At 38.1% G+C, this 259412-nt stretch overlaps 10 protein-coding genes and 2 long non-coding RNA genes across 15 annotated transcripts; 11 read left to right on the top strand and 1 right to left on the bottom strand.

Annotated features, from left to right (window-relative positions):
- Positions 1-23676: 23676 nt before the first annotated feature.
- On the top strand, positions 23677-46229 carry LOC132103717 (synapse differentiation-inducing gene protein 1-like). Of its 3 annotated transcripts, none has more exons than XM_059508809.1 (2): positions 23677-24065; positions 45845-46229. In XM_059508809.1, exons 1-2 carry the CDS (start codon positions 23739-23741, stop codon positions 45980-45982), a joined length of 465 nt encoding a protein of 154 aa, XP_059364792.1. In that variant the 5' UTR covers positions 23677-23738; the 3' UTR covers positions 45983-46229. The 3 variants fall into 3 exon arrangements, 2 of the variants coding, with proteins under 2 accessions (XP_059364792.1, XP_059364791.1); XM_059508808.1 differs by lacking the exon at positions 45845-46229 and adding an exon at positions 25356-25792; XR_009423444.1 differs by lacking the exon at positions 23677-24065 and adding an exon at positions 43468-43828.
- A 5254-nt stretch (positions 46230-51483) lies between these two features.
- On the top strand, positions 51484-54639 carry LOC132103716 (uncharacterized). Its single transcript, XR_009423443.1, has 2 exons — positions 51484-51786; positions 53901-54639. It is a non-coding gene; the product is annotated as an uncharacterized LOC132103716 (long non-coding RNA).
- Positions 54640-108771: 54132 nt separating this feature from the next.
- Positions 108772-118087, top strand: LOC132103374 (synapse differentiation-inducing gene protein 1-like). The gene is made up of 2 exons (XM_059508437.1): positions 108772-109250; positions 117706-118087. The coding sequence occupies exons 1-2, from the start codon at positions 108933-108935 to the stop codon at positions 117850-117852; spliced, it is 465 nt and encodes a 154-aa protein (XP_059364420.1). The 5' UTR covers positions 108772-108932; the 3' UTR covers positions 117853-118087.
- A 14067-nt stretch (positions 118088-132154) lies between these two features.
- Positions 132155-133350, top strand: LOC132103375 (synapse differentiation-inducing gene protein 1-like). Its single transcript, XM_059508438.1, has 2 exons — positions 132155-132607; positions 133089-133350. The coding sequence occupies exons 1-2, from the start codon at positions 132320-132322 to the stop codon at positions 133239-133241; spliced, it is 441 nt and encodes a 146-aa protein (XP_059364421.1). The 5' UTR covers positions 132155-132319; the 3' UTR covers positions 133242-133350.
- Positions 133351-135399: 2049 nt separating this feature from the next.
- On the top strand, positions 135400-213006 carry LOC132103372 (RNA-binding protein 42). 2 transcript variants are annotated; one of them, XM_059508434.1, is made up of 11 exons: positions 135400-135405; positions 207448-207514; positions 207662-207785; positions 208212-208278; positions 208370-208438; positions 208791-208957; positions 209064-209222; positions 210241-210378; positions 211309-211426; positions 211525-211719; positions 212442-213006. In XM_059508434.1, the coding sequence occupies exons 2-11, from the start codon at positions 207459-207461 to the stop codon at positions 212552-212554; spliced, it is 1206 nt and encodes a 401-aa protein (XP_059364417.1). In that variant the 5' UTR covers positions 135400-135405; positions 207448-207458; the 3' UTR covers positions 212555-213006. The 2 variants fall into 2 exon arrangements, with proteins under 2 accessions (XP_059364417.1, XP_059364416.1); XM_059508433.1 differs by having other exon boundaries at positions 209061-209222.
- Positions 138408-143513, top strand: LOC132103715 (uncharacterized). The gene is made up of 3 exons (XR_009423442.1): positions 138408-138813; positions 142861-143039; positions 143114-143513. It is a non-coding gene; the product is annotated as an uncharacterized LOC132103715 (long non-coding RNA).
- On the top strand, positions 147380-157952 carry LOC132103368 (glyceraldehyde-3-phosphate dehydrogenase 2). Its single transcript, XM_059508430.1, has 11 exons — positions 147380-147445; positions 153395-153454; positions 154275-154371; positions 154783-154889; positions 155236-155326; positions 155415-155533; positions 155680-155761; positions 156081-156232; positions 156315-156477; positions 156565-156662; positions 157555-157952. The coding sequence occupies exons 2-11, from the start codon at positions 153426-153428 to the stop codon at positions 157622-157624; spliced, it is 1008 nt and encodes a 335-aa protein (XP_059364413.1). The 5' UTR covers positions 147380-147445; positions 153395-153425; the 3' UTR covers positions 157625-157952.
- Positions 159087-164592, top strand: LOC132103367 (BOS complex subunit TMEM147-like). Its single transcript, XM_059508429.1, has 8 exons — positions 159087-159209; positions 159525-159637; positions 160104-160173; positions 160274-160339; positions 161266-161402; positions 161566-161650; positions 161879-162000; positions 163859-164592. The coding sequence occupies exons 2-8, from the start codon at positions 159561-159563 to the stop codon at positions 163977-163979; spliced, it is 678 nt and encodes a 225-aa protein (XP_059364412.1). The 5' UTR covers positions 159087-159209; positions 159525-159560; the 3' UTR covers positions 163980-164592.
- LOC132103714 (sulfotransferase 2B1-like) lies at positions 165453-169005 on the top strand. The gene is made up of 6 exons (XM_059508807.1): positions 165453-165785; positions 166232-166440; positions 167468-167594; positions 167872-167966; positions 168061-168241; positions 168347-169005. Exons 1-6 carry the CDS (start codon positions 165647-165649, stop codon positions 168460-168462), a joined length of 867 nt encoding a protein of 288 aa, XP_059364790.1. The 5' UTR covers positions 165453-165646; the 3' UTR covers positions 168463-169005.
- ncam3 (neural cell adhesion molecule 3) lies at positions 186031-198072 on the top strand. The gene is made up of 17 exons (XM_059508647.1): positions 186031-186045; positions 186091-186214; positions 187526-187597; positions 188313-188510; positions 188603-188740; positions 189819-189962; positions 190053-190170; positions 190736-190890; positions 191332-191465; positions 191695-191812; positions 191948-192115; positions 192203-192322; positions 195733-195860; positions 195964-196129; positions 196229-196424; positions 196985-197110; positions 197401-198072. The coding sequence occupies exons 1-17, from the start codon at positions 186031-186033 to the stop codon at positions 197438-197440; spliced, it is 2160 nt and encodes a 719-aa protein (XP_059364630.1). The 3' UTR covers positions 197441-198072.
- On the bottom strand, positions 198627-205387 carry cd22 (cd22 molecule). Its single transcript, XM_059508428.1, has 7 exons — positions 205263-205387; positions 200695-201063; positions 200239-200508; positions 199580-199849; positions 199397-199478; positions 198992-199031; positions 198627-198891 (listed from the first exon to the last, which is right to left on the bottom strand). Exons 1-7 carry the CDS (start codon positions 205300-205302, stop codon positions 198763-198765), a joined length of 1200 nt encoding a protein of 399 aa, XP_059364411.1. The 5' UTR covers positions 205303-205387; the 3' UTR covers positions 198627-198762.
- Positions 213007-213121: 115 nt separating the features above from the next.
- Positions 213122-259170, top strand: LOC132103370 (rho GTPase-activating protein 33-like). The gene is made up of 24 exons (XM_059508431.1): positions 213122-213412; positions 226911-226979; positions 231334-231368; positions 235181-235272; positions 236523-236607; positions 238410-238496; positions 238728-238865; positions 239414-239506; positions 239920-240042; positions 241461-241538; positions 241627-241708; positions 241921-241986; positions 245255-245404; positions 245486-245588; positions 245785-245929; positions 246406-246488; positions 246592-246699; positions 247485-247630; positions 251160-251316; positions 251522-251661; positions 251773-251847; positions 253460-254196; positions 254336-254516; positions 254805-259170. Exons 1-24 carry the CDS (start codon positions 213394-213396, stop codon positions 257501-257503), a joined length of 5691 nt encoding a protein of 1896 aa, XP_059364414.1. The 5' UTR covers positions 213122-213393; the 3' UTR covers positions 257504-259170.
- Positions 259171-259412: the final 242 nt, after the last annotated feature.

The raw sequence follows: 259412 nt of genomic DNA, 5'->3' as shown, positions 1-259412 counted from the left end.
CCTTATTTTTTCAGAATAATTCCTCTTTGCCACTTTGATCTCCTTTTCCAGTGTGTATTTAGCCTGTTTATACAAGACATTGTCCCCCTTCACGTAAGCATCTTCTTTGGCCTGACGGAGCTGTCTGAGTTTTGCAGTGAACCACGGTTTGTCATTGTTGTAATTTAGTTGAGTCTTGGTAGGAATACACATATCCTCACAGAAACTGATATATGATGTTACGGTCTCTGTGAGTTCGTCCAGATCAGTGGCAGCAGCTTCAAAAACACTCCAATCAGTGAGGTCAAAACAAGATTGTAAATCCTGCTCTGCTTCATTAGTCCATCTTTTTACAGTCCTTAATACAGGTTTAGCTGATTTTAGTTTCTGCCTGTAGGTCGGTATAAGATGAACCAGAAGGTGATCAGAATGTCCCAAAGCTGCTCGTGGAACAGAGTGAAATGCATCCTTTATTGTGGTGTAACAGTGATCCAATATATTACTGTCTCTTGTGGGACAAGTAACATGCTGTCTGTATTTTGGCAGTTCACGGGAGAGATTGGCTTTATTAAAGTCCCCAAGAATGATTAAAACAGAGTCTGGGTGTTGTTGTTCTGTCTCTGTGATCTGCTCAGCGAGTTTCTGTAAAGCTGAGCTCACGTGCGCTTGAGGAGGGATGTAAACACTAACCAGAATGAACGAATGAAACTCCCGCGGGGAATAGAACGGCTTGCAGTTAATGAAGAGCGTTTCGAGATTTGAGCAGCACGTCTTCTTTAACACAGTTACATCTGTACACCACCGTTCATTGATGTAAGACGCTCCCGCTCGCTTTCCCCGCCTGCGCGTCCTCTTGAAGCGTGTGATCAGGGCAGCCGCTCCGCCGACAAGAATGTCCAGCAAAACATCAGAATAGTCGAAAACCGGTGAAATATCGGGAGATGTGTGTTGCCGAATATCCAGCAATTCGTCCCTGGTGAAACTGATTGCAGGAATATAACTAAAGACAGGACAAACTAACAAAAACACAAAAACAACTGCAGAGCACGTCATGGAGGCAGCCATCCTGTATCGGCGCCACTCAGAGTGCTCTGATGCAGCGGTGGGTTACCCTGAGATAAAAATGTCCCAGGCACCAAGTGTGGAAAGGGACATGGACTTTGATCCAGTACTGAAGGGGCCACATGTTGAGCAGGCCCAGAGGAACCACTGGGGAAGCGGCCTACATGAGGCCAAGTATCCTCTGGAAAGCCCTGAGGGAATGTGAAGTCCCTATTTGAATCTCAGCTGGCTGGGAGAAAAGGGTCTCTTGGCTAAATTGACTCTTTAACCCAAGGCGCTTCCATGTGACTGAGCAGCAGCAACCTGTTTACAATGATTTCAAGTTCTAACCTGGCTAAAACCAGTCAGTCTTCGAGGTACAGTAGTTCAAAATGCAGATTCCCATTTGTTTCAGAGGGTAAAGAGCCATGTCTATGCACTTCAGTAAAGTGCGTGGGGCCATGGACAGTCTGAATACAGGACTGTGTACTGATAGGCCTCACCCTTGAATGCAAATCTGTGTCTGTGATGGATGGTATCTGGATGTGAATCCAGATCCACTGACAGAAACCAGTCCTTGGGGCATACTTGCGTGATGATCTGTTTTAAGATTAACATCTTGAACAGCCATTTCATAAGCAAACAGTTCAGATGCCTGTGTCTGAGAATGGGTTTGAGCCCACCATCTTTCTTGGAAACGAAGAAATAACTTTGTAAAAACTTGACACTGCTGTTCGCTAGAGAAACCATTTCCACGGCTCCTTTTGCAAGCAGTGTTTGTACTTTAGACCGGAGAACTTGAGCATCATAGTCCCGCACCAAAGTCTGAATAATACCTCTTAAGCGAGGTGGCCTGCGAGCAAACTGAAGTGAGTAACCTTGTTCTATGAACTGAGTATCCTCATTCTATCTGGGATAGCTTTCCAAGCCTGAAGTCAGTTGGCAAGTAATTATAGTTTTTCAAATGGTAGTTTGCCACACATGGGTGGGGAACTGATATTCATGTTAATGAGGAGAGTAGAAATGCTCTTTTGAGTATGTGTTGCGGATCGCCTTCATTAATGAGTGGAGAAGGGCAAGACTTATGCTCTCGCAGTGAGTGCATGCCATCTCGGTAAACCCAGCCTCTGTGTGGGTGCTGCCCAGACAGGCGACACACTCACTGTGCCCTTCTGCATCGTACAGGAGTTCCCTGCATGAGCCACCCTTGTAGCTCGTCATTTACAGCAATATCACTGGAAATATGCTCAGAAATTTGCTCTTAGATGTACCAGATGGCTGTAGGGCTTCTGGATTCTTCTGCTGCCTGGGGCTCCTTCTACAGTGGTGAGCAGCAGGCTGAGCTGAGTTTCTTCCTTCTTTGGCTGCTTGCTTGCAGAATCACTGGGGGGATGATCTTCATCAGTGAAGGAGAAATTTTTTGACGAAATGGTGCTCAGTGCTGACTTATACAAAGGTTGGCTCCTCCCCTTTTGGCGGATTGAAGCACCATTGGTTCGTGCAGCTACACGAACGTGACAAATCAGGCTTCAGTATCAGAGTAAACAGGAGTTTCCCCATAAGCATGTGAATGCAATGGGAGAGATCATTCAAAAGGCATTGCATCATCAGAAATATTTTGAAACTGGTATTTCAAGTGAAAAACTTACATACATTTTCTTTAACCGTTTCGGAGAAATTTTTAAGATTAATGGTAGACTAACATTAATGCATCATGCATGCACAATAAGGCATCATGCTTACATATTAAATGGGATTTTTTATTTATTTAATATAGAGCAGATGCATCTATGTTGTTTTTTCATGACAAACCTAATCTTGTATTGCAGGTTAGATCCACACTGTCATGATGAAGACTTTGGCACTAGTTTCCTTGACATGTGAGTATTTGTGTTCCAGACGGGTACAAAAAATATATATATATAGTGTGTAAATAATTAACCCTTTAAAAAACTTTTTGTACACTAATTTACTATACTATGTTGCTAATATACTATATTACTTTATAGTTTTGTCCCTTGTGTTGGCAGAAGATCAGCAGACAAGTAAGATATTTCACTTTTCAATACTTTCTGTTCTTCTTTTTCTTCTGTTTATGTTACATGCATTTTTTTATGCTTTTTTTCTGGTTTGGAATTTTCAGCAGAGGACGACCCCTTCTCTTTTGGTTAGTTGCACACATCTTTTAGTTTGAACCACCCATCCATAGTCCGTCATAATACTCAAGGAGTTCTCAAGATCATCTTTCAAATTTTCTTTGATTGTTATTCACTTTGTCTTCAACTAGATTATCACAGACTTCGGGTTGGAGGTCTGGTCTTGGCAGCAATTCTGTGTTTGATTGGCATCACTATTCTCCTAAGTGAGTGTGTTTTTAATTTTTACAAATAACAGAATTTGCTTAGACAAGCTGAGAAACTTGTCATAGTTTATAGGCCTATATATTTTTATATTTATACAATTATTTTATATCGTACTAAAATGAATGTACTGAATAATGTTACACAGTTCTGCCAATAGGTAGCAACAAGAGAGCGTATTTTGTGTATTATAAGCAAGTCATTAAATTTTTCTCAACTGATTTGTTCAGAATCAGAAAAGCTTTATTACCAAGTATGTTTACACACAAGGAATTTGACTTGACGACAGGAACTTCCAGGAGCATAACAGTAAATACCGTAATTAATTTAATAAAACAGTAAATATGGTGATTCATAAATACTGTGATTCATTTAGTAACGAAACAAGCCCAGTCTATAATCGTGTGTCCCTTACGTAACAAAAATTTATGGGAATATACTGCAAAATATACTATAAAGAAATATACAAAATATACTGCAAAAAATGTATGGGAATATACTGCAAAATATATACTGCAAATCATATATGGGAAACTACTGCTTTTTTTCAATATACAGCAATATATGCATTTACAATGTATGGCTTTATGCAAAAGCCTAGCTGCAGCATTCTGAACAAATTGTAGATGTCCAATAGATGAACTATTTACTCCATAATAAAGTGAATTGCAATGGTCAAGACGTGTGGTGATGAACACATGAGTATCAAAGTTCTTCAAGGAGAGAAAAGTTGTAACTTTTGCAAGGCAAAGACTTTGCTTCTCACTGTTATTTCATGTGTCTTTACTCAATATTATTATAGGGGAGATCTGTTAGTGTTTAGTGTTGTATTATTAGGAAACTTAAAAGGGTTCCTGGTGTGTGTATGTTTGTTGGGTTACACTGTGGTTAGGATGACAATTGGCCGAATTAATACTATATATTAAAATAATGGCTGTGCACATTTCAGCAAAGTTATAGTCTATTTACTAAAATGAAAGCGGCTATTTCTTATGTGTTATGCAATATACAGTAATATATTCACATAATATACTGTACTATTCTGTATATATTTTTAATATACCGTTATATACTTTTATATATTGATAATTCCTATATTAGGAAATATATTTTCTCTGCATAAGGGGTCATTGAATATTTTTTTCTTTTATTATTATTATTATTGTAGCCTAACTGTAAATATTGTGTCTAAAATGTAAGTTACCCAATGAATCATTCAACCATTTCACCAAATTATTAAGAAACAAACATCACTTGCATCACTTGCACTTGTTTTTTGCAGTTATTCTGTTTTGGCTTTATAGGACAATTTAACTGTTTGTATTCATTTTAATTGGCATTAGGTTAATGTGTTTAAAATGTAAGCTTCACAGTATTAACTAGCCTACTTATTTATTAAATTGTGTAATTATTAATGGAAGCTTGGATGCATATTTTTAACCGTCAACAGCAGATCAGCTGTTAAACTGAAAATATTCAGATGTGCTGATATATGCTTGTTTGCTTATATTCATGTTTTTTTTTTCTTTTGCATCTTGAGGTTAAATGTGACCATGATGTAGGCTATTTTTGATCCTCCCTATTTTTATTTTTATTTTTATTTTTTAAGACCAACCTTTGTAATGTTTGAATAAATACAGGCCTTGGCACCTAATTAAAGCTGGAAGAGTGCAGTGAATTGCATTTATTCTCCTTACTTAAAAACATCCTGTGTTCTGGCATTATTACAGGTGGCCACTGCAGATGCAAATTCAGTCAGGACAAGAGGTATAAAGAGAATACATTTTTAAGTTTTACATTTTTTGTCTTACTTTTTATGTACACAAAAGAACAGAAACTGTGTAGCTCTAACAGCATAGCTCTCTTTTGACAGGAGGAGGACGGGAAGTAACGCTCAAGCGATGCTCAGCGACACAGGTATGATGACTGCCATCATCTAGCTGTGCAGTTTACAACCAATGAACTAGCAACATGAAGCCAGTGCTGGTATAAATCAGCACTCTCCCCTTAAGTTCCCTTATGAAACACGTCACTATAAACCTGTGTGGCCTCATGGCTGTGTGAAATCCATTTGCTAATTATTGCTGTGCCAGTTCCTCTGTGATACAGTGCGATACAGTGGGTCTGTTTCCAGGATGAGTCAAACTTTCTCCCTTGGTTGTATTCATACTCCATGATCCCTGAGGGTGGGGTTGGAGAAACAGGATACAAAGATGTGCTATATAAATATTTTATTATATATTCAGTATCAATTGTGTATAGTATAGAATAAAATAATTAGAACAGAGTAAAAAAAAACTTCTGATAATTAAAGTTTAAATTATTTAAAGGGGTGTCAATGTCTTTGATCTTGTCTTGTCTTTGATTTTGTACAATGCACATGCTGTGACTTCTATAGCTCAAAATGTTCCAATGAAAATGTATTTGTGTTTTCCCTAAATATCATATATTTAATTCAATAGTGAAAAAAATATGATATGAAAATATAATACAATTATTTTATTTACAAATAAATGTACAAATAAATAATAATAATAATAATAATAATGCAAAAGTAACAAAATGATCAAATAAATGTGATAATAAAAAATAAAATGCTATATAGAGAATTTATATATATATATATATGTATATATATATATGTATATATATATGTATATATATATATGACCCCAATTGATAAACTAATGTATTTCATGTCATGTACATGTAAAATCAGTTATACATTTTTAAATATGATATTACTTTGAATATGTTCTGTTTTTCAGCAAGGGCCAGTGAATGCTAAAAAGCTGCTGACCTGACCTGACCTGAACCAGTCAGAAGAGATGTCCACCTTTATCCCATGTGTTGGTTTATCAGAGGAACCATTTCTCTTTATGACGAGGAACCTGATACAAAAGTTTTCTGTTTTCACTGCCCTGCTCCAGAGGAAGGTGAAAATCCATAAACCGTTATTTTTATGTCAGATGTGTCTTTTTAATATCATTTAATATAAACTCATTACCAAAAAAGAATGTAAATAGTTTTTTAATCCTGTCAGTAATTGCATTAAATGATGATAGATGTAGGTATGTAAGGGGAAGGATTTCAATGCCGTTGTACTGAATCAGTCTTCACCAAATATTACTGTAAGCTGTAGTGAATCCATCCAATATTACACTGTTGCATTCTGTGTGAAGCAGTTTACTGTTCGGACTTGCTTTGGTGTTAAGTAACTAGTCAAAAAAGAAATATGAAAAGATCACACTGTCATATTTACATTGTAATATTGTCATGACTCATGTGCTTGATTTATTTTCATTTTCAGACTATTCATCACAGACATGCTAGTAATATTAAGAATTTATTTTTATCTGGTGTGTAAAAACATACACTAAAATAAACAAAAAGGCACAAAAAACAGCCGTATCAGTGTTTTCTGTTCTCTGTCTCCAGCTGATTGACAGCCTGCTCTTTAGATGAGCACAGGATTTGTGTGGATTTTGCGTGATTAAGGCAAGCATCAGACAAGAATTTAGCTATATCCTTTGACGTATTTCTCAGATCCCTTTCATGCATGTTAAATGTTTTTAAAAAGCTATTCAGCTGAAGCTAGATAAAACAGTCAAAACTACATGTGACATGGAGAATAATGGTGGGGGGAAACAGCTAAAAAGTACAAAATGTACTTAACAGCGCCCTCTACTGACTGATATTTTAAGGCATTACACAGGAACTATAATCGGAATACAAATGCTAATCCTGATTACAGTGTGAAATACAGTTATATTCATACAAATTTAGATTTTGAGAACATTATTCTGCAAAATTCAAACAACTGTTAAAAGCAAGATTGTTTGGTCTGTGCTATAATGCACATAATGAACATTCAGAAACCATGCAGTTTTTATTAATTTTTTTAAACAACTAGCTGTTCAAATATTTTATTTAACTAATATATTGTAAGTAATATATAAAATTCTTTTATGGTTTTTACATTTTATTTCCATTTTAGTTTTATTTAAATATAATAACTCTGGCTGAGTTTGAATTATGTTTGTCTATATTGTAATGGAGAGCCACAACTTTGGTGGTCTATTTTTTCTTTGTGCATTTCCTGAATCAAGTCTAGATGCATGCAAACTCTCACTGGCATGAGGTGGTTTTCGTTTTGGTGTTTCTTGTTATGATTTTCTGATATATGAAACCTCAGGGTTAAGGCTGGTTTACCACTCATTGTCATAAACAAATCCGCTATCATCCCCCACTTTCTTCAAAGATGTCACAAAGGAAGTGGAAGGTATTGTGGACTTTCCAAAGAAATAAGTTTGAAAAGATTATTCAGTTTTTAAAGGTTGGATTGTTTCTGTTTCTGCGGTGGCTAATGGAAAGTTTCATACAATGAATAGTTTTTTTGGTCTCCATGTAAAATATCAATGTAAAATACAATGTGAATGATCAATGCAGTATCCTGAAGCAAAACCAGTTAACCTTATTTCTTCCTTAAAAGTTTCAGTTAACCTGTTGCTCCCACTCCCAACCCTAGACTGGGAAAGGGGATCGTAACACTTGCACATTGTTTTCCAGGTAGCTTTGCAGGCATAGGTTTCTTGAAGTTTCTTGGAGACATTGCCACAGTTCTTCTGGATTGAGTCTGTCTCAGTTTCTGTTTCTTCATGTTATTCCAAACAGACTGATGATGATGATCAGATCTCTGTGTGGAGCACTGGCTGCTGTTAGACTCCTTGTGCAAACAATAATCTCACTGGATTATTACAGTTAATGGCAAAAATAATGTTTGGAAATGTAAACTGATATTTACTACTGACACACTACAGCAAAGGTCATCACTGTTTGCAAACACTGAAATTGGTCTATATCGGGGTCCTGTTCTTTGTACGTCGCTAACTCAGTTAGCTGTATTTGATTGTTGACGATTTGGCATGATCTTGGATGATCAGTTCTGTAAGAGAACGCGCAGTAATTCATTTGAAGAACCCAATTAGCCAGATATAATTTATTTGAATCTTTTTTCAAGTCATCTCAGATGTATTAAGTTTACGAAGAACGGGCCCTTGGGCCTTAAACCATTGAAACTGTAAATGATACTGCCAGAGGGTGGCTGCTGCAGTTGTACTGTGCTGTAGGCCACTCCTTTATAATGTCCCATCACCGTTCACACTGCACCATAAAAGGCCAAGGTACTGACAAAACAAAGAGCCATATCTAAAGAAGAAGCGTGAAGGGGATCAGGCATAAACCAGAATTTATCTCTACTATATCCTAAGGGTGGTAAGGATGGATGTCCTCGTGCAGTCCATCCCAGGAGCATCGAGCTCCATTCCCCTGGTCCTGAATCAACACAACGAGCCTGTGGTAATTGTTCAACCCTCTGCTAACATGAGGCACGATCCACCTGCTGACCCTGTGCCGGATTATATGTGTTACTCCATATTTACCACGCTGTGCTGCTGCCTCTTTCTGGGAATTGCAGCTCTTCATTTCTCTAGAGCGGTATGTTATTATTTATTTAGATTTTACTGTGTTTTCCTTGTACTTTTAATAAAGTTTTGCATATTATCTGAATATGTTCAGTGCATTTATTTGATAAAAAAATGCAGTAATAGCAGAAATATTTTTTATATAATCTTATATGATCTTATATAATTCAAAATAAACGTTTTACATTTGAACATGTTTTAAAATGTAACTTATTCCTGTGAAGAAAGCACCCTTTTTCTCTTCCATCGTTCCTTAAAAATGTATCTATTTAATTTTTTTTTTTTTTTAAAGTGCAAGGTTTTTTTAGCACCTGCCATCAATATAACTTACTTTAATGTGTTTCTCATACTTATTTTAATAAATTATAAAATGAAAGTTACTTTCATAGGCCACATTTTTTTATTTTGACCCTTTCATAAACCTTGACCTTGACCCTGGTGCTGTACTATCTGATTTTGAATTGTATTACTTATTTTGGAAATGGAAGGTAATTTTTGCTGAGTCAACTGCATGCAAGCAGGTTTTTCGCTTCAACTGAACCTCAGACACAAAACCGTTTTTTCATGTTTCTTATAAGCGCATCAGGTCAGATGCATACTTTTGAAAAGTACTTCAGTGCAGAATGGAAAACCACAATACTGAAGGTGCTATATTAAGCTGAGCTCAAACCAGCATTTGCAGAGAGCAATGCAAATATGTGTACATGTAATGCATAAGGACTGTTGAGAGTGTATCAGTATAGGAAAACAAAGGCAAACCTTGTAGACAAATTGATGTTATTTACTGAACTGTAAAACAAATGAATAAATGAAATTTCCAGGTATAAATAAAACAAAAAAATTATTAAAGTATGTTTTACAAGAAAATACTATTTCAGTCTTTCTAATTTCATGTTTAATTCAGTGTTTTATTTTCAAATCATTTGTAATTCATTGCAAAATTGACTAGCAACTTCTGAATGAGAGTTGTTTCTCCACCAAAACCTTTTCAGTGTGTGACAGTTATCAGCAACTCTATAGTATTCAGCTATTAGCATCAAAGAAAAAAAGATTAGTCTTGATTAGATTTATCTGGCCAGTGTTGGTCTCTTACTGGCACATTAGTAGATGAGCTCTAGTCAGGATGTACACTCAGCCAATGGTTGACATTTGTGATTTTACCTTTACTTTCACAGACTCGCACTGCTAACGTTGTTGAGAGAAGCAGCGAGAAACTCTCAAACTGCACTCATCCTGAACCATGTCAGTGTTTTAGTGGGAATCATCGTGATTGGAGCATATCTCCTCAACACATTTTACCTACCAGCTTAAAAACCTTATCCATTATCTTTCCAAAGTTACACCCCATCTACTTTTTAGACAAATTTGGTATTGTACTCTCACATGCACATGCACATACACTTTCCATCTCTGTTGTTGTTGTACTGTATGCAGAACTGGATAGATTCATCACTGCATAAAACAAACAACAACAACAATAAAAGCATTGTATTCATCACTGCATTAAAACATTGTAATATGTTTATATGCAAAATCTTTTTGAAATTTGCATTAAAAAAACAAGGAAATTAAATGGTCATTTTTGTTAAATGTTGTATATGCTTAACTAAAATAAATACAAATAAATCTATATGTTTGACTGGAGCTTTTGTGAATAACAAAGTCTATTAACAACTTTATTTTTGATTTTTACAAAGAACAAATGAATTGTTTATCATTGAATGGACTGAAGGTCATTCAGAATAATGCTAGTATAAAGTGTACTTATTCATTAATAAATAAATAAATAATAATACATAAATAATGTATTATTATGTTCATTGTTTTATATATTTGTTTATTAAATAATACATGTGTTTGGTTAAGATTTGATTAGATTTTGAATAAAGTTTATTAAAAAATTAATAAAAATAAAAAATAAAATAAAACTAGTATTACAGATAATATGTCAAAGCAGGCCGAATGACCTAAGCAGGACTTTCATATTTGTTAAGCAAGGTCAATTCTGCCACTATAAATAACGTATCAAAAGATAAACTGTTAAATGTTGAATCCACATACTGGTATCTGTAGCCTGTTGCATGATGGCTAAACAAATTCTGAGTTTCAGAGTAGGTTTTGAGTTGAAAACATCAAACAAATTCAACCTGGTTAAGATCAGTGGTCGTTTCAGAAAGGAAGTTTAGTGAAAACTCTGATTATGTTAACTCTGAAATGAGGAAAACTCTGGGTTTTTCCATTTCAGAATAGGAGGTATGTCAAACCCGAGAAAGCAGGGTAAGTCAATTCTAAGTTTCAACTTGTTGGTTGAACCTCCTTATTGAAACGGGCCCCAGGTTCAGCAGGTACAAAGGTCGATATAAAGTTTCTTTGTCAAATCAGAATTGTATCCAGAGTTTGTGATTAACTCTGGAGTGTGTGCACCTGAAATGTGACACATACAGCAAACAAACAATCACATAGAGCATGGAGAGCATCAGTTTAATTCACTTCTAGGGAGAGTTTGCGCAATTTACTTCTCTGCAAAAGATTAAAGGTGTTGTTATTAAAAATATAATGATTTTAAATGCATTTACAAGGCAGGAATAAACACTGCTGATGCAGCAAAAGTTTGAAAAGGCAGCAGAAAAAAAAATATATGACTATATGCAAATAAATGAACTGAATGTAATAATTTTTAAAAAGGAACGGTAATACTGCAAAATATGATCAACAACCTAATTTCTACCCCCAGAACACACTGCTACATGTAATGAACTGGACTGAAAACTTTTTATAGAAAGTTACCTTGACCAGTAGTGAAAATATAACATGAGAAGGATCTCCCTGAGCAGCAGGTCATATTTTACTTCATCTCAAACAGACGACAGTTCCTTAATCTGTGCTTCTACATTAGCATTATTCACTTAGCTTGTGCTTTTATCACTTCCTGAGGAACAATATGCTTTTTTAGTATAGTAACTGACAACTGAAACAACTTCTGTTCTGTTAAACAGTTAGTAACATCTGTATGCCACTTCAGATGCAATTTCTGCACCACCTCTGCAGTGCATAGATGGATTTTGATTATACTGCTTTCATTTGACTAGTAAAAGCCCTTTGATGCTGATTAGTGTTAATAATTAAAAGATACTTTACAGTATGTAACCTGCCCGCCAGTACTATATCTTTCTCACGAACAAAATCTTCTCATCATTTTTAAGACTGTTTAATGCAGCTAATTTCTAATGAATGTATTTACACCCCATTTACAATTGTACAGGTGCATCTCAATAAATTAGAATGTTGTGGAAAAGTTCATTTATTTCAGTATTTCAACTCAAATTGTGAAACTCGTGTATTAAATAAATTCAGTGCTCACAGACTGAAGTAGTTTAAGTCTTCTAAATGTGATTTTGGATTTTGATGATATAGGTCTAACATTCCAGAGATGATTTTGCATGAGGCTGGTAGAGACTATGTAACCTCAGAATGAAAAGCAAGTGGTAGACAGTATGTTTTTTCAGTGCCAATATCTCCTCCAGAGATCAACAAGCAGAGACAGAATGCCATCCTTCATCTACTATCACATAACTTTGCCATAACTGTCATGCTCCACTGATAAGTAAGCAATAGGGTACGTGAAAGTAAAGAGAATGTTAACATGCCTCATATTATAAAGTTCAAATCTAAACAGGGAATAGGAACTGGGTATATAGTCTTTGTTCTCATCCACAGGTTTTTTTTTTTTTAACACCATAAATTATATTTTATCACACCACATGTGTGATTTGCTGCATAAGAAGAGCTTCTTTAACAGCGGAAAGGGTGTGGCCTTAAAATTAAAGGTAAATGATGCAACAAAGCGGCAGCAGGGGCTCTCATAGCCATAATTTATTATAATAAAAAGTTGATTTTGCTGAAATACATAACACATGGAACGGTTTTGACGCTATACTGATTATTATTTATGTTGCTAAGGCTGGTTGCTAAGGGTTTCGCGAAGTGCAGAGCTGTTGGGGGGAGTATTAGGCAAGGCAAGGCAAGTTTATTTATATAGCACATTTCGTACACAATGGTAGTTCAAAGTGCTTAACATAAAAGAAAGTAAAATAATCATGAAGAAAAATAATAACAAAAATAAAAACAAGTAAAAAATAAAACTTTGGAAATTATTTAAAAATGGACTTATTTAAAATTAATTTTAAACAGTTAAAAATAGAAAATGATTTTACATAAAATACAGTGAATACATAAAATACAGTGAAATCGGTTCGGACCTCGCACAGTGCTCATTCAATAAATGCACAACTAAACAGATGAGTTTTGAGTCTAGATTTAAATGTGACTAATGTTTTAGCACATCTGGTCTCTTCTGGAAGCTGATTCCAACTGCGGGCTGCATAGTAACTAAAGGTGGACTCCCCTTGTTTTGTGTGAACCCTTGGTATTTCTAACTGACTCGATCCTAATGATCTGAGTGGTCTGTTAGGTTTATATTCAGTGAACATATCTGCAATATATTTCGGTCCTAGGACATTGAGTGATTTATAGACAAGTAAAAGTTCTTTAAAATCAATCCTAAATGTAACTGGAAGCCAGTGTAAGGACCTGAGGACTGGTGTGATATGCTCAGATTTTCAGGTTCTAGTCAGAATCCTGGCAGCAGCGTTCTGGATGAGCTGCAGTGGTCTAATGGTCTTTTTGGAAAGCCAGTGAGGAGCCCATTACAGTAGTCCACCCTGCTGGTGATAAAGGCATGAACAAGTTTCTCCAAGTCTTGACTGGAAACAAAACATCTAATTCTTGCAATGTTTTTTAGATGATAGTATGCTGATTTAGTTACTGCTTTGACATGACTTCTGAAACTAAGGTCTGTCTCCAGAATCTGTCACGCTGTCTAGTCTCTGTTTCCCTGGGTGTCCACTAGTGGGCTCACTTCCCCTTAGGCACTTCTGGTTTCATCTGGTCAGGGGAGAACTGGCCCCCCAACTGAGCCTGGTTTCTCCCAAGGTTTTTTTCTCAATTCTGTCACCGATGGAGTTTCGGTTCCTTGCCGCTGTCGCCTCTGGCTTGCTTAGTTCGGGACACTTCATCTACAGCGATATCGTTGACTTGATTGCAAATAAATGCACAGACACTATTTAACTGAACAGAGATGACATAACTGAATCCAATGATGAACTGCCTTTAACAATCATTTTTGCATTATTGACACTGTTTTCCTAATGAATGTTGTTCAGTTGCTTTGACGCAATGTATTTTGTTTAAAGCGCTATATAAATAAAGGTGACTTTGACTTCACCATAGGCACTAGAATTCCACTAGTCTTGTCCGTTCATCACAGTAATTGCACTCCTGCTAGTTGCACCAGGTGCATTCACTTAATTGTCATTAGCCTCCCTATAAATACCTGTCTTTCCATGTTGTCTTTATGGAGTCCTTACCTTTCATGTTTCCAGTCTTCTCGTCCTCCGAGATTCTTGATTGTCTTCTCGTCCTCCGAGACCCCTCGTTTTCCGAGTTCCCTTTCCTGTCCCTTTCCTTTGTTTGTTTGTTTTGTACTGTCTTTTTGGTTTTGACCTTGGCTTGTGTTTGGATTTGGATTACCTCTCAATAAATAACATCTGCAATTGGATCTAACTCTCTCCTGTGTCTCACTGAACACAATCGTCACAGAATCACACCAAGATTCCTGACTTAATTTTTAGTTGTTTGACCCCTAGATTCAAGGTATGCATTCACCTTGAAAACTTCATCTTTTTTTCCAAATGCAATAACTTCAGTTTTATTCCTTGTTTAACTGAAGAAAGTTCTGGCACATCTAACTATTAATTTCACCAATACATTGGCAGAGGGAGTCATTAGGAGATAAGGCTAGGTAAATCTAGATATCATCAGCATAGCTGTGATAGATAATTTGGTTCTTTCTCATTATTTGACTTAGTGGAAGCATATACAGGCTAAACAAGAGGGGTGCAAGAATTGAGCCTTGTGGGACTCCGCATGTCATGGACGTCCACTTAGACTTATGCTCTCCTAGACTCACATAATAGCCTCTCCCTTCTAAGTATGACCTGAACCATTCGAGTACCATCCCAGTAAGCCCGACCCAGTTTTCCAGTCTCTCTAGTATTATGTTATGATCGACAGTGTCAAACGCAGCACTGAGATCTAGCAATACCATCACTGATATTTTGCCAGAATTTGATTATAGATGTGGAGCTGTGCGAAGACATGCAGTCATGTGTGTAGAGCGAGTAGAGCAGGGGACTCAGGACACAGCCCTGTGGGGAATCCTACGTTCAGGGTGATGGTGTTGGAGGTGTACTGGCCTAGTTTCACCACTTGAGGTCTGCCAGTGAGGAAATCAAGAATCCAGTTGCAGAGTGAAGAATTCAGGCCGAGGTCTATGAGTTTGGAAGCTAGCTTTATGGGGACTATAGTATTAAAAGCCGAGCTATAGTCGATAAATAGCAGCCTTACAAAGTTCCTGTTATTGCTGTCAATGTGTGTGAGAGAAGAGTGCAGGATGTGAGAGATGGCATCATCAGTGGATCTGTTTGGGCGATAAGCAAACTGAAGAGGGTCTAAAGTATCCGGGATGGAGGAGCAGATGACGTTTTTAACCAGTCCCTCAAAGACCTTCATGACTATTGATGTGAGGGCAACTGGACGATAGTCATTCAGACAAGAGGGTTTGTTGTTCTTAGGCACATGGATGATGACAGATTTTTTGAATGAGGAGGGAACCACAGATGTAGCAAGATACTCATTAAAAATGGATGTAAACAAACCAGCGAGCTTATCAGCGCAGGACCGCAGAACACGGCTGCTTTCCTTACATTCACTCGCTTTAGTGCCCTCCGAACCTTGTCCTCCGACACGGTGATCACATGATGATCGCTGCTCTGACTGCTGCTTCCTGATGCGCTGATCGGCAGACTTGCGCTGCTTAGATTGTTTTCAAAGTGACCGTAGAAAGTGTTTAGCTCGTCAGCCAGCGATGGATCTGCTCTCACCTCTGCAGAGGATTTATTTCCAAAGGCACAGATGGTCCTTAGTCCTTGCCACATGCGTCGGGAGTCATTTAGCTGGAAATGTGACTCTATGCGTTCCCTTTATCTGTGTTTGGCGGCTCTTACTGTGTGTCGGAGAGAATAGCACGATGCTTTGTACTCGCTCATGTTTCCTGACAGAAGACCAGCGTTATAAGCAGCAGTGTGATTGTTTACTGCTGCACGGATTGATCTGTCCACCCACGGTTTCTGATTTGAGAATGACCTTATAGTTATTGTATCCGTAGCTTGTTCGGCTAGCGTGTTTACAAAGCTTAATGCTACATCAGTGAACTCGCTGAGGTCAGGTGAACTTGCGCGAAACATGTCCCAGTCTACATCATCAAGAGCCGCCTGTAGCATGGCTTCTGATTGGGCTGACCATCGCGTCACCACCCTCTGCACCGGGGGATCTTGAACGAGCCTTTGTTTATATTCCGGTGTGAGGAAAATGGCGGCATGGTCTGATTTGCCGAAAGCCGGTAGTGAGCGAGCTTTGTAAGCATTTTTAAACTGAGTGTAGCAATGATCCAGTGTATTCGGCCCTCTGGTTGGACAGGATACATGTTGATAAAAATTAGGCATAACTTGCCTGAGTTTGGCTTTATTAAAGTCCCCAGCGATGATAATAGCAGCGTCAGGATTTTTGTTGATGTAGCCGCTGAGCGCATCGTGAAGCTCAGACAAAGCCAAACCGGTGTCTGCTTGTGGTGGGATGTAAACAGCAGTTATGATGATCGATGAAAACTCATCAGGATGACTTTCACATAATTTTATAACAAAAACTCATAGTCTACCACATCCAGTTCTCAAAAGTATTGTGGACAAATGTTTTGTATGTTTTTCATGGCCTTATTTCAGTGATTGAAAAGTGTAACATTTTCGTTAACCATGCACAAACATTGTTTTCTCAAAGAAAATATGTACATTAATATTATTGTAGCAGAGTTTGTGTTGAATACAGTGTAATCAGTTGCTCATTATCATTTACTCCACCAGCCTTGCTCCATTCCCACTGCTCTCGGCACTAGCCCACTCGTCACACTATTAATGTTTTTAAGATATTGAAAAAAGCACAAATGTCAGAGCATCATTTTCAGATCACCGCTGCACTCAACTGAGAAGATTTGGTGAAAGTTTGTCCCATACTTTATGTGCTCAGCAATGCCAGCTAACTGCCACATTTGTCCCAAAAGTTTCTGCTATCTGGAGAGCACTGTGTGGTTAAACTAAAAACCAGCCCACTTCGGTTCACCATTACCCCGAATGTAAACTTTTTGGGAAGTGCCGCTCTTTTTTTTTTTTTTTTTTTTTGAAAGCTGTAAGTAAAAGTTAATTTATTTACCTTTAAATCAATTTTTCTTCCTCTTGCACAGAAGCAATTTCTTCTTTAGCAAGGAAGTTAAGCATATTATTGCAAACATGTTCATGGGTAAATAGGTTCAAAGTGGATAAAAATCACACAATTCAAATGTTTGGGGTCAGTAAGATTATTTCATGAAACATTCATTAAAAACATTTCTTATAATTCTAAATGGTAAAAACAGTTGTATTGCTTAATGTTTTTTTGTTTTCTTTTTTGTTTTGTTTTTGACAATTTTAATGCTACAAATGTCAAAACTGCCAGTTTTTCTATTACTTTGATGCATCCTTGCAGAATAATATTTTTAGAGCATTTTCCTTGGTTTAAAGAGATTCACCCAAAAAGTACAAATAACTCTATGATTTACCCACCATATCTTAGGTGTATATGACTTTCTTCTTTAAGACGAATACAATCAGAGTTATATAAAAAATGCCCTGGCTCTCCCAAGCTTTATAATGACAGTGAAAGGGCGATGAGATTTTGAGAGTCCAATAAAGTGAATACATCCATCATAAAAAATGCTCCACACATCTCTGGGGGGTTAATAAAGGCCTTCTGAAGCAAAGCAATTGTGTTTGTGTATCTGCATTACTGTAAAGGTAGGTTTTTCCAGCACAAACACATTGCTTTGCTTCAGAAGGCCTTTATTAACCACCCCAGAGCCTTGTGGAACATGTTTTACCATGGATTTATGCACTTTATTTTACTTCAAAATCTCAACCACTATTCACTGTCATTATAAAGCTTGGAAGACCCAGGACATGTTTTAATACAACTCGATTGTATTCGTCTGAAAGAAGAAAGTTATATAGAATGGCTTGAGGCTATATATTTATATATAGTATATTTTGGGGTAATTATAATTTTTTGGGTGAACTGTCTCTTTAAAGAGTGCAAGTTTTTTAAGCTTCCTCAAGATAACAAACTATAGTGTTTTGTTCATACTATTAAAATAAATTATAAAATACATTTTATGTCATATGCCTTTGCCGTATTGACCTTTTACTTACAGTATCTACACTGGTTTTGTATAAGCAGTGAAATCCAAAGAGAGTTGTGATTGCTATGTAGGTTAAATAGAAGCAATCATGGTCTTCAGCTTGGATTCAACTCTGTCACAAAAGGTCTTTTTTTAATGCTTCTAAAGTTTAAAGTTTATCAGGTCAGGTGCATGCTTTAGAAACTCTTGCAGTGCTGCATGGAAAACCACAATGCTGAAAGTGCTTTATGAAGCTGACCTCAAACAAGCATTTGCATTTGCTGGTTTACAGCAATCTTCAGAACAGTTCTCAACTTTGAGACTCTGTAAAAAGTCATATCATTTTAGAACTCATGATAATACGATCATAGCTTGTTGGATCTGTTCCAAAACCTAGAGCTACATTATTTATAGGTTTTGTCATGCAAACATGTACACTTGACATTCTAAAGGGTGATTGAGACCATAATTTGTCCTCTTTTTTTTTCTGGACATGTCCTGTCTAGGATTTCTAAATTGACTTTGTTTTCCTAATGCTTTCATGGTAATTAAGTGTTTAGTTAATAGCTTGGCGAGTGGGGCGGGGCAGAGAGTCGTGGGAACGGAGCGAGGCCAGTGGAGTGATTGGAAATGAGCGACACCTGCTCGACCAACCAGTCTCAAGTCCCACGGAGGAGATGGAAGGATATAAAACAGGAGCGATGACAGTGAAGGATGAGAGAGGACCAGGCCTTTATTTTATTTTTAGATTTTTTTTTGTGCGGGGCAGTCGTCTGTGAGGGGCTGCCGCGCTGTTTTGTGTTTATTTTATTATAAAAGTATTAATTTTGATTGTCCGCCGGTTCCCGCCTCCTTCTTCCCGTAATTAGGAATTTTAAATTCGTTACATATGCGTTTTGCGTTCTGGCACCTTTTTATTACAAATTAAGCACTGAGGTCAACCTTTAGCTGCCAGTCTTGAGCTGTTGCCAGGGGTCCACCTAATGGTTTCCTGCTTCGTGGTGGTTTCTCTCCATCCTTAAAGGTCCCGTTTTTCGCGCTTTTTTGAAGCTTTGATTGTGTTTACAGTGTGCAATATAACATGTGTTCATGTTTCGCATGTAAAAAAACACAGTATTTTTCACACAATTCACCTTTTAGTATACAGCTGTTTTCATTGTCATAAAATGGGCTGATGACTTCCTTGTTCTATAAAGTCCCTCCTTCAGAAATACGTAACGAGCTCTGATTGTGCCAGCGGTTCCTGTGTTGTGATTCGACAGCAGCTGAGCGCAGGCTGCCCTCCTGGAAATGCAAATGGGCTAGTTTTGAGAAGCAAGTGGGCAGGAGCACGTGCTGGAGATGTACTTATAATCACAGGAGCGTTTTTACTGACGAGATGCGCATGAAAATCGCATTCAATTTTTTTGCACATTCCTAACATCTAGTTAACAAAGCTAAACAGCGTTGCCCTTTGTGTAATAAGTTACAGAAACTGTTAAACGCACCAACTTAAATAATAAAATACACTTACCGGTTGTGGTCCATAAACAACGCCTTCTCCAGACAAAGAGGGAACTGCTCCATCTTTCAGGAATAATCTTTGTGCGAATCCGGCATTAAACTGATTGAGATTGAGGAAGCTGTCCTCAGCAAAGTGTGCTGCACATAGTTTTACATGTGGATTATAATTTCCGGGAACCGAGTTAAACATAAATTGTAACCATTAATCTTCAAGTACAGCGTCCCTGGGAAGGCAAAACAAAGATGATTGGACTCCGAGATGAAAATAACAGCGTTTCGACGATATGGCGACAAACACAAACGCAACTCTTCCTCTTCTCCGTCGGAACACAACAAGACCACGCCCCCCTTTTTGCGTATTCATGTGGGCGGAGGTTAGTCAAAAAACTGTTTTAGTGACATCATTGCTGCAGGAACTAGAGGGATGTAGTCCAAACGGGTCGTTCGTTGTAGGCGAATTCTGCAAAATAAAATATTTGCTTGGCATTGAACTTTGAGCTTTAGAATTTTACAGATATTATTTATACTCTAACAACAACATTACACACTAACTAAAGTTTAAAACATGGGATCACGAAGAACGGGACCTTTAACAAATGCGATTGGCTGCTGGTGCTTGCTGAGAGAGATCCCTGTGCTGATAGTTTCAGCACCTGATCGTGGCACCACCGTCAGGTTGGTTGGACTGGGGTGGACATTGTAGACTGACTGGAGAATGAAATGGATCTGGAATGGCTCCGCTTTCACAACTCGGTCCACAAGATCTTTCAGTCCATTGGTTGTTCCCATCAAGTCCACGCCCCTTTTTTTCACATCCCCACCATCCTGCTAAGGCGCTTTTCCTCCACCTCTGCTTGTATTTGTTCTTGGACAAGTTGACGCCTATCCTTTCCCCAGGCCTTGGCATATTGAGGTATATTTTTACAGCCAAGCCCTGCACATCCTGAAGCCACTGTAAATGTAAATGCTGGCCATGACAATGACTATAATTAAATGTATAATGCAATTTTGTTGACAAACAAAAACTAAACTAAATCTGGTTCACAAAATAAAAACTATGCTAAAATGTCTCTTCATTTTCGATGACCAAAACAAGATGAAACAAAATGTTATAACATTATTTTGTCTTGTTTAGTCATGTTATTATTATTATTATTATTTTGCAGCATTTCTGTTTCCTGTGTCTCACTTCAGGGACTGCATCAGGTCACACTGCGAAGACGCAACCGACGTCAGTCCCTCAAGCCCCACTATTTAGAAGACGCCAACAAAAAAAGTTAAGCATGATTTAAACTTTCGCCTGGCTCTGCTTCACGAGCCTTACACTGACCGTGAGCGCATCTTCCCAAATGGACAAGACTTTTATACTTGTCGCATTCGCCATTGCACTATTCTTTGAAACGACAGGGGAGTGACGAGGAGTAACTGTGCTCTAAAATCATCTCTCAAGTCTTATGATAAATGAGTTGATGAATTAATAATTTCTTTGTGTACAAACTTAAAACAATCTTAAACTATTGGCTGTATTTCACATCAAACAAAAGACAACTTTAAGCAAATAGTGTATAATTAATAGCTAAATGAATTCTAATCTATTGCATACAATAAAAATAAAATGTACTTCAAATAAGAAGCCTTGATACAAACTATGAAAAAAAAAAATCCGTCCAAAAGTACGTGATGGAGTTTGAACTTCGTATTAAACTGCTTCTGTTTCACACAAACGTAAAGTAAAATAAAATGCTGTGCACTCCGCCACACAAAATGAGTTCACGTGCACTCAAAGCAAACTTCCGGCAACACCTCGATGACGTCATATTGTGTGCGCTCATTCAAGTGAACTTGTGGACGCGTCGAGTATATTTATTTATTTTATTTATGTGTATGTACTTATAACATGTTTGGTTGGTAAAATAAATATTGTAAAATCAAATCAGAGAGTCTTCTGTGTCTGGAATGGATGTATTCTTGAGTCTATAAGGTATCAATTATATAATAAGATAACCTTGTTTGAAATGGGTTTTGCCTAAAAAAAAATTGGGTTTCATCTATACTACTAGGTACTTGTAATATATTGACTAGGTTAAATAGAATGGCATCACTAAAAAGAGACTAAAATACAATTTTCATCAACTAATATTAGACATGATGTCATCAGTTTTCGTCAACTTAAACTAGACTAAAATGTCATCCATTTTCGTTAACTAAAACATTTCATTGTAATGACTGTATATATAACGTTACACATTTCCCTGAATTAAGTACATTTCTGCGACTATTATTATGTTTAAATGAAAACTAAAGGAGGCAGTGGTATTTGATATCCCATTTCGTTTTATTGTAAATATACTGTGAGGAAAACTGCAGTAGCTATGGTCAGCTGAGTGATGTTATCAAGCACGCTGCTGTTTGCAGAATTACCGGATTTAAGTCGTCGCAGACATCACACTCCCGAGCCGACTGCGCAAAGTCTGAACTACCGAGGATGCACGTCCAAAATCAGCATACTTTGTATTGAGAAACGCGTGCAGACCTACGTCACCAGTCTATTTGTTCCTGGGGAAAAAAGTTCCTGGTATAAATGTTCCGGGTAATTTCGGTGGAAACGTGGCATATATAAATCCTTTAAACTGGAAAATAAAAGACAGAAACAAATAATAATAGATATTTCTAATATTTTCTTAAAGGGATAGTTCACTTTCAAATTAAATTTTGGTATGTTTTAGCTTACCTCAAGGACATCCAAGATGTAGGTGTCTTTGTTTCCGCAGTACAGTAGTTTTTATATTTTGATATTTTTAGGTCAAACCATTCTTGTCTGTGACTCATATAATGGAGGTCTATGGTCACCACCTCAAAGAGCATGCACAGAGGAGCCCAATTTAAACAATTCCCCATCGTAAGTACACATTGATGACCTAAGACATGAAATGAGCAGTTTGTGTAAGAAAATGAACAGTATTTATATAATTTTTACCTCTTGTACACAACCACGTCCAACTGATCTGAGGGCGCGAGTGCTCGTTTATATTACCCAATATTTAATGTTAGTAGCTTAATAATAGAGACATTAATAATAACAATCATTATGCCATATTTATACAGCTTTAGTAAGTGTATGGTAAATAGGAGTGGTGCTGTGTGGATTGAAATGCTTCATGTTTTGTCACAACTGGTTTAACCAGGTTACTGTTTAAATACTCCCCTGCTCATATTCAGCCGTGGCTTTCAGTTTTGAAATGAATAAAAACAATTGTAATTGAACCTGGTTTCCACTACCAACCAGCAATATAACTTATAAAAGAGGTTTAAAATGTATTAAAATATTTAAATTAATAAGTATTATTTGTATTATTTTAATAAACAATTAAATAATCGACAAAAAAAAATGTGAGTTTTAGTTGAGGTTTTTTTTTTTTCGTTTTTTTTTTTTGTGTGTGTGAAAAGCTCTTTTTTTTTTTGGCCAATGAAGGTTTTAGCAATTATTTAAAATGCATCTGATCACTCTACACAATAATCTAGAAACAATGTTATTGAATACCAACTTTGCAAAAAAACAAATTATGTCACTGCCAAAACTTTCTTGGAAATCTTGGAAAATGCTAACTTTAGCCTGAAAGCACTGAAAGCCATGATTTCATTATAAATTTGTGACTACAGTATTTTATTGTAAAATAATACTCTTTAATCCTGTAAATGCCTGGCAAATTTGTACAGCATAGTAAAAGTGAAAGTTAAATTTATTGTGCTTGACATACAGCATGATATGAAATTATTTTTCATGTATCTAAGTAAATGTAAAACCTCAAGGTGACTCCTGCAGTCACATAGTATGAAGGAAACTCACTCCTCCCCTAAAACCTTCAACTCACCTCCCACATGCTGACTACCTTAACTGACAGGGTATATGACACCAGAGTACAGTAATACATACACCTCTGCAGAGCACAAGGCAAAAGAAATTACAACCAAAATCCAATATTCAGAGGAATGGATTCCAGCCAGTCTTTCAACCAGCCCTTAATGGCCTGCGATTCTTCTAAGAAATCAGCGATGTTGCAGCCAGCAGCACCCCCACCAGCATACCAGGACAATCTTGCTGGATATCCTTCCTCCTTTCCAAGCCACCCAGCACCTCAAGGACCCTATGCCCAGGGGCCGTATCCAGGACAGTCTGGGGTCGCTGTACAGCCTGCAGTTTTTGTGACCGCTGCTCCACTGGCTAGACCAGTGCCAGATCACTTGGGCTACTCCATCTTCACCATGTTGTGCTGCTGCTTACCTCTGGGCATTGCTGCGCTGGTTTTCTCCTGCTCTGTAAGTATATTAGTCTATGTGCCTACCTTTTATTTATGAACTATGAATTCAATTTTTTTTTACTTTCATCCAAGTAATTAGAAAAAAATAAATTAGAATTAAATTAGTAATTACAAAAAAATAAAAATAGCATAATATGTTTAGCTTCTCCAGAAAAATAAGGTTCATGCAACAGAGCAGACAAAATAATTAGGCATGTCTCCATTTCAATGTTCAGCAATGTAAAATATATAAAACAAATACATAAAGAGTAAGAAGTTTCGTAATTGCAGGAGTTCAAGATTATTTATTTATTATTTATTCATTTTGACACTTTAACGGGCAAACAAAGAAAAAAAAATATTATGTATAATGTATAAAGAATTAATTTATTTTAATTAATTTAGAATTGTGAATTAATTATTTTTTTATTAATTAAAAATATTTAATTAAAAATAATTTCATTAACACACACGCATATGTATATGCTACTATGAACAGAATAATTTTATTTTTGAATACTGCAGTGATGCTCCACTGATAAATATGTTGGTTTAGTTATTGGTTTCCTGTAAATGACTGACAGCTGTAGGTTGGAGACCATCTCAACAACGACAGACTTTTTGAACGATTAGTTTTAGGTTTTAAGAAAAAAAAAATCTTATTTTACTATTTCAGGATGATAATTCTCATCATTAATTTCAATATCACAAAATAGCCTAACTAACCTCTAAAGCTTACTGAAGACAACAGTCTGTAATAAAATGAGAAACAAACAAATGATAAGAAATAAGACAAATAAAAAGGAACAAAGACACAAGTGAAATAGGCCTTTGTGGAAAACGTTAAGCACTATAAAATAAAAAAAGAAATACAACTTAAATGTTGTGTGAGTTTATAACCCCTATAAAGACAATAGTCCAAAATCTCAACTGGCTGACCAATTTCTACCGGTTTTCCATGTCTACTGGTATATCACCTACTCCTATGTTGGTATGACTTAGTTATAATAACTAAACTAACATATTATGCTGTTTGCCTTTTGGAATAGTGTAAGGTATAATGTTTAAAACAATTTTAACAATCAAATGAAAATGAAACAAACTACACTGATTGTGTACATTTTATTCGATACAAGCTATAAACCTTCCATCAAATAAAAATGAAGCATTACATGTTACAAAAAAACCTCATCTACAGAGTGTAGTCTGCCCCCCTTTTTGAGGACTCTCTCACCTGCCACTGGTTCAAAGAAACTCGAGAACTGAGAACAGAAGTAATTGACATTCTGTTTCCCTATTGTTTTCACAGACTCGAAATGCCAACTATTCAGGACAACAAGAATTAGCAGAGAAGAACTCCAAAACGGCACTCACCCTGAATCATTTCGCTCTTGCTCTTGGCCTCATTTTTATTGTATTGTATATTATCTTTCAGGTTGTGTTGTTTAAAAATGGAAACCAGCATCCATAACTGTTACAGTTATCATGGTTGGGTACAGATTATACAAACAAATTTGATTCTTTTCATTTAAAATGTTATTTGCTTAATGTGTCAATATTCACACAGTTGAAACATGCTTTAAAGACGGATTATCGGATGTTTAAAACAATAAAAGCTTGACCAACCAAAAAACTGCATTTATTTTTGTTTTTGTTTATTATGTTGCATATAAGTAATTATTAACAAATATTCCTATAGTGCATGAGTCACATTTTAGCAAACTAAAAAAAAAAAAAAAAAAAAAAAAAAACTAACCCTTAGAACCAAGTTTTTACCAACCGGTGTCTGACATTTAACAACCATACCTGCTGCTTTACGAGAAATGATTTTCAGCTGAAAAGCAGGTCAACCAAAATTACCACAAAGACAGTTGGTTCACAGTGATCAAATAACTTTTGCTCAATAATAGGTCAATAGTTTTGATCTGTAATGTAAAAATGGATCTTTAATATATACTGTAGTAAATTTTAAACAGTAGAGAGTTGTCATTCTTATTTTTTAAAAACATTTTACAAAAGAAAATATTGTATAATGCTGCATTAGGTTCTTAGGTCAATGTTTTATGACAGTTTGTACTTGTTTGGTGAAAACCTCTGCTAGTGTCATAGAAAAATGAGTTGATCTGAGGCACGTATGAAGTGTTTTAGTATTTGTGTCCTAAGATTTTATTTTTCTGAGCTCATCGTGGGGGAAGTCGTGGCCTAGTGGTTAGAGAGCTTGATTCCTAACCCTAAGGTTGTGGGTTTGAGTCTTGGGCCGGCAATATCATGACTGAGGTGCCCTTGAGCAAGGCACTGAACCCCCAGCTGCTCCCTGGACACTGCAGCATAAATGACTGCTCCGGGTGTGTGTTCACTGCTGTGTGTGTGTGCACTTTGGATGGGTTAAATGCAGAGCACAAATTCTGAGTGTGGGTTACCATACTTCGCTGTATGTTATGTCACTCATGTTACATGTTGATTCCACCAGGTGGCACCTCCAGTAAAACAGGAGAAGTTACAGTAAGTTCAATCTATGCTAAAACGTTTGGCACTCATCCTTTTAAAAAAAACATTTGCTAAATTCATAAACATACAACATAAAAATCAGGGACATATTGTATGGGTACACTCTTAAAAATAAAGGTGCTTCAAAGGGTTCTTCAAGCAATACCATAGAAGAACCATTTTTATTTTTAAGAGTGTATGCAGGATAGGCACTGCTGAATGTGATTTCTCTAAATATTAAATATTATCAACATTGTTGTCCCAATCAAACAATTAGATTTGAGGAACAAGTTTACAGGAAATATCAGTTTTAGGTTTACAGTAAGGGTTAGATGCTTCTACACCCCTGTTATTCTGCAATCATTACCTTCTGAATTTAGGGATAAATTATGGGTAATGTTAGGTTTAGGGTTAGGGATTGGATTAGGTCTGTGTTTTTGGACACTAATGTTGTCCCAGGATCAAAAAAAAAGGTGATCCAGGAACATATCTGACTTGGTAAAATCACAGTGACCGCACATACATGTGTGCCAGGGTTGATTGGGGGCCCACCGAGGGGGACCTTTTAATTAAAATGATGGAATGTATTTTTATGTATTCCACTGAGAATACACAAACCTATAAATTAAAGACCAAGGACTTGAATTTGTCAAAGAAAGACCTAAATTAGATTAAATTAATTAGCCTAACTAAGCTAACTAAAATGTGAGTATTTTTCTTCTTTCTTTCTTTTGTTATATTGCGACTGTTATGACTATTCACAAGTTGTTTTATTGATGATTTTCGAAACAATTAGCATAAATGAGACATTCATTTTATTAAGTTCAGATTTTTCAACGTCTCTTCTTATATTATATATATTTACAGTATATGTTTATTTCATGCTAGAAAAGAGGAAAAGATGATTGATTCACATGCCGATTGAACTGAGGCGAATATAGTGATCTCACGCCACATTAAAATAGCAGAAAAACACATTTATTGTTTGTATTTCGTGATAAAATTGACAGAATTTAAAATTTGCGATTTGTGTTATATTAAAACTAGCAAAACAGGCTTATTGAAATTATTGGGTGGCTGGTGTGCTACAAAAATGAATGGACTTGAAAATGTTATATATTATTTTCAAGCATTTATACCTTCAATAAAACAGCTTGTGAATAGTCATGTAGGAGTGAAGTCAGTAAAAGAGGGACACTTTTTGGTAAACTGTGTATGACAGTTTTTCTCGATTGCATAACAGATTTCTTGAAATTGTGCCTCTTTTTCTCAAACTCAGTGTAATGATAAAATCTTCCTAATCATCGGGAAGAAGGAGGCGGGAACCGGCGGACAATCAAACAAAGCTTTAATAATTCAAAATAAACACAAAACAGCGCACCAGCCGACTGATGGGTCGAACAGGTGTAGCTCATCTCCAGTCACTCCACCGGCCTCGCTCCCATATATAACTTTTCCCTCAGACATGACACACAAGCCCTAAAAAAAACACACACTACAACACAGTCTTACATACTAGTGAGATCAATTTACAACACTGTTGCAAAAAACTTCTTTTGGCAATCAGGAATCATTTACAGCTCAATATCTTTTATATTATACTGTATGTTAAATACAGTAGATACAGTGAAATTCAACAATAAGCTTTAAGAAATTATATTTTCATTACACTACTTACAGAGATCTTACAGTATAAAATATGAAAAGCAATAGAAAGGTCAAATACCAAAGAACTGAATATGAACCCACAATAGAATATAGAACCAGCTCTCAGTTTTGCAAAAATGCAGTATATGTAAGAAGTACTTGGCTACAAAAAAACAGTTATGAGTTTGAGGGTGACCAACTTGTGCTTCAGTATTTACTGTACATAGAAAAGTAAAAGTTATCTGATTTAACGTAATGGTACCATGTTCTATATACTGTATGTCTAAGTAGTGTAGAAACCCTGTAGATGAGCCTGTTGGCAAGCTGTTCTCATGCACAAAAACATGGTCAGCTATAGTGCTGTGTATAGCATCAGGAACAAATGTCCTTTGACCCTCTCCCCTTCATTCTTCTTTTTCCCCTCCTTTCCTCTTTTTTTCCCTCTAGGATTCATTTTCCAAAGCACACACAATCACCTGCGACCCTATATATTATCCCGAGATTCTGTGTCATCAGTTGTGTTATTCACTGCAATGTTTACAGATGGATAAATGTGTGTTATTTGAGTTCATATTGTGATGCTTGAGGTAATTACAGTATATTGTGTTTGTATTTTCTGAATGAGAACATGGTTAAGCTCATGCAAAATGAGAGCGTTTTAGTGTAGATTTTTGCAGAAAACACTGAGAAAATTGTAATGTGTGTGAAATGCGTTAAATGAGAAATGTGTCTTGGAACTGAATGAATGGTTTGGAAAATTGGGCCAAATGAATCAGTTATAGTGTGTTCGCAATCTGTAAAACTGTAAACACTAATAAATCTATTCTATCAACACAATTTATGCTTTAAACAAATTAAAGTCTATTGTATCTCCCACTATATTTTTTGAAAGAATGTTGGTTGTTGTTTTTAAACATAAAAAGGTTTAAAATGTTAAGTACCCATTTTTCTTTTTCAGGCAAATTGCAACGCTGCGTCTGGTAGAGTGAGACACACATTTTCATCTAGTCTGCGCTTACAAAATACAATTTAAACATAGTAGTGGATAGTGTTATTGATTGAGGACTCATAAACACTTAAGGTTCACTGAAGCATAAGCATAAATTTAAAGAATTAATAACGCAGTCCAAAGGAGTACAAATTTAAACAATTAAAACACTCCAACAGAAGAACAAAGAATTGAATCACTTCGACAGAAGTCCAATGCTCTGTGTAGTATATTAATGCCATTATTTTATGTGCCTGCTTGTGTATGTACTGTGTTTATATCTAACTGTGTGCTTAAGTGTGTGTAAGTGTGTTTGTAAGTGTGTGTGTGTAAGTGTGTGTGTTTTAAAAACACGCCCAGTTATGCAGAATATAAGATAGTAAATATTTAATTTATGAGTTGTAAAAATAATATATAACAATGCAATATATAGAGTATGATTTTTCCACAAAATTCACATATTGACAACTGCAAAACTGTGTTTCGCTGCCTGGAATACATATGTTTCTGTGAATTGCAGTGACTCATTTACTTCTCTCTTCTGTAGGTCTGGCAGTCTGTAAATATTCTTCAGATTTCTTGTGAAATCTATAGAGCCTTGCGAAAATATTCACACGCCTTCATTTTTTTTCACATTTTGTTATGTTGCTACTTTATGTTAAACTGCTTTAAATTACTTTTTCTCCACATCAATCTACACTCCATACACCATAATGGTAAAGCAAAAAAATAATTTGTAAATTTAGCTCAGGAGCATTCATATTGCTTGTAGATGTTACTAAATGAAAAGTATGAACAAATTCTGCACCAGTTAAGTAAAGCAAAAATGAATGTTTATAATATGGTGCGTAGATTCAATTACCGTATTTTCCGGACTATAAGTCGCACTTTTTTTCATAGTATGGCTGGTCCTGCGACTTATAGTCAGGTGCGACTTATTTATCAAAATTAATTTGACATGAACCCAGAGAACTGAACTAAGAGAAAACAATACCGTCTCCAGCCGCGAGAGGGCGCTCTAATGCTGCTCAGTGCTCCTGTAGTCTATACACTGAACACATATAGCGCCCTCTCGCGGCTGTAGACAGTAATGTTTTCTCTTGGTTCTTGGTTCTAAATAAATGCGACTTATAGTCCAATGCGACTTATATATGTTTTTTTCCTCATCATGACGTATTTTTGGACTGATGCAACTTATACTCAGGTGCGACTTATAGTCAGAAAAATACAATAATATTGAATAAAAAAAGCCAAAAAGTCACGGCAAAAAATGCACACACCAAACGTAATGCTAAGTTCAAGGTCCTTTGAACAGGAGTATATTACATACATACATTACATACATGTTACATATATATACGGTTCATTCATAAATTTGTACATCCATAACGGTCTTCAAAACAGCTCTCTGTACTAAAGCACCACCAATCCTGCCCATTTTGTGCAACAGCAGCAAAAGAAAAAAAAAAAACTCTTTGTCATGCTATGTATTTCCTAACTGAATATGAAGAAATGTTTTGTATTTTTAACATTGTGGTTTAGTGACACCACACTAAACATACATACATACACACAAACACACCCAACTTCTGTACAAAGCTACTGAACAAAGGAGAGCAACCCCTGCAAACAGTGTTGGGAAGGTTACTTTGGAAATGTAATAGGTTACAGATTACAAGTTACCCTGTTTAAAATGTAATAGTAGTGTAACTTTTTCAATTACTTTATTAAAGTAATGTAACTAATTACTTTTGAGTACTTTTTGATTACTTTTGTAAATTTGTGAAAATTAAAGAATAATAAATAAAAGCATATACATCAACTTAAATACAGTTATCTAATAAGCATGTGACGTATTCTGTGTAATAAAATCCTAAACATTGGTGTTTCTTTTAAACTGCTGTCTCTTTGTATATGATGATAGTTTTCTCAAAATAAGTAAAATGCACATGAAGTGACACAGAGCAGTTCTAGAAATTATGTTTATGTGCTCATGTACTCCTATATTGAGGCGGCAGAGGTTGAAAACACTGCGAGCTTCAGTAGGCCTATGTGTAGAAAATGAAACCATGTCTTTGCCATTAATTTACAGGAGGGGCGGACTGGGAAAAAAAATCAGACTGGAAAATTCAAACTCATACAAACAAATTCATGGACAAAACTATTTTTTATCTATTTTAAATCTTTAATTTGGGGACATGCAAAATAATTAAAAGTTCTCTCCTGAACTGCACCTTCACTTTCATTTTTCTCTTCAGTTTCTTTATTTTGCCCTGTTATGCATCTCTCTCATGACTTTAATACTCAAGATTGAACAAAACTATACTTTACAATACAATACTCTCTACAATACTACAATATCTTTATAGAAAAATCCTATATATAATCCATATTTTTCCCTTACAAAAATTAACCATGCTTTTATTAGCCTATATAAAAGTAAAATAACCTTGAGTAATTTTTTTTTTTTTTTTTTGCAAATGGATTTGTATTTATTTTTAAATAAATACATTTGTAAAATAATTTTACATTTTTGGTTATCACAGTTAAACAATAGTAACCATTTTCTCTGGATTTATAGTTAAATATTAAAACGTTAATTTTCGTAAGGGTTGTGTTGTTGTCTGTCGTAGCTCCCCCTAAACCTATAAAAAAAATCTGAATTTTTTTCAGCTAAATTACTACTGTATCATTACAACAGATAATAATGATGTCCTTTATATTGTATTTTGAGTAATGACTGATGAGCAACGTGCTGCTGCTTGATTAAATAAATAAAAAAACAAAGACAAAAAAGCATCTTTACAGATGAAACTGACCTGAAACCCTGAACAGTAGTTCTGCTTCTCTGCTCCAGCTGTCCACTCTATTCTTTCTTTCTTTCTTTCTTTCTCTTTCTCTCTCTCTCTCTCTCTCTCTCTCTCTCGCATTGATTACTCGGAGTCTGATCCAAACCGTTTGGCGGAGGCGCGGAGAGCGCGCGAGTCATGACTAACAATTCATGATTTATTAGAGATTTAATTATCAAATGGCGGATTCGCAAATGATCGCTTTAGTACATTCGGCAGGCAATTATACAATAATGATATTAAATGGAGGGCAAAATCGGCTGCCAGGCCACCGGGAATTGTCCCGGTTCTCCCGGTGTCCAGTCCGCGCCTGATTTCCACAGACACGCAGAATGTGCAAGTCATATATTGCATTTTTGGGGCTTAATATTCACAGACACTAGTCCATGTCATGTTTTGATTCAAGTGTAGGCTACTGACCTACTTTTGATTTAGTCATCCAAAATGTGGCATATTCCGTCCGCGTTAGGCATTCCGTATTTATGACTGGATTCTACGAACCAGACTGTATTTCCGCATCCCGGAAATTATTAGGGCGGTATGTCTCAGAATAGTCAGTGCAATTTGGGAAAGAAATCAGTTAAATCTGTATGTGGATGCGTGTAAATATTCAAATGTAATCCCCTTTGTAATCGTTAAAAATTTCATAAGTAACTGTAATTTAATTACTAATTTTTTCGTAGTAACTGTAACTAATTACAGTTACAATAATTTTGTAATTAAATTACGTAACGCCGTTACATGTAACTAGTTACTCCCCAACACTGCCTGCAAACAAGCCTGTACCTGCACTTTCGGGCCCACTTAAAGATAGCCTAAGGGGCCCCCAGTGGGCTGCCAGCACAGAGCCTCTGAGTTTTTTCTCATTGGCAAAACATTGACCCCTTAGTGCTGGCCCTGCACGGGTAGTCCCTCTGTTGGAAGGTACTGTAGCTCTCCAAAAACAGGATGCACCCCTGATCTATAACAATACATGTTTCACTTTAAATACTTTTCAGCTACTATAACTTAAGTCTTTGGGGAAAACAGTTATTATACATCTGAAATAGATGCAGTCACCCCATAACTAATGTCTATATTGTCAGAAATGTACATTAACAGAAACATAATCAATTTACACTTTTAAGTAGAAAAAACCTAAAACACGCTAGAGGCTCAGTTTGTGGTTAAAAGTAAAGTCTCACAGGAGGCAATAGTAACAATACACCCTCTTATAATATTGGTTACAATACCAAGCAGTTAATGCAACAATTAAAAAAAAATCAGCTAGGTTACAAGTTCTATAATCAAACTCTAAGCAGCAATATTGGCGATGCTGCCAAGCACCCCTCATTAGGGTATCAAGTGTCGTTCACGCTTAATGCAGGCTGCATCTGAAGAGTAGCTTACTCCTCAGACCCTTTTGTACTACTTTTTGGGTAATTCTAATTACTTAATGTACAGTATGTGACTCATGGCAGATGTCCTTCCTTTGTCGCTTATGTTCTGTCTGTCTAGTAGTCTTCTTCTTCATCTTCATCTTCATCTGGCTCATGTTCATTTGATGTTGCAACATGCTTTCTTCACTATTGTCAAACAAAGACCAAAATGAAAAAAGGAATGGTAGAGGAGCGCTTCCTGGACTCCAAAATTGTTTAAATAGAGGTGCTCTTTGGATGGGAAACTAGATGCCAAAAATCAAAAATCAAAAAGGAACTCCAAGGCACTCTCAATTACAAAAGTAAAAAAGCCTTTATTGTTATGGCTTGGTCACATTAACCTTCAAAAAAACTCCAACGCGTTTCGGCTACATGCCTTCCTCTGGGAGTTAAACAGATCTCAAACAAACAAAGTTTCTTATGAACTAACAGTTGTGTTGTCTGTGTACATTTGTTGAGCACCCCGTTTATTTTTTAATGGTTTTGTCCATTTTACTATCTAACTGTGTTAAGCGCCTTTAAAAATTGGCCTTTTCTTTAAAGGGGTCATATGATGCATTTAAAATGTTTCCTTTCTTTCTTTGGAGTGTTACAAGCTCTTGGTGCATAAAAAAGATCTGTAAAGTTGCAAAGACTAAAGTGTCAAATCCAAAGAGATATTCGTTATCAAAGTTAAGACTCTGCCACGCCCCTTAAAATGGCTCATTCAAACATGCTCCCATTTGTCTGTCACTATGTGGAAATATTTGCATAATGCTGCCCAAAGGTTCACACAATGAAAGAAGGCGTGGTTTCAGTAACCACAGTTAGTGTTGACAACCATTTCCATTTTATGGACAACCATTTCGAGAAGCTAGGAGAGGAGGTAATTCTGACTTTGCTACAACAATCTGGCACTTCTGAATCAGCTACTGTACGTATGTTTTGTTATTAGTTTAAGTATTTGCTATTGGATGTTCAAATGAAATGTTCAAAAAAGAGTTTTGCACTTTGTGTGTGTGTGTGTGTGTGTGTGTGTGTGTGTGTGAGAGAGAGAGAGAGAGAGAGAGAGAGAGAGAGAGAGACAGAATTTGAATTTTAACCAAACATTTCACAGCTTCAAAACAATTCTAATACAATAATGATGCAAACAAAATTGACATTGGGATCAGTGTAACAAACAAGAAAAATATAAAAGTTCATCAACAACAGAGCAAATTGCATCATTGTAACACCACTGAACCAAAAAGAACATCAAGTCTTTCATCATCTTATAAAATTTAAAAACAACCCACACTCTTCTTTTTATCCTATTTTTACAAATATATACAACTTCACATCCTTCTGACAAGCACAATCTTGTACACTCCATAAAACAATGAAAATTTATCTTTTTTCCACAGAATTTTTTTTCCCCTGCTAATCTTTTTGCTCTAACTCCAATGCAAGAAGCAACCTTTTGTGAGTTATCTAACTCGGGCCCCCCAGCAGCTATTATATGACACAATTTAACTTTTCTTGCTCTCCACATTGCATTTTCAAATCCCCATGCAGCTTCACTTGAAACATCAAATCTAGATCCAAATACAGTCGGTTCTTCTAATAACCAAAATAAAGACAAACCGAAAGCCCCTCTTCTTTTCTTGAATAAGCTTCATATTTTAAACACCCATTTATAGAATGGAGTCAGTCCATTCAGCTGAATTTTGCTAGAGTCCATTAAAAACAAAGCAGAGTCTAGTCCCAGGCCTCCAGCTTTACTCAAAACAAAGTTAGCAACATTCCTCCAAACAAGATCTTCAGGTCCAATTAAAGATCTCTGAATATATTGTAAACGAAAAGTTGCTCCTCTGCTGGCCAGATGTACTAGTCCTTGCCCCCTTCCTCCTTAGGAAGATATAGTACACTTTGCGGCAACCAGTGAAGTTTAGTCCAAAAAAAGTCCACAATGAGAGCTTGTAGTTTTGCAAGAAGTCCACTTGGATGCTCAGTACATGCCAAGTGATGCCAGAGTGTTGAAGCCACCAAATTATTGCTGACTATAACATGTCCTCTAAATGACAATTTGGGCCACAGCCATTTCCATTTTTCCAGTCGTCCTTTTGTTTTTTCTAAAACACCCTCCCAGTTTTTTTTTTTTTTTTGTAATACTGAATCATCTCCAAGGTATACACCTTAATATTTAAAGCTATTTTTTTTCCATTCAAGACCAGCAGGTAAATTAGGAAGGCATTTACCTTCCCACGCTTCAGTCTTAGTCCAAATTACCATAGCTGAAGACAGCTCCCAAAATCATCAATTATTATTCTCAGATTCTCCACCTCTCACCTCTTCTTGATTATTCACAATAACAATAACATCATCAATGTAAACCGACAATTTAATTTTGAAATCACATTGCGGTATACTCCAACCATCAATATTTGCTCTTATTCTTACTAGCAATGGTTCAATTGCTAAAGCATACAACATGCCTGACAAAGCGCATCCTTGCCTTATGCCCCCTGTGATCTTAAAAGGTGCACTCAGGCCACCATTATTTTTAAGTACACTCTCAATGTTCCTTTACAACACCCCAATCTTTTTTAATAAAACTCGGACTGAAACCAAACACTCTTAATGTCTGGTAATGTCTTAATGAGGTAGTTATGTTCAACCCGGTCAAAAGCTGTTTCTTGTTCCAAGGAAAAAGACCAACGTTTAAACCCAATGATCTAGAGATATCTATAATGTCTCTAATTATATAATAGATATATATCAAAAATAGATCTATTAGGTACAAAGTATGTCTGGTGCACATGGATGGCCCAACCAATTGCCTCTCTTAATCTAATTGCCAAGACTTTGGATAAAATCTTAAAATCAGAGCATAGGAGTGACACAGGTCGCCAGTTCTTTATGTTTTTGAGGTCACCTTTCTTCTGTAAAAGGGTGATTACTGCTCTTCTGCAACTCATTGGCAGCAACCCTCTGGTCAAGCTGTCATTGAACATCTCTAGCAGACCATCACCTAACACAGCCCAGAAAGACTTATGAAACTTTATAGGGATTCAATCAATCCATGGAGCTTTCCCACACTCCATGCTCTTTAGGGCATCATACAATTCACCTTTCTTAGAAGGTTTTTTCAGGTCAGCATTTGCTTTAACTGGAACTTTAGGTAGACCCTCATAAAACCAACTGGCTATCTCCTCCACCTCTGTGTATTCACTCCTGTACAGCTCTGAATAAAATGCCACTGCTCTTTTCCTAATTTCCTTAGGCTCCGTAATTTCTGTGCCAGATTCTGATAACAAAGAATGCTTAATTTTATTTAGGCCATTCTTTTTTTTTTTTTTTTTTTTAAGTCCAAAGAAAAAGTTGGTTGGACCATCCATTTGTACTGCACTTTGAAACTTTGATCGTACCAGAGCACCCTGTGCCCTTATATGTAGCAAATCACCTAAAACTTTCTTTTTATCTTTGAGAACCTTAAAACGTTCTTGGTCTCCCACAGATGCCAAAGAAGTTTGTAATTCTAATATTTCTCTCTCTAGATCTTCCAACGATTTGGACATTTTTCTAGAAGCATTGAGAGTATACATACAGCACAGTTGCTGTATCTGTATTTTTCCATTACCCCACTATTGCTGCAGAGAATCAAAAGATGACTCCCTATTTCTTAAAACGTTCCCCAAAAAAATTTAAGACCTCACAAAAATAATTATCTTGCAATAGACCAGTATTAAAATGCCAATAAGTACTTCTTGGCTTAACATTATTAATAAAAACATTACAGCTGACCAAACAATGATCTGAATTGCACAACATTTAATAGTATTACAGTTATTTTTAAAACAATACCACCTGTCTAGTCTAGCCAAGCCATTGTTACATGGTATTCTCTCACTTGTGTCCATGTATACTGCCTCTGTGTTCTATTCAACACTCTCCAAATATCATACAGATGTTCTTTTGTAATTTGTCTCAAACACATTGTGATTCCATATGAGGTTATTTATGGTTCCTATCAACACTATGATTTTCTGTACAATTAAAATCACCCCCAATAAATAGATAGTCTTCAGGTTTGCAATTTTCTACTACATCTTTAGCTTTAAAACAAAATCCTTTCACCTCCCATAACAGGTGCATACATATTTAGAAATACAAACGTAAAATTTTCAAACTCAGCCTGTAATTTCAATAAACTGTCCCTCAACAACATTTTCCACTACAAACGAAACTGGAATTATATTTTTTTCTTAGTAAAATGGTTACACCTCCACTGATGTTAGTCTTATGACTCATAAACACCTCTCCTTCCCACTCCATTTTCCATGCATTCTCATTCTGCACATCAGTATGAGTCTCCTGAACAAACATGACTTTCCTTTTTTTTTTTTTTTTGCTTTATTAATTCAAACAGCATTGTTCTTTTTCTATGATCCCTTGCATCATTTATGTTAAAACTGCCCAGCCTTAAATTACTCATGAATAAATGAATATGAAATTAGACTGAGCATAACAAAAACAAAAAATTAACAAAGGAAAAAGAAAGATTATAGTGTTGTTTTTTCATCATTCAACATAGTTGATCTCTGCTTTTGAACAATTTTCTTCAGCCTGTATATTTCCAGAGATGTATAGTAACGAAGTAGAACTACTTCACTACTGTACTTAAGTAGCTACTATTTTTTTCTCCTACTTCCACTTTTACTTCAATACATATTTTCGATGAGTTTAATACTTTTACTCCGATATTTTTTTTATGTGCTGCATCGTTACTCGTTACAATTATAAAAATGTTACGAATCATTCCATTACAAACCCACATTACCACTGCCAGAACTGTAGATGGCAGGTTTGATGAAGCTGGCACATCATTGAGCGAATCAAGCGATTAAGAAGACTGCGCGTGCTGACTGAACTGCTGTGAAGAGAGAGATGAACACCGAGCCGAGCCAGATAATGACTCGTTCACAAGTCAAGAACCGGTTGCATTGGTTTTCGAATCACCAGTAGTTCTTTCTGACAGTTCGATTCAATAAACCAGTTGAAGAAAACAGTTCACCGGTTCTTTTGCGCTCGAGGTAATGGCGTCATTGGCGTTGACTGCAAGCCTTCGGTTTACCTGGCTGGGCTCATAACATTAGCACAGAATCAGTTCAGAATCAATCACCAAAAGAGTCAGTTCGGTTCAGACGCTCTGTGTGTCGGTTTGCTTCACGCTGAATCACACATGCACAGTATTATCAGTTCCTCGGTTCTCGAATCGGACGCGTCTGACAGAAACGGTTCTTGACTCGTGAACGAGTCAATGTGTTGTTCGTTATCTGGCTCGGCTCGGTGTTCATCTTCAGTTCTCTCTTCACATCAGTTCAGTCAGTGTACTGTTTGAGTAAATGAATTACTCCGGGATATTGGTTTGTTTTAACTCAGAGGGAGTGTCAGCCACATTAAAAAAGTTAACAGCTTAAGTCATTGGATTAATTGGAGACGCGAACCGTTTAAAACGATTCAGTTCGATTTGGTGAACTGTTTCAAAAAGATCCAGTTACATCGAATGATTCATTCACGAACCGGATATTACAAACTGCTTTGTTTTGAACTTTCTTACAACAGACACGGAAGAGAAGACAATGCTGAATAAAGTCGTAGTTTTTGCTATTTTTGGACCAAAATGTATTTTCGATGCTTCAAAAAATTCTAACTGACCCTCTGATGTCACATGGACTACTTTGATAATGTTTTTCTTACCTTTCTGGACATGGACAGTATACCTTACACACAGCTTCAATGGAGGGACTGAGAGCTCTCAGACTAAATCTAAAATATCTTAAACTGTGTTCCAAAAATAAACGGAGGTCTTACGGGTTTGAAACAACATGAGGGTAAGTTATTAATGACATAATTTTGCAAATTGGGCGAACTAACCCTTTAATCTGTTTTTTGTTTACAAAAAGTTACAGTCAAAGGAATTGTGATTGTCCTTTAGGTTAATCATTTGAAATAGTAAAAACAGTATGTTCAAACTTTTGAGTACTTTCTTTAATAACTACATAACACAATACTTGTACTTTTACTTTCAGTACTTGAGTAGTAAATTTTCAAATAGACTACTTGCAATACTTAAGTACAAAAAAATGTTGAATACTTTAGTACTTCTACTTAAGTGTGGTGCTTAAAGAGCACTTCAACTTCTACTCAAGTCATTTTTTTGATAGAGCACTTGTACTTTTACTCAAGTCTGGGTCTCCAGTACTTTATACATCTCTGTATATTTCTCATTCTGTGGGACTCCCCAAACTTTTTTCTTTCTTGCCGACTCTATAAACAATTCTCGATCAGGAAAGAAATCCTCTACCTGAACTCCCTTCATTCCTTTTGTACTTTTCAGAAAAGCTTTAATCTTTTCAAGAGTATAGGCATTCCTTCCCACATAGAAAATGTCTTCTGGCCCAGATCCAGGCCACACAATGACTTTTCCCTCGGCCCAAGTACTGTAAAGAATGACGGCCCTGAAGTGGCCCAGAACTGGATTAAACACTCAGGCCACACATGGGCCATAACCGGCCCGAATCTCAGCCAGTTAATCAGCCTTAGCTGGCCCTGATCTGGGCCAAAATAGGTTTTATTATTGGTGCCAATTCTCAGCCTTAAGTAAACCAGAATCCCCAAATCTGAGCCACACCTGAGCCTTAAATAGCCCAGACCCAACCCAGACAGCAAGCATTGTCAGCCCAGATGCGGATCTGGGCCAACACTATATTGCTGTCTGGGAATTTTAATATTCATATTATTACCTTATATATTACTATGATCGCAATTATTCATTTTGTGACATGCTTTAATGTAGACACAAACTATGCCAATAAAGTACATAAACTAAATCAGACTTAAAACCCACACATCATGTAACTGTGCAATAAAAAACGTATTGCATTGGTTTTTCTATTTATTTTTATAAACAACAAATCAACCAATAAAGAGTGAGTGTATAAAGTATACAGTGTATAAGAGAAACGTAACAGATAGACACATGTAACTTAATCATAATAATTTATTACAGATGTGACAAAGAGCAGTAGCCTACCACAGTAGTCCAAATGACGATACGTTGCAGTCCACTCTGGCAGAATATAATAGTAGTGTGAGGAGCAGGGCATAATTTAAGTTGTTAAATGCTGAAAATACTATCCCGATCCCTCATTCAAGACACACATCATTCTGAATTGTTTCATGTTCTTCGTTCTCTGGAGAAGGTGCACTTCCTGATCACACTTAAAACATTTAATTGTTTCTTATGTTACATAAATAACAGTCAAAATCGTCGATCTTAAACTTCAGTGCAAGATTCAACTCCTGACCATTATTTAAAATCATGTAAAATTGTCTACGGAAAGTAACAACGTGCTTAAATTGTGCAGATTTACAGTTTAAAGTAATCTTTCTAATCTGCGATACAGTTTCCCATGCCTTGCCAATTCTCTTTAAATCACTTCGCATTTGATATATGGCGGCACGTTTGACAATAGGATTTTTTTTGCCGGTTGCATCAAAGGCATTACTGCTGTATAAGACTCATTTATGACGAATTCCACTCACAACAATCTCATTAACTTTATTCACGTTATCTAAGAACAAAACAATTGCGCTGTTCATTCTTGATGCTGACAGAATTCTTTTGTGGCCAACAACCTGTGCGAATGCTAAAATACACTTTCACAGTGCAACGTTTCGCGGGGTCAACTAAAATGCCATGTCGTCACGTTAGATGATCAAGCGTCACACTCACACTTCCAGGCGCTTCCATCTCAATCAGCACACACTGATCGACAGCGCCTTACTTTCCTTATCAAAACTTTGAAATAATCACCAACAACGCTACCCAAATATATCCCGTGTATATATATATATATATATATATATATATATATATAGTCATGGCCAAAAATATCAGCACCTTTGATAAATATGATCATTCTTTCATTCTTATTCCGAGGTCCTGAATGTCAGCGGTGACCATTTCAACTAGATGCACCCCAGAGACAGATCCCCTATGAAAACCTCATCACCTCGACGAACACCAGCACAAGGCCACAGGAACCAGATAAGCACAATCTGACCTATGCTGCAGCCTGTAATCAAACCACGCCATGCTGGTTGAAATGGCCCCAACTAGTGTTGTCAAAAGACCCGGTACTTCGATACCAAGTAGGTATTAAAAAAATGTAAATGTGACGGTACCAGGTTTCTTTAAGTACCGGTAGTACCGAGGTCCCCTTCAAACCCGGTTCAGCGCTATGATTTCCGCGAAGCAGAAAATGAGGACGGAATCTCAAAATCCAGTCATGAAGATGAAAATTACATTTTAATATGGACAGTCATAGAATTTGTCAAAGTTAGCATAAATTAATCAAATCTCCATATGGACCAGTATCTGTAAATGTTAAGCCGCAAATGTTGCTTGAAATATGAACCGTGTTCTGCGCTTCTCTGTGTGAATTAATGAATGGCAGGGACGTGCGCGTTTGTTTACTACATAGACTGAAGCGCGTGACGCTTGCATTAATTTCAGCATCTGAGCTTCAGAGTTCTCTCTCCATCAAGCGATCTTTTCAGTTTCTCACATATGCAAAAGAGAGAGAGAGAGCGAGAGTCTTACCACGCTGAATCGACACGCTATATGTAAACTATTCTTTATTGTCTTTTCCTCTAATGGAGTTCATTTAGAATTATTCATATACATTTTTGAACAAGCAGAAGACATACCGGTTTCTCCAGTAGTGGGCGGAGCTAATGCGCAAATGGCAATATCATTGGCTGGCGCTGATTTAGTACCGTCCCTGTTTTGATTTCAGCAAATCAGTTTGACCGAGCGCAGACAACGTGATTAATATTCATGAACCCAGCAGCTCATCAATTCATAGTGCATTGGATATACATTAGTATGATAGTAGAATTAGTAGTAGTATTATCTTTTAATAATAATTAATATGATCTATTACTATTTTTTTACAGAAACCCTCAATGACCAAAAATATCTTAAGCATCACCACCAGTCTTAAGTTCAGTTAAAATGACAAATATGCATTCATTAGGCCTAAAAGTTAATTTTTACATAAAGGCATTGTGCTAGAAATATTACTATTATTTAGTAAAATGTATGTGATACTGCTACTACCATTGAAAAAAATTATAAAACTATATTTTTTAAAGAAATAAATCACAATATTTCTTACATGTTTTAATTTTAATAGAAATCCCCTTTATTTACCAGAAATAAAATGTTTAAATTTCATAAATTAAAAGACAAATTAAATTTGGGTGAAACTTGTTTACTGTTTTTCATAATTATATAACTTGTAGAAAAACTTTAAACACAATTGTAAATAAGTATAAAGAACGGCATTGGTTTTATTTTTAGTGCTAAAAAGTTTTTTTTTAATTAGCATATTTTTGTGTTTTGCTTTGGTACCGAAACTGGTACCGAGAACCGTGGATTTTCACTGGTATCGGAACCGAATACTGAAATTTTGGTACCGTGACAACACTACCCCCAACTGAGTCTAGTTTCTCCCAAGTTTTTTTTTTTCTCCATTTCTGTCACTGATGGAGTTTTGGCTCCTTACCACTGTCACCTTTGGCTCGCTTAGTTGGGGATGCTTGACTGATTGAACAGACACTATTGGAAGAAAAATGACTCTTTGTTAATGTCCTACTGCATTACTGACAAAACATTTTCCTGTTTGAGTATTGTTTAAAGTGATTGTTTAAAGCGATATACAAATAAAGGTGAATTTACTTGACATTACATCAGTTCATGTGTAGGCCTAGTGAGGAATGATTTGGCCTAAAAAAAAAAAAAAGTCTCTCACTTTTTCTTCTAAATAACCCATGTTGTAATGGGTAAATGGAACGGAATGCTGACAAGAGGAAAAAGATTAAAAAGGGGAAGATTCACTTCCACTAGGTGAAATAAACCTCTTAACCCACCTGATATTTCATGTATTTCATCTGAGTACACGTAAAACCACAACTTGGTGTCTGCAGTCACAGAGTATAATTGAAACGGGTAAAATTCATGTCACTCCTCCCCTAAAACCTACAACTCACCTCTCCTCTCATTTGTTGGCTAACTTCAGAACAGAAAAGTCTGGACCAGAGAACAGTAATACATACATTGCTGCAGACCCCAAGGCAGAAAGAAAATTACAATCAAAATCCAATAATCTGACAAATGGATCCTAGCCAGCCTTTCAGTCACACACGTCCATATCCAGGACAGTCTGGGGTCGCTGTACAGCCTGCAGTTTTTGTGACCACTGCTCCACTGGCTAGACCAGTGCCAGATCACTTGGGTTACTCCATCTTTACCTTACTGTGCTGCTGTTTACCTCTGGGCATTGCTGCGCTAGTTTTCTCCTGCTCTGTAAGTATATATTAGTTCATGTGTTTGTCTTTTAATTAATAAATTTAACATTTACAAGCATTAAACTTTGTAACATATATACGCATGTGTGTGTGTGTGTGTGTGTGTGTGTGTGCGTGCGTGCGTGTTTGTACTACTGTAAATCAATATATACAACAAGTCAAAAGTCTTTGAACAGATTTTTTTATTTTTCATGTTTTTTTTTAAAGAATTAACTTTGGTTTACTACACCTGCATTTATTTGATTCAACATGCAAGCGTAAGTAATATTGTGACATATTGTTACTATTTATGACTACTTTTTCTATTTTAATATATTTTCAAATGTATCTTATTCCTGTCATTTCAAAGATGAATTTTAAGCATCATTACTCTAATCTTCAGAGTCACATGATCCTTCTGAAATCATTCTAATATTCAGATTTTCTCCTAAGAAAAAAAAATTCATTATTATTATTATCATCATTATTATTATTATTATTATGTTGAAAACATTTTTTTCAAATTTCTTTAATGAATAGAAAGTTCAGAAGAACAGCATTTATCTTAAGTATTTTGTATCATTACAAATATCTTTATCATCACTTGTGATCAATTTAAAGCTTCCTTGCTATTTCCAAAAATCTGCATATTAGAATGATTTGTGAAGGATCATGTGACACTGAAGAATGGAGAAATTATGCTAAAAGTCAGCTTTAATATCACAGGAATAAATTACATTTTAACATATATTTGCAAATAGCAAGCAGTCATTTTAAATATTTAAATATTTCATCAAATATCAAATATTTCACAGTATTACTGCTTTTGCTGTATTTCGGACCAAATACATGTAGGCTTTGTGAGCAGAGGAGAATTCTTTAAAAACATAAAAAATCTTACTGTTCAAAAACATTTGACTGCATATAGGTATATTACTCACTCATCAAAATGTGAGAGGATTGTTAAAGCTTAAGCTGTATTTGTGGTCACAAACACGTAAGCATTATCACACGACAAACTCTTTCATGTAACTTCCTTAGAACTGATATCGCTGGTGTTTTCCTGTTTTTCGGTTTTCTTTAAATGACTGTTAGTTATATATAAAAAATGTGGAGCTGGAAACCCCCTAAACAGCAATGGTTTTAAGAGTTTTAAGAAAAAAAAATAATTTTATTAGTTATTCAGCTGGCTGATGATTCTTAGAATTTAGGCTGCATGTGTCAAGATACATAAAACATAATATATGTATTTATGTATTTAAATATACATCCTCTTGACTACCCCTAACTACCTCTAAGATTTAGGAGCTGTTTTTTATCAATAACAAGCTTTGTGAAATATCCTAAGGCAAATAATTAGGAGTCTGGAAAGATAAGTCTTCCAGTATGTATACACGTGAAAAAAAATATACTTACAAGCCAATCGTTTTTAACATAGATATAGTTCAATGTGATTTTGTGACTGGATTAGCTAAACTCAGTGGTTATTCAACTTGGTTAGCTATTTATCATGTTAACTTGGTTATCAATGTGCATAATAAAACAAACAACATAAAACAAAGCTAGGTTAGCAAATTTATACAAAAACATGTTTACTTTCAAGCAAAAGATAAGAAACCAGTGGTAACTTCACAAAGTTAAATTAATGTGCAATTTGTTGCAAACAGCTAAATGGCTTAATAATTAAATACTGATGGTAAGTTTTATAAATAAATACAGTTTCACTCTTTCTGCTTCAAAATTTCACGTTTACTTCAGTGTGTTACTTATGGAAGCCTGTTTCTGCCATGATATAATAATAATAATAATAATAATGGTAAATTAAACTTTTTATCTCAAAATTCTGAAATTTTGCTGAAAGGTATAAGTTTATTTCTCACAATTCTTACTATAAATAAAATAAAATAAAGTTTATAGCCCAGATTTGCTTTCAGTGTACCTCTTCCATCAAATGTAAATGGAACAATAAATGTTGAACATTCCCATCCACCACTGGCTCAAAGAAATGTTATATGTTTCATAATTGTTTTCACAGACTCGAGATGCCATCTACTCAGGACAGCAAGAATTAGCAAAGAGGAATTCCAAAACAGCGCTCATGCTGAATCATATCGGCCTTGGGATTGGCTTGGTTATTATTGTATTGGTTATTATCAACCAGATGGCGAAATGAAGATAAAAGCTTTTAGAGCTGACATGGCTGGATGCATCTTAAAAACAGATTTGTTTTTCTTTATTTTAAATGTTTAATGTTTTCTCAATTTATAATTATTCTTATGTTTTCAGACTGATTATTCTATGTTTAAACCAAGGCTACCATGCAGTTTTTCTGTTCTCTTTACTTCTAAAATGTTTTGTTTAGACTTTTGGCTTATTTTAAATATCTTGTGTGCAGCTGTGCTTGTTTGTTTCTGTGATCAACCAACTTAAACAGAAATGAAAGTTTTAGTCAAATACTAAAATCAGAAAGTGCATTATGGGAACACCAGTATCAGAAAAGTTGAGTAGGTTTTACTCAATATAAAATTACTTTTTTTTCATGTAGAAATTAAACTTGTTTTTCTGTAGTATTTACTTCACCACAGAATCGTTTTTATCAGTTTAGCATGGACTGCTGACAGAAAGAAAACTAGTTTGGTATGATGGCTAGAATATTTTTTTTTCTGAATAAGACAACAATTTGCTACATTTCTAATACCATATTGTAATACATTACTTGTCCAAAAATGAATAACTAAATAAATAATACTTTTTGAACAATTAGGTCTAGATGTAGTTTTGAAAAAGTGACATATTTTGAGAGATGTTTCCCAGCGATTGTAAATAAAACTGTAATTGAAGGAAAGGTAGAGTAAATCTCTTTTTGATTGATCTTTGAGAAAATATTCTATTTTTTTTTTTTTTTGAGATACTGAATTTTTAATTTGTACATCATAACCATCAGAATTAAAACAAAAACTCTTGAAATGTTTCAGTTTGTGTGCAGTGAATCTAGAATAAAAGAGAGTTTGCTTTTTTAATTAAATTACAAAAAATAAAGAACTTTTCCATTATATTGTAATTTTTTAAGATGCACCTGTATGTGCATTTCAGGTAAAAGTAAATAAGTTACAAAACTGTACTGCACTATCTTTTGAACTCTTTTCCTCTGAGTATGCATAATATAATTGTAACGGATTAAACCTTCATAATCTTCGGAAACAAAGGAGGCGGGAACCGGCGTACAATCAAATAAGATTTTAATAATCAAAATAAAGACAAAACAGCATGTCAGCCCCTCACGGACGACTGACGCGCACAAATCAAAACCAAAACACAAACTAAAACCCAGGCCTGGTCCTCTCTCGTCCGTCACTGTCGTCGCTCCGGTTTTATATCCCTCCATCTCCTCCGTGGGACTCGAGACCGGTGGGTCGAGCAGGTGTTGCTCATTTCCAATCACTCCACTGGCCTCGCTCCTGTTCCCACGTCTCTCGGCCCCGCCCACTCGTCACAATAATCATTTATAACAACATCCAGATGCAACATAGACCTCTATTATCTCAATCAAGAATGAATTGCAAAAGTGTTCAGCATTCTGCAAGAAATATGTTTCAGATTTTCTAGACTATTTTAAGTCGTAAAGTTAAAATCCCGTGCGTAGCTTTAGCAATAGCCTACATGATACTAAGCAGGGCAGACGGTGCCTGACACCTAGGGGAGAGCGGGGTCGAAAGTAACATGGGACGAAAGTAAAAAAGCGATTTTCTCCGAGCTATGGAGTTTCGATATGAGGTAAATGCATAAATCACACCTCATATAAATCACACCTCATAGTCTGCCACATTACAGTTCGACTGTCTGAATGTGACGTCTGCGTCTCGTCTGGGTTTTTCAGTTTTTATTTATATATATATTTTTTTTATCTATTGTTTTTTATCTAGCGTAAAAAAAAATTAGTATGGTGAAATGCATGAAGTGTTTTTCTTTTTTTTCTTCTCCATAGATTTTATTTTAGGCAAGTCGTGTTGATTTGAGAAGAAGGCTAAATTAAGCAGACATATGCTCATTGCGCTTCCTGCCGCTGGTCTCTTGGTTGTTTCTTAGAAAAAAAAACAAACAAACAAAAAATCCCTGAATTTAACAAACATAGAATGTTCCAAACATATTTCTAAATTAACTTAATAGAGCAACAAAAATAGATGACCACTTTGCCGTTTAAAAAAAAAAAAAAAAAAACTGAAATATTGCAATGGCTGTATCATCAGCTGTGTATGGGAAAGAGAGAGAGACAAAGATGAAATCCAGTCAGACTCGGGACTAGAATTCTGATTAGCTGTGCAGTGCTCTCTATTCGTTCCCTTGTTTGTTGACCCCAAACCTGCCCGGACCCTTATGCACCTTCATTCCCTGCTGCATAGACGTGCCACTGGCCTATAGCCTATATTTATTTAATATCACACAAAGAGTAAAAATTTTTCTCTCTCGCAAAATTCACAAAGTGATAAAAATAACTTTTTTGGAAAATATACATTTCTATCACTGCTGTGAACGGACTGTTATTGAATGTGAAGAATATAAATAACTTTAGGAGTCAGCTTCTCCACGACGGTCCTGCAGCACAACACACTCAGAAAAATATAGTCTGATTGTGGTTATGGCTAAAAATCCCAGAAAATATAGATATCATTTTTGTCTCTATCGCAAACCTTTATATAGCGTATTTAATTATTCTTTGCTTGTTTGGTACATAATTCACTGATCATAAAATGTAAAATATAAGAAGAGATGTGCTTGAAAAACTGAACATTATTCAGGCATAATGCATTTTTCTATGTATCTTATTATTATATTACAGCAACAGTCTCAGATCTAGCAGCCGATTGCGATCGATGAGTTGGCCATAAAGATGATCAAGTAGCCTACTGTAGGCTACATTAAAAATGTACAAAAAAAGATAAAAACATTTTGAAGGATTACCCCGAGCCATTTCCAGAGATGTATAGTAACGAAGTAGAACTACTTCACTACTGTACTTAAGTACTAAAAGGCAGTATCTGTACTTTACTAGAGTATTATTTTTTTCTCCTACTTCCACTTTTACTTCAGTACATATTTTCGATGAGTTTAATACTTTTACTCCGATATTTTTTTTATGTGCTGCATCGTTACTCGTTACAATTATAAAAATGTTACGAATCATTCCATTACAAACCCACATTACCACTGCCAGAACTGTAGATGGCAGGTTTGATGAAGCTGGCACATCATGAGCGAATCAAGCGATTAAGAAGACTGCGCGTGCTGACTGAACTGCTGTGAAGAGAGAGATGAACACCGAGCCGAGCCAGTTCACTCGTTCTGAGTCAAGAACCGGTTGCATCGGTTTTCGAATCACCAGTAGTTCTTTCTGACAGTTCGATTCAATAAACCAGTTGAAGAAAACAGTTTACCGGTTCTTTTGCGCTCGACGTAATGGCGTCATTGGCGTTGACTGCAAGCCTTCGGTTTACCAGCGCTCATAACATTAGCACAGAATCAGTTCAGAATCAATCACCAAAAGAATCAGATCGGTTCACGCTCTGTGTGTCGGTTTGCTTTCACGCTGAATCACACAATCACACACATCACGCCAGAATATTGTTTTGTTGAGTGAAAATTGTTTTGTGGCATATGTGCTTGGTTTTTGCTCTACACAATTAAACATTTGAATGAACATCTTCTGAGAGGGGTGATTCCATACTTTTTGCCAGGGGTTGTGTAAGTTATATATATAGATCAGTGTTCTTGACTCGTGAACGAGTCAGTCTGTTGTTCGTTATCTGGCTCGGCTCGGTGTTCATCTTCAGTTCTCTCTTTACAGCAGTTCAATCAGTGTACTGTTTGAGTAAATGAATTCCCTCGGGATATTGGTTTGTTTTAACTCCGAGGGAGTGTCAGCCACATTAAACAAGTTAACAGCTTAAGTCATTTGTGGATTAATGCGTATTGGAGACGCGAACCGTTTAAAACGATTCAGTTCGATTTGGTGAACCGTTTCAAAAAGATCCGGTTACATCGAATGATTCGTTTCTTGAACCGGATATCACAAACTGCTTTGTTTTGAACTGCAAAAAATTCTGACTGACCCTCTGATGTCACATGGACTACTTTGATGTTTTTCTTACCTTTCTGGACATGGACAGTAGACCGTACACACAGCTTCAATGGAGGGACTGAGAGCTCTCGGACTAAATCTAAAATATCTTAAACTGGGTTCCAAAGATAACAGGAGGTTTTACGGGTTTGAAACAACATGAGGGTAAGTTATTAATAATTTTGCAAATTGGGCGAACTAACCCTTTAATCTGTTTTTTTGTTTACAAAAAGTTACAGTCAAAGTTACAATCATTTGAAATAGTAAAAACAGTATGTTCAAACTTTTGAGTACTTTCTTTAATAACTACATAACACAATACTTGTACTTTTACTTTCAGTACTTGAGTAGTAAATTTTCAAATAGACTACTTGCAATACTTAAGTACAAAAATGTTGAATACTTTAGTACTTCTACTTAAGTGTGGTGCTTAAAGAGTACTTCAACTTCTACTCAAGTCATTTTTTTGATAGAGCACTTGTACTTTTACTCAAGTCTGGGTCTCCAGTACTTTATACATCTCTGGCCATTTCTTTCCTTGAAAGCACCATGAAGGATTATTGCTTGTACAATGTACATTCCTATGTAAAAAAGGTGAAGCAACAACACATCACACACAATACCAAAATCTGGGCATCAAAACTATATATATATATATATAGTCATGACCAAAAATATCGGCACCTTTGATAAATATGATCATTCTTTCATTCTTATTCCGAGGTCACTATAGCCATATGGATCCAGTCTATATCCATTCCAGATTGTGGATCAGCACCTAGAGACGACCTCTACAGACCTGAATGTCAGCGGTGACCATTTCAACTAGATGCACCCCAGAGACAGATCCCCTATGAAAACCTCATCACCTCGACGAACACCAGCACAAGGCCACAGGAACCAGATAAGCACAATCTGACCTATGCTGCAGCCTGTAATCAAACCACGCCATGCTGGTTGCAATGGCCCCCAACTGAGTCTAGTTTCTCCCAAGTTTTTTTTTTTCTCCATTTCTGTCACTGATGGAGTTTTGGCTCCTTACCACTGTCACCTTTGGCTCGCTTAGTTGGGGACGCTTGACTGATTGAACAGACACTATTGGAAGAAAAATGACTCTTTGTTAATGTCCTACTGCATTACTGACAAACCATTTTCCTGTTTGAGTATTGTTTAAAGTGATTGTTTAAAGCGATATACAAATAAAGGTGAATTTACTTGACATTACATGAGTTCATGTGTAGGCCTAGTGAGGAATGATTTGGCCAAAAAAAAAAAAAAAAGTCTCTCACTTTTTCTTCTAAATAACCCATTTTGTAATGGGTAAATGGAACGGAATGCTGACAAGAGGAAAAAGATTAAAAAGGGGAAGATTCACTTCCACTAGGTCCCAAAAATATGCTGTGATGAAATAAACCTTTTAACCCACCTGATATTTCATGTATTTCATCTGAGTACACGTAAAACCACAACTTGGTGTCTGCAGTCACAGAGTATAATTGAAACGGGTAAAGTTCATGTCACTCCTCCCCTTAAACCTACAACTCACCTCTCCTCTCATTTGTTGGCTAACTTCAGAACAGAAAAGTCTGGACCAGAGAACAGTAATACATACATTGCTGCAGAGCCCAAGGCAGAAAGAAAATTACAATCAAAATCCAATAATCTGACAAATGGATCCCAGCCAGCCTTTCAGTCACACACGTCCATATCCAGGACAGTCTGGGGTCGCTGTACAGCCTGCAGTTTTTGTGACCACTGCTCCACTGGCTAGACCAGTGCCAGATCACTTGGGTTACTCCATCTTTACCTTACTGTGCTGCTGTTTACCTCTGGGCATTGCTGCGCTAGTTTTCTCCTGCTCTGTAAGTATATATTAGTTCATGTGTTTGTCTTTTAATTAATAAATTTAACATTTACAAGCATTAAACTTTGTAACATATATACGCATGTGTGTGTGTGTGTGTGTGTGTGCGTGCGTGCGTGTTTGTACTACTGTAAATCAATATATACAACAAGTCAAAGGTCTTTGAACAGATTTTTTTATTTTTTTTATTTTTTTTAAAGAATTAACTTCGGTTTACTACACCTGCATTTATTTGATCCAAAATGCAAGCAAACGTAATATTGTGACATATTGTTACTATTTATGACTACTTTCTATTTTAATATATTTTCAAATGTATCTTATTCCTGTCATTTCAAAGATGAATTTTAAGCATCATTACTCTAATCTTCAGTGTCACATGATCCTTCTGAAATCATTCTAATATTCAGATTTTCTCCTAAGAAAAAAAAAATTCATTATTATTATTATCATCATCATTATTATTATTATTATTATTATGTTGAAAACATTTTTTTCAAATTTCTTTAATGAATAGAAAGTTCAGAAGAACAGCATTTATCTTAAGTATTTTGTATCATTACAAATATCTTTATCATCAGTATATAATGTTACAAAAGCTTTTATTTCAGATAAATGTTGATCTTTGGATCTTTCTATTAATCAAATAATCCTGAAAAAAGTACTCAACTGTTTTAAATAAATGTAATAATGAGGTTTTGATCCAAAAATCTGCATATTAGAATGATTTGTGAAGGATCATGTGACACTGAAGAATGGAGAAATTATGCTAAAAAGTCAGCTTTAATATCACAGGAATAAATTACATTTTAACATATATTTGCAAATAGCAAGCAGTCATTTTAAATAGTACAAATATTTCACAGTATTACTGCTTTTGCTGTATTTCGGACCAAATAAATGTAGGCTTTGTGAGCAGAGGAGAATTCTTTAAAAACATAAAAAATCTTACTGTTCAAAAACATTTGACTGCATATAGGTATATTACTCACTCATCAAAATGTGAGAGGATTGTTAAAGCTTAAGCTGTATTTGTGGTCACAAACACGTAAGCATTATCACACGACAAACTCTTTCATGTAACTTCCTTAGAACTGAAATGGCTGGTGTTTTCCTATTTTTCGGTTTTCTTTAAATGACTGTTAATTATATAGAATAAATGTGGAGCTGGAAACCCCCTAAACAGCAATGGTTAACAGTTTTAAGAAAAAAAAATTCATTTCATTAGTTATTCAGCTGGCTGATGATTCTTAGAATTTAGGCTGCATGTGTCAAGATACATAAAACATAATATATGTATTTATGTATTTAAATATACATCCTCTTGACTACCCCTAACTACCCCTAAGATTTAGGAGCTGTTTTTTATCAATAAAAAGCTTTGTGAAATATCCTAAGGCAAATAATTAGGAGTCTGGAAAGTTAAGTCAGTATGTATACACGTGAAAAAAAATATACTTACAAGCCAATCGTTTTTTAACATAGATATAGTTCAATGTGATTTTGTGACTGGATTAGCTAAACTCAGTTTTTGGTCAACTTGGTTAGCTATTTATCTTGTTGACTTGGTTATCAATGTGCATAATAAAACAAACAACATAAAAAAGCTAGGTTAGCAAATTTATACAAAAACATGTTTACTTTCAAGCAAAAGATAAGAAACCAGTGGTAACTTCACAAAGTTAAATTAATGTGCAATTTGTTGCAAACAGCTAAATGGCTTAATAATTAAATACTGACGGTAAGTTTTATAAATAAATACAGTTTCACTCTTTCTGCTTCAAAATTTCACGTTTACTTCAGTGTGTTACTTATGGAAGCCTGTTTCTGCCATGATATAATAATAATAATATTAATAATAATAATAATAATAATAATAATAATAATGGTAAATGAAACTTTTTATCTCAAAATTTTGAAATTTTGCTGAAAGGTATAAGTTTATTTCTCACAATTCTTACTATAAATAAAATAAAATAAAATAAAGTTTATAGCCCAGATTTGCTTTCAGTGTACCTCTTCCATCAAATGTAAATGGAACAATAAATGTTGAACATTCCCATCCACCACTGGCTCAAAGAAATGTTATATGTTTCATAATTGTTTTCACAGACTCGAGATGCCATCTACTCAGGACAGCAAGAATTAGCAAAGAGGAATTCCAAAACAGCGCTCATGCTGAATCATATCGGCCTTGGGATTGGCTTGGTTATTATTGTATTGGTTATTATCAACCAGATGGCGAAATGAAGATAAAAGCTTTTAGAGCTGACATGGCTGGATGCATCTTAAAAACAGATTTGTTTTTCTTTATTTTAAATGTTACTTGCTCAATTTATAATTATTCTTATGTTTTCAGACTGATTATTCTATGTTTAAACCAAGGCTACCATGCAGTTTTCTGTTCTCTTTACTTCTAAAATGTTTTGTTTAGACTTTTGGCTTATTTTAAATATCTTGTGTGCAGCTGTGCTTGTTTGTTTCTGTGATCAACCAACTTAAACAGAAATGAAAGTTTTAGTCAAATACTCAAATCAGAAAGTGCATTATGGGAACACCAGTATCAGAAAAGTTGAGTAGGTTTTACTCAATATAAAATTACTTTTTTTATTGCCTGAACTAACTTTTTTATGTAGAAATTAATCTTGTTTTTCTGTAGTATTTACTTCACCACAGAATCGTTTTTATCAGTGTAGCATGGACTGCTGACAGAAAGAAAACTAGTTTGGTATGATGGCTAGAATATTTTTTTTTCTGAATAAGACAACAATTTGCTACATTTCTAATACCATATTGTAATACATTCCTTGTCCAAAAATAAATAACTAAATAAATAATACTTTTTGAACAATTAGGTGTAGATGTAGTTTTGAAAAAGTGACCTATTTTGAGAGATGTTTCCCAGCGATTGTAAATAAAACTGTAATTGAAGGAAAGGTAGAGTAAATCTCTTTTTGATTGATCTTTGAGAAAATATTCTTTTTTTTTTTGAGATACTGAATTTTTAATTTGTACATCATAACCATCAGAATTAAAACAAAAAACACTTGAAATGTTTCAGTTTGTGTGCAGTGAATCTAGAATATAAGAGAGTTTGCTTTTTTAATTAAATTACAAAAAATAAAGAACTTTCCATTATATCGTAATTTTTTTAAGATGCACCTGTATGTGCATTTCAGGTAAAAGTAAATAAGTTACAAAACGTCTCGGTTACGTATGGTAACCCTCGTTCCCTGAAGGAGGGAACGACGAATATGGGATCCCTTTCAAAGCGCCATGGGTGCTGCCCCTTCCAGTGCCCTGTGCGAGCCGCCTGCGCCCCTATTAGGTGTAGACCGGGGCTCAGAACAAGTAGCTCAACTCACCGTTGTCAAAGCACTACCTCACTGGGTGAGATTGGATAACACTGGGAAAACGTACCTGGTCCGCGTGGAGCCGGGACGCTGCGGAAGCCCCATCCTTCCCCGAAGGAGGTCTTGGAGGCAAATACACATATAGCATCCGTTTAGGAGTATAAGGAGAAATTTGAGGTGATTAAAACCCTCTTGGGAAGGCAGAAGTCTGCCGGGGAAACACAGGCTCTAAGGCTATACCGTGGACTATACACATATGAGTACCACTTAGGTCTCAATATGGAACCCACCCTTCCATGGTTCTCACGGATTCATCATGAAGGTCTAGCGCCGGACGTTCCGCTGCGTCCAGCTGCTTAGGGTGATGGAGGATCTCAACAGGGTCTACAGTACGGACACTCTGGAGTGGTTTAAGCAAGCCGACACTAACCGGGGCCTCTCAGTGCCACTACCCGTTTGAGGTGAGAACACAGGAGGATACCGGCTCTACACGAAGGCTATAGAACCTAGCGAATGTGTTAGGGGTCGCCAAACCCGCAGCTCTACAAATATCTGTCAGCGAGGCGCCACGAGCCAGCGCCCAGGAGGATGCAACACTTCTAGTTGAGTGAGCTCGTAACCTGAATGGGCAGGGCACACCCTGAGCCTGATAAGCCAGGGTTATGGCATCCACAATCCAGTGGGCCATTCTCTGCTTAGAGACGGCACTCCCCTTCTGGCGGCCTCCATAACAGACAAAGAGCTGGTCTGAGGTCCTGAAGCTTTGTGTCCGGTCTACGTAGCACCTTAATGCTCGGACGGGACAAAGCACAGCCAGGGCTGGGTTTGCCTCCTCCAGGGGCAGTGCTTGCAGGTTCACCACTTTGTCTTTGAAGGATGTAGGGGGAACATTGGGCACGTAGCCAGGCCGGGGCTTCAGGATTACCTGGGAGTCGAGAGCTGTCGAGAGGAGCACTAGTTCGGGGAACCAGGTCTGAGTAGGCCAGTATGGCACTACTAGCAAGACTTGCTCCAAAGGAGGAGGTGGCGGGCGAGTTGCGAGATGCGACGAGAACGCAGACCACCTTGTCGGTTGATGTACGCAACAGTCGCAGTTTTGTCCACTCGGACCAGCACATGCTTGCCTCATAAGAGACCTTTGAGACGGTTCAAGGCAAGGTGTACTGCTAGCAACTCTAGGCAATTGATGTGCCACTGCAGCTGCGGGCCCGTCCAAACCCCTGAGACTGCATGCCCATTGTACGTGGCCCCCCAGTCGGTGGTGGAGGCATCCGTGTAAACCACAGCATGCCTGGAGATCTGCTCTAGGGGCACCCCTGCCCAGAGAAATGCAAGATCTGACCACGGAGTGAGGGTTTGGCGACAGGCCAGTGTAACTTGGACCCGGTGAGTGCCGCGCTTCCACGCCCACCTCGGGACTCGGTCATAAAGCCAGTGCTGGAGCGGTCTCATATGTAATAGGCCGAGTGGTGTAAGTGCCGCCGCGGCCGCCATATGCCCCAGGAGCCTCTGAAAATTTTTCATTGGGACCGCTGTCCTGCTCTTGAACATATTCAAGCAGGCTAGCACCGACCGCGCACGTTCCTCTGTGAGGCGTGCTGTCTGTTCGACCATAGCGCAGAAGGATGGACACATGAAAGTACACGTCCTTCAGGTCGATCGCTGCAAACCAATCTTGGGGACGGACGCACCCGAAAATGCATTTCTGTGTCAACATTTTGAATGGTAGCCGATGGAGGGCCTGAACCACAGCCGTACCCGCAGTGGGGCAGCGAGGTGGAACACAGGGACCCAACCCGGCGGCTTGTGAGCAGGCCGGAGTGTGGTGCGAGTGTGGGGTGCAGGGCTCACCTGGTTTCACGGGTTGGCAGAGGGTGCGTGAGTAGGGCCTTTGTTGACGCTCTCGAACCGCCCGCTGCTGCCATCTGGCGAAGGAGGAGGATGAGTGAGGTCCAGAGCTTGGCCGTCCGCAACTCTCCGTGCCCTCCTGGGACCCAGAGAGGGAGAAAACTGCTCTCCTGTCGAGATTTCCAGATTCTCCGCCTGGCCCTCCTCCAGGGGAGGGAGAGGTGCCTTCACCATCCCCCAGAAAGCAGCTACCTCTCTCTGGGTCACCCGTCCCGGGGCCTCTTGCTCTTCTGCTCACCGCCAAGTTTGACGGGGGCCAGGACGGGAGGGGCAGCCTGCCTGCGCCCAGCTCCATGACACCACTTGGAGACTGCTGCAGAACGCGTGAGCTGGGGCGGATGCAGGGGGCTGCCCTCTGGGCGACGAGCAGGCTGGGGCACTGCGGCCGGCGGGTGGGTGGAGGCAGCAGCAGCTGCCCGCCGGGGCAGGATGTGTCGGATCGCCTCAGTCTGCTTCTGGGCAGCCGAGACTTGCTGGGCCAAGATCTCGACTGCGTCAAAGGTGCCGTCCACGACTTGGTGAGCTCGTCATGCCTCCCTCCGATGCTGAGATCGACATCTGGTCGGGGGGAGTCCCACTGGATGCCGCTGGTATGCTCCTTGAAGAGGGCCCAGCACGTTCCGTGGGTTGCTCCACTGGATCGGAGGTGCAAGAGGAGTGGTGGTCCCCAGAGGGTTGGTTCCCTGCGGGGTTTGCCACCACTGTGACCCTCAAACCACCCGCGCTACTGCCGGAAGTGGTTCTCGTCTGTCGGCCGCCAGAACGAGCCCTAGATCGCGGCCGTGGCAACGGGACTCCGCCCCCCTGAAGGTAGCAGAGCCTGGTTTACAGCTCCGAGACGGTCATAGTCCCGCAGTGAGAACATGACTCATCCACGAAAGCCACCTCAGCGTGCTCGACGCCCAGACACGTGAGGCAGCGATCGTGACCATCACCCTTTGCCAGGTAACGACCGCACCCAGAAACGCACGGGTGAAACGGCATCCTTACAAGGACGGTCCGTCGTCTTTACAAAGACGCACCTGTGAAGCTCTTTTAGAGAAATTTGCTCTTTAGGAAATACTCTTTCAGTGCTGAGGCGCACAGGGGAATTGGCTGCTTGCAACACGACAGGGGTAGTGCAGCCTGAAGTGTGCAATCCACTCGACACAGGAACGACCGCCGCTGAAGCGCCGTCCCGCCAACACACGAAGCTTCCGAGAGCATGCTGAACTCGTAGTTCACAGCAGACACAGTTGAGCAGAGCGATACTAACGCTCGGCTCCGAAGCGAAAAGCTGGTATGCATTGCACCTGCTGCCCTCTTATACTCACGCAGTGATCAGCGGCAGCTGGATGCAATAATTGCATGCCAATGTGCTTTGGCTCGTTTAGTTTACACTCGAAGTAGATTGGTCTATCGAAGCGATATCCCATATTCGTCGGTCTGCGACGTGGCGTCGAGAGTGACCAACTGAAAGGGAACTGTACTGCACTATCTTTTGAACTCTTTTTGTCTGAGTATGCATAATTTAATTGTAACGGATTAAACCTTCATAATCTTCGGGAAGAAGGAGGCGGGAACCAGCAGACAATCAAATAAGATTTTAATAATCAAAATAAAGACAAAACAGCGTGTCAGCCCCTCACAGACGACTGACGCGCACAAATCAAAACCAAAACACAAACTAAAACCCAGGCCTGGTCCTCTCTCGTCCGTCACTGTCGTCGCTCCGGTTTTATATCCCTCCATCTTTTTAAAATAATGCTTATAGTTCGGTTTATAATTAAACAATTTCGTCATAGAGCATGAAGCTGTCAAATGGGCTACTTATTTACCCCAATAACTTTTGGGGATAACTCCCATTTTCATACACAGCACAATTTTACAACACCAGTAACAACAGCCCATGTTCCTCATGAAATGATTGACAAAACACAATGAACAGTGAATAGGTGAAAGGGACAACACATTAGTCAAGAGAGAATATTTAATAGTAATAGAAGATCATCACAAAATTAACTAATAAAATTGGTGATGGTAAGTAGATCACCACATCATTTCTGCCTGCATTACACACAAATCAAACATCGTGCACGTAAAGTGCACACATTTACTACAAATAGAATGACAATGGAAGTATATTAGCTGTTCTATATGTTTTAGTCTTTAGTTTTATTATAATTTAATTAATCTTCACTGATAAAAACTTTGTACAACACATGTTACATTTGATACAGAAAGAGAGAGTTAATGTACAGATTTACAGATGACAGCTTTAAAAAATTTCTGTTGCGCTTCTGTTTGGGTTGTGAGAGTTGTCGATTTTGGGTCTGTAATATATGATGGATTCTGACTCTATTAAATAGCTTCACCATGTATACAAGAGTGTTTTTGCACTTTTCCTTGTCACACACAACTTCCCTGCACTCACTGTTGTACACCTCCATGCCGCTATTAAATAGCTTCCTTCCCAGACCAACTGTGTGGATGACTGACCTGATTTTTCTTCTAAAGTTTGACTCCAGGGCTATGATGAAATCTACCAGTTCAGTGCTGGGCACTTTTAGGCCTTTCTCCCCCAAAGTGAGGTCAGTGTATTGTTTTTCTTTCAAAAAAGAAAAGTGTACCTCAAATCAGGGATAGTGGAAACAGCTGTAGTGAAAAGTGGACATTCATTACAGTCACCAAATTTTCCCACCACCTTACTGCCAATGTAACCAGCCATGTACACCAGCACATTTTCATTGTGTTGAAAGGCAGGCACTGATGACATTGGTGTGTTGCTCAGTACGTCCAGGACATCTTCAGGAGGGTCGTCAAGCTCCAGGACAGCATTGCTGCTCTAAAGATGATAACAATATTAGCCAAATCCACTGATATAAGTGTGCATATTACACAAGTTGTTTAATTAATAATTAATTAGCAATGTTAATATACAAAGTAAAAAAGTGGGGATAACACTGTCTGTGTATTGAAGGGGGGCCTCTCTCAGCCACCCCACTATCTGCAGCCACTCTACTGTAGTCATGTTCTTTCAGAACCATCTCTGTGTCATTGATGACCTGGGGACTCTCCTGGGAGGCATATGCACTGAACTGCAGTAGGAAAGTGTCAAGATCTTGCTCAAAGTTGGTCTTTTCAGAGTTGTTGAACATCAGTCCTGTGGCCACGGCCCGATATTCACATTCAAACTGGAGAGAATCAGGATTGTCATGATTACTGCCACGAGCTGAAACAAACATACACACCACCATGCTAAATACAGTAATTACAATTACAACAATTTTAAATTCCTAAGTGTTAAAAAAAAGTGTGCCCCAATTCAAACTAATACCAACATTGTAAATTAAATTTGGTACTGAGAGCATTATATATATACTGTATATATTTTTTTTACTGAATACACTTAAATCTTAATAAGTGTTGTTTTTTTTTTTTGTTTTTTTTTTTTAAAGAACATCCCCGATTACAAGTAAATAACGTGTAAGGTAAGGTGAATACAATACACTGATATATAGTATATATTGAGTACAGCATTGATGTTATTTACCTCTAATGGATGAGTATGCATTTTCAAGGCAGTCTTGATTCAGCCGATTGGTTAACAGGTAAGACACCTGATGATGTTCACGGATATCCCTCCAGAGTATTTTAAGGCACAAGATGTTGTGTTGCCATCCTTCCACACATGGGAGCTGTTTGGTTCCGGGGGGAGCACCAATAAGCATCAGGCAGGGGAGCCACTCCATACATTGATCAAAGAATGGAAAATGTGCAGATACATCAGAGAGGGCAGATTTAAGCTTGCGAGAATCCTTGAGGTACTGGGAGTTGAAGCAGTCAAAGAGGCCATCAAAGTTCTCGCAGAATTTGGCAGCGGCCATGTAGTTTCTCTGTGGTTGACCTTTGAGTTGCTTTATCTGTGCCAGTGTCTTCATTCCTACAGCAACTGAGTGACTCAAGACCTGTGTAGCTAACTTTACTCTCATGGCGGCAAAAGGAGGGAGATAAACATGCTTCTTTGTGAGACGGCAACACAATCGGACCTCCTGTCTGCTGTCGTAAGCATATAGATCTTCCAGAACAGCCCAGGTGATTTCATCTCCATCCAATGCAAAGCCGCGGTTGTGCCAGTTGTTGCGTATGTTTTTTATCAACTGAGGTGGATCCCACAGGCAAAACACTTTGATATTATCAACCTCAAAGTATGGCTGCTCCTTTGTCACCCCAAGGCGAACAAGCATTGCACGATTACCAGCACCCTGGTCACAAATGAAGACTATGCACTCCATTCCAGCCTTCCTCAGCTCACGAATTCCCTGAAGCAGCAATGACTGAAGCCGGGAATTTGGTATTGGTATCCCACTTGTGAAGCTATATCCAAACAGTTTCTTCCACTTCCGGAAAAGGCCTCTTACCATAAATGCTGAGGCATAGTTGGCCACAAATGGACTACGAGGACTTTTTCCAAGATCCTCAAAGCCTTTAACTCTATCTGCAGGCTCATCATAATGGATAACTGCCTGTTTGAGGAACATCTCGTCGGTGATGATGGCACATACCTTGTTCCTGGGTGTCATGGTCTCCATTGCCTTCTTTGGTGGACAGAATGCTTTGATTAAAACCAGGTTTGAAATCAAGAGACTTAATGACCTTTTGGAGTGTGCGGACAGATGGCATTGAAAATACTTTGCAGAGTAGCCGATAACACTTAGGACTGGCATGCAGGAGAGACAAGAAAAAGGCTTTGTCTTGAACGGTCCAACGGAAACCATTAGCCTTGCGCTGGCACATCTGTAACTGAGTCCTGAAAAAAGCATAAGACTTGGCTGGTAACAGTCTCTTCAGTTCATTCATCACATCCATCTTGCTGGTCTTCTGGCGAGTGAGGTGCCTTGCTTTTGCCTTCAGCTTGCATATCTGTGACTTCAGAGACCTGATATTCATAGAATGTTTTTTAGTAGCGCCTGTCAGGTCTGGTTGCATTGGTGGTGGTAATAAAGGTCCTGCGACAGCATTATTATCTGGTGATGATGGTGTCGACGAAGGACCTGCGACAGCATCATCATCAGGAAAGCTATGTTCCTCAAAAAATGGACCAGTGGTGTGACTCTGTTTCCCTGTAAAAAATAAAAAGCACAATATTTGTAACTTATGTCATAATTGAATAATTTTGCAGCAAAAAAAACCCATTGAATTATTCAACAAGATGTTGATAGTATTTGATGGACATTAAGACTGAGAATAAGTCAACCTGTAACATAATATAGACTCTTACGTTTCTTTGGTGGCAACTCCTGGCGTGTCTTTGGTGGTTTTCTCTTGTGCACCTTGTCCAGTGGTGGCGGTGGGTTAGGGGCATTAACCATAGTGGGCACTGCATTCCAGTTCAGTCCTGCATGGCTGTTTTTATAATAAAATCTTTGATGTTTATAAAGTACATTTCAATATCAGTATTCTATGATTATACTATTACTATATTTTAATTATACATACACATCTGATGGCATTTTAAACTGGCTGGGGTGGAAATGTGCACTGCACACCCTGTAGCTCTGATGGAGCTGCTGGGAGCTTATCCCTGTCAATGTAGCATTCCTCAGGTTCTGCACCCATCTGGCACACCTTCAAAATGTTGTACATAATATCATTCATTTCACTTTTTGGAGGTGCACCTAACTAACTGTCGGTAACGTTAACGTTAACTTTAACTTTGCTGGAGCTGAAGAAACTACAACGGGATCATAAATCGGATTATCATAAAGTTGTCAGTGTGGATATTGCACATATGTGCTCTTTTTATGTGTTTATTAGAGGTTGAATTAAAAATCAAATACTGCCAAACCACCAATACTACCTCTGAATAGGATGTCTACTTCATAAATTGTATGAAAATTATGGAAATACATGGTTCAGATCACTCAAAACATATATGAAAATAGAGGAGCCCTTATATGGTCAGTAAGAAAGCTTGGCTTTCCATCTAGTGAAAAAGTTTTGGTACTATGCCCAAATAAATCTTACTGAAAGCTTATTTTTTGAGATATCAACCTAAAATGTGAAACACAACTTGTTCAGATTTTTTGCTTTCATTTTCTTGCAGTTATAGAGTAAAATATATTTTGTAATATTTATATTTTATATAGAATATAAATAATTATATTTTTTAATTTGTACATTTTAATAAACTCAAACTTATATAAGTTTTTTACTGTTTCACTTTCATAATTTATTTCACTTCAACAATAACCTAGCAAATGTCTTCTTTAAAACAAGACCATCCACACGTCTATATTCCAAAGCATTCATGAATTACAACCATTTAAGTTTGGATAGTAATTTTCATGTTTATGCGAAAAAAGGGTGATAGTTAAAGGGTTAATTTAGTGATAACAATGAATTAATAAGGCGGTCATTTGCCAGGTCAGGTGTTCATATATCTCTGAAAATATGCGATTTAAAAAGCACATTTCGAGTCTTGACCCAATTTTGACCAAATACATAACGTTAGCAAACTGTTACTGCGGTCATGGGATAGCTTACATTAACGTTACAGCACCTGTTATCGTTGACGTTAGCTCACTTTAACGTTAATAAAACACTTCTATTTTACCTCTCTGAATCTTTGGGGAATCTATGAAATGCTAGTTGATTGGTTGTACACTGATAGTTGTTACAGTTGATGGCAGAACACTGTTTTCTTTGTTTCCAATTTACAGACATAATGTTAATGCTGCAGTGTAAACGGTAGTTCTGCCAACGGTTAAAGCCGTTGGTTCAGTATCGCGCTGCCGTCAAAACTGCAACGGAGTTTCGCCTCTTGTTACTTCTCTAACTTCTCTACTCTTTGCTGACACACAGAGCGTCTGAATTGAACCGATTCTTTTGATGATTGATTCTGAACTGATTCTGTGCTAATGTTATAAGCGCGGGTAAACCGATGGATTGAATGAAGGGCAGTCATCCCCGATGACATTACATCGAGCGCAAAAGAACCGGTGAACCGTTTTTTTTTTTCAACTGGTTTATTTGATCGAATTGTCCAAAAGAACCGGTTCACTTGAGCATCTGCTCTTTTGCCCCTTAAGTGTCCTTTTGTGAATGCCTGCCCACACCAAATCATAATATTAATACAATTTATTAATAATAATTTAGCCGTAAATAAAATGACCAACATGATGACCTTTCACCTGACGACGACCTCATCCGACCGGGATGATTCCGCACGCGCATTTTTTAATGGCTAAAGGATATTTTCAACCCCGCGGCAGGTGGTAAGTGGTGTTTCATTCTCAGCGAAGTGATTTTGATGTTTATTTACTTATTATTATTTTACAAAAACGATGTGATGTGAGAACGAGAAGGGTATTGCTGCAGACTTGCACTTGCACTCTCAGACTTTCTTTCTCAGTCTTACACTCTCAGACACTTGCACTTCCGCTAGCGACATCACTTGCAGTTTTTATTTTTTTTATTTTGTTCTATTTATTGATAACTGTTTGTTTGAATCTCTCAACATTTTACAACAGTAGCCAGGTGGTGAAGACAAGAAAAAAAAATTAATTACAATCTCACTTGCAATCGCTACTTGCACTCTCCGCTACCTGTGACATCACTTGCAATCAACACAAATCGTGCATGTTGCCAATGACAAGAAAAGACAAGACTCTGTGGTGATGATTTAACGATTAAACATAATTTAGTACTATAACGTACAGTGTCCTGCAAGGAAAAAACAAGACCGGCAAATCCGTGGCCAGAACACCAGAATATGAACGTTTGCGCAAAGTCTCTCGCTAAGCGTTTTCCTCTCACAGAAAAACAAACACTTAACATGGCTTAATGTATTAAGATGCTATTAAAGTATACTTTATTATATACAGTTCATTATTTTAATGAATATGCATATAGTATTTTCCTCACATACCGCAAAATGTGGCATAATGGACTAAGATGATAAAGGCCAAACTCAATATGCTTCTCTACATTATTAAAATACATAATTAATATGTACGTTACAGGCAAGCAGATGAGCCCAGAATAAACGCAACACGCAAAGTTTCGCGTTAAGCATTTTTCCATATAGAATAAACTGTCTACAACTCGTTTATTTCACTGTCTTTGTCCATTAAGATACATTATGTGTTTTATTTATAATAATTTTCTAAGGAGGAAAACGTTTAATGTACAATTTAACGCACTGCGTTCTGTACTCGTCGGCCTGCCTGTACAGAGTTGATCCTTTTAAAATCACTTAATGTATTTCATAATGCACGTTCATATTTGCTGGTCTGTATAAACGTTGAGTCAACAAGACATATAGGCTAGGCCTACTGAATTGTCTTTATCATCTTAGTCTGTTATTGGGCCACATTAAGCGTTTTCCTGTATTGGAGGACAAAGTTTGCGCATTGTGTTCATAGCCATCTGCTTGCCTTGTAGTACATTAAATAATAACTATATATCGAATTTGGTCATTACTTGAACTTAATGTATCTTAATACATTGTGCCATATTAAGTGTTTGTTTTTTCTACAGGAGGAAAATGCTTAACGAAACTTTGTGCATTGCGTTCATATTCTGCTGTTTGGCTTTGGCCACGGATTTGCCGGTCTTGTCTTTTTCTTGCAGGACCCTGTAAATTATAGTAGTAGGCCTACTAATTTAGTTTTAATCGTTTACTCACCACCACAGCGTCTTGTCTCCATTGGCAACAGCACGATTTATGTTGATTGCAAGTGACGTGACAGGTAGCGGAGAGTGCAAGTAGCGATTGCAAGTGACATTGTAATTTAGTTTCTATTTTCTTGTCTTCGCCACCTTGCTTACTGTTATAAAATGATGGGAAATTCAAACAAAAAGTAATCAAAAAATTCAACAAAATAAAAAATAAAGACTGCAAATGATGTCACTAGCGGAAGTGCAAGTCTGAGAGTGCAAGTGCAAGTCTGCAGCCAGACCCTTTTGGAACATTCAGATATGTTGTTTATATTGCTGTGTGTAGCCTGTAGTGTAGAAGTAACACTAGCGTGCTGTTTGAGGGAGAAAAGTTTCACAGGCATCGAGGGGTCTGGTCTTTTTGTTATTTGACTAAACTTTTATTATATTACAGTACTTTTTTTTTTAACACGTAGAGTGCCTTAAAAATAATTATCACAACACTGGTAAGGCTTATTCAGATTTTCTCATTCTCTGAATTATCATTATAAAAATAAATCAATTCAGAAATGAATTAAAATATAATTATATTTTAAATGTGATGCAAATATTATTTTTCTACAATAGCAACAGTGTTTACAACAGCAAGACCACTTTAGCCTGTAAATTCAATAATATCTCGTTGGAAATAAATGTAAAAATATAAATGTCAATAAAAAATGCATAATATACCTGACATCAAAGTGCAGTGTGAAGGATATGAATAACAAATGTAGCCTGTCATTTGTTTACATCGCAAAGGTGTTCAATTTTAGACAACTACAACAGTAATAATAATATTAATCACTATGTTCCAGTGTATCAGGTTTTTTTAATGTTTTGTATCAATATTTAAGGTGGACTTATTGATTAGGTGCAAGAGTAGTAGTGATGGTTAAAATACTAGATTAATGCTGAAATAGTAAATTGAGCCTTGTTCCTAGATGGACAGAGAGTGGAAAGTAATAGATCAGACGAGGAGATGGAGATAGAGGGAAAAAAAGATGCAAATGTAGAGGCACAAGTGACAGAAAGAGCAAGTAACAGCAACCCAGGAGACAGAGGCTGGTGAGAAAGAGGAAAATGTAGAGTAGTGATGTGTCGTTCGTGAACGAATCGTTCTTTTTGAACGAATCTTTTAGGTGAACGAATTGTTCTCGTTCACGTAATCCACTGACTCATATTTCTTGTTCACTGAAGTTCCTCCCTCCACAGCAGCGAGGCGCTATAAGCAGCGCATGCGCAGCTCAGTGAATCGGGTAACATCTCGGTTACGTATGTAACCTTGGTTCCCTGAATAGGGAACGAGATGCTGCGGTGACGTCACCACGTATGGGAACATTTTAATTGTTTGGTCAGACAATTTGTATATTATATATTAACATTCATAAATCGGGGATTAAACGTGGAGTTGCTAAATATCAAAACAAGCGTTTGTTCACAGTACTGTACCTATAACTGCGCTTTGCATTTTCCGAGATTGACATGCTAAATGGCAGACTAACCCGGTTTACTCTCATTCATTTCGTTCACGAACGAGATAAGCTATGTACCAGTTCATTTCATTCACGAATGACATGTATCCGTTCATTCAGCTCATTCACGAACGACATGGGTACCAGTTTAGTCATTTCGTTCACGAACGATAAGATCTCTAGATCTAGTTCAGACTCATATGAAACTAGTTAATTGAAGGGCGTATTCGTTCACTACATTCAACAAATCACATGCTCTGTCACATCTCATACTCGAAGGCTATTGGCTCGAGGTTGAGTTATTCTTTGACAGGATGAAATGGTTCAGTTCCCTTTCATAGGTCACTTCGATGCTGCGGTGACGTCACCACGTATGGGAACACCTTCGGTGTGACGAATGTCTGAAGCCCCATACCATCCCGCCAATCTTATTGGCCAAATAGCGCGTGTCACCGCCCAGCATGCGTAAGCATATATATACCTGGTGCCGCGCGCCATTTACCTCAGATTTCATGACAAAGAAGAAGAAGAAAGCTATCAATTCAATTCAATTCAATTCAAGTTTATTTGTATAGCGCTTTTTACAATACAAATCGTTACAAAGCAACTTTACAGAAAATGTAAAGGGATTTACATCCCGTTTTGCCACGGGATGTAAATCCCGTGGCAAAACATAGAAACAAGATAGAGACATCATTAGCATAGCTGCTGATCCAACAAAGTAAAATTAGTTTAACCCAAGCTAAAGAATAAAAATGCAGATGCAACTACACTCACAATTTAAGAGATACATTATTCGAATGCTTGGCGAAAGAGATGCGTTTTTAATCTAGATTTAAACAGAGAGAGTGTGTCTGAACCCCGAACATTATCAGGAAGGCTATTCCAGAGTTTGGGAGCCAAATGTGAAAAAGCTCTACCTCCTTTAGTGGACTTTGCTATCCTAGGAACTACCAAAAGTCCAGCGTTTTGTGACCTTAGGGTGCGTGATGGGTTGTAGCGTGGTAGAAGGCTAGTTAGGTACGCAGGAGCTAAACCATTTAGGGCCTTATAGGTAAGTAATGATAATTTGTAACAGATACGGAACTTAATAGGTAGCCAGTGCAGAGACTGTAAAATTGGGGTAATATGATCATATTTTCTTGACCTGGTAAGGACTCTAGCTGCTGCATTTTGGACGACCTGTAGCTTGTTTATTGACGAAGCAGGACAACCACCTAGAAGTGCATTACAATAGTCCAGTCTAGAGGTCATGAATGCATGAACTATCTTTTCTGCATCAGAAACAGATAACATGTTTCGTAGCTTGGCAATGTTTCTAAGATGGAAGAATGCAGTTTTTGTAACATTGGAAATATGATTTTCAAAAGACAAATTGCTGTCTAATATAACACCCAGATTTCTGACTGTAGAGGAAGTAACAGTACATCCGTCTAGTTGCAGATTGTAATCTACAAGATTCTGTGTGGTGTTTTTTGGTCCAATAATTAATATCTCTGTCTTATCTGAATTTAATTGGAGAAAATTATTTGTCATCCAATCTTTTACATTTTTAACACACTCTGTTAGCTTAGATAATTGGGAAGTTTCATCTGGTCTCGTTGAAATATATAGCTGAGTATCATCAGCATAACAGTGGAAGCTTATTCCGTATTTTCTAATAATATTACCAAGGGGCAACATGTATATTGAAAATAGAAGGGGACCTAGGACGGATCCTTGTGGCACTCCATATTTTACTGGAGTGCCACAAGGATCCGTCCTAGGTCCCCTTCTATTTTCAATATACATGTTGCCCCTTGGTAATATTATTAGAAAATACGGAATAAGCTTCCACTGTTATGCTGATGATACTCAGCTATATATTTCAACGAGACCAGATGAAACTTCCCAATTATCTAAGCTAACAGAGTGTGTTAAAAATGTATGCCATCAAGGTATGGCATGGCCAGAACCGCAGCATCTCGTTCCCTATTCAGGGAACCAAGGTTACATACGTAACCGAGATGTTCCCTTTCATAGGTCACTTCGATGCTGCGGCGACGTCACCGCGTATGGGAACGCTATACCATCACGCCTGTCGTACCTGATAGCTAATTATCTAAGCTAACAGAGTGTGTTAAAAATGTATGCCATCAAGGTATGGCATGGCCAGAACCGCAGCATCTCGTTCCCTATTCAGGGAACCAAGGTTACATACGTAACCGAGATGTTCCCTTTCATAGGTCACTTCGATGCTGCGGCGACGTCACCGCGTATGGGAACGCTATACCATCACGCCTGTCGTACCTGATAGCTTGGATCCAAGGAAGCATCTGCTCAAGCGGAGAGAACCCGGGAGCCAGGAGCCATCCTACCATCCAGAATGTAAGACCTGATAAAAGTGCTCGGTGAGGACCAGCCTGCCGCAGCACAGATATCATCCATAGAAGATCCACTGAGAAAGGCTTGAGAAGAAGCCACTGCTCTCGTGGAATGACCTTTTACTCCTAAGGGCGAAGCGAGCCCGCGCGCCTCATAGGCCAAGGAAATAGCCTCCACCAGCCAATGGGGCATGCGCTGTTTCGTAACTGCATGGCCTTATTCTTATGTCCAAAACAGACAAACAGCTGGTCAGACTCACGCCATGGGGCAGTACAATCCACATAAGTCTTTAACGCTCTCACAGGGCAAAGACTTAGATCCCCAGACTCCGCCGCAGCAGGAGAAAAAGCCTCCAGGACCACCTGCTGAATGCGAAAGGGATAGATGCGACCTAGGGACATAATTAGGCCTTGGTCGCAACAGCACTTCCACAGAATCTGTGCTATAAAAGTCAGGATTTATCCGGAACAAATTCCAAGGGCTCAACAGATGCCCTGATAAACCATGCAACACAATAGAAAAACCATGAAGGAACCCGCACGGGGCGGAAAGGCCTCAGCCGTCGCGCACCCTCTATGAACGAGAAACAGTGGATGACGGCCCACTGAGGCACCATTTATATATTCGTGGTAAGCTGAATAGCTGCCACGTAAACCTTAGGGTAGCTGGTGTCACTCCATCCGAAAAACGTTCCTGAAGGAACTCCAGTACTGACGCCACTGGGCAGTAAACTGGATCCATATTATGAGTTTCACACCAGGCCGTAAACAGTCTCCACTTGAAAGCATATAAGCTTCTCGTAGAAGCTGCTCTAGAATTCAGTATAGTCTCGGTAGTTTCAGCAGAAAGACCGGGACATATGAACTCACTCCGCTCAGAGGCCACGCCCACAGATTCCATAGATCTGGCCTCGGGTGCCAAATCAGTCCCTGTGCTTGTGATAATAAATCCTGTCTGAGGGTAATCTCCCATGGAGAGCCCGCTAACAAATTGATCAGATCCACAAACCACGGCTGTGTGTGTGCCACCGCGGAGCCACCAGCAGCAGCTGTTCCACCCTGTCCACCCGTATTCTGCATAATACCGCCGAAATCAGACAGATTGGGGAAAAACGCATACAAACTGGTCCTGGGCCAGTTGTGGGCTAATGCATCCAAGCCCAGGGGTGCTGGAGGGCATAGGGAGAACCAAAGCGGGTAATGCGTAGTCGTGTTTGATGCAAACAATTCCACTTCGCTTCCTCGAAAATCTGCCATAGGAGACTCACCGTTTGGGGGTGCAATCCCCACTCCGCTTGCTCCAGAGTCTGCCTGGATAGCAAATTCGCTCCAAAGTCCAACGTCCGGGGACATGAACAGCTCGGATCGATAGAATTTAGTTCTGAAATTAAAGAACATGTTTCGCCAGCCTGCACAGGGGGCGAGAGCATAATCCTCTCTGATGATTCAGGTATGACACAACCGCTGTGTTGTCTGATCTGAGCAGCACATGATGGCCGATCAGCAGATTCGAGAAATACTGGAGAGCCAGAAAAACAGCCAGTAATTCCAACCTGTTTATGTGCCAACTCCCTTGACAAACAGCTCCCCAGTCGGTCAAAGACGCATCCGTCGTGACAGTCTCTCGGGAAGCGCAAATCCCCAGCCGGACTCCGGTCAGGAGAATTCGGTTGACATACATAGTTTTAGCAACATCACACATCGCCGTGTCACCGGAATCGTCCGATGCGGAGACAACGGGGTGAAACATTCCATGCGTAAACCCAGGCTGTTAAATGATTCAGCACAAGATCCCCATGAGAGTGTGCTTGAGTCTGCGATTGCGCTAAACACCAGCCAATCGCCTAAAATAGTTCAAACACGAACGCCCTGGGGCCGCAACGGGGCCAGAGATCCATCCATGCACTTTGAGAAGTACTGATACGCTTTGCTCTCTAAAGCGAATCTGAGGAACTTCCTGAGTCTCCTGATGATCATTAAAATCTTGAATTTCCTCAGCCTGAGTGCAAGATTCAGATGTCGTAAAACCAGAATGGGTCGTAATCTGCCGTGTTTTTTTTTTTTTTTTTAACCACAAAATGACGGCTGTAAAAAAACCCCGCCTCCATCTGAGAGGGGTGTACTTCCTCTATAGCCCCTTTGCTCAGCAGAGTTGACATCTCCTGTCGCAGCACCGCTATTTCCATCGGCTTCGCCACCGTGGAAAGAATTCTGCGGGAAGGAGGCGGGCCTTATTGAAACTGAATGGTGTATCCGTGACAAATCGTGCGTAACACCCATAGAGAAATGTCGGGCAAGCGTTCACACACGGCCCGAGACCATACTAGTGGTCTCAAAATTTCCGCTTCCTGCAACGCTGTCATACATGTTAAAATGTCCGGGCACGAAAAGCTCGTGGCGTTCGTGCACAGGGGAAGTGTATGTATAAGAGCCGTTGCGTCTCGTTGTGTATAATCCTGAAACGTGTCCACGGCAGGAATTAGGCCAACAGATTGAACATCGGGCTTTGCCGCTAGCGAAAAACGGCGGCTGTGCGAGCCGTCATAAATGGGTCGTCTGTGCAGGACCCTTGAATCGCCCCTCGAATTCTGAAAGCTGGATTGCGCAGAGTGTCTGAGGGAACGTTTGGCATTACAGCTCAATCCAATGCTGCTCGAAGCACCGTCTGCTGCGAGGCAGACAATGTAGAGTGTGGGGACTGCAGTGAGAGGGTTAGATGTGCATATCAATCCAACAGCACTCTCTGGTGGAGGGCACAGTCCCTGGCAAACATTAAGGAAAACGCAAGCGTCAAACTCGCTGCGTTTCGTTGTGTATAATCCTGAAGCGTATCCACGGCAGGATTTAATCCAACAAGATAAACATTGGGCCACGCTGCTAGCGAGAACGCGGCAGCTGTGTGAGCCGTCATACACTGGCCATCTTTGCCAGCCTCCGCGCCGTCCCTCAAACTCTGAAGGCTGAATTGTGCAGAGTGTCTGAGGGGGGCGCGCGAATGAGAGCTCAGTTCAATGACGCTCGAGGTGCCTTTGCTGCGAGACAGTCAATGTTAGAGAACATGTAGGAAAACGCATGCATCAAACTCGCTGCGTTTCGTTGTGTATAATCCTGAAGCGTATCCACGGCAGGATATAATCCAACAAGATAAACATCGTGCCACGCCGCTAGCGAGAACGCGGCGGCTGTGTGAACCGTCATACGCTGGCCATCTTTGCCAGCCTCCGCGCCGTCCCTCAAACTCTGAAGGCTGGATTATGCAGAGTGTCTGAGGGGGCGCGCGAATGAGAGCTTAGTTCAATGACGCTTGAGGTGCCTTTGCTGCGAGACAGTCAATGTTAGAGAACATGAAGGAAAACGCATGCATCAAACTCGCTGCGTTTCGTTGTGTATAATCCTGAAGCGTATCCACGGCAGGATATAATCCAACAAGATAAACATCGGGCCACGCCGCTAGCAAGAACGCGGCGGCTGTGTGAACCGTCATACGCTGGCCATCTTTGCCAGCCTCTGCGCCGTCCCTCAAACTCTGAAGGCTGGATTATGCAGAGTGTCTGAGGGGGCGCGCGAATGATAGCTTAGTTCAATGACGCTCGAGGTGCCTTTGCTGCAAGACAGTCTATATTAGAGAACATGAAGGAAACGCATGCATCAAACTCGCTGCGTTTCGTTGTGTATAATCCTGAAGCGTATCCACGGCAGGATTTAATCCAACAAGATAAACATCGGGCCACGCCGCTAGCGAGAACGCGGCGGCCGTGTGAACCGTCATACGCTGGCCATCTTTGCCAGCCTCCGCGCCATCCCTCAAACTCTGAAGGCTGGATTGTGCGGAGTGTCTGAGGGGGTGCTCAAATGATAGCTCAGTTAAATGATGCTCGAGGTGCCGTTGCTGCGAGACAGTCAAATGTTTGAGTGTGGAAACTGCAGTGAGAGGCTTAGATGTGCATTAGCAGTCCAACAGCGCTCTCTGGAGGCGGGCACAGTCCTAGGCAAACATGAGGGAAAAACACATGCGTCACATTCGCTGCGTTTCGTTGTGTATAATCCTGAAGCGTATCCACGGCAGGATTTAATCCAACAAGATAAACATCGGGCCACGCCGCTAGCGAGAACGCGGCAGCTGTGTGAACCGTCATACGCTGGCCATCTTTGCCAGCCTCCGCGCCGTCCCTGAAACTCTGAAGACTGGATTGTGCAGAGTGTCTGAGGGGGCGCGCGAATGATAGCTCAGTTCAATGACGCTCGAGGTGCCCTTGCTGCGAGACAGTCAAAGTTAGAGTATGGGGACTGCAGTGAGAGGGTAGATGTGCATTAGCAGTCTAACAGCACTCTCAGTGAAGGGCATAGTCCCTGGCATATTAACATGAAGAAAAGCATGTGCGTCAAACTCGCTGCGTTTCGTTGTATATAATCCTGAAGCGTATCCACGGCAGGATTCAATCCAACAAGATAACATCGGGCCAAGCCGCTAGCGAAAACGCGGCGGCTGTGTGAGCCGTAATCCACCATTTGAAGAGCAAAACTGTTGATTAACGCGCTCGATTGGGGGAGAGCGAGCACATGGAACTCCAGTGCATCACTGTATTCATAGTCAAGCCGCACATATCGCCCCTAACCAACACCTCGTGCGGGGCCTCGGCGACCGCAGAAGCGAAACGGTGGGGGTTAGACGCGAGGCGACTTAAGAAATACACTCCAGAGTGCGGATACTTCCTATTGGCGTTAGTGCACACGGGAAGTGTATGCATATTTTACTGTAGCCATAGGCTATCAAGGAGAGAACTTGTAGAGAGGCTGCAACGAACCTCTCATAAGTGCCTCCTCGTGATAACCCATCATACGGCTCCTACCTTTCGTTGACTCATCGCGTCCGCGGAGAGGAGTATACTGCTCGTAGATGATCGCTGAGAACGCGAGATAATAGGACACAGAAGATTCGCTTCGTACTGAAGGAATGAAATCTGAGGTAAATGGCGCGCGGCACCAGGTATATATATGCTTACGCATGCTGGGCGGTGCCACGCGCTATTTGGCCAATAAGATTGGCGGGATGGTATAGGGCTTCAGACATTCGTCACACCGAAGGTGTTCCCATACGTGGTGACGTCACCGCAGCATCGAAGTGACCTATGAAAGGGAACTGAACCATTTCATCCTGTCAAAGAATAACTCAACCTCGAGCCAATAGCCTTCGAGTATGAGATGTGACAGAGCATGTGATTTGTTGAATGTAGTGAACGAATACGCCCTTCAATTAACTAGTTTCATATGAGTCTGAACTAGATCTAGAGATCTTATCGTTCGTGAACGAAATGACTAAACTGGTACCCATGTCGTTCGTGAATGAGCTGAATGAACGGATACATGTCATTCGTGAATGAAATGAACTGGTACATAGCTTATCTCGTTCGTGAACGAAATGAATGAGAGTAAACCGGGTTAGTCTGCCATTTAGCATGTCAATCTCGGAAAATGCAAAGCGCAGTTATAGGTACAGTACTGTGAACAAACGCTTGTTTTGATATTTAGCAACTCCACGTTTAATCCCCGATTTATGAATGTTAATATATAATATACAAATTGTCTGACCAAACAATTAAAATGCTAATTAGGCAAGAAAACCTTGTGCTTTGTTCATCTAAACAACTTAATTAGACTTTATATATTGAATGCGATTATACACACATTTTAATAAAGCCAGATCAGTTTTTGTAACAAGTGAATACGTTCGTTGACTAAAGGAATAACACATAATACGAAGAAATGATCACTGAACGAATCAGTGAACGATTCTGAACGAATCATTTTGGTGAACAAACTGAAAATGAACAAATCTCTAGAAAGAATCATAATTTCCACCACTAATGTAGAGGCACAAGTGTTTTCTATAGTTTTTACTATAACCGCTGTTCTTAATTATTCTGTAGAACAGAGAAGAAAAAGCCATCAGGTTGGGACAATTTAAGACATTTCAGTTTCTAATCCCAGAGCTATTATTATTTTAAACTTAAAATTGTCTTCTCTATTGTTTCTTTTTCAAAACTGCATCAAAGCATTTGCTGCTGTATCAATACATAATCATCCATATTTATACGCGAATCAGCAAGGAATGCATCACAATATATTGCTGTATTGATATTTTGAACATTTAAAGCCATTTAAAGCCTTGTTCCATGTTCCCCTTTTATACTTTGAGCACCTGCCCCTTCAAAGGTCGCTGCACGACCCTGCTCAGAGGGAGTGTCAGCCGCGTTAAAATAGTTAACCTCTTAAGTCATTTGTGGATTAATGCAAAATTGTCTGGAGCCACCACTGGTGAAGACCATCGAGTGTAAAGACAATCGACTACATGCGCGACTACCTGCACGACTCCACTGAGCAAGGACACCGACAGGACACTTGAGTATTGCTTTTCTCCCCTTTCTTTACTTTTTGTATAGCTTGTTCTCAAATACTTATTTAGGTCACTTGTTGTCACTATATGCTTTCAGATCTCTACTATCACTAAGAACACTCGGAGAGCCTGCAATGTACATCGAAGGAAGGCCTATCCGACAAATCTATGGCCTGTCCCTCTGACCTCTACTACTACGCTCTCTATTCCAGTTGGTCTCTGGAACTGCCAGTTTGCTGTTAGCAAAGCAGACTTTATTTCTTCTATTGCTGCTCATTCCGTTCTCAAGTCAAGTCAAGTCACCTTTATTTATATAGCGCTTTAAACAAAATACATTGCGTCAAAGCAACTGAACAAAATTAATTAGGAAAACAGTGTGTCAATAATGCAAAATGACAGTTAAAGGCAGTTCATCATTGAATTCAGGTTACAATTTTATCTCTAATAGTATCGATTTTAGAAGTAAAGTAGTTCATAAAGTCATTACTGCTGGGATGTTGGGAAATGTCAACACTTGTTGTGGCTTTATTTTTTGTTATTTTTATTTTTTTAATAAATACCTGGGGTTAGGTTTGTTTTCTTCTAAAAGAGAAGAAAAGTAATCACATCTAGCAGTTTTTAATGCTTTTCTGTAGGATATGTTACTTTCCCGCCAAGCAATACAATACCTCTAGATTTGTTTTCCTCCAGCTGCGCTCTGTAACGTATGAGCAGTTCATTCATTCATTGGTTCTGAATTAATGAATCATGGCTCGTTGAATCTAAAACAATGCAAACCCAAAGCTTTTAGCCTCTGAATGCATGCATATAAACCAAACTCTCTCAAAGCTAAATGACTGGGCTGGCGCCAGCATGGCTGGATTTAAATTGTTTACGACACCCTGGAATGACACGACACATTCCACACGAGCCACGTGAGCAGCCTCAGAGAAATTAAGAACTCTCTCTCAACACACACACATACACACACATACACAAACTTTTCTTTACACTCTTTATGTAAGTCCTTACTAAGATGTGTTTGATAGGTTGACTAGCCAGTTATGCTGTTATGATTTTCTGAGTTGTAACTTGGAAATGTTTTTGGAATTAATGTTCTCAAGTAGAGTCATGAGTTTGTAGCACTACCTCTGACCAGGTCATAAAACTTTTGACCCTACTGAGAGAAACAGACAGGAAAGCCCAGCTCGCTGGAATTCTTGTAAGAAAAGAGAAAAGTACCTTTTCTCAATGTATTCTAAATGTATTGACTATATTGCCTTTTTGTGCTTAGATGTCTTCCCATATCAAATTGGAGTATGTGCAATTTTATCGTGTGTTAATTAAACTTTAAATGTGTGTAATTCTGCATATGAATGAAACTTTATGTTTCTTCTACCTTTACATGTCATTCTTGGTATCTGTGTAATTCAATTATTCTATTCACATACATTAATTTCCTATAAAATGTATTTATTCTGGAATTACATCTTGCTGGAAATATAACTGCTGAATTCTGACAACACCATAAGTTATGCGAGTGGGTGTTTCCTCAGAAACGAACTTTTTCCCGCTTCAGATCGCGGATGTTCATTGATTGTTCGCGCAAACAGAGGTGTGAACCAGTCAATCCATAAGAGAACTGACCTAGGAAGTTCTCGTCCCTTATTCCCTTTTTCTTTTTCCCTGCACTTCGTCGGGTACTTCGTCTCAGCACTGCATCTGAGAGAACAGCCTGTTCTCATGGTTACTTAGGGGGCTTTCATCTCCGTTTTTCTTTTCTTTTCTTCACTAAGTTTATTCTCATATTCGCCTCTCCCCACAAGGGAGATGAACTCTGAATCATTTCTGTAGTAACTTCACGTTCGTTGAACCTTTGAAACTGCGCGCGAGTCTGCTCGCCCCAGAAGACACAAGAGAACACGCCCAGCTCCAAAAGAACGACACACGCACGCTCGTCCTTCGCAACAAAGAGACCACATGCAAGTATTATTTTCTAGAGAGATTTAAACACTGCTTAAAGGTTGTCTATTACCTTTTCAAGGTGATCTGATTCCTTGTTGTCTTTCAAAAGGTTACTGTCTGTGATTTTGCCATACTAAGCAATTATTCTGTGATCACGTCTGTTCTCTCTCACCTTCTACTTTCACTTTCTCTCGCTTACCCTTCCATCCTCTCTGTTAAGTTAATCTTATGGCCATTTGCTGGACAAACCACTGTTCGATTTGCATTAATTCCCAGTAAAAGATATCATGATAATTGATGTGAAGAATGTAATATTGACATATTAATGAGTAAATTACAGTGCCTTGTAATGAGTTATTGATATATACAATTGACCTATTTTTCATCTTCAATAATTTTAATGTAACCGTAATATGAGATATATATTAATCATATTCCTGATTAATTATAAAAATTCCCTATATAACATTTGAGCTAACTTTAATGTACTACCCAGTGCGGCTACAGCTATATTTTGCTGCTCTCTTTAGGGTGCGAGTATGCTCATTATACCATGGTGTCAGACTGGTTTCCTGAACCTTCCTTAAGCTTAAAGGAGCAACAACATTTAAAATGCTAGAAAAGAGAGAGTCCATAGTTTTTGTTACATCATCAAGTTGTTCGGAGGTTTGGGATATGCTAAGGAATTCGGATACATCAGGAAGATATCTTAAATAGCAGTCTTTTGTGGTACTGTAGAAGTGATGGTTCTACCATAGTTGTAACAAGAAGTAGAATTTACAATTTTGGCTATATAAAGTTTGCACAAAACTAAATAATGATCTGAGATATCATCACTTGGCTGCATAATTTCAACACTATCAACATCAATTTCATGTGACAGAATTTTTTTTCTAACCGCAGTTCAGAATATCTATAAATGCTGATCGCAATGCATATTTTTCATTATCAACATGGATATTAAAATCACCAACTATTAAAACTTTATCTGCAGCCAGAACTAACTCGGATGTAAAATCACCAAACTCTTTAATAGTCTGTATGGTGCCCTCAACCTCATGGCACTGACTGAGACTTGGATCAAACCTGAAGACACTGCCACTCCCGCAGCCCTCTCCACTAATTTCACTTGTTCCCATACTCCTCGTATGAATGGGAGGGATGGAGGTACTGCTCTCCTTATATCAAAAGAATGGAAATGTGATCTTCATCCATCACCTACAGGTAACGGTTCATTTGAATCACATGCCATTACTGTAACCCACCCTGTTAAAATCCACTTTGTGGTCATTTATCATCCCCCAGGTCAATTGGGAAAATCTTGGAGGAGTTGGATGTGCTGCTATCAAACTTTCCTGAAGATGGTACTCCTCTGGTACTGCTTGGTGACTTCAGCATCCACCTAGATAAAACCCAGGCTGTTGAGTTCAACACTCTGCTCGCCTCATTTGAGTGTCTACTACAGCGACTCACAAATCAGGCAACCAACTGGACCTCATCTACACGCGTTGTTGCACCATGGACAACTCTTTAGTTGCTCAACTGCACACCTCAGACCACTTCCTTATTACTGCTAACCAGTGGCGAGGTCAGAAATTTTAAACTGAGTGGACCTTGGTGGAATAGGGTGGACCTCAATGATTACTCTCAAATTACACAAATTTTACAATATGGGATAAAATCACTATACAGTTCAGATAAGTTAAATGTGATTGATTGTTAACCAACAAATTCATGAATATACAACAAAATACATTTATAACAAGCAGCTAGAGTGCCTATTACAAGGAAGACAAATATAGATATTGTACTGCTATAAGACCACTGTAGCAAGATTACAATATGATATAAAACATTACAATATAACATTTCTGTAATCTATATAGCCTACCAGTCAACAGTTTTTGAAGAGTAAGATTTTTAAGGTTTTTTAGAAGTCTCATCTGCTCACCAAGCCTGCATTTATTTGATCCAAAGTACAGCTAAAAAAAAGGTAATATTGTGAAATATTTTTACTATTTAAAATAACTTTTCTATTCGAATATATTTTAAAATTACATTTTTCCTGTGATCAAAGGTGAATTTTCAGCATCATTACTCCAGTTTTCAGTGTCACATCTTTCAGAAATCATTCTAATATGCTGATTATCAATATTTAAAACAGCTGAGTAAATTTTTTTTCAGGTTTCTTTGATGAATAGAAGGATCCAAAGATCAGCATTTATGTGAAATAAAAAGACTTTGCAACATTATACAGTATATCATTCAAAATCTTAGAGTCAGCATAATTAATATTTTTTGGAAAAGAATACTATATTATAAATGAATACTTTTATTTAGGAAGGATTCTTTAAATTGATCAAAAGTAATGATAAAGACATACTTTTACAAAAGTATTATATTTCAGATAAATACTGTTCCCTTTCATAGGTCACTTCGATGCTGCGGTGACGTCACCACGTATGGGAACACCTTCGGTGTGACGAATGTCTGAAGCCCTATACCATCCCGCCAATCCTATTGGCCAAATAGCGCGTGGCACCGCCCAGCATGCGTAGGCATATATATACCTGGTGCCGCGCGCCATTTACCTCAGATTTCATTCCTTCAGTACGAAGCGAATCTTCTGTGCCCTATTATCTCGCGTTCTCAGCGATCATCTACGAGCAGTATACTCCTCTCCGCGGACGCGATGAGTCAACGAAAGGTAGGAGCCGTATGATGGGTTATCACGAGGAGGCACTTATGAGAGGTTCGTTGCAGCCTCTCTACAGGTTCTCTCCTTGATAGCCTATGGCTACAGTAAATATGCATACACTTCCCCTGTGCACTAACGCCATTAGGAAGTATCCGCGCTCTGGAGTGTATTTCTTAAGTCGCCTCGCGTCTAACCCCCACCGTTTCGCTTCTGCGGTCGCCGAGGCCCCGCACGAGGTGTTGGTTAGGGGCGATATGTGCGGCTTGAATATGAATACAGTGATGCACTGGAGTTCCATGTGCTCGCTCTCCCCCACTCGAGCGCGTTAATCAACAGTTTTTGCTCTTCAAATGGTGGATTACGGCTCACACAGCCGCCGCGTTTTCGCTAGCGGCTTGGCCCGATGTTATCTTGTTGGATTGAATCCTGCCGTGGATACGCTTCAGGATTATATACAACGAAACGCAGCGAGTTTGACGCACACGCTTTTCTTCATGTTAATATGCCAGGGACTATGCCCTTCACTGAGAGTGCTGTTAGACTGCTAATGCACATCTACCCTCTCACTGCAGTCCCCATACTCTAACTTTGACTGTCTCGCAGCAAGGGCACCTCGAGCGTCATTTAACTGAGCTATCATTCGCGCGCCCCCTCAGACACTCTGCACAATCCAGTCTTCAGAGTTTGAGGGACGGCGCGGAGGCTGGCAAAGATGGCCAGCGTATGACGGTTCACACAGCCACCGCGTTCTCGCTAGCGGCGTGGCCCGATGTTTATCTTGTTGGATTAAATCCTGCCGTGGATACGCTTCAGGATTATACACAACGAAACGCAGCGAATGTGACGCATGCGTTTTTCCTTCATGTTTGCTTAGGACTGTGCCCGCCTCCAGAGAGCGCTGTTGGACTGCTAATGCACATCTAAGCCTCTCACTGCAGTTTCCACACTCTAACATTTGACTGTCTCGCAGCAAAGGCTTCTCGAGCGTCATTTAACTGAGCTATCATTCGCGCGCCCCCTCAGACACTCTGCACAATCCAGTCTTTAGAGTTTGAGGGATGGCGCGGAGGCTGGCAAAGATGGCCAGTGTATACGGTTCACACAGCCGCCGCGTTCTCGCTAGCGGCGTGGCCCGATGTTCATCTTGTTGGATTAAATCCTGCCGTGGATACGCTTCAGGATTATACACAACGAAACGCAGCGAGTTTGATGCATGCGTTTCCTTCATGTTCTCTAACATTGACTGTCTCGCAGCAAAGGCACCTCGAGCGTCATTGAACGGAGCTATCATTCGCGCGCCCCCTCAGACACTCTGCACAATCCAGTCTTTAGAGTTTGAGGGACGGCGCGGAGGCTGGCAAAGATGGCCAGTGTATACGGTTCACACAGCCGCCGCGTTCTCGCTAGCGGCGTGGCCCGATGTTCATCTTGTTGGATTAAATCCTGCCGTGGATACGCTTCAGGATTATACACAGCGAAACGCAGCGAGTTTGATGCATGCGTTTCCTTCATGTTCTCTAACATTGACTGTCTCGCAGCAAAGGCACCTCGAGCGTCATTGAACGGAGCTATCATTCGCGCGCCCCCTCAGACACTCTGCACAATCCAGCCTTCAGAGTTTGAGGGACGGCGCGGAGGCTGGCAAAGATGGCCAGTGTATGACGGCTCGCACAGCTGCCGCGTTCTCGCTAGCAGCGTGGCCCAATGTTTATCTTGTTGGATTACATCCTGCCGTGGATACGCTTCAGGATTATACACAACGAAACGCAGCGAGTTTGATGCATGCGTTTTCCTTCATGTTCTCTAACATTGACTGTCTCGCAGCAAAGGCACCTCGAGCGTCATTGAACTGAGCTCTCATTCGCGCGCCCCCTCAGACACTCTGCACAATCCAGCCTTCAGAGTTTGAGGGACGGCGCGGAGGCTGGCAAAGATGGCCAGTGTATGACGGCTCACACAGCTGCCGCGTTCTCGCTAGCAGCGTGGCCCAATGTTTATCTTGTTGGATTAAATCCTGCCGTGGATACGCTTCAGGATTATACACAACAAAAAAAAAAAAAAAAACGCTAATATTGTTTCGGGCCGCGTGGGAACGCTTGCCCGGCATTTTTCAATGGGTGTTACGCACAATTTGTCACGGATACACCATTCAGTTTCGGAAAGGCCCGCCCCCTTTCCGTGGAATTCTCTCCACGGTGATGAAACCGATGGACATGGCGGTGCTGAGACAGGAAATGTTAGCTCTACTGAGCAAAGGGGCTATAGAAGAAGTACACCCCTCTCAGATGGAGTCAGGGTTTTACAGCCGTTATTTTGTGGTACCAAAAAAGGACGGCGGATTACGACCCATTCTGGATTTACGCCGTCTAAATCTTGCACTCAGGTCGAGCAAATTCAAGATGTTGACGGTAAAATCTATTTTGTCTCAGATTCAACCAAACGACTGGTTTGTCACGATCGATCTGAAGGATGCTTATTTTCATATTCAGATCATCGAGAGACACCGGAAGTTCCTCAGATTCGCTTTGGAGGGCAAAGCGTATCAGTACCGCGTTCTTCCCTTTGGCTTAGCGCTAGCTCCCCGTACATTCTCAAAATGCATGGACGCAGCTCTGGCCCCGTTGCGGCTCCGGGGCGTCCGTGTGTTAAACTATCTGGACGACTGGCTGGTGTTAGCGCAATCTCAGACTCAAGCACACTCTCATCGAGATATTGTGCTAAATCATTTACACAGCCTGGGTTTACGCACAAACTTCCAGAAAAGTGTATTAATCCCCTCTCAACGGATTACCTTTCTGGGAGTAGATTTGGACTCTCGCGCGATGACAGCAAAGCTTTCTGTCCCGCGCGCTCAGTCGATTACGTCATGCGTTCAGCACTTCAGGGCGGGTCACACAGTGACAGTGAGACTGTGCCTCAGACTACTAGGTCTAATGGCGGCGGCGCTTCCCGTGATTCATCTGGGTTTGCTTTACATGCGCCTGTTTCAGTGGTGGACGAAACGACAGAATATTTCACCCCGTTGTTCTCCGCATCGAACGATCTCGGTGACGCGGAGGTGTGTGATGTCGTTAAAACAATGGACATCAGCCGAATTTCTCCTCACCGGGGTTCGGCTGGGAATTTGCGCTTCCCGAGAGACTGTCACGACAGACGCGTCTTTGACCGGGTGGGGAGCTGTTTGTCAGGGGCGCCCAGCCCACGGAGTGTGGACAGCGGCACAACGCAGCTGGCACATAAACAAATTGGAATTACTGGCGGTTTTTCTGGCTCTCCAGTATTTTTCGAGTCTACTGACCGGCCGTCATGTGCTTCTCAGAACGGACAACACTGCGGTCGTGGCTTATCTGAACCATCAGGGAGGATTACGTTCTCGCCCTCTGTGCAGACTGGCGAGGCGGATTCTTCTTTGGTCTCACGACAAATTTCTGTCGATCCGGGCTGTTCACATCCCCGGACGACTGAACTTCGGAGCGGATTTATTATCCAGGCAGACTCTGGAACAAGGGGAATGGAGATTACACCCCCAAACGGTGAATCACCTATGGCATATTTTCGGGGAAGCGGAAGTGGATTTATTCGCGTCGAGCACGACTACGCATTGCCCGCTATGGTTCTCCCTAAGCCCTCCATCACCCCTGGGTCTGGATGCGCTAGCTCACAGCTGGCCCAGGACCAGCTTGTATGCGTTTCCTCCGATTCGGCTGGTCCCAGCGGTATTATGCAGAATACGGCGGGACAGAGTGGGACAGCTGTTGCTGGTGGCTCCGCGATGGCACACACAGCCGTGGTTTGCGGATCTCATCAATCTGTTAGCGGGCTCTCCGGTGGAGATTCCCCTCAGATGGGATTTATTATCGCAAGCACAGGGACGGATCTGGCATCCCAGGCCAGATCTGTGGAACCTGTGGGCGTGGCCTCTGAGCGGAGTGAGTTGATATGTCCCGGTCTTTCTGCTGAAACTACCGAGACTATACTGAACTCTAGAGCAGTTTCTACGAGACGCTTATATGCTTTCAAGTGGAAACTGTTTATGACATGGTGTGAAACTCATGATGTGGATCCAGTTTACTGCCCTGTGGCTTCAGTACTGGAGTTTCTTCAAGACCGTTTTTCGGAGGGATTGACACCAGCCACCCTGAAGGTTTATGTGGCAGCTATCTCAGCTCACCATGAGCATATAGGTGGTGTTTCAGTGGGTCGTCATCCACTGGTTTCTCGCTTTATACAGGGTGCGCGACGGTTGAGGCTTTTCCGCCCTGTGCGAGTTCCTTCATGGGATTTATCCATTGTGTTACTGGGTTTGTCAGGGCATCCGTTTGAGCCCCTGGAAACTGTATCGGATAAGCTCCTGTCTCTGAAGACACTTCTTCTCATGGCTTTATCCTCCCTTAAAAGAGTTGGGGATTTACAGGCTCTCTCTGTCTCACCCTCGTGCATGGAGTTTGCACCAGGCTCTGTGAAAGTGTTGTTGCGACCTAGGCCTAATTATGTTCCTAGGGTCGCGTCTAATCCTTTTCATTTTCAGCAGGTGGTCCTGGAGGCCTTTTCTCCTGCTGTGACAGAGTCTGGAGATCTAAGTCTTTGCCCTGTGAGGGCGTTGAAGACTTATGTGGATCGCACTGCCCCATGGCGTGAGTCTGACCAGCTGTTTGTCTGTTTTGGACATAAGAATAAGGGCCATGCAGTTACGAAACAGCGCATGTCCCATTGGCTGGTGGAGGCTATTTCCTTGGCCTATGAGGCGCGCGGGCTCGCTTCGCCCTTAGGAGTAAAAGGTCATTCCACGAGAACAGTGGCTTCTTCTCAAGCCTTTCTCAGTGGATCTTCTATGGATGATATCTGTGCTGCGGCAGGCTGGTCCTCACCGAGCACTTTTATCAGGTCTTACAGTCTGGATGTGAGGATGGCTCCTGGCTCCCGGGTTCTCTCCGCTTGAGCAGATGCTTCCTTGGATCCAAGCTATCAGGTACGTCAGGCGTGATGGTATAGCGTTCCCATACGTGGTGACGTCACCGCAGCATCGAAGTGACCTATGAAAGGGAACATCTCGGTTACGTATGTAACCTTGGTTCCCTGAATAGGGAACGAGATGCTGCGGTTCTGGCCGTGCCGTACCTTGATAGCTTTCTTCTCTTCTCGTCATGAAATCTGAGGTAAATGGCGCGCGGCACCAGGTATATATATGCCTACGCATGCTGGGCGGTGCCACGCGCTATTTGGCCAATAGGATTGGCGGGATGGTATAGGGCTTCAGACATTCGTCACACCGAAGGTGTTCCCATACGTGGTGACGTCACCGCAGCATCTCGTTCCCTATTCAGGGAACCAAGGTTACATACGTAACCGAGATGTTTTTCTGAACTTTCTATTCATCAAAGAAAACTGAAAAAAAATTCTACTCAGCTGTTTTCAACATTATCATAATTATTATTATTATAATTTTTTTCTTTTGAGTAGCAAATCAGAATATCAGAATTATTTCTGAAGGATCATGTGACTGGAGTAATGATGCTAAAAAAATCATCTTTAAAATCTCAATAAATTTTGAAATATATTCAAATAGAAAACAGTTATTTAAAAATATTTCACAATTTTACTGTTTTGGTGTACTTTTGATCAAATAAATACAGGCTTGGTGAACAGTAGAGACTTGACAGGTAGTGGATATGCAACTTTAATTTTTCTCTCATTTCTGTCTTTTAATTGGCTTAGAAATCTATAACTACTGGACAATAACAAATAATAATGATTTTTTATATACTACAAACACTTTTTTCACATAAGTTATAATAGTTTCTATACTGTAATAAATTCTATGTCAATTAGCACTGCATTAATCATATACTTTATTTATCACCTGCTGCTGCTGAGTTGAAATGAGTTGAAAAACCATATATTGTTGCAATCGTATGTTAAATGTCTTCGTGTTTCCAAAAGTGTCTGTTTTTCTGTGAAAACAACTGTTTTCATACAGCGATAGCTGGACGCTGTTGTCCATATTAGGAGTTTCCTGTTATGACTTTCAGCGCGAGAGCGCGCTCCGGCTTTGAATATTGTAAAGTGTCAAGTAATACACATGTAACTCCTGTGAGTGTAGACACTAGACTGACTTTATTTATGTTACCCGCTTCATCCAACAGGGGTCACCATAGTGATGTTAACATGAACACTGATATTTAAAGTGATAGTGCCACAACTCTACATCCCCTTTCTTCCAGATGAGATGAAAATGAACTTAATAGCCCACACAACAAAACTGTAACCAAAACACGTACTGAAATTATCTTATTATCAGGCCACCCACCACGGAACAAAAGGTGACACAGAACATAAAAAGTATGGTGAAGCATGGGCAAACAACGTTAACGAAGGGACACCTGGTTATCATTTCCATATCTTGATTTTTGTTTAGTTTTTTAGCCACGTACTGACATAGTCCTGATAACGCTGATTAGGTTGGCTAACTCTGCCCGCTCGAGTCACCACCAACTGTCTCTCAGATGAGTCAGCAGTATTAACCACTGGTATGATACTAGGAGGTGTAGGTGGCGGCTTGGCATTTTGGGCAGTCTCTCTATCAGGTACTGGTGAGGTGGACCTCAGTGGCACGTCCTCCTCAGAGCTTGCCGTTGGGTTTTCATCAACCCGGAGGAGATGTCGCCTGTTCCTGATATATTTCTTTCCTTGTGATGCTATTACATAGCTATTAGGCTGCTGAACTGGGCCTTCCACTCTTGCCACTTGATCAAAGCCACGTTCAGTGTGCACTCTGACTGTTTGACCTGGTCTTAGTGCAGAGAGGCGGTGAGCACTGTGGTCATGATACACTTTCCCCCTTATTCTGTGTTTGGAGATGGCAGCAGCCACATTGACTTGGATAGCAGGCCTGAGCATGTCTGTGGTTGCTGGCAGGAAGGTCCTGGTTTAAGGTCCTAGACATGAGTCGCTGAGCAGAGGAAGGGAGCCCATCACGGGGAATGTTGCGAGTGTGGAGAATGGCTGCTTGGATGTCTGTGCCATCACGGTGGCACTTCTCCAGCAGGTGCTTAGCGGATCTCACTGCACGCTCAGCCAGACTGTTAGATTGTGGGTAATAAGGACTACTGTGGATGTGTTTAAAGTCCCATGCTTGTGAAAAGTCTGCAAAGTCCCTTCCAGTGAACTGGGTCCCATTATCAGTCATGAGGGTGTGGGGCACACCATGTGTTGCAAAGTGTCGCTTCAGCTTCGCAATGACCATGTTGCTGGTCATGTTGGGGAGTTAATCCAGCTCGAACCACCCTGAGTAGGAGTCCAACAGGACTAGATGCATTTTGGCACGCCAATCAAATATATCAGCTGCAGTAAATGACCATGGCAGTTCAGGGATGTCATGGAGGTGCATTGGTTCCTTTGTGTGGTGTGCTGTCAAAGCGTTGCATGCAGCACAACGAGACACCTCTCTTTCGATATCTGTGTACATTGAGGTCCAGTACATAGTCTCTCGAGCTCTGCGTTTGGTGGCTTCAATCCCGGGATGGCCCTGGTGTAGCTGGCCAACATAAAATGATTGCAGTGCTGCAGGTCTGACTAACCTTTGCCCACGCAGAAGCAGTCCATCCTCTAATGTCAACTCTTCCTTCATGGAGAAGAACGGTCACAACTGTTGCGGCAGCTCCTTGGAAGTGCTGGGCCAGCCATGCACGATGACTTCAGATAGCTTTTGGCAGGTGACGTCACTCTTTACTGCATTTCGTAATTCATCTGTACGACGTGAAGAGAGCACCTGGACAGTCATCACTTCTAGTATGTCATCAGTAAGTGGGGGCTCAGACTCAGGTGAGTGTGCACGCGACAACGCGTCTGCCACAAACAGTTCCTTGCCTCGCTTATACATCACATCCAAGTCGTAACGTTGCAATTTTAACATCATACCCTGCAGGCGTGGTGATGCGGTGTGCAGTGGTTTCCTCAGGATAGTTATAAGGGGCTGATGATCCGTTTCAGCAGTAACGGGGTGGCCATAGATGAAATCATGAAATTTTTTAGCTGCAAACACCAGTGCTAACATTTCTTTTTCAATCTGAGCATACCTGGACTCAGTTGGTGTGAGGGCACGTGATGCGAATGCCACCGGCCTCCCGTCTTGGAGGCACACCGCCCCCAGACCGTGTTGGGAGGCGTCTGCTGATATAACCACTGGCTTTGATGTGTCAAAAAATTGCAGCACAGGGGGATTAGTCAGTGCCTGCTTCAGTTTGCTGAAAGCCGCATCATGGGCGTCATGCCAGTGCCACTCCACGTCGTGGTGTATCAGCTGTCTCAGAGGGCCAGTCATGTCACTGTACTGGGAGATGAATTTGGATAGATAGTTTGTCATGCCTAGAAACTGCTGTAAAGCCTGTTTGTCCTGTGGCTTCTCCATCTCGCAGACGGCTTTGATCTTTTCCGGATCTGGCTTAACACCATCAGCGGTTAACAGGTGTCCTACATAGTGTACACAGTTGACTCTGAATCTGCACTTTTCAGGATTGAGCTTTAGGTTGATGGCACGGATCCTGTTCAAAACCTGTGTTAGGCGTTCATCATGTTCTAATAATGTGTGTCCCCAGATGAGGATGTCATCGACCACGATCTCGCAAGGTTGTCCAGCAAATAACTGTTCCATCACATTTTGGAAGACCTCACTGCCTGTGCATATGCCGTATGGCATTCTCAGGAACCTATATCGGCCATGAGGTGACATGAATGTTGTGAGCTTGGAGGATGCGCGGTCAAGGGGTATTTGCCAAAACCCACACTTGGCATCTAAGATGCTAAATATTTTTGCACCGGGCATGTCCGCAATGATTTGGTCAATTGATTTGAGTGGATGACGGGGTCTGAGGAGGGCCCGGTTTAGATGCACTGGGTCGATGCAAAGTCGCACTGTTCCATCTTTTTTTTTCGCTGCCACCATGGCAGACACCCATTCTGTTGCATCATTTTCTGGTATAATTACACCAAGGGCAGTCATCCGGTCCAGCTCCGCCTTGACCTTATCTTTCATGGCAATGGGGATCCTGCGGGGGGCACATATTGTGGGGGCAACAGTGTCATCTAGTCTCATATGATATATCACAGGTAATTTACCTATGACATTAGTGTCAAAAAGGTCTATGTACTCCAGTATTTCTGGAGCTTCTTGTTGCAGCATGTGGACGTCAGGTCCGAGATGTATGAGACCAATAGCAATACTGTCTTGTAGTCCCAGTATGGGTTTTACATCCCTATTGACCACATGAAACTTGAACTGTCCCTGTGTACAATGCAGTGTTACAGTGCCATCAGTTTTGATTGACTCACCTCCATAAGCCACTAGATTGACTTTTTCATTTGGATCCACATGCACTGTGTGGTCAACTGCATGCAGCAGTTTTCTGGGCAGCACATTACATTTGGCACCAGTGTCCACTTTTACCTTCAGTTGTCCATTTCCGTTCTTCATTGCGAGCGTGGCGAAGATTTCCCCCTTCTGTGTGGGTGTGAGTATTGTGTCACAGTAGAAAGTATCAACCATTTGATTGTCTGGTTCAGTGGTCAATTCATTTACTCTACCCATTTCTCTTCTTTTGTATGGAGTGGGGGCTTTGGGGCGAACTGTGGCCTGCGCTGGTGCAGAGCGACAACACCTAGCAAAGTGATTAAGTTTTCCACAGTTATTGCATGTCTTGTTGAGAGCAAAGCATTTGCTGCGGTCAGGTGAGTGTTGGCCATTACAATTGCCACAGCGAGCCTTCTGAATTGAGCACACTTCAGCTTCCTTATGAAGTTCCTTAGAGCTTTTCTCAGACTGTTCATGGAGCATGCTAATGCTAACTGCCAGTTCAAGGGTGAGATTCTTTTCACGTAATAGTTGTTTGCGGAGGGTGTCGCTCTGTATTCCACAGACGATACGATCCCTGATCAATTCATCACGGAGTGCGCCAAAATCGCATTTCTTCGCCAGTATTTTCAGAGTGGAGACATACGCCTGAATAGACTCACCGGTTCCCTGACTAGTGGTGTTAAAAACATGCCTGTCCATAATGATGTTTTTCGCTGGCAAACATAATTCAGCAAACTTTACCAGTAGAGTCTCTGGTTCTTCGTGACTTTCCCCCTCTCCATACACAAAGGATTCCGACTTTTCAACAGCCTCCGGGCCGGCTAGGTTCAGTAGCGTGTAAGCTTGAACTTTCTTCAATTTATCCGACAGTCCTGCGTTGCAGTAGATTATCCATTCTTTCTCAAATTTCCGCCAGTTGTCGGCAATGTTGTCGTCAAAAACTAGCGGATCGATACGACGGAGTCCTTGAGCCATTATCAGACACTTCTGACACCATGTAGAGTGTCAAGTAATACACATGTAACTCGTGTGAGTGTAGACACTAGACTGACTTTATTTATGTTACCCGCTTCATCCAACAGGGGTCACCATAGTGATGTTAACATGAACACTGATATTTAAAGTGATAGTGCCACAACTCTACAAGTATGAATGAAACACACTGCAGGAGAGTTTAGCGCTCCGTGATGTTCATATTGCCTTCTGGGTCCGAATAAAATATCAGGTCATGCGCAGACAATCCTGTCTCTTTAAGTTTAAATCGCTATTTATGCATAATAGCTCTTGAAAACCTCTATGCGAACAAATTTGACTGAAAAGGTGCGGGGGACGAATTTCCATTATATTAAAAGTGTGGGGGACACGTACCCCGCGTAATCTACGCCCCTGCTTACGTTACTCATTTGGTGCCGCTCACAAGCCTGCGTGACGTGTTTCCAATCACGGTACAGATCCTCAAACATAGTGTCATTTAAATGACGACAAATCTTGCAGTACACGGCATCGTCTTTTATAACTCTAAAAAAAATGGGAAATTTGTGTACCACTTAGCAGCAAAATGTCTAGACTTGCCGTTTATTTTGCGCGAAAACTGGCATAAATGCAATATTACTCCGTAAATGGGGCAGAGCAGGTGGTTCATCAAGTCACGTGTGGATAAATCAGCTGGTATGTTGATGGGTTGATGTTGATGTTTCAGGTTCTATTCTTGTTTTTTTTATATATATATATATATATATATTTAATTAAATATGTATGTTTAGACATGCTCGTCTTGTGTCATGCGTGTTAAAAGTTTACTTCACTAGCAGACGTAAACTCATCTTCCCACCCACCCCCCAACAATACGCGATTGGCTAAACAGTACTGGCTGTTGCAGTAAGGCAGTTATATGAAAAGGTTTTCGCTCTACAGTATTTTTTTATGTTTACTTTTTTTTATGTGTTTAAGTGATCAGTATTTCACATATGCATATTTTTTTCTGCTTTCCCACATTTTTTTTCCTTTTTTTTTTTTTTTTGTCTGTTCTGATTGGGTGGGCCAGCCGTCAATTTGAGTGGGCCAGTGCCACCCTGGCCCTTATGTAGCCTCGCCCCTGCTGCTAACCTAGCAGCACTTACTCCTGAAGTGGCACACACTCCAACGTAAGTCACCTTTCGACGGAACCTACGCTCACTCTCTTATCTTCTGTAGTTTCATCCTCACTTCCTTCACTCTCTCAGTTTTCAGCTCTGGACACGAACAGTGCTACGGACACTCTAACCTCTTGCTTAGACAACTTTTGCCCACTGTCGTCTAGACCAGCACACACCACCCCATCTGCCTCCTGGCTGTCCGAGGTTCTCCGTGAACATTGCTCTAAACTCAGGGCTGCAGAGAGGAAATGGCATAAATCAAGAAACTCTAAATCATTTATTATTAATTGATTTATCTAAATCATAAATCAAGTGTGTCTCAGTCTCTCCTCTCTTCCTTCTCTGCAAATGTCTTCACTGCTAAAACATCCTACAACCACAACAAAATGAACAACTGTTGTGACGCTCGGACACTCTTTAAAACTTTCTCTTCTCTTCTTAATCCACCTCCACCCTTCTCCTCCATCGACTCTTACAGCTGACGACTTTGCAGTTTTCTTCACAAATAAGACAAGAACCATCAGTGACCAAATCTCCACACCGCAGACTGAGGACAACTTCACAATGACCAATGCACACTCCCTCTCCTCCTCTTCACTCTCAGAGATAGATGTTTCCAACCTTATCCTGTCCAGTCATCCTACTACTTGTCCACTTGATCCGATCCCCACTCACCTCCTTCAAGCGATCTCTTCTTCAGTCATACCTTCACTTACTCACATTATCAACTCCTCTCTTCACTCTGGAACATTTCCCTCAGCATTTAAGCAGGCTCGGGTAAGCCCACTGCTTAAGAAACCATCTCTAAATCCAGCGCTTCTAGAAAACTACAGACCTTCTTCCATTCACTGCAAAGACACTTGAGCGAGCTGTGTTCAACCAGCTCTCTATGTTCCTTGTACAGAACAACCTCCTGGACAGCAACCAATCTGGCTTCAAAAGTGGCCTCTCAACTGAGACTGCTCTGCTCTCGGTTACTGAAGCCGTGCGACTGGCAAGAGCAGCTTCAAAATCCTCAGTACTACTCTTACTTGACCTGTCTGCTGTTTTTGACACCGTTAATCACCAGATTCTCTTGTCCACCCTCAGAAAGATGGGCATCTCTGGAACCACACTCCTGTGGTTTAAGTCCTACCTCTCCGATAGATCCTTCAGCATGTCTTGGAGGGGTGATATTTCTAAGTCACAACAACTTGCTACTGGGGTTCCTCAAGGCTCAGTACTTGGACCACTTCTCTTCTCCATCTACATGACGTCATTAGGATCTGTCATTCAGAAGCATGGCTTTTCTTATTACTGCTACGCTGATGACAACCAACTCTGCTTCTCATTCCAACCAGATGACCCGACGGTAGCTGCTCGCATTTCAGCCTGTCTGGGTGAAATTTCTAGCTGGACTAATGACCATCACCTTCAGCTCAACCTTACCAAGACAGAACTTCTGGTAGTTCCAGCTAACCCATCATTTCATCACAACTTCTCTATACAGCTGGGTTTGTCAACCATAACTCCTTCCAGGACAGCCAGAAACCTCGGAGTTGTGATGGATCATCAGTTTAGCTTCACAGACCATATTACTACAACGACCCGGTCCTGCAGATTTGCCTTATACAACATTAGGAAGATAAGACCCTTCCTATCAGAGCAAGCCACCCAACTTCTTGTCCAAGCTCTTGTTCTCTCTAGACTGGACTATTGTAATGCTCTCCTCGTGAACGAGTCATTATCTGGCTCAGCTCGGTGTTCATCTTCAGTTCTCTCTTCACAGCAGTTCAGTCAGTGTACTGTTTGAGTAAATGAATTACTCTGGTATATTGGTTTGTTTGAACTCAGAGGTAGTGTCAGCCACATTAAAAAAGTTAAGAGCTTAAGTCATTTGTGGATTAATGCGTATTGGAGGTGTGGACCATTTAAAACGATTCAGTTCGGTTTGGTGAGAATCCCCAAATCTGAGCCACAACTGAGCCTTAAATAGCCCAGACCCAACCAAGACAGCAAGCAGTGTCGGCCCAGATCTGGCCCGAATGGATTTCACGCAGGCCAGATATGGGCCGGATCTGGGCCAACACTATATTGCTGTCTGGAAATTGTAATATTTCATATTATTACCTTGTATATTACTATGATCGCAATTATTCATTTTGTGACATGCTTTAATTCAGACACAAACTATGCCAATAAAGTAAATTAACTGAATACAAAATCAGACTTAAACCCACACATCATGTAGCAACTTTACTATTTATTTATATAAAGAGCAAATCAACCAATAAAGAGTGAGTGTATAAAGTATACAGTCTATAAGAGTAACGTAACAGACACATGTAACTTAATCATAATAATTTATTACAGATGTGGCAAAGAGCAGTACCACAGTAGTCCAAATGACGATGCATTGCAGTTGCAGTCCACTCTGGCAGAATATAATAGTAGTGTGAGGAGCAGGGCATAATTTAAGTTGTTAAACGCTGAAAATACTATCCCGATCCACTCCCTCAAGGCGCTCGCTTCTCATTCAAAACACGCATCACCGGAAACATGGCATGTCGCAATCTCTGACGAAACCGGCGAGAGGCAATGAGCGTTTGATATCGCTGCCGTAAAACTTGTTGTAAAACTTCTTAACGGCACATTTTTAAATAGTTACTATAGCTACAGAGGAAGGAGATACATATCGCAGATGAATGCGGTTTGAATTTGGATCTGTTCCTCACACCAAGTATCCCATGGATACAGGATTTAAATAAAAATAAAATACTTTCTTGATAATTTTATTTAATGCTTGTGCATGACCGCATACTAATAAAAATGATGTGCCCCCACTCTCTATTATAGATCAGTGTGTGTGTCATAATAAACCAAATAAATATTACATGATAACGGTTAAATACTCTCTCTCTCTGTCTCTTTTCGTGTAAGGATTCTAAGATTTTTTGTACCAAGAATAATAATATAAAATTGAATAAAATTATAATTAAGTGCAGTTTAATGCACTTGACTGATTTGCTTAATTTTTAAATGATAATGTTTCATTCTATTTTGACTTGCCATTTCAAAAACTACATTTTAACAGTACTACACTTCATTAAAATGTATGTGATCATTTAACCATTATCATGCAATATTGTACGTATTTATCTTGTTTATCATGGGTCACATAATATGCTTCCAGATCTTAGCCTGATTTGGGCCACATATCACCTGACTGATCTGGGCCACAATCCTCCCATCAACAATCGGCCCTCATGTTGTTTGCCGGATCCCTGCCGTGCTGTCATTGCCACACATGGCCCAGCTCTGGCTGAAAGGGTACATGCCATTGCCAACAGGAGGCCAGCAGTGCCACCTTGAGGCCGCATGTGGGCCAAGTCCATTTGCTATGTGGGATGTCACTCCTCCCCTAAAACCTACAACTCACCTCTCATTTGTTGGCTAACTTCGGAACAGAAAAGACTGAACCAGAGAACAGTAATACAAACATTGCTGCAGACTCCAAGTCAGAAAGAAAATTACAATCAAAATCCAATAATCTGACAAATGGATCCCAGCCAGCCTTTCAGTCACACACGTCCATATCCAGGACAGTCTGGGGTCGTCGTACAGCCTGCAGTTTTTGTGACTGCTGCTCCACTGGCTAGACCAGTGCCAGATCACTTGGGTTATTCCATCTTTACCTTACTGTGCTGCTGTGTACCTCTGAGCATTGCTGCGCTAGTTTTCTCCTGCTCTGTAAGTATATATTAGTTCATGTGTTTGTCTTTTAATTAATTAATTTAACATTTACAAGCATTAAGCTTTGTAACATATATATATATGTTACAAAGCTTAATGCTTGTAAATGTTAAATTAAATATATATATACGGTATACTACAACTCAAAAGTCTTTGAACAGAGATTTTTAAACATTTTTTATGTTTTTGAAAAAAATAATCTTCTGTTTACTAAGCCTGCATTTATTTGATCCATAATTCTGCAAAAATAATATTGTGACTATTTATGAGTACTTTCTATTTTAATATATTTTTAAAATGTAACTTATTCCTTTGATTTTAAAGCTGAATTTTCAGCATCATTATTCCAATATTCAGTGTCACATGATTCTTCTGAAATCAATCTAATATTCTGATTTACTCCTCAGAAAAAATATATATTATTATTATTATTATAATTATGTTGATAAAAGTAGATTTTTTTCAGGTTTGATGAATAGAAAATTCAGAAGAACAGAATTTATCTGAAACAGAAATCTTTTGTATCATTATCATCACTTGTGATCAAGTTAAAGCTTCCTTTCTAAAAAATAAATAAATAATTTCTTTCCTCAACAAAAAAAAAAAAAAAAACGAAAGTAAAATGTATACTGACTCCAAGCTTTTGAATGGTACAGTATATAATGTTACAAAAGCTTTTATTTCAAATAAATGCTTATCTTTGGATGTTTCTATTCATCTATTAATCCTGAAAAAAAATTATTCAACTGTTTTAAAGAAATGTAATAATAATAATATATATACATATATATAAATATAAATATATATAATAAAATGATTTCTGAAAGTAATGGAGTAATGATGCTAAAACGTCAGCTTTGAAATCAAAGGAATAATTACATTTTAACATATATTTTCAAAAAGAAAAAGCTGTCATTTTAAATAGTAAAAACATTTCACAATATTACTGCTTTTGCTGTATTTCGGACCAAATAAATGTAGGCTTGGTGAGCAGAAGAGAATTCTTTAAAAACATACAAAAATCTTACTGTTCAAATACTTTTGACTGCATATAGGTATATTACTCACTCATCAAAATGTGAGAGGATTGTTAAAGCTTAAGCTGTATTTGTGGTCACAAACACGTAAGCATTATCACACGACAAAATCTTTCATGTAACTTCCTTAGAACTGATATCGCTGGTGTTTTCCTGTTTTTCGGTTTTCTTTAAATGACTGTTAGTTATATATAAAAAATGTGGAGCTGGAAACCCCCTAAACAGCAATGGTTTTAACAGTTGTAAGGAAAAAAAGAAAAAAAAACATATAATTTTATTAGTTATTCAGCGGGCTGATGATTTTTTAAATTTAGGCTGCATGTGTCAAAATACATAAAACATAATATATGTATTTATGTATTTAAATATACATCCTCTTGACTACCCCTAACTACCCCTAAGATTTAGGAGCTGGTTTTTATCAATAAAAAGCTTTGTGAAATATCCTAAGGCAAATAATTAGGAGTCTGGAAAGTTAAGTCAGTATGTATACACGTGAAAAAAAAATATACTTACAAGCCAATCGTTTTTTAACATAGATATAGTTCAATGTGATTTTGTGACTGGTTAAGCTAAACTCAGTGGTTGGTCAACTTGGTTAGCTATTTATCATGTTAACTTGGTTATCAATGTGCATAATAAAACAAACAACATAAAACAAAGCTAGGTTAGCAAATTTATACAAAAACATGTTTACTTTCAAGAAGAAGATAAGAAACCAGTGGTAACTTCACAAAGTTAAATTGTGCAATTTGTTACCAACAGTTAAATGGCTTAACTGAATACTGTATGTAGTAAGATTTAAAAAATAAATACAGTTTCAGTCTTTCTGCTTAAAAATGTCACGTTTACTTCAGTGTGTTACTTATGGAAGCCTGTTTCTGCCACGAGATAATAATAATAATAATAATAATATGTGCAACTTTTTTATCTCAAAATTCTGAAATCTTTCTGGTAGATGTAAGTTTATAACATCCCCATTCGCCACTGGCTCAACGAAATGTTATGTTGTCAGCAACACATCCAGACCGTCAGGTTCCATCACCACGCCCACTCGTTCCCAATCACCCGCCTTCTGATCACCTGCACCTGCCGCTCCTCATCAACGCACCTCCATATATACACAGCACTTTCATCAGAACACTGTCAGATCTACTCGTTAGACACTGGACTCAAACTACTCTCTCCTACCGCAGTATTATCTACCAGTCTTCCCGCCGTTCTGTCTGTCTACAAGTTAAGTTTGTTCCTGTTTTATGTTTGCTTTTGCATTATTTCTTATGATGTGATTTATGTTCTGAATGAAACCTTTCTGTTTTGAGTTTATCCTTTATTATTAAATACTTCTCTAAGTTCATTTACATCTCTCTCTTTCTTCCCTCTGAGCGTGACAGAAGATCTGACCTAGACAAGATACAGATCCTTCACTAAGTCAACTCGCCCCACTTCCGATCCTCTCCTATCAATCTTCCAGCCTTCACCGAGCACTTCCCCCTTTGCCTCTGGAAGTCCCATGGACTTACCTGCTTGCTATTCGGGCGAGGCGGACAAATGTAACGGCTTCCTCCTGCAGTGCACTCTGCATTTTGAGATGCAGCCCCAACGATTTCCCACGGAGCCTAAGACAGCATTCATCACCAGTTTGCTGTCGGGCCGAGCGCTGGATTGGGCTGATGCACTATGGCAAGCGGAAAATCCCATAATCGGTAATTTATCTGCATTCACTAAACACTTCAAGGAAGTTTTTGGAAGGACTACCGGATCCTTATCAGTCTCGGATGAACTGTTACGCCTGCGTCAAGGCTCTTCTTCGGCTGGTGAGTACACTCTCCGGTTCCGCACCCTAGCGACCCTTAGTGGATGGAATGAACCAGCGCTCTGCTCAATCTTCCGTCAGGGGTTGAATTGCAACCTCAGACAGCAACTGGTGATTTTCGACGATTCAATCGGTCTCGAAGGGCTCATCCAAAAGACCACCCAGATCGCTCAGCGCCTGTTTGCATGTTCTCCTGACACCATCTCTCTGCCAGCCGCCTCGCCCGTTCCTGGACATTCCCCTCCAACACCAGAACCGATGCAGACAGACTCCTATCATCTATCCGCTGCTGAGAGATACCGCCGTGTGTCCCAGGGGCTCTGTCTATACTGTGGAGGCAAGAACCACACCATCACTTCCTGTCCTATCAAACCATCACTACCTTCTGTGAGTATTCTAAATATCTCCCCAGACGTAACTAACATGAGAAAACTTTCGGTCATTCTGCGGATTAAAGACTCTGCTTTCACAGTCCAAGCTCTCATCGACTCGGGTGCCTCGGGGAACTTCATCTCCCTCAACACACTGAGAACCCTCAACCTACCAGCTTTACCTCAACATCCTCAATATCAGATCAACACCATCAGAGGAGAGCCCTTGGGATCCGGCCAAGTGAAGCAACGCTCGCCTGACTGCCAACTTCAAATCGGCAACTTCCACGTGGAGGACATCTCATTTCTGGTGTTGGAGGGTGCTACAGTGGACATCGTCCTGGGACGTCCCTGGCTGATTAAGCACTCACCTTCCATGGATTGGGAGAGATGTGACATCCTCGAGTGGAGTTCTAAATGCCACGAATCCTGCCTTCGACACCTACCCGTCCCAAAACTCTCTCTTCAGTCAACCCTCGTCGAGAGTCCTGAATCCACCAAGTGCATCTCCATACCGGAGGACTACAGGGCGTTCCAGGACGTCTTTAGCAAGCAGGCTGCTACCAGATTACCACCTCATAGGCCATGGGACTGCGCCATTGACTTGCTGCCTGGAGCGAAACTTCCCAAGGGTAAGATCTATCCTCTGTCCATCCCGGAGCAGAAGGCCATGGAGGAGTACATTAAGGAGGCTCTCCGCCAAGGTTTCATCGTGCCATCTACCTCACCAGCCGCCTCCAGTTTCTTCTTCGTGGGGAAGAAGGACGGAGGTCTGCGACCTTGTATTGACTACCGTGTCCTGAATTCCCAGACGGTCAAATTTCCATACCCCCCGCCGTTGGTCCCAGCTGCCCTAGATGAACTGCGTGGATCTACACACCCTTTCAGCGTCATCACCGACCACCGAAACCTAGAATACATCCGAGAGGCCAAGCGGCTGAATCCTCGCCAGGCTCGATGGGCCCTGTTCTTCTCCAGGTTCTGTTTCACCATCACCTACCGTCCAGGCCACAAGAACCTGAAGGCGGACGCATTATCCCGTATCTACCAGCCAGACCCGCAGCCAATCTCCGACCCTATCCTTCCTCCAGAGCTCTTTCTCAACCCCATCGTGTGGAACTTGGACCAACAACTCCAGGAAGCCATATCCCGAGAGCCAGTTCCGCCGGGAGGTCCAGAAGGGAAACAGTACGTCCCTTCCTCCATGCGCTCCTCCCTTCTGGACTCCATCCACTCCTCTCCGGGCTCTGGACATCCAGGCAGCAAGCGGACCCTCTCACTTCTTTGTTCCCGGTACTGGTGGCCCAGGATGGCCCGTGAGGTTACCCAACATGTCCGTGCCTGCTCGGTCTGTGCCATGACCAACACTCCACGACAGTTACCACAAGGAAAACTCAGGCCACTACCCATACCTGCCCGTCCCTGGTCCCACATTGGCATTGATTTTGTCACCGATCTACCATCATCCAACAATTTCACCTGCATTCTAGTCATCGTAGACCGGTTCTCCAAGTCGTGTAGATTTGTTCCCCTCAAGGGATTGCCCACGGCTATGGAAACCGCAGAAACTCTCTTCCAGTCTGTCTTTCGCTATTTCGGCCTACCTGAAGACATTGTGTCAGACCGGGGACCACAGTTCATCTCCCGGGTATGGCATGCATTCTTCAAAAAAACTTCAGGTATCCATCAGTCTATCTTTGGGCTACCACCCTCAAACGAACGGCCAGACTGAGCGGAAGATACAAGAACTCGGACGGTTCCTCCGGGCCTATTGCTCTTCCGACCAGCATGACTGGAGCCGTTACCTTCCCTGGGCCGAATATGCCCAAAACTCTCTGAAACAATCCACTACTGGACTTACTCCCTTTCAGTGTGTACTAGGCTATCAACCCTCTCTATTTCCCTGGTCGGAGGAGCCCTCCAACATCCCAGCCGTCGACCACTGGTTCCGGGAAAGGAAGGACATCCGCCTCCGACTGCCCTGTAGGAAACTCAGCCCCCGTTTCATCGGACCGTTTCCCATCCAGAGGCAAATCAACCCCGTCACCTTCCAGCTCCAGCTCCCTGCACACTACCGTATTCACCCTATATTCCATGTTTCCCTACTCAAACCTGCCACTAATCCTCCTCTTACTCCCTCCACAGAACCTGGCGGTGCCGAGGTGCCTCCTCCTCCGGAGGTCCAGGAGGACCCTTCGGTCTACTCTGTCCGGGAGATCCTGGACTCTCGGCGGCGAGGGGGCTTGCTTGAGTACCTCGTGGACTGGGAGGGCTACGGCCCCGAGGAACGGTCCTGGGTTCCTCGCAATGACATTCTCGATCCATCTCTACTCTCGGACTATCATCAACAACATCCGGATCGTCCTGCTCCCAGACCTCGCGGCCGCCCTCGCCGTCGTTCCCGGGCATCGGGAGCTGCCCGTGGAGGAGGGGGTACTGTCAGCAACACATCCAGACCGTCAGGTTACATCACCACGCCCACTCGTTCCCAATCACCCGCCTTCTGATCACCTGCACCTGCCGCTCCTCATCAACGCACCTCCATATATACACAGCACTTTCATCAGAACACTGTCAGATCTACTCGTTAGACACTGGACTCAAACTACTCTCTCCTACCGCAGTATTATCTACCAGTCTTCCCGCCGTTCTGTCTGTCTACAAGTTAAGTTTGTTCCTGTTTTATGTTTGCTTTTGCATTATTTCTTATGATGTGATTTATGTTCTGAATGAAACCTTTCTGTTTTGAGTTTATCCTTTATTATTAAATACTTCTCTAAGTTCATTTACATCTCTCTCTTTCTTCCCTCTGAGCGTGACATATGTGTTTCATAATTGTTTTCACAGACTCGAGATGCCATCTACTCAGGACAGCAAGAATTAGCAAAGAGGAATTCCAAAACGGCGCTCATGCTGAATCATATCAGCCTTGGGATTGGCTTGCTTACTCTTGTATTGTTAATTATTTCCGGGATGTTGTATTTCAGATAAAAGCTTTTAGAGCTGACATGGCTGGATGCAGGCTTGTTTGTCTTACAAACAGATTTGTGTTTTTCTTTATTTTAAATGTTACTTGCTCAATTTAAGGCTGATTATTCTATGTTTAAACTAATGCTACCATGCAGTTTTACTTATTAAAAAAAAAAATTACCTGAACTAACTTTTTCATGTAGAAATTAAATTTGTTTTACTGTAGTATTTACTTCACCACAGAATCAGATTTATCAGTTTAGCATTGACTGCTGACAGAGAGAAAACTAGTTTGTTATGATGGCTAATAATTCTTTCTGAATAAGACAACACTTTGCTACATTTCTAATACCATATTGTAATCCTTGCTTGTCCAAAAATAAATAAATAATACTTTTCGAACAATTAGGTCTAGATGTAGTTTTGAAAAAGTGACCTATTTTGAGAGATGTTTCCCAGCGATTGTAAATAAAAACTGTAGCCTAATTGGAGGGAAGGTAGAGTAAATATTTTTTTATGTTCTTTGAGAAAATATTCTATTTTTTAGAGGTATTGAATTTTTTATTTTCCTAAGCTGTACGTCATAACCATCAGAATTAAAACAAAAACTCTTGAAATAGTTCAGTATGTGTGCAATGAATCTAGGATACAAGAGAGTTGCTTTTTGAATTAAATTACAAAAAAAGGAGAACTTTTCCGTGATAATGTAATTTTTTAAGGTGCATGTACAGGTAGGAGAGAGACATACATATTGTGTCCTTTATCTTTGCAAAAAAATTATTAAATTACATTTTCATATTTTAATTTTAAATGTAAGTTTCATCAGATGTCTCAAAACCTGACTGTATTTTATTTTGTCAATTTCAATGTATTTTTATAAAAAAAAATTCAACAGAATGTACAATATAAAAATTATGCTATTACATTAGCATAATGGAAAAAAAAAACTCTAAACATAATGTAACAGTAGGCCTATTTATATTTCCATCCAGTTGTTTTTATTCATAAATTGAAAATTTGGATTAAAACATCTAGAAACACTGCAAATTCATAGGTAGAGGTGTAAAGGCTAAGACATGGCTAAAACCTAAATATAAATGTGACGTAGCAGCTGCCCAGAGAGTGATGTTCCTCTATGTCCAGAAACGCCCTCTCAAAAACATCTGGATAAAACCAGACCTCTGTCTGTCTTTCTGACCATCACTCAGACATATTCTTTTGGTATAATATGACATAAACATTTGAATAAATAATGCAAGACACAGAAATTCACAATATAGCATGCACTGGAACAAAATAAATACTTTTTGTCAATGTAGGAACTCCTGACATTTAAACTCGATTCAATTTATACTGAAAAAATCTGAAAATGCAAATTTTAGGATGTGTTAAAGCACTAAATAACCTGTATATACTGTGACACACGAAACAAGAAAAAAAACACGACTAATTTGAAAAAATTACCGCTTCAATAATTTACTTTTTGTACTCAAACAGTTTTACAGAACTAACTTCGGGAAACGATGAGGAAATCACATGATATTTCTCAGCTCCGTCAAAGATTGCAAGCTGAATATGCTGTCATAGCTGGGAATGCAAATGCAGAAAAAGGCTCGGAGAAAATTACTTTGTTATTTTCTTCCCACGTTACTTTCGACCCCGCTCTCCCCTATGTGCATTTAAGGTAAAGGTAAATAAGTTACAAAACTGTACCACATCAGCTTTTAAACTTTTTATGAGTGTGCATAATATAATTATTAAAGATATTAAGTGGGACAGACGGGGCCTGAGACCTGAAGAAGAGTGTCTTATGTGTTATGTCAACGAACGCATTTACTTGTGACAAAAAAATTATTTGGCTTTAATTAAATGTGTGCAAAATCTGCTTTTTTAAAGAAATAAAGTATACTGTAAGTTGTTCAAATGACCAAAACACAAGGTTTTCTTGCATAATTAACATTTCAGTTGTTTGGTCAGACATTTAAATATTTATAAATCGGGGATTAAATGTGGAGTTATGATCTGTATATTGAATATGAATATATAAAAAAGCGTAGCCTATGTGTACAGTACATAACTGCACTTTGCATCCGCTTTCTGTTGAATGTTGATCGAGACTGATATGATAAATTGTCAACTGAGCCAGTACACTCTCTTTCATTTCATTCACGAACGAAATGTACCAGTTCATTAATTTCATTCATGAATGAGATGTCAGTTCATTTCATTCATCTCATGGAAATGTTAATTTATTTTAAGTAATTCAACTTAAACTGTGAAACTCGTGTATTAAATAAATTCAATGCACACAAAGTAGTTTAAGTTTGCCGGCAGCCATATCACCCTGGAGCCCAAGACTGGTTTCCCACTGAAGCTAAGCAGGGCTGAGCCTGGTCAGTACCGGTATGGGAGACCTCCTGAGAAAACTAGGTTGCTGCCGGAAGAGGTGCTAGTGAGGCCAGCAGGGGGTGCTCACCCTGAGCTCTGTGTGGGTCCTAGCGCCCCAGTGTAGTGATGGGGACACTATACTGTCAACAAGCACTGTCCTTCGGAAGAGACGTTAAACCGAGGTCCTGACTCTCTGTGGTCATTAAAAAAATCCCAGGAAGTCTTTCGAAAAGAGTTGAGGTGTGACCTTGGCATTCTGGCTAAATTCGCCCATTGGCCTCTGACCATCATGGCCTCCTAACAATCCCCATATCTGCTGATTGGCTTCATTACTCTCTCCTCTCCACCAGTAAGCTGGTGTGTGGTGGGCGTTCTGGTGCACTATGGCTGCCGTCGCATCATCCAGGTGGATGCTGCACACTGGTGGTGGATGAGGACATACCCCCTGTCTATGTAAGCGCTTTGAGTGCCTAGAAAAGCACTATATAAATGTAATGAATTATTAAGTCTTTGGTTCTTTTAATTCTGATGATTTGGCTCATATTTAACAAAAACCCACAAATGTATTATCTCAACAAATTAGAATATGGTGACATGCCAATCAGCTAATCAACCCAAAACACCTGCAAATGTTTCCTGAGCCTTCAAAATGGTCTCTCAGTTTGATTCACTAGGCTACACAATCATGGGGAAGACTGCTGATCTGACAGTTGTCAAGAAGCCAATCATTGACACCCTTAACAAGGAGTGTAAGCCACAAACATTCATTGCCAAAGAAGCTGGCTGTTCACAGAGTGCTGTATCCAAGCATGTTAACAGAAGGTTGAGTGGAAGGAAAAAGTGAGGAAGAAAAAGATGCACTACCAACGAGAGAACCGCAGCCTTATGAGGATTGGCAAGCAAAATCGGTTCAAGAATTTGAGTGAACTTCTCAAGGAATGATCTGAGGCTTTAGTCAAAGCATAAAGACGTGTCAAGGAATTTGTCTACAGTTGTCATATTCCTCTTGTTAAGCCACTCCTAATTTGTTGAGATAGTGAATTGGTGGGTTTTTGTTAGATGTGAGCCAAAATCATCACTATTAAAAGAACCAAAGACTTATACTACCTCAATCTTTGTGCATTTAATTTATTTAATACAACCCGAATTCCGGAGAAGTTGGGACGTTTTTTAAATTTTAATAAAATGAAAACTAAAAGACTTTCAAATCACATGCGCCAATATTTTATTCACAATAGAACATAGATAACATAGCAAATGTTTAAACTGAGAAAGTTTACAATTTTATGCAAAAAATGAGCTCATTTCAATTTTGATTTCTGCTACAGGTCTCAAAATAGTTGGGACGGGGCATGTTTACCATGGTGTAGCATCTCCTTTTCTTTTCAAAACAGTTTGAAGACGTCTGGGCATTGAGGCTATGAGTTGCTGGAGTTTTGCTGTTGGAATTTGGTCCCATTCTTGCCTTATATAGATTTCCAGCTGCTGAAGAGTTCGTGGTCGTCTTTGACGTATTTTTCGTTTAATGATGCGCCAAATGTTCTCTATAGGTGAAAGATCTGGACTGCAGGCAGGCCAGGTTAGCACCCGGACTCTTCTACGACGAAGCCATGCTGTTGTTATAGCTGCAGTATGTGGTTTTGCATTGTCCTGCTGAAATAAACAAGGCCTTCCCTGAAATAGACGTTGTTTGGAGGGAAGCATATGTTGCTCTAAAACCTTTATATACCTTTCAGCATTCACAGAGCCTTCCAAAACATGCAAGCTGCCCATACCGTATGCACTTATGCACCCCCAATACCATCAGAGATGCTGGCTTTTAAACTGAACGCTGATAACATGCTGGAAGGTCTCCCTCCTCTTTAGCCCGGAGGACACGGCGTCCGTGATTTCCAACAAGAATGTCAAATTTGGACTCGTCTGACCATAAAACACTATTCCACTTTGAAATAGTCCATTTTAAATGAGCCTTGGCCCACAGGACACGACGGCGCTTCTGGACCATGTTCACATATGGCTTCCTTTTTGCATGATAGAGCTTTAGTTGGCATCTGCTGATGGCACGGCGGATTGTGTTTACCGACAGTGGTTTCTGAAAGTATTCCTGGGCCCATTTAGTAATGTCATTGACTCAATCATGCCGATGAGTGATGCAGTGTCGTCTGAGAGCCCGAAGACCACGGGCATCCAATAAAGGTCTCCGGCCTTGTCCCTTACGCACAGAGATTTCTCCAGTTTCTCTGAATCTTTTGATTATGTTATGCACTGTAGATGATGAGATTTGCAAAGCCTTTGCAATTTGACGTTAAGGAACATTGTTTTTAAAGTTTTCCACAATTTTTTTACGCAGTCTTTCACAGATTGGAGAGCCTCTGCCCATCTTTACTTCTGAGAGACTGCTTCTCTAAGACAAAGCTTTGATAGCTAATCATGTTACAGACCTGATATCAATTAACTTAATTAATCACTAGATGTTCTCCCAGCTGAATCTTTTCAAAACTGCTTGCTTTTTTAGCCATTTGTTGCCCCCGTGCCAACTTTTTTGAGACCTGTAGCAGGCATTAAATTTTAAATGAGCTAATTAAGTGGATAAAAGTGTAAAATTTCTCAGTTTAAACATTTGCTACGTTATCTATGTTCTATTGTGAATAAAATATTGGCTCATGTGATTTGAAATTCCTTTAGTTTTCATTTTATTAAAATTTAAAAAACGTCCCAACTTTTCCGGAATTCGGGTTGTACACAATGTAAGAAAGGCAGCACAGATAACTGAATAATAACATATGTGCAACTCCGGCGCTAACCTATGTGCTTAAACACATTCAGAGTGCATTCAATAATCAGTGAGCAGCGCTTAGTTATGGGTATAACTGCGCAAGAAAGAAAGTGAATGCAGTATGTGGGGCTGTGCAGATGAGAGTATTCATGCCATTCATGGATATAATATAGTTAAATTGTGTGCATTAATGTCATATAGTAAGTTTTCTATTCTTATTTCCTATTTAATCATTTAGATTATCATGTTTGGATACTATAGTGTCTAGATGACGCATGCTAGATTCATTTAATAGGCCTATCTCCGCATTAACCATTATACACACAGTATATTATGTTTTGTTGTTGAATGAAGATATTTTCTGCTATATTGTGTATTGTATAAATGGATACTTTTGAGTTTTCAAATCTTTAACATTTAAGTCACACTAGTAATATTCTTCATAACCCGTGGAGCACTTTTTATTTAGTCACGTTTCCGTACATTTGACTAGGTTTCATGACAATCATTATTTCTTTGACGATGCTTATAATTACTTGAACACATTACAGTTTAGTTACTGTTTAGTTATTGGATGAATGTATATGGATACTTATTTTATATGATGTTACTTATATTTGTTTAATGTGTCAGAACCACACACAGGAACACATATATTATAAAGCCAACAGCAACATTGTGTGCCAATGCCTACTCAACTGTTCATTAAATAACCTAAATTCAGCAATACATTTTTGAGTTGAATTACTGAAATAAGTGAACTTTTCCACGACATTCTAATTTATTGAGATGCACCTGTATAGTGACACCAACTCTATAGCTGTTTTCCAGAGCATTGCAATTATCTTGCATTTCATTTTTTGCTCTGTCCTGTGATTATATGTGGGATTATTTGTTCTGCGCTGTCGCAACATATCTTATCCCACTTTAGGGGAGACATTGCTTGGGACCAGGGTTATTTTAGTTAAATAAAACTACAACTGAAACTGACTCAATTTAACCCCTGGTGAAGTGAGAGTTAAATGTTTAATGGAATTTATGCATCTCAAATTGATAGTTATTTCCTATATCGGTGGTTGATTCACATTATCCACTTATTCCACAGAATGGTCGGACTTTAATTTTGTCAAATTATCCTACATGAAACATCTCGGTGAGACAAGAACAGCAGATGGGATGAATGAGACGCAAATTCACTCTCTGACAGCAGGTGGCACTTATGGAACAGTAGCCACACAGCATTTCCTTGGTTATTGTAAACAAAGCAGCTCAGCGCTTTTAAATACAACATCAATATACATTATATGCAGGTTAAATGAAAAGAAAATATAATCTGAACTTTTTCTAAAGAGAGTCAGTTCCCCTCAGTGATACATTCATAAAAAACATCGTAATTCATTTAACATCTCAACCGATTTGAATCATCACATATTTGTACTAAAATATTATAAATATTATTATTATTATTATTAATATTATTATTATTTGTACTTATATATTGGATATGGTGAATCATCCTGATCATTTACATGTATCTCATCGGAATAAATAAATGTGAAACCACAAGGTGGCGCCTGCATCACAGGGAAATAGTGTAACATAATAAAGTAAGTCAGTCCTTCTCTGCAAACAACAACGCACCTCCCTATGCTGACTCCCTTCATCAGCACAGAGAATCCTGAACCAGAATACAGGAACACGTTTCAGCAGAGCACAAGGCAAAGAAAAATTAAATCAAATTCCAATAATCAGACAAATGGATCCCAGCCAGTCTTTCAATCAGCCACCAGGAGCCTGGGATTCATCTGAGAAATCAGCAACTGTGCATCCTTCAGCACCACCACCAGCAGACCAGGACAATCTTGCTGGATATCCTCCCTCCTTCCAGGTCCCCCAAGGCCCCTACGCCCAGGGACTGTATCCAGGACAAACTGTGGTTGCTGTACAGCCTGGAGTTTTTGTGACCGTTGCTCCACTGGCCAATCCATTGCCAGATTACTTGAGGTACTCCGTCTTTACCATGCTGTGCTGCTGTTTTCCTCTGGGCATTGCTGCGCTGGTTTTCTCCTGCTCTGTGAGTATTAGCACATGTGCTTTCTTTTAATTAATTTCTTTAACATTATATATAAATAATAAGCATAAAATATTAATGCAAAAGAGAAGTAAAAAAAAATAAGAATAAAATTGGGTATGTTTGTACCATGGTTTCAGTGTTTAGTTTTTGTACAGTTTATATATTTTTTTACGCTGCTGTCTGAATCTATATTGCATTTTTTTTTAAGTACCCCACATTGATCCCACACATTAAAAATCTTATTACTTTGATTATTATTATTTTACTGTTGTAGTTCTGTATAAATAATAAAAAAGAAAGAAAAAAAATAGGAAACCATTTTTACTTAAATACTGAAAAGTAAATTTAACAGCATGTTTTCAAGTAAAGCCTACACATTCAAATGTGTCGTCTTAACATGGTAAAACCAGAGATTGTCTTACTATTGGGAGATACGAGGGTCTTACCAAAATCATGATAAGTCATTTCACTCAGCGGCCATCTTTGAAACGCCTCTCGAGCATGCAAGTGCAGCTTCTGTCTCTTTGAATAGAGAAATGTCAAATTATCCAAAACTGCTCTCCAAACTTAAGATTAAATTTCATATTTGAATTCACCAATGAAAACTGACAACAATGGTCTCATAAGTGTTGTTTATTTTGCTCAAATAGAAATTACAAAGCTTTTTTTTTTGGCTAGATCAGCCACTGTGCAGATCTGGGTGCATGTCTCAGAATGCTGACTGTTTCTAAAGCAACTGGGACTTCTGGCAGCTGCAGTGATGCGCTGACTTTACAGATTAGTGACTGGCACTTTTACTTACTGTGCTTCGTTCAATAGAGTGGCAATACAGCCTTGATGTCATTGAATTTCAGTTCAATTCAATTCAAGTTTACAACCCGAATTCCGGAAAAGTTGGGACGTTTTTTTAATTTTAATAAAATGAAAACTTAAAGACTTTCAAATCACATGAGCCAATATTTTTTTCACAATAGAACATAGATAACATTGCAAATGTTTAAACTGAGAAAGTTTACAATTTTATGCACAAAATAAGCTCATTTCAATTTTGATTTCTGCTACAGGTCTCAAAATAGTTGGGACGGGGCATGTTTACCATGGTGTAGCATCTCCTTTTCTTTTCAAAACAGTTTGAAGACGTCTGGGCATTGAGGCTATGAGTTGCTGGAGTTTTGCTGTTGGAATTTGGTCCCATTCTTGCCTTATATAGATTTCCAGCTGCTGAAGAGTTCGTGGTCGTCTTTGACGTATTTTTCGTTTAATGATGCGCCAAATGTTCTCTATAGGTGAAAGATCTGGACTGCAGGCAGGCCAGGTTAGCACCCGGACTCTTCTACGACGAAGCCATGCTGTTGTTATAGCTGCAGTATGTGGTTTTGCATTGTCCTGCTGAAATAAACAAGGCCTTCCCTGAAATAGACGTTGTTTGGAGGGAAGCATATGTTGCTCTAAAACCTTTATATACCTTTCCGCATTCACAGAGCCTTCCAAAACATGCAAGCTGCCCATACCGTATGCACTTATGCACCCCCATACCATCAGAGATGCTGGCTTTTGAACTGAACGCTGATAACATGCTGGAAGGTCTCCCTCCTCTTTAGCCCGGAGGACACGGCGTCCGTGATTTCCAACAAGAATGTCAAATTTGGACTCGTCTGACCATAAAACACTATTCCACTTTGAAGTAGTCCATTTTAAATGAGCCTTGGCCCACAGGACATGACGGTGCTTCTGGACCATGTTCACATATGGCTTCCTTTTTGCATGATAGAGCTTTAGTTGGCATCTGCTGATGGCACGGCGGATTGTGTTTACCGACAGTGGTTTCTGAAAGTATTCCTGGGCCCATTTAGTAATGTCATTGACACAATCATGCCGATGAGTGATGCAGTGTCGTCTGAGAGCCCGAAGACCACGGGCATCCAATAAAGGTCTCCGGCCTTGTCCCTTACGCACAGAGATTTCTCCAGTTTCTCTGAATCTTTTGATGATGTTATGCACTGTAGATGATGAGATTTGCAAAGCCTTTGCAATTTGACGTTGAGGAACATTGTTTTTAAAGTTTTCCACAATTGTTTTACGCAGTCTTTCACAGATTGGAGAGCCTCTGCCCATCTTTACTTCTGAGAGACTCTGCTTCTCTAAGACAAAGCTTTTATAGCTAATCATGTTACAGACCTGATATCAATTAACTTAATTAATCACTAGATGTTCTCCCAGCTGAATCTTTTCAAAACTGCTTGCTTTTTTAGCCATTTGTTGCCCCCGTGCCAACTTTTTTGAGACCTGTAGCAGGCATTAAATTTTAAATGAGCTAATTAAGTGGATAAAAGTGTAAAATTTCTCAGTTTAAACATTTGCTACATTATCTATGTTCTATTGTGAATAAAATATTGGCTCATGTGATTTGAAATTCCTTTAGTTTTCATTTTATTAACATTTAAAAAACGTCCCAGCTTTTCCGGAATTCGGGTTGTATTTGTATAGCGCTTTTTACAATACAAATCATTACAAAGCAACTTTACAGAAAATTAAGTTTCTACAATATTTAGTAGTAGCTTATAAGTGGTGACTGTCAGTTTATGTGCATATGACAGGAATTTTCAGAAAAATTTATACAAGACGTAGTCAACCAGACGATGAACATTATTAACAGCAATTATTATATGATGCAGTCACACTTGTAGCAATATTTGTTAGTTCTGTTTGTTGATTCAGGGTTTGCATCGTCTGAGGTCCTCTAAGGGGGTAAGAAACCTCTCTTCTCAGGTGTTCTGGATCCAAACTGGAGCTTGTGTAAATCATAGTTATGTAAATCATTAGCATAGCTGCTGTTCCAGCAAAGTAAAATTAATTAGTTTAATCAAAGATAAAGAGTACGAATGCGCATTTGATCAGATGCAACTGCAATCACAATTTATGAGATGCATTATTTTAATGCTTGGCGAAAGAGATGTGTTTTTAATCTAGATTTAAACAGAGAGAGTGTGTCTGAACCCTGAACATTATCAGGAAGGCTATTCCAGAGTTTGGGAGCCAAATGTGAAAAAGCTCTACCTCCTTTACTGGGTTTTGCTATCCTAAGAACTACCAAAAGTCCAGCGTTTTGTGACCTTAGTGAGTGTGATGGATTATAATGTGGTCGAAGACTAGTTAGGGACGCAGAAGCTAAACCATTTAGGGTCTTATAGGTAAGTAATGATAATTTGTAACTGATATGGAACTTAATAGGTAGCCAGTGCAGAGACTGTTAAATTGGGGTAATATGATCATATTTTCTTGACCTGGTAAGGACTCTAGCTGCTGTATTTTGGACTACCTGTAGCTTGTTTAGTCAGTGTTGTGCTACACTCAATCGCCGTTTAAAGATACCATAGGAATGAATGAAGTGCCATAAGCTGAATCCCAACTTTTGCAAAAAGTCAGTGACTTCTCTTACAAAACAGCATTTTTTTCATATTAACTCTAAAAACTCAATTCAGTATTGATTGTTAAGTATTGTCAAGTATTGTTAAGTGTAAAACATGCTGAAGATAGTTAGCCGATAGTTATATTAATTGATAAGCTGTTTCCTCTAAAATGCTGTTATCTATTGACATCTATAAAAAAAAAAGTTTTAAAACACGGTCTCTGGTCTCCTTTTCCCAAGTATTGCCAAAGCTGAAGCGTAAGCGTTAGCCGTTATGCATTTTCATTTAAGGGTTGTTCTTGTGGTTTTGGTAAAACTGTGTATTTACACATTCTAAAGAAACATGGTGAAAACTGATGCCTTAAAGGGTTAGTTCCCCCAGATTAATCATCCTCAAGCCTTCCTGGGTGTGTACAGTATGTCTTTCTTGTTTCAGACAAATGCAACTGGAGTTATATATAAAAAATATTCTGGCTTTTCCAAGCTTTGAATAGCAGTGACTAGTGGTTGAGATTTTGAAGTTCAATAACGTACTCGGTTACTAACGTAACCTCGGTTCCCTGAAATATGGGAACGAGTACTGCGTCGAAGACGCTCATGGGAAAAACTCCTTTTTTCTCCTGAACTGAAGCCTTATTCAATCACGCAGTGAAACTGCACGGCCATTGGTTCGTGCAGTGTTATTAAAACAAATCAATGGCTCGGCAGCGGTGCTGCACGAACCTATGGCAACAAAGCCCACCAAAGCCCACCAAAATGGGCAGAGAATCTGGCTATATATATGGGCTGCTTCGCCACAGGAATTCAGGTTACTTCGACTGAAGCGACGACTGAGTCGTGCAGCCTTTTAGCATGGCAAGGAACGCAGTACTCGTTCCCGTATTTCAGGGAACCGAGGTTACGTTAGTAACTGAGTACGTTCCCTTTCAATACTTCACTTGTACTGCATCGAAGACGCTTATGGGAACCCAGTTCAATCACGCCATGCTAAGAAGGGGGGACGACCAATGCAATCATACTTGATCTGTGATACCAAGATATGACAATAGCAACTAGGAGCAGAATAAGCTCAATGAGGTTACATCTGGCCTAGCCTGATCATCCCTTGTTCGTATCGCCTCAGTACCAAAGGGACCAAGTGCATACGAGCAGAGTTTGAGTCTTGGGCAAAGAATGGCCAAGAGCATGCAAAAAGGTGACCTTTACACAGAAAGTACCCTAGCATGAAGTGCCGGGACGTCTAGATTATAAAATCTAGCAAATGTGGACGGCGAGTTCCAACCAGCCGCCGCACAAATTTCTGCGATAGTCACACCACTAGACCATGCCCAGGATGAAGACACTGCTCTCGTCGAATGGGCTCTTACTCCAATTAGGCTTTGCAGGCCCAAAGAAGAGTAGGCTAGCTGGATTGCATCCACTATCCACTTTAAAAGCCTTTGCTTTGAGACCGGTAACCCTCTGGCGTGGTTTCCAAAGCATATGAAGAGCTGCTCTGATTGCCTTATAGGCTCATAACGCTCTATGTAGACTTTTAGAGCCCTCACTGGGCAAAGCAGATTCAGCTCTCGATCGTCCTCTGTTTTTTGTAATGCAGAGAGAGTGACCACTTGTGCTCTGAAAGGAGTGGAGAGCACCTTTGGTACATAGCCATGCCTTGGTTTCAGGACGACCTTCGAGTCGTTAGGCCCGAAATCTAGGCAATAAGGGCTTATCGAGAGTGCTTGCAAATCGCCCACACGCTTAACAGACGCTAGTGCCAACAGCAGAGCGCTCTTTAGAGACAGGGCCTTAAGGCCTATGGGCTGTAGCGGTTCAAAGGGAGCCCTTTTTAGGGCTCTCAGTACCGTGGGCAGGTCCCATGAAGGGACAGTGGGAGGGCAAGGCGGATGAAGCCTTCTGGCACCTTTGGCAAATAAATGCACAGACACTATTTAATTGAACAGAGATGACATAACTGAATTCAATAATGAACTGCCTTTAACTATCATTTTTTCATTATTGACACTGTTTTCCTAATGAATGTTGTTCAGTTGCTTTGACGCAATGTATTTTGTTTAAAGCACTATATAAATAAAGGTGACTTTGACTTTGACCTCTCATAAATCGGACGACTAAGTCGTTTCTGCCCACTGACTGGCCTGCTATAAGGGCGTGTGACGCCGTTATAGTCGCTACGTAGACCTTGAGCATGAAGGAGGATCGTCACTTCTCCAAGAGCTCTTGTAAAAAATGACAGTATCACTGATACGTCACAGGAGGTCGGGTTTTCATCATGGTCTGAGCACCATGTGGAGAACACAGACCATTTGGAGACATCGAGGCGTCGTGTAGACGGAGCTCTAGCCTGTGAAATTGTGTTTAGCACACGCCCAGGGAGTCACGTGGGTTCCCGTCGAGCGACCAAAGGTGCAGAGACCACATCTCTGGGTGCGGATGCCAAATCGTTCCGTCCGAGAACACTTTCCTTCTGCAAACCATACCAAGCGGGGCACCCCGTTCCATCCATTGCATGTTCCTCCAAGGGGTAATGGGCCGAAATGCAGTCCTGACTCACCTTGATATTCAGGCGTCCGTGACACCACGCATGAGGTGGAACACGTGGTTTCAGCCAATATTGGAGGGGGCGCATACGTAGCAGCCCGAGCTCCAGCGATGCTGCTGCCATAAGGCCCAGCAACTTCTGGAATGTTTTTAGGGGGCGAGAAGCACCTATTTTGAAAGAGGCCGCGAGTCGCTGTAGAGCCGCGGCACGCTCCTTCACCATTGTTGCCCTCATCATAACTTAATCTAACACTGTTCCCAGAAACAATATCTGTTGGCTGGGGGACAGCGAACTCTTGGCAAAATTCACCCTGAACCCCAGGCTTTCCAGATGGCTGAGGAGCAAAGTTCTGTAACCCAATGCCTCCCCCTCTGACTGAGCTAGAACTAGCCAGTCGTCGAGGTAATTGAGCATGCAGATTCCCTTCTGTCTGAGAGGGGAGAGAGCCGCATCCATGCACTTTGTAAATGTGCGAGGCGCCAGAGACAGCCCAAAGGGGAGGACCTTGTATTGGTAAACCACACCCTCGAAGGCAAATCTCAAGGATGGCCTGTGACAGGGGGCTATCTGGATGTGAAAGTAAGCGTCTTTCAGATCCAGCGAAAAGAACCAATCCCCTGAGCATATTTGTGAGAGGATTTGTTTCAACGTGATCATTCTGAAGCGACATCTCATGATGGCACGGTTCAGATGTCTTAAATCGAGGATGGGGCACAGCCCGCCATCCTTCCTGGGAAGTAGAAAGTAACGGCTGTAAAACCCTGACACACTGTGCTGGGGAAACAATTTCTATAGCTCCCTTCACCAGCAGATTTTCTACTTCGGCACGAAGAACGTGAGCATTCTCGTTGTGCACCGAAGTGGTGACCACCCCTCGTCGTGCGAACTGAAGGGAATAGCCGTGTTTTATTATTCCCATGACCCAATCTGATACCCCGGGAATGGCTTGCCATTGTAAGGCCCGGGTGGACAGAGGTTGGATTAACTCGAGTGTTTGTCTGCCGCGGGACATAGCACTTGTTAGTTTTGTGTGAGGAAAACTGCTCTTTTTGTGAAAGAGTGTGTTTTTTATTTTGCGCGCTAAAACAGTGCTTTGCTGTCTTGGCGCTAAAAAGGGCCCATTGTTTGCAGCAAAAACAACTAAGTCGACACCTGGAGATGGACGGAAAAACACACGGGGCAGTTTGGGGGGTGGTCCAGCCGCAGCGAGACTTAACCCCCTCCTCTTTCTTTCCTGTAGATCCTGCCCCGCCTTTTCTTCCTTGCCGGCTCGCGGGAGGACGAAAACGGGAGGGTGCGAGGAGCGATATCGCTCTCTGAAAAGAAAGTGATTTGCGAGCGCAGAGAGCCTGTGACACTCGAGTATGGAAGACAGGAGACAAAAGCAAGTAAACAGAGTTTATTAGAAATGATGAGATGATGGAAGGTCGGAGAATGACGCAGGAACCACGATGGCAGCACAGACTGGTGAGTAGGAGAGTGGCGTGCGCTGATGCAGATGACGGTGGCGGTAACTCCAAGTGCGGTGACGATAATCTGTGCGTGAAGGTGAAGATCCAACAGTAACCAGAGAGGAGACAAAGCAAGGCAGGAACACACGAACTAGACATCAGACACGAACCTACAAACAACGATCTGACAAACAGGAGACGAAAGACAGGGCGTTAAATAGGCCGTTGGAATGAGTTGCACCTGATCGTCTGATCAGCGGCAACACCCACATGAAACAATCAACATGACGTAACATGAATACAGCTGGAGACGGTGCATTCACGAAACGTGACAGAGCCGATATTCATGTTCTCGCAATGAAAACAGGAATTCCCCGCGAGTGCTGCGTCAGCGTGGGGTTTCCCCAAGCACGTGACACACTCGCTGTGCCCGTCATCAGCGTGCAGAGGGGCTCTGCACGAGCTGCAATGACAAGACGGCATTTAAAACAACACCGTGGAAAAGGCTCTTTTAAAGAAATTTGCTCTTTCAATCTCTTTCTCGCCAGATGGCCGCAAGGAAGCGATGTATCTGCAGCGGGGACCGGCAGTCGCGTTCCAGTGCGAAGCGTGTCAACGGCGAGCAGTTCAGTGGAGATCAGCGAAGCAATGTGACGTCGTCGCTGAAGGAGACGAAATCTGAATTCCTGTGGCGAAGCGGCCAATATATAGCCAGATTCTCCGCCCATTTTGGCAGGCTTTGGCGGGCTTCGCTACCATAGGTTCGTGCAGTTTCACCCAATGGCCATGCAGTTTCACTGCGTGATTGAATAAGGCTTCAGTTCAGGAGAAAAAAGGAGTGTTTCCCATAAGCGTCTTCGAGTGAAGTATTGAAAGGGAACTGCATCCATCCATCTTAAAATAAACTCTCCATCAAACAAAAATGAAGCATTACGTTACTATGAAAAGTCTGCCCCTTCTTTTGAGAATGACTCCATCTTCCATTGGTTCAGGGAAGCTCAGAATGAGAACAAAAGTTGCTGATATTATGTTTTACAATTGTTTTCACAGACTCGGAACGCCAACCTCTTAGGACAGCGAGAATTAGCAGAGAAGAACTCCAAAACGACACTCATCCTGAATCATGCCGCCCTTGGTACTGGTCTCGTTCTCATTGTACTGTTGATTGTCATCAATGTTTTAGCTATGACTTCATAAAAGCTGATAGAGCTGTCATGATTGGATGCAGATTACAAACAGATTTGATTCTCTGCATTGTAAATGCCATTTGCTCAATGTATCATTAAAGCCTATACGACATGTGCTTTAAGGCTGATTATTGCATGTTTAGACTTTTTGCTTATCTTGTATGCAGCTGTGCTAATTTGAGTTTTTTTACATACAGTTTTATTTTGTATGTGGGCATAATTCTATCATAAATCTGTCTGTCTGTCTGTCAACCCATGTTGCTTAACCTTTTTAATCATTCAGGCTGTATCTGTAGCTGTATCTGACAGTTAATAACTACTGTGCCTGCCAATTTATGAGAAATTAATTTTGGGTAACACTATAATAAATCATTAACAAACATTATATAATGCTTAATGGATCATTAGTTAATGTTAATTGTTAATGTTTATTAACATTGTTAAACATTACCTAAAGATCAACAGAAAATGTAAATTACAATGCTTAATGTCATTAAACTTTTAATTCATATGATCATGCAATCTTGAAGATTGACAAATTATTTTAACAGATGTTGTACATTGATTAAAATCTTTTGCTGCTATTGAGCTGTGATATGAGTAGGTTAGGGTTAAGGTTAGGGTTTGGGTTTGGTATTATTGGTAGGTTTAATGGTTGGATAAGGGGTCAACAAGTGTAGAGGGGTCAGTTTGATTACTTGTTAATCATCAGCATCAGAAACATATTTATTTTAAAACTGAGATAAAGGTGTTTCTATTTTATTTCAAAGTGGTCTTCTTTTAAAATAGTCCAGACTTTGAGTCCATTTTTCAATACTTGGGTCACTTTTTCAAAACTCGTCACACAGTGAGCACAACAGCAAACTGGACTAATAATAATAATAATAATAATCCATGTATAAATAAATTAATTTATAAAACAGCAATTTGGTACATTTCCACAGTAATACTAGCCTGGGAAAACCCAGACTACTTCCAGCGAATTTTAATTCTCTCTACAGAATAGTCTGGCAAAGAGGACTATCTAGCTCGTTTCTGTGCCGCCAATCGCGGCACCAATCAGAAACGTTGAGGCGGGGTTTACACGATGACGACAGCGCAGCGACGGTAAAGCAGATTTTGTACATTACAAAGATGGATGCTGCAGAGGAACATTCGTTCGAAACTGCTATCGCGTCTGTTTTAAGTGATTTAAACTTTAACTTTGCGTTAAAACCCGAGCAAAGAACAACACTTGAAGCCTTCATATCTAAAAAAAGATGTTATCGCTGTCTTACCGACTGGATTCGCTCTGGATTCGCTCTGCATACGTCATCTCCTTCATCGCTCTGATTGGTTTTAGGTCTATCCAATTGCGCCCAGAGGCATTTGAACGAGGTCCGTCGGTGACGCCCCTTTAGAAACGAGACGTCTAATAGGCTTTGCCAGACCCTAACTCAGTTTCAACTGAAAAGGGTCTGGTTTTAACCAGGCTACAGTAATACCATATTGAAATAAATTCAAAATCTAAATATGAATATCCTTTCAAAACAATTAGATGTAGGTGGAGGTGTAAGTCAATTTTATTAGCATATACAAAAGGTATCAGCGTAGACGAGGACTGCTGACAGGAGGAAACTTGTTTTTTATGTTGGCTAGAATCCATTTTTCTGATTAAGGCCCTGTCCCAAATCGCGCACTTCATGTGGACTTTCGGTCTCGTGGACTTGAAATGCGCGTGCTCGCCGAGTCTACGAGTCCGTAGGCCGTCCCATTCAGCATTTTAACGCTCCGAAGTGTGCTCAGCAGCGCCCCCTTTGTACCCTTGAAGCGGTCTTCCGCGAAGCCCGCATAGAAGCAGGCTCCACGCACTTCAACTACCCAGGAATCCTTGCGAAAGACCAATCAGACAACAGATGGGAGGATATTTCGCTCACGGACTGTAAACATGGCTGAGAAGAGAATATTTAAGTGTAAAAGTATCAATGTTTTTTATGACATAGGCGTACATTTTTCCAGTTGTTACTTACAGTTATACAAACATTATCGACCAGTTGATATCTCAAACATAATAATAGCGCGTTAAATAATACAATCGCATTATGATTCATTACATAAATAGAACCGAATGTCATGGCTTTATGAGTCATATAAACGTAGTATGAATATTGAAACCTATACATTTTTCTTAAACTCATTTTAATTTTGTGTTAAAATTTAACATTATGTATTATTATGTACAAATGTATTTATCATTTAAATAACCATGACATCTATTCTAATGCCCAGGTGGCATTTACAATTATAGAACTGTAAAAGCAGGCTGTGTATTTCACATGGACATATTATTTGGGAAATTAAAATTAATCCTGTTCTCTATGCTAAAGACTGTAATTTGTTTAATGATATTTGTGATATTTTTCTAATAAAGGGACTGATGAGATGACCTTTAAGTTTATTCATCTCCGTATGGAGAAGGATAAGTCAACCAGACCTTCTTCCTGTTTCCGGCGTGACGATCGAGTCTGTCCCAAAATACCTCTCAATGCACCCTCGCGGACTCGCGCTAAGGGCCCTATAGGTCTGCACTACATAATGTCACCGAAGTGTGGACTCTGAGGAAGTCCACAAGTCCGGAGTGTGCCATTTGGGACAGGGCCTAAGACAACAGTTTGCTACATTTCTACAGTAATATCATACTGAAATAATGATGCAAATCTAAAAAAAAAAATACAAAATCATCTAAATAATTACCTATATTTAGAAATGTTTCCCATCAATTTTAAATAAAAACAGTTATTGCAGGGAAGGAATATCCCTCCAAAAGACAAGCTTAGGAATCATGAAATCATCCCCATTAGTGTCCTGATATTTTCTGAGCACAAGTTATATGTTGATTCCGCCAAGTTTTGCCTATTAGTCATATTAATTGTGCACGGGGCTCCGTAATTTTAAGATAAGGCATCTGATGTTTCAGAGATGTGTTTGCATGAGGTATGTAGCGACCATGTAACATGCCAGCATCTGTCAGGCTTCATCATTTTGCTTAGATATGGGGAATCCTCATGATATTTTAAATTAGTGATGTCTGGTTCGCGAACAAATCGTTCGATTTAACAGGTGCTTCTTAGTGAACCGGTTGAACCAGTTCACCAAATCGGACTGAATCATTTGAAATGATTTTAGTAAGCAGTAATCTATGGAGCCCCTAAAGGGTCATTGTGGTGAAAAAAATCAGAGTGTGTGAAAAAATGTTTAAATTATTTTTGCGTTCTCTCGCAAATCTTTGCGTTCCCATCACAAAACTTTTTGTGTTCTCTCGCAAAATTATTTGCATTCCCTTGCAAAACTTTTGCAACGCGTCCGGTGTGACGTCTCTGAATAACGTGTATAATCAGTCCAATGGAAGGGCGAGATGTCATAGGCGGGTGACGTCAGAGACCAGGAAGCATAAAAGCATGAGCGGCGAAGCCGGTAATCAGCATTGTGTCTTCAGCAAGCGCTCTGTGTGTGTGTCAGTCGCTATCTGCTTGTGAGTCTTATTTAGTGTCGTTTGTCCAATGATAAACTCCATTGTCAAAGCTTCAATCAAGAGAAGTTTTGGGCGAGAGCAGGAAGCGTTCCACGCTTCTAGTGGAAAGCAGTTCTACGGACCGTTGTTTTCGCTGGATAGCCTTCATCATAACGTCCTGACGCCTAGGCCTAGGACGTTTGGAGGACCAGCTCCCTCTGGGGAAGAGTGGTGTACACCACATTACGCGGTGCCCGTCTCTCCTCAGTGCCCTCAGGAGATCTTTCTGCCAACCCTGCCGGTGTTCCAGGGCGCAGCAATCTCCGGCGAGCGCTTCTCTCAGTTACTGCCCGGAAACGTAGCGGTGCTGAGAGGCTCGCTACCTCTACAGAGGTCTCTAGAGCAGCTAGTACGGTCGTCCCCTGCCGGTCCACCGCTTCAGGGCACCGAGCTAGTAGCTCTAGGTGTTCCAGAGGCCAGTCTCACGAGACTGGTTCCCTTAGGAGGTCACATGGCGGTGTGGGAGCCCCTGCCAAGTGTACTTCACGGGGTCCTGCCCCGAGCAGACTCTGGTCTAGTCTTCCTAGCAGATGATGTGGGTCTGAGGACCATCGTTTTTAGGAGACTTCAGCTACGAGAGTCCTGATGCTGCGGCACAGGACCTCGGAGGGCAGGCCCCTCTGGGGAAGAGCGGTGTACACCACATTACACGGTGCCCGTCTCTCCTCAGTGCCCTCAGGAGATCGATCTGCCAACCCTGCCGGTGTTCCAGGACGCAACGGTCTCCAGCGAGCGCTTCTCTCAGTTACCGCTCGGAAACGTAGCGGTGCTAAGAGGCTCGCAACCTCCTGGGAGGTTTCTAGAGCAGCTAGTTCAGCCGTCTCCTGCCGGTGCACTGCTTCAGGGCACAGAGCTAATTGCTCTGATGCAACCAGAGATCAGTCTTGAGAGGCTGATTCCCTTAGTAGACTATATTGCAGCGTGAAAACTACTGCCAAATGTGTCTCAGTGGGTCCTGCACACTGTAGTGAGAGGCCACAGAATCCAGTTCTGGTGGGCCCCAAGCAGACTCTGGTAATGGAACAGAAGTAGACTCTCTCTGAGGACGGAGACCATCGAGGTGGTCCCTCCTTGGGTTGCAGAGTCCGGGTCCTACAGCCGGTACTTCACTGTTCCGAGGAAGGATGAGGTGTTGTGTCCTTTTCTAGATCTGTGCTTTTTGAACCTCTCAGTCAGGGGACTGAAGTTTAGCATGCCTGCACAGGCCAAGTCCGAGGACTGGTGTGTCACGATCTTTCAAAAGATGCACTTATCTCCATCCTTCTTCATCGGAAGTTCCTGAGGTTTGCTTTTGGGGGCAAAAGCCTACCAATACGGATCTTCCACTGGCCTTGCACTCTCACCCCACACTTTCACGACTCAACCACATTGACGATTGGTTGATATCAGCTCAATCTGAGCAGATGACGGTTCGGCACCGAGGTCATTCTCCGTTCGGCACCACCAACATTCTCGCTCACATGAAAGAGCTGGGGCTTAAGACTTAACGCCAAGAAAAGTGTGCTTTCTCCAGTTCAGAGAACCACTTATCTGGGCATGGTGTGGGATTCGACCACGATGCAGGCACGTATGTCACCTGCTCGGATCGAGTCGATCCTCAATGCAGTTGCGAGAATGAGAGAAGGCCGGTCACTCACTGTCAAGCAGTCACGGAGATTGCTGGGTCTGATGGCAGCTGCGTCCAACGTGAGTACTATTGGCCTGCTGTACATGAGACCCCTACAGTGGTGGCTCAAGACCAAGGGGTTCTCCCTGAGGGGAAACCCACATTGCATGCTAAAGGTCACGCTGCGCTGCCGCCTTGGTTCTTGTCCCAGGGCCCGGTGCTGGGAGCTCCTTGTCGTTGTGTGATGCTAGCGACTGACGCGTCCCTCACCGGCTGGGGTGCGATCATGACATGTCGCCATCTGACATGGCACATCAACTGCCTGGAGATGCTGGCCGTGCTTCGTGCACTTCGTTATTTTCTCCCAGACCTAAGAGGTCACCATGTGTTAGTGCACACCGACAACACAGCGGTGGTCTCTTACATCAACCACCAAGGAGGTCTGCACTCACGCCGTTTATACAACTAGCGTACCAGATTCTGTGGGCCCAGGACGAATTCCTCTCACTCAGAGCAGTTCACATTCCTGGGCATCTTATTATGGGAGCAGACATCCTGTTGAGGCAGGGGACGAGGCCCAGGGAATGGATCTGTTTGCGACTCGAGAGACATCGCACTGTCCCCTCTGGCTTCCTCTGACTCATCCAGCTCCACTGGGGCTGGACGCCATGGTACAGACATGGCCGAGGCTTCATCTGTACATTTTTCCCCCGATTGCTCTGCTCTCGGGAGTTCTGGAGAGAGTGCGCCGGGACGGAGTCCGGCTGCTGTTAGTAGCCCCGTACTGGACGGGCCGGGTGTGGTTCCTGGGCCTGATTTCTCTTTTTGACAGCACTCCATGGGAGGTTCCCGTCAGGAGAGATTTCCTCTGCGCCCTTGCATGGAGCTTAGAGGCTGTAGGTGTTGTCTCTGAGGAGGCACAACTCTTAGCTTCCGGTCTCTCAACCGAGGTTGTAAGACCGTTCTCCAATCCAGAGGTCCCTCAATGAGGAATCTGTATGCCTTGAAGTGGAAGCTTTTCACTTCTTGGTGCGGAGACCGCCAGCTCGACCCAGTTAACTGCCCGGATGGTACAGTGCTGGAGTTCCTGCAGGCTCTCCGCAGGGTTGACCCACTCCACCCTGAAGGTCTACGTGGCGGCCATGGTGGCCTACCGCGCCCCTCTCAGTGGCCAGTCAGTGGGCAGAAACCCTCTGGTTACATATTTCCTCCATGGTGCGCTGAGGCTGAGGCCTCCGGCCAGAACAAGCTTATGCTAAGCAGTGATCAGGATGTTATCCTAAGCCTCGAGTCCTCTGATCTGCCCTCTCCTGGGGGTCAAGACTCACTCCTTCTGAAGTTTGGCCATTGAACGGGTTGTCCCCGAATTCTGTCAGGCTCCTTCTCTTGCTTTAGCTGTGCTCTTCCACACTAGGCACAGATTTGAAGTCTGGCGGCGTGGGCATTCCCGTTCCCGATTCGTTCTCGACGCAGCTCGAGTTCCTGAAGAGGAACGTCTAAGGTTACGTATGTAACCCTGGTTCCTCGAAGGAACAAGAAGTTGTGTCGCAGTGCCACACTTCCTGCATCTCTGGCCGGCACTTGCTTTATCCTTTGAGGCTGATTACCGGCTTCGCCGCTCATGCTTTTATGCGTCCTGGTCTCTGTCGTCACCCGCCTATGACATCTTGCCCTTCCATTGGACTGATTATACACGTTATTCAGAGACGTCACGCTGGACGCGTTCCCCATTCGTTCTTGACGCAGCGTCTCGTTCCTTCGAGGAACCAGGGTTACATACGTAACCTTAGACGTTTTGGGACATAATAAAACGCTTAATGTAAAACACTGTGTGACGAGAGCCGAGGGAACTGAGTAAGGCCGGTGGAGCACCTGCGCCATTCAATATTATGCTTAAAAGAAAGGTACTTTAAAGGTACTTTTTTTGGGACATACTAAAATGCTAAACTAAAACATTGGATGATTAAATTCAGTTCACACCTTATTAATAAAGCATACAGACAAGCAGAATAGCCCAGAGTAGGAACATAACCTGGTGAATTATAATAAGCCCAGAAGAACAGCAGTTTTCCTTTCATAAAGAAAACGTGACTTAATTAAGACGGTGATTTAAAAAAAAGACTAAATATAGAATTTATTAAAAAAATTATTCTGTGTGCATACAAGCAGAATTGCATGAATTGCAGGGACAATATTCGCCCCCTTAAATTGATTTACAGATGCATTTTTACTGTTATAGAGGCAAAGTTTTTCTATTCATATTTTATGACGAAACACTGCTATTGCTTTGAGACGCAAGTTCTGTTGAAGATTTCATTGGAACTATGGGCAATATTTTGTTTAAAATGTAGGTTTCTTTTAAAATTTTAAATGTACACTTAATATTGCCTTTTTTGTTGAACCGTTAGGCCTATATAAAATCAATGTCACATATGCAATATTTTGGATATTCAGGGAAAATTGCATTCTCGTATAGAGCGAAATAAGAACAGTGGTCGCTTAATAACATTTCTAATAATCTTTTTTATATTATTGAATCTTCCCACTGAATTCAAAATCGAGTTATGCCCTGTAGCCTAAGTAACAAAGGTTATATTTTATTAATAAACTGTTTACTTTGGTTTTACTGTCTTTGTCCATTAGCCTCATTTAACCATATAGCCTTTCTATAGCCTGGTTTTTAACGTTGTGTTATGGCTATTTGCTTTATAGCAATTAAGGTTATTAATATTACAATTGTTATTTGCATTATTATTATTTAATAGGCCTTACCAAATTGGGCCTCCAATGTCACTGTTATAGTAGCTACATCCACATTAAGCGTTTTAGAATGTCCCAGAACCATGTCTTAAACTATAAGCAAAGGTGACTTATTTGAACTTGAGTCCAAGTTTAAAATAAAAGAAAGTAAGCCCAAACGCATCTGTTTTTCTGAGCTTACTTTCTTTTATGTATAATTTATTAATAAACTGTATGTTGAATTCGGCATTTTTATAGCACTAAGTCCATTAATTAAGCGTTTTCTTTCTATAGGCATAGCCTATGCTTCATATGCAGTTTACCGGGTTACGTTCATATTCTGGGCTGTTTGCTTTAATAATATTGTGTGTAATCTGTGTACTGAATTTAGTCATCCAGTGTGTAATAAACGTTCATAGTCACGGGAAGAAGGAGGCGGGAACTGGCGAACATTCAAACAAAACTTTAATTATAAAATACTAAAAGAGGGCGACAGCCCCTACTCATGGATGACTGTCGCACACAAACAGAGCCAAAACATAAAATAAAGTCCGAGCCTGGTCCTCTCTCGTCCAACAATGTCATCCGTCCCACCTTCAGTTCTCCTTCGCGGGACTCGAGACCGGTGATATGGCGCAGGTGCTCCACAGGCCTCTCTCTGTTCCCACGGCTCTCGTCACACAGTGTTTTACATTAAGCGTTTTAGTATGTCCCAAAACTGTACCTTTATAAGAATCCACTGACTATTTCTCCAAGTTCAAAACAAAACTCTATGAACCGCTCCATTGTGATCTTATGGAGCTGAATGAACCACAAGCTGTAAAGTAAACAGGTAGTGTTGGTCGGAGCTCAGCTGGTTTTGCAAGAGAATGCAAATGTTTTGCAACAGAGCGCAAATATCTTTGGGAGAGAAGGCAAAAGTTTTGTGAGGGAACGCAAATAATTTTGCGAAAGAACGCAAATGTCTTTGCAAGAGAACGCAAAAAAAATTAATAAAAAATTTTTTTTCCTGAGACCCAAATTATTTCACTCACTCTGATTTTTTTACACCACTAGGACCCTTTAGGGGCTCCATATTAATCCACAAATTACTTAAGTTATTATTTTTTTTACGTGACTGACACTCCCTCTGAGTCTAAATAATAGGCTACAATACGGAGTTAATTTACTCAAACAGAACACTGACTGAACTGATGTTAAGAGAGAAATGAAGACGAACACAAGCAGAGAAGCATAATGTGTGCAGCAAGCCGGATAACGAACTTACACGCCCACTGCTGGAACGGTTCTTGTTTTCGAGTCAACAACCGGTTGCATTGGTTTTCGGATCAAGACTTAAACTTTTCATATGATGTTTTAACCGAAGTTATGATTACTGACTTTGTATATTTAAATTAGTATTTTCATCCCTGTGTTACGAGATTTTCGGTTTCAGTGGGTGTAGCATACATGAATATACATGGGTTTCTCGGACATACGTGGAACCATGGTGTGGAACTGAGAATTTAAGTTCACGCTTCCTTGTGTCACGGCAGGTTTAATGGAATATTTTAACCAAAAACTAAAAAAATATAAAAATGTTAATATATGTTCTGCGTTGCACAAACTAAATTTGTTAATCATTTCGTACACGTTTATAACGTTTTATTAATTTACAGTGCACGTTTTGTGCATTCATCCCTAACTGAATTGCAAGCATTTTTTGTGTATTGTTAAAGAACAGCAAACCTCAGCTAGTTGTATACATTGATTTCAGTTCTTTGTGCTCTTATTTTTTGTAGCTTCCGATGCTTTAAACTTGTGTCTGTTATTAGTTATTACAATTTGTTAAAGTGTAACTAAACCCCTGCTCAGAGCCTGACTCCACCCACTGACAATATTTGAAAAATGCTGAAAAGTGGGCGGATCCTGAGACTCGCAGTGACGGATTGATTGACAGCTGCTGTCAGAGACGCTAAAATGGAGAGTGACTGTAATGACGCAAGTAGCTTTGCAACAGAGCGATCATTTGAAGTAGAGGACTTTTCTCCCCCACTTTTACCTGAAGTGGAGGGTGTCGAGGTTTCTGTTCATATCAATTCGAGCCGCTGGCTCAAACTGCGGTCTTAACTCCCTCACCGCGTCGCTTTTCAGCGCGAGCTGTGTGGAGAAGCCCATTTCCACCTCCATTGCGTTGGAGAAGCAATCCCGTGTAAAACTCAGTTTGCACACTCGAGCTCTAGGCGGGAACTTGCGGTCTTCCAGGCCAAATGCATGCAACCACTGGCGCTTAATTTTAAAGTCTGCTGGTAAACTATGCCGTCCAGCAGTGCTGTCGCAACCAGCAACACACCTCCGTACCATCCTGACCACTGTACTAAATACAGATAGATCTACGCTAACTTGAAGATTTAATTTTGATTTTGATGGTTTGATACTGCCAAGGGTGTGGTAGCTCGTACCAAGGGGCGTGGTGAGCTGGAAACTGCTTACGTCACCTGCCTCCGCTTACGTCACTTGCCACCGCAACATCCAATAGGAAAAATCAACTGCAGTAGCCACCGTTCAACCTGAAGAGGGCAGCACTCACATGTTTTTACATCATATATTGTAGAATTAAAACACTTTATACTCAAATGTCAAAAAAGTTACTCGAATCAATGAACAGCACTAATAAAGCCCCATTCTTATAGATCATTAACTAAAAAAAGTTGGTTTAGGGTTTGGTTACTCTTTAATGTAATAAACCTATGAACGTATCTGTAGACATGATGCTGCGATGATCCCTGTTCAGCATTCTCCATGTTGTCTGGTTGTAAACAATGATACAACCACTGCTGCAAAAACTGCTGATAAAATGTATTTTTATATTTTATTTTTTTAATGTTTCGAAAGTAAAATAGTTAAAGATTTTTTTTTACAAAAAAAAATATAAATTTACAAATTAGTCTTTCATAGCAGTTTCATAAACATATTCTTAATAAGCCTTTTTTTTTTTACATAAAATGTTCCTCCTGGTGGACCTTCCCAACTCAATCCCAGCAGTCCTTAGCCATCTTCAAGAATCGGCTAAAAACACATCTCTTCCATCTTTATTTGAACCTCTAACTCTTATACTCTCTATTCTAATTCTGTTTTATCTATTTGCTGACTTAAAACTCTAACCCTTGCACTCTCTATTCATTTTCTAACCTCTAACACTATCTCTATTCTCTCTCTATAAAAAAGTAGACATTTCTTAACTTGATTCTGGCATTTGATACATGACATTACCATTCGAAGTTTGGGATTACTATACTTTTATTTTATTGATTTATTTTAAGTATTAACAGTACATTTAAAATTACATGAATAATATATATACAAACACACACACGCGCGCGCGCGCACACACACTTCAAATAAATTAATATATAAGTCTTATAGCGTAAATGAAGTTGAACATGAACAAAGAACCATAAAAGCACACTTACGTACAATTGTAATATATATATATATATATATTACATATACCCTGAGACCCGCAAATTAGTTCAAATCTCCCGGAATCTAGACCGAGCGAGCAAAAGCGCGCATGCGAAACAGATACTGTGTTTCAAACCGTGTAGCGCACGCACGGCAGAGAGAGAGAGGGAGCGAGAGACCTTGCGCGTGTGTGATAATGTGCGTGTGTGCGAAGCGCATGTAAGACAGAGAGCATCCTGATTGGACTGTTTCTGCAAATCAACCAATCAATTGTCAGTGTGGGCGGGCTTTTATCTCTTGTCCCGAGAAAAAATAATCAGTTATGTCTATCTAGAAATAGGAGCACCATTGCAGAGGGAGAGTGCCACAGAACAAAAAAAGTATAAGACACATTTTACGGCAGACTACACGAAAGTGTACTCCTGTCTTATAGGTGTCAAACATAATGACAGTCTTGCTCAAGCATTGCCCATGGAGGGTTATATGATTGCAATAGGCATGTTGAGATGAATAGTGTGAGTGAAGTGACATTCAGCCAAGTATGGTGACCCATACTCAGAATTCGTGCTCTGCATTTAACCCATCTGAAGTGCACACACACAGAGCAGTGAACACACACAGACACTGTGAGCACACACCCGGAGCAGTGGGCAGCCATTTATGCTGCGGCGCCCGGGGAGCAGTTGGGGGTTCGATGCCTTGCTCAAGGGCACCTAAGTCGTGGTATAGAGGGTGGAGAGAGAACTGTACATGCACTCCCCCCACCCACAATTCCTGCCGGCTCGAGACTCGAACTCACAACCCTTCGATTGGGAGTCCGACTCTCTAACCATTAGGCCACGACTTCCCCACTGAGTTGACAAGTTTAATTTCATCTGCATATTATTCAGGTTAGTTGCCAAGGCTACATGAAAACAACCAACTCCTTAGACCTGTTTAAAGTTGCAATGGAAAATAAATAAAAGCAGTTTACATAAATTGTATAAGCAGATTATATAAATAGTAAAAGTAATCTACATATTTAAACATAATTAACGAATAATTACATAGGCCTATAGAGCTTATAGAAATAATATTTTATGCTTTTATATCTGTTAGGGACCACAACATGTTAGGGAGGCTAAGCACAGGGAAGGCTGCTCCAATATATCTCCGTTCTCCCATTCAGATAGGCAAAGTCTCACTAAGAAGGTGACTACAGCTGAGATGTATTTCCTTCCTTTTGGGGGGGGGGGGGATACCTCCCTGAAATGACTTTTTGCAGGTTGGGATGTCTGTGTATATATATATGGAATTGATTAATTATTTGTTTTCTCATTTACAGTGTACCAATGTACCAGGCATAGTTTTAGAGCACTGCAGTCTATAGCGCAATAAACTGAAGACAAAGTAATTTAGAGAGGCTGGAAATAAATACAACTAGCATAAGTGTGCAGAATGTCTGAAATAATTCAGTCAGTGACTAATAAAAACATTATAAACCGTTACAAAAATATTAACAAATGTGGTTTAGACATAGGTTTGTGCAACGCTGTAAATATATTTACCTTTTTTTTTTAATAAATATTCCATTAAACCTGCCGAAATACGATGAGCGTGAACTGAAATTCTCAGTTCCAACTGGTTCCACGGGCATGTCCGAGAAAGCCATGAATATTAATCTATAGGAAACCAAACCTCTCGGAACCCGTAAATCTCGTAATACCGGATTGGGACAATAGATTTGATATAATTACGTCATCGCAAATGACGACAACTACGTTTGGGTGAAAAAGAACAAATGAACTGGTTTATTGAACGGTTCATTGAAACGAATTGTCCGAAGAAGAAAAAACCGGTTCGCAGAAAAGAAACGGACTTCCCCATCACTATAATGTATCTCATCAGAATAAACGTGAAACTACTATGTGGCGTCTGAAGTCACAAGGATAAGGTGAAAAGTTGCTTTTTTATTTAATGAATATTTAATGTTAATTTTAATAGTTCATTGAATAGTAAAGAGCATAAAATTATTGATGTAAGTAAATTTCACAACATTTGTAAATGTAAAAAAGAGCATTAGGTAATTTGTGAACTGAAGTTTAATTTGTTTGCTTTCTAAAGTACATTAACAAATAAGCTTGTAATCATTGTATAATTTATATTTAAAATTATTTCTAGTTTTTCTTTAAAAACTGCTAGATTGGCTGAATTGGACGTTTAATGACATTTGTAAGCATTGATCGTGGATGAGGAGATTTTCCTCCCTTCTCTTCTATGTAAAGTGCTTTGAGTGCCCAGAAAAGAGCTGTATATAAATAAATATATATATATATATATATATATATATATATATATATATATATATAGGCTATATATATATATATATAAAACCGGTTCGCAGAAAAGAAACGGACTTCCCCATCACTATAATGTATCTCATCAGAATAAACGTGAAACGACTGTGGCGTCTGAAGTCACAAGGACAAGTTGAAAAGTTGCTTTGGCCATTCATTACTTGAATCACGACTGAGCGCGGTCAACGAGAGTAGCCCGTGCAGTGGTGGTGGTGTTGGGGGGGGGGGGGGGTTCTTTTCACGAATAACGTTCAACATTGTGATACTTAAATATCAATAAAGTGGGAGTGGGCTATGTGCTTTTATCAGTGTTGAATGATAAACGGGACAACAGTGCGAATGCAGTAAACAAACAAACAAACAAAAAACTTTTACCGTTCTAAATACAGAGATGTGTGGCCATTATCGGAAATGAAAAAAGGTACGAATGAACCCGAAACACATAAGATCGTTGTCATGTGGTGAATCTGGCCAGTCGTGAAATCGCTGTGTCGTCATCAGCGCTCCTGCAGTCGCTCTGGAGAAACTGTGGCGGCTGAGTAAACCTTCTCCCGAAACCCTCTCGCTTACTTTGATGCCACATGTGACGGTCAAAATTTCTAACCGGCATGCACTGCTTCAAGTAAGATTGTAATTGGACGCACCTATAAAGTTCATGTCACTCCTTGTCTGCAAACAACAACGCACCTCCCTATGCTGACTGCCTCCATCAGTACAGAGAAGACTGAACCAGAAAACAAGAATACGTCTCATCAGAGCACAAGGCAAAGGAAAATTCAATCAAAACCCAATTTTCAGAGTAATGGATCCCAGCCAGTCTTTCGATCAGCCTCCAGGAGCCTGGGATTCATCTGAGAAATCAGCAATGTTGCATCCTCCAGCACCACCACCAGCAGACCAGGACAGTGCTGGATATCCTCCCTCCTCAGGGCCGTATTCAGGACAAACTGTGGTCGCTGTACAGCCTGCAGTTTTTGAGATCGCTGCTCCACTGGCCAGTCCATTGCGAGATTACTTGGGTTACTCCATCTTTACCATGCTGTGCTGCTGTTTTCCTCTGGGCATTGCTGCGCTGATTTTCTCCTGCTCTGTAAGTATTAGCACATGTGCTTTCCTTTCATTTAAATTATTTAACATTTATTTTACGGTTAATGTATAATAATAATAATATATAGGCTATTTATTATTGGTTGCTCTATTATCTGAAATTGTATTGCATTTTAGCAAACTTTTTTAAAGTCCCCCACATTGATCCCACGCATTGAAAATCATAATATTTGTATTATTTATTTTTCAGTTGTAGTTCTGTATTAAATAAAAGAAAGATAGGAAAAACTAAGAAACCATTTAAATATTGAGAGTAAATTTAACAGCATGTTTTCAAGTAAAACCAGAGAACTGCATCCATCCATCATGGAATAAACTTTCCATCAAATTAAAAATGAAGCATTACATGCTACTAAGAAAAGTCTGCCCCTTCTTTTGAGAACTCCCCAGATGCCATTCGCTTTAAGCAACTCAGAATGAGAACAGAAGTGGTTGACATTAATGTTTTACAATTGTTTTCACAGACTCGAAACGCCAACCTCTTAGGACAGCGAGAATTAGCAGAGAAGAACTCCAAAACAACACTCATCCTGAATCATGCCGCCCTTGGTGTTGGCCTCGTTTTCATTGTACTGTTGATTATTGTCAATGTTTTAACTTTACTTTATAAAAGCTGATAGAGCTGTCATGGTTGGATGCAGATTACAAACAGATTTGATTCTCTGCATTGTAAATGTTATTCGCTCAATGTATCAATAAAGCCTACGACATGTGCTTTAAGGCTGATTATTGCATGTTTAAACTTTTTTTCTTATCTTGTATGGAGCTGTGCTAATTTTATTTTTTTACATACAGTTTTATTATGTATGTATATAATAAAACTGTATGTTAAAAAAATCAAATTATCTGATAATCTATCAGAAATCTGTCAATCCACATTTTTTAACCATTTTTTATAATGCATGCAACAGCTGTATCTGACAGTAAATAACTACTGTACATGCCAATTTATGAGAAATACATTTCGGGTAACACTTTATAATAACTTTAATAAATCATTAACAAACATTATATAATGCTTAACAGATCATTAGTTAATATATACATATAGCTAGAAACATGAGATAATGTGCTTGTTAATGTTTACTAAACTTATTTAACATTACCTAAAGATCAACAGATAGTTGATTTAAATTACAACGCTTACAAATGTCATTAAAGGTTTAATTCATATGATCATGCACATCTTGAAAATCGACAAATTATTTTTACAGATGCTTTACAATTATAAAAGCTTTTGTTAATGTACGTACAACACTTTTGCTGCTATTGAGGTGTGATATGGGTAGGTTAGGGTTAGGGTTTGGTATTATGGGTAGGTTTAAGGGTTGGATAAGGGGTCGACAAGTGTAGAGGGGTCAGTTTGATTATTAAAAGGGAGCATGGTTCAATCTGTTTATATTACATTGTTTTGAGAAATGAACAAGTATTTTTATTTTTTTTTCCTGCTGATATATGATTCAAGGAATACCCTGTTTAATGATGTAGTATATACTAATATAAATGTTGAGAAAATAAAAATGTTTTACACCCAAATTACATATATTATGTCTTTAAGAAGCATGTGCATAAACTTAACTAACCACCCTTTATACAAATGTTGTTACAGCAATTAGAAATCCAATGCCCATAAAGGTACTGAGTGATTAGTAAACATTTATAGTTTTATATTTATATTTTATATTTACAGTGTTCCTGTAGCTCAATTGGTAGAGCATTGTGCTATCAAGCGCAAGGGTGGGGGTTCGATTCCCTGGGAACACATGGTTGTTATTGATAGCCTGAATGCACTGTAAGTCGCTTTGGATAAAAGCGTCTGCTAAATGCATACATTTTTTACATTTATAAACATGAATAGTTTCCACTTTAGATTGGGTACTGCAAAAACATGAATAAATGATTAATAAATTATTTGTTAAGATTTGAAAACCGTAGAAGTCAACAAACGAAGACCAAATATATGACCTTTACAGGCTGTGATTTAATGAATAATATGTTAATTTTAATAGTTCATTGAATAGTAAAGAGCATAAAATTATTGATTTAAGTAAATTTCACAACATTTGTAAATGTAAAAAAGAGCATTAGGTAATTTGTGAACTGAAGTTTAATTTTTTTGCTTTCTAAAGTACATTAACAAATAAGCTTGTAATCATTGTATAATTTATATTTAAAATTATTTCTAGTTTTTCTTTAAAAACTGCTAGATTGGCTGAATTGGATGTTTAATGACATTTGTAAGCATTGATCGTGGATGAGGAGATTTTCCTCCCTTCTATGTAAAGTGCTTTGAGTGCCCAGAAAAGAGCTGTATAAATATACGGAATTATTATATTGTTATTATTAATGCCAGATTACCTGGCTACTCCTGTCATGGTTCAGGGTGCCTTCTCAGCTCCTCTTGCTGTCTGTGTACTTTCATTTTCGGCAGCTCGTGGTCTGGGCAATCAGTTCTGATCTTGCATATACTGTACAGGTGCTTCTCAATAAATTAGAATGTCGAGGAAAAGTTCATTTATTTCAGTAATTCAACTCAAATTGTGGAACTCATATATTAAATAAATTGAATGCACACAGACTGAAGTACTGTCATACTGTCAAATCATAATCTCAACAAATTAGAATATAGTGACATGCCAATAAGCTAATCAACTCCAAACACCTACAAAGGTTTCCTGAGCCTTCAAAATGGTCTCTTAGTTTGGCTCACTAGACTACACAATCATGGGGAAGACTGCTGATCTGACAGTTGTCCAGAAGACAATCATTGACACACTTCACAAGGAGTGTAAGTCACAAAAAATAAATTGCCATAAACTGGCTGTTCACAGAGTGCTGTATCCAAGCATGTTAACAGAAAGTTGAGTGGAACGAAAAAGTGTGAAAGAAAAAGAAGCACAACCAACTGAGAAAACTGCAGCCTTATGAGGATTGTCAAGCGAAACTGGATTTATTAGGAGATGCTGATAACATGATCTTGAACCACTCATTAATGCTGTCATGTAAGAAATCTGTCCAAATATAAAATTAAATGCATAGCTTATCAACAGCAGCAGGTGCATTCGAAGAACCGAATTAGCCTGATTACCACAATGATATCATCTTGGATGTGACATTTCATCTTGGATGTAATAAGCAACTGACAATGAACAGGCCCCATGGAGTTTGTCTATGGCGCAGTCTCTTTTCAGTTCTTCAAAATAGCAATGCATCAACAATGCACCTGAACACACCTTTTTTATTTTTTTAGAAAACCAGCACGCCAATGGGTGCACAAATGGATTTGCTGAAAATGACAACTGCGTAGGGCTGAAACTAGTAAAAATAAACAAAAAAACACTTGCCTCACTCCTGTGTGTCCCGCTGTGTGTATGATAGGCCTCTTATTCTTTATTATGGAAACTATAGGTAGACATTTTGTAAGGGAGTCATAGGTTTGTTAAGAATGCATTTTATATCTTTTGCTGACTGCAAACTGTTGTTTGAGATTAGAGGTCTGATGTGCTTGCATTAAGAAGAATATGTAGAGAGACCATATGTTAAATCCCTACAGTCATTAGGGATGTTATACAAGGTGTCCTTTAATATAGCCTGAAACATTTTATTCTTAAAAAAATGTTTCTCAGTTAATTAAAACGTTTTATTTTCTTTGTTAGTTTTTTTCTAAAATACAAGAAGTCACACAAGGTCCCAAAAATACTCTCAAGTGTGTGAAATAAAACCCCCGATATTTAATGTATCTCATCAGAGTGAATGTGAAACCACTGGGTTGCAGTCACATAGTATGATGGAAACAATGGTGAAGTTCTTGTCACTACTCCCACAATCTACAACTCTCCTCCTCTTATGCTGACTGCCTTCATCAGTACAGAAAATCCTGAACCAGAGCACAATACCAGACTTTCAGCATGCAGACCAGTCAGGGTGCCCATGCTGATCCATGTCCAGCACAAACAGTGAGCATGTGAGCATCAGAACTGAACTACAGAGCAATGGAAGAAGGTGGCCTGGTCTGATGAATCACGTTTTCTTTCAGTTTTTTACAATGGCTTGAATCCATTTTTCAATACTTGTGCCACTTTTTCAAAACTCTTCACACAGTGAGTACAACAGCAGTCTATGTGCGCTACACCGTGGATTTTGTTAATTGCTTTGTCAGAAAATACATTCAATGACTGCATCTTTCAAATTACTGTACAAAAATTATTTCCTCACTCAGCGCACTCAAATAGAACCACCAAAGATATATATATATATATATAAAGGCCACAAATACTTTTTTTTTAATTGTTAAATGTGTATTCAATACATAAATACATACATGCATGCATAAACACATACATGCATACACAAATCAACTTGATTTCTACAGTAATACTACAAATTCAACTCCAGAAAAGTTATAGGGATATCTTGTGAAATGTCATAAAATCAAGAATATGCTATTTGTTAATTATCTTCAACCTTTATTTAACTGACTTGAATTGAATTGAAGTGCAAAGAAAACAATTCCAATGTTTTCACTGGCCAACTTAATTTTATTTTGTAAATATAAACAAATGTTGATTTTTTTTAAACTACATGTTGGGACAGAGGCATGTTTACCACTGTGTCAAATCATCTTTCCTTTTAATTACACATTTTACAGTAAACATCTATGAATTAAGGATGCAAAAATTTTGCCTTTTGCCCAGTCTCAATTTATACAACAATTCAGCAGCTCAACAGTGTAGTCGTTGTTGTCTTGATGGCGGTATATGTCTCTGTACAATTCAGATACATGCTACAAATGGTATCTTCACACATATGCAAGTCACCCATGCCTTTTGCACTAATGCACCCATATACCATGACAATGGACTCATCTGACCTCAACATGCATTTTCACCATCTTTTAGACAATCTAAGATTAGCTCGGGCCAAGAGAACTCGCTGGCATCTCTGTCTAAACCTGATGTATAGATTTATTCTTTTGTAACAGAGATTCATGTTGTAGACTATGTTAAGTTGTTTTCTCCGAGCCCATGTGGCTGTATTTCACACATCAGTGTGACAATTTCTCTTGAAATGCCATCCGAGGACTCAAAGGTCACACACATCCAACTGAGGTCTCCTGCTTTGCCCTACGTGTACTTAGATTTCTCTGGATTCCCTAAATCTTTTCACAGTAGAATGTATGATATAGCTGTTAAAAGACCTAAATTCTTTATAAAGCGTTTATTGCATTTTACAAAACGTTGGGGATTGAAATACATTACAAAAAAATACATACAAATACTTTCAAAACAACTAGATGTAGCTGAACACCTTACTGTAGGAGTTAGTGTTGCAGTTTTATTACCATATATAAAGTTTTTGTATTGTAATGTAACTTGGACCATGTAACATATACTTGCAATGAACTCTCTAAACAGAGTGGTGTCATGGTTATTTTCTGTTTGTTTTACAAACAAAAACATTGTATAGTGCTACATGTTTTTAGTGTTTTAGGTCATTGAATGACAGCATGTTTGCTGGGGGACAAACCTTGCTAGTGTAATGGAAGAATGAGTTGATCTGAGTCATGTATGGTACATGCTCAGGAATTATGAAAACATCACATTTTTGTCTTGATATTTAATTTTCCTAAGCTCATCAGGTTACATGTTGATTCCACCAGGTGGCACCTGCAGTCACACTGGAGAAGTTAGAGGTAAATTCAATCTATGCTAAAATCTTATCACTCCTCCCCTTACAAAGCAACCCAACCTACCAGTCACCTTAAGAGGAATGTGATAAAAGCAACAGATTAATCACTGACTATTGAGTACACACCAGAGACAGACTCGGATCAGTAGTGCAGAAAAGCTCATTGCAATCACGAGAAACATGGATTCCAGAAAGTTTCCAACAGACCGGAATTCAGAATCAGGGCACCATTTGCTTCCACTGCAACAGGACCCTCCAGAGTACTCCGATCTTGGATTCCCTCCCTCTTACATCACTTTCCAGCAATGCGGAGCTCCGCTGGCACCTGGTCTGTGCACTCAAGGCTCATATCTGGGGCAGCATGTGGTCACTGTGCAGCCTACTGTTGAAGTGTTCACTCCACTGGCCAATCCACTGCCAGATTACCTGTGCTACTCCATCTTTACCATGTTGTGCTGCTGTTTACCTCTGGGATCGGCTGCTCTTGTTTACTCCATCACAGTAAGTATTAATTCATGTACTGTACCTGTCTTATCCACCTTTTTCCTCAATGCGGAAGTAAGCCTATGGGTGAGACTTCCGTTTCATTAGCCGACCATAGGTAAATAACGAGGAGAATAACAACGTGCAGTAAACAGTAAAACTGTTTGCAGTACAAACTAGTGTGTTCCTAATTAAGATAAAAGATTAAAATAATATGATATCACACATCAATTTTCAATATCAAGCAGCAAAGCGAACTGTTTTGTACAGCTAAACATAGCTGGACCCAAATGAAACCGAAAGCTAGACCCATAGAATTTACAAATGGCTGCACCCATTTTTACATCAGGAAAAAGGTGGATATACTTTATTTCATATTTCATCTTAGTTTCACTCAATTCGTGATTAACAAACAAGGGCTGCACAATAAATCGCATGTGATTTTCATACGCATCTCTGTAAAGCTGATTCTGTGATTAAAAGAACCAGTAAATCTCCATCACGGCCTTGGAGCGACATTTAATAGAGCAGCAGATCACTGACAAGCTACGCTATATCGTGTTCATTAGATGAATCGCATTAGATTATGAATGTGATATCTTGTTGGTGTTAGTGTTTTTATTAATGCCATTTATGTTTTTTTAATACAGCACATAGCAGTAGTCAACTAAATAAATGTAACATGGCAAAGATGAATGCAAGTTAAAGATGACACGTTGAATTCATTTTGGAAGCGATGACTGATAAATGTATTTTTAGTCCAGTGCCTGTACAGTATATTCAATATCAAGTATTGATTATATAATATAATATTGACCAAGTTCAGAGGCTGTCATATGTGGATCAACTTACTATGTTGTGTATTTTCATCACTTTCAAAATGAAAGATAACTTTCATATTGATTCAAAGGATTTATTGCATTTTGAGAAAAAAAAAGTAGCCTATCATGGATTTATTGCATTTTGGAACCAAACTCTTCATATATATAAAAAATTTATGTTTTGTAACTTTAAGGTACTAATATGCACCATTTATAGGCAAATATGTACCTTTTGAATGTCATGTTTCACTTAATAATGGGAACAGAAATAGACGATAGTGAAAGTCAAAATAATGAAGCCATGGCTGTACTAAAATATTTACCAAAGTTCGTATTTCAGTATTTGTAAAGAATTACTCTAATTTTCAGAAATTAATCTTTATAATTTCCAGCCTGCATCAACCTTTATTTGGGACATGAATCATTGTTGATATTGTAACATTGTTTCAAAGTCTTACTTTTCATAGTTTCATTTTTTTATAAGGATATATATATAACTTTTTACATTCATTTACATTTAGCTGACAGTATTTCAACCACATTTAAACATTAAAGGTTGGTTTCTTGCCGACTGGGTTACATCTAAAGATGTTTTATTTATTCTTAACTCAGAAAGATATGTGGTACCACAGAATAAAAACTTAATTTATCGCAGGTCCTCTTTGTACAAAAAAACTAAACAAAAAAGACATTAATACATGCATTACAGAGGTTCTTTCAAAACAAAAATGCCCTAGCTATGATGCTACTGCTGTCATCCTACAGCTCTTGCTAGTTTTACCCATTAAACAATGTACCCCATTCAGGTTCCTGGATGGGAGACCACCTGGGAAAATTGTGGTTTCTACTGGAAGCAGCCAATAGAATTTAAACAATGTCCTTCAGATGAGACGTTAAACTCAGCTATTCTCTGTGGTTGTATTAAAACACCTGCAAAATACCTCTACTGAGTTATGTTTTTCAGAGAGAAACATAATATTTTGTGACAGGATATAGGATGGGACAGTGTGAGAGTGATTTGATGCCATTCAGGCAATAGATATTTCCCAAGGGGGATTGTATGAACAAAATTCAAGTGCAAACCTTGACGGCACGTTTCAACAATCAAACACACAGTGTTAGTGTTGAAACAGCAACTAGAAATGAAAACAAAAATACAACAGCAAGGTAAAGATAGCAGCAAAATAAAACACAAGAGAAAGTGTGTGTGTGAGGGGGTCAGGGGGGATTTCAGGGTTTATTCTAGTAACAAAAAAAAATTCAAAGTAGATTAGAGTTTCTGTTTTGTTCAACATGTAGCAGAGAGTGGGGCACAACCTAACACATAATTTTTTTTATCCACATACATTTCACACCTGTCTATTACAAATATGTGGTCTTGTTTCATAATAAGTGTATCTTTTCTTTTCTTTTCATTTCTTTTTTTTTTACCCCCAAAAGACTGGTAGTGAAAGTGAAAAAGCCCCATAGGTGGGGAACATTGTAACAACTGAGGGGTTATATTGTAACATGACCACATGACAGCTTAAAATGTTGTCTGATCTAATGAAAAATATATACTAGACAAAAAGCCCTTTTAAAGCCTTTAAAAACAAAAAAAGAATTTAAAATAAGCTAAATTTGCTTGGGATGGCCCTGATGTTTTGACCCCCTCTGTTTTGAACAGGCATTGCAGATTAACTCAGAAGTAAACACCCACTTCTCTGATTGGCTAATGTTGTGTATATTTGAAAGCCTACATTCTTCATAGATGGATGCTGTTGTGATTCAGATTCAAAATTCATAAATACTCAGTACATATCAAATGATCTATAATAACAGACAAAGCAATAGTGAGCACATAATAAAAACAGTTCCTCACACTTGTATGGTGCCACATTACCGTCATTTTCAAAATATTCTCCAAAGCATCGTCTTTGAGTTTCAGTCTTTCTTAGAATCCTACGCTGAATTGTGCCTTGTTTGTAAACGAGTCCGCTGTAAAAATGAAATGAACAAAGGACCAAGTTCTCACTGACGAGGTCTGGATCTTTATTAAAAAAATTAAGTTCATCCACTTTTTCCTAATGTTGGGATCAGAAACGGTGTTTTCCACATATTGGCACTGCACTGCACTGCACAGCCTCTTGTTTTCTTCTGAACATCTTTATTGATTGGTTTGCCTCTCTCATTATTTACACTCTGCATGAGTCAGTGGGCGGGGCTAAACAGGCAGTGATGTTGAAGCAGGCATTTTGTGGAGGCGGGGTTTAGCCACACTATTATGTCATAAAGTGATACATTCCACAAGCTGTTGTTTTGGCAGATTGTCTTCAATATAAGCAGTTTTTAGACTAACAACAAAGTTTTGAGTTCTGAGGTTTTTTTTAGTTTTATGACCTCTTGTATGTCAAAATATCAAGGGAAATTTGAATTCTCAGTTCATGACCCCTTTAAGTTATTTATCAAAAAGTCTAGGGTTTTATCCTTCAACAATACCTGAGACCACAGTCAAGCAGTGTATGTTTGGAATTAAGCCAGTTTTGAAATTCAAGCCAAAATTCCTGTACAAGTTCACACTGGATAAACGTATGTTCCACAGTTTCGATATCTCTCTCACAGAACCCGCATGAATCTTTTTTTTTTTTTTTTTTTTACTCAGAAGGGATTTAATTTATTTTGTAATCACTCCATAAATCAAAAAAATACTGTCAACAGCCAGAAAAAAAAAATTGTTTATAAGGAAAATCTCTCTGTAACAACCTTCAGAATATTAACTTCCTGGTTTAGTGTGTGAGAAAAAAAAACTTTAATAATATAATAGTAGTAATAGAAGCAAAGTAGCCCAAAGTCTCAAAATTGAGAATAAACTTTTGGAAAACTTTTTGGTTTTCTCTGTGTATAATTATATTTATTATCTTATTTTCCCTAAATCATCATAAAAATAGATCATGCCAGACCAGTTAATCTAGTTTAGACCACAGTACTACAGGTAGCAGCAGATCTGAAGATTCCAAAAACTAGTGCTTATGACTGAAGTTTAAGGACTCTTTATAATACCAAAGATACATGTTTCGTGATTTTGTTACAGCCAATCATAAAAATCGATTGTTTTACACTGTAAGTGTTGCTTTTTTGTGTTTTCTTAGTGATTTTGTATTCTGTGAAGCCCTTTGATTTTATTTTTATGTGCAATGTGTTATTTAAGAAAGGTGCTATACAAAGACTTACATTGTAACATTACTATATTTAACTTATTTTACAGACTCGAGATGCTAACATGTTTGGACACCAGCAAATAGCAAGCAGAAACTCCAGAATGGCACGCATCCTCAACCATGTCAATGTTGCTGTTGGCCTGATCTTCTGTCTGATTATTGTAATCTACTTCATTCTTATTTTTACTTCACTCTAGGGCAGACCATAATTGTAAGCAATCTCATGGTAGGACACCAGAAAGTTGAAAAACAAGTGAGGGTTTTAGAAACATGAATACCTTGTGTTTTAAATACAAGAAGATTTTCCATTCTGCTTTTAAATGCTAATGTTGTTTAAGGTATTTTGTTTATATGATTGCTTTGCTGTATGTATGAGGAGCTCCATCTGGAGGACAAGAGAGGGAAGATTCAGTGTGTAATTGACTTCTCACCATATCATTGTTTATACATAATTAAAAGACATGCTTTTGATTTTTTAATTTTTTTTTAAACAATGGAAGCTTTAACTGTTAAAGTAAATGCAGTTTTTTTTCTGCTTGTCTTTATATTAGGTTAAAGCCTGGATTAATCAATAACAGAAATTATGTCTTATTTTATCCAACTTTTGTCTGTTTTTGCCATAATACACTAACATTTTCATTTTCTCTGGTTTTCAGTTTAGTTTTATATTCTTCTTAATTTACATTTACATTACATTACATTAAATAACATTACATTCTTCTTCATCATCAACATCTTCTTCTTGAATAAAAGAATGAATGAAACATTTATTTAGCGCTTTATTGTGTATTGCTGCAGACCCAAAAGCACTTTACAATCATATCATAGGATCGCTCCTCATCTCCACCAGTGTGCAGTCACCTGGATCATACCACGCCAGCAGCAGCGCCAGTGCGCTCGCCACACTAGTCATAGTTTCAGTCACATGACTGGCTCGAAGACCTGGCAGGCAAACCATCCACAGAACTGCAGCACAAGCCTGTCAACTTTCTATCTGTTCCAATCCAAAAAATATTTTGATTACCTCTCAAAATAAAAAAAACACAGATGTCGGAAAACAAAATGCAGGTTTTGGCCATTAGCAATCCATATAGCCTAAAGCACCCATCACTAAAAACAGCGGTAGCCTGCATTCTATAACCTTTCATGTGGAAACACTTAAAGTCTTTTTTTAAACAGTAATATTAAAAAATCGAATTTAGTACACACCTTATTGATGATGTGTGCTTAATGCAGACAAGCAAATGAGGCTGGAATATGAATGCAATGCGCTGGTTAAGAGTTTTCCTTATAATGTTGTTCTATGGGAAAACATGTCATATTAAACTGTATGCATTGCATTTATATTCTGGGTTTATATCCTACAGAGTAGGCCTCATCAATAGGGTGTATACTTAAATATCACTGTCTTAACACATTACTACTAACCCTCATACAAATATCTGGAGTTCATTGGACAAAAGCTTTGTTTTCCCTTTCATGTAGGCGTTCCTGTGAGAAAAGGTTTGATAGAGAGATAAAGCCAGTTCAATAGATGGGGGTTATTATAGGATACTATGATTGACTAGGGCCAGAGAATTTAGCCAGGATACTGCAGATAAACCCCTAATATACTCTTTTCAAGAAGTGCCATGCTGGGATTGTTAATGACCACAGAGAGTAAGGATCTCCGTTTAACGTCTCATCTGAAGGACGATCCTTTTTACAGTATAGTGTCCCCATCACTATACTGGGACATTAGGACCCACACAAACCAGAGGGTGAGCATCCCCTGCTGGACTCACTAACAACTCTTCCAGCAGCAACCTAGTTTTCCCTGGAGGTCTCCCATACATGTACTGAACAGGCCCAAGCCTGCTTAGCTTCAGTGGGTAACCAGTCTTGGGCTTCAGGGTGATATGACTGTGGCCATATCCTCTTACTTTTTACAAACCCAGGGTTCTCCAGGGTAGCAGTCTTTACAATTAAAGTGACTCGAATAAACAATCTCTAGTACCTGTATTATCTGTATTTATCACAAAAAGCAGAATAGGCTATAAGTCAATGATCAGAAATATCAAACCACAGTCTTGGCCACCAAATAATGTTATTCATAAATTATGTAAATCCTACAAAACATATGATAATACAGTTCCATTTATTTACATTAATGCATTTGTCCAAAAAAAGTCATTTATTAGTTTGTTTTTAATTATTTTTAATGTTATGTTTTAATTTTACATAGTTCTAGTAATTTTGTTATTTTGTTATTGTAGGCCATTTTTAAATCTATGTAGGCTAGTTTTTATTTGTTTAAATACATTTTAGTTTTAGTTATTTTAGCACATCAAGTTGCACTAAATTAAAATAAGAAATGTTTTATTGGCAACTAGCTGAAACAAAAATAAGTTTAAGTTTGTTATATTTTAAGTTCTTTTTATTTAATAAATAAGTATGGTTTTAGTTTTAATATAACACTGATTCGAGGTATGCATTACCAGTCTATCCCAATGTGCATACACAGGTAAAATTTGTTAAAAGAAAGAAAACCTACCAAGTCTTTACTCGTTTATAGTGGTTTAAATGATGCATTTTTTAACATCACTTTCTCTCCCTTTGTCACTAACATATTTGCACCACACGAGGGCGCTTAGTGTGTATCTCCTTGACAGGCGTCGTTTCCTTGGCTCTAATATGAAAAATAAAGCAAATGGTCTTTTGTTTAAACGAGAAAAAAAATCGAATGCGGTAACATGTAAATGTGGAGCACCATACATGTTTAGTTAACATGTTTAAATTGATATGTTTTGCTCTATATGTCTGCGGACACCCCGCCCAGCGCTCAGTCTCTGCAGCACGCGCAGTCTCTCACGTAATCTGCATCCGCTCGCCGCTAGAGTTGTGACGTTCGCGAACGAACCGATTCTTTTGAACGGCTCATAAACATGAACGATGGGAGCCGAGTCGCAGCTGGAGGGGAGCCGTTCTTTCTGTCGTTCTTTTTTCCTATGCGTATTTCACACAGATGCACACAAATGAGCTCCTCCGCGAGACAGAACAGTTATAGGGGGAGGGGCGCACCCAGCGCAGGCCAACCCTTTATAGCGTGATGATATTAGTTATTAGTTGTGCATGTTCATTGCAGCCCACTTTGTTATTGTTCATTGACTTGAAGGGGCTGATGTCCTATTTGCAAAGTTTACAGTAGTAATAGTATGTAGTATGTAGACATTTCCATTTTATTTATTCTAATTTTATCTACTTTAAATATTTTTTGTTTTCTATCAAAATGTTCTTGTGTGATAACAATGTTCTTGTGTGAAAGTGTTTGTAGTAAAAGCTGTTTTGCACAGAAATTCATTGCAGCCGGCTTTGTTTTTGATGTTTATTTGAGTAGGTATTGTATGAATAACATAAGTCAACGTAGCTTTACACACACACACACTTTGTACTAAAGGTAAATCCAAAATAGTGATGTCACTGTCTAAGCAGAGGGATTTGTGCAACCCTATGGAATATAGTCCACACATGACAAATGAGGTAATAATCAATATTTCAGAATAATTCAAACTCAGATATTGGTGTGTGATATCTGAGTTTTAATTATTTGACTACAAATCTCACCTCATCATTCCTCCCAGTGATTATTTCCAGGATAAACTGAGATGCCCCCAAGCTGGCTTCTTAAAACGGACTAAATATTTAAAAAGAGCCAAAAGAGCCGTTCTTTTGAACGGCTCTTTGAAAGGAACGGATCGCGAAGATCCGGATCCCCTCAAAGAGCCATAAATCCCATCACTACTCGCCGCTGTCAAGGTCACGTGCAATTCCACACTTTCCTCATCCTGACGTTACAGTCCACGCAAACTCACTTCTGCTTTGTCATAGTAACTAGGACGTGCAGCTAAATATCCAATAGGAAGCTATGAAAACGGTTTATGTTAAACAATCGAATCCCAAATGTGTGCCGTGTGAGCACGTGTAAATTATTTTTGGATCGTTGAATTAAGAAACTACATGCCATTTTTATTTAACCTAACGTTAGTGATTTTTGGTCTCACTCCATCTGAACAATAAACCAAAAATAAATGCATACTACTTTCATTTAAATAGCAATGCTTTGAAAAATCAAAATTAACCAGATGCCCTCAAAACGAGGGTTTGTGCTTTTATCCAGTGGTCTTTTTGGTGTTTTTGCGCATTATGTGTATGATCTTTCATACTGCATCTGCATCATGACACGTGGTCCTTAAGGACCTTAGACACTGAACTCAACTTTCAAGGGGGAAACTTTAAATTCCTCTGGTTAAAACCTTCTTAAATGTAAAATATAATAAGATGCTCAGATACCATAATTTTGCATGGAGGATATGCATCCTTTACAGTTAAATTCTGCATTCGGGAAGTCTAGCAGATCTATACAGCACCGAACTGAGCTTGTTTCAGGCATGTTATAAATCTCCACCGCTCATCAGCGTTTTCATTGCATTCGTGATAGATAGCTCGTATTCGCTTATTTAAAATAAACCCACGAACACGGCGTGACGTCAGGTTGCCATGGTGCCCGGCCCCGGTGGCACGTGTCTGGTATAAAAAGGAGCAGCATTACGCGGAAACTGAGCAGAAGAAGCTGCAGCAGCATCACTGAAGAAGGTGAGTTCTTTCTCATAGGCTCACATCATTTGTTGTGTCGAATTCATAGACTGCAATACACATATTAATACTGTCATACGCATATTAAAAGTTTTAAAGATTACATTTAGCTTTGTAGGATGTTATTTGCTGCGTTTGGGCTTGTAGGGAAGTTGTTACGTAATCCGCGAGTTTCTGCGTGATGCACAAATATGGAGGCGTGGTTCATTCATACTTTTTTATGCGCCTTTGTGCAAATATTAATGGGTTTTATTTCAGAATATAAAAATGATATAAAAAATAATTTCACACTCTTGACATTTTAACATTTTATTATATAAAATGAAGGATCAACAGCATAGCGTGCCTTGTGGGCCGCCCGCGATGGGCTCATTGCGTCATATCGTTCCAGAATCTACCATCTGCTAAGATGCTGCGAAAGAGGGGAGCAAATATAATTTAATAAAATGTATATATACATATATTTAAATAACTTCTCGAAATGCGACCATGTGTCGTTGGAGCGCATTTTTGGAGTAGCTGGTTCATGTTAAAACGTTATGTTTATTCGGCATATTCAATAAATGAAATAGAACACACTAACGTTACCCCTTTTGAACAGAAAAGCTGCGCTCTAATGCATTGAAAAGCGGATAAATAGAAAGAATGCCCGAGCCAAAGGGCATCACTAGCATCATGAAGGTCGAATGAACTGTCAAGGTCAAATGTTTTGTGATTATTCAACACGTCTTTCTCATAATAGTTGCGTTTTGAATGCTTTATACGAGAATATGAATATGCCAGAGCTTCTACCTATATTTGAATGTAAAAGTGGACAGGACACATGTTCCTCGTCGAGCATCATGGGAGATTTTCTCCCTCATGTACGTGACTGTCCTCGTGTTCGATGCTGCAGTGGAGAGAGATCCTGACTCAGAACTGAAAACCTTGGGTATCATGAGCAATAATGAACTTCAGAACTTACGGTTTTGTTACTATGAATTCCCCATTGAATAAAACACACGAAACCAGCCTAAGGTGGTTTACCAGTTTAAGCTGATTTAAGATGGTTTTCAAGCAATCAAATGACCCACCTGAACAGGTTTGATCTGATTTGTGGTTTTCAGCAGGGTGGGCTATGCATTATTATTAACCATTAGGCTCTGATGATTTAAAATTAATAACAGCATTAATATATTCTGTAATGCTTAGGTGTAATTTGAAGACTGTGGTATGAAATATAATATTTGTATGCAATGCCGCATCTCCATCTCTCCTTCTTTGACCTTCTGCAGTCTGTCTCTGCAGTTGCCACTGGTAACCAGAAGGACCTTCGGCTGGCTATTTAAGTGTCACTTATAATATACAGTACCCTATACCAGATGAATTTGGTGTTCATAGTATGGAGTTAGTTGAAAAAGAAGCCAGTACAAATTTAATCAGGTGTTTGTTGTGCTGATTTATGCTTCATGACAGCACAAGCAGCATGTGATGTGCATTGGTTTGACACATGTGACTGCATCATCAAAAGTGTTCGATTAGACCGTTGAACAATGAGCAGTGATTTCACAGTATTAAATTTTGAATTGTGTGTTATCAAAATAGTCTGCATGCATATTGCAAGTTTAATGTTACAGAAAAAAAAGCTAAAATACAGTCATACATTCTATGCATTATTTGTAGTTTTACAGGCCATTATTATTATCACCCTCGATGTATCTTTTTAAGTGCTGGACTTGTTCAAATACTTATCTGTACTCTGTAAGAAACATTTTCCTCTGTTGCGATGGAATGACGCAGCACCTTTTTCAGGATGCCTTCTGTGCACACCTTTAGATTAGAAATTCAACTATTCTGTATTATTTTTCAATTAATATTCCATAAAAAACATCCATAACCGTTTGTAATCTCTTTAGTTGCAGGCTATTTTTTATTTTTCTGCAAAGTGACACTGATAAAGTCTGTCTCATTTTATGCCACGCAGCATTAGATATTTTCCACTCAGATGACCGTGTGTGTCCCAGGAAAACTGTCCTGGTTATGCCGATCTTTGTGTCCTTGTTCTGTCTGATTGGGTGTTTTTGCTGTGAGGAAATGGCTTCTTTTTGGGTCAGAGGAAATGCAGTCTTCTAGTCTTTAAAAGAGAAGGTGTGGCAATTGTGGTTTGACAAGACTTGCTTCCTACTGCATCAGGATATTGAGCAATTCTGCCAAATGAGAGCAAAATAAATACAAATAAACGGAAACAACATTATGGAAACACCTATACATAAATAATACAATTAATTCATATAATAATAAAAAAGATAATAAGATGCACAATAAACAGATAATCAACCAAATAACAGTTCAACTGCAGACCATATATGGTTGAAAGGAGCATTGTGGGTGCAATTAAACACATTTATTTATTTTTTTTAAGTATATTGAAGTCACATTGATTTGATTTGTAAGAAACAAATACCTTAACTTTTAAGTCACGACCGGAAGAGTTATTTAGATTTAAAAGACATTTTGAAACATTCTGATTCAAAATTAGTGGGTCAAAATAAAATAGGGTGTATTTCCATTTCATGCCATTTTAAACAATGGTATTTTTAATTGATCGTTGAGCTCTGTTGATGCGTCATCACACGTGTGTGCGTTTTATCCAATCAGATTATGGAGCTAGAATGAATAATATTTTGAAAATGAACATTTAGTGTGTAGTGTCATGTAATGCTAAGACTCAGAGATGCTAAACAGAACAGTAGGGGAATTTAATTTAGGGTCATTTCAGAGGTGTGTGTGTGTGTGTGTGTGTGTGTGTCATTTGATCCAGTTTTGATAGGAGACCAGTTCTCATTGACTCATTGAACCACATCATTGATTTTTTTTTTCAATTGTCGATTTTCAATAACACAAAGAGGGATTTTTACGTCTAACAAAAGTGCATAGTGGAAAAATTTGCGAAAGCTTAGGAGAATCAGTAGAACCAAAACCAAAAGAATCAAAAACCCAAAGAAAAGAAGTCAGATGAGAGGAAGGGAAACCAGAGATGCCAACATGGCCACTGTTTTCCTGTACTGAATGACCTTGTCAACATGCACCCAAATCAGGGAGGGGTCACTTTGTCAGATGGTGTTAAATAAATAATATCTGCACCAGCAGCACCTGCATACTAAAAGCAGCCATTTTAGCTTGAGGCTAAACCTGCAAACTGTCGTCTCATGTAGAGTGTATTCTGGTAGTCCTTAACAAGACTGGATAGGATAGGGTACTTGGATAAGGATTACTCAGGCAGGGCAGGTGCAGTACAAGGTTCCCTCAAACACTGGCAGATTAGGAGATTACAGTCTCCAGTTACACATCACCAGATGCAAGGACGGTCTGTCTTTATGCATGCGGTGAAAGACTGAGCTTCCTTCTGTCATCATCATTGACAAAATCAAGTATGCTTCTTGATTTTGTAACATTGCAATTGCTAGCACTTTATTTGCTATAGATGGATTTGAGACCTCATAGATTTGCCTTTTGGGCATCCAATATGGACGATCCAAAATACAAAAAAAAAAAATAAATCCAACAATTATATAATTAAAAAAAAAAATGAAAGCTTTACATTGGCATTAAAATAAGTCCCCTCATTTGCTAGATAGCTAAATCAACCTTCATCTCTTTTCACATTGCCCTTGAGATAAATGCCCTAATTTCATCCAGTCTGGTACTGTGGGCCATTGGTTATAGTACAGCATTTGAGTTCAGGGTCAGTGCTCATCTTGTACAGCCAGCATTACACAAATAAAGAAATGTCAAAAAGCAGGTGATTACTAATTCATATGGTGTTTTACACTAACTGAGTTTGATCCATCTGAGTAAGATGGTTTCCATAGTAACATGCAGGCATTTGAACTACTTTTAGGTTGATCGGTCAAGGTGTTACCATTTTTAATTTCCATCAATGCCTGGAAAGTAAAACCCAAATGGAAAAACTCCCATGCGCTCTTGCCTATAAAATCTGCTGCCGTTGTGTCCAACTCTAGCTCATAACCTCATCTACCAACCTATTGCCAGAATGGATTTAGTAGTAAAACTTAGCACTGAAATGCAAAGAACAACATACACATTTTTATGCTTCATGCATATTATAAAAAAAGCCAATTTTCCAAAATATTTACAATTTTGGACAGGACTGATTTCTATTAATTTGCCAACCGTAACAAAGTTTTGATTAACCATATCCCAGACCAAGTGATATTTTGGTATAATTGAGATTCTATTCTAGTTTTTATTTATATTTTGAATCTTCAAAGTTTTTAATTTCAGATTTTCATTTTACTGTAATATTAGTTAGGATTTTAGTAATTTTATTTTAATTTAAACTAAATTAAAATGACAAATGTTGCATTAGAATCCATCTGAAATAAAATGCGTTTAAGGTTTTTCTTTAATATTTTACTACAGTTAATGCTTAATTTAATTTCAAATAAAATGTTTTCATTTTAGTTTTAGTTAATTAAATTAACTCTGTCTAGACCATCTTTCAAGCAGACCATGAAGGTTATTTTTGTCCATTTCAATGGTGCACAGAGACAGTTCCTGGCAGATGAGGTCCAATCAATGGTGTCTATGGAAAACCTGTTCATTTGTCTCATTAATGACCGTGTACATAGTTCTGCATTACTTGTCTCGATGAAAGTATACACATGGACTCAAAACAAACTATAGCTCACAAAAACCCAATAAATGAGATGTTCTCCATCAACTAGCCACATCTTTAGGCTTTTTGAGGGCTATATTTTGTTGTGACTACACATATACACACTATAACTCTGTCAGCTAAAGTATGTTTGTATTTTCAAATGTCAAACAAAGTATAATGCATTAGAGCCACTCTCTTGAGTTATTTTGCACACAATCTTGGAGTGTTTGAAATACCGCAGTAAAGTAAATCACAGGGATGTTACATTACATCTAGCTGTATAAAGAGCGACAGCTGAAATCAACTCATTCTAAACATTTCTAAAGCCTAAACTGATTTAGATTGCCAGTTTGTATTAAAAGGCAGACTATAAACTAAAAGCTATTACACTTTTAACTGAATTTAACTTTTGTATCGTAATTTCAATGAGTACGTCACATCGCCCAGTTTCATATGCACAAATATCCAGTTGCAGTTAAACATCCTCCTCTTCCTTTTTGTACTTCTTAGGGGTTATCCATAAATGTTACAATGTAAAAATATTTGACTCTGGTATAGTAGTCAGGCTCATATTACATGAAACCCATCCTCTCAATCATGCTATTAACTTTGATAATAGAGAAAACGGCAAACGATGTCAGGCATGTAACAACTTGTTGCATATTGAAGCTCTCAGTGGAGATTGTTTGGCAATGCATGCACATTACCCCTTTCACTGGACTGCCAATATTTCAGCAACTTCAGCAGGGGGAAGTTAAAGGGCAAAATGTTATGTGCATGACTTGCTGCCCGTGTTCTGCATGAAAAGAGGAGAATAAAATTTTTTTTAAAGTATGTTGGTCTAGTGAGGCCAAGGTTTGGAAATTTCCCAGACAGCATGTTAATGGACCCAAGAACAATAAAAACTAGAGAACGGTTCAAGCCTCCACCCACCATCCAGAACACCACACTGGCTCAGAGAAAGTTCATGAAGTTCAGTGAAGTGTGTTTAGACAGACGACTGAACTAGTGAGGGTGGGCGGTATGATTAAAGTCTCATATCACAGAAATAAATAAAAAAATTATTATTTCACAAGATGAAATAAAATTTGTATCTTATTTTGTGGAAGTTGATGGGCGCATAAGATTCAAAACAAATGCAGGTTCTGTACAAAATCTGCTAAACATGATAAAACACTTGAGTTCAAAACAACAGTAAAACTAACATTATTATAAAGTTGTATTGTACATTGTAAAGTTGATGCAATTGTTCTAAAAGCCTGCTTTGTTTTTACTTTCTATTATTTCAGGTTCAGGACCACAATCCATACTCTTGCAATAATGTCTGATCTTTGCGTTGGAATCAATGGGTAAGTTCACATCTGATCTGTCATGATTAAAGCATTAATATACGATTAGACAACATGATAAAATATTAAATACTAAATGCAAAACTTGAGTATTTTTGACAAAGGACCTGCTCCACAACCTGGTGAGCCACCTAAAAATGATACTATACCTAATGAACAGTGGTATAGATGGTGGACCAAGCAAGATGAAGATCAATTCTGAAAGAACTTACCTGAAATTACTAATAAAAGAGTTGATGAAAAGCTAATAATGTATATAAAAAAAATGAAGAAACATAATAATTGACAGTGCTTTGTACTTTAAGTTGCTGACTGTGAAGAACCTATTTTCCTTAGGTTATTTTAGAGGCAGTAGACAGCAAGGCAGCTCACTAGGTTTTGGGACAGAGCTAATAATTCCATAAATAGAGATTGTAAAATGCAGAGAGAGAGAGAGAGAGAGCGCAAATGGCCGGATTCAGAATGATTACAAGAACAGGATTACCCAGGATGAGCTTAAGCCTCCATCCACACAAGCACGTACACACACTCCTGCTGCATAGTCTTTCAGGCAGTGTGTCTTACCAGTCAGATATCAACTGACAAACATAAATTATTCACTTTACCTTTCATATGTTGACATATTTCAGAAACAGCATGTGGATATTTCCTTGTGTTGCCCAATGAAATCACAGTTCTTTGGTGGAATTTTCTTTGAATCGTGTTCGTTGTAGGCAGACAAATGCAGGCAGATAAGAGGCATCTTTCAAAATAACAGATACAAGATGTATTGTGTCATTATGAAACATCTTTAAAAAACTCTGCTGTGTGTTTTTTGTAGATTCGGCCGCATTGGCCGTCTGGTCCTCAGGGCCTGCCTGCAGAAGGGAATTAAAGTCTCCGCCATCAATGACCCCTTTATCGACCTGCAGTACATGGTGAGAGTCACCGAAGCAGAAATGATGATTCTTGGCATCATGTAAACTGACATATACTGTAGGCCTGCACTGCATAGTGTTTTAGCATGAGATTTTGTGAATTTTTTCTAGCATCCTTACAGTTCAAATAAAATTGACCCAATATTATTTTCTTAATGCATATTCCTGGTCCTATTGTGCACGATTCATTGGTACACAACATTATCAAAAAACTTAAAGATATCATAAATATATTTAAAAATCCAAACATATTAGTAATATAATTTATGCTGCTGAAACTATTTTCCTTTCTGATGGTGTCACGAATCTCTCTGAAATTATTTCAGCTTAAAAATAAGCTTGCTTTTTTTTTTGTTCTGTCTCTATAAAATGAAACCTTATCAGGTTAAAATCGTTCATCTTGCTTTACAGGTCTACATGTTCAAGTATGACTCCACTCACGGCCGTTACAAGGGAGATGTGCACCAAGAGGATGGAAAACTGATTGTTGACGGTCAAGCCATCTCTGTGTTCCAGTGGTATGCTTTTTTGCTCTTATATATGTAGTGATTTTGCTTTTGCCAACCTAGGGAGGTGAAATAGTGTAGTGATGGGTACTCACATCACAGATGACGTTATTATGATTTTGGATCACGTGTCATTTAAGGTGCGGTTATGGGTATGGGTTATCAGGGTATGCTATGGGTTGTCTTATTGGATAAGAAAGAATTTTGGGATATTGTGTATTGTGGTTACTGTGTATTTTAATCCAGTTTTAGAAAAATATATATATTACTTCAAAAATAGTATAAGGAGCATGATATTATGCTATTTCAAACATAGCCTGTAGTGGTGTGCTTATTCTTTTTTCTCTGTTGCACTTAGTATGAAGCCTGCTGAGATCCCATGGGGCGATGCTGGTGCCTTGTATGTAGTCGAGTCTACTGGAGTCTTCCTCAGCATTGAGAAGGCCTCAGTAAGTCTGCACTTCAGCAGGATCTGGAATATAAATGTATAGCATCAAATATTTTTTTCTGATATTTTCTGATATTTGTCCCTCCTAGTCTCACATCCAGGGTGGCGCCAAGCGCGTGGTTGTGTCCGCCCCATCACCTGATGCTCCCATGTTTGTGATGGGAGTCAACCAGGACAAGTATGATCCCTCCAGTATGACCATTGTCAGGTGAGCAAACCAAGTCCAATCCATGTCAGCATGAGAATGAAATATTTAATGCATGTGTAAGTAATTGACCTCATTGTTTAATTTTGATGCAACATTAGGAAGTAACCATATTAACGTGTGTGTCTGTTTTGTTGAAAACATCACAGCAATGCATCCTGCACCACTAACTGCTTGGCTCCCCTGGCTAAAGTTATTCATGATAACTTTGGTATTGAGGAGGCCCTCATGGTAAGTCAATGCCTGGCGTGACGTCAGTCCTACTAATATTATATATGCACAATTGGGTCAAAAAATCATTTTGCAACTTTTCTGACAGTGATTTGAACTAAGACAAACATGTAACATCTGCTTCTTCGTAATAAAGGCTAAAAAGAAAAAAAGCATGACATATCATTGAAACAACAGTTTTTATGGGCAATATAATGTGTAAAAATTACGTTTGGATTTAAAACCCTGCCTATTTACTTTAAATGTAATTAAATCTTAGACTGGAGTAATGGCTGTCTATGTGTCTTTCTCATTGATTCTTTTCCATACCTCTTCACAGACCACAGTCCATGCCTACACTGCTACTCAGAAGACAGTGGATGGCCCCTCTGCCAAGGCCTGGCGCGATGGACGCGGTGCCCACCAGAACATCATCCCTGCTTCAACTGGTGCTGCCAAGGCTGTGGGCAAAGTCATTCCTGAGCTTAATGGGTCAGTGCAAGACAGATCAATAAGCCAACGGATCATTCTTGATGACGATTGGAGAATTTTTCCATCTCTCTCTGCTTCGTAGCAAACTGACTGGTATGGCATTCCGTGTGCCAGTTGCCGATGTGTCCGTTGTTGACCTCACCTGCCGCCTCTCAAGGCCTGCCAGCTACGCTAACATCAAGGAGGCTGTCAAGAAGGCTGCTCATGGACCAATGAAGGGAATCCTGGGATACACAGAGGATTCAGTAAGTGCTAACAGTAAAAATCTCACATGTATGTTTTCATATATAATAAACAGAAATGTGAATAATTTAATTTGTGTTTTTGTTTAGGTTGTTTCTTCTGACTTCATTGGTGACACTCACTCCTCAATCTTTGATGCCGGTGCAGGCATCTCCCTCAATGACAACTTTGTCAAACTCATCTCCTGGTAAGCATGACTTAAAGGGACAGTCCAACCAAAACATTTACTCACCTTCATTTTATTCCAAATCTGTATGCATTTCTGTATTCCATGGAACACAAAAGGAGACTGAGAACCAAATGGTTAATCTGTTGACTTCCATAGTATGGACAGAAACTGAGACTGTTTGGTCACCAACTTTCTTTAAAAAAAAATCTTTTGTTTGAAAAAAGAAGTTTGAAATGACATGGTGAATAAATTATGACAGAACTTTCATTTTTGGATGGACTACATCAAATAATCGCAGTACGTTTCCAGTGTTTTTGTTGTCAATATAAAATGAAGCCTCACTATGAATATTGCAATGATTTCAATTTCTACATGAATTCACAATTTTTCTAGTCATGCAGATTATAAATATGACCACATTCACACGGATGTTTTCATAGTGTCTTCACTTTCAGCTTCAGAGGAAGAGAAATCAGTTCAAATGGTCTTTTTGATTAATTGATTCAAAACTGTCTCCCACATATATTATTATCTGATTTTATTTTAGTAATCAGTAAATATAGATATAATTCATTGCTTATTGTCATTCATTGTTATATTGGTGCATATAAATACATAATATTCCTTATTTGTATTATTTATAATGATTTATTTAGTGAAAAACCAAAGTAATAGCTAAATAGATTTTTTTTCATTAAACATTTTGATTGTTGGCTACAGTGACTGTTTAGTCAAAAAAATATATTTTCAGAGAAAACAGTGCATGAATATAGAGGTACATTTATTGTGAAATGTCAAAAAACATCCAGATTTTTAAACCGTATAACCCAGCCCTAAGCAAAAAAAAAAAAGTCTGCAGGAAAAGCAGTGGTCTAATCTTTTTTTAATCTTTTGTCTTTCTTTCTCACAGGTATGATAATGAATATGGCTACAGCCATCGTGTTGCTGACCTGTTAGTGTACATGTACTCCAAAGAGTAACTCACCAAGTTTCGCCACAACAGAAAGGCCCTACTATTCCTTCTTTTCAGTGCACTCATTTCATAGCTGACGCCATAGTGACAAGCCTTAGCATTCCTGTTCCCAACTACGAGACGTTCTCTCTGTAGACATCTGTGTGTGCGTGTTAGTTTCTTTTGACGGTATTTGTTTAAGTGTCACTCCACAGGCATTGCTGTAGTTGTTGCCTTTCTTGATGTAATCACGTTGTGTTGATGTAAAGAGAATAAATAATACAAAGTTACATAAGGTAAAAGACTACTGTAATGCAGTTTAAAAAGAAACAAATTAAAGTGTTTGGAAAAATAAATGTGTTCCAGATCATTCTGTCTCTTATAAGGTGTACTTTTACACATCATGGTAATAGTTTTACTGTGTATTATGTTTGCAACATGTATTTCTAAAGACTCTAAATCATGAAGATGAACAAACAGATTTGCTGCACAGAATATTCACAATCTTCTAATCTTCTACAGACTTCTATTGAATAACTTTTATATTGCTAGTAACATTTCAAGATGAACATTAACTGAACTGAATCAACTTAGACTTACATGATTATCCATATATATATATATATATATATATATATATATATTATTATTATTATTTTATATAAGAAGAAATGATACAACACATGATACAATTATTTGTCCAACTCAGTCATCACTGTGTTTTAATAAATATTAAAACTGATGACAAAACCATGCATGCAAATATATAAATAAGACTTTTTGGGGGGAGATATAGGGTGGCAACTGATATTTATATGCAAGTAATTCCATACTTTATTAAATCATATTGATTTATATTGCAAGCTATCACCATTTCATCTTACTTTTTGCCCATATAAATAAGCCTGGTGTATAATACAAAACACATAATCAAACGTATACACACACACACACAAACGTCATTACTGTTTTCTGTGCATACTTGTCCATGGGGCGCGCGTATGACGCCACAGAGAGATGAATCCCCATTGGTCAGTTCTGTCAGTTATAAATAGCACGTTTTTTTCTTCCTGTACGCATTACGCAACACTGTAAGTGCACAAGTTATACGACTTGGGTTATAGTCTGAAAACTATATAATTATAAAATTGCTTGGCGGGACGCTAAAGAAGGTTCATTTTTATTCCCCTTTTCATTCACAAATGACAACAAAGTATTTGCCAAGTATCGTCTTTGCCAAAACACTGATGTCTAACTATTTGAATAATAATAATAGTAGCCTAAATATATAATACGTTTCAGTCATTTTAATCGTTTATGGTGTTCAGCCGTCTCTTTTCTCTCCGTGTACACGTGACTGATTCACAAGCTGAACTGGATATTTAGGCATCCTACTCATAGTGATTTTTTTGTACAATATAGAGAAACGAAGAACGCATATAACAAGGCGTATCTTGCATGAAACCTAGCTATTTTAATAGCTGTGTATTAAGCTATGTTTAGAGTGAGACGCGGAACTACAGATAGATAGCGGTTCCGCTCGGACATTTAACAGTGATGCGCCGGAGGATTTAGTTTTCTGCTCCTCTCAATCTAAAATCACAATTTTGTTGGTAAGAAACCATTCAGTCTTTTAAGTAATTAACGTTAGAAGTCTTCAATTAGTTCCAGAAACAAATGCCTTGTATAATAAGTTATATAATTAGTAAAATAAAATAATTATATGTCGATTATTTTCTCACGGATTGAGCACGCTGTCTGATACTATGTAATACTATGTATACTATATATATAAAACTCAACATCAACATGTATACCGATGCAATAATTGGTGTAGATTTAATAATTTGTCATCTCCGATATATTCAACTTATGAAACATGTTTATCCACGATTTAGAATAGATGTGGTTTTTTTCTGTATTTACAGGATCTGAGGAGAATAAATCACACTAAAAGTTCTACCATGACGCTTTTTCATTTCGGAAACTGCGTTTCCTTGGCCTATTTCCCATATTTCATCACATACAAATGTAGTGGATTGTAAGTATTTAGATAAAATATATATATATATATATATATTATTCATATATATATATATATATATATATATATATATATATATATATATATATATATATATTCATACTTTGAAGTGTTATATCGAGCTAAGTTCGATGGAATTGTTTAGATATTATTGGCTCAATATGGATGCTGCAGTATGCATTATTTAAGATGTCTGTTTTATATGCTGAAGTATGTCAGTGTAATGTTCTTAACTCATATGCCAAACTAATGTTTTCAGTTTTTGAGGCATGGTCAGAAAATAATTGTATACATATTTGGTTTTACTCATCCACATGTTTGCAAATTAATCTTTTTTTTTTTTTTTACTGCATAATAATCCAAAAATTTTCATCCGTGCATGATTTATGCTACACAGATCAAAATTTTGTTTTTAGCTGTGACCACTGTTCTTATCTTTTCCAATCCCCTCTCTCTCGGTCAGATCTGAATATAATGCATTTTGGAGATGTGTCCAAGCAGGTGCTACCTACCTCTTTGTGCAGCTCTGCAAGGTGAGTGAACCCTTTGGGCCTCACAAAGATGTTTCTAATGTTTGTGGGTCTAAGTGAGAATGTTGTGAGATTTTCTGGAAATGTGTGTTATCACTTTCAGATGCTGTTTCTTGCCACATTTTTCCCCACCTGGGAGGGGGCAGTTGGCGTGTATGATTTTGTTGGGGTGAGTTGTGAATGTGCCACTGTTTTTATTCATTTTGAGCTTTCCATTGTGCATTTATATAGATAACTTTTATTCGAAATATTACAAGGCAAATGAAAGGAATAGGTCACTCAAAAATAAAATAAATAAATAATGTCAGGCCATCCAAAGTGTAGATGAGTTTGTTTCTTCATTTGGAGAAATGTAGCATTACATCACTTGCTCACCAGTGGATCCTCTGCAATGAATGGGTGCCGTCAGAATGAGAATCCAAACAGCTGATAAAAATATCCACATGACTCCAGTCCATCAATTAAGGTATTGTGAAGCAAAAAGCTGCATTTTTGTAAGAAATTAATTAATCATTCAGCTCTTTTAACTTCAAACCGAAATAAGTGTCCATAATGCATAATAATGCTTCAAAATCACATTAAAATCCACCAACATATATTTTTTTTTAGAACTTTTTTTAGACCGTTTTCACTTTTGAAAGGTGCTTGTTGTGTATATATCTCTTCTGATTCAGATGAGTTAACTTGGCACTGGAGAGAGTGATATTGTGGATAGAGGACTTATTTAGGCAGAGGAAATGGCTTCAAGTTAATAACATTTTGATGGATTTGTTCCTTAAAAACACAGCTTTTCGCTTCACAAAGCGTTAACTGATGGTCTTGAGTCTTGTGGATTATTGTGATGTTTTTATCAGATGTTTGCGCATTGTCTCTGCACCTATTCACTGCAGAGGAAGAGGAAGAGATGTGATGCTGAATTTCTCCAAATCTATTGGGATGAAGAAACAGAGCACATTGTCACCAAATGTATATTTTTGGGTGAACTATTCATTTAAGGCTTTTTGCTCACAACTTGTTCACACATTATTATTTCAACCATGCTGGCAGTGCAAATAATCATGTTAACTTGATTCATTCATGTCCTGTTAACCCCAGGAGTTCATGAAGGCCACAGTGGACTTGGCTGATCTTCTAGGTCTTCATCTGGTTATGTCTAGGAATGCTGGGAAGGGTGAATATAAGATCATGGTGGCAGCTATGGGCTGGGCTACAGCCGAGCTCATCATGTCAAGGTATTCGGATCATCATGAGGGATACGCTGTCAATCACTATCATCATCATTTTCACTGGCAGTAACCAGATATGCTTGGGCTCTTTTGTTCAAGATTTTGGAGTCCCAAGTGTGAGAAATGATCAGTACTGTAAAAGAATATATTGTCTGTTCATTCTAAACAGATGTATTCCGTTATGGGTGGGAGCTCGTGGCATTGAGTTTGACTGGAAATACATTCAAATGAGCTTCGATTCCAACATCAGTCTGGTAAGATATGTGCTTACTTTGTGCTTTAGATTTTGTGTTTGTATGCATTAAAAAAATCAGCATCACAAATGTATGTATTTTATTTATTTTACTATAACAGAGCTCTCTCTCTCTCTATATATATATGTGTGTGTGTGTGTGTGTGTAGTCATTGGGACTCAACTTTTAGGTCTGATCTACTCACTTCTGTTACTTTATCCTGTACCTGAATTTTTTTACTCCTATTAGGTTCATTATATTGCCATGGCAGCAGTAGTATGGATGTTCACTCGATACGACCTTCCCAAAAGCTTTCGACTCCCTGTTACCGTCCTGCTGGGATTGTGTGTTTATAAGGGCTTTCTCATGGAGTGAGTATCACAGTCATACTTGTTTATCTTTATTCTGCCTTAAAAGGGATAGTTCAAAATGAAAATAACCCCGCAATTTACTCACCCTCAAGCCATCCTAGGTGTGTATGACTTTCTTCTTTCCAAAGAATACAATCAAAGTTCTATTTAAAAAATGTCCCCATCTTCAAAGCTTAATAATGGCAGTGAATGGGCGTTAAGTCCAATAAAGCGCATCCATCCATAATTAAAAGTACTCCCCACGGCTCCAGGGGGTTTATAATGGCCTCCTGAAGCAAATTAATGCCTTTTGGTAAAAAAAGAAAACCTGTAATCTCTAGCTTCCACTAACTGTCGTAAACATGTTTACTAGAGAGTGGTGTTGCAGTGGAGGATGTAGGACGTACATTATGTGTAGCATGAGCTCCTGTGAGAATATGCTAGTCTCACCAGAACCAAGTTTTGTTTACAGGAGCAAAGGAAACAAAGTCTCCTTTGTTTAGCGAAGGAAAACCATTCTCCTCTTGGCTTATATCGAAATCCTCCCTCATTTTTCTTTACAAATCCTCGTTTTTTACTTTGTAATTTGTGACTGGTGTTTTGTATTGCTCTCTCTTCTGCTCTTCCGTGTTCGGCCCTTCTCACTGGAGCTTACGATATGCCTACATCTTACCGGAATGGCACTTTCTCGTGAACACATGTACAACAGTTATCGAAAGCTAGAGATTAAGGTGCAGTCGAGGCCTAATGGTTAGAGAGTCGGACTTGTAACCCAAAGGTTGTGGGTTTAAGTCTCAGGTCTGGCAGGAATTGTAGCTGAGGGGAGTGATTAACCAATACTCTCTCCCATCTTCAACACCACGAAGAGGTGCAACCTTTGAGCCAGGCTCAGAACCCCCAGCTGCTCCCCGGGCGCCGCACCATAAATGGCTGCCCACTGCTCCGGGTGTGTGTTCACTACTGTGTGTGTGCACTTGGATGGGTTAAATGCAGAGCACAAATTCTGAGTATCAGTCACCATACTTGGCCACACGTCACTTTACATTCACATATGGATTTCTTTCTTACAAAAATGCATCAAGAGGCCTTTATTAACCCCCCAGAGCCATGTGGAGCATTTTTTTTTATGACACAAAAATAATTATCTGTAATTTTCAACATTGGACAGCATTTGGACAGCATTTCTGTATCATTTAAACAACCCACATTAATCTACTACTGAACATTTCATTTAACTTGTAAATCAAATAAGTTAATTATTTAGTTGTATAATAATTAGAGGCTTTTTTAATTATTATTTAATTTATCACAATTAATTGATAATTTCTTATTTGATACAGTACAGTTTAATTTATTAGAGCAGTATTTTGAGGACTGGTGCACTTGTTTGTCTCTCCTCTAGATGGCACTGTTGCCTTAAGCCTGATTTTCTTGCCGTTAGTTTCTGGCTGTTTGTGTGATTAAATACTAGCTTATTGAATATAAAATATTGCATACTATGCACTGTATACTGCTTACTGTTTTTAATAGCAAGTGAAATGCAGTACACAGTATAAAACATTTAATACAGTAGAATGTCATGTAAAATTACCTTTTCGTCTAGCATGTGAGCATTGTGCATTTTTTCACATTTTGAATTCAGTGTTGCAGGAAAATTGCATTGTGGGTTACAGTATTAGTGTTGTGTAGTAGGTAATCCGAGTGTTTTATGGTTGTGTTAATATATGCACACTATAAACTACAGAAATAAATGTGTAATATGTTGATATACGTTTCTGTATTAAGTCACTGTGTCTAATTTTAAAGAAATCTTATGCTCCTTGTTTTGAGTTTTAACTGCACGTAACTGTTTATTTCCATGTTTGTGTCTCTTCTCCAGACTGTTTGTTCATGTTTTCCTCCTGGGCAGCTGGACGGCTCTCCTAGTGAAGGCTGTGCTCACTGGTGCCATCTCCCTGTGTTCACTCTTCCTATTCGTCACACTCGTTCACAGCAACTAAACACTTCTACTGTACAGTGCCTTCACTCAAAGGACATTTCAAGTATTTGAAGAGCAAATCTACATTCTTACTTGGAATACTGTTGACTTTTTTTATATGCCTCAAGGAGACTGTGAGAGTATAAGCGTTGTTAGTGAACGTGTGTTTATACTTTATGCTATTAACTAAATAAATATTAGATATCAGTATGAAGGAATACTTGAACAGTTTTGGTAGATAAACCAGTAATGGTGAAACATACACCAAGAAAATCCTTCTTAACGACCAAGTAATTTATTACTAAAGATACATGGGATAAAACTAATTTGCAGATTTTGTATGGTAGAATTTAATTATTATAAAATATCACCATATGAACAAACTAAACCCAACATGCATTTTATATGTATGTATATGTGTGTGTGTTTGTGTATTTACATTTTGTTGTGCTTCCTTGACAAGGAACTATCTAGGAACAAGTTGTGTGCATCACCTGTGGATTATTGTGGTATTTTTATCTGATGTTTGGACTCTGCTAATAAAAAATAATAATAAAAAAACAGCAACTGGTGATGTATATAAAGCAGTTTAAACTGTCTTATTGACCAGTAATAAAGTGTGTCAGGAAAAAACAGAGCTTGTGGAAAAAAAGTTGTTTACCATAATTACCCACTCCGTTCTATAGTTAAATAAAGATAAATATCCTACCTGTATATGTTTGGCTGTTTTAAAAATGGCTAAAATGTTTTAACCTCAAGAAATGTTGCCTGCCAGTTCATTTAACTAAGCTTTAAAAAGACTTTAATGTTAACCTGCAATTATCAACAAGTTGATAAGTTCTAAGCGTGCATTATCTTCATTTTGCACTCATATAGAAAGGTTACTGTGATGATTGAACTTGTTTTCACCCTTCTTATCAACTATTAAACAAGCCATAAAGTTTACATGCAATGATAATGAATGTGTAATTACAAACCAGCCCCACAGATTTAAAATCAAAGAGCATTGTTTTCAATCTCCATATAACCACACCTGAGCGGAAAAAAAAACATGAATAAAGAGTGAATAAATGAATAAAGAGTAAAAATCAGTGGCGTTTCACTCTTGGATAATCTTTCTTTTAAAATCTCTTTTTTACAGAATTCTATTTCAAGCTGTTGTTCTTTCCTTAAAACTCTTAAACTTTTTTTATGCCTCTTTGGTTTGTTCTTTGGAGATTTGTTACATTATATTTTTTCTTTCTATCCTTTTTACAGTCAGTTTCGTTGTTTCTTTTGAGCCCTATTCTAAATTATTTGTAAGTTTTTTTTTCTTCAAACCCTTTTGAACATTCTTTTCATCTTTGATTATCTTGATTTGTTTATTGAGGTTTGTTTATAAACTTCTCATGTTTTGTTTTTGTTTTTTTTCCTTTTTTTGTACACTGGATATTATGGATATAGTAATCATAAAGTATTTGTTTAATTCCTTGTTTAAAAAAAGCTATCCTTTTTTTATTTTTTTATTGTTTTGTTTTTGCACATAATATTTCCCTTTGTAAGTTCCAAGTAACCTTTTCCCTAAACTCTCCTTTAAATGTCAGCTGCAGATTTACGACTCCCAGTTGGCTTAATGAACACTCTCACCATCAATTGCTCTCCTTCTCTCTCCTCTCTCCTCTTGTTTTTCAAAGTCCAGGTCAACAGAGAATGGCGGACAGTGATCTGTATCTGGTTTACCATGGTCTCCTGCTGCCTAAGGTAGCTCATTCAGAGGAAAGTCTCAAATACTTCCAAAATTTCCAAGTCAAAGATGACGATGTGTTTGCTGTTACCTATCCAAAATCCGGTAAGATAATTGTTTATTTTCAATGCATACAATTTATCTCTCATCTCATGCATTATGCAACACAGTAAGCAAAGACTTGTTGCATTACATTTTCTCCATATAGCCTAGCTTTAATCTTTTCAAAAGATGCTAAGTTTTCTTTTCACATGCACATATTGTGGAGCAGTTAAACGACGAGGAACTGTTATTTGGTTGTTACCCGGTTATGAATGCAATGACTGCATATTGATCTACCTCAGACAGCAAATCACTATTTTGTTTTATAGAATATCAACTAATTTACATTTTAATATCGAACTTCACAGGCAAATGCATTCTGCATAATGATTTGTTCGTTATTCTATGCATTGTAATTCAAATGCAAAATGAAAATTGTTTTTTTTTTTTCTTTTTACATGCATGAACTTGATCAGTGCATCCTCAATGATCTCTGCCTGTGTTTTTAGGTACCACATGGATTCAAGAAATCCTTCCTCCGCTCCTGAATGGAGGAGACCTGACATCTGTGGAAACCATCCCTAACTGGGACAGGGCTCCATGGCTGGAGGAAACACGAGCTCCAGTGGTCCTTGATAAACTCCCTTCACCGCGAGCCATTGTCTCCCACATGCATTATAATTTGATGCCTTCCTCATTTTTCAAGTCAAAGGCAAAGGTGCAGAAAACAGTAGAACCGTCATACAAATACATAGTCTGTGTAGATAATGTTTAACTTTTGACATACTACTGGCAAAGAAACAGTACTTCTTTCTGCATTCACTTACCTGTGTTGACATCTGCTGTCCAAAAAAAAAAAAGTTAGGCCAGTTAAACTGCCCAAATGAAATGACTGGTCCATCAGTGTCGAAAGAAGGTATTCATTTACAGTTTATTTATGGCTACAAGATGCCATGTTTTTACAGTCATTTTAACAGTTGTACTTCTACAGTCTATTACAAATAAATGACAGCTACATATTTGCATTTTAATGCAATGTGATGTTGCCATTTAACTTCCTAGCATGCATTGTGGCACGAATGAATTATATGGTCATTTGTGTATTCTACTAATTGCTGGTTTATTCTGCAGTAATTTTTGTTGTCACTTTAAGATTTTAAATACTGTTGATTGTCACCATTCATAGAAGTATCACTAGTCACAGCCTGTAAATCTAAACAATCTCTAAACTAATCATCATAATGATGACAAATAACAAAACAGTTAAAACTACTATCCCATGTATAATGTATACTGTGTGTGTGTGTGTACCTATTTAACCATATTTTGGGGACAAAATCCCCAAAAAACTCTATTTGGGGACATCCTAATTTGTAAACTATTATAAAAAATAAAGTAAAAACTTTTTTTATTATTGTAAAAATGCTGAACATTTTCTGTGAGTGGTAGGGGTGGCTTAAGGTTAAAAAGTGTATAACTGTATATTAAAACAATAGAAGTTTATGTAATGTCCCTATTTAGATAGCTAAGTAAAGTGCGTGTGTGTGTTATGGTACAAAATGACATGCCTGCATTAATTTCACTGTAGAATTCTCAATACAGTACTTCATTACTGGTAAATATTGTAATATCCTTGCATTTTCTTACAGTGTTTTTTCATATCAAAATGCATGTCCGGACCAGTCTCTTTTTTTAATAAAGCAAAACAAAGTGTCTAATCACATTATCTTGTTTTTCGTCTCCAGGTAATCTATGTCGCTCGGAATCCTAAAGATGTTTTAGTCTCATTGTACCACTTTCATAAAATGGCCAAGTTCCTTGAAGACCCAGGAACATTTGAAGAATTCTCCGACAAATTCCTGTCAGGAAAAGGTGAGACATTTTAATAATTTTTGTAAGTATTCAGTATACAGTAAGTGACAAGGAAAAATGCAAAATAACTACTTTTTGAATAATGGTGTATTTTTTTATATCAATGTTGTTGCCATCTTAAGATCCACTTTACCCCAAAACACCCTTTTAACTGCTTTAAAAGCACTTTTAAAGTAGATTCATTTCTGTACTCAAAAATAAACATGCATCAAACATGATATTTGTAGACGGAGAGTGTAAATATATTGAAATGATCAGTTTGCAATTGCTTGCACAGTTATGTTCGGAAAGTGGACCGACCATGTGAAAAGTTGGCAAAACCACGAGCTCGGTGACAGAATTCTGTACATCACCTATGAAGAAATGTTTCAGGTACAGTGAAACGATGCTGCTCGTTCAGATATCAGAAAGATGCATGCAGCAGCAACTTTCCAATGTAATAAAATGAAGGTTCTTGCACTTGTAGGATCTTCGTGAGGTCCTGGGTCGGATTTTAAAATTTCTTGGTCGGGACCTGAGTGCAGAGGCTCTGGATCGTGTGGTCAATCATGGCACTTTCCAAAATATGAAAACAAACAAAATGTCAAACTACTCTCTGGTCCCAGAAAATGTTATGGACAGCAAGAAGTCACCCTTCCTTAGAAAAGGTACCCAGGTTTTAAAGCATCAGCTGAGAGCTGCTTTTTTAATTGAATTGAAAACTTGGACATTATGTTATTTGTTCTTGAATGAAACACTCTTATTATGTAAAGGTATCGCTGGAGACTGGAAGAATCACTTCAGCCCTGAGCTTGATGCCAAGTTCACGGCTGTAATTCAAGAGGACATGAAAGGAAGTAACATCAGATTCCCGTGGGATGAGGAATGAGTGAATCTCTTGTCATGACATCTCGGTGCACATCAAAATAAACAGTCATAGATGGAACATGTGATTGTTTAATTCACTTTGTGTTGATTCAAGTTCATTGCCGCGACGTCCTCTGCTGTCCTGAAGCTATGTTGGAATTTCTCAAGATGATAAGACATTAAAGTGCAAGACAGTTTTTACATAACATAACAAGTGAGGATGCGACATCAAACATCAGTTTTGTGTCACTGAGGGAAGTTGCAAGTTCAGACACTGTAATATTTAATTATTTTGTGATCACACAATGATGGGGTGTATTTTTGAGAAGGACTGCTTTTCAAAGTGAAATATTATTCGAAAATATAATGTTTATTCCACATAAACGTAATTTATCTTATACATTTTCATTTATCTAATCGGGGGAACCCAGCATCTCTTTTACTCATGGTTCTGCATTAAGCATAAGAAATGTTTCAGTATACTTTCATATAAATGCATAACAAAAATTCATGAATATGAGCTGTTTATGCTTATATGAAGTTTTATGTATAAAAAAAACAGTACAATCATCATGTGTATTTCTGTGTGAGGTTTCTTGACTTTCCTTAAAATAATGCTGTCGTTCACTCAAAAATGACAAAATGCTAAAGATTGGTCAAATTTGAAATTTAGTGTCCAAGCAGCTGATAAAAACATCACAAAATCTACTGGACAAATTGTGGAAAGAGTACTTCCTATTTTAGCCAGAAGCAACAATTTGAAGTTGTGATGTTTTTATCAGATGTTTGTCTCTCATTCTGACGGCACCCATTCACTGCAGAGAATCCATTGGTGAGCAAGTGATGTGATGCTAAATTTATCCAAACCCATTCAGAAAAAGAAACTCATCTACTTCTTGGATGGCCTGGTGAGTAAACTTTCAGCAAATGTATATTTTTGGGTGAACGATTCTTTAAATTGCTACACTTTCCCTAAAGGAAAGAAAAATGGCAAAAAAGATCAGTCAAAATTGTGTGTCCTCTATAGAGTTGCACAGAGTATAAGAGAATTGTACAACTCAATACTATTATAGTATTACTATTATTTTTACTGTCCCATAGACTGCCTAGTAAATTCCAAGTCAAGGTATGAAAGAAGAAAACGTCTTTCATACAGAAAAGTATGAAAGACGTCATCAGAATAGTCCGTCCGCCATCAGTGTTTAATCCTTAAAATTACAAAGCAACGAGAATTCAGCTCATATTTTCCAAAATGCCGCTTCAGTGATGTGGAGAAAAACAGAGGAGAGGAATTGTTGACTTAAGTCTTTTTCTTTTTTTCTTTGTGTAAAAAAAGTATTCTCATCGCTTAACATTACAGTTAAATCACTGATGGCAGAGCGGGGGTCACTGACGGTTATTTTTGCTTTACCATTGCATGAGCTACTTTTGCTCCTACGATTCTCTTGTGTGTATTCCTTGTGGATTTAAAATTAAAAGAGAATTTTTGGTTAATACTCTTTCTGGTGTGCTACATAGCACAACACATTACAGTTACTCTTGTAATATGTATGGGGACCGATTCTTATTAACTGTTAGTAGTTGTTAAGGTAGGTATGGGATAGGATTAAAGGATTAAAAATATGGTCATGCAGAAGAAGTCATTAATGGGTGCTTTATAAGTACTAATAAACAGCCTATACTCACACACACATACAAGATATACACTCACTGGCCACTTTATTAGGTACAACTTTTGCCTTCGGAACTGCCTTAATTCTTCAAGGCATAGATTCAACAAGGTGTTGGAAACATTCCTCAAAGACTTTGGTCCATATTGACATGATAGCATCACGCAGTTGCTGCAGATTTGTCGGCTGCACATCCATGATGAGAATCTCCCGTTCCATCACATCTCAAAGCTGCTCTATTGGATTGAGATCTAGTGACTGTGGAGGCCATTTGAGTAAAGTGAACTCATTGTCATGTTCAACAAACCAGTCTGAGATGATTTGAGCTTTGTGACATGGTGCGTTATCCTGCTGGAAGTAGCCAGCAGAAGATGGGTACACTGTAGTCATAAATGGATGGACATGGTCACCAACAATACTCAGGTAGACTGTGGTGTTTAAACGATGCTCAATAGGTACTAAGTGTGCCAAAAATATCCCCCACACCATTACACCAACACCACCAGCCTGAACCGTTGAGACAAGGCAGCATGAATCCATGCTTTCATGTTCTTTAGGCCAAATTATGAACCTACTGTCTGAATTTTGCAGCAGAAATCGAGACTCATCAGACCAGGAAACATTTTTCCAATCTTCTATTGTTCAATTTTGGTGAGCCTGTGCGAACTGTATACTCCATTTCCTGTTCTTAGCTGACAGGATCAACAGTCGATGTGGTCTTCTGCTGCTGTAGCCCATCTGCTTCAGGGTTTGACGTGTTGTGAGTTCAGAGATGGTATTCTGCATACCTTGGTTGTAACGAGTGGTTAGTTGAGTTACTGTTGCCTTTCTATCATCTCTAACCAGTCTGCCCATTCTCCTCTGACATCAACAAGGCATTTTCATCCACACAACTGCTGCTCACTGGATATTTTACTTTTTTTTCAGACCATTCCCTGTAAACCCTAGAGATGGTTGTGTCCCAGCAGATCAGCAGTTTTTGAAATACTTAGACCAGCCCGTCATATATATATATATATATATATATATATATATATATATATATATATATATATATATATAAGTGTGATTATTTAAGCAACTTTTTTAAATTACGAAAAAGTTAGAATTTCTTTTGATTATGCATGTCCAGGGTGAAATAAAGCTGTTGATCACATTAATCATTAAAAAATTTTGTATTCATTGTAGAAAAGAAAAGAAAAAGTGTGTTTGATTGTTTTTTTTTCATGCAACTGATAGGTTAGGTTTAGGTGTTGATTTGATATAAAGCAATTGTCCACACAAGACAGTGTTTTTACCACATTTATCACTGTATTGCTAAACCTGGCTTATTGATTTATTTTAAATCGCCATCTTCAGAGACTGACACACATTCTTTTTCACATAAATGACATCATTGTAAACAAACACATCTATGTCATTCACTTCCAGAATATTTGAATGAAGCCTGCTGCACTGTGATTGGTTGCCAGATTGGCTGCAAGTAAACTGGCATTGACATATGTGAAAGCTCTCACGTTTACAGTTGCATTGTTGTGTACGTGCTGAACAGTGTATATTAAACCGGTAAAGCGTACGTCTTCCCCTCTGAGGGCATTTCACCCCAGGGCCTCTGCCGTACGTGACTATGCTGGGGTTCTATGCCTGCCTCTTTACCGATAACACTAATGAACTTCCGGTGATTTCCTGTAATTGGGGCACTTTGGGCGGGACACACGTGTGAGTGTGGGCATCGTCCAGGCATGTTGATGCCATTTTTTGTTCATGCTTATAGGCTGCGGATGTGATGTCAGGCACGCTGACATTATTGCTTTGTGATTGGACGGAGGACCCATACATCCTCACGTACTGTCTGTACTAGACAGCTGGCGTACTTGCAGTCACAGAACGCATATGCATCGCCATGCAGACAGACACAGATAAAAGATCAGCTTAGATCATTAGACAGGATGGACACTAGAATAGACAGATATCAAAGTGTCTCCTCTCTGATGTCCCTGAAAGACTGAGCATGGCATGGTGGGTGTCCAAGGGTGTGGATGACAGAGTCTCTCTCAACTCTCTAAAGAAGTGTCGATACTCCAGGGATGCAGAGATAAAGATGTCTGATGTAAACTGGTAGTGCTCATGTAATTCAGTCTTCTAAAGGAATTTATTTCCTTTTATTCTGTCATTCTGTTCTCATCCTTCCCAATCTGATGACTGAAAATGTACTTGAAAAGCACAGAAAAAAAATCACAGTTGGATTCAGAACATTTACATGTAACCAGTCAGTCTGGTTTGATCTCATCTATTATACTTTCTATATTATGATATTGTACATTTTATAATAATAGTGAAGTCATCAAAACAGTTAAATGACACCAATGAAAGGGTGGAAATTAATTAAATAGTGACCATAAATATGTTATAACCGCTTTTTTTTTAGCTTCTTCAAAGGTTCCTCTATCTGGCCCAATTCAACAATTTCTTTTTTCTTTTTTTCTTTCTTTCCTTTTTTCTTTCTTTCTTTCTTTATTTCTTTCTTTCTTTTAAAGCTTAATTAAAAAAAGATATAAAAATATATCTCTTTCTAAAACTCTTCTTCATTTTTTTATTATTATTATTTCTTTTAAAAATTAAAACTGCTCACTCACTCAGAATTTTCCTCATGTTGTAGAGCTTGAGTCTGGATGAATGAGCAGCCAATGTGAATGTTGTGCACAACTGTTTTCAACATTGAAAGTAATAATAAATGTTTCGTGAGCAGCAAATCAGCATGTTAGAATGATTTCTGAAAGAGCATGTGACACTGAAGACTGGAGTACTGATGCTGAAAATTCAGTGATTCCATCACAGGAAAAAATAACATTTTAAAATACATTAAAATAAAATTAAAATAGAAAAGTAATTTTATATCGTAATAATATTTCATAATATTACTATTTTTACTATATTTTTTATTAAATAAGTGCATTACTAACCCAAAACCTTTGATAATGTAAGTCTTACACTCTAACAAATGCTGGGTTGTTGCAACCAAACTTTTGTTCAAATATGAAACAACCCAGCATTTTTTAGTGTATAAAAAGGAAATTATTACATTTATACATGCTTCAAAGGGTTCAAGATAAACCAAGACTCCCCCCAAAACAAACTTTTTTAGGCTTTTTATTTTAATTTATAATAATAATATGTCATTTGCCAATTTAGAAGAATGTTCCAAATAAACTCATTATTTCAGTCTTGTTTTTATGTGTTGTTATCTGGGTCAGCATTTGTCGTAGTGCTGTAGTTTCCTGATCGAGCCAATATAGTTTATTTTTCTTTGCTATTCTGAGATCTTTCTGTCTGGAAGTGTGGGTGGCCTCTGAAGAAACAGTGCATTGTGGGTATTTAATTGGGCCTAATGCAATTCCATGGTAGCAGCACAGAGGACTTTCACCAGGTCACAGGTTTACTGATATACCGCGGCAAAGACAAGCAGATGGGTTTGTATTTGCCAGCTGTTTGGTGAAAGTTTTATAACTCCAGACTTTGAACTTAATTTGATTCGGGGGCACTTTAAGATTTAGGCTTCTTGCTTTCTTGCAAATATTACCTTTTGCAGACAAAGCATATAGTTTTTGTTTGATGCATCATCATGCATTTATTTCAGATTACTGAATTTACAGTTACTGAAGGGTTAAAACATCACCACAGACCATCACAGACCTCAGGACCAATAGCCAGTCCACTCAATGACTGCAGTCTCTTATGTTAAAGAAAGCATTAAAGGTCTTGTTTGTAAAGTTTCGTAAATGTTCACCTATCGTCCATTTAGATAAACTGAGGCTAAAAGCATTCAAACGAAGTTTTTCACAAACCCACAACCTCCACATCTCCTGTGTTAAATTAGGTCCTCTCATTCTATTAGCTGTCTCCAAAATAGCTAAAAAATATATTTCAGCTTTTATTTACAGGCATTCAGTGGGTCATCAGCTTTTTGCAGTCCACAAATATTCAGTGGGATTTTTATATTTGTGCTTTTTTTCACAAATATTTTCTTTTAATACTTTCAGCTGTTGGGAAATGTATTTATTTATTTACTTACTTACTTACATAATTGGACTCCCAGTAAACCTAATTATGACAACTGGCTAATAAGAAACTCCTAAAAATCATTACATACATTTTGTGGGAAGTCGTGGCCTAATGGTTAGAGAGTTGGACTCCCAATCGAAAGGTTGTGAGTTCGAGTCCCGGGCCGGCAGGAATTGTGGGTGGGGGTAGTGCATGTACAGTTCTCTCTCCACCTTCAATACCACGACTGAGGTGCCCTTGAGCAAGGCATCGAACCCCCAACTGCTCCCCGGGCGCCGCAGCATAAATGGCTGCCCACTGCTCCGGGTGTGTGCTCACAGTGTGTGTGTTCACTGCTCTGTGTGTGTGCATTTCGGATGGGTTAAATGCAGAGCACAAATTCTGAGTATGGGTCACCATACTTGGCTGAATGTCACTTCACTTTAGACTGTTTATATGTTACATTACTGTCAACATGCCATTAATAATACAGACACTGAACATTATATTATTAATTAATACAGACATTGGCAACATCACAACCGGTCGGCTACGTCTTATTGTTAGCACTGTTATCTTCTGCGGCATTCATTGGTCCTGTTTGGAATTTATTCATGTGGTTTTATTTACTAATGCTGAAATGCTGTCATCTTCCTGCTATTGTCTGAATGATTATCTTCACCTGAGTGATAAGACAAGGCTTTACATTAAATGAGATGGACACTCCACCTTTGTTTTGACTTCGCACTAATTCTCATACACAAATATAAAAACTCCAGCAGCATGGCAGAGACATCAGAGGAACAACTGCTTTATTCTAAAAACTAAACTTTGCTAGTCTTACAAATGCTGTGTTGATAAAGTACATTCAACAAAGAGCTGAAACATTAAAAATTCCCTTTCCTTTTTGTGTTAGTTTAATTAAAACCATTTTGGGAAATATTATACACTATTTCTATCACAGTGCAATTGAAGTTTACAGTGAGCTTTGGTGCTCCCAGTTTCAAGCCAGATATTTTGTCCTTTACTGTCCACTGTACATCAAAAATACACTGTAGTAAATCATCTCTTACCTTCCTTCCTCTTTTACACAAATGACACGTACTAGGAACCTCTATATAGCTGCCTTGTCTATTTTGAACTATAAAATGTATTCTTTATAGATTTCCTTAAGTTTAGAAGTGCTTTATTGCCAGCTTTTAACAAATGGAGTAATGTGCTGTACATATATTTGAATCTTTAGACTACTGTTCAGTACATCGGTGTATAGTTTAGTGCATCTTAAAAAGGAATATTTTTGTCAACATTTACACACATTCATGCCATTTCAATCTTTTCTTTCCTGTAGAACACAAAGAAGAAGTTTTGAAGAATGTACATAAAATGTTTTATTATGAGTGCTATTCTTTGAAGTTTTACATCACAACATCACAGAAGTTGTTTTGGTTCAGAAGTTTAAGCAGAATAAGTTTTGGATAATCATGGTAATTACATGCCATAAAAAGCAAAAACAAAACAAATAACTGTCACGTTCGGGAGCACAGGAGACGTGAGATCCAAGTGCAGTGTGAGATTTATTGGGCAATCCAAAATCAGAGTCAAAAAAAGCCGGGGTCGTAACCAAACATCAGTCCAAAACAGAAACAAACAAACAGGATCAGGAACAGGAACTCGAAAACTAGGAACGCGAGGAAACCAGGTGACGGAAAGTAAGGACTCCATGCAGACAAACAGAAATGGACTGGTTAATATAGGGAGGATAATGACTAACAAGTGAAGACACCTGAGTGCAATTAACAGGAGTGCAAATACTGTGATGAAGGGACAAGGCTTAGTGGGAATTGTAGTGCCTACGGTGAGGTGCCTATGGGGAAGTGAGACCACTAGTGGACACCGAGGGAAAACAGAGACCAGACAGCGTGACAATAACTAAACAACACAGTTGCTAAATTCTTTATTTGATATATTTATTTATTTTATTGTATTTTCCCTCACTCTTGACTCTTGTTTGTCCACTATATAAAACTGTTAATCAGTGTAGCCGCACTGGGTTGTACATTATAATTAACTCAAATGATATATAGTGAATTTTAATAATTAATCAGGAATATGATCAATATATATATCTCATATGACAGTTACATTAAATTTATTGAAGATGAAAAATAGGTCAATTGTATATATCAATAACTCATTACAAGGCACTGTAATTTACTCATTAATATGTCAATATTCCATTCTTCACATGAATTGTAGTGATATCCAGTGTTGGGAAGGTTACTTTGGAAATGTAATAGGTTACAGATTACAAGTTACCTTGTTTAAAATGTAATAGTAGTGTAACTTTTTCAATTACTTTATTAAAGTAATGTAACTAATTACTTTTGAGTACTTTTTGATTACTTTTATAAATTTGTGAAAATTAAAGAATAATAAATAAAAGCATATACATCAACTTAAATACAGTTATCTAATAAGCATGTGACGTATTCTGTGTAATAAACTCTTGAAATATTGGTGTTTTTTTGAAACTACGGTCTCTTTGTATATGATGATAGTTTTCTCAAAATAAGTAAAATGCACATGAAGTGACACAGAGCAGTTCTAGAAATTATGTTTATGTGCTCGTGTATTCCTATATTGAGGCGGCAGAGGTTGAAAACACTGCGAGCTTCAGTAGGCTTATGTGTAGTAAATGAAACCATGTCTTTGCCATTAATTTACAGGAGGGACGGACTGGGAAAAAAATTCAGACTGGAAAATTCAAACTCATACAAACCAGTTCATGGACAAAACTATTTTTTGTTTGGACCTGACATAAAAAAAAAAGGTTTAAATCTTTAATTTGGGGACATATTAACATTTAATCTTTAATTTGGGGACAATAATTAAAAGTTCTCTCCTGAACTGCACCTTCACTTCCATTTTTCTCTTCAGTCTCTTTATTTTGCCCTGTTATCCATCTCTCGTATGACTTTAATACTCAAGATTGAACAAAACTATACTTTACAATACAATACTCTACAATACTACAATATCTTTATAGAAAAATCCTAATACTGTAAACAAGTCATGTTTTTCCCTTACAAAAGTTAAACATGCTTTTATTAGTCTATATAAAAGTAAAATAACCTTTTTTTTTTTTTGCAAATTGATTTGTATTTATTTTTAAATAAATACATTTGTAAAATATTTTTTCATTTTTGGTTACCACAGTTAAACAATAGTAACCATTTTCTCTGGATTTATAGTTGAATATTAAAATAATAATTTTCGTAAGGGTTGTGGTGTTGTCGTAGCTCCCCCTAAACCTATTAAAAAAAATCTGATTTTTTTTTTCAGCTAAATTACTACTGTAACATTACAACTGATAATAATGATGTCCTTTATATAGTATTTTGAGTGATGACTGATGAGCAACGTGCTGCTGGTTGATTAAAAAAAACAAAGACAAAAAAGCATCTTTACAGATGAAACTGACCTGAAACCCTGAACAGTAGTTCTGCTTCTTTGCTCCAGCTGTGCGCTTCCACACTCCACTCTATTCTCTCTCTCTCTCTCTCTTTCTCTCTCTCTCTCTCTCTCTCTCTCTCTCTCTCTCTCGCATTGATTACTCTGAGTCTGATCCAAACCGTTTGGCGGAGGCACGGAGAGCGCGCGAGTCATGACTAAAAATTCAAGATTTATTAGAGATTTAATTATCAAATGGCGGATTTGCAAATGATCGATTTAGTACATTCGGCAGGCAATTATACAATAATGATATTAAATGGAGGGCAAAATCGGCTGCCAGGCCACCGGGAATTGTCCTGGTTCTCCCGGTGTCCAGTCCGCGCCTGATTTCCACAGACACGCAGAATGTGCAAGTCATATATTGCATTTTTGGGGCTTTATATTCACAGACACTAGTCGATGTCATGTTTTGATTCAAGTGTACTGACCTACTTTTGATTTAGTCATCCAAAATGTGGCATATTCCGTCCGCGTTAGGCATTCCGTATTTATGACTGGATTCTACGAACCAGACTGTGTTTCCGCATCCCGGAAATTATCAGGGCAGTATGTCTCAGAATAGTCAGTGCAATTTGGGAAAGAAATCAGTTAAATCTGTATGTGGATGTGTGTAAATATTCAAATGTAATCCCCTTTGTAATCGTTAAAAATTTCATAAGTAACTGTAATTTAATTACTAATTTTTCTTAGTAACTGTAAATAATTACAGTTACAATAATTTTGTAATTAAATTACGTAACGCCGTTACATGTAACTAGTTACTCCCCAACACTGCTTATCAACTTTCAAATAAAGTTATCACTTCTTATAATTCAAGGAAAAATATTCTCTGGCCATGAAAACATAATCCTATCATTATGAAATTTCGGGTTACTAAAAAGTAAAGAGCTTGTCGCTAAAGATCAGACATTTCATTGACTCGTGATGTGAGCGTTTAGACAGAGGCAATCATGAATATATATTGGTTTTTAATAATTTAACTAATAATACATCAAACTACAAATCACACAGAGTAAATACGCGTACGTCAATACAGACAGTAACTTTGTACAAGACATAACGGAATCCAAATGAGGGAGAGAGAGAGAGAATGAGTGTGAGAAAATGAGAGAGAGAGGTGAGAGAATTAGGCGTGATCACAGAATTATGCGCTCAGTTATGCAAACTCACAAACAGTAACCCTTGAAAGACAACAACGAATCAAATCACCTTGAAAAGGTAATAGACAAACTTTAAGCAGCATTTAAATCTCCATAGAGAATGATACTTGCATGTGGTCTCTTTGTGACTCGCCAGACCAGCGTGCGTGTGTTCTTTCGTGTCTTCCGGGGCTGCTGCGGAATCGCGCGATATTTGAAAGGTCCAACAAACGTAATGATTCAGAATTCATCTTCATCTTTGCTGTTCTGTCAGTTAGGTCATAAAGTTTTACGACCTGGTCAGGGGGGTAGGTTTAAAACTCATGATTCTATTTGAGAACATTAAAATTAGGAGAAACATTTCCAATTTACAAGTCAGCAACTTATAATCCTCGCATAACAGAATTAACCATTTTATGCAACACACAAACCTATTCAAAATACATATTATTAAGGACTTACATAAAGAGCGTAAAGAAAAGTTTGTGTGTGTGTTTAGGAATGTGGGTGTTTTATTTCTTCTTTGAGGCTCGCGCGGGTATCCCTGGACAGTCTCAATAGATGTAATAACTGTCACCCACGCCAGGATGTTGCCGACATCGCGGCGCCCCAAAAGGTGAATTATGTTGGAAGATGTTGTAAAACGAAGGTCCTTGTTTACTCACGTTCTGGTCTTTGAGTGCAGAATGTGTTAGAGAGACAGGATTCATTAATATGGAACAGCTGAAATACCATCAGGTCATTAGTGTTACATCAGTTAGAATTTTTGTTTTTTTTTACAGAGTATAGATAAAAGTAAAATTAAATAAAATAAATAAACATTTTCTGAGCTATAGTTAATAAAAACATAGAAACCTATTAATTCTGATAAATATACAGGTGCATCTCAGTAAATTAGAATGTTGTGGAAAAGTTCATTTATTTCAGTTCTTAAACTCAAATTGTGAAACTCGTGTATTACTTGTAAATAAATTCAGTGCACTCAGACTGAAGTTTAAGTCTTTGGTTCTTTTAATTGTGAGGATTTTGGCTCACATTTAACAAAAACCCACTAATTCACATTTCAACAAATTATAATACGTCATAAAACCAATAAAAAAAACATTTAGTGGATTGTTGGCCTTCTGGAAAGTATGTTCATTTACTGTACATGTATTCAATACTTGGTAAGGGCTCCCTTTGCTTTAATTACTGCCTCAATTTGGCGTGGCATGGAGGTGATCAGCATGGAGGCACTGCTGAGGTGGTATGGAAGCCCAGGTTTCTTTGACAGTGGCCTTCAGCTCATCTGCATTTTTTGGTTTCTTGTTTCTCATTTTACTTTTGACAATAGCCCATAGATTCTCTCTAGTGTTCAGGTCTGGGGAGTTTTCTGGCCAGTCAAGGACACCAACACCATGGTCATTTAACCAACAAAATAAAATGAAATGTAAAAAATGTAAAATAAAATCAGCAACTTCAAAAAGCTGGTCAACAAAAGGGAGCATGAAGTGCTCCAAAATTACTTGGTAAACAGGTGCAATGACTTTGGTTTTCAAGAAACACAATGGACCAACACCAGCAGATGACATTGCACCCCAAATCTTCACAGACTGTGGAAACTTAACATTGGACTTTATGCTACTTGGGCTATGAGCTTCTCCAACCTTCTTCCAGACTCTTGAATCCAGTTTGCTTGACAGTCCTCATAAGGCTGCGGTTCTCTCGGTTGGTTTTTCTACCACACTTTTTCCTTCCACTCAACTTTCTGTGAACATGCTTGGATACAGCACTCTGTGAACAGCCAGCTTCTTTGGCAATGAATGTTTGTGGCTTACCCTCCTTGTGAAGGGTGTCAGTGATTGTATTCTGGACAACTGTCAGATCAGCAGTCTTCCCCATGATTGTGTAGCCTAGTGAACCAAACTCAGAGACCATTTTGAAGGCTCAGGAAAACTTTTGCAGGTGTTTTGAGTTGATTAGCTGATTGACATGTCACCATATTCTAATTTGTTCAGATAGTGTATTGGTGGGGTTTTGTTAAATGTGAGCAAAAATCACCACAATTAAAAGAACCAAAGACTAAAACTACTTCAGTCTGTGTGCATTGAATTTATTTAATACACAAGTTTCACAGTTGAATTACTGAAATAAATGATACTTTTCCATAATATTCTTATTTATTGAGATGCACCTGAACATTCATTCATTCAATCATTCATTTTACATTTTTGGAAATTACATTTCTGAACTATAGTTTTCAATAGTTTTCAATAGAAATCTATGGGAGTTTTAGAACCACAATCATTCTGATAAATATACAATTCTATGCTATTCTTTCTTGGATTATATATATATACATATATATTTTACTAGGGACTAATAAGAAGATAAACAAATAAACAAACATAAATTAAAAATTCTAAGCTATATTTCCAATAGAAATTTATCATTCTGATAAATGTACATTTTACATTTATCAGATGTAAATATACATCAGACAGCCCAGATTAGATGTCCCAGACAATAACCTAATTGCCTGCGTGCGTGTTTGCATGCGTTTCTTACTAGCATGTTTTTATTACATGTCAACACTACGCTACTGGCTCCAGACTAACACCCCATTGTCTGTGCAACTATTGTTTGTTTAATAGGCAGAGAGAAGGACAAAGACTGGAACAGTTGCTGACCTACACTTCTGGGAGCTGGCGTCGTGTGGCATCCCTAAACTGGAGGGAGTTGGCTCATTGTTTTGGGGTTCTTAAAAGGGAAGTTCCTTTACTCTGGAGATTTGGCAAATGCTTGGGACATGTACTACAGATCATCCGAGCTTCCATGGGATCTATTTCAAATTGAAAAGACATTATAATCAAGGCCTAAAATTCACTAAAATGTAGAAAAGTGTTGAAAAAAGATAAATAACAACCGTCTTTTCATCTCCTGCTGCCAAGCTTTGAAAGCACATGCTCCCTCATAATGAAAGAAAATGAGTGGGGCGATAATCACTCTGATATGAGGTCCTTAATGGGTGGACTTCATTCCCAGAGGCCCAGAGGACCGCTGCATGAGACCATGCATTGCCTTTGATTGACCTGCTATCAAGCATCGAGGTGCTGGGAAGCCGTGCTTGCCAGTTGCCCTCATTGCTGATAAGGTCAGAGGTGTGGAGGTCTCTGAGAGAACAGGAGTGGCGCAGATCTCACAGTTGGTGGAAAACCAGATTACACTGTGCCTTTGTTGCTACCAAGATGGGATTCAGAAAACAGTTCTGGCAAAATAAAAATCATCAGCATTTACTCATCCTTCAGTGTTGTTTCATTTGTGAAACACAAAAAGAAAGATTGTTTTTTTATTATTGCTGAGCACTAAAAAGAGCAAATAATTATTATTATACAGTTAAAAAAAACTGTGAAATTTCTAGTAAAACAATGTCAGCTGTGGTTGCCAGAAAAATGATGGTAGCAAAATTTTAGGCTTTATGGTTTGAACTTACCTTTACAGTAAAAAAAAAAAAAAAAAAAAAAACCAGACAAACAGGCTAAAACATCAATAACTGATACCGGTTTTGTTTCTTGCTCACACTTTATTTTAAAGTTCAATTCTCACTATTAATTTACTATAAACTACAACTTTTGTCTCAATAAACTCCTAATTTGCTGCTTATTAATAGTTAGTAAGGTAGTTGTTAAATTAAGATTTGGGGTGGGATTAAGGGATCTAAAATATGGTTGTGCAGAATAAGGCATTAATGCATGTGTTATATAAGTACCAATATGTTAGTAATATGCATGCTAATAAACAAAAAGAAGTGAGAAATTGGTCTCTAAACCAAAGTGGCTTACATGATCCTTTATAATAGACTGAGAAACACACACACACACACACACACAAAACAAAATAAAAAAACACACACTGGTGGTAATGATTAAAGTTACATTGACAATAGATAAAATATCATCAAAATAATGTCAGAAACATTAATTTAACAACATAAGATATAAAATAAAACTCTAATGTACATACGGTAACTGATAAGAAAATTGGAGTTCTTTTTCACTTCAAAAATGTTAAATTTTACCTTATTAAGTATAAGGTATTAAGAAATGTCAGATTATTATTTTTATTTTTTTACCGTAGATTTTTAGTCTTTTGCTGTTGAAATTACAACCATTTTATGAGTTGTGCACTATATTCCAAATCATCTGAAGCCATACAATAATAGCTTAAATAAACAAACAAATGAAAAATTTACTGGAAATTGTCTGCCAGGGCATTATCCATTAATTTCCTTTGACTCTAAAATGCAACAAAATGCAGTGCAAAAATTCTAAATACAAGTAGAACATCTTTAAAAAATCTATATGGAAAATTCCTTAATTTCCTTATTTTACAGAATTATTTTATTTTTTATTTTTTTGTGTAGTATGAATAACAGACTAAAATTATGTTATTTACTGATAATCCTTCCCACTAAAATTACTATTGTGAAGCAATTTGGATGCTAATTGCTACTTTATTTTAGATCCCAAAACGGTCAATTTCCAGGATGTTCACACTCAAGGGGATGATTTTGAAAGATAAGGTCTTAAAATGAATTCAATTTTCTCTACCTTTGGCTTTGAAGATAAGGTCTTGCATCACAGCTTTTGCATGCTCGACTGCTCTGTGCTGTGACTGATGTTGTTTTCACTTTATTTCCAGTTAAATAAACCATTGCCACCAGATAAACCCATTTAGATCACTGCCAAAAAGCAGACGTGCTCCACAATGGAGCATTATAAAACTTCTTAAATAGGTCACAGAGTAATTGAAGTAATTGAAGATGCTTATGCCTAACAGTATGAGAGAGAATTAATCATAGTTCTATTCACATCAGTAAAGTAGAGATTTCATGTCAAAATTTAGAGAGTGTTCTGACTGATTTGACACTTGTTCTGGCCTTGAAAACCTATCAGTGAGTGAGAATAGCAGGCAGTAAACTTGTCACTTATCAGTCATGTTGACCTTGACCATAACTTCATTTGTCAGTTCAGGGAAACTTACTTTTATCATGTGTTACCTGGATCATTCAACGACCTTTGTGTTGCTAATGTACACCACCCAAAGCCTCTGTAATTTTGTCAGCGTTAATGATATTTCCAAACTACCAATATCTCATAAAATCAGTGATTTAATCATATTTAATTATCTCATTTATTTTACAACTTTCATGTATGTAATGCTTTGTCAAGCCAACATAAGTTTGATTCTGATACCTTGGTTTTCTAAATATTTATACTATTTAATAAATGTTATTTCATTTTATTTTTTAAATGCATGTGTGTGTGTGTGTGTGTGTGTGTATGTGTGTGTGTGTATATAGGATTAGATTTTATTATATACTTATTAATCCAATAAGTAAAAAATATGACTAACATTAGAATATAAAAGGGTTATGTAGGCTACTACTACGTATTCTAAAATATATCCCTAAAATAAATGTTTTGTTGGCTATTGTAAGCATTGCAAGCAAAATTATAATTCCAACTTGCCTGGAACAACATCTGTTGTTTTCTGCACGCAAACACGCTGAGCTCTAATTTGTCAGAGCAGGTGAGTCAAACTGCTGACGTGGATTGTTCTTCTAAAGACAAAAATAAACTTGTGTTTGTTTATAAACCATCTCTTCTGCTGATTACACTATGATACGTGACTGTAATCATTGCATCCTTTAGGAAGACTTGCTTGTCTGCTTGTTTTAGGATGAAGACTTTCATCATTGTAATGGATTGTAACTCATTTCTGACTTGTTGAACACTCCTTTGTTGGTTACTACAAAAATCTCAGACTTCCAGTGGTGTTAATCCATTTCACGACATTGGATTAAATAGATTTATGTAGGCAAAAAATATGGCAATTTTGTCTTAGAGAATAGAATACTTTCTAATTCAAATGTTTTGTATGTGTTAAACCTAGAGAAAACACATCTGTGTATAAGTTAAAAACATTTAGTTGCTGATACATAGTCATTTTTCCATTTGACTTTATCTTCAAGGGTGTAATGAGTTGGGGTCTTTCAAGCAGCTGTGTTTCTCTCTCTAGCGTGAAAGGAGCAGTGAAATGTAATATCCGGAGTGGAGCACAAGCGGAGTTAAAGGTGCAATGTGTAATATTTACAAGGATCTATTTACAGCAATGCATTACAATATATATAACTATGTTTTCAGAGGTGTATAAAGACGTTTCTTAATGAACCGTTATGTTGTTATTACCTTAGATTGAGCTATTTCTATCTACATATATCGCGGGTCCCCTTACATGCAAGTCACGCCATGTTTGTACAGTAGCCTTAAATGGTTTGTCACTTTGTTGTTTTTGCCAATAAAACACTGACACAAAGATGAACAAGTACATTAACATTAGCAATAACATTGATTTATTGAATAATAAATATAATTCCTTGATTTACCTTTGTAAAGAAATCTCATTGTTCTCTGCTGTCTTTACTGAAGACATCTTTACCTGTGTCGACCACGGTAGCGTCTCTAAAGCACAACCTCACCACTAGACGCCGCAAAAAATTACACAGTGCACCTTTAATATAGACGCTTGGAGTCACTCCGCTCCCCTCATAAATGAGGTACTCCAGACCTGCTTTCAGTCTCCGCGTAGTTCAGCATCATTCGTTTGATTCTAAAGGGCTAAGTTCTTTCTTTAAAATGTACATTAATTGCCAGTTTAAATAAATCTATAAAAGCAATTTCAAACTTTCAGTTTTGCTGTAGTAGCACTTAATATCAGGTCACTTCCATACAACAGCGAACCCACACCTCATAAAATGTTAAGCTAAATTTTATAAATGTATGTTAACTTTAAGTAAACTTATTTGTTCTTCTGTATGTTTGTTTTTGTCAGTTATTTATAAGTATTAAATATTTAAATTATATTTTAGTTAGTATAATATAAATAACTCTTGATTAATAAATACGTAGACATATATAGCCAATTATAGCCTATAAAAAAAAACAATCAGGTATAATAAATAATTTATTCCCTTTTTTCTATATTCACTAACGTGTATGTGCATGTGTTTGTTTATCTTCCGCACGTTTATAATCATCTTCAATAAAATGCAAGATCATGAGATTAAAATATCTTCTTCCTCCATCAAGTGTCAGGGGACCGCTGCTTGTTTCATCCGGCGCACTGGAGGGGAGGGCCGCTGGCGTCTGGGCGTCTCTGCATCCATGCACTTCTTCATCTGAAAGCATGGGGAGTTTGGGGGTAAGATCCTCCAGATAACTAGTTTCCACTCTGTCTCTGTCACAGCATATAAAACCACGTGGAACACCCTGCCTGTCAGACTCCAAGAGAGGTGCTCTGGAAGAGATGACTGCAAACATGATGATGCTCAGGCTGTGTGGACTCCTTCTTATAAGCTCAACACTAACAGGTGAGCAGGGATTTACTTTACTAATATTTGAGTGTAATTTAATTTCTCTGTAACATACTGACTTGCTTTCATACAGTGGTGTCCAAAAGTGTGAGACCACATTGGAATGGAATTTATCAACATGTCATTTTTAAGTATATATATTTTTTTATTTAATGTTTTCACCCATATTGTTGTGCTGACAGTATCATTTGTATTGAAATTACATCAAAAAAATATGCACAATTTCAGAAATATGTGTATAAATAGCCACATATAAATACAATATAATAAGAATGTATTATAATATAAATAAATATGGGATTTATTATCAAATTATTATTTTTTTAAATATTACAAATATTTTTTAAATATGTTTTTACTTATATTTCTGTGCTGACAATATCATTTGTGTTGAAAATATTATATTACATCTGAAATATGAACCTTTTTCTGAAATTAGCATGTAAATAGTCATATATATGTACAATATTATATGGTTTTATGATTTGTTTTTATCTATTAATTTTTATCTCAAGTGTACATATACATTTTAATAAAATATATTTAATGTGTATATATTATTACTTATCCTGTTTGATGTTGTTATCTCCTTTTTATTTTTCTCTTTTTATTACTAAATGTATTTATTAATTTGTTTGTGTATCTGTTTTTTAACTGATGCTTTATTCTTTTGCTATGAGAATTGACATGGCATAAACCAGAGGATAAATCAATCTACATTTGACACATGACTATTTAATGATTACGGATCAAAATATATAAAAACAAAAAAATATATGCAGATTACTTAAAATATCATTTTGTTTCCCTTTGAAAAGAAAGCCATTACATTGTTGCCCTGTTCTTTGTGGCTCAATGTCATTGATCACTTATAAAGGAAGAATTGTTGCTTTGCAAGGGAAGCTGGTCATTTTCAATGTCCAGTTACTCTTTTCATTGTCTGTAAGTCAATATTTTTAGTAGAGCTATTTGTGGTAGCAATGCAATAAAACTATCCTTTGCCATGAAAAAAATATCACAATTAAAGCTATCTTGTTTAAAACTCAGATTTATATAAAAAGAAATAATAATAATCTTTTTTATTAAAATATGGTTCCAGGAAGAACCTTTATGGAGCCTTTCCATTGCACAGAAGGTTCTTTAAAGATCAAATATTATAAAAAATATTCTTTACATAAAAAAAAAAGAAAAAAAAAAGGTTATTTTAAGAACTGTTCACTGAAATGTTCTTTGGGCACCCTACATTTTTGTAAGAGTGTAAAGCTGACTGTTAATAATTTGTGGTTATGTGTTTTCTTTTCACTGTAGATGCTAAAGTAGACATCATCTCTACTACCCCAGATCTGCTGGTGGGAAGCAACACATTGCTCTTGTGCAAAGGTTGGTGTGTTTAGTACTAAGAACTGACTAACTGAATCAAACAATGACCCCGAATTATATCTGTACAACTGATACACATAAAAATGTCCTAATATCATTGCATTAGCTGCAAAATATCAAACTAAGTGCAAATGAAAGATGCATTGTTTTTTAACAAATCAGGGCTCAAGGTAATTACAGTGAGTGTATTAGTTCTCCTCAAATGTCAACAATACTTTTTGTTTTCATTTTGAAAAGTTTATCATTTGAAAACCAACAAACCCTTGAATATGGGTTTTGAATATCATACCACAATCTCTACCATTCTAAACATTTTTAACATTACAAATATTATGTTACTGTCATGAAATACCCAGAATATGTGTGTGTGTGTGTGTGTGTGTGTGTGTTTTTTAATCTGTGAAATATTACAATATTGCATATTAAGTAAATATAAAGTATTACAATAAATATTAAATATTATAAATTGTAATAAGTTATTGCATGCCTACATTTGTTGTTTCTGCTTAACTGAATAAATGACTTTAATCATCTATTATAGTATAGCGAATTAACACCATATAGACATTCATACACTCATCTCTGGCTGATTACAGAATACTTAATAATTGTAACATTGAAACAAGCTGTTTTTGTAAAGCTGCTTTGAAGCAATATGTATTGTGAAAAGTGCCATACAAATAAATTATTTTCTATGTTCTGTTGCGTGGTTCAGCTGATTCAGAGGGAGAAATTAAATGGTTGAAAGATGATGAAGAAGTTGATGAAGATCGCCATACAGTTGAGAAAATTGATGAATCCTCGAGTAAACTGATCTTGAACAACGTTGAATTAGATGACACTGGAATATATACCTGCGAGTTTGAAAATGAACACGGCACAAAGAAGGGAAACTACCAGATCTACGTCTACCGTAGGTTCCCTTCTTCTGGTTCCTGAACACATTTATTTGTGAATTCACAATTTTTTTGAATGATTCTCATGTGATACTTGTCCAACCATCAGAAACACTGGACTTTGGCAACACACGGACATACCATGAATTTCTGGTCAACCAGACAGTGACCATTCCCTGCGTGGTGTCCGGGAAGCCTGCGGTGGACGTCTTCTGGTTTCGGAACAATCGCATCGTGAATGATGACGGTAGGGGGGATGGACATGCTGCAGGTCCTTCTGCTCTTTTATGTGGTATGGGGTCTCCTCACCTTCCTAGCTATCACTGATGCCTGTAGATGGCAGAATGGCAGTATGGCGATGGTGGACGATCAGGTGATGGGGTGGGAGGGGCCTATGAAATCGTTTTCTAACCGATTTGCAACCAAATCGAGAGATGTTTCTCACTAGTAATCGGGAAACATCTGTGAACAGCTTGTAGTGTTTTTTGTTTCCTGTCTGATGGAGAGGCTAAAATAAAAAGCACCAAAACATCACGCCCTGCCCCATTTCAAGTAAACGCCACCATTGACAACCTTAATGGGACAGTTCACCCCATAAATGAAAAGTCTATTATTATTTACTCACATTTCTCCTTTTGAGTTGCACAGGGTTTGGAATTATATAGAAACATACCTGTGGTGACGTTTCTACTTAGTGATATTATGTTGCTCCTTAAATGCCTAACAGCACTTTCAGTGTGAAATGTCCAGTGATTGGTGCTAAAATCCATCCGAAACAGATGAACGTGAATCTGGCTATGTTTTACTAAATTTGTGATTGAATCTATCACAGCAGTTCGGAAAATGAAATGCCTGGGGAGTGGTGCTGAAAGGTTAATGCTCTATGAAAGAAACATAAAACCTACAATTAACTGTTAACAAAACTAAGCATTAAATAAAAATGCATTTGCTGAAGCAGCCATGCCGTGTTAACTTGAGCGTTGAGTTGTATTCTCGTAACTGAGCACAAGTGCAGTTCTTTACCAGGTGAGCTACTGAGCAAGTTTACAACATCAGATTCAACATATTGTGCAATGACTCGTAATGAACCGAAATCATAATTTCTGTCAAAAGTAATAAAAGCTGTTGGTGATCGCTTTGGGGTGGCACTGGGTACATTTCTGGAGCCTATTTTGCTAAATAATGATAGAGGTTTTAATTTTGGGGTGAACTGTCATTTAAGAGTGCGTGTGGGCTTTTAAAGGCTGTGTCTCATGAATCTAAAAGTAAAACTATTGCATCTTTGACATTCCTCACGCTCTGCCTTCCCTCTTCTCTTTGTATAGGACGAGGTCATCTCAGAATCCTGGCAGACAAGTCTCTGCAGATTCTGGGAATTCAGCAAGAAGACCGTGGAACCTACACTTGTGAAGGCAGGATCAAGGGACGCCCCATAGTAAGGGACCTCCAGATCTCTGTTGTTGTTAATGGTGAGGACATAGTCATAATCATGTTTGTTCTTAGTGTTGCCTGGGTGAATATGTCCTCTTAATGTCTACTTTAAAAATCCCATTCTCCAGAGCCACCGACTGTCCTGATTAATCAGAAGGGAATGAAGGTTTCTGCCGGACCTAACACCACTGTGTCTATAGCCTGCCTGGTCAAAGGAGTACCCACTCCAAACATTTCATGGATATTGTATGTATATCCATAGAAAATGCTATAATATTTCATTCATGCTTATCTATAATACTTAGTCTGAGTAGTATAATCCCTCCTGACTACTTCTACGGCTCCATTTCAAAACCTAGTGAGCTACCTACATAGGCAGCATAATAGGCGTCAAGAGACCGTTTCTAGGCAAGTTTATGTATATAGCAAATTCCATACACAATGGCATTTCAAAATACTTTACATAAAAGGGTTTTTAAAATAAACATAAAAGATTCAAAAAATGGTTCAGGCAAATATGAAATCAGAATGTTTGTGTTTATTAGACGATCGTGTTGTTAGTAGCACCATGTGAATACAAAATTTTATTGAAATCAGTTGTTAACAGAAAGGTAGCTCACAAGTTTTTGTTACCGATTCTATACTATGTGTTCACACATATTCTTTAGTCTCAGTCTTCATCTTTCCATTTTGTGTATTTGGAGCTTTCCCTTTGTCTCTTGTTGTTAGTTCTTCTTCCATGAGTACATTTTTTGTTGTATTAATGAACAATAGTGGCAAACAGACTGTGTTTCTGCATCTTTCCCCTCAGCCCTTCCACTTCTGATGTCTCCCGTTACAAATTCAACTCTGATAAGAGCGAGCTCACCATCTCTGCAGTGACCAGGAGTGATTTTGGAGAGTATGTCTGCATAGCTACCAATAAGATCGGGGAAAACAGCGCCACATTTATTCTGGAAGTCTCAGGTAAAGCAAAGCTCTAGAAACATAAAATTAAATGATGGATTTGTACATTGCTGAAAGCACAGAGGCATCAGATGAGGGCAGGTGGTCTGCATTAATTTGTTTTTGGACGATTAACAGTAACAAAGTTTAACATTACTTCTTGAAGTCAGGTGTTTACTATAGTCACAAACACAGATATGGGGAATTTGGTGCCATGCAAGCATCAAATTGACACTCGGCAATGGGCCAGACCCAAACAAAAACATTTTGACTCTTTATTACATTAATCTATTTCCACAGTAGTTATATATGTATGACTCTATGTATATTTTTTATGTTCATTAGCTGTTTAATATAGGTAGGTTATTCTATTAAAGTTTCTTACAATGGTTGGCTTATCAGTCAACCATATACATTCATTTTTTAATTAAATTAAATTAAATTAATTATTAAAATTTTCAGAGCATCCGGCTGTAGTTTTGGATCAAACCAAGCTGACAGTTATTCCAGGAGAAGCTGTATCTGTGATCTGCAATGCCACGGGACATCCAACTCCAACCGTACAGTGGTTCAGGAAGACTACCAGAGAAAAAATGGTGAGAAACATCTACATTTTAGTTTGCAATTTTGGAAATATGTTTAAGACAATAAAATCTAGCTTGGGTTGAAATAATTATTTTTATAATTGGATTGTAATTGATGTTGGTGGCAGCGAGGGGGGACTCTGTATCTACAGGAAGTTTGACCCACGTACTTTTCTCTTTGGTCTTAATTACTTTTTCCTGTCTCTTATTGTCTTTCCTGTTTGCATGAACGTGTGGGCAGATGAATGTGGAGGGATCTGAGCTGATTATTGAAAATGTAATGCCCTCTGATGGTGGTTTGTACTCCTGCATAGCCAGCAATACAGTGGGAACAACATCTGAAGACTTCCAGCTGATAAGTAAGGCTCTTGTAGTGGTTTCAGTAATGTTGAAATAATGTTTTTTTTTTCAGTTTTTTTTTTTATAGTTTTATTTTCTGAATAAACTTTCGATATTGCTTGTCATTAATAAATGATGTTCCTCTCTCTCAAAAGCCTGGCCTGGGACACCCACTAAGTTCAGTGTGGCCCCGGGGCCCTCATCATCTGTCCTCATCCAGAGTGCCTCGGTGCTGGATGGAGGGTCCTCCATTACCCAGTACATCCTTCAGTGGAAGAAACCGTCTGAAGACACCTGGAGTGAAATCGTTGTCAAGCCCACAAGTAAATAAGTTTTTCACTCAGAGAAGTTAAGTTTATGTTTTGATGGTTTTTAAATTCAAATATGTGATGAAACGCTTACATTTGTAGATCCCCTGGTGATCACAGGCCTTGAGCCGTACACAGAGTACTCCATTCGCTTTGCCGCCAAAAACTCTCACTACCAGGGAAACTTCTCCACAGAACACAAGATCTTCTCACAGTCCCAACGTGAGTTATCTTCTGTCTATTCACTTCATCCGCTTCATATCCACCATTTTCTATGTTGAAAGCTATTATTAATATTGTTGTGACTTTTTTAAGCTATTGGCAGGCCAATTGGATTCTGCACACAAATAGTTGATATAGCCTGTGCTGTGACATTGAATAAATTGGCTTTAATAAATTGAGAGGCTAGATGCAATATTTGTATTTTCTTAAAATGTAAAATTAATTTGATACACCTTTAGACCACTTGGATCTTGCCACTGGTTTGCAGGCAAAATATATTTTTTTAAATAATGCAAAGACATTTTAGCCAGTTATTTAGATATTTTTACTGCAGTTGATTCATGCTGTCATTCTTGTCATGCATCAGTGCCTGTTTGCTCATCACATATGTTCATGATTTGCTTCTGCTGTCCATTCTTCCTCTAATTGCCACCTGCTTGATGATGACCATTCTCCATTCATTACAACCTGCTCCTGGTCCCGGGGCCATCCATTGCCTTATTCTGACCTTCCTTTGTAGATGGTAAATCAAAATTTTGAATGCATACATCTCCAGTTGATAGGCTAAAACACAAGCCTAATTGTTTACTGTGCTATAGACGTGTGAAAGTGAGTTTACCTGCATGTTTTCAATGCTGAAGAAAAGGAGAACAGAGAAAATCACTGCTTCAGCATGAAATGTTGGTCTACCGCTCTCGCACATCCATACTATAGTGAACAATTTTGGAGTTTATCCACTGGATTGTCAATTACTTAAGTATGATGCAGACATTCTCTGATAACTTTAATAAAATATAGAGGTCAACAGTGAAACATCAAATGTAGTATTCTTAGACTAACTAGGGTTGGGTGATTTACAATCATTTAAATTGACTTTTTATTTGACCAATGAAACAATTTCTTAAATTTTACAAAAAACTGTGTTAGGGTTGGTAAGTTTGATTCATTTCTGTGATTCGAAATTCTGATTCAGTGATTCATTCTTCACGTCTTACATGTGTCATTACATTAATTAGTGTGGAAAACATGCAGTCTAACTATATATTTACTGTATTTAAGTATATGCATTAAACATTTTAAATAATTTAGAAATTTTTTAAGAGCAAATCAATATCTAAACTGCCGTTCCAAATTTTGGGGTCAGTAGGATTTTTGTGTATGGACCCTTTTGAAAAAAGAATCCACAAAAATATTAAAGGAGTCATACCCTCGTATTACCTTGGATACCTACTGCTGTATTATAGTCTTTCAGGCCCTTCTAAAAAAGAAAATTGGAAAAAAAATAAACACAGAGCTCCTCAGACCCTTATCTCTGTAGGCATTATTGTCTCGCGAGATCTGATGCGATATTTTGGCTGTCGTGGACGGTCATTATAATAATGCAAATGAGGGGCACGTTGATTGGTTGCAGGAAGGAGGGGGGTTGACACCGCGGGTAACGCTTTAGCATATCATTACAAACTGACATCATGGCGCAAGTTGTGAATGAACGCGACCGGCTTCCCGGCCAGCGCCGTTTAGGGCTTAAATCAAACTTCATTCACGCACACATATGAAACACGCTTGCATATATACTAAGTACTAGTCACACATACATGTATATGAACTATCTACGCACATAAAGTTACTCATATGAGACGTGAGCACAGCACACACACACAAATATAAGACGTGAGCACACACACACACAAACTAGACGGGGCCTCATGTAAGCGTTAGGCAATAAATAAATAATAACCGAATTCATGATGATCTCAGTCATTTGTTTTTTGCAAAGTACGTTAGCAGCCATTCCCCATACCTCGAAGCTAATACTCCCGCCAGAGTTGTGCCTGGACGCGTTCATTGAACGATAGTTCATATTTTGGGCGAACATGAACTGAACGTACCGCATTACTGGCTGATGAACTGTGAAGTCGTTCATTCTGGTGTCTGTGAACGCCACGCTCTCTCAGTTTAACTTCGTTCAGTAGGATGCCAGATTTCCATAAAGCCTTCCAGGCGAAAACCCACCGTAAACCGGCCTTAATATGTAGCGGAAAAACACCCAATCTGGCAACGCCAGACTCTCTTGTTCAAACTAGTTCATCAAAATGAACAAATCTTTTTTCGAGTCATTTCGTTCATTTAAGGGGCTTTAAATGTTACTATTAACTGGCAAATTCCCCGAACACATCAACCTACGCAATCTTGATCATATTCTGAATTAAGAAATCATTATAATGCAGTCAAAAGTCCGTTTTTGCAGTCCGTTTACAGGGAACATAAATAATTACTTCACCTCCAGTCTTTCGTTTATTTGTCTAGTGACAGACGCAATAGCATACAATAGCTGCATTAGCAGTTATGCTGTGTGTTACACACAGTAGAGCAATAAAAACACAGTCTTACCGTTTCAATTGCAGGTAATTTTGTTGGAATGGCGCTTTTCCCGAGCTTCGATGCCAACTTCGCCTGATATTGCCCCAAATTTGTGAAGGATTTCGGCGTACAATGTTTAGCACAAACATGTAACGATAAGCCAGTGGGAAGGGTTGAAGGAACCGCGTCATTAAAAATGAATTTAATCCACTGGTCTCTGATAGGTAGGTCCGTTCTTGGTAGAGAAAACACATTTACATGTTGATTCTGGCAGTCAACCACAGAGCAACTCACGTGTGCACTACTCCAGCATCTTTCGCGACTGAATATGAGGGGGAGAGGGGAAGGGGCGAGCTTCCTGCTGCGGTGTCCATATATGGTATATCCTGCCCCGTCTTGACGTCAAGACGGGGAAGAAATCAAAATCTCGTATTTGAGTGCACGTGCACGTGGGCTATTTTACAAACCCTGAGGTAAACAAACGCTTCACTTTTAAATATCGGCTTCCCGGCCAGTGTATAATCGTTAGGCAATCATAACATACATTGATTCTCGTGGAAAAGTGAAAATTGTGGGTCATGACTCCTTTAAGCAGCTCAGTTGTTTTCAACATCGAATCAGCATATGGGAATGATTTCTAAAGGATTGTGTGACACTAAAGACTGGAGTAATGAAGCTGAAAATTCAGCTTTGACATCACAAGTTCAAATATATTCATACAGAAAACAGTTGTTTTAAATTATAAGAATATTTTGCAATGGGTCTGTTTTTTTTTCTATTCCTGTCAAATGCAGCCTTGGTGAGTGTTAGAGACTTATTAAAAAATAATAATAATAATTTGTAAAAAATTTGTACCAACCCCAAACTTCAGAATGAAATATATATTAAATAATTTGATGATAAATATAATTAAAATAAAATAATAATAAATATTAATATAAATTAAAATAAAAAAATCAATTTAAATCAAAATCACCCAGCCCTAAGATCAATCTGTTACACTGTGTCTTTGTTCCCTTTATTTGATGTTTCCTCTTTCCTTCATACAGGGGAACCCGACAGCCCCATTCTGTCTCTGAGTGAGAAAAAGCTGGACACAAACTCAGTCTCCATCCCTATTAAACAGCTGAAAGACGGAGGATCTCCTATCCTACGCTACATCGTACGCTACAAAGAGGTCAGTCTGAAATCCAGCCAAAAACTTCTCAGTTTATCTCAGCAGTATATGTATTTTAAATATGTGAAGTATCTAAATGTAAAATGCCACTCGTTTGGAACAGAACCATGAAAATGAGGAATGGACTAAAAAAGAAATTCCTGGAAACTCCACCAAAATACATCTGAAAAATCTCGAGTACAATGCTAACTATCAAATGGAAGTTTCTGCAGTAAACCACAATGGCTCCTCCAGCACTTCCACAGTTAACTTCACCGTCCCACAACCTGGTAGGATTGATTAGAGAAAGTGCAATAATATTATGCATTGTATGCTTAACAAATAGTTCACTCTTTAGTGATTTGAATTGATTTCTCCTTCTCTTGCAGTCAGTCAGCCAGCGTTAGGGAAAGCAGGTGTGGTGGGAATTGTAATGGTCATCTTCTTGGTGCTGATGGTATCAGTAGATGCTTTCTGTTGCTACACCAATCACTGCGGTCTGCTTAATTTCCTCGCTCATAAACTATTTGGACACAAAGTGTCAGAGTCTAAAGAGATGGATGTAGAGGCCAATAATTCCACTAGGTAAGACAACTAGTTTTCCAACAAAGCAATTTTTTTGCACATAGTGTTACTTTATGGTGATTGCATATAGTTCTTAAAATAAATAGTTCACTCCAGAATTGAACCCCTTCTTGTAGGAAAACTGTTAAAAAATGTTTTTTTAAATTCCTACAAGAAAGTGGATGCAACTTGTTCCAAAATAGACAAAAAGCACAATAAGATTATCATAAATGAAGTCTAAAAGACATTTGAATTTGTGATTAATTAAATTAATAAATTAATTATATAAATTAATAAATTAGCAAATATATAAATATAAATAATAGTAATTTATGATAATTTTAATTGATGAATTTTGAACTAACAAGAGTATATATAAACAAAATGATTAATAATAACTCAAAAAGCACATAAAGATGTTTCTTAGCAATTTACCTTATGAGCTTTTGATGTCTAATGAAGGAGTGTAATGATGTCTTATAACTAACTAAGATGTTGATTTTTATACTAAAAATTCAATTTTAGAGCTTTGCATTTAGTCAGATTTGTTGTCCTCAGTCCTCATGTGTTCTTTGATACAGAGACGTGAAGCTGAGCGGGCTAACACTACCACGAGGCAGCATCCCAAAGCTTCAGTCATCCAATGGGGCAGTGAATGACAATCATTCAGAAGTCACGTGTGACAAAGCGCCTCTTACCAAATTCGAGTAGGTGCCAACCTCAAATATGACATACATGCAAATGATTTGTACTTCCTAGATCATACATAATAGTAAATAATCACATAATTTTCATCTTTGGTGAACTATTGCTTTAAATCAAATTTTTTAACTCTTGTTTTACATTTTTTTATAATTTTCTCTATATATCCACTCCCCCAGAAAACAATTAAAACAATACAGAAAGCAGCTTGTGTATTTTCCTCTATCACATGCATTGTAGAAATAATGATATATTATCTCCTTTCTTTTTTTTTCTTTTTTGTTTTTTTTTGTAGGAAGAAACCAGAATCTGGTGACCCAGCAGCAGAGGCTTAGATGAAGATACTATACACAACACAATGCTATGAAAACATTGAACACTTCAATGGCCCAACATGGCTCATCCAATAGTGTGAGTTTCGGGGCGGGACAATCTGTTTGTCTGACCAATGACAGATGGGGGAGTGTTTGAGAAACCTGTTTGAAAGATATAAAACTTCATACATGATATACTTCACATTTAAGTGATGCAGCCTGGAACAAATAAACATCAGAACGGACGACTGTTACTTGCAGGAAAACATTCAAGTGCCGTGTGATTTACATTATGTTTGTTCTTAAATTGTGATTGTACTAAATGTAGGATGTAACGGAATATATGATTGTGATCCAGCACTGTAAATACTGAATGTGACAAATGCTACTTGAGCTGAATGTAGTTCAGTAGTGAGCAGATAAAAGCAAAATGCAGCTAAGTTGAATATGATGTTGACATGTTAAAGTATATTACTGACACAATGGGAGCATAATATCATAGAATAATACCATCACTAATGTTAATTTATTGCACATCTAACATATGCTTGTAGCTTGTATAAAATTTTGATTAAAGGAACAGGTGAAAGAAAGAGTGTCCAATGGACTTGGTAAGACATGAATTTTCCCTTTTATGTGAACAATAATCACTTTTGTAAAAATAATAATAATAAAAAAAAATTAAAAAAAACAACAACAACTTTTAATATAAATATAACTGTGGATTTTATTGGTTCCAACTTGTTTTTCAACATTGAATTTCATTTTTTCATAAATGCACCATGTTTGAATTTTTTGGTCAAGTGATGTTTATTGTGGATGTAAATACAGATGCATGCAAAAAGATGTAAATATAGATTTATTAATTTTTTTTATCATCTCTGTACATTGTATGAATTTATTTGCAACTATAGACATTTGATTCTTTTGAATAAAAAGAGAGAAATTTCAACAACAGCTGCTTGCTTAATCTCATTATTCACAGTGTTAAGATTCATTCACTCGTTGTAGCTAAGAAGGCTGTAGATGATCACAGTGTCGCCTGCTTGACTGTTGCAACGTGGTCTACACAACAAAAGAAATGTTTATATGGATTAGACAGTCTTTTATTTCAAATAAAATGTTGCTTAAAAATTATATATTAATAACATACTTTATAATGAATATATCATAAAGATATTATATAAAAAATATTAAATAATTTTTTTTAGAAGCCTGTTGATGCTCCTTCGATGTCTGAACCTTCCTGTTTAGCAGGACATATGTCAACACATACATGGGGTTTATAAATCAGTTCCACAGACTTCCCCCCACGAAAAATAACCATCATGACATTTTAATCATCACCTGTCTGAGACTGATGGAGGAAGACTTAGATCTGCATAGACCACGCTTGTGTAATTTTTTCCCTCAGACTCTTGTGATTTTCTCAGGTTCTCGTAGATCTCCTCTGTGACAGTGGTTGCAGGTGTCTGATCAGAGATGAAAATCTTTAGTGTTCATTTATTGTGCATTTAATACATACAGAGGCTTTTTGTTCAAAATACAATGAACTGTTCATGTGTTTAATACCTGTTCTGTGGGCTGCTTCTTTGACGTAAACTGTATCCTCCTGTAAAGATGTAAACAGATACAGTTTTACAGACTCGTTTAATTTAATCCATGTATGCCGTCTAACCTGACTAGATTCCTTTTGAGGTAATTATACTGATTCACAACAATTATTATGTAAATCTGTTTATATTAGCTCCATGTGATAGATTTGCGTAAACCGATTGCATGTTTGACTGGCACTTGCATGAAATCAGAGCAGCGCAACACTGAACGCAGTACATGAAGTCATCAAGGGCTTGTGTAATATGTAATGTCATTTCCACAAAGTACAAACTCAAGCAATCAGTTGACGTTTAACACGTATATGAACTTTATGTTCTCGCTGCATTTCAGTATATTATCACATGCTGTGTATCCACTCACCTAATAATGAGACCAAAAATGACAGCCATTAGAAACAAAAACACAGCTGTTGCAGTCAGCAAGACAGTTTGATGAACTGTCACTATAAAAACAAACAAAAAAAGTTAGATAAATTTGTAAACTTTGCTGATATTTAGTAAGCAGGATTCCATTTGGAATGCAACCTGAAATGTTATTTATTACCTTCAACATTCAGTGCTATGACTGAAGAGTTTTGAGAACCCATGTCATTTTTAGCAGTGCAGAAGTATTGTCCATTATCCTTCTGACTGGCAGATTTGATGGAGAATTCACGATCAAGTCCTATATGAGAGACCTTTGCTTCTTTGATCAGAAACCAACTGTAGTTTGTCACTGAAGGATTGGCATTGCTCATACAGATCAGAGTCAGTGAGTTTCCTTCTCGTATCTTTCCAGATGGCAAAACAGCTATTTCAACATTCTTTGGACTATCTGTGGTGAAAAGCAACAGGATATTTGCAAGAGAACTTTGAAACATTTGCATGCTATGCTACTGTTGCAAAGAGATGTTGCATCAGAAACGGTGACTGTGGGTTAGTGAAATCTTCTGAAATCATCTAGTTTTTTTTATTTTCATTTCAAAGCTGATTTAATATAGAGGTCCAATTTCAAATTCAAGCAACATCTCCGTGAGATGTTAATACTTTAATAAACATACATATAGATACATTTTGTATAAAAGTTAATTTTCAATTAAATGAAATCATGTCTTCAGTGCCACATGATCCTTCAGAAATCATTCTAATATACTGACTTGCTGCTCAAGAAACATTTCTCATTATTATTAACGTTAAAGTGCTGCTTGAGAAATGTGAACATACATTTTATGTCAAGCAATATTTCATCTGCTGAAGTTGAGCTGCTCGTCTTCAGACCGCAGGAGTAGTTGCCAAAATCATGGTGAGAGACAGAAGAGATGTGGAACACATTATCAGTGGCTTCTGGAATCAGACGTTGATTTTTAAACCAGGCAAACTTGTTCTCTTGTTTTGGGGTACAGTTTTCTGTGCCGCATGTCAGTGTCACAGAGTCTCCTTCATGAATGTGTCCATTCTCCTTTTGTTTTTTCACTGTTACTCTAAAAGGTAGAACTGTTAAAAGTAGTGTAGATTAATGAAATGTAATCAGAAACCTGTTTAAAAACTAAAAAGATTAGAACATCAGCATCCCAGCATCCCATCCTTTATTGGCATTGATGGTTCCATGAAGGACCTTTAACAAACTTGGAACCTTTCCATTGATCAAAAGGATCTTTATAATGGAAAAATTTCATTTACCTGCTACGCTGAGGTGTATGCCCCATGGTCCAGTGTATCTTCCGTGATAGTAATATTCAAAGCGAAAGAAATACATTCCGTTGTCACTTTTGGAGACATTGTGTATCTGCAGCGAGCAGTTTCTGTCTTGGTTTGCATAAGCTGTTCTGTTTTTGTACAGCTGGTGAATCTCTGCTGTATTTGAGTGATAGACAGATATTCCAATCTGTGTTCCGTCTTGTTTCTGATGAGCTAATGGCTTGAACCATCTTGTTGTTTCAAGTGTAGAATAAAGCGGATAATCAAAGGTGCAGCTGAAATCCACAGATGATCTTTCCAATACACATATGCTTTTAGGGTGGTATGAAACTGACAATGAAGCCACAGCAGCTAAACACACAAAAAAATGTTTGTTAATGTTTTCAGTTAGTCACCATCCTTGTTCTTCACCCACAAGCACTTTTTTGGAGTCTAGAATTAAAATAAAGATTTTAATAAACTACAAATAAATGGATATGACCAAAATGTATAGTATCAAACGGTTTAGTCCCGTTGTTCTCAACCAGGGGAAATATATGGAGCATCATATATGGAGCATGTTCACTTGGCGCCGGTACAGGATGGCTGCCTCCGTGACGTGCTCTGCATATGTTTTTGTCTTTTTGTTAGTTTGTCCTGTCTTTAGTTATATTCCTGCAATCAGTTTCACCAGGGATGAACTGCTGAACATTCGGCAGAACGCACCACAAGATGTTTTTCCGGATTTCAATTATTAAGACGTTTTATTGAATATTGTTATCGGAGGAGCAGCGGCGCTGATCAAGCGCTTCAGGACGCGCAGACGGGGAAAGCGAGCGGGAGCGCTCGTCAGACTCAGGAAGCACGGATTTCGAACGCCGTTGCCTAGCATCCATCTGGCAAATCTACGCTCTCTACCCAACAAAACGGACGAACTCCTTCTGCTTTCTCGGACAAATAAGGATTTCACACACTCTGCTGCTCTGTGTTTCACGGAAACCTGGCTGAATGACGCCATACCGGACAGCGCACTCCATCTGCCGGGCTTTCAGCTGTTTAGAGCGGATCGCGACGCAGAATCAACGGGGAAATCGCGCGGCGGCGGGACATGCTTTTACATCAATGAACGGTGGTGTACAGATGTAACTGTGTTAAAGAAGATGTGCTGTCCTAATCTAGAAATGCAGTTTGTCAACTGCAAGCCGTTCTATTCGCCGCGGGAGTTTCACTCGCTCATTCTGGTTAGTGTTTACATCCCTCCGCAAGCGCAAGTAAGCCTGGCTTTACAGAAACTCGCTGATCAGATCACAGACACAGAACAACAACACCCGGACTCTGTTTTAATCATTCTTGGGGACTTTAATAAAGCCAATCTCTACCGTGAACTGCCAAAATACAGACAGCATGTTACCTGTCCCACCAGAGACAGTAATATATTGGATCACTGTTACACAACAATAAAGGATGCATATCACTCTGTTCCACGAGCAGCTTTGGGACGTTCTGATCACCTTCTGGTTCATCTTATACCGACCTACAGGCAGAAACTAAAATCAGCTAAACCTGTATTAAGGACTGTAAAAAGATGGACTAATGAAGCAGAGCAGGATTTACAATCTTGTTTTGACCTCACTGATTGGAGTGTTTTTGAAGCTGCTTCCACCGATCTGGACGAACTCACAGAGACCGTAACATCATATATCAGTTTCTGTGAGGATATGTGTATTCCTACCAAGACTCAACTAAATTATAACAATGACAAACCGTGGTTCATTGCAAAACTCAGACAGCTCCGTCAGGCCAAAGAAGATGCTTACAGGAAGGGGGACAATGTCTTGTATAAACGAGCTAAATACACACTGGAAAAGGAGATCAGAGTGGCAAAGAGGAATTATTCTGAAAAATAAGGACTCAGTTCACTTCGAACGACTCGGCATCAGTGTGGAAAAGTCTAAAGAAGATCACCAATTACAAGACACCACCCCCCAGCACTGTGGAGAATCAACGACTGGCAGACGATCTGAACGAGTTTTACTGCAGGTTTGAAAGAACACCCATCACCTGCCCTGAACACCTCTCCACACAACCGTTCACACCATTAACAGCTCCTGCAACCCATCCTGAACACCTCTCCAATCAAGCACTCTCACCATTCACACCTCCTGCATCCCCCCTCTCCCCCACACCTGCAATACAGATCAGCGAGGATGCGGTGCGCCAGGTCTTCCGGAAGCAGAAAAGGAAAAAAGCACCAGGCCCAGATTGTGTTACACCAGCCTGTCTGAAATCCTGTGCTGACCAGCTGGCCCCCATCTTCACAAAGATCTTCAACAGATCGCTGGAGCTGTGCGAAGTCCCTTCATGCTTCAAACGCTCCACCATCATCCCCATCCCAAAGAAACCCAAAATTACAGGACTAAATGACTACAGGCCTGTGGCTTTAACATCCGTAGTCATGAAGTCATTTGAAAAACTGGTGCTGGCCCACCTGAAGGACATCACTGGACCCTTGCTGGATCCTCTTCAGTTTGCCTACAGAGCAAACAGGTCTGTGGACGATGCAGTAAACATTGGACTGCATTATGTTCTGCAACACCTAGACAGACCGGGAACCTATGTGAGGATCCTGTTTGTGGACTTCAGCTCGGCTTTTAACACGATCATGCCAAACCTCCTCCTGCCCAAGCTAACTCAGCTCTCCGTGCCCACCTCCGTCTGTAAGTGGCTCAACAGCTTCTTGACAGACAGGCAGCAGCTAGTGAGGCTGGGAAAATACACATCCAGCACCCGTACAATCAGCACCGGAGCTCCCCAGGGCTGCGTTCTCTCCCCACTGCTCTTCTCCCTGTACACTAATGACTGCACATCTAAGGACCCCTCTGTCAAGCTCCTGAAGTTTGCAGACGACACCACACTCATCGGCCTCATTCAGGACGGTGACGAGTCTGCTTACAGACAGGAGGTTAAAGAGCTGGCTGTCTGGTGCACTCTCAACAACCTGGAGCTTAACACGCTCAAAACAGTGGAGATGACTGTGGACTTCAGGAGAAACCCCCCTGCACTCCCCCCACTCACCATCATGAACAGCACTGTGACTGCAGTGGAGTCATTCAGGTTCCTGGGCACCACTATCTCTCAGGACCTGAAGTGGGACATTCACATTGACTCCATTGTGAAAAAGGCCCAGCAGAGGTTGTACTTCCTTCGCCAGCTGAGGAAGTTTAACCTGCCACAGGATCTGCTGAAACAGTTCTACTCCACCATCATCGAATCCATCCTCTGCACTTCAGTAACTGTCTGGTTCAGCTCAGCTTCTAAATCTGACCTCAGAAGACTACAGAGGGTAGTCCGGACTGCTGAGCGAATCATCGGTTCAACTCTCCCATCTATTCAAGAACTGTACTTATCCAGAGTGAGCAAAAGGGCTGTTAAAATCACTCTGGACCCCTCACATCCAGCACACTCCCTCTTTGAACTGTTGCCATCTGGTCGACGCTACAGAGCACTGAGCACCAGAACGACCAGACACAGGAACAGTTTCTTCCCTCAGGCAATCCATCTTATGAACAGCTGATACACACTGAACACACTGAACACACTACACTTTATATTTATATACACATACACTTAATTTATCTAACACTCATACTTAGTATACACTTAAATTTTGCACATAATATACATGTACATACATAACTGCATTTTTGGAATATACCTGCCTACAATTGTCAATTTGTATATTGTCATTTCTTATCTACTTATTTGTATTTTTTGTATTTTTATATTCTTTTATTATGTGTTTTATGTTCTGTCGCTGTCATTCTGTTGTACTGCGGAGCTTCTGTCACGAAAACAAATTCCTCATATGTGTAAACATACCTGGCAATAAAGCTCATTCTGATTCTGATCAGCCCACTTACAAAGTGGCCACAAAATTGCTTAAAATTATTAGAAATGTAATAAAACAATTTTCTATATCAGCAAAAAATATATACATTTTGTCTTATTTTTATTTTTTTCTACCAACAACTATAATTTCTATGGTCCTGGGAAACCTGGTAATTTTAAAAGTGTGATTTCCACAAGGATGGAAAAGTCATGGAAATGTTAGAATTAGTAAATTTATTTATTTATTTTTTTGTATGCCAAGCTCTAAAATATCTTATTGAGCAGAAACACTTCATCCGAAAATTATAAACAACTGAAAATATCATATAAATTCTTTGGTCATGTGAGTCCTGAAATAAATTCAGTTCTTTGAATGCCTGGAATTATGGAATTTAATTCGTTTATTTTTATTAATTATAATTATTATTTTATTTCGTTTGTATTATTTAACTATTAAAATTATATATATATATATATATATATATATATATATATATATATATATATATATATATATATATGCATACATATATAGTATATGGTATAAGAAAACAAGCAGCTTTGACATTACAGCAGAAATATTTTACACCTTATAGTCATAAAGATTGAGAACCACTAATTTAATCAATCTGTTTAGTCAATAACATCATCTACAACTAAAATATTCTAATACAAATACTCACCTGATAGTAGCAGCGGCAATAATGTGCAGATGTAAAACATGTTTTATACCTTTAACAGTTTTGTCTAAGAAGAAAACACTTGTTACATTAGACACATCAGTAAGTTCCAGTCTTACTACACAACATGCCTAACATATTTCATGCTTGCATCAGTAAACGGATATCCTTGTTCCATGGTGGAAAACTTCCCTAAATCTGTGCTTGTAATTTAATTCCTTTATTTTATGCTTGAATAATAACAAATATATATATTTGATTGATATATTTGGTATGATTTAAAGCTTGGCGAGCAGATATGTCCATATTGTTTATTTAGTGAAACTCTACTGATGATTTTTAACTCTTAAAACAGCATCTTAAACAGGAACAAAAGGAGATGACAGCCGATGTGAGATGATGTAAGAATGTATTAGCTAAGTGATGGAGATCAGTGAAAGTTAAGGACACCAGTAAGCTGATAACTCACAAATATCAGTTCATTAAAAATTACCCGTTTTTTTTGCGTTAACATGCCGTGCGAAATTGGAGTAGGAGGCAAAAAACTACCTGTTGAGACCAGCTTATGCTAACGCCGTTTATGACCTTGCTCCGATAAAAGAAAACGGGTTACCCCGTTTACATTAACAAGTGCGTTCTAGGTTTATTAAGCGTAATCGGTTTAAGAACGTGCATGTAAATGTGCTCATTGAGAGAAAGTTCCCTCTACAGTCTCCATCGAGTCTTTTTTGCCTACCATATTGCAGTTTTTCTTTTTGAAAGGGAGAACATAGATGTATGTAAGAATAACATGGAATTACTGTACATCTCTTAAAATATGGCTGTAATTAATGAGTGTAATGACTGCTTCAGGGTTTAGTGTTTTGTGACAGCAGTGTACTGTTTCTGTGGAGTTCAGGCTCAAAGTCATGTAGCATTGCTTGCCTATAGCGCCCCCTACTGTCAAGGAAAAATAAAACATTTATTTTGCCAAGAGGAGGACGAATCCATCTAATCAGTTTTATTTTTGTTAAAAAAAACTCACTCAGTGAAAAACAAATAGAAAAAAAACCTAGTGATAAAGCAAACTGACGGATCAGTTTTCATTTTACATTGATCACACTCAAAATGTGTAATTTATAGCCGATTATGTATTTAAAAAAAAAAAAAAAACATTACATTTAAAAAAAAAACTTTTAAGATGTTATTAATTTTGATTTACTTTCCCAGACCTGGAAATCACCATTTTAAAATAATAATAATAATAATAATAATAATAATAATAATAATAATAATAATAATAATAATAATAATAATAATAATATGCATACTTTGTCGTCCGGTCCAAATAATAATAATTATTATAATTATAATGATTATAATAATAATTCAGAATCAGATCAGAATCAGAACGAGCTTTATTGAATTAAATTTAAATGTACGCTAAATATGGTGTTAGATAAATAAGTGTATGTATATATAAATATAAAGTGTAGTGTGTTCCACAGTTTTTATCAATTCTCCTGTAACACGGTCACTAATGCAAATTGACTAATAGTGGGTCGGAGGGTTTTTATATGATGTCTATGCATAGACAGTAAAAGAAAAAAGTGTCTATGCCCTGCCCCCCTGGTGATACCAACCAGAGACCTAAAACATGATCTCATTTTCCTGCGCCATAGCCGAGGAAGGACCAAAGACTCATGACGTATTTCTTCCGCGCTTAGACAAGCGTTAACGTTGAGGAAAACAAATGGTCCTGTTACGTTCGTCTGTTTTCTTATTTTAATCCCACATATTTGCTTGAATTTCTTCACCAGGACACACTTTACGGCGAGTATATATTTCTTTAAAGCTAGCTGACTGTAGCGGGGCGTTAGATAAAGTTTAATTCAGTCTGGAGCTTTAAAACAGAATCATGTGGCATCTGAACATTATTTCTCGATTTTTTTCTAATAATTAATCGATCCAGACAGTATTTATCAGTATAAACTAGACATTTAAGATTAGTTTAACACAGACGGAATCTCTTTGTTTTATTTATGCTTCCTGAACTATGTTCTTATATATTTGAATGGTTTTGCGTCTTTTTAAGCATCATAGGAGTGTGCAGTATTTTTTTGTCATAAAAGTTGCAGCTTACTTGCTATGATTTGATTTGAGCAACAGCCATTAATTTATTTGCTTGTTTTTTGTTTATTTTTTTGCAGAAGACTCAGTATGGCGTTGAAATCCGGAGAGGAGCGCCTGAAGGAGATGGAGGCAGAGATGGCGCTGTGAGTTCTCAACATTTCACTTATGTTCAATTCCAGCGGTTTATTTGCAGCATAATATTGCCTTCAGTGCAGTGTTGTAGTGCTTGCAGTGTGTAAAATAGGATGTTTCTGTCTTTATGCACGCTGATGTTGTTGATTCTCCTGTAGGTTCGAGCAGGAGGTTTTGGGAGGACCTGTGGCACCTACAATGGTTGAAGCTGTGCCAGTCGCTCTGGCAATGCCAGGTGTACCCATGGTCAGGCCCATCATTGGTACAAACACCTATAGACAGGTATTATTTCTAACTCAAAAAATATTATATATATAATATATATCCCTAGGATTTAATGTTGTATATTTTTATAAGCTGGGATGCAAAAATCTAAGACTATTAGAGAAAATGCTCTTATTTAGCACTCTCTTATAAATAACTAATTATTCTGATTTACTTGTTAATGTTTTTATAGAACATTTGTGCATCCCATTACAATAACTTAAGTGAAATGTTGAATTTAAAAAAATTATAAATAGTGAAAATCTATTTTAAAAAGATTTTTGCTCCCCAGAATCCTAAAATGCATTAAAAAAAAAAAAAAAAAAAAATATATATATATATATATATATATATATATATATATATATATATATTGCTTAAAGCGTTCATCAGCTCCTTCATTTACAAGCTAGTTATTGTTTTTATTTCTTTATTTTTTTGTAGGTCCAGCAGAGTTTGGAGGCAAGAGCTGCCACTTTTGTTGGTCCGCCGCCTACATTTGTTGGTCCTGGTAAATCTATATAAATACTTTTTTCAGTGTACACTTTAAAACAAAATTCTAAATAGAAATCAGCTGACAATCATCTGATATTTATCTGTAGCTATACCGGCAGTAGCGCCTCCTCCAATGATGCGTCCAGCATTTGTTCCGCACGTCTTACAGAGACCAGGTAATCAGATTAATTCACAATTATTCTTTAAAGCTTTTGTTCATTTATGTATTAATGGTTACATGGACACCTATATATAAATAAGTCAGTGGTATCTGTAATTCTATGATGCAAGGAATTATGTTAAGGAATTAAAAAAAAATTATTACTGAAGAAATGATTAAAATAACCTATAAAATAACTATTTTATGTATGCATAAATAACTTATAAAATAACTATTTTATGTTTGCATAAATAACCTATAAAATAACTTTTTTATAGGTTATTTAAATTATTTCTTCAGTATTTTTCAAATACATTTTACATATTATAGAGCCTAAAACGTTATTATGCATATTTATGTACCCCCAGGAGCTCAGAGAATGCCAATGATGCGTGGTCCACCTCCTCAAGGCATGATAGCACCTCCTCTTCCCAGACCTCCACCTCCTCCACCCATGATGATGGCTCCTCGTATGTCAGGACCCCCTCAGCCCCCGATGGCTCCAGTTGGACCGCCCATGGGACCCATGCCTCCAGTGGGTATTTTCTGAGTTGTGGTCAGCTGTCAGTGTATTGTGATCATTTCAATGTTGCCTTGAACTGTAAAATCTGTATCTCAAATGTTTTTCTCGATATTAGCAGGTTGGAAGCATGAACCCTATGAATTCGGCACCACCACGGCCCATGGCTCATGAGCCTCCGAAGATCAGTCCCAGTGTTATACAGGCAGCTCCCACTGTTTACACAGCACCTCCTGCGCCTAAGAGAGCTGACCTCAAGAGCCAGAAACAAGCACGCATGGTAAAGTATCAATGTATTGTGTGACCTCTTCACCATTTAAATATATATATATATATATATAAAAAAACATGAATAAAAATAACAAATACTATTGTGTGTGTTTGTGCAAAATTTTAAAGGGGTCTTGAACTGCATTTTTTAATGATTTGATAATGTTTCCTGAGGTGCATTTAAAATCTTTACATTAAAGTATGATTTTTACATTAAAAATTGTAAAAATTTTAGCTGTCTGATTTATATAAATTCGTGCTGTGTAATTGACATCTCCAGCAATTATAAACGAAGCATTCTTTGATCACTTTCTGTATATAATTTTATCACAATTTAAATAACTGATTATTTTCATGCTACTAAGAGAAGCTATGTCTAGTTGAACTTTAAGTCACTGGCTCGATTTACTGATTCATAAAAATGTATAAATAATTTTGAGACCAAGAAAATCTGATTTAACACTGATTGCAGATTAGGCAGTAGAATTAATATGGTTACTTATTTGTTGTAATATTACTGTCAGGTCCATGTCTTATATAATAGTCTGTCCACAGTAAAATGTACCAAACAAACAAATAATGCTCTACGTAGTGGAAAATAAATAAGCACTTTCCTAGGAGGATCCTTTGGAAGGTAATGTTATTTTTAGTCCGTTAATCCTGTATTGCTCTTCTCTCCTTTTCATCTTACTAATGCTTCACTGGGCAGGGCCAAAGACGTGGTGATGTAGAAGTGGGCATTGATCTGATTCTGCAGAGACAGGCTTTCATCACACTATGATGTCATAATGTGATCAAATCTGACACAAGTAGTTTTCTGATCTTGGTTTCAATAAGTGTTTTAGCACTAAGAAGGAAATTTTGAGTTGAAACTTCATTTATGTTGTTATGATAGTACAGTGACCTCTTACATGTCAAAACATCAAGGGAAATTTGATTTCTCAGTTCATGACCCCTTTAGCGCCTTGTGTTTCCATTGTAATGTGTTCCTGATCATCTAAATCTTTTGTCTCCATCTTTTTTCTCAGGAGGAGTTGTTAGCATTGGTGGCGGAGCAGCAGGCCACAGTCATGGCAGCTGGGCTGCTGGAGTCAAAGAAGGAGGCGGTCACCGATGACAGCGTGATCGGCCCGAGCAAGCCGGAGCCTGAGCCTACACATGTGGAGGTTTAATACAATTTCAGCATGCAATTTGAATCTTATTTTAACATTTATTGTAATATGTTATAAGTCAAGTCAATTGAAGTCTGCTTTATCGTCAATTCTTCCGCATGTACAGTACATACATACAGAGAATTTAAATTGTGTTACTCTCAGATCCATGGTGCATACAGATTACACTAACAGTAAAGCCTGAAGATCTAGATCAAATATAAAATACAACTTTGCAATACAGTATACAATAAGGGCATTTAAAAAAAATAAAGTTAAATAAAGCAACGCATATATAGAGTGCAAACCGTTGAAGTGTACAAACAATGTGGAGCAGGTAATGTTAGGTAATGTAATGTGCTGCACCACTTAGTGGCACCAAACAGAATTGTATCATAATGAGCAACACTTTTCAAACACATCCCCTGTTTAGACAGAGAGAGCCCTGCCCTAAATTGATTCCATTGGATAAGCAATATTTAGTCCAGTCTGGACATCTAGTGCTGTTAATGATGCAGAAATTACACATTATGCAAATTACGCATTTTGCATAATTTGTAATACTGTTTATCACTATTTTAAATTGGCTTGTATTTATATTTTAACTTTTTAAGTTTAAGGTTTTTTTTTTACATTTTAATTTAAGTATTTATATTTAGCTTTAATTCATTTTAGTTTTAATAGTTTAGCACTTGACCTCAAATTCAGACTTGTTTATTACAGTTAGTTGCCAAAGCAGCATTTAAAATTTTCATTTGTTTAATTCTTTGAACATATATATTATTATTGTGTTTTATTTCAGCCTTATTAATTAAAACACATATTAATAGTTTTATTTAACAGTTACACCACTAGATGAAGAAAGTTCATTTGAAAATTAAAGCTCTTTATAGGAATTCTTGATATGAATTTTGTTCTAATTATCTCTTATTCGCATGTGCATAGCCCGCTGATACTAGCACAGAAGATAAGAAAAGAGGGAAGCAGGAAAAGATGAAGAAATGCATCCGGGTAGCAGCTGGGGTCTCATGGGAGGACACCAGTCTATTAGAGTGGGATACAGGTTTGTGGACCTTTTAGAAAATTTTGTAAAAAAGTTTACTTTTATAAAGGATGCAAGCACATATACAACTGAAATCATCACCGTTCTTGGTTTCCTAGATGATTTCCGGATATTTTGTGGCGATCTGGGGAATGAGGTGAATGATGACATTCTGGCGAGATCATTTAGCCGTTATCCATCCTTCCTGAAGGCAAAGGTTGTTCGAGACAAACGCACAGGGAAAACAAAGGGTTACGGCTTTGTGAGCTTTAAAGATCCCAATGATTATGTGCGCGCCATGAGAGAAATGAACGGTGAGTTAATGAGGATAATAATAAATGGGTGTTTAGATCAATACATTAAAATACAGTTAATTAAATTAGCATATACATGTTCAAAAGTTTTTTTTTATTATTTTTTTTTTTTTTGCATTTTATATTTTAAATACTTTTATTCAGCAGAGATGAATTAAATGGATCAAAAGTGTCAGTAAAGTCATTACTAATGTTACAAACTATTTCTATTCCAAATAAATGCTGTTCTTTTTGAATTTTGTGCTGATCAAAGAACCCTAAAAGAACAAAATATTTCCACAAAAATATTAAGCAGCAAAATTGTTTTCAACATTGATAATGATAAAAATGTCTTAAAGTCTTAAGAACCAAATTAGAATATTAGAATGATTTCTTAAAGATCATGTAATACTGAGGAATAATGACTGCTAAAAATTCAGCTTTGTATCACAGGAATAAATTGCATTTTAAAATCTATTCAAATAGAATGTAGTTGTTACAAATAATTTCAGAATCGTACTTTTTATTTTATTTTCATTTAAATAAATGCAGCCTTGTTGAGCATAAGAAACTTTCAAAAACATCCAAAAATACAAACTTTTGAACGTCAGTGTTTTTTTATTTATATGTATTTGTCTACATTTTGGTGATAATTCGCTTCATTATGAGATGATACTGTATCAAAATTATATATATATTTTTTATGGTCCTCATGCTCTTAACACATTTGTCATTGATTTTAGGGAGGTATGTGGGCAGCAGACCCATCAAACTGAGAAAGAGTTCATGGAAAGATCGCAATCTGGAGGTCGTGCGTAAGAAACAGAAGGAGAAAAAGAAGTTGGGACTGAGATAATTCATCTGTTCTGAAACTGGACTTGATCTGTGTGTGTCACCCAGCACCTACATAACAGAGCAGGAGTCACTCACACTCCTGCAGTAGTTGCAAATAAACAAGCGTCAGCTTCTTATATGGCCCTTATTACTAATCAATCTACATTTATTTCCATGTGTATTATTACACACAGACCTCTCCCTCTCACTGCATGCTGAAAAATCATGCAAATTCTTTCACTTGTCAAGAGATTTTTTTTAAACATAAAGTGTGGTAATGAAACTGGTTTGGATGTTGAAAAAGTTGGTTTTGTTTTCTTCCTCAATTTTTTTTTTTTTTTATTCAAATGTTTCAGCAGCGAACTTTAAAGTTCAGGAAGGCAATTACATTTGTTACTGTATAATCTGGATGTTTTAAGTAATATGTGTAAAAGGCAAATCTTTTCAATAAACTGAGGGTTCCTTTAGTCTAAATTCGTATCCGTTTTAACTCCTTTCAATTTAAAACATCGACTTCCTCAACTGATTATTCTAAAGACAACCACCAGGTGGCTTCATAAAGTTATTTTGTCATGAATGGTATTATATATATTTTTAGAATCTCTTGCAAATGTTAATAATACAGAACTCGAATGTAAACCCATAATAATAAAAATACCATTTATAATTATTTGGGAAAAGCTCTCATAATTACTGGTGGTAACTAACTAAATGATTTTTCTCCTAACCACACACGCCCACTAGCATGTATCTCTAAAAGACTCATTTCCTAATGCTAGTGTGAAAAAGCAGAAATGGCTCATGCATCAACCTGTCTGACAAACAACTGAGAATATACACGCATCACAACGCCAAGAGAGAATGCACCGCAGAGCCACATGTGAGTTTTGAATTCTTAATCAAAATTAGGACAGCTCTTTATTTGAAGTTTAATGATATCTAAATGTTTTGAGGAGCCTGTTTAAAAATACCCTTGCTCTGTGTTTACCGTCTCTATTCACGCTTTCGTTTATAAAAGTCATTTCATTGTCAGTCTGTTAACTTTCATATTTGGTTGTGTAGTTACCATATTCATGTACTACAGTATATCCCAGGAACCCTGAGATAATTTAAAGAATACTATAGTGCATGTTATGTCTTGTTAGAAGTACCTTGAAATACCATGGAATACTATAGTACTTTGAGATGCACCTTACTGACTATAAAAATATATTGGAACTTTTCCATATGTACCCTAATATGATTTTTTTTATTACCATTTATGTACTGATACTCTTAAGTACATTAAAGAACACCAATATATTTTTTGGTATTTTTGATACATGCCATATAGTAGTGACTAATTGCCATGTATATGTACTATGGCATTGTAGTACTATTATTTTACATGCCAAAATAGTCCATAAACCCAGTGTTTGTCTTAACATAAACCACAAAAAAATGTTGGTTAAAAATACGGTCTCATAATTCTAAAACTCATATTCAGTTTAATTTCTTCTTAATTCTACTGGATGACGATTGCGCGCCTCCACCCACTGATCATCAGCGGCGCGCTACAGGCTTCCTTTTGTCCAACGGGCCACCTCCGTGGAACACTCCATTCTGAAATAAAGGGGAAATCAGCTTAGTTATTTTTCAGCAAGTATGATTTTACACAGCGAACAGCGCTGCTAACACCTCAAACGGACGTAGATACCTATAATAAGTTCTAAGTATTTTGAAACGCGTCGATATATCGCGTAAAAAGTGTTCTCGACCGCGTCGATTTAAAGTGAGTCCCCCCGCAAGTTGTTTTGACAGCGGCGAAGAACCCTTCAGTTCTCCCAGCGAGCAGCAGAGCAGACGAGATGGGCGGGAGAACGTGCTGGGATGATTCCGCTGTTGCGGGAAATCAGCTTGATTTGAGTCTCTTCTCTGAGTAAAGTGTTTTCGGATGTCACACTGGTGACAGTTTGTACCTCAGCGCGATTTTTGGAGTTGCTTAAGGGCGCGCTGGATCTTTCTTCCTCCTCCTCTTCCTATTTTTGCTCTTATTGGGGGTTCTCCTCTATAACGGCACTCAGTATTTGGCGTCTGGTGGTGCCTCTGCACGACCCAGATTATTAAAACACAATTGCAAAATAAAACCAGGATGTAAGGAGAAGCGTTGATGTGGGAAGGAACTTTGGAAACGCACCCTGATCCAAATACGGAGCCCTGCTGGTCCCTCCCGCCTAAGCTGGAGATAGGGATGGTGGTAAGTTGTATTTCTGTATTAAACCCTTCACAGTCAGCCTCAGTGTTCATTGGTTTTCCACAACAGACCATTTCAACTGCCTCCACTTTCCTCCAACTGATTGAGTTGGTTGTATTGATGCTGTTGTTGCCATTAGTTACAAGATCAGCCTCAGCAACACACAGCATTTGACAAACTGCTGTTGTCCCTTATCTCATGTTGGCAGAAAGGGGTTCGCTATTTTCGCTGTTTTTGTTGTTGTTTTTTTATGGGGGTTTGAGCCCCTCCCCGCATTCCCACCCACCCAGCACTATTCCACTGGGAGTACAGCTCCTCTTCAGGGTATAATTGAATTTATCTGCCATTGTGATGTGCTCATCATCAATATCCATTTCAGTTGGCAGCCATATGCATCTTCTATTGTTGCGCTTGCATCATTATTTCTCATTCTTATCAAACAAAGACATTTTCTGAAACTCCTTGTCCCCTCGTGAATATTTCAGGTGGCAGGAAACAGGCGTTTAGACAGTCTACAAAAGGTCTTTGAGTCATCTAGACTAATGTTGGTGATCTGATTACTGTTTGTTTAAAAGCAGTGGACCTGCCGGTTCTTCTAGAGACTAACTAACTGACAAACATGCTTACTTTGTTCATGCATATGGCTCGACTTCTTGGGAAAGAACTGGTCTGTGTTGATGCTTACTCTGTCAACATTGACTAAGACCAGTCATTGGTTGAAATGCAGTGACGAGGAACCGATTCATTGTAAATCACCACAAAGAGTTGCGACAAGGGAAATTTTATTATTTCAGCATGTTAAGAGATGAGATAAACCACCAACCAACCAAATTTGTTTGTGGTGTCTTTTAGCTGCAGAGTTTCGTCTGTTGCCTAAATCTATTTGCTTAAACTGAAAGTTCATCCAAAAATGAAAATGTTGTCATTGTTTACACTCTCTTTTATGTTTTTCTAAACCAATAAGACTTTCTTTCTGTCATGGAACACCAAAGGAGTAGAATATTTTCCACATAATTTGTGTGCTATTTTTTTACAAGCTTTATAAAGTCAAATAGCAGGTTTATATGTGGAACAGACTATTGTTTAACTAAATATTAAAATGTAATTTGAATTCAGGCTAAAATTTAAATGAGTAGATCAGTCAAAAATGAAAAATTGCAAAAAAAAAAATTGACTTGCCTTCAGGCCATGTAGATGAGTTTGTTTCTTCATTTGAACAGATTTTGGATGGATTCAGCATTATTTTACCTGCTCACCAGTGGATCCTCTGTGGTGAATGGGTGCCCTTATAATGTAGGTCCAAACAGCTGATAAAACCATCACTATAATCCACAAGTGATCCCCACAACTCCAGTCCATCAGTTAATGTCCTACGAAGCTTTGTTTTTGTAATAAACAAACTCCTTAAGACGTTTTTAAATTTTAAATCATTGCTGCTTCCAGCAAAAATACAATGTTCTTCAGTGGAAAGAAGAGAGAAATATGCACAGACACAGCAATGTTTACAAGTTCTCTAAATCTATTCTGATGAAGAAACAAACTAATTAACATCTTGGATGGACTGAGGGTGAGTAGATGTGCAGCAAATTTTCATTTTTGTGTGAACAATCAATCCCTTGTTTGACAACTGTGTTTTTCACAGAAGAAGGAAAGTATTACATGCTTTGACAGACACAAGGATGAGCAAATTATGGCAATTTGTATTTTTAGTGTGCACTGTTCATTCAAGTAGCCGTCTTAGTTTTAAGTCTGTAGATGTTAGTTCTCCTTTATGTTGATTTGAGATCAATGCATTGTTAAGATTGTGTTCGGTGTGGACTTCGTCAGACTTCAGAACAACATACTGTGAGAACCCATGACTTGAGCGAGAGAGACGCTGGGTGTGATGAAGCACTAGGCGATCAAGGTGTTTAATTATCGCCACAGCATCTTGGTTTGGTGGAGAGCATGTGTAGGAACTTGGCAGTGTGTCTGTGGACACTCCTGTCTGGAAGATTTACGATGGATATTTCGGAATCAGAAGGCTGTTCTTTTTCATTCTTGTGACTGTTGACCGGATTTTCTTGACACTGGCAATCGTTGGGCAGCGTGTGCAGTAGAAATCAATTCAGTTAGACTCTAATGATGTCTAAAGTTCCTCCTCGATGATAAATGTCTAGGTAGAGCTTGGCACAGCCCTCATGCGGGCTGTCTTGAAGACCCGGCAGTTTTCTCATTAATAATGAATACAGGCTGTATTCCAGAATGCATTTACTTTATATAATAGACTAAAGCTTGTATATTAAATTAAGGTTACCAGTTCAAGCTTAAAGGAATAGTTCACTCAAAAATGATTGTGACATAAAAGCCTTTATCCAACTTTTTTTCCATAATGAGAAAAGGTTTGCAATATTTAGTTTGAGTCATATGGACCACTTTCTTAGTGTTTTTGGAGCTTGATCATTATGAAATGTTGGTATGTAGTGAAAAGTGTAAATATTCTCCATAACATTTTCTTTTATGCTCCAAAGAAAAAAAACAACTGCTTTTTTTGGTTCGGAACAAATAAATAGCAAATAATAACAGAATGTTCATTTTTGTTAAAGGGAGAATTCACACCTAAAATTAAAATGTTATAATTTACACCCCCCTCGTTTTTCTTCTTTGAAAAACAAAGTAACATATTTTGGTATGTTGAGAATTTCTTTCCCATACAATACAGGTCTGGAATTAATTCGCATTTTTGGATGAACTGTCCTTTTAATCTCATTGATGACCTGTCAGCGCTCTTATGTGGTGTTTGTCTCTCTGCAGATGTATATTCTCTTTGGTCTTTCAAAAAGCAACAGCCCGTTTGGAACCATAAAGCAAGGATGGAAATTAAAAGGAGCCTATCAATATGCAAATACAGCCCCGCACGGAGACATGAATAGAGTACATGCTCATAACCTCAAAGAACATGCTGTTTGCATTAGAGACAGCTGTGTTATGCAACCTGCGCCTCCATCACTCGCTGCCACTTGGGCTGCTGCAATTACATAAAGATCTCCTGTATGTTGAAGAGAGAGTGCAGAGAGAAAGGGTAGGCCTGTATAATGCCTGCCAATCTTCATTTCATCTGTTTCCTGTTTACCGCTCGAGTCGTGTGTCTCTCAGACACTTCCTCCGACTGCTCTTTTTCTTCTAGTATGAAGGTTGGGCATCCATCGAGTGCATGCTCTTTTTCTGTGATGTTCAGCTGCATCACTTTGATTTATATATGTGAATTGAATGATTCACTCACAGTTTACTGTTGTAGTGGAGGATGATGTCCACAACAAAAGTACTAGCTAAGTTTCCATCCACTTTTATGCTGTTCTGTTATTAACAAAAATTAAAACGTGTTTCCATCCAATTGATTTTTCTAATGATAAAATGGTGTGTAATGAAGTCATCTGATTGTTATCCTTTTTGTCAAAGCTTTGTGTAAGGTGTTTTTCATTTTATTCACTAGGCCATTTCACTGTGTATGCAGTCAGAATAGATTTAACGCACGCTTGAACATCTAGAACAGTGCTTAAATCGCTAAATCAGACATTTTGATACACTAAGCATTTTCCTGCAAGAAAGATTTTAATGGAAACTTAAATAGTGACCGGTAAAGAAGAATAAAACATGACCATGGAGTACTAAAAGCAAGTCCATACCGCCAATATATTATATTCCAAGACTTTTGAAGTCATACAATAGCTTAGGGCCTTTCGCACCGCTTTAGTTCCAGAACTAAATGTACAGTACTGAAGTACTGGGAAAATTTTGCGCAAACTATTTTCCAGTACCATTGAAAGGGTTGCATGCGCACCGACCGTGTTTACTAGGATGAGACGTAAGCCGGTCGACAACGATGTCATTTGTGCGCAGCATTCAACAAAGTTAAAATGAGCCCAAAAAAAAGCCCAAAAGTGGGTTGTTCCACAATTAGTTCTGGTACTATGAAAAGGTTCCTGTGATGCGAAAGGCTCTTTTGTGTGAGGAACAAACCAAACTCCTTATTCGCTGAAAATGTTCCCGTGCAGTTGATTTAATTGTATGGAAAAGAGCAGTGTGGATATTCTAAACATCTCCTGTCGTGTTTCAACCAAGTCAGAATTTGACTAACAGAATTTATTTATTTTATTTATTTATTTTAACTGTTCCCTTAAGCTTCTGGATGTTTTAAAATAGAGACCTAATATTTCATTCACATCAAATATTGAGCCCTGTAGCAGCCCTACAGTTATCCTGAATCATCAAAAGGAGCGACTGGCAGGCATTTGAGTGGCATAATCGTCTCCGCTTCAGTTCTTGTCCATTTTGAAAATGTGACACTGATGTCGCAGATTGGTAGCTTTGTATTTCTTTTGTCTTCGTTCTATGCAGTGATTCAGTTTTAAATAGTTCTCACTTCTCACCTTAGGTCGGTGTTTGATAGGTTGACTTGTCCATTTAAATATGAATCATTAATTTAATTTATCTTTTAATTATTGAAAATTAAGCAAACTTAATTTTCAATAATTAAAAAATAAATTAAATTAATGTTTTATGTGTTTAATGTTTAATGTGCATCTCAGAAAATGCTTTATTTAAAACCCCAACTGAATGGCACTTAAATGTATTTAATTCATCTGTCAACTTTTTGACAACTTATTGTCACTGTTCACAGTACAAGTACAGACAGAGAAACAATGGGTACTAAATAAATGTTTATTTTTGATGTATGCATTGCATTCTATGCATATAAAAAATAAAAATATTATTTTCTAAAAAAGGAAATTTAGTTGTTCATTTTAAGAGACCCTGGAGTATTATTTTTCTCTTGCATAATTAATATTGCACTTTAAGCAAAAACACATTTTATCTGATTACTCGATTAATCAATGGAATTTTTGGTAGAATACTCGATTACTAAAATATTCGATAGCTACAGCCCTAATATGCACTTTTGCTGTTTGTCATTAGCAAATAGTACAGTACCGGTTTTCAAATATAGATTGTTGGTCAAAGATCTTTTAGCTGGGTTTGCGGTATTACATATTTCATGGCTGATCCTGAGCAGGCGCAGCTGTGGCAGTGACCTCTTTCCCAGGCTTCGATATGAGCTCTGATGGCCCTTGGTACTGATGCCCCAGGACAAATGACACAGAGTCAACCACTAGAGTTGTTCTGTCCTATCAGCCCACATTTCTCAAAGACTGTGTGTCTCTCATTCTTGCACATCTTTTGATTTTCTCACTGAATCTCATAGATTATTTTTAGGGATAAGACATCATTCACGCTGTTATATTCTAGTCTATAAGAAGGAAGTTGTGTGAGAGAATTTTGTAGCTGGTGGTTATCAGACCAGTGCTGCATTGCTACTACCTAAGATTGTGCTCCAAGATAGGGATCCATTGTAACATAATTTAATGTATTTACTTTCACTTTTTATCAATTTAATGCATCCTTGCAATAAATTCAATCATGTTTTCTTTTTCCAGGGAACATGAGTTAATTAATCTGTAGCTGTTGTTGCAGACTAGTAGTCCAAAGTAGAAAACTAACTAATTATTTGTTTAGTTTTTTTGGTCAAGAAATTTTTTTTAAATGTTGGCAGGACTATTACAGATCTGAACTACTGTTCTGAAACTGGACTATTAAAGATCTGAACTACTGTTCTGAAACTGGTCCAGCAAAGAAAATCCTTATTGTTTAGCTTGTATGTGGAAGTTTCTTCTCTTTCTCGCCTCATGTAAACTCTGTTCTCTGTGGTGGCATGTTGCATTTCCTTCGGTGAGTCTATGTTGTGGCTCAGCCTTTCGTCACACTGCTCAGCGCCGAATTGTATGTCCTTGAGGTCTATGTGTTTAACGTACCAAGAAAATGGTGAGTTTTCTTTCTTTAATCTTTTTTTAACTTAATCTTAAGTTTCAGCCTTCAAGTTTCCCATCACGTCATAGCTGCGGTTTCACATTCCTCGCTTCACTTCATTTATCTGTGTTTTATTCTGAATGAATGAAGTAAAAGCTCTAAAGTAGTCACAGGTCCTGTAAAAGCAGCTGCTTTGAACCCGTGCCCAGAGGAACTTTGTGCCAACACAAATGGCCTTTGCCCATCCCCACCGCTACATACATGGCATACGTCAGTATATAGCTCTCTGTGAATGCTAACGTGCTAATTTGTGAGCTTAATGATGTTTAATAGTTCACCAAAAAATTTAAATTAAATATCACAAACTCACTCTTAAACTGGGGACACACTTCACGACTATTCTTTTTGATAAAAACTTTAAAATAAAAATTTGTTATGAAGAATATTTTAATCATTCTTCATAATGATGATTCTAATTAAATATTCCTCATAACAAATTTTTATTATAAAGTTAAAAGGTAAGAAATTTTTTTTATTAGTCTGTAGTCTATAGATAAGCCTATAGTAGGGTCCTATGATATCCGTTAAATTTTTTCCCAAATTCTGTTTTATTTTTTTCCAAATTCCGTTTTTTCCGTTTAAATTTTTCTGGATTCCATTTTTTTCTGTTTTCATTTACTTCATCTTTACTCCTTTTTCATGGTTAAATTAAGTTGTATTAATCAAAAAGCATGCCTAATTAATTAACATCATAAAACTTAGACATTTTCACAGCAATTTATTAAATGTTTTACAAAAATTACATGTTTAGGGACCTATGAAATGTTTTATTTTTTATTCACCATATGTTTTTATTGTTACCTTATTCTTGTGTTTTAGCATGTATAATTATTTAAATGCATAAAAACAACTTAATTTATCAAATTTCTCAAAATAGCCTTATGAAATTCTGTTGTGTATTTGCATTTTCTGGTTATCAAATGAAGGCATAAAACATTCATTTAATTTATCTTTTAATTATAGAAAATTAAGCAAACTTTATTTTTTGGTAAACAGAGGGGATTTACTATTAAAAATAAGACAGGGAATAAATGTTGTGTGATTAGACCTTAAAAAATTTTTTTTTTTTTTTTTTTTTTTTTTTAGTAGTAGAAGTAGGCTATGTACATTCTGCTGAACATTTCTGGCACACACTTGTCTTTAAATTGAACCAGACTTTTATTTCGATGGGTTGACGTACCTTTACAGTTCTGTGTATGTGATATGAAGCTAGCTGGGCATACACTAAGCGAAATTCAAACTTTACATCGTGTGACTTAATTGCAAGTACTTTCTAATCTGTTGAAAACTTTCATGTTGTTACGAGTTTCACACAGTTTAATTCAATCCCCACAACTTATTCACTAAAAAATACTCTTATGCACACAGACAAACACTTTGTCTAACTGCAGAGACTTCACACCCAGGCTCTATCTATCATTTCCTCATTTTTTTGTCGTCTTTTCTTCCTCCGACTCTCACGTGGCCCCAGCTGGGATTCAGAGAGAGTGTTTAGTATGCCGGCAGTGCTTCTGAGCCTTCCTGATTCTCCATAGAGAGCAGGACAGAACGTGAGAAGGGGACTGTGGTAGCAGAGTTTCTAAGATCCACTCCAGGAATATCCATGATTCATTGACCTTGGTTTTACCCAATCCCCAGTTGTCCCTTGTCATCCCAGAGACAGGTTCTGCCCCGTGCTAGAATCTGAGGGGAATGTAGACGGGGGTTTTGGAGCAGTTGCTTCCCCGAGTGAGCGTTCAGCACTTGCGGGGACACACGTGGATAGTGGTAGATCTATGAATGAGGTCCTTTAGAGTGCTGGGGGTTGGGTGGGATCTTTAGGAAGGGGCCGAGGAAGCCATTGGTGAATGGGAAGGCCAAGGCTGCTTTGTTCTGAGGTCGAAGGGCCGTGGGGGAGAGTCGAACACAACAGAAATTTACAGGACCACATGAGGTGAGAGATGGAGAGGAAGTTCCTAACAGCATGGCAAAAATAAAAAGCAAGAACTGAACCTTATGAAGCCATTTTCAACTGTTGGGTCATGACCCATCTTCGCCGTTATCTTCAATTTGGAAATTGACTGCAAAGGCGAGTGACATGTTCACTACACTAGATTTGTCACAATCGGTATAACCTGAAAATGATAAACGGTAGTGTTTAACCAAAAAATGTGTTGACTATCAACTTTCAATCACAAAAATTTAATGCCAAATGCTTTGCAGGGAGTCTGAAAAAAGCACCGAACAAATCTGTTGATTCGTCTTATTTGTGCATCCATTTCCAAATTCACTTTTCACACTTTTCCACGAACAAAAAAAAGTACAGTAGTGTTACTGTTGTTTGAAGTTCCATGCAAATGTTATTAAACATAAAAATGGTGACCTTTCAGAATCATGCCATCTGATACCGTCACTTTACTATAGTAGCACCACAGTACTTCTTTGTGTACCCATTAGACATTACAATATGCTCTCGCTTGGGCTTTTTCTAAAATGCCATCCACAAACTGCACATATAATCGTCTTTTTAACAGTCTTGGGAAAAAGCTGACAATTGCAAGACAAGCAAGACAATTGACAATAGTCTGTGTAGCCTCTTCTGCTTGAGTGACTTGATGGCTGCTGTCCTATTGTATTGTTTTGAGGTCAGATCCAGGACACCTGCTGAGAGCAACAGAAACTGAAAAACAATGATCGTAATAGCCAGTTCCAGTTTGATGACATCTGAGGGTCATGTTTTCAAGTCATTAGTTCTGTTTGCACTGTCAACTTCTCCAAACTCATGTTGTTTACCTGCATCATGTCTTTAATCAGAGCGTGTGAAATGGATCGCAGGTAGAGGTTTAAAAATGCAGCAACCTTACAATGATCTGATGAAAATGGAATGCATTTTTAGAATTAACAATCAGATAATTTTTTAAATATTTGATTTGAATTTAAGAATTCTTATGTTTTTTTACTTTTAGACAATATTATTTTCCGAACATTTTAACCAAACTGCTATTATAACAAAATAGATTTAAAATGTGAAATGTGAAATACAGTAAAAACCTAGGCATTTTTTCACATTTCATTAAATTAGCAAGAAATAATAATATTTTATCATTTCAATTTATATGCATTAATACACATTATAGAAATATGTACAATACATAGCAGTATGTATCTACATATAGTTTACTAAAATATTTTAATATTTAAAAAAAATGCCAGACAGTGACTTTGTGAACATTTTTGAATAATTTGAATTGATTTGAATCATTAGGAATTGGTTAATTTAAACAGATTCATGGCAATCCAGCTAACCTCTTTCGGAAACATAATAGCAGAAAAAAGGGTATTAAAATAACTAATTATATACCTCTCAGAAGGTTGGTAAAAATGTTTTTATGTTTTTGAAGAAAGTCTCATGCCCATTGAGGCTGCATTTATTTGATCAAAAATATTACAAACAAACAGTAATATTGTTAAATATTATTGCAATAATAAAAAAAAAGATTTCTATCTTAAAATATTTTAAGATGAAATTATTTTACAAAATTTGACGTTACATGATCATTCTAAAATGCCAATTTGCTGCTTGCAAAACATTTCATGATTGAATCATTGAGATCGTTGAATTGAATCATTATAAGAGCAAATATTTACACCCCTGCTCACAAGGTCAAATGGCACAGTAATGTTTGTGTACGTGTCTGTGTCTGTTTGTACAGCAGAACTACTCATGATCTGACAGCACAGAGAGACAGCGGGAGGAAGTGACAACAAAAGTGTGTGTGTGTGTGTGTTTGTGTGTGTGACCCATTTTATACAGCTCACCTACAGGCAGGCTTCACAGCGTGTGCTTTGCTGGATACAGCTCGGTCTGTGCATTTCTAGTGTGGTTATTACCAGAACACCTCAAAAACTACATGACACTAACACAAACATAGACCATACTTTCTCTCTAAATCCATCCTGGTTTCTTTATTTAACAGCCATGTGGTTTCACCCTTCACACACACACACACACACACACACACACCGTTACTATAGAGACGCTGCCCACATGATGGTACAGACTTTGACAGCACCACTTTGCAATAATAAGCCTCTCTTGCTCTTGTCCATATCAGCACAATACAATTCGACCATCCCCTCAGTGTAAATGTACTGGTACTATATACTCGGACTGGTAATACATTTGTATTTGAATAGAGGTAATGCCTATTTTTAGATGATTAAATACTTTACAAATAAAGGGTTGCTAATTTAGTTTCTGTTACATTTTGTTACTATTCTTTTTTATTAAGAATGTTGTAAGTAAGGGATAATGTACTTCCAGCTGGTTGTTCTCTCAGAATAAACCCAGACAGGGTGATCAGGACCCTGATGTGACACGGCTACTTGCCAAATAAGTAAATAATTAGATGCAAAATATCGATTTGAGTTGAAATATTTGAACGCAAAGCTTCCGTGAAGACAGCAGTGCGAGCAAGCGGCAAATTCAAACTAGACGGACATTTAAGGGAAACGGTGGAGTCAAACTACTTATTACACAACATTTCACCACAAAAATAATTAAGGCAATAAAAGAATTAAGACAAAATTTTTTTAAAACCTTACCATTTTGTTAGCTCTCTTAATCCATTACAGCGTACAAAACAGTCATAGCAAAATGGCAGCAGCTGCTTTTTTATGAAACTAGAGCGAGTCCGCGATACCAGGGTGACATAATTAAACAATTGTACACCATATTGAATCAAGTTTTAATATTTTATTGGCTAAACAAACGCAAAGCTTCCACAAAGAAAAAACTAGTTCAAGCAAGAGTACAGCACCGACTGCTGTTACCCGGATGAGCCTGTGTTATAAGCTTTTATTGGAATGTTGCGACTGACCAATCAGAATCAAGTATTCCACAGAGCCGTGTAATAATAGTCAAGTAAGATTGCTGTGTGTATATTGAAATTCCTATTTCTAAGAATATTAGTTTATCTAGTAGAAACATTTTTGTTCCTTATTTTTATTTTTTGTATTAGTCATTTTATAGTAGCTTAGATGGATGACTAAAGATGTATTTATTTTTTTATTTTATGTTTGAGTGTTTTTTTTATTGATATTATCAGCTAAGCCAAACAATACACTGATATTTTTTTGTCAATTTTTAATATTGACAGAGGCTAATAACCATTTTTGCTTTGTTTATAATTGGATGTTGGTTTCCTGTACAAAACTTTAAAATCATATTTTAGGAGTCTAGATGTAAAGAGCATGGCTTCTATTTATTTATTTATTTTTTTGGCCGTTTTGGGGGTAAGACCTGAATGTGCTCAAATGACTACATAAACACACATGTAACGGTGCATGTTGCATTATCAGCATTACTCAAAGAAGTGCTGTGGCACAAGTTAGGATAAACAGATGCCTTCTGTGGTTAGTTTTCTCTTTCAGGAGAACTAATGTCATGGCGGAGTACGCATTTGTAGATATTCTTGCTAATCAAGTTAAACTGATATACTGAGGTTTGTTGCTACCAGAGTATCTCAATAACACATTTATTATGTACAGCGGACCATCATGCTTGCAGTGCCTTGGCTAAGCATGTTTGTGTTCATAAGTATGCTTCTGGCCTTAAAGTCTTTGTTAACTGGCTGAACTTGGCACAACTCTCACACGGGCTAAAAAATGCTTCCTACAAAAACACAGTTCATTCCTATATCACTCGTTGCCATGGTTGCAGAATACTCCCCATACCAGAGAATTCCTGCCTGGAGGTCTCATGGATTCTTTGCATTTGTTTACTGCAGTCTGCAGTTCAGCTCTGCAAGACCTTGTAAAGCACACAGCCTTTCACATCATTACTGGAGTTTATTTAAATTCATTTACATGTTAATTAAAGACATACTCTTAAAATCCTTTGTGCACCACTTTAATTTCTCTTGCTGGCCAGACAAAACATATAAATGTCAGGATAGTTAAATTATCATGGTACTAAAATCCAGTTTTAAACAGCAAAAGGTAAAACCTTGGCTTGAGGTAATAAAACTAAATATGAATAAAACAAGTGTCCACTAGTTGCACATTTGCTAATTCCAGCTGATGCACTGTGTCTTTCTCTCATATAAGCCATCCTTACTGTTTTGCTGTTATCATGCTGGCTCATTCATGCATTTTCATAATCCTCAGTTTTTGGGTTATGGCAGCTCCATGAGTGTATAAGATTATAGTGCAGACTCATGGCTGACATTAAATTGCCTAAATTCTCCATTTCTGTGTCAAGTGTCAGGACCCCAGTGGGTACGGAAATGCGCCATGTTTGTGAGAGCGATGAGCCTGGCAGACATGTCCGGTAAGTGCCACTCTGTTCCGCTAACGCACTTCATGCACAGGATGGGATCAACTCTGACTCCATTTATACGGTTATGAACTGAGTGAGAGGAACAGTAAACTGATAAAACACTGCATTAAGATGATTCAGATGCATTTGACGAAACAGTGTTTGAACCCATCCTCTTAACTTTGCATGTCGTTTTCGCCTTATTGGGTCTCATTCACTCACAATTGTGATGTTTTTTTTTCTTTTCTACCCTCATTCGACTGTTGAGAAATCCAGGTTATTCTAAGTAATTAGCATGTCCATGTAAGGGCTTTCGGACACCCTCTCCTGTACTAACCATTTGTCTCTTCAAATGCTTTTTTTTATGTATCCAATTTAAAAATTAGCTAAAATGCTAAAAAAAGTGAATGAGACTCATTATATCTCTTGCTTGTGTGTGCATGTTTTGTGATTTGTGTACCTTTTTTGCCTTCCCTTCTGTATCTTACTTCTGATGTCTGACTGAGTTGGATCTCTTGTTTTTGAGTTGTCTGTGCGTTTCTTCTGGAAAGCAAGGGAAAAGACAGATAAACTGTGTATGGCATCAACTGGTCATTGATTATCGGATGATCAGAATAGGCTTTGAGAGGTCAGGACTTTGTATTCTGATATGTAAATATCCAGGTTAAGATGGATTTTCAGAAGTTGTGGCCTCTAGAAAGACAAAGCACAAGGATATAGTGATCGCAAGTCACCATGAAATCAAAACTCAACCAATTTACCTTCTTAAGGCATATTGTGTCTTATGTTTTTGCATTTTTGGCGAATGTCATCCTTTTTTTATTTTGTAACTCCTCTTCTGTAACCTGTTGGTCTCATTTAGATATGTAGCATCCATTTTTATCCTGTTTCACTGAGAAAAATATGACAGATTACTGATTGTGTCAGCCTGTTGAGAACCACAAACAGAGGCCTGCTAGATCAATGCTGAGGATGTTTTCATCTCAAGTCATTCAGTCGATAGTTTAAATGAAGGCTGCACAATTTGAGGAGGAAATTTATTTTTCTGATTAAAATTTCCATTTAAAATGCAGTTAAAAAAATCCAAGTGGAATTCAAAATGGCTATAAAACAACAGCAATAATGATGATTGTTATTATTATTAAAACTAAATAATTGCAATAGTTATATATACTCTTAAAAAAATTAATTAAGATTAGGGTTGCAAAAAGGTGAAATTTTTCCAATAAATTTCGGAAACATTCAAGAAACTCTGGAAACTTTCCAGGATTTTTCAGGGAATCTTCCAGGTATTTTTGGAAAGTTTTCGGAATTTATGGAATTTTCCACCACTTTGCAACCCCAATTAAGAAGAAACACAATATAGTAGTTTTATTTTACATTATAACTGTAAAAGTGCAATACTAATATTTATGGCTTTCTTAACATCCTAATTTTTGAATGTTGAACTTTTATTTTGAATCACAGCCTTATTGATGAGCACACTAAGCCACTAAGCCATGTTGAAATTTTGTTTATATTTTGATTAATCGAGCAGCCCTAGTTTAAACTGGGACATATTTATGTTTCTTTACTGAACTGTTAGGACACACCTAAATAAGACTGCCTGAACGTCCCTAACATGTCCAAAAACGAGTGGAGAGAATGGCACAAATGCTCTATCATCCGAGCAGCCCTTCTCTTCCTGCGAACAGCTGAGGAGCTACAGAGGCCTGGCGTTAACCCAGCGTTCAGATCGCCACATCAAATATTCAACAGGTGCCTCTGAACGTGAGCTTTTTGTGTGTCTGAGATGGTAAGAAAGGCGAGATAGATGAATATGTGAAGAGAGAGTGTGTTTATGCTTATGATAATCTCTCTAAGGAAAGCCCACCCATCCACACGTATCTGTGGAGGGTCCCACCGCAGGAGAATGAACTCAGATGCATATGAATCGGTGAAGCGATGACATAGGGAGGTGATGACAGCTAACGTGTGGCTAGTACTCGACCTTGTTGACCTCCATAGTTCTGCCTCACAGTATCAACAACAGAAGAAATGTTCAAGAGGAAGAGAATGCTCAAGGTATGAAGCAAGGAAGATTTAGAATTTGAATGTGAAAATATTTACCTAGCTGGCTCAGGGTTTAATTGGTTTGCTGGATAATGGATTATTGGAAATTTCTAGTGCTTTTAAGGTTTTAAAACATAAGATTTGAATCGGCTGTCAAGAGCAGCTTACTGTATGTTGTATTCAACAGCATCTGTCAGAGAAACACAAACCAGTCATGGAGAACACGTACTGTATGAGGTTACCACTAGAGAAACGGCATGGATTGGCAGTTCTCCAGGCTTTACTGACTAGTTAAGAAGGTTTGATAGAGAAGAAGACTAGTGCAAGTTTTATCGTTCACCAAAGAAGAGGTGCACTACATAGACATGGTTGATTAGCAAGTTTCCATCTCAGGTTTATATCAGGTGAACCCGTATTTCAGGTGTGTTGTTTGCTGTAAATCCTACAGCGGCGCCGCCAGGTGTGTGTTTTCAGAACATCACTGTGGCCTTGGTTAAAACCAACTACTTTTACCATTGCTACATGCAGTAATACCCACAGCATTATACGTGGAACACTTGAAGGTTGAAATGTAGTCTTTATTGTGGGTTGAATAAAAGTTTGCTGCCTCTTTGGAGATCCAGTTTGGATTTTGTTTTAACACAATATTCAGAAGGGAATACTTATAGGCAAGCGTGACTGTTACTGTTGCTTATCCTCATGGTTAGGGATTTGACAAACCCTGAGCCATTTCTAGAGACCAAAATATCTTAGTCTTGGGCTGAAAAGCAATCATCCAGAACACCAAAAGCATAGCAACTTTTTTATAACTATTTTCCTTCTGTGTACTGTATATGTTCTAAATTACGTTGGCTATTATCATATTCCCCCATCCTCGATGCCAGCAGAAAGAAATTTCAGTTGGAGAAATGCATTTATGTTTTAATGAGAGATTGATGAATCATACATGTATTAAGAATGAAAATGGGGTCTGTTTTTATTTTATATTAAGGCAATGGAACAAAAATAGTTTTGAATGTTGTCAGTTATTAAACAAGATAAACATGCTGATTTCGCTGCAGGAATGGTTGACTACCTCAATAACCCTTGTGTCAGTCAGAGACAGAGAGGGAACACACACAATCAGTGTGACTCCAGTTGATATCTTCAGACAGGGCTATGCACGCCGGTGTAAGTGTGCAATACAGTTCCACTGATTTATAGGCGAGACATTGGCAGGCAGCTCTTTTCACTGTCACTGATTTGGCCGACATCTCTCCTCTGAGATCTCAGCTGATCCTCAAGCCGTGTGCTGTGAAGGCCGAGATACCAAGAGATTGAGCAATGTGTGCTCAATCCAAAGCTGAATGGAGAGTTGGGGTTCTGAGAGCAGGTTGAGTCGGAAAGAAATATTTTATTTTTAAATGTATCAGAAGCAGGGCTATTATATTTTTGAAAATGTTTTCTTTTTAAATTACTTTCGATTCTGTCTTATTTAGCTTAAATTCTTCCTAAATACTTTTTGTTACTGTCAATTTTTTTAAGTCACTTTTTTGTATTGTTTTCAAGTGCTAATATTTTATTATATTTCTTATTTATAGTTACTATATATATATATATATATATATATATATATATATATATATATATATATATATATATATATATAGCTTTAATTATTTGTTTTAATTATACTTAAATTTTCTCATTTTTTATTTTGTTTGTATAATTGGGAAAAGGCTCATTTTAGTTTTGTATAATTTTTTCTTAGTTTATTTATTTATTTAATTATTTTACGACTAGTTTACAAAGTTTACTTTATTACAATTCAGTATTAAAAATAAAATAATACAATACTTTGCATATTTTAGTATACAAGATCATTTTCTCTGTAGATTCTCTGAGTATTGTTTCATGTTTTAGTGCATGTTTATAGCTTTAGATTACTACATCTTTACTTATTCTTTACAGTGCTAGTTTTCTACTTTCTAGTTTTTGTAATAGTTTTGATTATCAGTTATAACTGTGATCAGGAGCTGGTCAGGTAGAGGTTGACAGAAGTGATTGTATCTTTTGAGGTCGGTCTGTCAGTGCTTTCAGCTTTGCTTCCTTGTCTCCTCTAAGAGTTGCAGCATGCAAATCAAACAATATTTGTTTACACGGCACCTGTGTTTGTGTTTTGCAATCCGCTTGGTTCTAAAATTAAACACACATACTGAGGGGTTTATTGTTTTCATTGAGATTATGTTGGATTACACACATCTGCTTGCTTAACAGCACAGTATAGGTTTAATACTTGTTAAATATGCTTATGCACTACTGACCATTTCTAAAGGTTTCTTGCCCAGGGGAGAGCAGCTAGCAATAAAGGTAAGTAAGACAGAACTGTCCGACACCTCCTTTCTCATGTACTGCCATATTCACAGTGCTTAAATCAATCTGATCATCACCTCTTAAATGATTGGCTTATCAGTACGCTGGCCTTTCCTAATTTGCCACCCCTTTGCGGAAGAAAACAAGGATTGTATTGCGTAAAGCAGCAGGCAGATCCACTCTTGTCATCCCTCATTCCAGTGTGTAAACTCATCATGACTGTTTGATATTGTGCAAACCTAAAAGAGGACTGCAGAGATCTGTGCTTCCCCCGGAGGGGTGGGGAGATGTGCTGTCTCACAACCAAATGCTCCCGTGGTGGTGTTTCCATCGAAAGCGCCTGTCAGGTGGATGAAACTCAAACAGTCATCATGACAGGTCCGCTGTTATCAGAACTAATCTGCATGACTGAGCCATAATTCACTGGGGCTTTTATTCATCAAGGAAAAGCATAAAAAGATGTAATAAAGGAGGAAACATCCGGTGTGTGTACGCAGTGTACTCTAAGGCCCAGAGCACTGTTTTGTAACGCTGGAACTCTTAACGCTGAGTGTCTGCACTGAACGTCATATCATGTTTACTACTAACAACATCAACTGTGAGCTTGAGGCAAAAAAACGTAAAATCAGTACAGTTTTCAACAGACTTTTTGCTGTTCAAAAGAAAATCAATTGGCATTTTATTTGATTTAGCATATTTTATAATAGTGAAATAATTCTTGATAAAATGGTTATTGCAAATTCTTTTACAAATTTTGCCTTTTTGTAATATAAATACATTTTTATGTGTGATGCCTGTATCTTATATTTCGTTTGTATGATATAAAATTAAATAAATATATATTTCTTTAGTTTCTGTAGGTAAAATAATACTGCTAATAATATAAATATAAAAATAAATAAATGATTCTCTCTATTTTATACATATATCTGAATACATAAATTATTATTTTTTTTTTCATTTATATTAGACATTTCTAAATATAAAAATGCAATGTATCAAGGCCTATATATACAGTACAGTATATATACAGCATTATTTTCTGGGGATATATATGTATTAGGGGTGTAACGGTACACAAAAATCACAGTTCGGTATGTACCTCAGTTTTAAAGTCATGGTTCGGTTCATTTTCGGTACAGTAAGGGAAAGAAATGCAAACATTAAACTGCAGGTTGTTTATTACTATAAACTTTTTTTTTAACAATTTGTTTACAAATACTTTTTTTTTTTTTTTTTACAAATTAGTTTTTTAATACTTTTTAATAAAATATATATAAAATAAAAAAAGAATAAGAAATAAAATGCTGCTGCAAAGTTCTCCATTAAATAAAAGACTCTCAGTCTCAAACCAATATCATATAATAAAATATAATGAAAAATATAAATAAATAACTATGATTACAGTGCAGCATTACCAATCCCAGCTTGTAGGCCTGCTCATATTTAAAAAAATATATATAACTTTTCCAAAGTGTAAAGTGCAGCATCAACAGTTTCAGTTTTTAAACCTGCTCAGATTTTGTTATTGCGTTGGACCGATCGGAAATAAGAACAAAGGTCTGTTTAAATGCTGACGGGAGCTGCGTTTGAATTACAATCATTTTTTCCTAGTTGTAGTGATGTTCACAGTCGCGTGATGCCTTTTGAAAACCTTAGGCCGGTGACACACTGCCACTGGCATATTGCACCTGTCTAACATAGTCTATTTTGCCGTCAATACTGTTGATGGTGTCCTTTATAAGTAGGCTTTATATTTATGCTCAACATGAAGTATAGATATTGTTGTCGTGAAGACAAGATCCTGGTCTGTCGGTGGTCTCCCTCTATGTTACCTACAGTAGCAGCAGCGCGCCAGCGCAGCGTCAGGCACGATTCTGGTGTGTATAGACACAGAAAACGCGAAAAGGCCGTCACGCAACTGACACGCAGCAGAAACACCACGCTCACGCCACGCAGCCAGTGTGTCACCGGCCTTAGAATCAGCTGCAGGGCGGGATTTGCGCTGAACGTGGAGACTTCCGCCACTTAATATGTTCGTTTGGAAACACGAAAATGTACATTTATTCCGCACACAAAATATTGCATCCGGTCAGTCGGTACACACGCACACCGTACCGAAAGCCCTGTACCGAAACGGTCCGGTACAAATTCACGTACCGTTACACCCCTAATATATATATATATTTATATTTATATATATATATATATATAACTAGATTAATCACACATTTTTTTCTGTGATTAATCGCAATAAAAAAAGAAATGTTTTTGTACGTTTTTAATATATTTTTTAATGTAATAATTTCACAGTTAATCAAATTAATGTAGAAACAACATAAAGACAGTATATTTTAAATACTTGTTTAAATGGCATCTTTTTATGAATGAAGGCCAGTATTACTGATATTAATACAGCTACTGAATTTTTTTTTTTTTTTTTTTTACATTTATTATTAGGCTTCAAAAATATAACAGTTTTTAATTTAAGTAAACTTAAAACAATGCTAACATAAACCCATAATAAATGTCATGTTTACTCCTGCCCTTCCTGTCTTAACAGTTAGGAAATATAAAGAAATTTAATAAAGTTATCAAAGTTATATGCAGTCTGCACTGCATAAACTATAAATTAAATAGTTAATCCTTATTAAAGCTACAAAAGTTATTTAGTCAAGAGCAGCGAGTCATTTTCTCTGTTCCCTTTGTTCTTTAACTTTACTGACAGGAAGCTTTATTGGCTGCTGTCCCTTTAAGAGTAGACAGACACGCGGATCTCACCGTTTATATACTGTCTATGGATCTCGCCTCATTCTCTCACAACTCTTTTTGTTCATTTTAGACTTTATATAAATCATTTAAGATTGCTCTTATGAGGATAATCGACAAAACTGGCACTCTGGGATGTTTATTGTTAGTTCAAGCGCTTAAGAGAACTGAATTCTGGCGCCCTGTCTATGCATTGTGTGTGTGTGTGTAGCCTACGTGTGTATGTGTCACATAAGGGCATTCACAGACAGCGCATTCTCTTTTGTCTTGCCACGCTTGAAATGTTTAAAAGCATTTAAATGAATAAGAGCGTGATCATATAATGGTAAAGCTAGCCAACGGATGGCAGAAAATACGATGCTGCGTTAATTGCGTTAAATATTTTGACACGTTAAACCAGACAAAAATTAATCGCATGCGTTAACGCGTTAACGTTGACAGCACTAATATATATATATAAAACTCCAGCACTGTAACACCAATGTGTCACCTCAGTGATTGGCCTCTCTTTCTCTCTCCATTAATTTTTTTTTCTTTTGGCCTTTTATCTACACAATGTAAGAAATTCTCTTCTATGTTGATGCTCTTATCACTTGCTGTGCACCGCCATGTATCACAAATCTCAAATCGTATTCTCAGTTCCCATAGACGTTTGAAAATGGACACTTAGATCACACACACCAAAGGTCAAAGCGTGAAGTTGAACCCATGCTGCACTACACTGATCAACCATTTTGAAAAAATAGTTTGATGTTAATGCTTGGCTTTTATTCTAAATGAGACCAGAGGTAATCGGATGGCAGTCCTAGTCTCTTATAAGCTTCTTGCTGCTCCCTTAGTGCTTTTCTTATTGTGATTTGAACATTAAAATCAACATGATTCTTTGAATCTTCAGAGAATCTTTTCTGTAACATCACTGCTGATTTAGGATTTATAATCTATTTTATCCAAAGTATGTTGAGTATCATTCAGATGATGCATACTTTTGCTGTCGAAACATGGATGACTTTGATCTTCTACTCTCCTTCCTCATTATACAGGCTCAAAGCACTGATAATCTGGAAAGTTCTGGGGAGCCTGGGACCCGATCGGTGGGAACCTCAGCCAACTTGAAGGGGAAGATGAGCAAAAGGTGAGAAAGTAAATGTCTGTCCATCAGTAGTTTTTAAGCTAGAGCTTTTGGTGCAGACATACATTCTTTTGACGTCAGAATATTAAATATGACCCTTTTTATTTTTTACCTAATTCTGTTTTCCGTTTAATTTTTGGGATTCTGTCTGAATGATTTAATACAATTTTAATAATAACAATTAATAACAAAGTCTTTTTTTCTGCATTCTGTTTTATGAATCTATGCAAATGTATTATCAAAAAGGTGGTAATCAGATGAATTCATAAAACTTTAACTATTTAATTCATCTTTAGAATTTATCAAGCAAAGTGATGCACAGCTGTTTACTATGAAAAATGAAAATTGTGTAATATTCCTTTAATGAATGAGCTAAAGCATCTCTGGAGATGAAGTCCATGTGTTCATTTCCTCATATATGAGATGCCAGACACTGAAAACACCATGAGCGTCATGTGTGTATCAGTATGTGTAGAATACATGTAGACAGTTCTTTTTGCAGTTTTTTATTAAGTGTATAGCCTTTTGATTTATTGATCGAAATTTTGTTAAATGCCACATTGTACAGTAATTCCCATTTTTATGACATTCCATCTTGTTTTCCACATCAGGGAAATCATAGGGTTCTATTTTAAAGCAGCTTTCTTAACTAAGGTTCCCACCTTGCAACCACACCCTGGAATTGTAACCCTCAAACTCAGGGTAAGAGCAAGCAATTTAAAAATAAAAAAAAAAGAGTAAAATAGCCTTAAAGGTTTTAGACCCAAAAGAGGTCGACTTTATTTTGGTTTAATAGTTCATGAAGTGAAGGGCCACTTCAGGTTTATCGAGCTCTGAACACACTGTAAAACAGGAAGAACTGAGTTTCACTTCCCACTGAAATAACTGATAATGGGATGCAAAGTTTCCCTGTGGTGTCCATGAGTAGCTTACCGAAAGCTGCGAGTAAGCTACTCATACTGAAAGCTTCTACATTCTGCAGAACTTGAAAATACAAACTAGAGCTGAAGAAAATGTACATAGCACTGTTTGCCAGATCACTGAGAAGGCTGTAGGATTTTTCTGCGTGATTTGTTGTTTTTCAGGTGAAAGTCCTAAGGCTGAGCAATAGTGCCTCTTGTCATAATGACTAATTTGATTCAACAGATAAATCAAACCTGGTTTTAAAGTTTTCTCTACATGAAACTTATACACATAGCTCTCTGTGATGAAAGTGTATGGTGTGTTATGGTGTATGGTTCTTGTGGTTCCAGGCTTTCTGTTGTGAAAGGTCACTTCCCCAAGCTTGTTGACTGTGCTCACTTTCACTATGAAAATGTGGACTTCGGTTCTCTCGAGGTAAGATCTTGTTAGACAGAAGTTTCTTGGCTTTCCAATAAAATGTTAGGTGCAACATCATATTGAAGGATTTTTAGGTCACATTTGTGCCCGAAATATGTAATTTGCTGCTGTTATGCTCTGTTCATAATAAATCAATATAAAATAATTATTATGAATAATAAAATTGTTATATATTACATTTATTTAGTAAGAAAGAAGCATCAGCTTCTTATTATTTTGCCCAAAATAAGGTAATTGATATCGGAAGCACAATTATGATACCTTAAAATGCTGCTTATTCAATATATCCATAATTTGCCATATTTAGGATTGAAAAAGCTTGCTTTGTGACCTTCAATAACACACACACACACACACACACACACATTCAGATTCTGTGTTTGTGTGCTCTGATAGGGAAGAGGAAACATTTACTTTATTCAAAGATACACAGCAATATGTCAGAGCTCTACTCATATAAACCGCCGGCCACAAAGTGCTTTATGTTTAAAACCTGTGATCTATTAAAGAAGGTTTACAGCCATAATATTTTTTTTATTAATTTACAAAATGTAATTCACTGTCCCTATGGCATTGTTTTGTGTGTTTGTGCTGCATTTTGAATGCCATACACACACACACACACACACACACACACCTGGAGCGCACTGACTGAACAACATGACTGGAGTGTGAGTTTTGTCTCATTAGTGTCTAAACCCCCTGAAGACAAAAATAAAAGACCTTTACGTGTTTTTTTTTGGTCTGACCCCATGAAGCAGAAAGGGCCTATGAATATATATATATATACAGTAAGTAGCTTTGAATAAAAGTAAATGACTACTTACATCTCACTGATTACAGTCATTGTCAAAGCAATGAGGAAGTTTGCAATGATACATGGATATGAAACAGCCATTTTTGTGACTGAATTATTGTGAAGGGATGTCTCATAAACAGTTTCTCATAAACAGTCATGTGTTTGAGAGTTGCTGCATCTCATCAAATATGAGTAACAGGCAATTTTCTAGTAATTCATATGTCCTGACTGAAAGCGATGTTACAGTCGATACAATTCAGAACATGTTTTGGTGTTTAAGTTGTTGCTTTCAACTAATTTCAAAATGTCAGAAACATGAAACATGGAAAGTACAACTGAATGCCTCCACCCTGTAAGCTCATACATAAATGCACAATTATGATGGGATGCAGGTGCATGATAAAAGTAACACCCAGTGAGATGTACATATCTAATGATAAACTTGACCTAAGAAACATATCAGATCAGGATCAGTGAACACAAAACTAGCCTAATTTGTATAAGGCTAATCAACTAGTTGCTCTTATATCGTAATAAGAGGTTATAGTGAAAAGATGTGACAAGGGACCACAAAACCAGTCTTATGTCACTGGGGTATATTTGTAGCATAAGCCAAAATTATAGATTTTTCTTTTATGTAAAACATCATTAGGATATTAAGTAAAGATCATATATTTTGATAAAAAAAAATTATCTTTAAAATTTTTGTACATTTCCTACCATAAATATATTAAAACTTAGTTTTTGCATTGCTAAGAAATTCATTTGAACAACTTGAAAGTGAATTTATCAAGATTGTTTTGCTCCCTCAGATTTTTAAATAGTTGTATCTCAGCCAAATAGAAAAAATGACACTTATGACTGGTTTTGTGGTCCAGGGTCTCACATGCAGTCTTAAATGATGATGCAAGACTGTGAACGTTCCCTTTAAATATTTGTTTATATGTACTTGAACTTCTTCGCACCTTTATGAATTAATGTCTGCACTTTACACCTTCAGCTTCGGTTTGCCAATGAGCAGAGCGATGCCAGCTGGACCTCAGGCAGTGCCAAAGATCTGGTTTTCCTTGTGCAGGTGTCCTGCCAGGTGAGTGGGCACACATGCCCCAGTCAGTGCTAATAATAAACACCCCCCCCTGCCACAAATAAAAACACGTCTGACCGTATCAAATGTGAAATAATTCAGTACCCTACACATAGTTTTGCATCTTGCATCTTCCTCTCTTCTGTTGGCATTTAATTTGTTGACTTCCCCCCTCCTCTCTCTGCCCCTCTTTTCCCAACTCTCTCTCTCCCTCTCTCTCTCGCTGAAATCTAGGGTAAGACGTGGATGGTACGGCGTTCGTATGAAGAGTTCCGGACGCTGGACGCCCACCTGCATCAGTGTATTTACGACCGCCGTTACTCACAGCTCTTGCCCCTTCCTGCCCTATGTGAGATCGGAGAACGGGTGGAGGTGAGCACAACTAGGCTGGCTACTAATGCAAACACATTTAGCTTCAACGTAGCTCATGTTGTACCACTAACTACAACAGAGTTAGCTGCTCTGTATTGAGGTTGTCGGCCAGTTATGTAGGTTGGTGTCGTGTCACACGATCCTTCAGAAATCATTCTAATATGCTGATTTGCTGCTGAAGAATTTTTTTTTTTTATGTTTAAAATAGTGCTGCTTAATATTTTTGTGGAAACTGTGGATTTTTTATTTTTCTTTGATAAATACAAAGTTCAAAAGAACAGCATTTGCAAATATAAATCTCTTGAAACATGAATGTCCTTAATAATAATTGTAATAGATTTATTGGATAATTGCGGAATAAACATATTAATTTCTTTAATTAAAAAAATCAAACTGACCTGAATCTAAACCTTTCAGAAAATACTTTTATATGAAAAATAAGACTGTCAGTTGAGCTTAACTAATATTGACCCTGAAACACTGCTCTTTAGTGACACCTTTGACTGCTCAGTGAATTTTCTGTTTGAACATGCATGTTGTTCACGCAGATCTTCACGCCACTGTTGTCAGAGTATCTGAACCGTCTCTCCATGATCGTGGACAATAAGATGAACTGTGGGCCGGTTCTCTCCTGGATGGAGGTGAGAGACAAGCAAAGGAAAGAGAAATACAAGAATACAAAAATACACTAGAATAGATGTATAACATAATTTGTTTAAAGGGATAGTTCACCATCATGACTTTCCAAACCCGTATGCCTTTCTTTCTGCTGTGAAATACAAAAGATGTTTTGAAGAGTGTTTGAAACTAAACAACATTGGAGCCCATTGGACTTCCATTGCATGGGCAAAACAAGTCATTTCTCAAAAAATCTTCTTTTTGGAAAGACTTGGGCATGAAATACACATTCATCACAGGAGATTTTTTAATTTTTCCCAACATTTCATACTTATTGGTAATAAAATGACAGAATCTGTTTGGCCAAGACATGTTTCAATGAATCTTGCTCTGAGATTTTGGCCACCTGAAGAAAAAAATTTCATACTCTCCACAGATTGACAATCATGGCAACAGGTTCCTGCTAAAAGAGGAAGCATCTTTAAACGTCCCTGCCATTGCTGCTGCTCACGTCATCAAGCGCTACACTGCTCAGGCTAGCAATGAGATCTCCATTGAGGTACTCGGACCACTTACTTTTTTCCCCGTGTTTGATATATTTCCTTTCAAAACAGGGCTTTGAGATGGGACATATGAAAGCTTCTAGCTTTTCAAAGCCGAAGCCAACTAGCTGCTTGCTCCATTCAGTGTTGTACAACAAACTATAGCATAAGCTCCAAACTCTTCCAAAAGACCTTGTACCCAGTTTGAGTTTTTGCTTTCTCTTGTCCTGTCCTTATTCTGCACGTGCATGCACAGCCTGCCTGTTTCGTTTTCTCTGCTCTTCCTCTGTCATGTCTATTCCTGTCACCCCTCCCTATATGCTACTCCATATACAGCATCTCTTTCTGGGCCAGAGAATGGGGTGACCCTAACTTAGAACACATTGAGGCCTCTTTTCTCTCTCTGTTTCTCTCCTTCCGTCTGTCTGTCTGTCTGTCTGTCACAATTAAATTATTTTGCACGTCTATGACATTATTTTTAAACAGATCTATATAGCTAGCTGTTACCACATAGCAAGACTATAAAAACTTCTCAGGACCCCTTTGTAACCACCTAGACATGCCTTATGACTTTGTCTAGTGTAACAGACGTGACCTCGTTACACTAGCACCTTTGTAACCACTTAGTAATTCTGTATTTTTCTGTCTGTTGAATCATCAAGTTCACGTTCAAGCAACCCTTTGAAACAACCTAGTAAAGCCTTAGCAACCCCCCAGAACAACCTAGCAGCAACCAAGAAACCTATCTAGCTGTAACCATGAAACAATGCCATAAACCCCTCTCTGAAACCCTCCGCATCCATCTAGCAAAGAAGAAACCAATTAGAAAAACCTGGCAGCTACCTAGCAAAGACTTAGCAAACACCTAGAAACACTCTAGCAACCAATCCAAGCACCCTAGCAACAATTTAGCAATGCTGTATTAATCTATCTGTCTGTTTGTTGAATTTTTTACATTTAGGCAAGGCTTTTTCAAACCAAAATCAGCATTTATCTCAAAACTTTCCTTTTTTAGTTTCTCTCTTGTTGTTTTTCTCTTTTCTCTCATCTCAGGCTTGATTCTTGTTCTGCTCTCCACTGAGAGATAGGAACTGATATTTTTTTTTATTTCCCTTCCTCTTTTTATAAAATTTGTGTCAAAGTGTATATCGGCATGCAACTGTGCTTTTGAATAAAGATGTTAATCTGATTGTGACTGGATGTTTTTGAGAATATATGAAGTGTTTTGTCTGCAGTGCACATGATTGCAGATGTTGATGTGCTTGTGGCTGAAAAATATTAACTCAGTCTTCATCTTTTTCTGTGATAATATATTTTTTGAAGAGTTTTTTGATGGTTTCAATGCACAAGTAATTTGCATGTGTATCTTACTAGATGTGTGTGTGTCTGTTTGCGAGCTAATTGCTTCTATGTGTCTTTGTTCCTCTTTCTAAAGGTTGGTGATATTTTGTCAGTCATTGACATGCCACCCAAAGAGGACACCACGTGGTGGAGAGGAAAGCATGGATTCCAGGTACCGATCTAGACCTTAGGACCCGATTTGGGCCATCTTCAGTAACACCGTAATCTTTGAGCCAAGCTTTCCCCTCTCTTTTCTTTAGGTTGGCTTCTTTCCCAGTGAATGTGTTGAATTAATCAAAGAGAGGTTGCCACAGTCGGTCAGCGCTCCTGTCAGTAAGCAAGGTATCATGCATGTCTTCTTCTGTATCAAGAGTTTAGGAAGGTTCTGAAAGTAAAAATGCCATTTTAAAATCTTGTTGCAAAATTTATGGAGAAATGTACTTCCTAGAACCAATTTTGCTGAGAAAGTGTTGTCATTTCGGAACTCTTCTTGCTGGTTTATCAATGCTTCAGCAGACATAATTTTGGTTGTTCATCTTTATTGGCTTTTTCAGAAGTGGATGCGCTGGGCTCCAAACCTGGTGTTACCAACATGACTGGGCCTTCCTCTCCAACATCATGTATGATTAATTATTTATTATTATTATTATTATTATTATTTTACTTTTCAGTAGTTACAATTAGGGCTGGGTGTATAGTCACGATGAAACCACTGTTGCAGCAGATCTTTTCTTTTGTATTTGTATTGTGACATACTGTACAGCAAACTACTGTACGCAAACTTTTTTTAGGAGCAGGTTTAACTGATTAGAGAAGTCCAGCATACATCATGGCATTTTAATTAAACATTACAATTTCAAAACATTTTCAAAAAAACTATTGTTCACTAAAAAATGCATTTAGGAAATATATTTTCATGTCATGCTGACTTTAAATGGCAATATATACTACAGTGAAACTGCATTACCACCTTGAATGTGCAATATTTTTCTGTAATTTACAGTCTGGAGTCAGTTTTTCCACCTATATACCATAGTTAACACAACAAGGGACATTTGTTATATTTTAAGACATTTTGAAATGTCTGTGACTGTCAGCTGTATTCGACAGTATCGTCTCTACTAATAGCATAGATGCAAGTTTATCTGCTTCAAAAATAATGACGTTACCATCGCTACTGAGAAATGTCACACCTGTTAAATAACAAAACTTTATTAATAAGTCACACGTTTTGTATCAAGTGAGATACTGTAGGTGTGTGTATAAAAGAGAGAGAGAGCAGAGATAGATAATAAAGGAAATGGTTTGTCATAGTTATTTCAACCCCTATGTGGTTTTTGTTTCTTTGACTATAGTAAGCTGCAAGTGGCTTTGACATAACTAAAATAATTTGGCAGTGAACATTGCGTCCAAATTGTTCTGCGGTTACTGATAAATATTGTCAACCAGTCAGAATCGAGCATTGTTAAAATAGTGATATTGTAAAATATTACCATTTATGAATAACAGATTATTTTTTCTAATTATTAGTTAGTAGTTAGTTTTAACATGTAATATATTCCTTTTTCACCACCATTACTCCAGTCTTAAGCATCACATGATCCTTCAGAAATCATTCTGATATGCTGGTTTGCTAATAAAGAAACATTTCTTAAAAATGATAAATGACCCCAAACTGTTTGCACCAACCCTTGAAAATCCTACATCGGTCAGCCACTAATCATATGAATAGCTGATATATCGCCCAGCCGTAGTTGTTTTTTTCTCAGAAATGCATGCTTTGGTTACTTGATGTTCTAGTGCAGATGATATTGGCATGACTGCTGTTTTCAAGGTTATTTGTATGGCGTTGAAAGGCACTGCAGTCAAAACAAATTTGTATTTAAGATTCTAGGTTGTTGTTTAGTCTGCTACATAACAGCAGCATCTCCTAATGAAATTATTTAATGCTAAATTAATTAAATGCATTTGATGTTTCTGTCGATTGTGTTCCTTTCTTTTTCTCTCAGTTCTTCATCCTTGGTTCCTAAGCCTGGCTGGTAACAACTTCAGTGGATTTACCTAAACTAATATTTCTGTATCCGCCTTTTTCTAACGCCTTCTATCCTTTGAGACAAGCAGCGTTTGTAACACATATTGTGGTTGTTTATACAGCAGGCAGGGAGAGTGTGGGAGGTTCGGAGAGGATGAGCATGGGTGTTGGATGATGGAGACACAGCAAAAATGTTGTATAATTCATTCAAGTGTTCATGTGGACATCGTTTTGTAGCATCTGCTGAAGAATTACAGGCCACTTGTTGTATAAATGAGAATCTGTTAATAGGCTGTGAGGATTGATTTTGATCGTGCCTGATCTATGTGATATAGATGCAATGAGATTCCAGTGACAAACAATGGAAAGGACTGTCAAAATGAGTTTCACTTATCACAGAACAGAAACCTTGAAGAGATGAGCTAGTCACATTTGGTTAAGCCATTGCAATGCAAAATTTCGAAAAGTGTTGCTTTTTAGATGGCATTAATGATGACTTGCATAACCAACATGTACGGCTGCGAAAGGCCCTCATTTAACCTGTTTAACTGTTAACCTACATTTGTTTCATCCAGGTCATTGACCCTGAGGCTTGTGATGCATATAGCAGTGGTTCTCAACCATGGGGTCAAACCTCACGATGGATTAAAATAATTAAAATAAGACAAAACATGCACAAAACATATTTCTTATCTTAAGAATTTCCTTAACAATGGCTGTTTTTATTTAAGAACCAGGGTTGTTCAACCTGGATATAAAAGGAACTTTTGAAAGTGTGATTTGTAGACCTGGAAAAAACATTATAATTAATAAAGTCTTGAGTCATAGAATTACTGTTATTATTTTTTTATGAATTCTGTAAATTTTGTCAAGCTCTAAAATATTTTATCAACTGTAAATTGCTATTTGTGAGTAAAAAATGGTTGGTTGTAAAAACCTTGTAAGCACAAGCTAGAAAATTCATGTAAATTAATTTGCAATAAAAATTGTAAACCCTTAAGAACATTTGATTAATGAAATGACGGAATTAAATTATTTTAATCATTTATAATTATTTTAATATATTACTCCTTCTAGTGTCTCTCTAAAAAATGACCAGCTTTGAAATCTGATTTAAAAAAGGTTGAGAACCACTGATGTATATCTATATCGCCTATTGGGAGTATTATGGTTTTTCGACCTAGGGCTGATATATATGGAACACAACCTGCAGGATTTGTACACTTCATAGATTAGAGCTTGCTGGTTGGCTTTTTAAGGTGCAGTCATTTGTGTGGTTTTCGTCACTCAAGGGGTCAGTGTACTCATGTGGAGGCTTCATCTGTTTGTTCTGTTCACCTGTTAGTGAAGTTTGTAGGTAACTTTTTAATGAGATTGGAAATAATGGCGAGTGTATGAGGCAGGTCAGCCACCATATGAAATTTGAAGATGTAGCATTGTTTTTAGCCTAATATACTGTACCTCAGGAGTTTTTACTAAGCGGTTTAGAGATTTACAATCCCATTCATTTACATAATAAGTGTCATTCAAAAAGTCATTCATAACTAAATGTAGGGGTTTTAAGTATATTGTACATGTTTTATATTAATTTAAGTGTAAAAATTTTTTTGCATAAATTCACTTGGAGATTTGTTTTTATTTTTTATTATTATATACTTAAAACCCCTTCTGTGTACTTCACGTGTTGTCTGTGTTTGCAGGTATCCTAAACGAACACACATATTATCAAGTGAAGCATATTTTACAGATGCTTCCTGCTGAGTGTCTAGCGAGCAGTATACAACATGAAGTATGTGAAAGTGTGCAGTCCACATTTTCATTTGCCTGATTTGCTCTCTGTCACCCCCTTTTGGTAGTGTCCAAAAAACACGGCAAGCTGATAGGCTTCCTGCGCACCTTCATGAAGTCCAGACCCACCAAACAAAAGCTAAAGCAGAGGGGAATCCTGAAAGAACGAGTGTTCGGCTGTGACCTTGGCGAGCATCTCCTCAACTCTGGCCAAGACGGTACATAAACAGAATATGTTTTGAATGTGCTTTGAGAAGGGAACATTGCAGAAAGTGTAATTTTGTATGGTCAAATTTCAGTGCCGCAGGTCCTAAAGAGCTGCTCAGAGTTCATAGAAAAGCATGGAGTGGTGGATGGCATCTACAGACACTCTGGTGTGTCCTCCAACATACAGAAACTCAGGTGTGTCCAATCATGTCCCAGATCTTGCCCTGATTTCCTTTTCAGGATTTCAAACTACCATCATTTATTCTAGAAGTTTATATAAAGGTTATCTCTGTTCATTGCTTTATTCTGTGCAGACTTTAAATTATAATTTATGTGAATTTATATGCATGATCGTGACATTTGTTCTCATCTTGCATCTCATCCTGATCAGGCATGAGTTTGACAGTGAAAATGTTCCAGACCTGACGAAAGATATGTACATGCAGGATATTCACTGCGTCGGCTCGCTGTGTAAACTCTACTTCAGAGAGCTGCCCAATCCTCTGCTCACGTACCAACTCTATGAGAAGTTTGCTGTAAGTCATTCCGGCTCTATTCAATTATGTCCAAAGCTTTTGCAAAATTAGGGTTTCAAAACTGCAATATCACAAAATGACAGATTTTTTTTTTTTTATTTACGATGGTGTGTTCCATTGTTTGTTAGAAGATATTTTTGTTTTCACTAAAATATTAAGCTGCACATCAGTTTTCAACACTGATAATAACATTAATAACAACACTGATAATAACAAATCAGCACATTAGAATGATTTCTGAAGGATCACATGACACTGAAGACAGGAGTAATGATGCTGAAAATTCAGCTTTGATCACCGGAATAAAAAAAATTTAAAAAATGTTTTTTTTTGTTGTTTTTTTACAATAATTCTGCTTTAACTGTATTTTTGATCAAATAAATGCCACATAGGTAAGGGAAACTTCCTCTGTACAACTGGGCACCTTCAAGTAATGTTTAAGTTCCTAAGCGAGCTGTGTTTTCTTGTCTGTTCAGGAATGTATGGGAGAGATGACAGAGGAAGAGAGAATGGTGAAAGTACATGATGTTATCCAGCAACTTCCTCCTCCTCACTACCGGTAACCCCAATACTCACTACTCATGGATCACAATCAGCGTCACCTGTTATTGAGATTTCTGTGTGTTTTCAGACAGTAGGTGATGTCTTTGTGTTTGTTTCAGCACTTTGGAGTACCTCATCAGACACCTGGCCCGTTTGGCCACCTGCAGTGGAGAGACAAACATGCACATTAAGAATCTGGCCATTGTCTGGGCCCCCAACCTGCTCAGGTAACCCCTAACTTGGAATTTATCTACATAATATCAGTTTCGGTCGAAATAAATAGTATTAGTGTATATTATAGTATTAGTATTCTTCTTTTTCTTCTTCTTTTTTTATAAGTTATCATCAGCTTGATTATGGTTGATATTGGAAGCAGTTAAAGGGTTCACACAAAGATGAAAATTCTGTCATCATTTACTTGCCCTCATGTTGTTCCAAAAGAAGATAATCTGAAGAATTTTGGTAACTAACCAACATTTTATGGAAGTCAGTGGCTACTGTCGTTCTGCTGGATTGGTTACCAACATTCTTTAAAATATTATTTTGTGCTCAGCCGAAGAAAGAAACTCATACAGCTTTGAAACAACTTGAGGGTGAGTAAATGATGACATGATCATTTGATGCCTTTAAGGTCGGTTTATTACATGGCTTTCCTAGATACTTGATTCTGATTGGTCAGTGACAGAATACTTGATTCTTATTGGTCACGCATAAAAATCTGCAGTCAGATATTTTTGTTTAATGTACTGTATTACTAGGAAACTGTGCTAGTTTTATATCTGAAAGAGTCAAAAAGGGGTCTCTTTTCAGCTCAAATGAATATTTTGTTTATTTATTTACAATATGTGCAACTGCACTATTATAACAATATTTCTTACTGCTGAAAACACTTGTATGAGATTTGTATTCTGTCATTGTTGACGTTCTCACCTCAGCTGAATTGTTTTTGTTGTGGTTTTTACGAGAACAGGCTAAGGCTTCAAATTAAAACTCTGCTGTTGTTTTGTGTCAGGTCCAAAGAAATTGAATCAGCAGGCTTAAACGGCGCTGATCCATTTAAAGAAGTGCGCATCCAGTCCGTGGTTGTGGAGTTTCTGCTCAGCAATGTGGAAGTTCTGTTCAGTGACTCCTTCACTTCCGTTGGCCGTTTCAGTGCAGGTATGCTGAACCTACAAATCTGTTTCTCTTAAGATGTTCACACTCATCATTAAACCACTCATTCCATCCGGTGTCTTAAAACAGCACTTTTATTAAACAGTTTAAAGATGTCCAAAATCTGGTTTTGAGTTGCATACATAAGCAGCATTTTAAGGCATCATAGGCAAAAAGGTAAGCATTTTAATTATGCTGCCTTCAAAGATGCTTTCTTTTGGCAACAATATTGTATCCTTCAGGAAGAAGCCGATCCTGTAATGTGACAATCTTTGTGACAAACTTTAGTTAGGATGCTGTTTTGTAACAGAGCTGTCTGGTAAACTGATATAGTAGCAAATGCACAGGATGTAATGTTTCTTCTGGCTTGTTTTCATTATGGAATTATGGCCACAGATTAAGAGAATGTGTTTAATAACTTCCTCTGCCAGCCTTTGGTTTAAAGAGGCATCTGATGCAGCCTCCAGGCCTTCATTTCTCCACTGTTGTCTTCCCTTCTGAGATGCAGTTATTCTTGTTTTCATATTTAATAGTGATACATGACTCCTACAACAAGGCCTGTGACTTCCTGTCGTTTCTTAAATATCTATGATAATCAACAAATTGAATATATTTTGGCTGGGTGATATAGTTAAATAAATGTATTACATTTATTTAATAATATTTGTCTTGATATTTACACTACCATTCAGAAGTGTGGGGTCAGAAATTAATAATTGTAATCAGCAAGGGTGCGTTAAATTGATCAAAAGTGAAACTAAAGGTACAAAAGATTTCTATTTCAAATAAATGTTGTTCTTTTTCATAGAATCATAGAATCTTGGGGGAAAAAACTTGTTTCCACAAATATTTAAAGCAACACAATTGTTTTCAACATTGGTTACTGACAAGTGTTTCTTGAACATCAATTTATATTTTCATGAAAAAACTCAAGACTTCTTTCAAAATTTACTGACCTCAAACTTTTGAGCAGCAGTATATGAATTTGCTCTTAAAAAGCAATGTCATGTTTTAATGCATAATGAACCATAATTTCAACCAAACTGCCACTGCTGACATATAAATTCATAGCATCAAGAATTAATATACAATAAAAAATCTAGTTAAAATGTTCAAGGCGTGTTTTCCACAGTTTTGCACAATATTAACCTGATAATATTTAAAAAATTAATCATTTTTATTTGTATCCACCAATATGGAATATGCATAGTTGCAGTAATTATTACTTGAATATGCTTTATTAAAGCAATTTAAATTGTAAACTGCCACACGGACTTCTGTGAATATTTTTAACTCCAAATTTTTTTTGGGGGGAATGATCAAAAAACTTCCAAACCTTTTTGAAATTTAGTGAGGTTTAAATCAGAGACCCTGTTAAAAAGTTTTTCATATTGCTCTCATAAATTGTAAATATTTAATATGTCTCCCAGCCCTATAATACATGTGATTTTCATAAGTTAGTCTCTCGTGATGAGCTTTGCTAACACAGCACTGTGGAACATGTTTACATGGGCCTCACCCATGTGTAAGTTAGGCTTACTGAGAGCGAGCTGTGTGTTTCCATAGTGACAAGAGGGGCGGAGCACAAGATCTCACGCCAGCCCCGAACACGCCTGGTTAGTCTTCAGGAGGCAAGGGGGGAGTCCTGTTTGACTGACCCCTCCTATCTGGACCCAGACCTACGACGCTTCTCCATGATATGAGATCCAGACTGACCATCTGCAGTGGACACTCAAATCACAATCTGTTCTACCAGGAAAAACCTGGTCAAGCCTGCTAAAGGGGCTATAGTGACAGTACATATTGCTGAGTTAAAGGGATAGGTCACCCAAAAATGAAAATTACCCCATGATTGACTCACCCTCAAGGTATCCTAGGTCTATATGAGTTTCTTCTTTCAGACAAATCCATTCAGAGTTATATCAAAAATGTCCTGGTTCTTCCAAGCTTTATAATGGCAGTCAGTGGGTGTTATTTTCCAGTAGTCTAAAAGAAGTCAAATAAAGCGCGTCCAACCATCATAAAAAGTGTCCCACACAGCTCCGGTGGTAATCGATGCTCTCCCTTTAAAAACTCCCTAGTATTGTTTCTGAAAAATCAGTAAGACGTAGGACATATATATACTCAATATTACAAATTATTTGTATTTTATATAAATGCAGTTCTTGTAAATTTTCTGTTCCTAGAAAAAATACGGTTCCAACAAAGATATTTCTGGAAGATCGTGTGACACTGAAGATTGGAGAAATGGCTTTGCAACACAGGAATAAATGATATTTTAAAATCTATTAAAAGGTGCAGTTGCACTGTTTTTACTATATTTTTGATCCAATAAATGCAGTCTTGGTGAGCAAGAGTTCTTTCAAATATCTTACCAAGCCCAAACTTTAGAACTTTAGTGTATGTCTTTTAGTCTTTTCCACATGGATGGATTATTTTGACAGTTGTTTATGTTCGAGGACAACTGTAAAAAAAATGTTTGACTATGTAAATGACATGTTAAAACTGTACAGCACACAGGTGGATATACAGTAAGGCAATAAATTCTTTTGTTGACATTTAATTTTTTGGCAGTTTTTTTGTTTTGTGTGAGAAGAAAATCTTAATATTAGGCAAAATGTTTTTGGTTGCTATTAACTGATCTTTTCCACTATATAAATCTGGTTTTCATTAAGTAAGACATTGAGGAAAATCATTTGGTAAGGTGGGTGAATGGGATGGATGTTATAATAAAAAATCTGAGCTATAGTGTATCTGTTTGTGGACTCAACTCTGACAATGACAGAAGGTAAAGTGTCATTTAGTTTTTTTTAATCTGTTATGTCAGCTTAAGTTTTTGTATTAATCATAGGTATCTTCTACAAATTAACCCCAAATATTGCTTTGAGCAGACAGCTTTTATATGTTATGCATTTCAAGCGTTACAATCTTTCTCAAAATGCTAAAATGTGATACTTTTGTAGGCTTTGTATTTAATTTCTCTACTCGTCTGATGTCCCAGTCTTTACAGGCTTGCCGAGGCCCAACAAAGCTCTTCGCAAGTACAGACATGAGCTTTCCTAGATATACAGTACAAGCTCAATTACAAATCATAATGTAACACAATTATTTATCGAATTCTCATCATTGCCAAAGGAGGAGCTAAAAGGTGCATTACCTGACTTGACTTAGTATTGCAAATTTTTCATGTGAAATCTTAGTAAGCACTGGCAAAGCATATGCATTTGTGTACTTGCGTAGAGTTGTTTTTGGCCTTAACCACGTATGATTTTGTGAACTTCCGGTCTGTTGGCCAGCCCATGTATTTCTTCTACAAAGCTTGATGCAGTAGAACTGCACGGACTACGGAAGCTTTGGAGCTGATGTCTTTTCTTGATGCTTGCCATTTGCAGTGTATCAAGCTGAATCGCATTTTTTGTTGAACGCTGTGCTCTCCGCTGCAGTATTGCATTTACTCGGTTTTGACCTCTGGCTAAATTAATCTGAATCTGATATATATATATATTTTTTGGTTTGCCTCTTTCTGACTGCACAGCACGACAGTCTCTGACCAGACCCAAGTCATTTGTGTCCACCAGGCTTCTGTCTCTGGAGGAGGCGCAAGCTCGCACACAAGCTCCGCTTCTCCTTCAGGGATCTCCTCACCACTCTATCAGCCAGTTTCACACAGTACTGGACCTGCCTGCTGACAAGTGGGTTTCTTTGAACAAACTAATGACTTTTAAAGGAATGGTTAACATACAAATTAAATTATTTTGATTGATGCATTATATATATATATTATGTTACACTAAAAAAAAATCAAAAATAAGAATGTTAAATTACAACATTTTTGTTAATAGGTGAGCTGTTACTTAGTACTAAATCATTTTAAATTTTTCTTCTTGTTTCTTTAAGGAGGAAAAGAGGGATGAAGGTCCGAAAGTCAGCAGGTGGGAGCTGGAAGACGTTTTTTGCCATTGGGAAACCTACAGCGGCAGGTCGACGCAAACCCACCAGGATCACCTCTTTGTTTCAGCCTGCTACCTCTCATGCAGGTATAAGAGATATCTTACATATTTCTTTAGATTGTAGTTAATCCTAAATAGATTTTCATGCTGATGTTAGAGGAAAATGACCTGGCTTTTAGTGCTTTATGTTTGTTTTAGGTTGCAGGGTGGACAGTGTGGCGCTCAGGTCAGCAAAGAGTGAAGAGTCCCTGTCATCTCAGCACAGTGGAGCAGGTATGAATGACATTTGTTTACACCAGGGAGAAGTGTATTAAGTTTTAAGACCTAAATGATCAGTACTTTAAAATGTGGAGAGAAAAAAATCTATGTAAAAAAAGTGTAATATATATTTAATAATTTTTCATTATTATTATACAATTATAGAAATGTGTGTGTGTGTACTATTTAAAGATTTGGTTTCAGTAAGATTTCTTTTAAAATAATAGAATATTTTTATTTAGCAAGGATGCATTTAACTGATTAAAGGTGATAGTAAAAAAAAAATTCACATATGCTGTTGAACTGGAACTTTCCATTCATCAGAGTCCTGAAAAATGTGTCACCTCAGTTAAAATACAAATGTCACTAAACTTTCAGTTTCATATGATCAAGCATTTATTAAAAATCTACAAATGATTTTAACAGATGTTGTGTTAATGCTCAACACTTTTGCTGCTATTAAGGTGTGATATGGGTAGGTTAGGGACAGGTTTGGTGGTATGGATAGGTTTAAGGATTGGTTAAAGGGTCAAAAGTGACAAAAGGGGTCAGTTTGATTACTATAAGGGAACACTGTTCAATCTGTTTATTTTATATTCTTTCGATAAATTAAGGAATATTTTCTTTTTAAAAATATTTTGTTTTGCCCTGTTTATTTATGATTCAAGAAATAGCTATCCTGTTTAATTATATTTTGAAGAGTAGTATACTTTGTGTTGAGGCAATAAAAAAAATGTTACCAAAATTCCAATCTGTTGTCTTTAGCAAGCATTTAGCTAAACTTAACCACCCTTTACACAAACCTTTTTACATTAGCTAAAATTCCAATCGTGCATGTTACAGAAACATTCTTGCCTTTAATTTCCGGTACTTCCAGTTCGAGAATGCCATTATCGGTGATGCCGTCTTGTGTTTGTTTAGTGGTTGTCAGAGCATGCAGTGAGACAGCGTGAGCAGGGCACCGCCCACCCAGCCAATCATCATCGGATTTGCAACGGTCTCAGCCAGCTGATGTGTAGACACTAGCCAAAGCATGACACCTTGCGCTTTATTCAACCAAATTGTAGTAACGCGACACTTTACATTCTCAGTAAAGATAAGGGCGTTGCAACGATGGGAAAAGTAATTAATTAGATTACTCCGTTACTGAAAAATTAAACTCCGTTAGTAACGCCGTTATACTTAAACGCCGTTACCCCCAACACTGCTGCTCATAAAGGTATTAATGATTAATAAACATTTATAAACATTTGCAAATGATGGAAAGTTTCCACTTTACATTGGGTACTGCATAAACATGGACAAATTATTAATAGATTATTTGTTAAGATGTGTAAATAGAGGTCTACTGTACACAACAAACAAAGATCTGAACGAACTGAAAGTTTACTGACATTTGTAATTATTTCAATTTACATTAAATAATCATTACATTAAATAATCAAGTTCATTAGTAAACATTAACAAGAACATATATACAATATATATTGACTATTGATCTGTTAAGCATTATATAATGAATGATTTATAAATGAAAGTTATTATAAAGTGTTACCTAATTGGATATAAAAATTATTGAAGGTATTAAAAAGTAAGAGTGATGTGTGATGCTTTGTTTTCTTCTCAGGTCAGGGAAAGCTGCAGCGCTTACGAAGACCTCGCTCCAGCAGTGATGGTCTCTCACTGGCTGCCTCTGTTGATCCGCAGTGCCTTCCCCAGCATTCCCCATCTAGAATCCATCCAAGCCGCTCTTACGATAGCCTGCTGCCTGAGGAAACCCATGATGCTGATGAAAATGAAGATGAGGAGGGTGTGTACATGTTACCTGATTTTTCCCATGATCCATCTGCCTCATGGATGGCAGAAGATGTCATTGACTTTAGCCCCACTTTCCTGGAAGATGGGCCATTAGGGTTAGTTAGCACAGCTGTCGATCGTAGCGGCAAGGAATCCCCTCCTGCGTCTGCACCCCCTCCCTACCGGTGTCTGAGCCATCAAGTCCACACCCAGTCTGGTAGCCAGCGCTCAATCACAGAAGATCCAGATTCAGTTCTCAATCAATCTGAGGCTGCAGCCCGCCGGAGTTTGATCCTGGCTGCAGCCACTCCGCCTCAGCAAGTGTTCTGTCAACACAGGCCGTCTGCAGCCACTAATGCTCCCGCAAGCACAGCCCAGCAGGGCGAATCAAATCTAAGCCCATCCCACAGCCAGGCGCCAGCTCCAGTGACCTCTGCACCCCCATCTCACCCCCCTCAAGAGAGGCGTTCCTTTACACGTAAAGTGGTTCATGCACTTTCACCTAAAGTGCCAAAATCCCCCCCTCTGGACATCTCTGATCCGATCGCCATCAGTGTACCTGCCAAGGTGAGCATAACATATTTGGTTATTTTGTTAGGGCACAGACATAATGTAGTGGTATTATTTGGAGTAAAACCTTTAAAGTGAAATCTATTCCAGTTTAATGTGCAGAAAACTACAAGTAAACCATTTTAACTCTCTTAAGGTTCTGGAAATGATTGGTGGACGAGCTGGTGAATTGCAACCTGGACTTCCAAGCAGTGGACCACCACAGCCACCCCAAATGATATCTATGCTCCTGAGGTCATGTGATTTTCAACTCACGGAGAGCTGCCAGCAAGAGCTCAGCAATAAATTGGGCCCCATCGCCAAAAGCAAGGGTCCTAGTGAGTACACACTCTAATTATGGCCTAATGCAGTGGTTCCCAATCTTTTCAGACTGCACACCCTTGTCTATGACTTTTGTCAAGTACCAAAAAACATGATAATTTTGGTTAATTTTCCAACAATTGCTATACATTTGCAATGCGAGAACTTTCTAAATTAAATGTATTTTCCCATGCACCACAAGTTTGGAAACCTCTTGTTTAATGTTAATGAACTAATGTAGTTTAATGTAGTTAATTCAAGTGCATACTTTTTTACTGATTCCTTACTCTCAAACCTTTATTCAGGTATCTTGGGTCCCACTGGTTTTCCCCTTCAATCACAGCAGCCTCCTCCTCCTCCCCCCAAGAACCCTGCACGCCTCATGGCTCTGGCTCTGGCTGAAAGTGCCAATAAGGCACTGCGGCAAGGTGCCTCACCCCCATACCACCCCCGTCAAAGTGGAACCTCCCATGAGACAGACGCCCACTTCCAGAGGTCCCTTTCTGCTGATGCGGGTGCTCTGCTGTCTTCTGATCCTAATCAGATCTACTCCACGGTGCGCCCCTTGTCTGTAAGGAAGACTGAGGGTGATGATGATAATGGTGAATCTGCCACTAAAAAGCCTGCAGACAAATCACATGGTACAAAACCAAGGTCACCCCCTGGGCAGGACACTGGAACTCTTTCTTATGACAGCTCAGTCTCTGACTTTAGGACATCCAATTCTGAGTTGTCAGCTGCCAGTTCCTCTGAAGACAGTGAGCGGACACCAAGCCCCATTTACAAGAATGAAGAACCAGCTTCTCCAGCACAGCCCTCAAAATCCAGCCCACCCTCTTCCACCGAAGCTATCCCTTCTCAGAGAAAACCCCCAGTGTATGGGCGGCAGTTTTCTGCTCCACAGCTTCAACAGGAGAAATCTAGCAGCCAGTCCAAGCCTGCACCCCAACCACACACTCAGCTTCTGCATTCTAAATCCGAGAGCTCTCCACTGGCACAGGTACGAGCCTTCCAGCCCACTTGCCCAAAAGTGCCACCCAAGCCACCTGATCTTGCTCCCTTGAGGGCTCCACTCTCTCAGACTGACCGGCATGATTACATGCGTCGCTCATTGGATGCCAGTCGCATTCGACGTTTGGCAGGTCATCCGCAAGGGAACACACCTATTTCCAGAGCTTTCTCTGAGCGTAACAGCAGTACCTCTGACATGCTGTCTCGCTATCATGCAGCCAGGATGGTCAACCAAGCTGCCCAGGTTGCACACCTTCCCCAACAACTGCAACAGGCCCAGTCCACTCCAGTCAGACCAGTTTTCCCCTCCTCTGAAGACCCTTCCAAGATGGAAAACTTCTACTATGAAATTGGTGCACCTGAGCATCCACAAATGCCACCCAGCTATACACGCCACAGCTATCAAAATATGAAGCTGGATCTGGAGGGAAACCTTCGTCTTACTGACCCAGCCAATCAAAGGCCTATTTCCAGGGGTTGCCCTCCTCCCTACAACTCCCAAGTACCTGGGGGCTGTAGGGCTCCCCAACTGTGGTCATCTGAGGCCACACGAGCTTGGGCCGCAGCACACTCTCATTCTTTCTCATTTTCTCATTCTCACCATTGCTCTCAGGATGGATCATCAGGACAAAATCCCCACCCCCGTCCCCAACGTCAGACATCATCATCTGTCAGGTTGTCACGCAGTGAAGTGCATCCCATATCCGCATCTGTTGGAGTGAGTTCCTCTACTGGCATGGTGCCTCTGTCTGTGCACCAACGTAGCTTGATTCGCTCCCAGCGTTCCCCTTCAGCAGACCAAACTGCCTCCCAGCTTCACCCCTACTTTGAAAATGGGAAAGTGTGTTACCGGTACTTTGAGGCTTCCAGACTGGAAGGCTCGCCACTGAATCAACATCAGCATGCTGTTTTAAAGCCGTCTAAGGCTTCACCAGTGCAAGGAATCCCAAAAGATCAGCCTGAGCACATCTACGTCAACTACCCTTTCCCAAACCCACCTGAATCAGTTAATTCAAAGGGCTGGGCTACCACAGACCTTGACGAAAATGATCATCAAGTATCTGAGATGCTAGAACCACCTTCCAAGTCACCACCGGATGACAAACAGAAGCATTCAGAGCAAGAAAGTCCTACAGCTATTTTTGACAACCCTGCCCAGAATGATGTGTCCTCAGATTCCAAAGTGATCAATATAGCAGCGTCTGCCTTCAATGCCATGCATTTCCGCAGTCGCTCAGATCCCCAAAGTACCTGCTCAGAGCCTGCTCAAGTCCTTACTGGGAAGGAAATTGCCTCCTTGCTAATTGAAAAGCTTGTAGAGGATGAAAGGGAGGGTCCTTCTGTGCCATTCTCTTTGTCCTCTTCTCCGCACATCGAGTACCCTCCAAATCCCTACCCTAGCCAGCAGCAGCAGCCTCCACCTGCATACAATATCTACACTCCAGGACCCTCTCGAGGGCACGATGAAGGTCAGGTGCCACCTAGAGAGGCATCAGGACCTTTCCAACGTCAAGACCCCTTGCGGAGATCTGCCGGAGGCCAGTATAGACAAGCTTTTGACGTCATGCCATCTGGCAACCAAGTCCTTAAGTTTTACAGAAGCCAAGACTTTATCCCAGGTGCCCAGGGAGAAAGCAAAACCCCTAATCCTTATCCCCCAAGATCATATTATCAGGACCCACCATACCCACATTTGGGCCCACAAGACTCTTCCCACACATGCACTCCACCTACAGTGGCCTTTTCCAATTTAGCGCTTGGATCGACAAGAGGATATGGGCCCCAGAATGTGGCCAACCAATATAACCAGTACCCATACCAGTCAGGGCCAGTGCTTCCCCAGTATCCCAACACACCACGACGAGATATTGTCCTGGATCCTTCTCTCCATCCTCCGGGGTTGCGAAACCAGAGAGGCTTAAACCGGCAGGGAAGCTTGCCGGGCTCCAACTGGACCATCCAAACTGAAAGCCAGACCCGTAGTTATTGCTAAAGAGCACAACTGCCACAAAAAATATCCTGTGTCTTTAGATGATATGATGTAGACCGGTGTAAGCACTAGACTTTTATGTTTCCTGTACAAGTTAACATGTTGTGAAACTAATTGTGTTAACCTCCCCAAGGGGAGAACGAATGTACAGAAACAAAGTTAATTGGGGTATGTCTTTATTAGTGTTTCTTTCTCAGAAAGACCCCATTGCTGTTTGCGATTATTGTGTGTATTGGAGTGGAAAAAGGATCAAAGAAGTGAACCGTAAAGTGGCTTAGATATGACAACATTCCATAACACACTGTGCTGTCCAGCAGAGGGAGTCAGAGAGGTACAGTAAATAGCTGCTATTACTCTGACAGGACGTTGCTCAGTGGCTAATTTTTGTTTTTCTGCTTAGGGTTTTGTTTGATTTAAGGTTCTGATTGACACTAACTCATGCTGTACAGGGGCACAAACTTGATTTATCTTTCTTCCTCCGTTCAAATTAAATAACCTCAAGAGATGATGGTGGTTATATGAAACTTTATGAGTATGGCTAGTTTTTGTTATCTTCAATTTTTTTGCAACAGTGGGATATTATTTCCATTTCAATTGTTTTTGTTTTCTAAGTTATTGTAAGTTTTCACTGGAATGAGTTCTTGTGAAATAGTTTTATTTTGCCTTTTTTTATTTGTTTCAGAGAATGTGAAGATTCGAACTTTGAGTTTTTTGTTTTAAGTTCTTTAAAGTGTGTGATGTATGTGTCTTGTGCAGAGTGTCTGATGTTAAGCACATAAAAAGGAACAGTAATTGCAGATTTTTTGAGAGGGTGTGTAATTGATAGAGTGAGGTACTGTTTTCTGCTCACTGTCAAATAATGTGTCGGATGATTTGTGTATCAAGATTGGCGTTCTAATCCAATGCAAGTTTTTCGGGTAGGTCATTTCACAATGCGTCACTCCCAGACATCTATGGGTTTCTGTAAAGGAGGAATTAAATAATTGGTACTTTTCACCACAAAACCCTGAAAATTCCTTCAATGCCTACAACAGTTATATAAATGTAATCTTAGAAAAGTTGTTTTTATCAGACACCGCAGATACCTATGTTACAGTGTTTTTTTATTCAGTACAATAGTACCTTTCAGGTCATTAAAATGTCCTGGATATTCTTCACAAATTGACCAGAGATGGAATCTCTTATAAGATTTTTTTAATGATTGGTGCCTTCTCTTAATAATTGATAATCTTTTTAAATAATCCTTTGTTATGAAAAAAACTAATATTGAAGAGCTAGATGAAATCCCTGTCCTAAGCCCAGTTTCCCCTATTTAGAGTTTTCCAATGTTCCGCACTAGTAAATTCTAAATGAGAAAAAGTGTGTATGAGTGAGAATGTGACACTCTGTGTTTGCATGTCGGTTGTTTTAATACAGTACATATCTATGCAGTGAATAACCACGGGGATACTTTCCTTAAAAAACACTAAAAATGAATGCTACCTATGTATGTCAGCACACCTGTGAGCGTGTACGTTCCAGTGAGAAAGCTCATGCATGTGGCTTTGAGGGTAATTACATGTCCAATAATCTCCCCTTCAGCCTTTAGCACTTGGCGAAAGGCAGTTCATCCTATTTTGTAATATTTTCAAATATGTGAATTAAAATCTTGGACACTCTCAGTGACAAAACCTGTAGTTCGGTGATTATTTTTGAACATAGCATTTTTGTATACAGGCCAGACGAGGTAGCCTAATGATGGGTGTTTTTAAGTAAGTATTACCGATTTAACCATGAGACTAAATAACCTTCCTGTTGATGAGGCAAACCTGGACAGATGTCCTGAGGCTGAATGTCTGCATTTGTTATTAAAAGAAGTGTTCTTTCTAGGTTTTGTTTTATGTTGAGATGATTTTAATTCACACGGCTTGCA

The sequence above is a fragment of the Carassius carassius genome, chromosome 24, assembly GCF_963082965.1.
Source record: "Carassius carassius chromosome 24, fCarCar2.1, whole genome shotgun sequence".
NCBI lineage: Eukaryota > Metazoa > Chordata > Actinopteri > Cypriniformes > Cyprinidae > Carassius > Carassius carassius.
This window is presented reverse-complemented; position numbering and strand designations above follow the sequence as displayed.

Bases quoted from the DNA above. Each gene is read 5' to 3' on its own strand.
- cd22 (XM_059508428.1), bottom strand. From the start codon at position 205,302: ATGTTTTACATCTGCACATTATTGCCGCTGCTACTATCAG. The intron at 199,850-200,238 runs GTATGTTCACAT...TTTTCACCACAG, and splicing joins AATATTGCTTGACATAAAAT to ATAGTCCAAAGAATGTTGAA. The intron at 198,892-198,991 runs GTATTAAACACA...ATCTCTGATCAG, and splicing joins AGAAGCAGCCCACAGAACAG to ACACCTGCAACCACTGTCAC.
- LOC132103374 (XM_059508437.1), top strand. From the start codon at position 108,933: ATGGATCCCAGCCAGTCTTTCAATCAGCCACCAGGAGCCTGGGATTCA. The intron at 109,251-117,705 runs GTGAGTATTAGC...TTGTTTTCACAG, and splicing joins CGCTGGTTTTCTCCTGCTCT to ACTCGGAACGCCAACCTCTT.
- LOC132103370 (XM_059508431.1), top strand. The intron at 231,369-235,180 runs GTAAGTAAGACA...CTCATTATACAG, and splicing joins GAGAGCAGCTAGCAATAAAG to GCTCAAAGCACTGATAATCT. The intron at 246,489-246,591 runs GTAACCCCAATA...TGTTTGTTTCAG, and splicing joins CTTCCTCCTCCTCACTACCG to CACTTTGGAGTACCTCATCA.
- LOC132103375 (XM_059508438.1), top strand. From the start codon at position 132,320: ATGGATCCCAGCCAGTCTTTCGATCAGCCTCCAGGAGCCTGGGATTCA. The intron at 132,608-133,088 runs GTAAGTATTAGC...TTGTTTTCACAG, and splicing joins CGCTGATTTTCTCCTGCTCT to ACTCGAAACGCCAACCTCTT.
- LOC132103714 (XM_059508807.1), top strand. From the start codon at position 165,647: ATGGCGGACAGTGATCTGTATCTGGTTTACCATGGTCTCCTGCTGCCT. The intron at 167,595-167,871 runs GTGAGACATTTT...TTGCTTGCACAG, and splicing joins CAAATTCCTGTCAGGAAAAG to TTATGTTCGGAAAGTGGACC. The intron at 168,242-168,346 runs GTACCCAGGTTT...TATTATGTAAAG, and splicing joins GTCACCCTTCCTTAGAAAAG to GTATCGCTGGAGACTGGAAG.
- LOC132103372 (XM_059508433.1), top strand. From the start codon at position 207,459: ATGGCGTTGAAATCCGGAGAGGAGCGCCTGAAGGAGATGGAGGCAGAG. The intron at 208,439-208,790 runs GTAATCAGATTA...ATGTACCCCCAG, and splicing joins GCACGTCTTACAGAGACCAG to GAGCTCAGAGAATGCCAATG. The intron at 211,720-212,441 runs GTGAGTTAATGA...CATTGATTTTAG, and splicing joins CGCCATGAGAGAAATGAACG to GGAGGTATGTGGGCAGCAGA.
- LOC132103717 (XM_059508808.1), top strand. From the start codon at position 23,739: ATGGATTCCAGCCAGTCTTTCAACCAGCCCTTAATGGCCTGCGATTCT. The intron at 24,066-25,355 runs GTAAGTATATTA...TTGTTTTCACAG, and splicing joins CGCTGGTTTTCTCCTGCTCT to ACTCGAAATGCCAACTATTC.
- LOC132103368 (XM_059508430.1), top strand. From the start codon at position 153,426: ATGTCTGATCTTTGCGTTGGAATCAATGG. The intron at 154,890-155,235 runs GTATGCTTTTTT...TGTTGCACTTAG, and splicing joins GCCATCTCTGTGTTCCAGTG to TATGAAGCCTGCTGAGATCC. The intron at 156,478-156,564 runs GTAAGTGCTAAC...GTTTTTGTTTAG, and splicing joins TGGGATACACAGAGGATTCA to GTTGTTTCTTCTGACTTCAT.
- ncam3 (XM_059508647.1), top strand. The intron at 191,466-191,694 runs GTGAGAAACATC...ACGTGTGGGCAG, and splicing joins AGACTACCAGAGAAAAAATG to ATGAATGTGGAGGGATCTGA. The intron at 195,861-195,963 runs GTCAGTCTGAAA...CGTTTGGAACAG, and splicing joins ACATCGTACGCTACAAAGAG to AACCATGAAAATGAGGAATG.
- LOC132103367 (XM_059508429.1), top strand. From the start codon at position 159,561: ATGACGCTTTTTCATTTCGGAAACTGCGTTTCCTTGGCCTATTTCCCA. The intron at 159,638-160,103 runs GTAAGTATTTAG...TCTCTCGGTCAG, and splicing joins ACATACAAATGTAGTGGATT to ATCTGAATATAATGCATTTT. The intron at 162,001-163,858 runs GTGAGTATCACA...TCTCTTCTCCAG, and splicing joins TATAAGGGCTTTCTCATGGA to ACTGTTTGTTCATGTTTTCC.